The following is a 243,793-nucleotide window of genomic DNA, read 5'->3' as shown; positions in this document are numbered from 1 at the left end:
CCAGGCCCCACCCCCGAGGAACCTGCTGTCCTAAGAGTGAGTCAGCCACATAGTGATACCAGTCCTTGTTCCCCTGCATTGATCCCTAGCTCTGAGCGGGCCCAGGCCACCAGACGGTGCGGCAGGGGGGTGGAAACGAGATCCGAAGGCTGAGTGGGAACTAACAGTGCTGGCTGCGGGGTGGGGACAGGCCGGACCAAGAACCCGGATCGGTCAGTGTGGCTGGAGTCCCCAGGGCCGCACGCGGAGACCGTCGTCCCGCCCGATGAGGAACCGACAGGGAGTCCCAGGAAGCTGCTCAGTCGCCTCCCGGGAGTGTCGTCAGGTGAAGAGGAGCTGCATCTATGGAGATGCCCAGCACAGGGCTTTGTCCAGCGCAGGCGAGGCGAGGAGGGGTGCCCTGTGTTTCACATAGCCTCGGGTGGCCCCCTGTGACACCCCACCTGTCGGCACTACAGAAAGAGTGAAGACGTGCTCGGCTGTGAGCAGGAGGGAGGGGGACTGGTGAGGAAGGCGCGGCTGTGGCCGGCTCCGTAGGAAGGTGCTGCCCGGCGTCGGCTTGTGTCCCTTCCCAGCCACTGTGGCCATTCAAACAGGAAAGAGCCAGACCTGGAAACCTCGGACATGCCTAAAACAGATCCTTCCCTTCTGCAGATGCAAAGCTGTTCTCCGCCTCCACATCCATTCCCTGTCAGACACAGTCCCCCAGCCCATGCTCTGTACCCCAGCAAACGAAACCCCATCTGAAAGCCTGGACTCTCCCCACTCCCCACTGTGGAGGGCCGTGAACAACCCCATTCAGCCAAGTGAAGGATGACCAGGTGGCTTTCCATTGCCAGCATGGTAGCCGTTACCCAGAGCCTGGGACAATCAAGCCAACTGTTGCCAAGGGTCTACAAGGGAACCCAAATTCCCCAGTAATCCCTGGGGTTTTACTTTGATTGGGATTTGACTTATTATCCTGAGGAAATAGCCTTTAATGCCTTGGGATCAAATACCATGCAATGGCTGTGTTCACACAGGAGTCTACACAGTCCACCAGATATCCAGGAAGAAAGGTTAATTGCAGAGACTATTTCAAAGATTAGACCTGGGAATTATGATGTATCAGTAAAAAGGAAAATGGGATTATCAGGGAGAAGCTAAAATGATACAGAGTAGCTATTTTTAACTACAATATAATAAAGTTCAAGAGTTTTAAGATTTTAGTGCACATCAGAATCACTTGGTGGGGGGACACTTGTCCAAAATTCAGATCTTCAACCCCAGAAATTCAATTTTTGGGTCTAGGTTTAAGTTTAGGAATCTGTCATTTTAATGAGCATAATGAGTTGTTTCTATTCTCAAATGTTTGCACACTAGGCTTAGAAAAACTGAGTTAATATTCATAAAAATCTGTAATCAAATATTCAAATATGAATTGGTTAAAATTGTGAAAGGTCAAAGAAGTCCAGAAATACTAGGCAAAGGTCGGACAGCAAAGAAGCGAGTGAAATGTCACTCATAAGCACCCTGAGACATTTCCAGCAGATATCTCAATTCTGCTGAACTCTCCTAGGCACTGTTCATCTCCTTAAATGGAACTGCTTGATATTTAATAGTTCAAAGTCTAATCATTGTACAGTGGCAACCAGAAAAGGTTTTAAAACAATTTTATTATAAAGGAAGATAAAAATCAACGTTTCAGTGGGTCTTCGAGGAATAATACACCCTTACTTTGAAATAGCATTTGACTTATCAATCCTAAAATAAAAAGGAGACATCTTAAAATCTAGTTTTAGAAGAAAAGTAACTTAGAAGTAAATGTTTTTATTAGGAATAGGATGTGAGGTATAATGACAAGAATCTTGATTTTGGCTGTGTGACTGGCAGAATCAGTTTTGCTATTTATTAGTACCGCATGCAAGTTGAGGAAAACCCTCAGGGCATATGGGTGTGAGAAACACTCACTGGTTTAAATTTAATAAGTGGACACGGAGACAAAGAGAACAGAGGAGCGAGGCTTTAATGACGGTCTTGCAAGATCAGGTGTCTGGTGGGCAGGCACACCTGGGGAGTTTGGCGCTAATAATTTATCTCTTAGTACGCGAGTCTCTCTCCTGGTTCTTCATTGGCTGAGTACTACAGGGTTCACATTCTTTTTTGGACGTCGCTTAAGCTTGTTATATCTTTTACATTTGTCTTAATATTATTGGTAGGTTTAAAAAACTCGAACAGGTATTGCCAGGCTCTTATCAATTCTCTCACCCCCACTCTCAGCTTGAGCAGCTTTTACTACGTGGCTTTTTGTTACTACTTTATTGTTAAAATGTTTAAACATCTTAGTGGGAATAAATCACATTTAGTTTTTATACTCTTTCCTAACAATGGGTACAGCACAACTTCGCTGTTCTCAGGAGGAGTAATCAAGTATTTCTGGTCATTTCCACAGGTGACACACTGACAATTGGGTTTGTGGAGCAATGACCCAATTCAGTCAGAGAGTTAAAAAACACAAACATGTCACAACACAAGCAAAAACAGAAAAACGACAAGTGTGTGGCACACAATCGTGAGGAAAGGGAGAACTTTAGGACCGAAGGGGATGATAAAAAACCCCAAGTTCAGCACCCTCATTTATAGGGGGGGAAAGGAGTTGTAAAAACAGGTGTAAGCTTGTCTTTGACCTTATGATTTCCCAGCTGGATCTGAGATGCCCCACCTCACAGCTCTGTGGCCCAAGGGTTACTTGGCTCATAATGTTGGAGTCCACGCACACCTGCCCCAAGAAGGCAGCCTCTGAGCGTCATTACTGCCGCCGAGGGTGGACCTGCTCCTCCGCTGACAGGGTATTTGCCTTGAGTAATTATTTTTAAAAATTCGTATCTGTTATTTTTCATTGATCTTATAGGAAAACACCTGCTCTTTAAAAAAAAACTCCCTGTGATTACAAATCTAAGAATAAAACACTACTTCGTAATAATGCTTTTTATTTTAACTGGCTTTTATCACTTATTATTCAATGAGCGTTACGAGTGCCTCACGTCTGCGAGTGATGACGCGCTTCCTGCCCTCCCGGCGCTCGCGGGCCGTGTGCTCGCGCTCGCGCTCGCCCTCAACCCTTGTTCCGCGCCGGGAGCCCGCAGCAGCGGCCGCGGCCGAGATAGCTGCGGAAGCGGAGCGGTCGCCTGGCGCGCGCGGGGGACGCCGGCTGCACTCCAGGGCAGGCGCTCTGCAGTGAGACAGTAAATGCATTCCCCGGTAAGGCGCACGGCTCAGTCGGGTTTTCCTCTTCCTCCAGCTGCATGCACGTTGCATGAATTCCTCGGGTCTTTTCCCTCCCCTCTACAGAAGGAAAATGTGGGTGATTTTTTCCTCCCTTTTGCATCCCATGAGCGATGCCAATGCAGTAAAAAACCCTCAAAGCTCCCAGATTTGATATTCTAGGGGGGCTTTTTGCAGAAAATAAAAATTATGCACCTGTCAATTGCATATGCATGTTTCACTGCACTCGACCTGGGCGCAGAGCTGTTGGCAAACAGCCCTACAGCCGGCGCCCGAGAAAGGGTTCCTGGTGGTGGTCAGCCGGTCCCCTTCTGGGGCTCCCGCTGGGTTTCCGGTAACTGGGCTTTGAAAAGAGGCCCCGCCTGCTTGGAGCGTCTCCGCAGCCCCGGCTGGGCCCCCGCGCCAGGAGAGTTGGCACGGGCGGAGCGGTTTCATTCCAGCGCTGGCCGTCCCGACTCCAGCGCCACTTTGCAAACAAGTCCCCGTCTTAGGCTCCAGGCAAAGACTGCCCGCCGGTGCGGAGCCCCTCCTCACCCAGTCCTGGACTCTCAGACCTGCCGATTCCACGACTCTCCTTTGCCTGGCAGTCTCGCCACCAGTAAAATGCTGGGCGCTGAGGGAAGGGGGCAGCACCTGGCCGAGAGCCAGAGCAGCATTTGGATTCGATGCCGCTGGCCTCGCCCTGGAAGAGCGGCGCCCTCTCCTTCCTCGGCCCCACGACCTGAAATTTCGCGCCCAGTGGGAGCTGGGGGTTCTGGAGTCCGGCAACTCGGGGTTCCCTGAGGGGGCCGAGGAACGACGTTCGAGGACGCCATATTTTCAGTGTGTCCTGGCTGCGGAGGGCAGGGGCCGACCAGTTTCCGTGCCCGGGGAAAGCGCGGCGCCCCCACAGAAGGGGCAGGGGCGGTTTGCTCAGGGAATCTGCGCGCCGAGGTCTGCACGGAGGCGGCGGCGCAGGGCGCGCACAGCGGCTGTACCCGCGGCGCCGGGAGCCGCTGTCGGGGACTGCGCGCCTCGCTCACCCACTCCCCAGTCCCGCCGAGACGCGGCGTTCGCGCGCGCAGGCGCAGGGAACACGCCCCCATCCCCGCCGCCCCGGTGCTCCGCCGGAGTCGGGCGCTCAGCGGCACCCTTAGGCACGGCGCCGGGTGCCGAGCGTTCTCCAGGCCCGGGGGTTCGCCTGGGCGCCCCGCAAGGCGCGGGACCTCACTTCCTGAGTACGAAGGAGGCGCCCGGGTTAGCGGATCTGGGCCGAGGGCCTGGCTTGGGGCCGCAGACCAGCTGGAGCCTCTTATCCCTCTCGGGCTGCGGCGGCGGCAGCAGCAGCGCCCGCGACTGCGTGCCCAGTCCTCGCTGCGATGCCAGCTCTCGGAGGCGACGTGAGGGGGGCGTTTCCAGAAGTTGGGGCTTCAGGGGACGCGTGGGGAAACTTGGAATTTTGCTGCCTGTGAGGCGTAGCGGTGATTCGCGGATAGGGAGCTGATTCAGAATCCCTGTGTCTCGCGGTGAAAATTGATCTCCAGTCTTTTCCAGAAGATGAGAGAGGAATGAGCTGAAGTGTTCGGCGTTGTCCAAGACACAGTTAAAGAACAGGGGGGGTAGGAGTGATGTACTGGAGAAATGGACCCAAATACAAAAATTACAGCCCCCCTGGTGCTCTAAGTACCACCTGCTTTGGCTTCTACTAGTGCCTGGGTGCACTGCGTTGTGGCTTCCGTCAGGTGGCTTCCTACTCCAGAGCTTGGAGTCAGCGACCTCTTGGAAGTCAGGCGGTGGGGAACCTTTATTTTTTAAAGAGATTGTGGTCTCTGCTTTGTGAAGGGGCAAGCGAAGGGCGTGTGTGCTGACCTACAATCAGCTGAGAGCAGGAATGTGCCAGTCTTTTTCCTTGACGTCTTACTGAAATGATGCCATAGTATTGAGGTCATGTCAGCACTTCGGGGCTTCATCACTGGAGAGAATTCAAGGGATCACAGAAGTGGGAGTGGGGGTGGGGTGGGCGGAGATGGGGGGAAGCTTTCGTCTGGGAGATACGCCCCCTGATGTCAGGGATTCCATCCGTTCTTCCTCCTCCATTAAGTGCCTCCAGGGTGAATGTCAGCCATTGAGTTTACAAGATGTTACCTTCTTTGATTGCTGCTTTGGGATATATATGGGAAAATCGGGGCAGTGGAAATTACAAATAGCCTTGAGAGAGGAGGGAAGTCTGCATGAATGCTCTTTTCTTTTCATTGAGTCCAAGAATTGTGGAAAACATCCAGAGTCCAAGGTATGCTTATCTAAAATAAGCATAACCAATTTTGGAAAGAAATCAGCTGCAGAAAATCCCCATCTATATTGTGAGGTTCCCAGTCTTAGAGGTGGTACCTTGTATCGCAGAAACACAGGCCTCCTTGGATTGGGCAAGTCACTGTTTTTGCTCAGCCTTTGTACCCACTCATTATCAAGGAAATAGAGTTATTAGAGCCTCCATTTTTGGCATTGATGTGCTTCAACCTCCAAAGGGAAAGTGAACTTGACCCTGTTGGATGGGGATGTTCTTTACAGGTATAGGCATATTGGTGTGTGTCTTGTATTCACTTAGTGCCAAACTTACTTATGCAGGATTTTTCAAACACTGTTTCCAAAGTATTTTTAGGTGAAGTCAGGTTTTAGAAAGATGTATGTGTGTGTGTTTTTCCCCACCCAGTTTCTATCTTTCATACCTCAAAATCATACTGATTCCCCTGCTCCTCCAACCCTCACTCCCAGCAGATCATTAGTCCCCAAGAGCAGTTAAGGATGGTTACAAGTCATGAACAATCTAAACTTTCACCAACTCAGAAAAAAAAAACATCTAAGCATGCATTTATTCATTTTAGCATTATGCAACATAACTATATGTCACATTTTTGTGTATGTGCTAGACATTATATAATAGAAATTAACTTTTAAAAAGTTCTTAATAAAGTGGAAATAAAAAAATTAAAGAAATTTTATTGCAAACCCTACAATGTTCATTCTGAAGTTCATTGCCTTAATATTTATCTAGTTTCTTATGCCTCTCTTAACAAAGTGTTATAAATTGTGCTTTGTTGCCTCTTGACTGATTATTACAGCTTCATGGTTTGATGAAAGTTCTTTTTTTTCCTTAAGAAGACATTGTCACTTCAAAAGGTTAGAAAATGCTTATAAGTTTTGAAGAGTTGTCTGTCAATTTACCGGGCTTTGTTTTGTGTTGTGTGTGTTGTGGTGTGGCATGCCTAGACTCTTGGAACAGCGTCTAAAACTTGTGACCTGTGACATTATCGCCCCAGAACTTTTGAGTCATAATGTTTTCTTGGAGATTTGGGGTGGTGTATGGCCAATACAGGAAGTACTAAAAAAGAGTTAAATAATTGAAAGTTATTTTTATTGGTTCCAAGAAATTTTAAAGACAAGGAGGAAAACTTAGTAAGCAGGACCAGAATTAGAGCTTAACATACCCAACTGGTGCCTTTTAATTTCTCCCAGAACGATTAATCTTATTACTTTTATACTTAATAAGGAGACTAGTTAAAACATAAGCCAAACAGAACTATTACAAATAATGGAGATAAATGGTGGGTATAACCACGTTTTGCCTAAAGTTAAAATAGTTAAAGAATCTCAATTGTCAGACTCCCCCTGCAGGCCCTCCCAACACCCCTCTTCCCAGTAAGCTGGAGATTTTGAGAGGAAAACAATCTTTGAGGTGATGGAGACAAAACAAACAAACAAAAAACAAAAAAGAAACAAAATGCTTAGGGTAGGTTTCTCCTGTTCATTCACCTTCCTTGCAACCTTTAGCTCAGTGGCTGGTGCCATTTGAATGAGAAATGGTGGATAAGGCTGGGTACAAAATATTTTGGTTGTGAAAGCCTTGATATATCACCCAGAACTGTGAATTAGGGATGGGCTCATTTGCCACCCATTTCATAGAGAATTTTCAGAGTCAGTGCCAAGGCCATAGTTTTGTTTTTTCCCTAACCAACAATTTAATTTCATCCAAAGTGATGCTGTTCTGAATATGTAGAAAAGTAATAAATATTTGTGTTTCCTTTCACTTTGTGGCCTCAGTCTTATCACATGAATTTCTCTTAAGTCTTCTATTTCCTTATGCAGCACTTGGTTTTGAGGCTTCCTGTGTACTTCATGCTAAGAAGACATCCCTGACCCTCACCACACACACTGAATTCCAATGGGATGATATTCTTTTGTACTTTCTCTATCTAATAGATTAGGGAGGGATATCAGTGTGTGACTAAATAATATTTGAAGGACAACACAATAGAAAGATGAGCAAAGGATATGAACAGGCAATCCCCAAAAGAAGAATTACAAATGGTCAATAAACCATGGGAAATATTCTCAACCTCTCTAATGGCCAGGGAAATGAAAATGAAAAAACAAATAGATTAGTTTTCTGTCTACGCAATTGACCCACTTTTTAAAAAACTGGTAACATCCTTTACTAGATATTTTGGGGGCAACTCTTTGGTAGGAATATGAATTGTAACATTTAGGGAAGACAAATGGTTTCTGCAAAAGTTTTGTAGGCACATGAAAGTATGACCTAGCAGTCCCATATTTGGAGTCCTGTCTTGCAGAAATAAACACATAAGTATTAAGGATCTATGTGTGAGGATGTTTATTGCATGATTATTAAAGTAAATAACCTAGAAGCAGCATGAAGGTGCATCAGTAGGATGAATAAAGTAGGGTGTAGACATACTAAGGATTTTTCTGCAAGCAATCTTGCCTTGCCTGAGTGTTTCAGCCCCAGGCAAGTTCACTATGGATTCAGTGAGACTGAGAAATGACAATGGGATGTTCTTGGGTAAAAGGGTTTATACTGAGCTTCACTCTCAAGGCATAGGCCGAGCATTAGAATCATGTCTATATCCATCAGTTTGCAGGTCTGTAATCTACGTCTGCTCAGAGTACTGGGCAGATCTCTTTATGTAGTGACTCACTCAGTAGTAGCTCATTGCCTACAGGTGTGGAAGCAGTAGCCTGGCAAGAGGCCAATTACATCATCAGGAAGTTTAGGGTCAGGTGAGGATTCTGGCCATAGGCATTTCCATGTTCTCCAGATGTTCACGATACAGTAAATGTAAATAAAATCCAGTTGCACAGTATCATATGTAGTGTGATCCTAATCTGATTTTAAAAAAGAAGTTGTTCTATGTGTATGACCTTGGAGAAAAATGGGGAAAGACACACAAAACTCAATATTGTTTAAAATTGGCTGTGGGAAAGGGGTGGTGATTAACTTGCTCCCTATACACCTCAGTTGGTTTACTTGCTCAAACATGTAAGCTTTGCTACAAAAAAAAAAAAAAAAACACTTAAAAGTGTTATTTGGTTAGAAACTCATATAGAATCATTTTGGAAACAAAAACTGAGCAGTATCATGCCTGCTTTCTCTGATGCCTTCTGCAGCAATCTCCATCCTTGGAAACTTTCAGATAATTATCTTCACAAATCCTGAGGTTTGACAGTTTTGAGTAAATTCCTTCCATGTAAAGGATGGCTTCAGGAAAAGCTGTTTACCTCTGTGCCCCCGGAGAGTAGTGAAAATAAGAGATCATGAAAACTCTTAGCAAGCACTCTCCTTTACCTGGACTTTCTGTGATCCCACTGTGGGAGAAGAACAATGGCAGTCCTGGCAGGGGAGGTGTTTCGGCAAAGTGCGGGCTTCCTCAATATCAGCAGCATGTTCTCAGACTTGGTTTTCCTATCTGAAGCCCAGAGAGGTGCTGCTTAATGGCTGGGCTGGCAACTGAACCCAGGTCTCCTTCCATACTACCCCCAGCTTAGCTGATTGCCTCATCTGTATCACTTTCAATCCTGCCTCTTACTGTGAGTTTTGATGCTTGATAGAACTTATGAGTTCTTGGCAGTCACCACTAATACTAAACTTTCAAAAACAGTGGAATCTCCATCCACATTTTTAAAAGTACATACCAAATGACCTTGTAAATCCTGCTGGGAGACTCAGAATCTTCACCTGTTGGAAGCTGGGACCCTGCTGTACAATTTGAGACCCGTGGTTGGATTCGGGTGCATCAGAATCACCCAGAGTATAGGGACAGACCATAGAGTGCTCCATGACCTGGGAAGGGGGCTGCTCCTCTCCTTGGGGAACTTTCAGCTGCTGGGGCTTTATAATTTTCTTTACAACCATTGGGTGTGCTTTCAATACGGGAGGGGCTTCCGGCACCTCCCCTTCATCCTTCCCTAGCTCCTCCATTTCTGGGGCTGATGGCATCTCTCTCTCCCCTCCCCCAAGTGCCTCCTCTGCTACAACCTTTACCTTTTCTACTGTGCCTCGCAGCAATGCTACCCTCAGTCTTCAGGTCTCTTACCTTCAGCGCAATGCTTCTCAACTGATGTTCTTGTGCCACCTCTGCCTGGGCTTCCCTCAGGAGTTTGTCTTTTTCCTTGATGGCTTCTGCCTCCTTCAGGACACCTGGCAGCGCTGCCGTCTCGTCTCCAATGGCTGCTTGCTGCCGGTACTCTTGTGCTGCCTCCTCCTGCATCAAGGCCATCTCCTTCCTCTGGGAATCCACAGAGGTTTGCAGCTCATGTTCTTGTGCTACCTCCTCCCGCATCAATGCCACTTCCCTCTTCAGGGCATCCACAGAAGTCTGCAGCTCTCGTTCTCGTGCCACCATTTCTTGGGTCTCCTCTGTAGACCTTTTTAAGACTGAGAAGCAGCCAACCCACAGTTCCTGCTGCCTCACAGGCACAAATGATCTGCTTACTATACCAAGGGCCACCCCTACAGTCTCAGGTGTCACCTCCATCTGCCTCCAGTCTTGGGGTGGGCCCAGTCCTCTAGGAGGCAAGCCACATCAGAACACATACCCACTGGGGGACGATCCACTATCTCCCCATTCACAGAGGCAGCCCGCTGAAGCACCCCTCCCATAAGGGCAGCCTGTCTTTTTCCTTGATCAACAGTGAACCCTGCCGACTTTCGCCAGTTGTCTTACCAATGGGTTTCAGCCCCAGGCAAGTTTGCTATGGATTCAGTGTGACCAAAGAAATTGACAGCAAAATGTTATTTGGGGTGAAAGGGTTTATTACCTGGCTTGTTCTCCTGGTGGTAGGTCAAGCACTGGCGTCTCTGCCTCCGCCCAGAGCACTGGGCCAAGCTCTATATAGCGCAATAATAGCTTATTGCCTAAAGGTGTGGAAGTGGTAGCCTAGCAACAGGCCAGTTACATCATTAGGTGGTTTAAGTTCACTGAGGATCATGGCCATAGGGACCCCAACTTCCCCACAGACTGGTTTCATTCACTTGGCATAGCATTTTCAGTGTTCATCCATTTATCAGTATTTTATTCCTTTTTATTATCAAATAACATTGCATTGTATAGATACACAGTATTTTACTTAAGGCATTTATCAGTTGAGGGGCATTTAGCTGTCTACTATTGTCTTAGTCCATTCAGGCTGCTATAACAAAAATATCATAGACTGGGTGGTTTAAACAACAAACATATTTCTCATAGTTTTGGAGCCTGGGAAGTCCAGGATCAAGACCCTGGCAGATTTGGTGTCTGGCGAGACCCTGCTTCCTGGATCATCAATGGCTATCTTCACAGGTGGAAGGGGCAAGAAGGCTCTCTGGGATCTCTTTCATAAAGTTACCAATTCCATTCATGAGGGCACCACTCTCATGACCTAATCACCTAATACCATCACTTTTGAGGGGCAGGACATACAAATTTAAGGGGGACACAAACATTCAGACTGTAACAGACATTTTGGTCATTATGAATAAAGGCTGCTATGACCATTTGTGTACATTTTTTTTTGTGGACGTGTTTTCATTTCTCTAGGGTATATACCTAGGTGCGGAACAGCTAGATCATATAACTCTGTTTAACCATTTAAGTAACTACCAGTGCTCCAAAGTCACTGCACCATTTTACATTCCCACTGGCAGTGTATAAGGGTTCATTTCTCTACATCTTTGTCAACACTTGGTAATTTTGCCCATATTTTAATTGGGTTGTCTTATTATTAATGAGCTGTAATAGTTCTTTACATATTCTAAACATGTCCCTCGTCAGATATATGATTTGCAGATTTTTCCTCCCATTCAGTGGATAGTGTCCCTTGAAGCACAAGTTGTTTTATTTTGATGAAGTCCAATTTAATTTTTTTTTCTTTTCTTGCTTATGCTTTTGGTGTCATATCTAAGAAATTATTAACTAACTCAAGGCCAATGACTTATACCTATGTCCTCTTCTAAGAGTTTTATTTTTGCTCTTGTATTTAGGTCTCTGACCCATTTAATTTTTGTGGATGATGTGAGGGATCCAAATTCATTCTTTTGCATATAGATATGATTGTCCCAGCAACACTGCTTGAAAAGATTATTGTTTCCTAATTTGACATCCTTGTTGAAAATCAACTGGCCATAAATGTGAGGGCTTCTCCCTTAGAATCTCAATCCCATTCTATTCTTATGCCAGTATCACCTGTATTGATTACTGTAGTAGTTTTGTACTAAGTGTAAGTCCTGTGATTTGGTTTTTCTTTCTAAAGGTTGTTTTGGTTTTTCTGGTTCCCTCCCATTCCCATATGAATTTTAGGATCAGCTTATCAATTTCTATAGGGGGAACTGATAGTAATTGTTTTGAATTTATAGATCAATTTCAGGAGAACTGTTATCTATGTTCCAGACCATTACTAACATGGGATGTCTTTCCATTTGTCTACATCTTTCATTTTTTCTATCAATATTTTGTAGTGTTGAGTATAAAATGTCTTTTGTAAATTTATAAGTATTATATTCTTTTTGGTGCTATTATAAATGGAACAGTTTTCTTCATTTTTCTCATTGCTACTGTATAGAAATACAATCCATTTTTCTATGTTGATCTTGTATTCTGCAACCTTACTGATATGCCAATAAGTTTTAAGGCATGGGATAACTGGAGCATCTTTCATTTATTCCTACAATGTCCATCTTAACCTCTTCCTTATCTTATTCTTATTCCATTGCCTCTGCTTTAGTTCAGGGCCTCTCCATTAATGGCCTGGGTCATCCCCTAGCCTTCTAACAGAGCTTCCTGCTTTTGTTGATCCCTCCAGCAATTCCTCTCCTACACTGTTGCCAGAATGAGTTGTCTGAAACATGAACTTGCATGTGATTTATTCACTTTGAATCATTGAATAACTGACATCTAAGGGCTTGGAATATTATTCTCAAAGCTCGCAAAATCTTTTATTATCTGCTCCCTCATATGACAATGTCACCTTCCACAGTAGACCTTTGGCTTCATACCACAATGCCTTCAGACACACTGATTACTTTGCCCAGACTGCCTTTCCTCAATTAGCTAACCCCTACCCATCTCCAATTTGGGATACTTCCATGAATCTTTTCTTTATGGCCTCCTTTCCATTGGATTTAGATGTTCTTCCTGTGTGAGCCCATCAAGTCCTTCATTTCTGTCCACTGTTGAGCCTAACACACTATGCCAAAGTTGGAAACTGCTAGAGGGCACAGACCAAGTCTGACTGTTCTTCACATTGCTAACACCTACCACACCAGTGAACAGTGTCCAAATAAAAGAGAGAAGGTAAGAAATTGAAGCTTGAAAAGGGTTGGTTTAACTTCAGAATTTAGTCTCCAGATACACTTTTGGAGGAAGAGGTAGAAAACAGAACCACTGCTTCCCCATCCTGAAGCCTCCCCTGATGAAAGGAGGCCAGCCTTTTGTGAAATTGACTCCCACTTGTGAAACATGTGTCCTTTCCAATAGATATTCTGCTTTATGGTTATATTTGAATAATAAATATCTTTCATATATACAAAGGATGTACAGTGAGACAAACTGTAGTAAAATCAAACTGTGTATCATAGTAGCATAATTATTTCTTTTCTCTGCCTTAAGGCACTGACTGGCTTATTAGTTATTTTAGCATAAATTTCCTTATTTTTCCTTACCTTTATTGGTGGATGACAACTTAGCCACAGATTAGACCTGATCTTGCCAATTTTGATGCAAAGGTTTTGGTATCTACTAGAACCTCTATAGTGAAGGAAAAATCAAACACCTTTGATTTCTTGCCATGTTTAGCAAAATAAATTTTAAATGGAACTTTTTATTTTCTTGCTCCACCTATACCCAGAAAGGCACAGCACCATTACAGTGATTTTGTGTGGTGTAGTAGCAAACATACATGGTTAAAAGTATATATAACAGAGGATTGGATTAAAGATGGTGGCCTGAGAGGAGAGACAGAGGCTTCCTTCTAAAACTGGATAAAATTAGAAAATTTAATTGGTGCAACTAATCCTGAGTGAGCAACAGGAAAGAGGACTGCGTCAGACTGCACACACCTGAAGAAAAGAGCAGACCTCACCCAACGGAGTAATGTACCAGAGCTGTGGCTCCCCGGGACCCGTGTGGCTCCCCGGGACCCGAGCCCCCAACCCCCACCCCAGCTCACTGGCGGGAGGAAGAGAAACGGAGCAGGGAGGGAGTGGAAGGCTTGGGACTGCTGAATATCTAGCTCCGGAGATCTGACTGGGAGCACAAACCTACATTTCATGGTGCTTTGAAGAGACTCGCATGACTACCGGGTTGGAAAGTTAATACAGGCAGAGTTTCTGGGGCAGCTGGGATTCCGGCTGCTTGTGGAAAGCAGGGATCCATATCCGGCTGCTCTGGGACAAAAACTTATACCTGTGTGACCGGCCCACTGGCTCAGGCAGTGGAGACAGACACAGCAGCCAGGAGGCGGGGAACAGCTCTTTCCTCCCCCCAGGCACCAGTACCGCTCCCCTGGGACCCCTGTCATTGCTTCAGGGGCTGAGCAGCTCCAGAATAGAGCTTTTGGACACTAGAGGGCGCCATATACAAATATGAAACGCCAAAGGAACCTTTTCCAGAGTAAAATTATTAATACAACTCCCGAGAAAGATTTAAATGATATGGACCTCGTGACTCTTCCTGAAAGGGAGTTCAAAACAAAAGTCATCAACATTCTAATGGAGGTATGGAAAGACATCCAAGAACTCAGGAATGAATTCAGGTCGGAGATCCAATCATTGAAGAGCACAACGGAGGGTATTAAAAGCAGGTTGCATACGGTGGAGAAGACAATAAATGAAATAGAAACTAGAGAAGAGGAATACAAAGAAGCTGAGGCACAGAGAGAAAAAAGGATCTCTAATAATGAAAGAATATTGAGAGAACTGTGTGATTGACCAATCCAAGCAAAACAATATTCACATTATAGGGATACCAGAAGAAGAAGAGAGAGAGAAAGGGATAAAAAGTGTCTTTGAGGAGGTAGTTGCTGAAAACTTCCTCAATCTGGGGAAGGACATAGTGTCTTAGGCCATGGAGATCCATAGATCTCCCAACACAAGGGACCCAAGAATGACAACACCAAGACACATAGTAATTAAAATGGGAAAGATCAAGGATAAGGACAGACTGTTAAAAGCAGCCAGAGAGAGAAATAAGATCACATACAAAGGAAAGCCCATCAGGCTAACATCAGACTTCTCAGCAGAAACCTTACACGCCAGAAGGGAGTGGCATGATGTATTTAATGCCATGAAGCAGAAGGACCTGGAACCAAGATTACTTTATCTGACAAGATTATCATTTAAATTTGAGGGAGGGATTAAACAATTTCCAGATAATCAAAAGCTGAGAGAATTTACCTCCCACAAACCATCTCTACAGTCTATTTTGGTGGGACTGCTATAGATGGAAGTGCCTAAGGTTAAATAGCTATCACCAGAGGTAATAAAACCACAGTGAAGAAAGTAGAACAGCTAATTACAAAGCAAATGCAGATTTAAATTAACTATCCTCAACATCAATCAAGGGATAGACAAAAAGTACAGAATTTGATACCTAATATATATATAAAGAATGAAGGAGGAAGAAAAAGGAGGAGAAATAGAAAAGAACCTTTAGATTGTGTTTGTAACAGCATATTAAGTGAGGTAAGTTAGACTCTTAGTTAAGGAAAGTAACCTGGAACCTTTGGTAACCACGAATCTAAAGCCAGAAATGGCAATAAGTACATACCTATCGATAATCACCCTAAATGTAAATGGACTGAATGCACCAAACAAAAGACATACAGTCAGTGAATGGATAAAAAAACAAGAGCCATCTATATGCTGCTTACAAGACACTCACCTTAAACCCAAAGACATGCACAGACTAACAGTGAAGGGATGGAAAAAGATATTTCATGCAAACAATAGGGAGAAAAAAACAGGTGTTGCAGTACTAGTACCAGATGAAATAGACTTCAAAACAAAGAAAGTAACAAGAGATAAAGAAGGACATTATGTAATGATAAAGGGTTCAGTTGAACAAAAGGATATAACCATTATAAATATATTTGCACCCAACACAGAAGCACCAGCATATGTGAAACAAATACTAACAGAACTAAAGGAGGAAATAGAATGCAATGCATTCACTTTGGGAGACTTCAAGACACCACTCACTCCAAAGGACAGATCTACCAGACAGAAAATAAGTAAGGACACAGAGGCACTGAACAACACAATAGAACAGATGGGCCTAATAGACATCTATAGAACTCTACATCCAAAAGCAATAGGATACACATTCTTCTCAAGTGCACATGGAACATTCTCCAGAATAGACCACATACTAGGCCACAAAAAGAGCCTCTGTAAATTCAAAACTTTGAAATTCAAACAACCAATTTTTGAGACACCAAAGGTATAAAACTAGAAATAAATTGTACAAAGAAAGCAAAAAGGCTCACAAACACATGGAGGCTTAACAACATGCTCCTAAATAGTCAATACATCAAAGACCAAATTAAAATGGAGATCCAGCAATATATGGAAATAAATGACAACAACACAAAGCCCCAACTTCTGTGGGATGCAGTGAAAGCAGTCTTAAGAGGAATGTATATAGCAAGCCAGGCATATTTAAAGAAGGAAGAACAAACCGAAATGAATAGGCTAACATCACAATCAAAATTGGGAAAAGAAGAACAAATGGGGCCTAAAGTCAGCAGAAGGAGGGACATAATAAAGATAAGAGAAGAAATAAATAAAATAGAGAAGAATAAAAGAGAAAAAATCAATGAAACCAAGAGCTGGGTCTTAAAAAAGTAAACAAAGTAGATAAGTCCAGAGCCAGACTTATTAAGAGAAAAAGAGAATCAACACACATCAACAGAATCAGAAATGAGAGAAAGGAAACATCACGATGGACCCAACAGAAATACAAAGAATTATTAGAGAATACTATGAAAACCTATAGGCTAAAAAGCTGGAAAACCTAGAAGAAATGGACAACTTCCTAGAAAAATACAACCTTCCAAGACTGACCAAGGAAGAAACACAAAATCTAAACAAACCAATTACCAGCAAAGAAATTGAATCAGTAATCATAAAACTACCCAAGAACAAAACCCCCGGGCCAGATGGATTTACCTCGGAATTTTATAAGACATACAGAGAAGATATAATTCCCATTCTCCTTAAAGTTTTCTAAACAATAGAAGACGAGGGAATACTCCCAAACTCATTCTATGAAGCCAACATCACCCTAATACCAAAACCAGGCAAAGATCCCACCAAAAAAGAAAATTACAGACCAATAACCCTGATGAACATAGATGCAAAAATACTCAACAAAATATTAGCAAACCAAATTCAAAAATATATCAAAAGGATCGTACACCATGACCAGGGGGGATTCATCCCAGGGATGCAAGGATGGTACAACATTCGAAAGTCCATCAACATCATCCACCACATCAACAAAAAGAAACACAAAAACCACATGATCATCTCCATAGATGCTGAAAAAGCATTTGACAAAGTTCAACATCCATTCATGATAAAAACTCTCAGCAGCAAAATGGGAATAGAGGGCAAGTACCTCAACATAATAAAGGCCATCTATGATAAACCCACAGCCAACATTATATTGAACAACAAGAAGCTGAAAGCTTTTCCTCTGAGATCGGGTACAAGTCAGGGATGCCCACTCTCCCCCTGTTATTCAACATAGTACTGCAGGTCCTAGCCACGGCAATCAGACAAAACAAAGAAATACAAGGAATCCAGATTGGTAAAGAAAAAGTCAAACTGTCACTATTTGCAGATGACATGATATTGTACATAAAAAACCCTAAAGACTCCACTCCAAAGCTACTAGAACTAATATCTGAATTCAGCAAAGTTGCAGGATACAAAATTAATACACAGAAATCTGTTGCCTTCCTATACACTAACGATGAACTAACATAAAGAGAAATCAGGAAAACAATTCCATTCCCAATTGCATCAAAAAGAATAAAATATTTAGGAATAAACCTTACAAGGAAGTGAAAGACCTATACCCTGAAAACTATAAGACACTCTTAAGAGAAATTAAAGAGGACACTAACAAATGGAAACTCATCCCACGCTCTTGGCTAGGAAGAATTAATATCATCAAAATGGCAGGGAAAAAGCAATATACAGATTTGATTCAATCCCTATCAAATTACCAACAACATTCTTCAACAAACTAGAACAAATAGTTCAAAAATTCATATGGAAACACCAAAGACCCCAAATAGCCAAAGCAATCCGGACAAGGAAGAATAAAGTTGGGGGGATCTCGCTCCCCAACTTCAAGTTCTACTACAAAGCCACAGTAATCAAGACAGTCTGGTACTGGCACAAGAACAGAGCCACAGACCAATGGAACAGAATAGAGACCCCAGATAGTAACCCAAACATTTATGGTCAATTAATATATGAGAAAGGAGCCATGGACATACAATGGGGAAATGACAGCCTCTTCAACAGCTGGTGTTGGCAAAACTGGACAGCTACCTGTAAGAGAATGAAACTGGATCACTGTCTAACCCCATGCACAAAAGTAAATTCGAAATGGATCAAAGACTGAATGTAAGTCATGAAACCATAAAACTCTTAGAAAAAAACATAGGCAAAAATCTCTTGGAGATAAACATGAACGACTTCTTCATGAACACATCTCCCCGGTCAAGGGAAACAAAAGCAAAAATGAACAAGTGGGACTATATCAAGCTGAAAAGCTTCTGTACAGCAAAGGACACCATCAATAGAACAAAAAGGTACCCTACAGTATGGGAGAATATATTCATAAATGACAGATCCGATAAAGGGTTGACATTTAAAATATATAAAGAGCTCACGCACCTCAACAAACAAAAAGCAAATAATCCATTTAAAAAATGGGCAGAGGAGCTAAACAGACAGTTCTCCAAAGAAGAAATTCAGATGGCCAACAGACACATGAAAAGATGCTCCACATCGCTTGTCATCAGAGAAATGCAAATTAAAACAATGAGATATCACCTCACACCAGTAAGGATCGCCACCATCCAAAAGACAAACAACAACAAATGTTGGCGAGGTTGTGGAGAAAGGGGAACCCTCCTACACTGCTGGTGGGAATGTAAACTAGTTCAACCATTGTGGAAAGCAGTATGGAGGTTCCTGAAAAAGCTCAAAATAGAAATACCATTTGACCCAGGAATTCCACTTCTAGGAATTTACCCTAAGAATGCAGCACTCCAGTTTGAAAAAGACAGGTGCACCCCTATGTTTATTGCAGCACTATTTCCAATAGCCAAGAAATAGAAGCAACCTAAATGTCCTTCAGTAGATGAATGGATAAAGAAAATGTGGTACATATACACAATGGAATATTACTCAGCCATAAGAAAAAAAACAGACCCTACCATTTACAACAACATGGATGGAGCTAGAGGGTATTATGCTCAGTGAAATAAGCCAGGCGGAGAAAGACAAGTACCAAATGATTTCACTCATATGTGGAGTATAAGAACAAAGGAAAACTGAAGGAACAAAACAGCAGCAGAATCACAGAACCCAAGAATGGACTAACGGTTACCAAAGGGAAAGGGACTGAGCAGGAGGGGCTGGAAGGGACGGATAAGGGCAGGGAAAAAGAAAGGGGGCCTTATGATTAGCATGTATAGTGTGTGTGGGAGCGGGCATAGGGAGGAATGTGCAACACAGAGAAGACAAATAGTGAGTCTACAGCATCTTACTACGCTGATGGACAGTGACTGTAATGGGGTTTGTTGGGGGGGACTTGGTGAAGGTGGGCGTCTAGTAACCATAATGTTCTTCATGTAATTGTAGATTAATGATAATAAAATGAATATTAAAAAAGTATATATAACAGTTATATGCACATAAGATATATTTTAGATCTTAGATGAAATTATGGCTATCAAGAACAATTGAGACTTCATAGAAACTGATTAAAACATCCATATGATTTAATAAGTATCACACAAAAGTAAAAATAGTAGACACATGTCCAAAGAGAATAAAACTATTTGAAGATTCACAAAATTTGCAAATACGGCAAGGATTACAGTAGTAGCTATTTAATTAAATGCCTTATTCAAAGGTCAAATTTTGCCCAGAATGTCCCACCTCCACTCCTCTTTCCCACCTCCTTTGTCTTCCATTCTGGGAGAGGAATCTAGCTTAAAGGCTAAGAGCACAGACTCTAGTCAGGTTGTCTACTTTTGACAGTTTTAGCTGTGTGGCCTTGGGTAAGTCAGTTAAATTGTCTGCACTTCCATTTCCTCATAACAGTTATAGTACCTACCGTATGGTTGTGGTGATCACAAAATGAGTTCATAAATGTGAAGTACTCAGATCATTGCTTGGCACAGTGTTCAGTGTTTGCTATTATTATCCAGAAACTTTCTTCGAGGGCCTTCCATTACAGCAAGGGCTCTTAAAAAGGATGAAATATCTGTGTTGTTTAGCATTGCCTTTGATCTGCAATAACACATACATATATACAATATCTGATTTCTGATTAGAAATGATTTTTATTATTAGAAAAATTTGTATTAATGTAAAACTGCAATCAAACACTAACAACTCTTGGGAGAATAAAAAGGGAGAAGGGAGGAGGGAAAAAAAATCACCTGATTCTCATAAATCTCTGACTTGGTCAAACTGTTTTGGGTAAACAGGTGTAAAATGTCAGAGGAGCTCATGAATGGAAATCAAGATTTGAATGTAGGAGCAAAAAATGCGCTTGTGGGACATGATTACAGCATTGATGGGGCTCCACAGAAATGTTTAAATTCCCTACAAATGCTGAAAAGATCACAAACTGAAATCAAGTGACTCAGCAAATCCTGTTAGTGGAAGGCAATGCATTTATTGAGTGCTTTTCCAAACTGTTATAATGTTTCTATAATTATAGAAACTCAAAGCTTATAATCAACTGTTGTGTATTTATTAAGATCTCTAACATCTTAAGTTTACAAAAAGTTGGCAAGTCAGGCAAAAGGAGCTTAGTTTGTTAAAGATGAAGGATTTAGCTCAGCTTCAGGCCCAGGCTTCAGAAATATAAAAAAGGTCTCAGTTGATACAAAACATTGTCTAAATCTATCTTCCCAAGCCAAATTTGACATCACTTTTTCAAGATACTTTTCCTCTGTGGTGTCAGTATGTTTAGTATGCTGATGTATAGTATGCTGAGGGCTTATTATCATGAAACAGTTAATTACTATTTTGGGGTATTGAGCTGAATCAGGCTCATTTTTTCTCATACATGTAAATAAAACCTACTTCACTTAATAATCTGAGTGTTTTTAGTGTTTAAACTCAGGGTCCCCTGATCCTAGTCCAGTGGTCTTTCTCCTCTGCTACATTACTTGATTTTGCATGTGCTAAGGAAGAGCTTCCTTCTAAATCTTTAAAAGGAAAAACTCAAGTTCCTGTGAACAAAGCAACTTCAGAATTAAAAATTCATCAATTTCATTTGGGACAGTTTAGGGAATATAATTATTCTAGGCTAACCACACCCATACAAGAGAGTTTTTAGCCTATGGTTTTATCTTATGCATTAGAAATGCAATCTGCAGTCATTGCATAACCACTGTAGAGTGCCAGTTTCACCAACCAATAGTATTTTAGGTAAAATATCATCTCAGGGAGGAGGAGGTGACGGGTAGGTATGTTTAGAGGATATGATTTTATATAATTTACATATAAATTTTTCACCCCATAAAGATAATGGCATCATCACAAACTCAAAGGAGATCTAGTTTTGCTTTTGCATATCATTTATAATTAAAACATGACTTTTCCCTGAAGAGCCAAAAGTAGCAATTTAGGAAGACTGTTGCTGCAACAATTCAGGAAAGAAAAAGTGAAAAATGGATACTTAGAATTTACCAAGTAGCCATTTACCTCAGTATGGTGCAGGACACAAGCAGTGAAGGCATGTGTAGTCTAGCAGACCTACAATCTAAAATATAAACAAAGATGTACATGACATGTAGTAGAAAATCCAAGTATTGTAAAGGAGGGTGAAAAAAAGTTTTTTAGGAAAATTTTAATGTTTTTTAAAGCAGCATTCATTTCAGCTTCCCAAGGTAGTAATGGCTAAACAAGTCATTATTGTTAACTACAGGCACTGTGTTTTACAGATCTCTAGAAGTTACTCATCGTGTATAATTTTAAGTTTACACTCATTAAACAACTCTTCATTCCTCCCCCACCCCCGCTATTCCCTGGCAACCATTCTATTTTTTATGCCTCTTCAGTTTATTTTAGCTATCTCATGAAGTGGAATCATGCTTTTATCCTTCTGTGACTTATTTCCTTTAGCATGTCTTCCAGGTCCATCCATGTTGTCACAAATGGTTGAGTTCCTTTTTATGGCTGAATAATATTTCATTGTGTGTACATAACACATTGATCTGTTAATGGACACTTACGTTATTTCCTTACCTTGGCTACTGTGAATAATGCTATATTGTGCGTTTAAAATATTGATAAGGGTAGATCTCATGATAGGTGTTCTTACCACACATACACACACACAAAAGGACATAAGGAAACTTGTGGACGAGGTGATGGATATGTTTATTACTTTGTGGTGATGGTATCACAGGTAGACACCTGTGTATATGTCCAATTCATCAAATTATATGCATTAAGTGTATGTCTGCACTAAGTTTTTGTGTATCAATTACACCTCAAAAAAGCCGTAAAAAAAATTTAAAACAAGCTTATGATGATCTGGTGTAATCAATTCTAGGTCAAGTTCTCATAGGGAAAAGTTCCGAGCAGCTTACCTGTTAAACAACTTACAGGGACCCCATCACAAAATGTCTGTGAAAGTTGTTCCTTTATCTACTTGATGCCACTCACTATTCTAAAAAGACATCAGTGGATGATGAGCTAATATAAAGAATGAATATCATCCATCTAATTTAGAAATAAACATGGATAGCCAATATATACACAAAACACCCTCTTCAACTTTACTTGAGTTTTGATTATAAAGCTGGGAGGGACTTAGCAACACCAGGGCAAATAGCTTCCTTCTTCTGCAGACAGTCATATAGTAAAAAGTAACATAGAACATAAAGAAAATAACTTTTAAATGTTCAATATACTACCTTATGTACTTGAGTATGAAAAGTTTCAAAGTTATTCCCAAAAGCTTGGTTTTAGGGTCACAGTACATTTAGGATTTTAGAACTCTTTGAGGACAGGGACTGTACCTAACCTTTGTGCTTAACATCAAAAAGCACACAGCAAGTGATCTGTTGATTATGGGCAGCCTTCACTACCTCAACCAGTTGAATCTTATTACCCAATGGGCATCTGGTAGCTTAATGCTGCCTCTGTTTAGCATCAGGATTGAAATAGAGAACTTTAGACATAGCCTCAATCATACTTATTAGTATTTATTGGGACATAAAACCACCTTCTCAGTTTTCCAATAAAAGTGTTGAGAAACTTATCTGAAAGATGACTTTTAGAGATCTGTATAATCAGAAAGATTAACAGAAGAAATTTGTATTAGTCTAACTGGAAGAAAAAAAATGCCATAGATTCAAATTAAGTTTTAAAACACTTCTCTTTATATAGATTTAAACACTTGTTAACAACTTAATTGTTGAATGTTGAACCAAATGTTTCTTTGGTATCTGTGAACATGTGGCTTAAAATGGTTATATGTATATTTATGTGCGTGTGTGTGTGTGTGTATGTACATTTCCAAACTGTCCAAATGTTACAATTTACTCATATCACTGCTAATAAATACTGCAAGGATATACTTGAGGAAGCTTTCTCTTCTATATAGCCAGCTGTTGCTTTTTTCTTAAAAGATGGATCAAGAGATAATAATAGTACACATGAAATTCATACCACATGTGATATGACAAATCGGGTTATGCCAGCTGCTATAATCTCATGGAAGCTTTGTGTATTTTATGAATATCTTTTAGTTAAAGTATTTGATTTCAAAGATACAATATACTTCCTCAAATATTACACACGTCAGCTGCTGAATTAACACTTAAAAGCACTTTTTATGTGATTTAAACACAAAATTTACAACTGAGTCCTCCCATATCAACTTGTATTTTCAAAGAATTATTAGTACCACTACCTAATAAAGATAACAGAAAAAGAAAGTCATGTTATTTTCATTTAGTTCAAATTACAAAAGTATATTATCTGTCCAAGAAAATCTTGAAAGATATATTGTGTAATACTATTCTAAAACATTAGCTATTTTCTAGAAGCTACACCAAACAGGTCAATTATTGTACTCACTGTAACTTCCACTACTTAATTCCAAACTTGTATCAATATTTAAGTAATGAAATTTACAGAAAATTTATGTAATTTGGCAAAGTAGAGAAATTTTTAAAGCAAACTTTTGCTGCTTCATATTCTGAAAGATTTGAAGAATGAAGTCATTACAAACATTACATGGATTTTGACAAAGCAGAAATGGTTAAAATTATTAGACTTAAGGCAATAATATGGCCCTGAATCAATACTATCAGATATTCTTAAAAGTCTAACGTTAGGTTTGTTTCAGTTGCTATATAGTCATCTTTAAAAACTAATTTTATCTTTATTTTTTAAAGTTTGTAAAAGACAAAAAAAACCTACACAAAATACTGAAGAATTTAAAATTATTAATCAGAAGGGTACTAAATTTCTGTTGATTTGTTTTGTTATTAGTAGGTTTAGTAAGTATGAGTCAAAACAAAATTATACCAGGTAAAATCACCAATTACTTTATAAATGGGGAGAATAAAGATTATTGTCCTTTGAATCAAACATTTCAGTGGTTCTTTGTGAAAACAACCCAATATAAAGTGTGATCGAAAGAGTTGATGCAGATTAAGGATTTTTGCCTGGTTAGTAATGTTAACAACACAAAAATGCTATAGGAGAGTGATCATTATTCAGTAAGTCCTTAGCGCACACATTTGTAAGAAAATTTCCTTCCCTTTATCTACACAAAGATATAACAATTATGGTTGATTATAGCACAGGATAATACTCATTTTTTATGAGTGTATGTGTATAAAATCATTAGCTTTTACCTACCTGTTACTATTATTCACCATTATTTTTTTCTCCATTTCTAGCATTGAGTTTCTTCCAGGATGGAATGCAGTGGTTACTTTTAAAGGAAGAATATAGCATCTAGAGAACAATTATTTAGGCAGAAGAAAAAAATTATTTGGTTAGAAACACCTCACTAAATAAATACTTTACAGAAGATGCTTTGAGAGATTAGGAATGGATTTATCCAGATGAAGTGAATCTTAAAAATCAATTGCAGTTCTACACTGACTCAATATTCATAGACTTGCTTAATGTTATTTTACAAATATGGACTCAGCTACTATTTACTTAGAAAGCTTTTTGATGGCTAGAGGACATACACCACAGTGTAAGTTGGAATTTTGTTCCTAAATAGTTAGGAGCACTTAAACCTACGTGTTCTTTTCAAAAAAAAATATATTGCTTTTCCTTATAAGCCCTCTTCCTAACACTTAAAAAAAAATCAGGTAATGATTAGCAAAGGTCAAAGAAAATAATTCTATATTGAGAAGTCTCCAAAAGTACTTCTCAAATATTTTTTTGGCCTCTTACAATTTCCCCAAACAAAATTAAGATACTGCTCAGAACATAGAGCTTTAATAGGGAAAAGTTTTTCAGTTACCATTTCCAGTGTATGGAAAGTAGGGAACAACATACCAATTATCAGTATGTATAATATGAGTCCAATTGCATTAAAAATATGCACACACAAAGAGGAAAATATGGAAGGACACTTGTTCTGCCAGGTGGATGACATTATGGGTATTTAATTTTCTTCTTTTTACTATTCTAATTTTCAGAAATAGGCATGAACTACTTCAGAAACTTAAAAAAGGAACTTAAGGTAAAAGACTATATCTCACATGACTTTCAATTAGTTTAAAGTAGAAACACAAAACACCAAAGTGAGTGCCTCAATTCTAAGAAAATTTATGTATGTTTTACACATTATACAAAATACTGTAATTTTGCTCTTTGTAGATGGTCATCACTCGCATGGATCTTGTGTGGAATGTAGAAACCATAGAATAAACAAATATAACCTTTAAGAAATACATTTTAGCTAAGATTTTATTTTGTTGTATCAACTTCTATAAATCACTTTCCTAAAACACAAAGAAAACTGATTATTTTAATTCTAGAACTACTCACTGTTAGCTGCTATGATATCACAATTAACTTTGGATTATTAAAGTACTTCCTTGTACAATGTATGCCCAGAGACGCCACATCCTAGCATTTTATTCCTAAGAATTAAATGCCTACTACTTGCCAAGCTTATGCTATGTACTGGGGATGTGACAGAGAATACAATCTCTGGCCTCATGGTAGGACAGGTAATAAGCAATTACAAAACAGTGATAAGCAGTGTTAAGAGAAGAACAGGGTTGAGATGGAAGTGTGTAGCACTGTAACAGACTAACAGGTTTCAGGGAAGGCTTCCCAGAGGAACTGTGTTTAAGCTGAGATTGGAAGGCTAAGAAGGTGATAAACGGGAGAACCTGAGAGAGAAGAGCATTCAGGCAAACAAACCATTTGCAGGGAAAGTGTAATGTTTTCCAGAAACAGGAACAAGTTTATTCTAGCTGGAACACTGGGAGCAGAGTGAAGGATGTGTTATCAAGATTGTAAATCAAGACTGTGTAGACTCTCTCCTAAGAGGCCTTAATGAGTGACATGGTAAATGTGTGCTTTATAGACTACTCTGGGGCAGCATGCGTGAAGAATAGGTTACAGAGATGGAGGACCAATGCCAGAGAGACAAGACAGAAGGCTGCTGGAATACCGAACACCAAGATAGAGGCAGGAGAGGTGGAGAAGTGTAGAAAGATCAGAGAAATTTAGGGGGTTGCACCAACAGGATTTGACGAGTGATTTAGAGATGATTCAAAAGTTTGTGACTTAATATTATCATTGATATTAGAAGTATCCAATGATAATAGAAATCCAGGACCCAGGCAACTTTTTTTTTCTCCCTATGGGTGTTGGGGGATAGGGTTGATGCAGCAGAGGTGGCAAATGAGATCAATTACGGGTATACTGAATTTTAAGATGTCTTAGCTATCCCAATGAATGTTCACGGCAACTGGATATAAAGTTTATGAGCTAAGAGGTTAAGAGCAAGATACGTATTTGAGAATGATAAACATACAGTTCAATGTTTGCCCAACATTAAAAAAAACGCGTGTATTTATCAACCAAAAATTGGCCTCCCTTCCACCCCCAAAATGAGAACAATTAATGTAGATAGTAAAGGAGTCCATGGGAATAAACAATGTTTTTCAGGGTAATGGTAGAGGAGAGAAGAGACCTTAAAACAGAAGTTTAGATAGTAGAGAACACCAATGTCTAAGAGACAGGCAGAGAAGGCTTCAAGAGAAGAGAACTGAAAAGTGAGTGGGTTCTCCCCTTTACTGACTTCTTATCACCTAAGTAAAAGGAATTGGATGCTTAAGGGGAAAAGATGAGCTTCTTTCAAATGTAATGTAAGCATTAGAACCTGCCTTAAAGAAAGGTATTAACCTTCATTTTTTCTGCTGTTGTTGAGACTAAGCTACAGGTATGGAGAGGAACTGGTGAGTGTACTTCAAGGCAAGTGAGAGGTGAGGTAGGTCCTCATTCACCTGTTCAACTAATTTTATACAAAGAGTTAATTAAGTTTTTTCTTTTCTTTCCTTCTTTCATTATAAAATGAAAGTAGAAAAGCAAATGGATGCTATGTGCTTTTGACTTCTGGAAGGTGAGGTCTAATTCCAATCCAGGCTCCATGTTGCAGGTTTGGTTCATAAATGCGAGAGTAATTCTATCAATTCAGTGTATTGCAGGACTCCTACAACACTTCCTTGCCCTAGAAAATACTTTGAACCAATTCTTCTTTGCTTTGGTGTAAATCCATAGTGTCAGACTCTTGGCCAGGTCCAGGACGTTTAAAAAAAAAAAAAAAGAAAATCCTGGTTTACATATGAATGAAAATACAGAATACCATAAAGCATAAGAATCAACACTAGTTCAAGTGTATTTGGGGGCTGAATCCTTATCCAGACTCCTGGCATCTTCCATCTGAAAACTTCATAGTTCAAAGAATTCTGTGTATCAAAAAGTAATAATACATAACAAGCTTTGCTATGAAAACAGTGGCAGCTGTGGGGCTGCCTTCCACAGAACTACTGTTACACAGTAATTATATATTTTTGTATGTTATGATTAATTACAGTCTCTAAGAGAAAATCCTGTGGAATATACTATGTTTCATTTGTACCTGTGCTTAATTTTTCCTGAAGTTTGATTTTAGCAGATACTGTTAAGTCAATGATCTGACCCAGAGAAAATTAAAATGACTACAATATTTTAAATATTATTATGAGGACAGTATTGTAAAGTATATGATATGCAGGATTTCCTTTTATTCTTATACTTGGCATGGTTACTAAATCAATCAAGCTATATTACAAATTAGAAGCATACAGTGCCTGGGTGTGAACTTTTTATTCTATATTCCTGTTACAGAATAAAAAAGGAGAGGGAATAATGTGTCACAAAGTTTTATGACCATTTTCATAGTTAGAAGAATTAGAAATTAAGGGAGAAACAGTAATAACATAGGAGTAAATACCTGCCAACAAATGTTCAGCAATACTATTTCCATCTGAAGTAGTCTAGAACATAATGCCTGTATTTAAAGTTAAGTAGTGCATCCAAATGGATCACTCCAGTTTAGTCAGCTGCTTTAATATTTTGTCTTATCTCAACAAAGGCAACCTGAAGCTTCTATTTTGTTCTTAAATAGGAATAAAGATAACTGGAATGACTACCATAATATTAACTAAAATTCTGATGTTTCAAACCCCTTAATTAAACTTAAGTAAACATTTAAGTGATTTCTATTACCAGCATTTAATAGCTAATAGTTATTACTCAGTTATCCATAAATGTTAATTACATCAACAACTTGCCAAATATAGAAATGTTCTAAGTTTAAGAAAATTACTACCTCAAAGGCCAGAAATCCAGCTTTGAACCCATACAAACATTTTTAAGGTTAGGACTTGACAGGTACCAAGTATGTTTAGAGGCATTAGGATTTAACTCCTTAGCAGCCATTAAAGTTCAGTACTAATATTAATGATTCCCCCAAGTGGATATTTATAGCCAATTTTCATATCTCAAGATTCATGTAAATAATCTGTGTCAATTACCTTTGAAATTACTGCCAAAAAATTAACTTTAAAAACCATCTGGATAATTCTTGCTTCCTAACTTTTAACCCTTATTCTAATCATGATCACTCATTACAAAATCCACTCACTTTCTACCTAGAATTACTTGATTATAACCATCTATCACCCCAATAAACAACCTGTCCCTAGGCTTGTGAAGTAGAGAAAACCTGAAGTAGAAGAGGTAAAAAGGCATAGAGACCTTGGGTAGTCCCTCAGCTCTGTATACTGTTTAATAGCACAGCAAAAATGAGCAATGACAGATAGTAATTGTCCTAATTAGGCCAATACAACAGCCAAAATACTTTGTAGACACTTTCTTTGGCTCTTTCTGGAGATTAACACTGTCCTGATTAAACAGCATGAGAAGAGCTTAATAGCAACTGAAGTGTTCAATGATATTTATGCAGGAATCTAAAAATCACCGCATACTAATCATAACTCAGTAACTGAGGTAGATATTAAAGTAAACTGTGAAGGCCAAGAACAGAAATGAGGAGTGTGTGAATATTTGTAAGCTAAAGACAATGCTGCCTTATATAGTTCCTAGTAAATAAAACAAAGTTTTATTACTTTCCTTCAACAAACCCAAACTTAGGCACAGGAACTCTTTATTAACAGGATAATACCATTCCTTACTATGTATCATTTATATTTGTACTTAAGTTTGAGTTATTGAAACTTGATTTTTGAAAGATACTGTTTAATCAATGATCTTACCCAGAGAAAATTACAGTGCCATAGTATTTTAGGTATATCTTAAATACTAGATTACAAGTCTGCCCTATGACATACACCAAGTATCTGAGTTATCTTCCCATTTGAGGTGAAGGGTTTATGCTGAGATGGTTTACACACCAAGAGTTGAATTTCTTAAGAGAAGATAAAATATGTAGCCATGAATAGTTCTGTGTGTGTGTGTGTTAAGTTAACCAATCTATAAAATGACTGAACTGTCCTTAGCCTCATTAGCACCATGCTCCAACTGAGCTAACTAGTTCAAACTATTAGATAAGACAGTGATAATTCAAGGAATAGGAACAAAGAAATGTCCTATTTCATCATCATAATGTTTCAGAGATGATGCAGGCTTATGATTCAAATTCCCTCCTCCTGAAAAACAACTTCTTAAATAACTCATATCACAGAAGTGCAGTAATCTGAAGTTATTGTAGTTTAAAGATTTAAGAAAATAAAAATCACTACAGTTGATGCTCACTCTGAGGAATACATAGCTATATGAAATATTGCTACATAAAAATAGAACTCAGTGAAAGATAACATTTTTAAAACAAGAAAGATGTTCATTTGGGATTCATATCAGTAGCGAGTGGCTAAATAGATAAATGCTAAAGATTTACATTCATGTACTTGAAGATTATTGCAGAGTAATTCAATTACTAAAAATCTTTGCTCAGATACCTCTCACAATTATTAAAGATGGGACGATGTATAAAACCACCAACAGTGATATTTAAACCCTAATCACTTTCAAGGTAAGATATACACAGCTATTAACACATTCCAGAAGTGGGTTCACTGACACCAAAAATGAATAATAAAAAAAAAAAGACCTCATACAGTCTGCTGGCATTCATACCAATTAGAGGAGGTAGTAATATAAAGTGTTGGAATTTAAAATACAAAGTCAGTACTAATTGTAAACATTTAGAAAGCATGGTATATAATTCTTTAAAACATATGTAGTAAAAAAGAATTAGAATTCATATAAAGTCAGAATTAAAAAAAGCAATAACTAGAAATATTTAGTGAATTTACTCAAATGAAAGAAGTGTAAATGATACAGAACTGAAAGTATTAGAAATCTACATACAATAAAAAGTGAATATAAATTAGCCAACTCCATGGACATTTCCAGTTAAGCATTCATACAAATACATGTTCACCTTTTTCTTTTATATAGGAATAACATATACATACATGACATGATGAGTCTGGGGAAAAAAATCGGAGGTACTAAAAATAGTCTCGTTTTAAAAATGCTGTGGAATAAGTTTTAACAACATTCTACATGAATGGAAACCCCTGATTTAATTCCATGATTTTATCATGCCAGAAGCATGGCTGGTTTAAAATTTTTTAAAACAGGTATTGATATCATACATATTGGCTTATAATTATGGCATTTTGTATACACAATATCTCAGTGCAGACAAAAAACTTTTGGTATAGATTATTTGCTATTATGTTTTAAACTTTCAAAATCTTTTCAACATAAGAAAATAGCTGCATACATTTAAGTGTTTTCTTATATATAAAACACAATCTTAAAGTAATGATGATTGGTCTTTGTGATTCCTAGTAATAAGTCCTTTCTTTTTTTTCACATAATATAAATTATATTCTTATACAGGATTGCATTAAGACCCAGTAGTTCTTAAACGATGTTACCAAATAACCCCAAGCGCAGCAAAGGTGAACAATCTTCATAGTGCACTTTCACCTCTTTAAAGTTGAAGCTGCTCCTTTTGGATATTTTTCCACTTCAATGTGAAGTAGATTACAGGATTTCATTAGTGGTTTAGTTATGTGGCTTTTTAAAAAAGAAAAAAAATGCTTTTGATTTCTTCCACAGTTCACAGTTCTCAGGTGAGACACTTAGGGAAAATCATATAGTCCAGGGATGTTAGTAGATGAAGTGTCTCTCAATGCAACTGCAATAAATAAGCATCTACATCCTTAGAAAATAAAACAAAAACATTTCATTAGCCAGTAGAGTAAATACACAAATACATGCCTCATTTTCTTCTCCCTTTTTGGTACTTGATTTGTCTAGTTTCCCTTTGTGACCTTTTGAGGGAAAAGATGTCTTACTCAAATTTTACCTGCATTTGTTTATTTGCTAAAGTGCTGATTAAAGGTTTTTGGTTCCTGTGATCAAATACCGCAGCAAGATCATTAATTCATTCATAGCGATTCCTTCAGTGTTGTAAGAAACTTTAGGCCAGCTTGATGATAGCCTTTCTGATTTCTACCCTCAAAACATTACAGCTGAGGTTGTTGTAAAAGAGGTTTTTCTCACAGCTTAAGGAACTTCATATAACTTTTCATCACTCAATATTGTTTTCAGTAATACAGTATCTTAAGGTCATGTTCACAATTAAGTTTCTCCCTTTATAAAAATTTACAATTAAAAGCAAATTTTTAAGGAAACAATTTTTCAGTATTACTACCAAGAATACATGGTGTCTCCTGAACAAGGGGATGATGTATCATGCTGTGAAAGTATTCCATTTGCTGTCAACTTTTACTTCCTTTCCCCCATTATCAAAAGAAAACAAACTACAACAAAAAACTTCTGAGAAATTGATTTCTGTTTATTAAGATTTTCATCAAGAATTCTACAGGGTAAAATTATACATAGTGTAACATCCTTGCTTGACACATAATTTTGCCTTTTTTTCCTCAATGGTATCCAAGAAGAATTTTACCGGTAAGTCCATGACAAAAATCCTCTTATTTACAATACTGTATTTTTTTAAACAAAGAATGTTTTTGTATTTCTGGCTAATGCCTAATTATGAAATGAGTATGCCCAGTAAAACAGTGAAAATATTTCTCTACAATTTTTCCTATAATTATATTTTAACTACCCAATGTTTCCTGGAGTATAAATATTAAAATCCAAACACTTGTAATGTATCTTTTCCTTTAAGAGACAAACAGATAAATAAAGAATGTCAAATTCATACTATGATTTGAAGTTTACTTTCCCAAAAAGCACGACATTAGCAAAAGCCAAGTAAATTATTAACACCCCAAAACCATTTCATTCTGTTCCTTACCTCTTGCTTTCTGAGTGTCATTGTCTGTTTTCAGATGTCTTCCTAAGCTAGATTCAGAACTTTTCCTCATATATTTTTCTCTAATTGGAACAAGGTCATTAAATGCCCTCTAGCACATTATTTCTATGTCTCTTTCTGAAACACATTCAATGGCTAATTCCTGTGTTCCCTGACAACGTCATATTCATGTTCAGAGTATCTTAAGCATATATAAATATGAAAATGACTTTGAACTTTATTAGAATAGTACTGAATTGGATATTTGAAAAAGCTCATTCACTTATGAATGCATAATACTAATATAATATTATTACTAATTTTTAATTAAGCTTACACGTAGATTTTAAGATTAAGCTGAAATAGAGATTACCTTAGCTATATTGCCAGTATATCCTGGAACCAAAGTAAGATGGTTTTCCTGTTCCCACAATCTGCTTAATTGTTGTTTTAGAATCTGAATATTTCTAGAAGAAAAGAATAAAAAATATAAATATAGCAGGATATGACTTTGGTAGTAGTAAGTATACTTAAAGTTTAAAATTTTTCAAATATTTATCAGGTGAAAATTATACCATTTGAAGTCATGCAACTCTTTAAAATAGCAAATGCCAACCATGGCAATTTAAGATTACTTGGTTGGTAAAGCCAATAAGAAAACCACTGGGCATTTGGAGCATTTGGACAGCTTGTTGGACAGCTTGTTCTTGGGTATGAAGTGGGAAAATTTTGAGATCCTAGAGAGAAAATTATGGACTTTAAGAAGACTGATGGTAGATATTTTTGGGGGGTTTCATGATAATCTGGCTCATTTGGTAGAATACTCACACATTTTCACATCAAGGCAAGTTGATCACATCAAATTATGCTAACAGTGTAGCTTTTAGAATTGTAATAATCCACACTGATTCTCAGGTTAATGTCTAGGTAGCCATTAACTTGAGAATGCCTCCATTCCTGTGCCTTAATACTTACTCCACTAAAGGCCATCTCTTTTTCTCTCCCTTACTCATAATGGCTATAAGGGTTAAACCACTCCTGTGCTTTTTCCTCCTAAAATGAAAAGTAGGCTTCTAGCAGAACAAGAGATACAGTGGGTTCCTAGTCTGTGGAATTCAACTTCCATGTGTAATTTTTACATATGAATATCATTCCCATTTAATATTTCTCTGAAAATGGAAGAGAATATTGATGATCATGATGATCATGGAATAAAAATGATCACCTTTAATCAAGCTGCTTTTCTGAAAAATATTTTAGTAGAATAAATTTATTTTTAAAGGTATACTCACCCATCATTTATAATTTCTGTTTTGGATGACAGTTCTGACCACCACCTTTTTATGACTGCTTGAAGCCAGTTTAAACCAACTATTATGTATCTGAAATGACATTTTATAACCAAATTCAAGTGTTTTCATCCAAGAAGTCTTTACAAAAGGTGATATAAAAACACATAAACTGAGGATTCCCCTTAAAAATTTTATTTTACTACTTTCACAAAACTACTTTATGTAACTTGTTTATAGATGCTTTTGTAATTGTTCTTTAGTCAATTCATACTCTTTTCCCAATTGGATTATAAGCTCCTTAAATACTGAAACCATTTTATGTCTCATAGAGCTCAATCTACCACTATGTACCCACAAGGCACAAAATCAAGGATATTTAAAGAAAAAAAATGAACTGAGATTCAGATTAGCACTTACTCTTCAAATTTGCTTTTAAGTAGGGACTTTACTAGAGGCAACAAGTCTACACAGCAGCCAAGTGAGATGTATTGTTTTTCTTCCTGTAAACTAAAATAAATACTAAGTTATAAAAATACAAACAGGCCCTAATTTATCTCTCTTTAAACCTATTTTTTTCTGAAAAATATTCTTTTTACCTATTGGTGAGCACAGGAAGGCAATCCACCACAACTCCAAGGTCTTCTATCCTGTGGGTACAAAACTGCTTAGACAGCTGATTTCCTTATTTACTTTCATATTAAAACCTTCACACTGCTTTTGAGAAATCCACTCATTCAACAAATGATCTGAGAATCTATGATGAGCCAGATGCCTGGAACACAGCAGCGAATAGAGAGATAGGGCTTGTATTTCAGAATATGTGTGAATATAGGGGGTGGAAGAAGGAAAAGACAGACAATAAACAAGTAAAATATTTTTTATTTCATAAATATTTTATAGCATATTTATAAAATATAAATATTTTATAGCAAGATGATAAATGCTATGGAGAAAAATAAACAGGAAAGAGAGAGATAGGGGGTGAAAAAATATGTATTTTTAAACAAGGTGGTCAAGGAAGGCCTCACTGAGGTAACATTTGAGAAGAGACTTGAATACACTGAGGAGGTAAGACTTAAATTTTTCACTCAAAGGTGATTCTTAAAATGTTAGCTTTCCCATACTGTATCTCTCAGTTTTATAACGAGATCTGCAATCAACTTTTTCCCTCCATCTTTTGGAGAATATGGTTCCTAAGAACCACCACCTGGTTCTCTCAGTTTTATAGATAGGAATCTTAGAGAAGCTTTGTTCAATCTGGTAATACACATGATTTTCTGTATTTTGCTAACTTAGACTGGTGATGAATGTAATTTAAAACATATCTGCTACTGAAGCTAAGCATAGGAAGCTTAAAATTTTAGACAGTGTAACAAAAAAAAGAGGTATGTCTAGATTACACAATGGAAATTACTTTAACTTACCTCACCAAATAAGCTACAAGTTCACTTACGCTTCTTTTTCTCAAGAAAGTTAAAGCTACATTCAATCTCAAATTCCTGCTGAACAAAACTTGTGCCATTGTCTCATGGTCCTGAGAAACCTGAAAGACAGTTATCTAATTTGTTAAGAAATATATTGACACACAGCATGAAACCACTTTTTTCAATTAAACTATCTGGTAGATGTATTTTAGAATTATGCAAAGGTGATTTACTGGCCCACTTAAAATAATAATGCAGTTGAGCATCATAAACAATCTGAATAAATTTAAATTTAGTACCTGGTAACTTTTTACCAAAACTTTTTCTTATTTGCTGCCATTTTCCTTTTATATCTCAGTAATTTTGGCACACCTACAAACCTAGGACTTGATTTATAATGTGGATTAAAGGAAAAAAACATATAGGCTAGTCATTACCAACTGAATAGAATGAGAAGAGAATCACAAAAATTCTCTCTGTGTCAAGTATTTATATTTATTCATTCATTTTTTTCTACATTATAAAGTAATTTTGCCTGTTGTGAAAAGTTTAAATAGCACAGAACTGTATCAAATGAAAAGTGAATACTCTCTATGAAAGCATCTAACATCACTCCTCAGAAGTGATCACAGTTAACAGACTGGTATGTATATTTTCAAACCATTTTCTAGACAAAGACAGATTAGGTAGATGTAAAACTAAAATATTACACTATCAACATTTTTTAAAACCTTGTTTTTTCACTTACATATTATGAAGATTTTTCAATGTCAAAACACAGACTTACCTTGTTTTTAAAAAGCAATTACATATTCTCCAGTCTTTATGTGTCATAATTTACTAAGATTGATTCTATAGGTTTTTCCCTATTAAAACTATGCATCAATGAACATCCTTATGTATATAAATGTGTCTTATACAAATACTTCCATAGGATTAAGCTTAGAATTGAAACAGCTAGATCAACTTTTTAAACTAACAGATTAAGATAATTCATATACCATAAAATATACTCACTTAAAATGTACAGTTCAGTCATTTTTAGTGCATTCTTGGAATTGTGCAACCATCACCATTATCAATTTTAGAGTATTTTTGTTACCCTCAAAAGAAACCCTGGGCTCTATTCTTCCCTCTCTACAGCCTCTGGCAACCATTAATCTACTGTCTGTCTCTGTAACTTTACCTAACCTAGACAGTTCATACAAAGTAAAGCATATAATATGTGGCTTCCTTCACACAGCATAATGTTTTCAAGGATTATACATGGTGTAACATATGTTGGTATTTTACTCCTTAATCGTCAAATGTTATTTCATTATATGGATCTATGGCATTTTGTTTATCCACACATCACTTGAAGGACATTTGGATTGTTTCCACTTTTGGCTATTATGAATGTTTTATGAACATTTGTTTATAAGTATCTGTGTGGACATGTTTTCAATTCTCTTTGGTAAATACCTAGGAGTGGATCTGTGGGACAAAAAGTTACAGATATTTGAACTCTGACAAAGTAATATGGCACTGCTTTTAGATTTAGGTTTTTATAGAAGGCACTAAATCAATCAGGAAAAAAGGTTTGAAACAACAAAAGAACAATTAATAAACCTAATAGTTAAGTGTGAAGTTGAAGGTTTGTGAAAAGTAGTTAAAATGAGAGTAAAGTAAAAAAGAGGGTCTTGAAAAAATGTCTCACTGTGGCACTAATCCAAACGTATGATTTTTTTTTTGTACACACTTGCACTCAGAATGTTTATTCCCTCAGTTCAACTGGAAAACCAACCTAGGTCCAATCTAGGCCAGATTTCTGTTATATAGTCATATATATGATTTTCTGCTTCAGGGTATGCAGTTTCCTTGATTATCTAGTTAGTGTTGTAGTGTTGGCCTCCTCCCTTGTGTAATTACATGAAAATAGGGGCACCAACCAAGCTATCTCCTCAGAGCCTACAGAATGCATTATACAGCAGGAAGCCCTAAATAAATATCTATGAATAAATTAATAAGGCAATGATTCTCTTTAACACTAAGGTTGAATTACCATCCTATTATCCAGGGCTCATGATAATTCACTATTAAATAAAATTCTCCTTGCTCACTCTTTTCTCATATATACTACATTTACTTTCTTCACTTGTATCACTAATAGATCTATTACTCTAAAATTTTATTTTTACAAGTTCTTAATTTCACAACACTTCACTGGCAAATAGAATCTTCTTTTGCATCATTTCATTATGGTTTTAGTCAACAACACTTACTTTCTACCTTTCTTTATTCTTATTTACTTATAATTATCTTAAATCTGAGGCTTATTTTCATTCATCTACACACTTATGACCATTTTAATTTGACGGGTTTTTTTTCCTGCTTGAATGCCTCAGAAAATGCTTTTAAGCTGTTATGACAGATAGAAACAACACTAAATTTACCAATTCATAGTTAAAGAATCAAGGTACATTCAAGCAATATAATGTTGTATATCCACTAAAAAATTGTAGAAGTATTATTTAATTACATGGTAAAGTATCTAAATTTTACTTAATATAAAAATCAAGTTATTAAACTATGTTACAACATGAATAGAAAAGGTACATCAAAAATTTAATACTATTATTTCCAAATGTTGAGATTATGGATAATATTTTCTTTTGGTTTTATTTTCCACAACATATGCAATAGTAACTATTGTAATAGTACTATTATATTATATTATATATATGTGTATATATATATATATATATTATATTATATTATTATATATATATTATATTATAATAGTAACTATTATAAACTCATATATGTGTACTTATAAATTTTTATGGAACTACTTCAAATAACTTTTTTGAAAAATTTATTTTGAGGTATAATTTACATACTATAAAATTCACATGTTTAAAGTGTGTAATTCAATAATTTTTAATAAATTTATTCAGTTTGCAACCATCATCACAATCCAGTTTTAAAATATTTCCATCACCCCAAAAAAATATTCCCTTGAGCCTATTCAAAAAACTAATTTTGCCTGAGCCAAAAGAGCAGCAAACTTGCTGAACAAAGCTTCCACGGCAGTTTTGAGAACCCAACAAAATGTGCCTGGATAAGTGGCTTTGGTGGACCACTTTTAAGGCAAGATATCTTCTTTCCCCTTCCTTTAAATCTACTAGCCAACTTGCCAGTCTGGATTTTTATAGTACCTTATCAAAGCATTTCATTCTATCTCAGATATCACTAACTTAGAGAAATGTAATAAACTACTGATTCAAATTTGGTTAATCTAAAAAATTGTCTAGAAAGTTACAATCATTCAAGTAAGTCTGAATGCAATGGGCAGTGAATTATTCTGCTAATAGAAAATGGCAAAGAAAAAGCCAAGAGTATAAAGGAATAAAGTTAAGCTTAACTTACTTACCTCAGAAAAAAAACCACAACTATATTTTGATGATGGGCTTTCTGTCTGTGAAGAACCAGAATCACTGGAGTTACCCAAGTACGTTCGAGTATCATGGCGTAATTTTTCAGGCAAGTGGCCTGCACAAGCCAGTTCATTTTCTTTATTTGCCATGTCACAGCCCCCACTTTTAGGGGACTGTTTTTTTCTGTAACAAGGATTTGGAAAAGGATGATGAACTTTCTTCCTGCGATAGATCACCTTAAGTAGTTTATTAGGGCTTTTCACAGCTTGTCCAACTGTTCTGTAAAAAGAATTGATTTTCTTAAGTGAAAACCATTAAAAGTCTTTAAACAGAAAGATTTAATAAACCACATTTTGTGATAATTCAATTAGAAGTAAAAAGAATTTAAAAAACTCTTAGATTGAAGAGGAAAATAAAAGGGAATTTCAATCCATATGGGAAGCAATGAAAATGATAATAATTCATATCAAAAGAAAATGAAGAGGCATATTAACTAGATGCTTTTAAAATGAAATATTACAGGCCACCCAGGAAGTAAGAAAATTGTAACACCTTCTAGTCACCTAATCTTTTTCTAACAAAGTGACACAATAATTGTGCAAGTCTGAATATATATTTTAATATATAATAAAGCAATACTTATTTTGATTGAGCTGAAGTATGTTTAAGTAAGATAAAACAATAAGCAAACTCATAATTTAGTATAATGGTTCTCAAATTTATTTATACTCCTCAAAATTATTCAGGTCTCAAAAGAATCCTTTTCATGTTGGCAATAACTCAAACTGAGAAAATTTAATTCATTTAGAAGTATTAGACTCATTACATATTAACATAGAATATTTTACAAAAAAAAAAAGCCCAGTAGTTTTCCAAACAAAAAATACAGTGAGAAGAATGGCACTGTTTTAACATTTCTGCAGAATTTCTAATATCTGGTTTAATGGAAGACAGCTGGATTCTCGCATCTGCTTCTATATTCATTCTATTGTGATATCAAATATTTTATAGCCTCTAGAAAACTATACTTAAGGGTGAAAATGAAGAAGGTGATAATGTCTTAGTATTGTTACAAATACTGTTTTGACCTCAAAAACTCCTTGAAAGGGTTTCAAGAACCACTTCATTTTCTTTATTGTGACACTCTATAAATGTCTATAAGTTTCTCTATAAGTGACACTTCATTTTTGGTCACTTGGAGAACCAATGGTTTAGTAGAAAGTACCTTAGAGTTCAGCAGACCTGAGAACAAGGATCATTTTGACCACTTTCTGGGTATTTGATCCTGAACAAATCACAGTTCTTTAGTTTTTCTTATCAACTGCTGGAGTAATGATAACTACCTAGTAAGACTGTTGTTAAGGATTAGAGATAATACTGACATGCTTAGCACAGTGCCTGACACAAAGGAGATGTCTGACAATTAGTTAATTTATTACATAAAAGAGAACACTTATTTTTCTCCCTACTGTCACTTTTACCAGCTTTCAGTATTTGCTATTTCCCAGAAAGTTTAAAGAAGCTCTTACCTATTTACGTCAGCAGCCAACTGTTTTGGAGATTTCTTAACCTGAAAAATAAAAGTAGGTAGCTGCAGCATATTTAAATTCTTTAGTGAAGCTATATAAACTTTGTGACTGATACCAATAAATCTGATATTCAACGGTTAAGCTTTTCGGATTAAAACCTTTTCTGTTCTAATGTCAGTCTCAATCATTAGTTACAATACTGCATGCAGGTATTTTTGATAGAGAAATATATCCAACTCCCTGTTTTCCATGCCACTAGTCATGTATTATACTTAAAAGGTACTTAATAAGTAAGTTGAATTTTAATGTGGATTAAAAAAATTACATCAGTGCTATGAGCCTTGCAATAGTGAACAAAAAGCACCTCTGAGAGTTCTCCTTAAAATTAAGCTAATATATTCAAATTACATTATGTCAAACAGTATACTGGTCAAGAAAGTTTTTAGAGCTTTTAGAATATAAACAGTTCTCAATATTTATTAATTATACTTAATTCTGGGAGGTTAAGCAGAATTATGACACCCTCGTTGTTTAAAATAATTTACCAAAACTATCTACAGACCAAACAGTTTAAACTGTCTGATAGACTAAATGATTGTGTCTCCCCAAATTCCTATGTTGAAATCCTATAATGCCACCCACCAACCCAAAAGTGATGTTATTAGGAGGTAGGACCTTTGGGAGGTAATTAGGTCGAGAGGGTGGAGCCCTCATGTATAGGATTAGTGCCCTTATAAGAGAGACCCCAGAGAGCTATCTTGCCCCTTCTGCCACATGAGGATACCGCAAGAGGATGGCCATCTGTGAACCAGAAAGTGGGCCCTCACCAGATACCAAATCTGGATGGGCCTTGATCTTGGACTTCTCAGCCTTTTTAGAACTGTGAGAAATAAACCTTTGTGGGTTATAGGCCACCCAGTGTATATTCTTTTACAGCAGCCTGAACAGACTAAGCTACCATCTTATCTGTTACCTAAAAACTATGGACTTACCTCCTTCATGTTCTTATTAGTGAAATTAGAGATCCTCTTTCTAGGAAGATCAATGGAATGATCCTCAATATTATTACAAAAGTTCCGTTTTTTAGCATTGTGAGTTTCAGATGCCATAATCTCTTAAATACCTAGACAACAAAATAAAAATAATAAATAGAAAATACAAAAAGCAAAAGAGCCTGATGATTTCTTCACACACATATGAAAATATACTAACAGCTCCACACTACATAAAAGAAGCTTCGAAGTAAAGCAGAGGACATAGTTCTGATCTACACATTTTTTTCAAACCTTAAACAGAGAGGAATCACAAGATAGAGCATTCCAGAAAATTAAGTTTCCTTCTATTCTCATTCTTTAGTTGCAATGATTTATTAAAATTATTTAATTACAATAGTATGGCATGTATTTTTTCCCAGTACACATGTCAATCTCTCCATTTTCCACATTGCTATCCATATATTAAATTTAAGTTTACAGTTTATGAAATTAGGTCTATATAGTAGTGATATTTGTGACATCCAAATGTATAGAAACATACAATTTGGAATCAAAACGCTGGGTCAAATACAATGACAAGCAGCTAGAGGAACCAAAATTAGACTAGATATATAGATACATAGATATATATCTGTTGTTTTATGCCTGATCCTTCCATTTTTCTTTCATTCTTACAGCTAGCTCTACAAATCTTCCCTCTGCCTTTGAAAAAATAGTCCACTCTCTCCTATTCAGGCTATGGCTTCCTTTATATAACAGAGGAAAATCAGTGATTTCCCTATTTGCACTCAGGTTTTATATAAGAAGTTTAGTTCAGATCATGTTATGAATGCCAAGTTACTCCCTCATTTGTTCTTTAAACATTTACTCAATGTTCACTATATGCCAGGCCCTTGAGTTAATGTAGATGATGGATAGAGATCTAGTTCTAATTAGAGAGATTTCTGAAAACATGTCTTTCTGGGCCAAAGTTTCAAATTGTAACTCAGTAGTTCTCAGGAGTGAAGCCCAAAGCAATTATATTTTTAAAAAGCTCCCCAAGTATTTTTGATGCATTATCCTAGCAGAAAATCTGTCTTAGAGAATTTTCCAAAAATATGTACAAACATGAAATTTTTGCAAATAATTTCAGGGTATTCTAAGACTTCCTGCTCCTAATCCACAGAAAGCCCTCCCACCAAAGTTAAGAAACCTGTAGAATGAAACTGTTTAAAAAGTAAGTAAATATAAGGATAGATGCACTGGACAGAAAATAAGTAAGGATACAGAGGCACTGAATAACACACTAGAACAGATGGACCTAATACACATCTATAGAACTCTACACCCAAAAGCAACAGGATACACATTCTCCTCAAGTGCACATGGAACATTCTAAAGAATAGACCACATACTAGGCCACAAGAAGAGCCTCACTAAATTCAAGGAGACTGAAATTCTACCAACCAATTTCTCAGACCACAAAGGTATAAAACTAGAAATAAATTCTACAAAGAAAACAAAAAGGCTCACAAACACATGGAGGCTTAACAACATGATTCTAAATAATCAATGGATCAATGAACAAATCAAAATAGAGATCAAGGAATATATATAGAAACAAATGACAACAACAACACAAAGCCCCAACTTCTGTGGGATGCAGCGAAAGCAGTCTTAAGAGGAAAGTATATAGCGATCCAGGCACACTTGAAGAAGGAAGAACAATCCCAAATGAATAGTCTAACATCACAACTATTGAAACTGGAAAAAGAAGAACAAATGAGGCCTAAAGTCAGCAGAAGGAGGGACATAATAAAGATCAGAGAAGAAATAAACAAAATAGAGAAGAATAAAACAATAGAAAAAAAATCAATGAAACCAAGAGCTGGTACTTTGAGAAAATAAACAAAATAGATAAGCCTCTAGGCAAACTTAAGAGAAAAAGAGAACCAACACACATCAACAGAATCAGAAATGAGAAAGGAAAAATCACGACAGATCCCACAGAAATACAAAGAATTATTAGAGAATACTATGAAAACCTATATGCCAACAAGCAGGAAAACCTACAAGAAATGGACAACTTCCTAGAAAAATACAACCTTCCAAGACTGACCAAGGAAGAATCACAAAATTTAAAAAAACCAATTACCAGCAACGAAATTGAATCAGAAATCAAAAAACTACCCAAGACAAAAAAACCCAGGCCAGATGGATTTACCTCTGAATTTTATCAGACATACAGAGAAGACATAATACCCATTCTCCTTAAAGTTTTCCAAAAAATAGAAGAGGACAGAATACTCCCAAACTCATTCTATGAAGCCAACATCACCCTAATACCAAAACCAGGCAAAGATCCCACCAAAAAAGAAAACTACAGACCAATATCCCTCATGAACATAGATGCAAAAATACTCAACAAAATATTAGCAAACCGAATTCAAGAACACATCAAAAGGATCATACACCATGACCAAGTGGGATTCATCCCAGGGATGCAAGGATGGTACAAACATTCGAAAATCCATCATCATCATCCACCACATCAACAAAAAGAAAGACAAAAACCACATGATCATCTCCATAGATGCTGAAAAAGCATTCGACAAAATTCAACATCCATTCATGATAAAAACTCTCAACAAAATGGGCATAGAGGGCAAGTACCTCAACATAATAAAGGCCATATATGATAAACCCACAGCTAACATCATACTGAACAGTGAGAGGCTGAAAGCTTTTCCTCTGAGATGGGGAACAAGACAGGGATGCCCACTCTCCCCACTGTTATTCAACATAGTACTGGAGGTCCTAGCCACGGCAATCAGACAAAACAAAGAAATACAAGGAATCCAGATTGGTAAAGAAGAAGTCAAACTGTCACTATTTGCAGATGACATGATATTGTACATAAAAAACCCTAAAGACTCCACTGCAAAACTACTAGAACTGATATCGGAATTCATCCAAGTTGCAGGATACAAAATTAACACACAGAAATCTGTAGCTTTCTTATACACTAACAATGAACTAATAGAAAGAGAAATCAGGAAAACAATTCCATTCACAATAGCATCAAAAAGAATAAAATACCTAGGAATAAACCTAACCAAGGAAGTGAAAGACCTATACCCTGAAAACTGCAAGACACTCTTAAGAGAAATTAAAGAGGACACTAACAAATGGAAACTCATCCCATGCTCCTGGCTAGGAAGTATTAATATCATCAAAATGGCCATCCTGCCCAAAGCAATATACAGATTCGATCCAATCCCTATCAAATTCCAACAGCATTTTCTTCAATGAACTGGAACAAATAGTTCAAAAATTCATATGGAACTGAGACAGGGACCGTGGGTGTAGTCAGAGTAGGGTGAGGGCCTCTGGAGGGGGCAGGGTGGGATATTTGCAGTCAGAGCAATGTAACTACCTGCAAGGAAACCCCCCTACTAAAACTCTATGTTAAACATTGAGCTCTAGAATCATTCTTCAGTGAGATCAGTTAATGTTCCCCAGATAAGAGTAGCAGCACATGTTTTATTACGCTTATCATTTGTAATCATGTGTAAGATTCACTTTAGCATGCTAAAAGGCCCAGGCCTATGTGCTGTCTTTCTTCCTTCAGATCTGACAAGGTGATTTTGCAAACTGAGCAACTAACTTAGCATGCAGACCCACCTGTAGACTACATGGTAAAAGGCAGGAAAAATTACATCTTAAAGATAAGATTGCATTTTAAAACCCAGGAAGTTCAAGAGGCAAGATTCTTCAGCAAGTAGGCAATACCTCAGCCCACCTTTGGGGCTGGGCAGGCAGCATTTTGATATGGTCCCAGACCAAGGTGACAGTGTCCCAGAGAGAAATCAAGGCAGGAAATTCCTTACGTTAATTTTTAATATTCAAGGACCACTTAACAAGTCCCCACCCCTAAGTTTTTTCATGTTCTCGAAAAATCCTCAACTGCCTATAAAACCCCCTAGACAACGCACCAACCACTACAGACTCTCTTGTCCCCTCCTGGCGTGAGCTGGGAGCTCTGTCCTTTCACTTTATGTCTAAATAAAAGCCTGTACCTTGCTCTCCTACCTTGACTGTTTGTGAAGCTCATTCTTCAGCTCTGCAAACAAGAACCCCGGCATCAGAACCACCAAAGACCCCAAATAGCCAAAGCAATCCTGAGAAGGAAGAATAAAGTGGGGGGATCTCGCTCCCCAACTTCAAGCTCTACTACAAAGCCACAGTAATCAAGACAGTCTGGTACTGGCACAAGAACAGAGCCACAGACCAGTGGAACAGATTGGAGACTCCAGACATTAACCCAAACATATATGGCCAATTAATACATGATAAAGGAGCCATGGACATACAATGGGGAAATGACAGTCTCTTCAACAGATGGTGCTGGCAAAACTGGACAGCTACATGTAAGAGAATGAAACTGGATCACTGTCTAACCCCATACACAAAAGTAAATTCGAAATGGATCAAAGACCTGAATGAAACCATAAAACTCTTAGGAAAAAACATAGGCAAAAATCTCTTGGACATAAACATGAGCTACTTCTTCATGAACATATCTCCCCGGACAAGGGAAACAAAAGCAAAAATGAACAAGTGGGACTATATCAAGCTGAAAAGCTTCTGTACAGCAAAGGACACCATCAATAGAATAAAAAGGTACCCTACAGTATGGGAGTATATATTCATAAATGACAGATCCAATAAAGGGTTGACATCCAAAATATATAAAGAGCTCACATACCTCAACAAACAAAAAAGAAATAATCCAATTAAAAAATGGGCAGAGGAGCTAAACAGACAGTTCTCTAAAGAAGAAATCCAGATGGCCAACAGGCACATGAAAAGATGCCCCATATCGCCAATCATCAGAGAAATGCAAATTAAAACCACAATGATATATCACCTCACACCAGTAAGGATTGCCATCATCGAAAAGACAAACAACAACAAATGTTGGCGAGGTTGTGGAGAAAGGGGAACCCTCCTACACTGCTGGTGGGAATGTAAATTAGTTCAACCATTGTGGAAAGCAGTATGGAGGTTCCTCAGAATGCTCAAAATAGAAATACCATTTGACCCAGGAATTCCACTTCTAGGAATTTACCCTAAGAATGCAGCACTCCAGTTTGAAAAAGACAGATGCACCCCCATGTTTATTGCTGCACTATTTACAATAGCCAAGATATGGAAGCAACCTAAATGTCCATCAGTAGATGAATGGATAAAGAAGATGTGGTACATATACACAATGGAATATTACTCAGCCATAAGAAAAAAACAGACCCTACCATTTACAACAACATGGATGGAGCTAGAGGGTATTATGCTCAGTGAAATAAGCGAGACGGAGAAAGACAAGTACCAAATGATTTCACTCATATGTGGAGTATAAGAACAAAGGAAAACTGAAGGAACAAAACAGCAGCAGAATCACAGAACCCAAGAATGGACTAATAGTTACTAAAGGGAAAGGGACTGGGGAGGTGGTGGGAAGGGAGGGGCAAGGGTGGGGAAAAAGAAAGGGGGTATTATGATTAGCATGTACAGTGTGGGGGGGGCACGGGGAGGGCTGTGCAACACAGAGAAGACAAGTAGTGATTTTACAGCATCTTACTATGCCAATGGACAGTGACTGTAATGTGGTTTGTGGGGGGGACTTGGTGATGGGGGGGAGTCTAGTAAACATGATGTTCCTCATGATGATACCAAAAAAAAAATACAGTTGACCCTTGAACAATGTTGAGATTAGGGCACCAACCCCATGTACAGTCAAAAATCTACATATAAGCTTTGACTCTCCAAAAACTTAACTACTAATAGCTTACTGGTGGCCAGAAGCCTTAGCAATAACAAAGGCAGCCAATTAACACATACATATTGTATGTTATATGTATTATATACTGTATTCTTACAAAAAAATTAAGTAAGTTAGAGAAAAGAAAATGATTTTTCAGATTGCTGCTATGACAATGAAGAAAGGGAAACCTCACTGGACTGGAGTTAGGAGGCCAGCAGGAGGAGCTCTCACGCCCATACTCCTCCCAAATCTCAGACCCCAGTGCAAGAAATGGGCACCTTACCATCAGACAGTGTTTCAGCCACTTTACTACCCAGCAGGAGGAAGGTTTCTGCCCCTTCCAGGCAACAGCTTAACCAGTAAGAGACTGTCAAAATTCAGCCAGTGAGAAGCCATGACACGTGAATCTCCAACTTACTCAAAGGACTTTTTGCTTAGAAGAGTCCTCCCAACTGGGCCCTTCTCTGTAAAAGGGCAGCCCTTCTTTGTTCTCCAGACATGGCTATGGTTTTGTCTTATTCTGGGATTTACTAGGAGTGGTGGGTGTGAGGGCACCCTCTGCTGGCCTCCAACTCCAATTTAGTAAGGTTTCCTTTTCTTAATTTTCAGAGGTTTATTTATCTCCAATTTTCCAATATATTTACTGAAAAAAGTCCACATAAAGTGGACCTATGCAGTTCAAACCCATATTGTTCAAGGGTCATCTGTATTCTCAAACTGTCCATTTCTCTCCATTTCCATTACCACCCTCCTAGACCAAAGTACCATCATCTCTCCCTTGGACTATAACACCAATTTCCTCCTAAATGCTCCAGCCACACTCACCTTCTGCCCTTAAACTTGCCATGCTCATTTCCATTTTGTGGCCACACTATTCCTTCTGCTTAAAATATTCCTCCCATGTACCCTTAGAACTTTTGCTTCTCAGCTCAACAATCACCCATGAGAGGATTTCCCTGCCCACCCAATCAAGAAAAATCCCCCACCCTTACCTCCAATCAACCTCTATAGCAGTGCCTTGTATTTTCTCCCCTCCATAGCACCTATCACTACTTGAAATTAGCTTGATTATTTGCTTATTGTCCCTGTCCTCCCACTAGACTGTGAGCTCTATGAGGGCAGAAACCATGTTCACTTTTTCTAGAATAGTGCCTGGCATATAGTGGATGCGTAATGAACAGTTGATTAATTAACATATCTAAAGAAAGACTACCTCAGAGTGAAAGATAATGGTCAGCCAATAGAGAAAAGTGACAATGTATTTTAAAATGTCAATATGAGTGTGCCCAACTATAGCAAACATTAGAGCTGTGCCATGACATTCCAGTTCTCATGATATTTCAGATACATGAAGGTTCGTACTTGCCCATCACCTTGAATTATGCATGATCGTTTGACTTGCTGTGTCCAATGAAATATAAACACAAATTTAAGAGCCACTTTGTTTCATTTAATCCTTTTACCTTCCCACTATCATGGTAACCAGCACAAGGCCAGAGGTTAACGTTTCATCTATCCACATTCCTGAGCAAGGACAACATACAGCAGAGCCCCGAGAGTCCCCAGACAACTCACATGTAAGAGGAACTGAAGAAGAAATAAATGTTTGTTATTTTAAGTCACTGAGATTTGGAGGTTGTTACTGCAAAGCACCCTAACGCATCCAGGCTGATAGACCATCTAAGCGATGCTGTGGGAGCATGGAATGATGCGGTCAGTCTCACTAGGCAGTCAACTGATGCCACTAAATATACATACTTAATTTCCTTATTATTCCTACTTGGTTTCCAAATAGATCTGCTAACCAAGGAGAGAAAAAACTGTTCATGTGAAGTTTTAAGGATTCTTGTCCCTGATGCTATTTTTCAGTAAATATTCCCCAAATAATGAATGCCACCCTTTATAGGCTCCTTGAGAAATAGTGTACCAGCCTTTCCTTATCTGGTAACATGATAAAAATGACTGCTTTTCATCTCATTATTATCTACACCAACTATTCAATAATCAAATATGTACTGAGTCCAGGTCACTATAAGGAAAATGGGCTAGAAAGGTAGAGTGGCTGGAATATAGAAGTACTTGAAAGCTGTGTCAGGAACTAGACTTTACTTTTATAGAAAAAGTAGACTTACTGAGAAGCTAATATAGGAATCATGTTACTAAAAACTATTCTTGAAGACTATTTTATATGGCAGTTGTAGAATTAGGATGACTGCAATGGGAAGGTCAAGAATTTCCAACTTCTGTGCCACAAATCCTCCATAGATGAAATGTCAAATTCTAATCAATATGTATGATTTATTTTTACTACAATGCTAAACATACTGTTAGTGATGTACAGGAAATAAGCAGGGCACAGGTATATGCAAACAAGAGGTAAAGGCACAATGAGAAGTCAAGCTGGCATTGAAGTAAAATCTGATGATGGGCAAAACTACTTTGTGAGTCTGAAGGGCAGTCAGGGCAATAATAACTTAATAGTTCTGAAGGCAACCAAGTGAACAATGGATGCTTTACTACCACCAGGAGGAATTTTTATATTGTAGTAATGACAGGGTTGTAATCAGGTTGGTTTGTATTCTGAGTTCTTTCAGGTACTCAGGGCATCTGTGCAGTACTCCAACAAGCTTTCCTCACTACAATTCATTCCTTCAACAAATATTAAGCATATGTTACAGGCTAATTACCATTCTAGGTACTGTGGAAACATCAGTGAACAAAAAAATATCCCTGCCCTCCTGGAGTTTATATTCTAATGGCATTTAAATTCCATTCTAAAATTTGCCCCCAAATCCTATTATATGGGAGTGACTTTTACAAATGTCTTTGAATGAAATCATCTATGATTAATTCACACTAAGATGTGAGAGACTAACAATCTCCCCAAAGGTAATTACTCTTGAAAAGCAAATAACTCACAGATGCACAGACTCTTAGCATTGGAAAGGACCTTGGAGATAATTTCACTTTACAGATGAAATTAAGGGATTTTCCCAAGAACACACACTCACTAAAAAGAGAGCCAGGTTTAGAACTGTGACTTCCACTCTTAATGCCTTTTTCATATAACATCAAGCTGTCTGTTCTCAGATTACACTAGTGAAAAGAGATGCTAAAACGGGCATTCATAATCCATATATACACAGGTGGTAGGTTTCTGGGTGAGTTTCACAGTGTGTGTAAAACTGAGGGGGAGAGAGATAGTTATAGGGGAGGCAAACTGGGGGCCCTTTCAGAAGACCCGTTCTCTCATCTATACCCATATCATGTCCCAAGAACAGAGACAAGAAATAAAAAACCTTCTCCAAAATTAAAGGATATTAGCTATCAGTGGGCAGATACTTGGAGCACAAAGTGGTAAACACAGCATCTGAATCCAGAAAAGTATCATTTGTATTAGGTTAAGGGTTTAAAAAAAAATTTACTGAATACATTTTCCAGAAAGCAAGAAATTAACTAATACAAGATCAACAAGTATGACTGATAAAATGGCAATGTACTATTGACTGGTATGATGTTATGAGGCATTTTTAAGGATAATTCTTCAAAGAATTAAACTCATCTCATTTATAAACTGTAGCAATCTATATATTTGAAAACCCAACTAGTACAAAAGGGCTAGGCTCTCAAAGACACATGATAAACAAACCTGAGCCTTATTTAATATTGTAATAGAAAATACATTTAAAAAAAACTTTCCAAGGGGAAAGAGAAAAACTTGAAAAGTGAACCTTGGAGATACCAGACTTTTACCCCCACTATTTCTGTAATTCATCAGTCATCATGTTTGTTTCCTCCTTCAAAATGTCTCTTGAATACAAAGCAAAATACCCAATTTTAAAAGAACACACACAAAAAAACAAAGACTGACCATTAAAAAGAAGATTTTTCAAAGAATGGGAAATACTCATGATATGCTGAGTCAAAAAAAAAAACAGCAGGGAGAAGAAAACGTATAAGCCTTGTTTCATAAAAAGGAAAATAGTTATCAGCAGAAGATTTGAAAGGAATGAAAATGTTAACAGCTGGTTTTCATCTTAGGGGGTTTTATAAGTGGTTTTAATTTTTTTTCACACTTTCTCTACATTTCCTAAATTCCCTACAATGAACATGCATTATTTTCAGACTTAGAAAAAAATGTTATTTAAATAATCGTTTTATTTTAATACATTCTCATTGCCCCCATCCTAACTCTTTATAGCCTCTCCCCTCCCCCAGGTCTCCAACAACTTCCTTGAGGTCTCTGAGCCAGCTCTGCCCCAGCTTGTAGTCATGCTCCTAAAATTCATCATTAATACCTATTTACAGTACATAGAAGCAAAGGCTAGCCATATAAACCATCAGCTTAAAACTGGGTTTCTCAACCTCAACACCACTGACATTTGGAGTAACTAGTTTTTATGATGGGGTTCTCAAATTGTAGGGTGTTAGCATTCCTCGCTTCCACCTACTAGCTGCCAGTAGCACCTCCCCCTCTGCCAGTGGTGACACTGCCAATGTCCCCCTGTCCCCAGTACAGAACCACTGATTTACAAGTTTAAAACTTCCAAAATCATCTCTATCTTCAAATATAAATAGATCAGATCTAAACTTCTTTGACATATGTGTCTTATACAACAATTCTTCAAGTCTTACCCACATAATCTTATTTTTCTGAATAGGAACTTTCCAAATAGATCAGACTAGAAAAATCATTTCATTCTCAAGTCCAAGTCTTGGAACACACCGTCAATGTCCCGCAACCATCCTTCAATTACTGGTTCTTTGCAGAAGCAGTACTGAGCCACTCAGTTCAGTTCACTGTATACCCAACTGATACATATACACACACAGTTTTTACGGTTAATCTCATATACAAACTTGACTAACCTCCCTAAAATTTGTTGCCCTGGCAAGGTTTTTTTATATAACCAATGGGGCCTACCACTGCGCTGGGCATAGAGGCAATCAAAAGCTTGATAACCAATGTAAGTCAAATGCTCTACTGCTGATTTCTTATGGAATGATTTTTGCTTTTGGCCTTATTTTTTGTCATGTAGCTGACACTTAAGTATAAGCACTCCAAGTGCAGAGTAACTCACTAAGTTTTCAGAGTGAAAAACATTAATATATAATGTTACATTTTAAGGAATAGTTTTCAATGTACTCTACACTTTTAAGAAATAACACAAAGGGATTAAAACTATAAACCACACACAAATATGAATTTTGTGAACTCCATCTCTTCAAATATCCAATAGACTCAGTGCACAAAACTTAAGTATGGTTAACAAGAACAGAGAACTTGATTCAATGTGTGAATGTATGTGTGTCACAAAAACATACATTGTACCCCCATCTACGAGAAGTAAATGAAATGAAAGCCTTTATAAACTAGAGGGCCACATAGTTAAAAGCAAGAAGCAGTCTGCTTGGGTCCAAGTTACTTGACTTCTCTGTGACTCAGTTTCCTCCTCGTCACAATGGGGATAAGAGTACCTGTACCAAAGCAAAGCCCTCAAAACAGTGCTTAGCATACAAAACGCACGAAATATTAACCACTGTTACTATTACAATGCCATTATTAGTCAAATAAAAGCCCCAATGTATGAAGTTCTGATTCAAGTCTGAAGCAGGTTTAAACAAAAAAGCAGGACAAACTGTTCACACAAGTTAAGCTATTACCTGGCCTAGTGTCTCAGAATTTTTGCTAGTTACTAAACAGGTGATTTTTACAGAACTAACGTTCTGTTACAGTTTTGTGTTTTTTTAATCTGCAGAGAAATTGACACAGACAACTCTGTGTTCAAGGAACTTTACAAGCCACAAGAAAACAAATCAAGTCTTTGTTATCTCCATATTTAAGCCAATTTAAGAGCGTGGTCAAAGCCTAGGTACTGTTACAGAACAACTTTTCAGAACAAAACAATGAGGGTTTTAAAGTTGCAGTCAGCAATTATGCAGTTATGTCAAGTTTCTGCGCTGAACAAAAGCTTCTCTCTTAGGAAACCAAGGACCCGTCAGAAAGTAAGGAAATACCACGGCCGGGCCCAGGCGGCTCTCAGGAAAGCCTCTCCTCAAACAGATCCTCTCGGGCGCGTTCCGTCCTCTCCTTCCCGGGCGCAGATGTCGGCTCCACCGGAAGGTAAATACCTGACAGCAGGTTCCATCCGCGCTCTCCCGGCCCAGGCCCCCGGCGTCCCCCCGGCGGCCTCCAGCACCCCGGCCGCGACCCTCCCCGCGCGGGCGGGCGGCGGGCGGACGGGGCTCGTCCGGGGAACGCAGGCCTCCCGCGCCGCCCTCGCTCCCAGCAGCCCGGCCAAGCGGAGGCCGCCGCGGGGCCTGCAGGTGGGCCCAGGGCGCGGCCGGGCCCGGGGAGGAGACCTGCCCCGGGCGCGGCCGCTGCGGAAGCGGGGCTGGCACAGGTGCGGCCGCCACTTACCGGCGCCTCATGGTACCTCGGCGCCTCAGCTCAGACCCGGCGCTGACCAGCTGCGCCAGGCGGCCCACGGCGAAGCTCGGCGCCCGGGCCCAACCCCACACAGGGCCATTCAAACGCGGCGCACGCGCGGCCCGCCGGGAAAGCTCCGCTCGGGGCCAGGCCCCGCCCAACGCTGGTTCCGCCCCTCTCGGGTGGTGGAGGAAGGGGAAGAAGACGTGTGGCCACAGTGCCCTCTGGTGGCCGCATATGCGCACGGTAGTCTTGCTGCAGCGCCGCCAGATGGTGCTGTGGGAACTGATGGTGGATAGGGGTCAAAGAAAGTCCCTGAGCTAGTTAGTCGAGTGGGGGAAAGCGCACCTTAAGTGTTGTACAAAGAGGTGCAAAATTCTGCTGTAAAAAATGGTGCAGGGAGAGATTTATTCATTCACTTCCATTTATATGCACTAAAGTAAAGTACTTAGGATGGCTTGAAGCTATGCGACCTTGAGCAAGTTATATAATCTGTGTGCTTGGGTTTTCCCATCTGTAAAATGGTGATGATAATAGTATCTGCCTCCTAATTGTGAGGATTAAATGAACTAACAGATATAAAATGCTTTGAGGAATGTATCTGGCACATGGTGAGCACTACTTAATTGCTAGCTATTATTTTCTATTACCTAATACCTGCCAGACTCTGTTACACTCTTAAGAACACAAAAATTGTGTATGATGCAGACCCTGTCCCCAGGAAGTAGGCTCAGTCTCTTTGGAATAGGGAACACTAGAGTATGAGGTTAGAGTTGAGTCTGCTCCTGATGTGCTTTTAATTACTGAGGGTAATTCTCTTTTTCATCTTAGTGGAGGCAGAGCCTACCCATGTTCAAAGGTAAGCCACTCGTTAAGGTTAATCTTGTGGCAGGGGCAAATTTACCTTTCATGGGCCCCTTACCTCCACAAAAGACAATCAAGTAGTGCATTTGACGGACAGTTTCCTCACTACAAGACTGTCACTTGACTGACTTAAGCACTCCTTTCAGCTCTCCAGGGCTTGTCTAAGAAACAGGTTGCTTAAGTTTGGTTCAACAATATTTTTTAGGGCACATTATGTGCCAGGCTGACATTTCACCTCGTGATGGAGATAGCGTGGAGGAGCTCACAATGGCTTAGACAAATGGGGAAAGAGATCATTCCAATACACTTGAGGGGAGTGCCATGATAAAAGGTATATCCTAAATGCTGTGGGATTTCAGAGCCATGGGACACATGGCAGATAAACTAATCAGAGCTAAAATGTCATTAGATGATAATAACAATGTATTTTGTCCTCCTAGTAACAGGGAGAATTTAATGTGAAAAAATAATGGTGAAAATTTGGGACACTACTTTAGGTCGGTGGGAGAAGTATTTTTAGGAATTGTGTTGCATAAGCATTGCCTTTGAGAGCCTTCTCAGATTATATACCAAGCACAAGCAGGCACGTGCCTATGTGTTGGGCCACTCCTGTTAAGAGGTGGGACTGCTGGAGTTCAGCAGGGTGAGTGAATGAAGGGAGCAGGAGCCATGGGTTCTAAGTGTGTGCCGCACAGAATATTCCCTGGGCATGGCTTCCAGTAAGTAGGCATGCTACTTTAAAGAAAATAAAAATTCAACACATATGGGTGAAGTCATTTCCTCTCAAGCTATTTCTTCATCACCATCATCGTCAATAGGAATTTCTTCATAACCCACTATGTAAGGCATTGTGCAAGGCCTCACCAGAAGAGGGTAAAGAGAATGTAAGACACAGTACTTACCCTCAAGGGAGGCTGGATGATGAGATAAGACAGATAATGAAGCCCCAGGACACAGAGAATCTGTTGCGTTAACGTTGAAGGATCTCACCTAAAACAAGGCCTCGGGTTTTCTGAAGGCCAGAGAAGAATCTTGATGTTCTCATTTCCAGAGCTTCTTAGGACACAGTGTCTCAGGCAGATTTACCTCCAGACTCAGGTTCTGAGGTTTACACCACCGATAAGCTGCTCTGGCCTGTAGATCTCATGTGGCTGAAGGTGAAAATAAAGAAATTTACCTTCATATTGACACTTCAGAAATACATAGAAATGCCCACGTGTGAAAAGCACTCTGCTGCAAAGTTGTATGTACACGTGTGAGTGGAGTCATGGGAGGAATCGCAGAGGTAAGTTTGAGGCAGGCCTGATAAGCAAAAGGATTTTGACAGGCAGTGTTTCTGACAGAGCTGGGGAAGTGTAAACTGAGATCCAGGACCACTGACCATCTTGGGAAATGCAGTCCGGGGAGATCTTCCTGCATGCCAGGTGAAATTCTCAACCCTGGAGAGGGTTCTTGACTCTGGTCGAGAACCTATTCACTAGCAGGTGGAGGAAGTACAAGCGAACAGTAGTTTAATAAGGCAAAGTACATCCTCAAGGAAGGCATGAGGGCTAGAGAGGTGACCAGCACAGTGGGGTTTGGGTTGGGTCGTCTTACAGCTGGATTTTAAGCAGGAGGTGGAAAATTCATCAGGATAGGTGAGGTTTTCTCAGAATAGGGAGGGGATTTCCGGGAAATAGAGGGACACCTTCGCTTTGTCTTCAGGTGGTCTGCCTGGGAACCGGCACTGGCACCAAGGGGTGTGATTTTACTATGCTAACAAGTGTATAATGTATTTTGAAGCAAAGGCAGGGTCAGCTTCTCCTCCATGTTGAAACCAGTCATTCTTGGCAGGTCTGTTATCTATACCATCCCTCCCTGCATCCCATGAGAAGAGTTTACCGGGAATGTTTAGAATATTAACAGGCATCTTAGCTGAATGTAAACACCAGCCAAAGTCCCTAGTGCCCTTCCTGCTCTTGTCTGGCTCTCCACCTACTATAACAATCCCAATTTGAGTAGAAAAGCGAGGCCTCTGGAGCACAGCAGGAACAAAGACTGAAAAAATACAGTCACCCGACAGGTTGTGAAGATTTAGACTGACCGAGCCAAGGAGTTTGGGAAGGGAAATACCATGAGAAACCCGGTAAAGTCTACAATCATGGATAAGGACTATTTCCATTTGAAGATTTTTTTTCCCAGATATTTTACTATGCAAATGTAACTATATTTAAGAACAGAAATGAGATAATTTCCTACTCATAACTTTGCAAACTGCGTTTTTTATAATAAATACCATATTATATGGGCTAATCCGTATCAATCAATACAAAAAAAATGGCAGTTAAAATTTTTTTTAAAAGACATAGGCATTGCCATAAGAAAGAAACAAATCCAACCATTTGCAACACCATGGATGGAGCTGGAGGGTATTATGCTCAGTGAAATAAGCCAGGCTGAGAAAGACAAGTACCATATGATTTCCCTCATTTGTGGAGTATAACAATGAAGCAAAACTGAAGGAACAAAACAGCAACAGACTCACAGACTCCAAGAAGGGTCTAGTGGTTACCAAAGGGGAGGGGTGGAGGAGGGAAGGAGAAGAGGATTGAGGGGTACCATGATTGGCATACATGGTGTGGTTGGGGGGGTCATGGGGAAGACAGTGTAGCACAGAGAAGGCAAATAGTGACTCTGTGGCATCTTACTATATTGACGGGCAGTGACTGCAAAGGGATATGGGGGGGACACGATAATATGGGTGAATGTAGTAACCACATTGTTTTTTCATGTGAAACCTTCATAAGAGTGTATATCAATAATACCTGAATAAAAAAAAAGGCATAGGCATTGAGCAGAAAGTGACAGAACTAAATCACTACCTTAGAAGAATTAATCTGTCACCAAGACGCAAGATAGCCAGTGGGAGGGCAGAAAGGAGGGCTGATGGTTCAGGGGCCAAGGGCAATCCGCCCCAGGATGTGCCATTGTGACATGCAGATTATTTTGAGCTGAAAACCATAAAGGCCCAAAAGACTCAGGACACTTAGGCCTTCCTCAACAAAAAAAAATACACACACACAACTGTGTCAAAAGAGTTTAGATAGAGGAACTACTCCAGGATAGCTAGCACCACAGACAGCTTTATTACAATGTCAGCTAGGTGTTGTAGACAGGGAGGGATGTGGCTAAGTCTGTTAAAATTTTTCTCTGTGCTCCATTGTTTCTGTGTGGACCATCAAGTATTTTGTTTATCAAACTATTCTTTCATATTCCTGTGAATTAGTTCCCTGTGCCCTTGAAGTCTCAGACCGCTACCCCCTTCTCTTTGATTCAGGATGACATTTAGACCTCATTCTCCCTTACTTTGGAACCCATATCTATGGCTTCCCCATATTTGCATAATTAAACTGCTTTTTTCTCTCCTTTTAATCTATCTCATATAAATTTGATTCTTAGACCAGCTAGAAGAACCTCAAGGGGTAGAGGAAATTTCTTCCTCTCCAGCAATGGCAAAAACCTTAGTTATGAAAGAGTAATTCGGGCCAGAAGTTTACTGTGCTGTATGTCATTCTCAGCAACTCAGACTGATGCCAGGCCAGCCTGATGAGGACAATGCTTGAAGAGACCTCCAAGGCAGCTGTAGCTCATCCACTCCATAAAGTACTGCATCTCAGGCTCAGCCTCTGGAAGGAGCCTTTGGAGAATTCTGAGCAGCTGACTTTTGGCAAAGTGAGACGCTAATCCTTTTTCTGCTCCTCCCTTCCCCGCCTTCCAGTGCAGACTGAGGAAGGAAAGGCAGTAGGGAACTTTCCCAATAAGCCTGTAGCAGTGGAAATAAGCAACTCTCACTCCTAGTTTACAAGATTTGTGATTGTTTCAAACACCACCACAGTACTGATGCCCACCTTGGTGGCAGAAGGGCGGTTTTTTGGGTTATCTTTGTGGGGTGGTGGGGGTTGGAGAATGGGGAATGCTTAGTGGTAGGGGATCCTCCTGTTAAAAGTTTGTTTCTGATGCAGCTATTACACCTTGACAACTGGAAAGCAGGTGACAATGTTTGCTATTTATAGATTTTCAAATCTGAATTCAAAGAGGCTATTTTCCTTCTCCCCTAAGTAGATGTATTGCAATTAAAGCACACTGTCACCAAGTGGAAAATGGCAGAGAGCAGCATCAGAGTGGAAAGAACATTTCCTTTGGAGCAAGCATCTCTATGGGAAGCCAAGATAATTGCCTTTCGGCTCTCTCTACTCCACTTACCTTACTTACATAACAGGATACTACTACTCTTCTTTTTTATTTTATTATTTTTTTTGGAACATTATGTTTACTAGACTTCCCCCATCACCATTATGTTTACTAGACTACCTCCATCACCAAGTCCCCCCCACAAATGCCATTACAGTCTCTGTCCATCAGTGTACTAAGATGCTATAGAGTCACTACTTGTCTTCTCTGTGATGCACAGCCCTCCCCGTGCCCCCCCAAATTATACATATGAATGTCCCCTTTCTTTTTCCACCCCCCTTATCCATCCCTTCCCACCCATCCTCCCCAGTCCCTTTCCCTTTGGTAACTGTTAATCCATTCTTGGGTTCTGTGATTCTGCTGCTGTTTTGTTCCTTTAGTTTTTTCTTTGTTCTTATACTCTACATATGAGCGAAATCATTTGGTACTTGTCTTTCTCCACCTGGCTTATTTCACTGAGCATAATACCCTCTAGCTCCATACATGTTGTTGCAAATAGTAGGATGTTTTCTTCTTATGGCTGAATAATATTCCATTGTGTATATGTACCACATCTTTTTTATCCATCCATCTACTGATGGACACTTAGGTTGCTTCCATTTCTTGCCTATTGTAAACAGTGCTGCAATAAACATAGGGGTGCATATGTCTTTTTCAAACTGGCTGCTGCATTCTTAGGGTAAATTGCTAGATGTGGAATTCCTGGGTCAAATAGTATTTCTATTTTGAGCTTTTTGAGGAACATCCATACTGCTTTCCACAATGGTTGAACTAGTTTACATTCCCACCAGCAGTGTAGGAGGGTTCCCCTTTCTCCACAAACTCGCCAACATTTGTTGTTGTTTGTCTTTTGGATGGTGGCAATCCTTACTGGTGTGAGGTTATATCTCATTGTGGTTTTAATTTGCATTTCTCTGATGACTAGCGATGTGGAGCATCTTTTCATGTGTCTGCTGGCCATCTGAATTTCTTCTTTGGAGAACTGTCTGTTCAGCTCCTCTGCCCATTTCTTAATTGGATTATTTGCTTTTTGTTTGTTGAGGTGTGTGAACTCTTTATTTATTTTAGATGTCAACCCTTTAACAGATCTGTCATTTATGAATATATTCTCCCATACTGTAAGATGTCTTTTTGTTCTATTGCTGGTGTCCTTTGCTGTACAGAAGCTTTTCAGCTTGATATAGTCCCACTTGTTCATTTTTGCTTTTGTTTCCCTTGCCTGGGGAGATATGTTCATGAAGAAGTCGCTCATGTTTATGTCCAAGAGATTTTTGCCTATGTTCTTTTCTAAGAGTTTTATGGTTTCATAACTTACATGCAGGTCTTTGATTCATTTCAAATTTACGTTTGTGTATGGGGTTAGACAGTGATCCAGTTTCAGTCTCTTACATGTAGCTGTCCAGTTTTGCCAACACCAGCTGTTGAAGAGGCTGTCATTTCCCCATTGTATGTCCATGGCTGCTGTATCATATATTAACAGACCATATATGTTTGGGTTAATATCTGGACTCTCTATTCTGTTCCACTGGTCTATGGGTCTGTTCTTGTGCCAGTATCAAACTGTCTTGATTACTGTGGCTTTGCAGTAGAGCTTGAAGTTGGGAAGCCAGATGCACCCTGCTTTATTCTTCCTTCTCAGGATTGCTTTGGCTATTCAGGGTCTTTTGTAGTTCCATATGAATTTTAAAACTATTTGTTCCAGTTCGTTGAAGAATGTTCTGGTATTTTGATAGGCACTGCACTGAATCTGTATATTGCTTTGGGCAGGATGGCCATTTTGACAATATTAATTCTTCCTATCCAAGAGCATGGGATGAGTTTCCATTTGTTAGTGTCCTCTTTAATTTAAGAGTGTATTGTAGTTTTCAGGATATAGGTCTTTCACTTCCTTGGTTAGGTTTATTCTGAGGTATTTTATTCTTTTTGATGCAATTGGGAATGGAATTGTTTTCCTGATTTCTCTTTCTGTTAGTTCATCGTTAGTGTATAGGAAGGCCACAGATTTCTGTGTATTAATTTTGTATCCTGCAACTTTGCTGAATTCAGATATTAGTTGTAGTAGTTTTGGAATGGAGTCTTTAGGATTTTTTATGTACAATATCATGTCATCTGCAAATAGTGACAGTTTGACTTCTTCTTTACCAATCTGGATTCCTTGTATTTCTTTGTTTTGTCTAATTGCTGTGGCTAGGACCTCCAGTAGTATGTTGAATAACAGTGGGTAGAGTGGGCATCCCTGTCTTGTTCCCGATCTTAGAGGAAAAGCTTTCATCTTCTTGCTGTTAAGTATGATGTTGGCTGTGGGTTTGTCATATATGGCTTTTATTACATTGAGGTACTTGTCCTCTATACCCATTTTGTTGAGAGTTTTTAACATGAATGGATGTTGAATTTTCTCAAATGCTTTTTCAGCATCAATGGAAATGATCATGTGGTTTCCGTCCTTCTTTTTGTTGATGTGGTGGATGATGTTGATGGATTTTTTAATGTTGTGCCATCCTTGCAATCCTGAGATGAATCCCACTTGATCATGGTGTATGATCTTCTTGATGTATTTTTGAATTCGGTTTGCTAATATTTTGTTGAGTATTTTTGCATGTATGTTCATCAGGGATACTGGTCTGTAATTTTCATTTTTGGTGTGGTCTTTGCCTGGTTTTGTTATTAGGGTGATGTTGGCTTCATAGAATGAGTTTGGGAGTATTCTGTCCTCTTCTATTTTTTGGAAAACTTTAAGGAAATGGGTATTATATCTTCTCTATATGTCTGATAAAATTCAGCAGTGACTCCATCTGGCCCAGGGTTTTTGTTCTTGGGTAGTTTTTTGATTACCGTTTCAATTTCTTTGCTAGAAATTGGTCTGTTCAGATTTTCTGTTTCTTCCTTGGTCAGTCTTGGAAGGTTGTATTTCTCTAGGAAGTTGTCCATTTCTTCTAGGTTTTCCAGCTTGTTAGCATATAGATTTTCATAGTATTCTCTAATAAATTTTTGTATTTCTGTAGGGTCTGTCATGATTTTTCCTTTCTCATTTCTGATTATGTTGATGTGTGTTGATTCTCTTTTTCTCTTAATAAGTCTGGCTCTGGGCTTATCTACTCTGTTTACTTTTTTAAGACCCAGCTCTTGGTTTCATTGATTTTTTTCTATTGCTTTGTTATTCTCAGTTTTATTTTTTCTTCTCTGATCTTTATTATGTCCCTTCTTGTGCTGACTTTGGGCCTCATTTGTTCTTCTTTTTCCAGTTTCAATAATTGTGACTTTAGACTTTTCATTTGGGGTTGTTCTTCCTTCTTTAAATAGGCCTGGATTGCTATATACTTTCCTCTTAAAACTGCCTTCGCTGTGTCCCTCAGAAGTTGGGGCTTTATGCTGTTGTTGTTTGTCTCTATATATTGCTTGATCTCTGTTTTAATTTGGTCATTGATCCATTGAATATTTAGAAGGATATTGTTAAGCCTCCATGTGTTTGTGAGCTTTTTTGTTTTCTTTGTGAAATTTAATTCTAGTTTTATGCCTTTGTGGTCTGAAGAGTTGGTTGGTAGAATTTCAATCTTTTGGAATTTACTGAGGCTCTTCTTGTGGCCTAGTATGTGGTCTATTCTGGAAAATGTTCCGTGTGCACTTGAGAAGAATGTGTATCCTGCTGCTTTTGGGTGTAGCATTCTGTAGATGTCTGTTAAGTCTATCTGCTCTAGTGTGTTGTTCAGTGCCTCTGTGTCCTTACTTATTTTTTGTCTGGTAGATTTGTCCTTTGGAGTGAGTGGTGTGTTGAAGTCTCCTAGAACAAATGCATTACATTCTATTTCCTCCTTTAATTCTGTTAGTATTTGTTTCTCATACATTGGTGCTCCTGTATTGGGTGCATATATATTTATAACGGTTATATCCTCTTGTTGGACTGACCTCTTTATCATTATGTCCTTCTTTAGCTCTTGTTACTTTCTTTGTTTTGAAGTCTATTTTGTCTGATACTAGTACTGCAACACCTGCTTTTTCTCCCTGTTGTTTGCATTAAATATCTTTTTCCATCCCTTGACTTTTAGTCTGTATATGTCTTTGGGTTTGAGGTGAGTCTCTTGTAAGCAGCATATAGATGGGTCTTTCTTTTTTATCCATTCTGTTGCTCTGTATCTTTTGATTGGTGCATTCAGTCCATTTACATTTAGGGTGATTATTGAAAGATATGTACTTACTGCCATTGCAAGCTTTAGATTCATGGTTACTAAAGGTTCAAGGGTGGCTTCTTTACTATCTAACCATCTAACTTTACTCTGTTATTAAGCTATTATAAACACAGTCTGATGATTCTTTATTTCTCTCCCTCCCTTCTTATTCCTCCTCCTCCATTCTTTATATGTTAGGTGTATTATTGTGTACTCTTTTGTGTTTCCTTTAACTGCCTTTGTGAGTAGTTTTTTGCCTTTAGTTGGTATTTGGTTGGTCTGCTTTCTTTGCTGTGATTTTATATTCTCTGGTGACATCTATTTAGCCTTAGGAGTGCTTCCATCTAGAGGAGTCCCTTTAAAATATCCTGTAGAGATGGTTTGTGGGAGGCAAATTCCCTCAACTTTTGTTTGTCTGCGAATTGTTTAATCCCTCCTTCATATTTAAATGATAATCATGCTGGATACAGTATTCTTAGTTCAAGGCCCTTCTGTTTCATTGCATTAAATATATCATGCCATTCTCTTCTGGTCTTTAAGGTTTCTGTTGAGAAGACTACTACTCTTCTGAAATTGTTCAGGGGATGTTGGGAAATAGGGTAGCCTACATAAAGCACTTCAGCAGTACCTAACACAATGATTTTGTCTCTTTCTGTAAAATACTCCCCACCCCTAGCTTTGTCTGAGCACTGATTTTTCAAAGATAAAGAGAACAGTTTGGTTGCTGCCTTGGAGAAGCAGAGTTGTGAATTAGACCAGCTCCGGAGGGGGAGGCGTAATGCTGGGAGACAGCACTCACTGTGGTGTTGATTGCCTGGTTATCAGTAGAGGGCACCTGAAAGCTATGACCACATGCAAAACAAGTCCAATCATGCAGCTTTAGTGGGTTCAGTATGGGGCCTCATAACAAATAGGCATAGTGGAGAGGAGTTCAAGGGCAGGGTGGAAATGAAACAGGCAGGCAGGAAATGAAAAAGGCAGGACAACAATCATCAGGGGCATGATAATGTCCTTGGGAAGAAGACTTGAAAGAATAAAGCAGGTTCCCAGCCTCAAGAGATGGAGGCACAGGAAGGTTACCAAGACTGAAGTTCATTTCCTGGAGATGGACACAAAGGCAAAACCATATATGCAGTGCTGCCCCAAATTTACCTGAACTCTGAATCCTTTAAAGGAGAGCGCATAAATATTCTAAAGAGTTACTGTCATCCAAAAAGAGCAGCAGACTAGTCCAGGTCCTGGGGAATGGAGTATGGCTCCAGCTGCAGACTGGGTGCGGGGTGTGGAACTTGTCTGGGGGCCTCGTGATCTTGGGCAGGGCTGGATGAAAGCAACAGAGCCTGAACATCTGCCAGAGTAATTAGAAAAAAAAGTGAAATAAAAATTTAGCCACTCTTTTGCCTTTTTTAAAAATAAAAGTACGGCTCTTCATGGAAAGCATGTTATAAAATAGTATGTTAAATAAGTCTAAATGAAAGGGGAAATTGCTGTTTTGTTTTTTGCATGGTCAGATTTGTTTCTTCTTTTTGACTTATTTGTATTTCCCATTTTATATAGTAATGTCCTTCTTTTGTAATTAAAGATATCTTTTTAAGTCACTTTATTAAAAGAACCAACCATAAGCAATTAGGAAATTAAATATTTTGTGCCCCAAATTTTTGAAAGCTTAGCATTTGATTCAGCAGCTCTGGCAATATTATTTTATTACTTGTTATTATTTCCCACTTAGGCCAACCCTGGTTAGCTTAATTCATTTAAATGGAACCTCTTCTAGAAAAAAACTTTTGTATTTTCCTAGGGATGCTGTAAAGAAATACCAGAAACTAGGTGGCTTAAAACAACAGAAGTATAGTCTCTCTCAGCTCTGGAAGCCAGAAGACAAAAATCAGTGTTGGTAAGGCCATGTTCTCTCTGCAGGCTCTTGGAAAGAATCCTTCCTTGTCTCTTCCGAGTTCCTAGTGGCTCTGGCAATTGGCTTGCAGCTGTACCTCTCGTCTGCCTCCATTGTCACAGGGACTTCTTCCATGTGTGTCCTCTTCTTACAAAGACATGTCATCAGATTTAGGACCCACCATAATCCAGTATGACCACATCTTAACTAATGGCGTCTGCAAAGACCCTATTTCCAAATAAAACCACATTCTGAAGTTCTGGGTTGATGTGAATTTTGGGGGGAACCTATTCACTCACTATCAGACTCTAGAAGTAATTTATTGCACAAATGCTTAAAAGTTTAAGTTAGCACATTTTGGAGGACCTATTTAAATTCTATCGACATTTTAACTGTGTAAACCTCTGTGGTAAGCAACCCCAGTGGTATGACTCTCCCATACAACTGTGTTGACAAGGTACCCAGGGACATTCACAATACCATTTTTTGTAATAGTGACAAATGGGAATAACCTCATGCCTATCAGCTGGGGACTGGTTAACTAAATCAGACATTGCCAAGCATATTCTATCCCTTAAGAAGAATGAGGTAAATCTGGGTGACAGACTGGAAGACATCCAAGATAGACTTAAGAAGTGAAAAAACAAGTCAGTAGACAGTGTGTAGCATATTTTTATTTACATAATAAGCTCCTACAAATTAAAAAACCCTACATTTATGTATATGTGTTAAGTGATAGCTTTGTTTTCAAGTACCAAAAGGTTCTCCTTTGTTTCTTCTGAATCCCCCTATATCCTTGTATTAGTCTGCTTAGGCTGCCATAATCAAATATCACATACTGGTTGGTTTAAACAACAGAAACTTATTTTCTCACAGTTCTGGAGGCTGAAAGTCCAAAATTGGGGTGCTAACTGGTTCAGTTTCTGGTGAGAGCTCTCCCCAACCTGTAGACAGGCACCTTCTCACTGTCTCCACATGGTGAAGTAAGAAAGTGAGCTCCTTAGTGTCTCTTCTTATAAAGACGCTAATCCCACATATGGGCCCCACATGCATGAACTCATCTAACTCTAATTACCTCCCAAAGGCCCCATCTCCAAACATCATCACGTTGGGGGTTAGGGATTCAACATATGGATTCAGTCCATAACAATCCTTCCTCCAAAAAAGTCAGGCTACAAAACAATGCTTTATATCTGAACCAATAGGGTCTTTTTAAAACTAGCAAATAGGAAAAAAATGCCACAAAGGACCTGGATTCATCATGCAGATAGTTGATGTAGAGACAGTTTAACCCACTTCCAAGATAGCTGAAATTAATCTCCAGGATGAATCTAGAGTAACCAAGCTTGAAGAAACATGTTAGGTCATCAGTAATGTATCATGACTCATGCCGTAGTTGTCATTCTTATCCTTTAATGGGATCTGTGGGAATGGCAATCCTCCCAGTTTCCTAAGCAAGTGCTGGAGGGAAATGCTATAATGGGAACTTGTTAAAGTGTGAATTGAACAGTTACCCTGAAATGAAAAAAAAAAGGTAATTGCTAAGGAAGAATACTATTTCTAACTAACCTTTTCTCCCAGCAACATACTAGTTCATGTCATGCCTGACAGGAGCATTTCATGACTCTGCAGAGCCATGAATCAGAAATTGAAAAATATTATAATCCATCCAGAAATGATGCAGAAACCCAACAATAACTAGCAAAGGAAGATTTACCCCCCGCCACCAAAATTTTTTTTTCACTAAAGGGGTTTGGAAATGCAGTCAAAATGGAGAGAAAAAAGTTTCAACTTGTTAGGATCCCATTACTGATACAGAATAAATGCATCTTGAATAACACAGTGTAAAGGGGTCCTTTTTCAGAAGGCAGTAATGATACCAGAGTTAAACACCACAAGTAACTGGGATTTACAATGGAAGCTTATTTTACTGAAGCTGCCAAAAGTCTTAGGATCTTGTAGAGTGCACTGGAGGAACGGGTTGGGCCAGAGAGGACAGCTAAACAGAATTATTTTAGAGACATTGTTAAATGGCATGGACCAAAAATTTAAGACATCTATAAAAGGTTTTTTTCCCCTTAGAGGAATCCATTCTTGCAAATCTGGTTGTTTGAATAAAAAATTTCCTGTTCAAGTTTCAATCCAGAAGCAAGTGTTCAAAAAAAATGGCATAAAGTATTAATAATAGCTTCTTAGACCTCTAAAAAGAGGTAAAGGGTGAGATTTAAAAAATGAGTAGAAAAACTGTGTAGGTGGCACACATTATAAACGTCAGACAAAGGAACTCCTATGACCTATGGAACCATGGTTAGCCTTACTTATAGTTTCTTTAATTAAAATCATATTTGCTCAATCGCACAAAGTAAGGGAAGTTTAACATTTATTTGTACAATTTCAGTATTCCTATCATTTTCTAATTCAAGTTTAACCCAGTGGGAGCCATGCAAGGAGGCTCTCAAAAACTACTGATTGTTTAAATTACTTTGTGTAACTTCAAGCCCTGTTGTTTTAGGGTATCAAAATTCTCTAAGTCAGTGTTTCGCAGCCTGTTCGACAGAATTCAATCAGCTGGAGAACTGTAACAAATCCTGTGCCCATGCTCCACTCTAAGCATAGAATCTCTGGAAATGGGGGCCAGGCAACATTTTTTTTTTAAGAGCTCCCAAAAGGTTTTTCTCCTGTGAATCTAGGACAGAGAACCATTATGCTTCAATGTCTAAAGTCATGTTATAGTTACTATTTTTTCTAAATCCAAAAGTGGTACCTGCACAATACAGAGAACTAGGAAAACTATGGGAAAACATTTTTTAAAAATTATCTGAAATACCATTACTCTGTTGTGTTTATCATTTTTTTCTGTGAATATATGTGAAACAATAATATGCAAAATGTTTTTTAAAAATACATTTTAAAACTAGAAAGTATCCTTAGAAGTCATCTAGTATAAGTCACTTACTTTATAGATGAAGAAATTAGAGCCAAGGGAGTTCCTAACTCAAAATAACTGAGGTAGTTCATTTGGAGTCTGGATTAGAATATAGATTTTCATTTATTTTTCATGCAAAACATAATTTGTACAAAAATACAAATCCTCAAAAGTTAAATTTCAACTTGAAACTCCATTCCCACAAATGATTTATTATTTCTAATGATATTCTAATAATGTTAAAAAAACAATAAGCAGACCTTTATAGCAAATACTTTCCTCTTTCTCCCTAAGTATTCTAGGCTGCATATAGCAACGTATTCCACTGCATTCTATGGAACACTGACTCCACTGGAAGTAATAGGTATGGTAAGAAAAAGAGTTTCTCATTTGAGTGGACTGAAAAAATAAAAGGACGTTCTTTACTCAATCATTTCTCATGCTTTTAATATGTTATATTAATAGCACCGAGAATCTCTGGGGTGTATCTGCAGAATATAGTCTGTAGTATTTCTCAAATTTATTGATCTTGGAACCCTTCCTCACCTTAGTTCCAATATCTTCATATTCTTTGGGACACATTTTGGCAACACTATTAGGATTCCTAGGATAAAGGAATAAACAGGACCTGGAGCAACCTATTGAGGCCAAAGCAAATTTGATTCAGGTTACAGTTTTAAAATTTTTATAGTGAGTGGTGGTGGTGGTGGGGTACCTTAACAGGGAAGGACTATATGATTGGAATGGCAATGTTTTCAAAAGTGTTCCTTTAAAATTTATTAAAGCATACTTGAAATCAATAAAAAATTGTACATCAATGATACTTCAATTAAAGAAAAGCACAAGAATACCTTAAAATCAGACAAAATTGCATGAAAGCAATTGCCTAGATAAAATATAAAACTTTTAAAATGTATTCCCTTATAGTTTTGACATTTTATTTTACATAAATATAATTATAGTATATTCAATTTTGTATTTTATTTACTTTCAATTAAATTTACTCACATTCACTAAACTTTATCTATACTTTATGTGCAAGGCAATAGGCTGTAGAATCAAAGATAATTAACATACAGATTCTACCTTCAAGGAATTTAGGGTAGGGTGTAGCTGGGGTGTAGGTGTAGAAATAAGTGCCAAGGCATGTCAACGAACACAATATAATATGATAAGTGCTATTATGCAGAATATAGTGGGACGAAGAAAAATGTTCAGTAGGGCCAAAGCCCTTGTGAACTTGAGATGACAAAGGCTCATCAGAAACCCCCATAACAAAGGCTGAAAAGTAGAAAGAAGCAGGAAAGCAATTTACAAACTGGATCTTCCTATGCTCAGATAAACATTTTAGAATGGACTGGAAGGGGAAAATCATTTTTCATTTACTGCCTTATTCAAACAGTCCACAATGAACACAAATGATTTTTTTATTAAGGTATCATTGATATACACTCTCATGAAGGTTTCACATGAAAAACTTTGTGGTTTCTACATTCGCCCATATTATCAAGACCCCCCCATACTCCATTGAAGTCACTGTCCATCAGTGTAGTAAGATGCCAGAGTTATTACTTGTCTTCTCTGAACATAAATGATTTTTAAAATGAGAAAATAAAGTGGGAGTGGAAATCTTTAGAATCTCCAGATCACCACCATCTTCAGAATTCAAACCCTTTAATTGGCCCTTTTCAGGCCTACCTCCCAACTACATTCTCAGAGAACTCCCCCCACCTGCCCTAGACCATTATCAAACTAGTCAGAAAAATGCAAATTAAAAAATAATACAATATGAATCAGTCAACCAGCAAACTCAGGGGAGTCGTATAGAAGTTCACACTGCTCAAGATGTTCCAGTTGCTTCAGAAGTGCATGCTATTTCTGAAGATTATGACATAGAGACAGAAACCAATTCTTCTTCAAGACCAAACTGATGGAGATTCACCAGCTAAACCTTGCTAAAGTCTTAACAAGAACCAAACTGTGAATGGGACTGCCCAGCAGAAATAACCTTTACTGAGAGCTAATAGCAGTGGCCTCTATAAATGTGAACTCTGTGAGTTCAACAGCACATATTTTTCTGATTTAAAGCAGCATATGATCCTGAAGCATAAGCGTAATGATTCAAATGTGTGTCAATGAGACAGGGACTGTGGGTTTAGACAGAGTAGGGTGAGGGCCTCCAGAAAAAGACCCCTATCAAAACTCCATGTTAAACAATTAAGCAAAGCCAGAGTCACATTAATTCCCTAAAGTAAAATATCAAACTAGGAATATAAGCATTCTTCAGTGAGGCTTAAAGTAAAAAGCCAGGAATAACTTGGCCTGGAATGTCTGAATATCCCAAGACAAGAAAATGAGGTCAGCATAGCCCATGTCTTCATTGTGTCAATTAAATCATGCTATTGTAAAATTTACATTAGCCTGCTAAAAGGCCCAGCTTATATTCTTTAACTTTACCGGGAGGTGTTTTTTTCCTCCTCTAGCCCCTAATCAAGTAATTTATAACCTGGGCAATTAATATGGCAAGCAAGCCCAGTCACAAACAACATAGTAAAAACAGGAAAAACTCCACCTTAAAGATAAGATTGCATTTTAAAACCCAAGAAGTAAAAAAATAGGTTTCTTAACATTAACAGACAATAACTCATCCCACCTTGGGAGCAGGACAAGCAGTCTTGACTGATATGCTCCCAAACCAAGAAGCTGCTATTCTGGGAAAGAATCAAAGCAGTAAATTTCTTGTGTTAACTCCTCAAAATAATCTGGAAAACTGTTAAGAAACATAGTGTCTCTTCAAAGATAATCATTTGGGGACCATTTAGCAGGTCTGCATCCCTAGCCCTTTGTCTCTCAACTGCCTATAAATCCCCTAGACAATGCACTACCCAGGATTGTGTTGTACCCTCCTGGTGTGAGCCAGGAGCTGTTCTCTTACTTTCTCTCTAAGCCTCTCACTTGCTCTCCTACTTTGAGTGTTTGTGAAGTTCATTCTTCAATTCCGTGACAAGAACCCTGGCATCATCAAGTATGTAAGAAAAGTTTCTCTACCAATATGCTTCTGATGAAACACACCAAACTGCATGAAGAGGATCCCTACATTTTTAAATACTGAGATTATGAGACAATAATTTTTAAGAACTTCAGCCAGCACATTACAGACACTCATTTTCGTGATCACCTTTAATGGTGTGAAATGTGTGATATAAGTTCTCCTCAAGCAGTGAACTCTACCTACACTTCTAGGAGCACAGCTGTAGTGAACAGTATTTGCGTCAGTTCTGTGAACATGAAACAAGTTATCTAGAAGACTTGCATAGCCATGTGGTAAATGAACATCCATGTAAACAAACAGAATTAAGTGATAAGTATAACAATGGAGAACACAGACAGTACAGCCTCTTAAAAATTACCTTTGACAAATATAAGAACTTCTTTGTATGTCAAGTATGTGGTTTCAGGAGTAGACTTCATACAAATGTTAACATGCATGTTGCTATTGAACATACTAAAATTTTTCCTGTTTGTGATGACTGTGGCAAAGGCTTTTCAAGTATGCTAGAATATTGCAAACATTTAAATTCGCATTTATCTGAAGGGATTGGCTTATGTCAATACTGTGAATATTCAATAGGATGGACTGAACATCTTAAAATTCATGTAGATTTCAAGCATTCGACTGACCTTACCTCCATAAATGTAGTGACTGCTTGATGAGGTCTGGAAATGAAAAGGAATTAATAAGTAGCCTTCCAGTCCATGAGATGACTTGATTATTCTCTTTAAATACCATAATGTTAATGTAAAATAATAAATTCAACTTTTTTGGGAGATGTTAAAATGGATGATTTTAAGTGTAACTTATGAGAATTGCCTTTAACAAGTAAGATTTTTTAAATTGTCCAATTTTCTTGACATTGCTACATTTTTCAGTATGGAATTATATCTTATATGTGGTATTTTCAATGCCTAGTAGTTTATAGTTTTAACAACTCTTGGTGACTATGATCCTGTTTTGTGCATGTGCTCTGATTTCATGAATTGATAAGAAACAGATGTACTAAACAAACTAGACTAGTTTTCCTTCTGGAACCAGAGGGGCTATTTACATTTTTTTTTTAAACTCAAGCTCAGTTTTTCAGGTATAAGGCATTAAAGTACTGCACTATCAGAACTAAAATGCAACATAATATACAATTAAGTCCACTGAGATTCCCATTAGCTAAGAAACCAGACCGTCTTTTTGCATTCTCCATCAGTAATTCTCCCCAAGGTAATGATTCTTTTAATAACATTTGGAGGCCAGTGTTAAAGTAGGAAGGAAAGATGTGGTTTTCTTGGCAGTCTTTTTTTTTCCCACTTTATTTTAGCCCCAATGTGTTAAATAATTTAAGGTGGGGGTGGGAAGAAGCGGTAAGCATTAAAAATATTAAAAAGGAAAAATAATACAGTATTATCTTTAAACTGGCAATAAAAAAATTTATAAAGCTGTTTATAAAGCTGTTGAATGTAAATGAGTGCAATTTTTCCGTAAGACATTTAAAATGAAAATTCCTTAAAAACGTACATACTCTGACTCAGCAATTGCACTTCTGAGAATTTTGACTAAGGAAAATAAGAAAAGACATTAAAGAATGTTTACAGCAACACTTCGTAAGGGGGGGGGGCGACAGGAAACCGCTAAAAAGATTAAATTATTATATATGTACATTACTGAGTACAAAACTCAACCACCACGAATAATGCAGATTTAATGACATTAAAAAAACAACACGCTTATGCAGTGGGCACTCTTCCATTTAACTTCACAAGCCTCCAACGAAGGTAGGCTACTCAACTTTAACAAATGAAGAAGTGAAACACAGATTTAACCTGCCCGAGGTCACACAATTAAGTAACGAGATTCAATACGAGGCCATCTGAATCGCGAGCCCTGGGAGCCTTCTCACGCCCATCCTTCCTCCTAGCTCTCGTGTAGAACAGGAATCTATCTCGCACGGTTACCGTGAGATTAAGACATAATACACAAAGCTCCTGGAACACGGTAGGCAGGCAGTACTCGGAAGCTACTAAAAAACTCGCTCATGTCACCCAATCCATGATGAAGCCAGGATTTAAACGGAGACCTGAATCTTGTGTTCCCAGGAGAGCGCAAGAGCTCAGGAAGCTTTTCTTGGTTTCACTTACTAACGAGTTAGTATGTACCTTCCCTCTGTCCCTTAAAGCGCACCTCAGGAGTCAAGGAACAATCAACAGGCCTCCAGAAAGGAGAAAGTGCGCGGATACCACTTTAGGTAGGCCACTACTTCTCTCCAAGTACTCTCTCCAATACACCACCTGTCAACTTCCGGGCGAAGTGACGTCTATACTCACGCGCCGGAAGTGGGTTTGCAGAGTGAGACGAGAAAAATCGTGGGTGTTGTGGCCTGATCCTCCGCCACACTTTCCAGAGTAAGGAGCATCGCCTCTTTGGTAGTCGGTTGCCATGACGGCCCAGGGTAGCCTGGTGGCCAACCGAGGCCGGCGTTTCAAGTGGGCCGTTGAGCTGAGCGGGCCTGGAGGTGGCAGCAGGTGAGGAGCCAGGGAGAAGCTCAGTATCAGAGCCTTCACCCCGGAACTGCCCCAGAGGAATGGGACCTCAGCCAACAGGTACACCTCTCTGGAAGGATGGGTGGCACAAAGACGTCTGCTAGGGAGCTAGCGGCTTCGGCTGTGGAAATTTCTATGGCCAGAGGGTGCTTATTTCAGTCCTCGCAGTAGGCAAAAGACTGACGAACTCAGAGGCCTTGCTCTGATCTGGGTAGATTCATCTAAGGATCTGTATTCCTATGATTAGTGTAACAAGAACTGTGGGAGATGAAGTTCGAGAGGCTGTAGCCTTAGTTTCCTGTTTTGGTTCTTTAGGGGCCGAAGTGACCGGGGTGGCGGCCTGGGAGACTCTCTGTATCCAGTCGGTTACTTGGACAAGCAAGTGCCTGATACCAGCGTGCAAGAGACAGACCGGATCCTCGTGGAGAAGGTACAGAGGTATAGATGTCACCGTAGTTCTTGGGCCAGGCCTATCTACATATCACCTTCCTCGCCCAGGCAGCCTATGAGTATCTTACTGTAAATAGCCCTTATCACGAATATTGGGTAGCCAAACTGCTTGAGAATAGTGTTACAATAATTGACATATTAGCTCCAAAAATGCTTAATGGGGAAATAAAAGATGGTCCAACATAAGGTGAAAGAAAATATGTTGAAAATTATCTATTGGTGGCCAATTTAAGTCATCCTTTTCTACTCTAGTTACCTTACACCACACAACTAGTCGGGATATTGTTGGCTTTACCTTCAAAATAGATTCAGAATCTTATTACTTACTACTTCTTTTTACCTTCATCTGTCATCTGTAATAAGCCAGTTCATCGCCTACCACTTTCCCGTGTTCAGTCCAGTCTAGTCAGAATGACCTCCTTACTGCCACTTTAATACTACAGGCAAGCTTCCACCTTGGGCTTTTTCTGCTTGTTCTTCCCTCTTCCTGGAATACTCTTCTCCCAGATACCTTTATGACTTAGCCTCTCATCTTTGTAGGTCTCTCAAATGTTACCTTCTTAGTGAAGCCCACCCTCACGGCACTCCCTTAACTGTTCTCTTACTTTGTTTCTCCATATCATTCAGTGATACAGCTTTAAATTACTTTATTATGTCTTTTCACTCTTATAAACTCCATAACAGGATTTTGTCTTCCAAGTACCTAGAACTGTACCTGCCACTTCCTTTCCTCTCACCCTTAATATTGTTCAGTACAAAATGATTTTTTTTTCATGAAATGCAGTGATTTTCACAACTTGAAAATGACAGAGCTGTTATCAGTGCTTTTTGACATATATCATCCAGCCATTTTCATCTTGGTACATCAAAGTCTAATATGAATAATACATGATAGTAAAGTATTTTTTAAATGGCCTGCTGCTAAACGTAGATTATTATAAAATACTTATTTTAGAACAATTCACTGTGTAGATGATGTGATATTTAAATGCCCAGGTAAATGGTCTGTGTAAATGACACATTAGGAGACTGTTTACAAATACAGCTATTTATTTTTAATGTGAATAAGCCCAAATGGATAGTGGTGTATTATTAATGTAGCTAGATTTACTTTGTTAATATTTTGTTTAGGATTTTTGTATTTAGGTTTATAAATGATACTGGTCTATAAACTTTCTTAAAATGATGTCCTTGTCAGGTTTTGGTATTTATAAGACCTCATATAATGAGTTGTAGAATGTTTTTATTGTCTGAAAGTTTGTCTAAGATTGACTTTTTTTTTAAGTGTCTAGAATTTGCTAAGGGAAATCGTCTGGGCATAATTATAGATTGTTTCTTAAACAGTTATGAGACTATTTAAATTTCCAATTTCTTAGGCAATTTTTTCTAGGAATTTATTTCCCAAAACTTGTAATGTGATCACTGTAATATCTGTAAGATCAATAGAAGTAGCCTTTTTTCATTCCCGATGTTGAATATTTATCATCTTCCCTTTTTTCTTTATCAGACTTAGCAGTTTTGATTTTATTAATCTTTTCAAAATAACACCTTTGGCTTTGTTGGTTCGAAGAAAATTTCATTTTCTGCCAGCATTTTTATTTTCTTCCTTTTCGTTTCCTTGAGTTTGTTTTTCTAACAAAAAAAAAATGAAACTAAAATAGATGTTATAGTCATCTAATTTTTTGTTTTAATTTTTTATTAAGGTATTATTGATATATACTCTTATGAAGGTTTCACATGAAAACACAATGTGGTTACTACATTTACCCATATTATCAAGTCCCCACCCATACACCAATGCAGTCACTGTCCATCAGTGTAGTAAGATGCCACAAATACACTGTTTGCCTTCTCTGTGCTACACTGTTTTACCCAAGACCCCCCACACCATGTGCACTAAATATAATACCCCTCAATCCCCTTCTCCCTCCCTCCCCACCTGCCCTCCCACACCCCTCCCCTTTGGTAACTGCTAGTCCCTTCTTGGAGTCTGGGAGTCTGCTGCTATTTTGTTCCTTCAGTTTTGCTTCGTTGTTATACTCCACAAACAAGGGAAATCATTTGGCACTTGTCTTTCTCGGCCTGGCTTATTTCACTGAACATAACTCCAGCTCCATCCATGTTGTTGCAAATGGTAGGATTTGATTCTTTCTTATGGCTGAATAGTATTCCATTGTGTATATGTACCACATCTTTATACATTCATCTACTGATGGACACTTACGTTGCTTCCATATCTTGGCTATTTTAAGTAGTTCTGCAATAAACATAGGGGTGCATATGTCTTTTTGACTCAGAAGTTGTATTCTTTGGGTAAATTCCAAGGAGTGGGATTCCTGGGTCAAATGGATTTCTATTTTTAGTTTTTTGAGGAACCTCCATATTGCTTTCCACAATGGTTGAACTAGCCTACATTCCCACCAGCAGTGTAGGAGGGTATAGTCATCTAATTTTAAGGTTATAAATTTCTCAAAGCTCTACCTGTATCCCATAAGTTTAAATATGTGATATTTTTGTTATCATTTAACAATATTTCTGTTTCCCATTGTAATTTCTTTGATTCATGGGTTAGAGTACATTTGTTAATTCTGACACATAGGGGAGTTAGTTTTTAGTAACAGGTTTATTTTTTACTATTAACATTTTGAGTGATTTTCAAAAAATCTATGTATATGGCATCATTATTAGTCACTATATAGTATTATGTTCTTTGAATGTCTCATACTGTGTTTAAGCATCCCTCTTTCAGAGAGAAAATTTAAATACTTTTTTTTTTAACTGAAGTGTAGTTGATGTACAATATTTTAGTTTCAGGTGTACAACATAGTGCTTCAACAATTGCATACATTACTAAATGTTTATCACTATAACTGTAGTTAACCAGCTGTCAACATACAAAGATGTTATAAGATTATTGAGTATAACCCCTATGCTGTACTTTAATCTGGATGACTAATCTGTTATATAATTAGAAGTTTGTATCTCTTTATCCCCTTCATCTATTTCAACCATCATCCTACCCACTCCCCTGTGGCAACCACCAGTCTGTACATGTACTTTGTGTTTATGAGTCTATTTGGTTTTTTTTAGATTCTACATGTAAGTGAAATCAGATAGTATTTGTCTTTCTTACTCACTTAGTATAATACCCTGTAGATCCAGGCAAATGGCAAGATTTCATTCTTTTTTATGGCTGATATTCCAGTGTGTATATGTACCACATCTTTATTCATTCCTCTATTGATGGACATTCAAGTTACTTTTATTATCTTCGCTATTGTAAATAATGCTGCAAAAACATACATGTGCATGTATGTTCTTTTTGGATTAGTGATTTTGTTTTCTTTGGGTAAATTCCCAGAGGTGGAATTACTGAGTTGTATGGTATTCCTATTTTTAGTTTGAGAAACTCCATACTCCCACAGTGGCTGCACCATTTTTCATTCCCACCAGTAGTGAGTGAGTGTGTGTGTGTGTGTGTGTGTGTGTGTGTGTTGGGCGGTGTTCCCTTTTCTGCACATCCTTGCCACACTTGTTATTTATCTTTCTGATCATAGCCATTCTGACTGGTGTGAGGTGACATCTCATTGTGGTTTTGATTTGCATTTCCCTGATGATTAGTAATGTAGAGCATCTTTTCATGTGTCTGTTGGATATCTATCTGTATATCTTCTGTTTGGGATTTTCTAGTTTGTTACTAATTTCTAGTTTAATTGCATCATCATCAAAGAACATGCTTTGTATGATTTGAATTGAGAGTTACTAATACTTTTTCCATGGTTCAGCAAATGGTCAGTTTTTTTAAATGTCCTGTGTTTGAAAAGAATGCAAATTCTGCAACTGTTGGGTGCCATGTTCTTTGTTAGTTGTTTGTTAATGTCATTCAAATTTTCTATATCTTGATTTGTTTCTTCTATTCGTTATTAAGGTGGACTAATCTCCCACTATGTGGATTTATCTATTCCTTCCATTGTAGATGGGACAATGATAGATGGAGAAGTACAAAAGTAGGGAAGGGTTTTCTTTCCCCAAAATAATGGGGAAAAATGACATTTGGAAAACCCATAGAGAAAAACAAAACAAAAGGTAATGCCTTATCTTTAGAAGAGCACGTTTTCTGTGGCAATATGGAGAAGGGCAGATGTGGTGGAATTGAGGGGTCAACCCCGGAAGAAGCACAGAATTGGGAATTGTGTTCATTGGATTTTAATATCAGTTCATGATAAATGTGGGACTGAGAACACGGACCAGAGGTTAAAATTGTGTTTGTTTTAGCGCTGCTGGGACATCGCCTTGGGTCCCCTCAAACAGATTCCCATGAACCTCTTCATCATGTACATGGCTGGCAATACTATCTCCATCTTCCCCACTATGATGGTGTGTATGATGGCTTGGCGACCCATTCAGGCCCTTATGGCCATTTCAGCCAGTAAGTATTCTTGAAATAATAACTTCTTCCTAAGTTTTAAAAGCTAAAGGCAAATTCTAAGGTAAAATTCATATTGGAAGTCTTCAGTGGAGCTTTTGGTTAGTTGGCAGGGGGAGGGTGTGCAGGGTGGTGCTGGTAGTGGTGGTGGCATGGAGCAGGAAAAATGCTTATCATGTTTTTCTGTTCACCTTACATGAACTGTCTTAACTATGGTCTGTCTATATTATTTCTATTATTTTAATATATGGCCTGATTCATATTGAAAAAGTTTTTTTGGTTTTGATACTTTGTTACCCCAACAGCCTTCAAGATGCTAGAAAGTTCAAGCCAGAAGTTTCTTCAGGGTTTGGTATATCTCATTGGGAACCTCATGGGTCTGGCATTGGCTGTTTACAAGTGCCAGTCAATGGGACTGTTGCCAACACATGCGTCAGATTGGTTAGCCTTCATTGAGCCTCCTGAGGTAAGGCAAAAGAAAAGTTACATTTTGGGCAGTTGTAATGTACAGTAAATAATACCTATTTGATGGTAGGGGATTAGAGTCTGTAGGAAAGCTCATTTCATAAGAAATAAGATCGATTAGGAGTTTGGAAGTATTTTTGGGTTTTTTTTTAAGGATAAAGCAAAATAGTGTTTGTGATTAAAGTATTAAATACTTGATTCAGGAAGTTATTTCAGCACTCAGTCACCATTCACCTGTTTACTTTTTCTTGTTTCAGAGGATGGAGTTCAGTGGTGGAGGACTGCTTTTGTGAACCTGAGAAAGTGGCACATGGTGCCTACATACTTGGATCTCACATACAACCTTCTGTAATGCCTACGAGCTCCTCCTCAGCACACTAACCCTTAATATTAATACTCATGCAAAAAGAACCAAAAGCTCTTTTTTCCATGGTGAGGAAGAGACAAATCTTAGAAAGACAGCATATGAATCACAAAAGAAACTGTGCCACAACCCTTGACTGAAAATAATGTAGAAAACTTTATTTATGTTTCCAGTACAGAGCAAAACAACAAATAAAACCCTAACTCTATGTAAACAAAAGAACGGTTGCTGCTAAATCAAGAACCACAGCAGCATCTTTCAATATAAATTAAATGGTTGAGAACAATGTGTAAAAAAAAGAGTTGCACAGTTTCCTTTAAATCTATACCTTCCCTAATATTTCACTTTTATTTAACACAAGCAGGGACATAAAAATTCTATTGGAGATACTTGTGAAGATGTGAGAAATTAATGCTGGATTCAGATTATACATTATGAAAAGAAAAATAAACCAGATAAAAAGAGCATGTAAATATGCTTACAGTGTAATTGCTACTTTAATATCCACAATAATGTTTTTTTTTAACACGTTTATGGGGAATGAGGATTGGTGGGATTGTTGGGGCCACAGGAATCGGAGACAATGGAAGATAGAAAGTAGTGACCTTTCCTCTGCCAAGAGGAGCCAGGTAGTCAGGCAGATGCTGCAAATCAAACTTCAGCTTTTAAGATAGCTATAGAAGGCAGAGGGCCAGTAGCTGGAGAATGTGTATTTTAACCTGCCCTGGTAAAGTCATAGCTAAGACTTAAAAGCTGGATCTTAATCAAAAGGCAGGAGAATCTCTCCTATCTCTTCCTTCTTGAAACACAAAGCCCTTTCCCCTAAGGTGCATTCTCATTAATCAAGTTTCTGTATTGCTATATATGCAGTGATTAAAAGAGACAAGATACTTTGCAGACAAACAACATAAGCAACACATAAACATGAAATGCTCTAGACAGAAATGATTTTAAATCTGGCCTAATAACTATTTCCCCATGTAACTGTGATTTTATGTTTTAAGGGATGAAGTAGCAGCTATATTAGTAGCCACTAACTCCCTTATCCTTTTAAAATATTACAGAGCTCAACCACAAAAAGCTTTTCTAAAACATTTTTTCTAAGTGGGAAAATTAATATACATATATCATTTTGGCTAGAGGGTGTGTGTAAATGTGGAGAATTCCTGGGCAGGCTGACCTTTAAAGCACAGGCCTTTAATATTAATCTAGGGTCCTATGGGACCTATTCCACTACTGCTGGACTCAACTAAGCAATGGAGTGTTGCAGTGGAAGTTGTAAACAATGTTTCTACCCTCTGCAGCAAGGAGTAGAAAAAAAGACTGAAAAGATGTCTTCTTTGCTACCCTGACTGGTCTGGAGGTTGAAAGAAAGCAAAGGGAACACATCAAAAATGACTCAATTTCATAAGCCATATTGAAGGGTGTTCTCCTCTGTCCAGAAAGGTCAAATGAATAATCTGCTGGTCCCTAGGTCAGCTTGCTTCATTTCCTACTGGGTAATCAAATAAGTGTAGCATTCGTTTAATGAAGTGAAATTCAAAAGCGGCCGTGAATACAGGCAAGATAGTTTCTCTAAATCCTTATGCTTGAAATCCAGTTGTTTGCAGTCAGTAAATTAGAGAAACGCTAAGCCTGCACAAATATTTCCTCGTTACATTTAGGGCTTTTTGAGAACGTGAAGTAGAAGACTTTTGGCTTGGGTAATCTCTTAGTTCAGAGCCAAGTTTCTGCAGTTAGAATGAAGAATAAAATTGAAAGGGATAAAGAAAAATGCTCATACTCTGAACATTTAACCTTCATTATGGCTTTGGAAATGAGGTCACAGTTTTCTCAGTGGAAGAAAAGTCTCCTGGATCAGGCCAATGCCGACTGTATGCCACTTAAGTGCAGCAGGCAAGGGGAGTAGCAGCACTTTGGGGGGAGGGCAGCTCTGGAACTTCGCTGATTCCCCTTCAAAAGATAGGCTAAAGCCTCAGGGAAGGATCTTAGCCATTGTTCCCGGTGTTTGTCTCTGATTTCTGACCTAACCCAGGTGGAAAGGAGAACCTCCTGGTCAATGTGCATTATCATCTCTGTTTCTTAGATAAGAGCTTATATGTTTCACCTTTGTCACATAGGTAACCACAAACTATTTCAGTAAATCTTAAAAGCTACCTTTTGGAGTTCCTTTAGTTTGGCCATTTGAAATGATATAGTTTTTACTTCACCTTTAAAAAACAATTTCCATAACATTGCCTGTATTACAATGTTAACCACAGAATGGGGTTTTGATAATAAAAACAGAAATATACAACACAGTATATATACTTAAGCCTGGTATTCTGGGGGAATTTTGGAGAAACAAGTAGAGGCTGCAGCCATATTTCAGTTCTTGTTTATTAGTTACCTAATATAAAATTAGAGTCCTGGAGAGCAAGTGGATACTTTAAGGAAAATCAGCTAAAAAAGGTTTTTCATCTTGGCTTGCCACAGGTTATCTCCACAAGGATGTTACGTCCCCATATACTTAGCTATGAACTCGAGTATAATGAGGCTGTGTCTCTGGCTGTTACCCCCATGCTGTCATCAAGGAACCATGACTTTGGAGCTTTATGTTTAATGTTGGATACATACTGGCTTTTTGTCTTGAGTTGATTTTCTAGTAATCCTTTTACCAATTCATTTTATTCATTTTGCTTGTTAATTCTAACTTGCCTTCAGCTGGCCCAGACTTGTCTTTTAGGACTTGACCATTTTCTGATGTTGAGGGAATATTTGCTACAGATCATATAATAGCAAAGAGCAGATCTATTTGTACTTTTTTGCCCTAGTACTCAAGGCTCAGCTTGTCAAGAGTTCACTGTGATGTGTACAGAACACAGGCCTCTATCTGATGGAAGCGGTAGTAAAAAGCTGGCACTTCCACCGAGGATGGAAGCCCTTCAAGAAAAGTGAGGCCAAGCAGAGTCATTCAGAGTGGATTATGAATAAATGGTGATCACTTCACTGCCACCACCTCGGACAAGGAGGACCCGCTCCAGTCCTTCAGTGAGCACTTCTAGAAACTCCATGTCTTCAGAATTTGTCAAGGAGACAATAGGCAGGTGAATAACATACTTTACAACCAGGCATGATAATCTGAGTTTTATGACTGCAAAGCTGAAAAATCAACATGCCCGGTGTAATTATTATATACTCGGAATTGGATAAATCTGAGCTCTGGATTCAGCTTAACCCTGTGAAGTAATCCAGAATTTAGTCCTTTTGCATATACAATACAACACTCTCATTTGTTGGATTTTTCCCCCTAAATGTTATTAAAAATGGGGGAAACCCACAAGTGATGTATTATTACTACACAGAAAAATAAGCCAAAAAAGAAGAAAAAGGCGCAACAGGAAGGGCAGCCATACAATTCCTAGAGAGGACCCATGTGATTTCTAAGGGAAGCTGCTCAAGTCGGAGTTTCCTGCCAGTTTTTTTCCTTTTAACCTCTTTTCTGTAATGGTGAGAAAGGGCCAGTCTATGCCACTTGTAGTACTAAAGGGGTCCCATAAAAACAATCTTGGGTATGAAGAAACCCCCTTATCTCTCTTTTTTCCCCCTCAGAGGAGGTTCCATTTCAGCTGCTCCCCTAACTCCATCCAAAAGAAAAAGGCTTTGCAAAGTGGGTAGAGCCAGAAGAGGAGAAAGGATATGGGTATTCCATTTCTAGAACTGTCAGAAAGGGTTTTATACATTGAATATTAGAAATCATGTTGCAAGTGCACCACCAAAAGTCTCATTAGGGTTCAGAGAGAACATTACACCCCCAACTCCCCGAAAGGAGACAAATCTCACTACTTTGTAAGAATCGTTGCCTAAGGCATTTTCACAGCCTTCCTTCCTTAAGAGGAAAATAGGCACAATGACTTTTACCTGGTGGTCTCACATAAGAAACAGGCTAAAATTTTCTCTACTGGTAGCTCTACTATTGGAAAGGATACAGTTTTCATCACCCTCAGGATTTCGGGGCGGCCCTGGCATATTCAGCAAAACCAGCTTCGCTTCATGGGACTTGTTAACTATAACCTCGTTGAGCTTCACTGCTGTGTGCATCCGCCTCACATTGGATTGGTCGCTGGGGAAGGGGAGCAGAGAGAAATAGAGGTGGTTAAAGCAAAGAAAAACTGGCATATAGTCAACTTTTGAAAACTTTTGAGATACAGAGCTTTTGTGTGGCTGCCTATGAATAAGGTAATGACAAATAATTTCCTTATAATAATATCCTGGGTTCTCTCATTCTACATGTGCTTGTTTTATGCCAGGAACACTGTATGGAGAGGAAAAAGGATGGATAGCTTGTGTACAGTGTTAACTGACAGGCAAACAATAAAGAGATGGCTGGATTTGGGGTGAAACAACAGACTCAATCAGGTGTATCCAGGCAGTGTCACATCTATGGCACTGACTAGGACACCATCTATGTGATAAGCTTGTGAGCTGGAAAACTTACGGACGCATGTTCAGCAGGTCCTGGAATCCTTCCATTGACTTGGCTTTTTGTCCCCGGGATGCCATGTACTTGTCTTTGGTCCAAGTCATGTGTACCTTCTCCTGGTAAGTCTCTGTCTCTTCATCTTCATCTGAGCCAATGCTGGTCAGTCGTAGCATTGAGTTCCTGTCTTTCACCAACTGTGCCTGAGGGAGGCCCAACACAGCTATGGCACTATCCCAATTTCCTCTAATGTTTTACCTTCAATTATTTTGAAACACCAATGTAGTTATAGTGGGATGATGGACAAAGTGAGAAGGAAAGAAACTGTCATTCTATGAGAACAATTAGGTATCACTCCTTTCAGAGACGGACTTCATTGGGCCGGATTAGATGGATACAACATGGTCTCACCTCTCTATCCCGCTCTGTTTTGGACAGTCGCATGTGCCGGAGCATCTGGGACCTCTGCTCCATCATCAGGGTGCGCTCGTAGGTGTAAGCTGATATGTCACTGTCATGCTGCCACAGGTATCACGCAGTAAGCATAAGGGACAATGAAAGAGGAATCACACATTTTCCTTTCCACTCACTAAATTAAGCCACAGAAAGTATCACAGTATCGACCTAAGGTTCAATCCTATTTTATCAATGAGCTACATAAATACAAATTGTGGATTGTACATAGATCAAATCCAAAGCCCTGAGAACCTTTTCCATAATCTAACCACATATGTGTTCCCTTGAAACACAAAGTCTAGTCTTCTAATTTTTTAATATTGTCAAGTTATCTCAAAAAAAGGTGGGACTTTAACATGAATATATGAATTAAAAATTAATAAAACTACATTAGACAAGAATCTGACAGAAATATAAAGGCTATGTAACACTGAAGCAAAAATAAAAACAGTACCAAATATACATTACATACACACTGTATTTATCTAGGTCAATTAGGCAAGGGATTAATCTACATTTGCAGCTGAAGAGTTTCTCAAACCAGAAAAGGTTCTCGGAAGACTGGGCGTGGGATGGGGAAGGGTGGTCTTTTTGATCCCAAACTCTGCTTTCTTACCATTTCCACCACTTCCACCTCTGCCTCAATGCGCAGGTGATACAGGAAAGTGGCCAGGTCCTTCTTCATCTGAATACTGTTGTCTTCTAGCTGGGCTACTGTGAAGATCCGTATGCTGCATTTTCGCCACACCTGTGACAGTACCATACAGACATGGAAAATTAGATGCAAGAAGGCAAAAAAAAAAAAAAGAGTTGTTTTCTAAAACACAAGGCATTTTTGCCTGGAACAACATTGCTATATTAGGGTATCTGTTCTTAAATTCCTTACTTTCTGCCTTATTGTACTAAGACAAAAGCTTGACTAAGGAACACATTAAATACAGTTTTAAGAAGTTCTTAATTTCATGACAAAAAAAACCCCTGGCAAACAGAAAACATGGCCTGTGATACATTAAGAGGCTGCTTTATTCAGAAGGCATATTGATGACAAGGTGCAGACCATGGTATTCAAAAATTTTTATTTACCTTTCAATTTATTAGTCTTACCAAAGGATGAGCATGTGTATATGTAAGACACACACACACACATCCTTAGGTTTCCAGTATTTGAGAAAGCTTTTTTTTTTTAAAGGATGTGTTCACTTGTTAATGTTTTTTCCAAGGGCTCGTGTGGAACTTTATTAATTTGCTGAATTTCACTTGTAGATAGGTATCAACTACAAAAAAAACTTTTCTTATAAAGTTGAAACTGGTATTATGGGACAGCCAAGAATAATTCTCAACTCTTCTGACTCTAAGATTCAACACTACAGAAACAAAGAGGTAGTGAACCAGGACAAGCTAAGGGAGAGACTTTTTAAAAAGGTGTCTACAGTACCTTGTGCTGTTTGAGTAGGAACGGCAATAGCATGAGCATCCCCCCATCATGCACAATCCACCACACATCAATGTTGCCCTCAGAAAATTGCTCCACATTGCTGGGAAAGAAGGACACGTTTTTAGCCACCAACAGGGCCAGATGGGCAGCAGTTGTCACTCGAACTGTGCCTAAGGAGAAAACAAACAGAATCAGGATAAGCAAAGAAGAATCCTTAGGCTTGCTGTGTTTCCTCCCATATTAGGAAAGCAGGAAACTGCTCTTTTACGTTTCCTTGTTTACATGGGAGGTGATACCTCATCAAGTACAAAAACCATTGAGAAAAGTAGGACTAGCTAGCACAGTTAGATTGAGAAGGGGGCTTTGGGAGATTTTGATCAAGGATAATACTTGCAATTCCTGTGAGAATGTCAGTGTGGGAGATAACAATGAAAATAAGGCAATCTCAGAGATCATTCCTAACATAAGACTTAACTGAGATAAATAATTCATGGACATAATAAAGTTGGAGGGGATGAGCAGAATCAGGGCTCTGCTACTAGTCAATATTTAGATGCCTTTGTAAGACTGTGCTTCAGCAATGGCTAGGGATTCGGATTAGAGTAACAGGGATTTAACTGTGCCACATTTGGGCCCTCAGGTTGTATAAAAAATATTTTGTACCAATAAAAGTCTTCCAAGCTCGAGCATCTTCACTCTGGCGCCAGCCATTAGGCCATCCCATCACTACTGTGTTGTGCTTCATGCCCCCAAGACCACACGACTGGATGAGATGGGAAATGCCCTCTTTGAGCTTGGCGGCTACCACCAGCTGGCAGAATCCTTTCACCTTCTCTGCCTCCATTAGGTGTTTTATGGTCTGAAAGAGAGACAGAACCTCAACACTGAATTGCTTCATCCTGGACCTTTTAACCTACTCCTCCTTCTCCACAGTACATCCCCCTCCTCTTTCTAAGCTGTGTAAGACCACACCTCCTACAGAAAAGTACAAAAGTTAAAATTATCCTAGCGAAATTTCATTATCCTTTGCCTTTTTCACTCTCTAAGTGCTTATTAATAGCTGGCTGTCTACATGTAGTTCCTCTGCCTTTTCCTCTTGGGCTTTTCTTTGTAACAAGCAAAGTGAGAACAGGGATCTTCATAAAGGGAATATTGAATATTCTTTCTTAATTGGACAGGATGAGTGTGAACATGCTCTCCTTCCTCAGTCCCAGTCAAGCTCTGACTCATCTTACTAGAAATTTGATCTGATGATTCAGTTTTATTTTAGAATTTTCTCAGGTATTTTTTGTTTGTTTCTCCTATTTCTGTATCCTTTTTGATATTTTAATCATGATCATTTGTGACACTCATATTTACTTTTCTCTTCTTTTATTCATTTAAGCCAATTTGGAGATAATATTTTATTTCCTATTACTCTACTGTCCTGGTAGAAAGAGAAAGGGAATAATGGTGTGGAAAATGGATATGATCTTCCCAAAGGCACAGTTTAAGTCAGTGGTTGGCTAGGATAATAAGCAGGGTCTCTTGATTTCTAGTCCTATACTTTTATTTTCCTGGACTAATTCTGTATTTATGTTTCTTCAGCACATTAGTTTTCAGGGTTTCAAAGCATTCCAAAATGAAATCCAGTAACGTTTTTTAAATGTAATTGAAAGTTACTCCAAACAACAGGGTTAGTTTCATCATGTATAGTTAAGTATTAGAGTGGACACTACTTTTCCTTCAGAGATAAACTGTAATATTCAATACGAAGCTAATCAGAAGTAGCAAAGGAATCTTGCTCATGATACCATGTGTAGATTAGTAAAGAGGAAGAAAGTGCTCATTGCTCCTTATCACAAGATTGAGAGGAACCACCTCCACAGTTCAAGGGGTAGATTTATTTTCATGACTTCTCTCAGGGTCAAGTCAGTGTTTGGAGCCTATTTGAAAATAGTGCTTAGCCTCAGTAATCTTACAGTTTAGTAATGCTTTTTAAATGGGAAGAGAGAATAAATTACTATCTTTTAGTTCATCTTATTATTTGGGAGAATATGACTGTTCAGAAGTCAGCACTAAGAAGGGAAGCTCCCAGATCATTCATGAAAGGAATTCACTTAAAAACCTGAGCTCTTATTACTTAACATTAAAAATCACAAGCTAAACTTCACTGAGCCCACAAGTCCTGACTCTTACCTGCTCAGCGGCTAAAGCTTCCCCATAGTTCTCCAGGAAGTTCCCCACGATGACAGAGCCCACAATAGTGAGACCCTTTCCTGCTTTAAGCTGTGAAGCAAAGGTGAGGAGGCGAGGATGCTTGACGTGTAAGTCTTCATCTAGTTTCAGCAATACAAGCAACTGAGGCCTGCAAAGAGGTTGGCGGAGGTAGAGATAGGTTGGAGGGGAGAAAAACTCTTGGTCCGGGGAACAGAATGAAAATTCTACCCTTTAATTCAGGAAATCTGTACAAAACATGTAATTTGCCAGAGGAAGAGATAAGAAATGACAGGATAAGGGTATAGTGTTATTTAAAATTATCCCTGTATTATCTCAAATTGATCACTCTTCAAGGAAGGGTAACAATGATAAGACATCTAGATCACATAACATGAAGAAAAGGGAATAAAGGGTGAAGAATTTGGAAACATTCAAAACAGGTGCATTACAGCAATTCCTAAGCCACATGATGTCCTTATCCTGTAATCAATGAAGCACACATTTCTGTGTGTTAAGCACTAAGCTCTGTTGATTTCTTTACCTCCAGTTTTTAGTGTGTGGTGGTCCTTCCTCCAGCCGAAGCAAAGCAAACCGGGCTGCACTGAGAGACAGCCCACGGATACCATCACCCCATTCTTTCTCAGCTCTGGGAAAAAAAGGACAGAATAAAACTATAACAAGTAACAACTTCAAAAAATAAAGTTTATTTTCTCTGTACACAAGGAAGAAGATTAAAACCTGTATTAATTATTTATATAATGCTCTTTACTAACATAATGAACCAACTGCAAGCAAACCAACACTACCCTTCATCACCAGACTGCACTGCACAGCCAGAAAAAGCTGGAAGGGTCACTAGTCCTTCTATGTAAATATCCAAAAGCAATCATCTACAATAGCAATTTGGATTAGGAAATTACTGTAGATCCAAAGTTTAAGTTATTTTGAAAATATTGGGGAGAGAGCAAAACTCAATGTAACCTTTGAATCATAGTGTCATTTATTCCTAATTTTTGAAGGTTGTTAGTGAAGTCTTAGTTGTTACAAAGTTACCCAGGATTAATTTCTTTTTCATTTCTAAGACAATCCCTTGACTTAAGAGATAAGCAAAAATATTTATATTTGTGTTATACTTTGTTCAATACTCATTGTTATTATTTCGACATGTCCTTCTATTTTTCTCATTAATCCACTAATACTTCCTTAACAGGTTCCCCTTCTGATCAAAAACTTGTGTCTGTAAGATGGCGAAGAGAATGAAGGATATGACGTTCAGTTATGGATGAGTGAAGTTATCTGGACCCTTAACACAATTTTCATTGGGCTGGCTCTAACCAAACTAGTCAGTTTTGTTACTTTTAGCAGTGATCATGGTCAAATCCACAGACTCACCCTTGGTACTCGATGTACTTGTAGATCATACCAGCTATTACCATAGCTACAATGGCATAATACCAGGAAGAAATGAACATCAGAGCCAGACAGATACTCATTCCCATGAAAGACAGGGCCCTAGAAAATTAAAAAGAAAAACTCAAACAACAAAGTGTTTTCTAAGCAGTAAAATAGAAACCTCTGCTAGAGGTTCACTCTTAAGCTGGTAAAGGATTATTTAAAAACATTTTTTTTCAATATATTTCAGACTGGATTTTAAGATGCAATACAAATGAACTACTAGAAAAATTATATGTCTGGATGCTATGACAATGTCTAATTGCTATAGAAGTTTTACAAACACTTCTTCTCAGGTTTTATAGTTCTCTTTTCATGGACTGCCAATGGTCAGCAGTTCTGCACCGAGACCCAAACCATCCTTTGTGCTGATGTTTCCCGTTGCTGGAAAAACACATAAAAGAGTAGAATAGCAGAAAAGTTATCTATAATTATATGAACAATTAATACCTACTTGGCTACATCTACAAGAATGTAGCATATAGTCAGATTATTAACTCTATGATCTTAAAAAATAAAAGTGTCTCATGTAATATTGCTAAAAACTTCATAACATTTATTAGCATAACTGCAGATCCACTTAAAAAATTTCATAAAAGAGACTTGGCAGAGAAATAAATTAGATAACTACATTAACTCAAGTTCTTCTGTGTACAGAAAGAACTTTTCAGCTCTACGGCAAATTTCAAAGAATGAATAGGAGCGTTGTTAATCGAGAGAAAATTAGGTTCTAATAAAAATAGAGGGTAAAGAGGAAGGAAAAAAAACAAAAGCAAATAGTAACATAAAAATCCACATCGCTAGTCATTAGAGAAATGCAAATTAAAACCACAATGAAATATCACCTCACATCAGTAAGGATCACCACCATCCAAAAGACAAACAACAACAAATGTTGGCGAGGTTGTGGAGAAAGGGGAACCCTCCTACACTGCTGGTGGGAATGTAAATTAGTTCAACCATTGTGGAAAGCAGTATGGAGGTTCCTCAAAATGCTTAAAATAGAAATACCATTTGACCTAGGAATTCCACTTCTAGGAATTTACCCTAAGAATGCAGCAGCCCAGTTTGAAAAAGACAGATGCACCCTTATGTTTATCACAGCACTATTTACAATAGCCAAGAAATGGAAGCAACCTAAGGGTCTATCAGTAGATGAATGGATAAAGAAGATGTGGTACATATACACAATGGAATATTATTCAGCCATAAGAAGAAAACACATCCTATCATTTGCAACAACATGGATGGAGCTAGAGGGTATATGCTCCACGAAATAAGCCAGGCGGAGAAAGACAAGTGTCAAATGCCTCATAAACATAATGTTCTTCATGTAATTGTAGATTTATGATAATAAAATAAAAAAAAAAACCTATAGCAAACATTAAAAAAAAATCAACAAATGAATCTTAAAAAAAAAAGTTCACGATGAACTTTTAACTTTAAGTTAAGGCTAGAAAGAGGATTAGTGGTGTTAAGATCAGCTAAAGATATAATTTTTGCCACATGGAAGTCACATCATTGCCCACCACTGGTTAAGTGAAGCCAGAAAAGGTCAAGGAGGAAGTCACCAAACTTCCTCCTTGCTACAAAGAAATGTAGCAAAAGGTACATACAGGACATATTAAAGAATGTTAACCAATGACTGAAAGGAATGGGAAAGAGATGAATGGTGGCTAAAACCGTGATGGCTCCTTTAGGACTGAGGAGATTGAACAGAGCAGCAGCAGCTGTAGCTTTACTATGTACCAGACACTTTAGATTATCTCAAAAAAAACCCTATGAGATACATAATATCATTAGTCCTATTTAACAAATGAATAAAATGAAATTTTATATGGTTATGTGCTTTGCTGAAAGTCACAAAGCTATGAAATAGTAGAGATGACATTTGAACTTAGGTCATCTAACTCCATAGCTCATACTCTCTTAACTACTAAATGAAATGGTCATAAGGAAGAGGGATTGAGAATGAAAACTGATGAGAATACAAGAATAAAGATAGAAGGGGTTGAAATCCAGTGCTTAGTTAAGAGAGAAATGGGAAAACATGCAAAGGGTAGGTTGTTTTAACCTGAAGAATGTAGCAGACTGGAAATACTTATTTCATAGTTTTGATATTTATTCTCAAGCGGATGTTTCAAATTATTCTAAAGCAATGTATGAGAAAACGTGGTAGGCAGTGGAAATTCAGGTACCTACTGGAAGGTCAAACAGTACAGAATGGTTGGCCAAGAAAAATATTGTATTGAGAACCCAGAATCTCCTAGTTTTCTTGTTCAATGATGGGTTCTTTCGAAATGTGGGGAAGAAGAAGAAAAAAAGCAGAGTTACCAGTGGTAGTAGCGGAACCGGGGTCTCCAGTTGGGTGTTCGAAGTAATGTTTGTAAGGCACATGCCAAGTTCACAAAGAGGTAACACATGAGGAAAAACCTGGCAGAACACAAAAAAGCAAAAGGAATGAGTATTATTGCAAGATGATTCTTCGAGGGTTGTTAGCCTTTGCTCTAGCCTGTCAGACTTTGATTAAGACTAGGGAGTAGGGAGACCTCTCCACTAACTTGCTCGTCCTCCTTGGTTCTCACTCGCTGGGAGACAAACCACTCTTTATCATTGTTGTTGGGATTATCCCAGTTTCATCTTTGTTACTCATCCTTGTTACAAATTCACTTATCAAGTCCTATGGATTCTACCTATTTACAAGTCTCTGATCTTTTTTCTTCCTTTCCATCTCTGCTACTATCACCTTAGTTTAGGCTCTCATTTCTTCCTTGCTGGCTTAGTCAAATAAGCTTCCAATTGGCATTCCCAGCTCAATTTTAGCCTCCTTTTAACCTATCTTTTATACTGAATTGGTCATTCTAAAACATAAATATGATCATTTTGCTCTCAATGGATTGCCCACTGCTTCCAGGTACAAGTTCCAGGTCCTTTGTGATCTGGCTCTACCTACTTCCCTGCTCTGCTGCTCTCTGACATACACCCTCCACTCTATCAAAGCTAAACTATTTTCAGCTTTCTGGATGTGTTGCATTATTTCATTCCTCAATTCCTTTACACACATTCCCTCACTGGAACATCTTTCATCCTCGAATTGTTTAGAAAATAACAAGCCCTCCTTCAAGATGTAAGTGTCACTTCCTCCAGAAAACATTTCTTGAGTCTCAGTTCACTTGGATGCCTGACTTGAGAGTTCTTACAGCACTCGGTGCTCACTTTACCACAGTACTATCACACTAACAGGGATCACTGCTTTCCTGATCTACTATTAGTTCCTTAAGACTGTGTCTTATTCATCTTTGTATTTCCAGAATACTGCCCAGTTTCAGGTTGGTAGTAAGTCACAGCTAAATGAATAAAAGCAAACAGGGGTATTAAAAGCTACAACCAGCTGGTAATGAGTTAGAAATGAAAACAAACTGAAGTTACATAAGTAGGAAGAAACCATGACAATCCATAAAAGTCAGGCTTACATAACCTTCTCAGGGATGTTTATTATTTAGGTGAACTTACATCTGTACCTGGCTCACTCTCTTGTTATCACTGTTATATGCCCGATGGAAAACAATGAGTATTATGTATCATATAAATGAGAATAAGTGAAGAGAATAACTGGACTTACATTGAAAGAATTGGGGCCACAAGATCCAGGGATGCAATAAGGATTCCCAGCTCTGCAATGGCAGCAGTTAGAAGTAAAGCCCAGGTAGGTTCCCCATTTGCTTTGCTATGACCAAAAACCTGTGGAAAGAAGAGAAATATCAGACAAAGCAGTGAGGGTAGTATCTGAGTCAATGTTCCCTGACTGCTCTAGGTTACAGTTTCAGATACTTGAAAGATAATAGTGTTACAACTGTGATATCTTAAATACCTTTACCGCACTCCATATAACTTATAGTAGGTGTTTACAGGGTCTTGTACAAAAAACCCACTTGTCTTCACACTATAATCTAGTAACTCCTAAGCCTAGGAAAACCACACTGTTTTTCATAAACCTGAGAAAAAAGGAAGGGAGATAGGAAAAGTCACTCACCCTCAGAAAGGGTATGATGTTATCCTTGGCTATAGCTTGTAGCAGCCTTGGTGCACCTGTGAGACTCTGAAGTCCAGCCCCACAGGTGGAGAAGAAGGAGCCAATAACAATCACCCATGGGGATGGCCAAGATAAAGTACCCACCACAAGATTACCTTTCACAGCATCCCCAAATCTGGGAGAGAAGAGAAGGGAAATTAAATCTGAAAATAACTTTAGACTGAAAGACTAGAGAGACAGTCACCCAATTTTTCTATTCATAATTTTTAGAGAGTCAAAATTGAGATAGGTATGAATACTAAGAAACATAAAGGTAGGTAGAATTATCAAAAGTCACTATTAACCTTTAAGAGAAAGTAACGTGTAGAGCCAAAAAATAAGTTAAGCTTCAACTGCTGCTTTCCCTGTAAATTATATAAGTATCTGCTCTTCATAGAAAAACTGGAAAAAAAAATGCAGAACTCAGGGAAGAAATCCATAATTGTAACATAACTGCTAATATTACCTTGCATAGTTTTTAAAAACATAGATGAGTTCACACTACACCTACAATTCTGTATTCGTTTTAAACTGATAAGCATCCTCCTATGTCATGAAAAACTCAAAAATTTTTAGTGGTTTCAATAATATTACATTATCCATTCCTCTAGTACTTTCTACTATAGAAAATACCATCACTAATCTCTTTATGTACATATTGACATTTACACTTCATATTTTTCTCCTTATGGTACTTAAATAAGAGGCATTAACTGCAAAAAAAAAAAAAAATCAATGGTTTTAAATATTTCAAAATTACTTCCGAACTGCTTTCCAGAAAGGTTATACTAAATTTGATTCCCACTGGAGGCATACGAAGGTTCAAGTCTTACAGCACATACCTATTTCACATTAACCGTGGGCATTAAAAGTTTTTAAGTCACTGCTAATTTAATGGGGGCATCTCATTGCTTATTTATGGTTTTAACAGTTTTTTATTAACTATCCCATACAAAAAGTAATGTGCAAAAAAAAAATGTACATTTCAATGAATTTTCCCAAAGCAAACATCCATGTACCTACCATCCAATCAAGAAACAGAGCATTGGCAGCACCCAAAAGCCTCTCTTATGGCCACTCCCAATCACTACCCCTTTCTTCCTCCCCACTATGCTGACTTGTAATACTATGTAGTCTTACCTGTTTCTAAACTTGATAATAAATGAAATAGTATATATGTTCTGTGTTTCAACAATGTGAAATTCATTGTTTTTTGGGGGGTATATAGCTGTGGTTCATTTATTTTCATTGTTGTGTGGTTTTCCATTGCATGAAAAACATTCTATTACTGATGGACATTTGAACTATTCCCATGTTCTGACTAATAATAATAATACAGCTGTGAGAATTCTTGTGGCTGATTCTTCATGTATATGTGCATGTGCCTCTGCTGGATACTGGATATACCCAGCAGGGGAGCTGCCAGGTCATAAGGTATGTGTATATTCAACTTGAGGAGATAACGACCAACAGTTTCCTAAAGTAGTATTCCAATTTACACTTTTGATAATTTTTATATTACCAAATATAATTTACTGAAATTCTTTAAATTCGTTAAGTCTTAAGTTACAACAGTATAGTAGTAATAAACTATGCTACTTATTTTTGTCAACTATATTTGTATAGCATTTATTAAGGTTCCTGTCCTTAAAGAACTCAGTGGCTGCAATCTATATGGTCAGTGCAATAATGTACTATATTCAATATTGTAGCTGAACAAAGGGAGGAGTGTTCTCTCTCTTGGTAAGCATGAGAGAGCTTCACAGGATAGAGGATACTTAGTCTATTTTTAGAGGATGAACATCTCTGCCAGGTAAGAGTAACCCATTCTAAGCAGAAGAAACCATACAAAACAATGTGTAGATGGATAGAGATCTGAAACAACAGGGCATATTTAACTTTAAATCATGGCTGGAGCAGAGGGAATCTATGAGGGAATGGCAAGTGATGAGACTAGAATAGGGAGACTGCACCAGATCAAAGTAATGGGTTTTCGGGGGCTTTGGAAGGCTCTGAAGGAGGAAGGTTTGCAATAAAATTTTGTGTTTTACAAAAATCATTCAGGTAGCAGCATTGAAGAAAGATTAAAAGGTGCTAACACTGAAAGGGAAATTATTACCAGTCATTTAGGAAAAATTCCTGAAGGGATGGAGATAAAGAACAGTGGAAAAAATGAGATATATTAAGGTGAAAGGTGGAATTTACAGGGCTTTAGAAACAACTGCATAAGGGAATTGATGGAGAAAGTCTAGGGTGACACTTAAGTTTCTGTTTTGAGAAAGGTGTGGATGGTGAAGCTATTAACTCCCCAAGATAGAGAAAATAGAAAGTGATGTAGCAGGTTTGGGGGAAAGATTTTTCTAGGTATCTCTTGCAAAAATTTATTTTATACTCACAGGTGAGAGGAAAGGAAAAACATGGAGCAGCGTTCCCAAAGAAATGAAGAAACTAAGTTTCAACCTTTTATTAGAATGCCAAAGAGATATATACTTATGTCTCATAGAGGAGATACCAGAGATACTTGAAAGTTTGGGTTTTTTTTTACTTGTTCTCCTTTACTTTTGATCTTAGTTTTCCAACTCAGCTAATGTACAAGGAGGTTATTATGAGAGTGCTTTTTCTGAAGCACTCTATTCATGGCATCTCACATATTTATAACCATTATGCTGGCCCTTATTACTCGCCTTTTTGGGAACTATGTTCATATGTTTTCTAATTGTTAGTCACGATATATCTCAGGTTGGGTTTTGAGTATAACTGTCTTGAGGCTATGTGGAATGATCAGACAAAAGAAGACAGACATGACTGTTACAAAGGAAATCAACTACTCACTTGTCTCTGAGAACAACACCTTCAATACATGCTCCAAAAAGGATAACATTGCTTAAATCTACCATATGGAAAGTCAAGGAAACTGACATTCACCTTCTAAGATAAGACAGAAAGTAAACACACAGGATATTTCTTCATTCAGTAAAATGACTTGCTAAATTCACTAATCTTTTAAGTTCTTTCTTGAATTTTAGAGATGAGGTAGGTATATTATCTGTTGAGAAGTGAGGTGATATAAAGTGAGTATCTTTATTACCAGGGAAGAATACTGATCCCCCATGTTCTATAGATGTTCCTATGACTAGACTCAGACAGGATCCATGAAAAGGATACAGACAAAGGAGGTGGTCAGGATGGCAAGGATGGTGCCAATAGGAATAGACTTTTGAGCATCTTTCAGATCTCCGGATCTGTTTGATCCAGCCATGATACCTTTAGAGAAGGAAAAGAGAGCAAGTTAACCTCTTGAGTTATTGAACATTTCGGTATTCATACTGATACTGATAAAGATTAGAGGTAGATCTGGGAACCCTGAGAATATAATTCTCTCTCTTGAGAAAAGTCACTCCCTTCATCTGATGGCTTCTTAAACAGAAAACAGCACTTCTACTTACCTGTGACAGAGGGAAAGAAGATTCCCACCAGAAGAGTGAAAGAAGTGGTGATGTCAACAAGGACATACTCATGGTTTAAGCTGCCTAAGACATCGGAAGATTTGGCTGAGGGCTTTTCAATGATCTCTCCCTTTGGTAGATAATTACTCCAAAGATTCTCTGCAGTGGGGAAAAAAAAGTATTTAAGGAGAAGCAGGATGGAAAGAAGATAATTTCCTACCCAACAACACTCTAAATCAGATTCCTCATTTATATAGTTTTTAAAGGTATGTTTGCTTCTACATGAGCACATATACATGCACATACATACTGCACAATAAGGCACACATAAATAAAAGTCCAGTGCCCTTTCTTATCTGGTTCAAATGTGATTTGATAGCATGCTTTGGCACCTACAAATGTAGTTAAATTTACTAATGTAAATTATCATGCTATTTCTAACATACTTGTGTAATTCTTGCTTATTTGCAAGGAAATTTGTGGACCAAACATTTAAGATAGAAATTACTTAAGAGTTTCAAAATTTAGCTGAGTTAGAAAAACATACAAGTGGATGTGGTGATATTAAAATAGTTTCAGTCTAGTAGTCACTGTGGAGAAAACACTGGCAATTTTATAGTAACACAAAGAATATTTTACTCTCTTATCCTAGGCTAAAAAGTTATTTGCTTAGCTCTGTTCTCAAAAGAAGGTAAGTTTTAGCAGACAACGCTGCAACAGAGTCTTGAAAAAGGATAAATTCACTAAAAGAATAGCAGAAAGATGTTGAATTTAGAGCTATGTGCTGAACTTGAGGAAGAGTGACCCCATGGCAGTGAGTCTTGGACAATCAAAGAGTTTAAAATGCAAAGCCTGCTTTCCTTAAAGATTAAAAACTTGTCCAAAAATATCCTAACTTACCTGTAATGACACCACTAGCCAATCCAGGAATGCCCTGAATTGAAGTGACATTATTGTGAACAAAGTATTCATCACAAGTGGCATTGAAAAACTGACTTGAGTTACAGAAGAAGCTCCATAACTTTGATGGTACTGTCATGTTGTTCATTTCCTTGGTCTTTGAGCAAATATCAATATGTCTTGATGACAGGGTGCGGTTACCCAGCATGCAGACCCTAAGTGAAAACAAACAGGGAGAAATATGAAGGGGGAAAAACATTTAAAAAAAGGTAACAGGTTAGAAATAGGTTAGTAAAGGGAAAAAATCTCATCTCTAAGAGCTTCTACTGTCCTGGAAGGGAAAGGAATTAATATTGATTATCTCTGTAAATTTTGACTCACATTGTTCACCAATTTAATCCTTACAGCAATCTTACAAAATACATTTTAGTATTCCTAGATTGTGGATGGAGAAACTTAAGTTTAGGGAGATAAAGCAGTCTGCCTGAGGCCATACAGGTGGGTAGGTGGTAGTTATAGAAATCAAAGAACTGCCTGAAAACACTATGCCAACTCATCTTCCAAAATGTCTAGATTATTAACCAATTGTTAGGTCTAAAAGAATCTTAGAGTCTTTTTGTTCTTCTTACAAAAAGAAAAAAAAAATCCTCCCCCCACCACCTTTTTTGGTCTAGAAAAGCCTTATGTTCATAACAACCCCCTTGAAAGTGTTAATGCTAAAGATCAAACTTTCTGGCTACTGTTTCAAGGAAGACAGCTTGGCTAGAATTAAAAAGCACATCTTTCTCTGGCCTAATAGAAAACTGTTTTTGAACTTACACCTAGACCCAGTGGGAGTAAGGGTATTTAAGGATAATACAAACATTAACTGCTGATTTATTTTTTTTCTTTAACACAGAGATATAAATAAGAACAAAGGAATAATACATCCACAGTTAAAATACCTCTCAGGAGGAACAAAGTGTTTTTTAAAATCTGTAAAACAATACATACATAATAAACCATGCACCCATTACTTAGTTTCAACAACTCTCAACATTTCCTAGTTTTGTTTTGTGCATTCCTCTAGGTTTTTTTTGTTTTGCTGGAACATTTTTTTTAAATGATTTTTTTATTAAGGTATTATTGATATACACTCTTATGAAGGTTTCACATGAAAAACAATGTGGTTACTATATTCACCCATATTATTGAGTCCCCTGACACATACCCCATTGCAGTCACTGTCCATCAATGTAGTAAGATGCCACAGAGTCACTATTTGTCTTCTCTGTGCTACACTGTCTTCCCCATGATCCCCCCACACCATGTGTACTAATAATACCTCTCAATCCCCTTCTCCTTCCCTCCCCACCTGCCCTCCTCCCATGCTGGAACATTTTGAACAAAATAACATGCATCATGACCTTTTATCCACCAAAAATAAGGGAGAAGCATCAAAGGAGAACTCAAGGCAAAAATGGAATTTCCCAAGTTAAAAATAGCCAGAATGTAGCCTTCAGTACTCTTATGACTCTAAAACAGATCTCCAGCTAGTTTGCAGCCCCTAAGAGAGCAGACTAAGAATTTATGATGGACTCTATTGCTGACAGTGTAGCAGTAGTAGAGCACAGTAGAATACTGGATCAGGAGCCAGGAAATCAGAGGGTTTGTGTTTTTGCTCTGCCATTAATTAACTTTGAGGAAGTCATTTAAGATGAGGAAACAGGTCCATAGAGATTGACAAGTCTGCTTTTCTGTAATCATCAGGCTAAATCAACACAGGACTGACGAGTCTGATCCCTGGATGATCAAGATGACTTGTCAAAGACGATCTCTATGACAAGCTTGCCAATGACCCTCAGTGTTGGCTGGTGCTGATGCCACCACATGGAAAACAGGTTAGTCCGTGACTCACTTAAGATCCAATACTACTTCAAAAATAAACTTTAAGGGATCTGCACTAATGGTATGTAATATAAACCATATATAGAGAGATATGCAAATGATGTGACATTTATTTCCCTTTATTTAATGATTAGAAAGTCCATTATGGTACTAACAGCAGAATAAAAACCTTAATTACAAATATTTAGGTAGGGATTTACGTTTCTTTGACTCTGTAGATTTTTCATTGATAAAAGGAATCCAACATTTAAATACTTTTAACGGTTGCTGCAACAACTATACTGTTTGTAAAGCCCTTCATTAATAGTTCAAGTATGCACAATCATTATCAGGGGATTTTGAAAAAAAACTAGTCTCTATATCCCAATGATGGTAACATCTGTCAGTCAGTGCTTGGGCACAAGGAAGGGGACAAACATGATAGAGTTTGCTGGGAGGCTTCCTGCCTAGGCACTAACTGGGCTTATCCAAGAGGGAAATCTCAGAGAGACTGAAATTCAACTGGAAACGATCCCATCCCTGGATACTATCACCCAATAATGATGGCTAGTCAGAGAGACTGGCACGTACGGGAAGTGTGGAGGGGCAAAAGAAGACTTGATGGCTCCTGCATAGATGGCCAAGATGGACACAATGACACAGGCCAGGAAAAGTGAGGCAAACTTGTTTACATAGCGCACACCGATGAACACCACCAACACCATGAGGACCAAGAAGGCTGAGCCGTAGACTCGCATGTTGTTCAGCATGGCTGCTGATTCCTTGAGTGCATCATCACTATGGAAGATGGCGGCTCGGGGGACAATATACACCTGTTAAGCAAAAGGAGTAGGAAATGAGGTCATTTCAAATAATCAGAAACAACAGCTGCTGTAGTTTGCATTTGTTTTCACAAAGGAAAGCAAAGCTGGTACAGAAAATGACTGGAGAATTAGCCTAATTCCTATTTGGACTCAGAATGACTACAGAATGGGATACTACTGATTTTTTTTTAAGTCTACATTGCTGTTCTGAATACTTACATTTCCAAATGGAAAAAAACAAGGAATGTATTAATAATTTACTTGAAGGGTGATATAAAATGATTATAATGAGTATCTTGAGTCCTATTTCTGCTATCATTAAATAGTAAAAAATATGTCCCTGTGAATAAGTAAAAGAATGAAGGACATTTTATTTCACTGGGACAAGGATATCAAAAAAGACAAACTTTATTTCGTTTTTTTCCCCCATTGGCACAATTCTTGCATCTGAGACTGACTTTTTGTTTGAGGTAGGGTGGTAGTGATCAGGTGGAGGGGAAACAGTAGAGAGAGAGGCAAAGAACACCCTCAACCTTTCTGACTCATATTCAGTACAGGAGGTCAGTAACAGGCTAGCAGTCAATGACCTGACTGATTCCTATAGCTGATCTCTCAAGAGATGTGATATCCAACAACAATAAATCCAAATCCGTTCTTTCTACACTGTAGACCACAATTAAGCCATTACTCACCAGAAATATTTCAATGGCTCCAAGGATATACATGGCTGCTGCAAATGTGGTACCAAGATAAAAGCAGAGGCCAACAGCCCCACCAAACTCTGGGCCCAGTGCCCGGGAAATCATAAAGTATGAGCCCCCAGCTAAAAGACAAAATGGAAGGTGAACAGGAGAAAGAAGGTACATTAGTAAGAGGATGGTAAACAAGGCATAAGTAAAAAAGATAAATGTTTTCAGGTTTTTGAAAATCCTGAATGTGATAAAAAGTAGATTTGCTAGTGGGAAGTGAAAGATGAAACCTTTCTGGTAGATACACTGCACACCTAATCCTGCACATGAAGCAACCCAATTTTTCAGTATTAGAAAAATATCAGATAATATTTACTATAGGCATGAGATAGATAGCCCAGTAACAAATATTGTAAGTAAAAGAAGCTAAGAGTACAATAGAAATTAAGGATTCTAGCTTAGAACATAAAGGGATTTTTAAAGAAGGTATTCTAAAGTCAAATAGTGTTAGTGTCTATGGCCAACAAACTCAATAGTATTCTATTCGTTCGAAGTTTGCACCTTTGGCTTTATAGCATAAACATACAGTAATAATTGACAATTCCTAAAATCCAATCTTAGCCTGCTGACCTGGCACCACTCCATTTGTGGCAATGGCACTCATGGAAATAGCAGTCAACAGTGTCTGTAAAGGAAGGGAAAGGGGAAGAGTGTTATTGTATAAAGATGACATTTCTGTACTACTTTTCCATCTGTGGATCTCAGAGCACTTACCAAATATTTAAGTGTACCTACCCTCACGGAGGCAGTTGCCCATCATATAAAGGTACAGAAATGCGATGACGTGGTTCAACTCATTAGTCACACTACTGTTATCTGGAGCACTCTGATAAAATGCCCCTACATTGCCATCAGTAGGTTGGGTGCTGTTAAGAACCACTGATCTTGCCCTGGTCTCCTACTTAAACAACTTGGAAAGCACATACAGACTGACAACTGACTAACGACTAGCTACAAGAAAAAGAACATTATTTAATAAGGAGGGGAACCACTGAAAACTTCTGAGCTCCTAAGAACTGTATTTAAAAATACTGCCTGGTAGCAACAGAGTACAGAATGGACTGCAGATGGGGAGTAGATGGAGGCACAGTGACTCATTAGTAAGCTATTACAGTAACTCAGTTACAGGTCAGGACTGTAGTGATATGAATGGGAATACAAAGGAAGGGGTGAGTATGAAAAATTTCAGAGGGAGACTTGATAGGCCTTGGTAGCTGACTCGATGTGGGGGGACAATCGAGTCACTAAATATGGCCCTGAAATGTCAAGACTAAGAAACTGGAAAAAAAAAAAAGGTGGTACCATTAAATTTAAGTTATTAATGATACAGATGATGTCTACATACCCAGCTTTGTATAGTACTCAGCTGAGCACAACGCACAGGAAGAGTATAATGGTGGTAGTAATAAAGGAAGTCATTAGACAGCTGAATAATAATAAAATTTGTTATAACAACTTATCAACTTATAAAAAAATTGATTGGTGTGGCTGTGATACATAGAAAGAGGAGTTTAAATTACGGGAAAGCCAGAATGGTCTCAGTGTAGTAGAGAGAAGACCTGGAAAGAACACCTGAATTTCTGTGGAAGTGATAAGGGGTCATATTTCAAAACAAAAGAAATCCCCTCAACCCCCAAAACAATCAGCTTTGTTTCTCAATACTACACTGGAATAGTACATCACATTTTCTAACATATCTTCTGTCACAATTTTGGTGCTATCAAGCTCAAAGGGTTTGTATTCTGAATCCTCTGAAGTCAGGGACTCTATCTTCTACTTCCTGTAGAAGTCTTCCTTTGTAATTTCTAGTACACATTATCACAGATGAAGGCAGTGCAAAACTGACAGTAAATAACTGAAAAATACATTGGATTTTAATATCAGAATAATCTCTTCTGCTGAGGTCATGTGTCTTTCCCTAGTACTCCTTGTTTTATTCCCAAAGAGGTCAAGTGCATATACTCTTGGGCTCTTGCAATATTCTAGGTGATCTCCAGAAGCCAATTCAGAACTTACACAGCAGCAGCAGATAAGGACAATTGCAAAGGCCTGAAGAACTCCAGCTGTGCCTACTACCCATGTAAGGCGTAGAAACAGGATCACTCCGAAAATATTTTGTAGACATGGGAGATAGACACCCATGAAGGCACCCATCTGGGGAGTCTGGAAAGAAAGATGTTGCAAAAGAATAAATTTATATAGTCCCATAAGGATAAGATGCTCTTATCCTTACCATTTTACTTTTATATAAAAACTTGCTCCCTAACTACCATATTAATCATAAAGGAGAGAGAAGTTTAGGTGGTACCTTGAAAGAGGTACATATAAAATCTGCATCTTACAAATGTCTATCACCATACCTTAGATTATTCTGAGAGCTATACGGTTTTACTTTACATAGGTTGCTTAATGTTTTTATTGTAGGGTTTTGACCACAAACTTTTCAGTGCACCCCCAACTTAAAAAAATTTTCTGTTCATTAGAGTTATTAGCTTTCTTTTTTCATTTAAAAACAGAATAATGATTTGATGACATTCCTTCAGAATTTGGCATAAATCCTGCCTAGTAGTTAATAAATATAGTTGGTAAAATGAAGACCTGAGTGTTGTTTTTCTCCTGAACAACCTGGAAGCTAACTTGTAATATTGTTCAATATTTCCATTTTGAGAAAAACTGTTTTTTGGTCTTTGAAAAACCCAACAACTTCACAACAGAAAGATGGCGCCAGCAGATGGGTGTGCACACTCTTTGAAGTGCTATTTCCTCTCCCCTGTACACTCTTCTCCCAGGTGTTACACAGCCCACTTCCTCACATTAGTTAAGTCTCTTCTCAAATACCAACCTGTCAGAAGGTTTTCCCTGACCAGCCTCCCTAACACAGAACCCTCACCCACTAGACTTCCCAGCTCTCTTGCTGGTCAGTCCCAATCTCTTTACTCTGCTTATATATTTTTTTGAACATTTATCAGCTGTTAATATGCTATATATTTTGACATAGAAGACAGATTAAGAACTGTCTCCCCACAGAATTGATACTGCATGACAACAGGACATTGTATGTTCTGCCTGTGCTCTGACCCGTGTGCCTGGCATATATCAAGCATTCAGTAGTTATTGAGCACAGAGTAGTGCTCTGTATATCTCCTCCTTTCTTACATATGGGGCTCTTTTTAATTAACCTCGTTATTCTAAGGCCTCACCTTGGTGGGCTTCTTTTTCCCTTCAGTGATGTTCTCTGCCTCTTCATGTTCCTTCGCTCCTTGTGTCAGATTAGTATAATTGGCCATGCGGTTGAGGAGGGAAGACACCTTTGGTCTGGTGTCCATTTCTTCCTAAAAAACCAGAAGTATGGAAGAAATGAGTGATAAAGAACACTAGAAATAAGCATCAAAATGACCCCCCTACCAGAAAACTGCAAAGTAAATGAGAAAATATTTCACAGGTAAATACTTACAAAAACTTATTAATGAGACTATTCTTCCCCCACATTTAAATATCCCTTAATCAGGACTACATGAATCCTTATAAAATTCTTAAATAAAAAGACAATTCTAATAGCTTAATTTTATATAAAAACAGAATCACACTGTTTCCTACAGACAGTTGTAATCTTGCAAAGAACACTGAAAGTATGGTCTTTACCCACAGGACACCCTTTGTCAGGCTACTAACATTTATTTAGAGCACCAAGCACAGACAGGTAAATTCGGTTTTCTAACCGAACTAAATATTCACCTCATACCTATTCTTTAAGGAAGATGAGAAAACACCATTTAAAAAATAGGTACACTGAGAAAAGTGGCACTCGCATCATTGTCCAAAGCCAGACAAAGGCAGTGCAGGACTAAACGAGGCTCATTTGAACAATCCAGCTGCAGAGCCTATCAGAGTCCATTCTGTCCTAGTCAGATAAGGCATGTATGTCCTCATTAGCAGCTTGATTCCTACATGATTTTTGGTTTGTAGTTCCAAGGTAAATGACAGTCTTCCCAAACACAGATTTGAAAAATGCACTATTTTATGCTTACACAATTCCAAGGTAAACCTTTAAATCCTAGCTGAATTAGAATCCTAGCTCAATTAGACAGCAAGGATTTCATATGCCTGCAATATCAACATTCCTCTTCCTCATTTCATAGACATTTGATTTAGTGGTCAAGCATTAATTAGTAGTGATTAGATCATATAGATTGACTCAACAATGACACGTTATAATAAGTATTGTATTCTAACGGTTAGTCATGAAATTATCCAGCCTATACTGTTTTAAAACCAAATGGGGTAGAAGACAGGTACCTTGAAATCTGTTCCTCAAATCTCTGCCCTGTTCTCTCCCAAATATTACCTCAAAGAGTGCCAGATTTTTATCAAAATATTCATCTCCTTCTTCATAGTTGGAATTATTGAGATAAGCATTTCGAGCTTTCTTATGCCCATCATCTGGAAAAAAAAAAAAGTGAGATGACTCAGTTTCTCACTGGTACTGAGGCAGCATCAACACCAAATGACTGTTGCCTTACCACACTTTAATCTGAGAGTGGTCAAAACTGTCAGCACTGCTTGGAGAACAGCTCCCTTTGAGCTGAAGCAAAAACAATCTCTAAGAAATAAACATACCCTTTTTTCAACAATAGGAAGACCTCTTGAAATATTATTCTCTTAGGATTCCAGCCTATAGAGTCACCCAAACCTAGGATGGAAAAATGGAATACTTATTAAGGAAACACTCAATGTGCAATACTGTGCTAGACATGGGTGACTTTACACAGCGTTGTAAAAGCTCTCTGCCTACAGTGCTGACCAATCTTTTATAAGTGACATTAGGTCATTTAATCAAGTATTAGTTTTACACAAATCCTGCCATATATATATGGGGTGTATATATATACACCCCACAAGAATCTGGTGAATCAACTATAAAGAATGAAAAAGAAACTGGGCAACCTAAGAAGAATTTGTATTGAGTATTTTCCTTTCTGGTCCTTTTTTTGTGTTACAGTTATTACAATCATCTGGTAGGAGAGAGAAAATAGAAATCGTGCATACGTCATTAAGAAGTAAGATTTTAAATACTGAAGACATAGATATATTAAAATTTTTTAAAATTTATAGCCCTATAAATTGTTATAGCCCTAACAGTCATTTGGCCCTATATATTTATGAATAGTCCTTATAAGTTATAAATATATAAGATGACCTTGGGAAACAGCCAACAAGCTATCAAAATAACTGGGTCATGTTGAAGGACATAACAACCAACCTGAAGGGGTTCCCACTGGCTAAAAATGGGATAATATGAGCTCAAAAAATAAATAATGTTATGAACTGAAAAGCAAACACATGAAACATCCGAAATGTTATTTTATAAAACTAGGCAACCTTTGCAGGGTTGTTAAGAAAACAACTTGTAACTGAAAAATAAGAAATGGAAGAATCAAGCAAGTATCCTGTCTTTCCTGTACCAAATGTATTTCAGAGTAAACAAACAGTTAAGAAAATTTCTTGATTATAGAAACATTCTAGCTAATAAATGAAGATGGAATAGTAAGAAAAAAATGACCACTTTTCAACCCTAATGAAAGAATGGATCTAGGCAATGACCCTCAATGGTTGCTAAAACAATCAGGTGAAAGGCAGAGGCCTAACTTCGTGACGGATGGATGGATCAGGGTAATCTGGAACCCATTGATTAATCTTCGTATCACCAAAGTGGGACTACATAACTTCCTAATGTAATACAATGAAAAAATATACTGTGCAACCCATGAGGTATTCTTAACAAAAGAATGGAAGTTGAATCTAACCAAACCTCTACATCTAACTGCCAGTTCACAGAAAACAGAGGAGGGATATATTACACATCTTCACTAAGATGCTGCAATCATGTTTAGAATGTGGGAAATTCTACATGACAGAATCTGATTTCTTCAACAAATAAATGGCATAATCTAAAAAAGGCAAACTTTTATAAATTAAGAGACTTAATATGACATACCAACCAACTGCAAGGTGTGAAACTTGTTAGAATCCTGACTCAAATGTAAAAACAAATTTTTGGTCTTTGATTTTCCTTTTTATTGAGATTCAAAAAAACTGAGGTATATACAAAATGCACAAATCTGTGTACAGTCTGATTTCTGACATGTATATAAACTCATGTAACCATCATCCAGATCAAGATATCAAACATTCTAATTTTTTCCTCCTTCACCCATTTCACCCACCCTCTTCTACCCCACATGACAACCCCTAATCTGTTAAGACATTTTTTTTTGCAATTTTTAAAATTAAGGTATCGCTGATACACAATCTTATGAAGGTTTCACATGAGCAACACTGTGGTTACTACATTCACCCTTATTATCAAGTCCCCGCTACATATCGCATTAGTCACTGTCCATCAGCATACTAAGATGCTATACAGTCACTACTTGTCTTCTCTGTGCCATACTGCCTTCCCCATGACCCCCCTACATTATGTGTGCTAATCGTAGTGCCCCTTAATCCCCTTCTCCCTCCCTTCCTGCCTGCTCCCCGCACCCCCTTTCCCTTTGGTAACTGCTTGTTTCTTCTTGGGATTTGTGAGTCTGCTGCTGTTTTGTTCCTTCAGTTTTCCTTTGTTCTTATACTCCACAAATGAGGGAAATCATTTGGTATTTGTCTTTCTCTGGCTGGCTTATTTCCCTGAGCATAATACCCTCTAGCTCCATCCATGTTGTTGCAAATGGTAGGATTTGTTTTCTTCTTATGGATGAATAATATTCCATTGTGTATATGTACAACATCTTCTTTATCCATTCATCTACTGATGGACACTTAGGTTGCTTCCATGTTCATTCATGAAATAATCAGAAATAATCAGAGAAATTTGAATGTGGACTTTTTTTTTTTGAGAGGCCATCACTCATATTTATTGATCAAATGGTTGTTAACAACAATAAAATTCTGTATAGGGGGGTCAATGCTCAATGCACAATCATTAACCCATCTCGAGCCTAATTCTCATCAGCCTCCAATCTTCTGAAGCATAACGAACAAGTTCTTACATGGTGAACGAATTCTTACATAGTGAATAAGTTCTTACATGGTGAACAGTACAAGGGCATTCATCACAGAAACTTTCGGTTTTGATCACGCATTATGAACTATAAACAATCAGGTCAAATATGAATATTTGTTTGATTTTTATACTTGATTTATATGTGGATCCACATTTCTCACTTATTATTATTTTTATTTTTAATAAAATGCTGAAGTGGTAGGTAGATGCAAGATAAAGGTAGAAAACATAGTTTAGTGTTGTAAGAGAGCAATTGTAGATGATCATGTGTGTGCCTGTAGACTATGTGCTAATCCGAGCTAGACAAGGGCAATAAAACATGAATGTGGACTTTTTTTTTTTAAGGGTAAGTAAAATCATATGACATCTGGAATTTTCTTTAAAATGTTCCAGCATAAAATTAGATGAGTGTTTAAAAACAGATTCACAATGTTGTTGACTTAGTTGATGGGTTCATGGAAGTTCATTATGGTATATGTTTTAGAAATTTCTATAATTAAAAGTTACAAGAAATGAATTACATCTAAAGGTTCCAGAAAATTCCAAAGAGAGTGACATAGCTTAAAATTATCACCAGTTTTGAGTAATTCATTTATTCAATTAATTCAACAAATATTCATTATATTCATACAATGTGTTGGGCACTGTTCTAGTTCCTGGGGATACATTAGTGGAGAAGATAGTTAAAGACTGTTTTCACTGTGTATATACTCAAGTAGACAGAAGACAGAAAATAGGCATTAACACAATGAAGAATCTTCACCTAATGAACATAGAGTTCTGCATCCAAAATTAGAGAATAAACATTTTAATAAAACACAGAACTTTTATAAAATATTACCATGTACTAGATTAAAGACTAAATAAATTTCAAACAGATATATTATAGGCCATGACCCTGCTCTATAGCAAGTTAGAATTTAATTATAAAAAAAACTTTAAAATCTTTGCAAATTTAGAAATGAAGAAACACTACTGAACAACTCAGGGGCCAAAGATTAAAATACTTGAAAACTGAATGACAGTGAAAACACTATTTACTGAAATAAAATATCCAGCAAAAATAGCACTTCAAAGGAAAGCTATTGGTTTAAAATTTTACATTAGCAAAGTAAAAAGAATAAAATATGTGAGCTAAGTACCTATGTCAGGAAGCCAGAAAGAATAGAATAAATCCTAAGACAGTAGAAGGAAAAAGGTAATGATACATGTATCAGCTGTCGTTTGGTTTACTGTCCTTTCCTATCTTTTGACTTCTTATTTTTCCTGGGTCCTATGCTTTAGGCAGAGTGCTTGTCAATAGCAGACAGTTGTACTTGAAAAAATCTGACCATCTGTCCTTTTAACTGTCAAGTTTAGTCCATCAACCTTAGTAATTAATAAATTTAGACTGGATTATAACATCTTTTTTATTTCTAGTTAGTGTTCTTCATGATTCATTCTCATTTCCTCTTTCTGGAGTTTTGGTTTGTTTTTCCCTTACTCCATTTCTTCTCTCTCCTTCTTTGGAGTTTCCATATTCTATTTCTATTTTCTTAGTAATTACGCTTAAAATTTTGCCACATATTTTACTTAAAATTAAAATGTTAAGTGAGTTTAAACGATAGGCTTGTCATCCTCCCAAACACCTTTCAAAGATGTTCAAACCTTCAGTTCCAACTCTCTCCTTTGGACTTAACATAATAATGTCCAATATTTCTAGTACATATGTATGTATATACACACACACAATGGTTTTAGTCCACAAAAGACACTAAATTATTTCACAGAGACAGTGACTCTGTTCAAGGTACATATTTTTCATTTGTTTAATATTCTTTGTTGCATTTCAGGGTACTAAGTCTGGGATCATTTTCCCTTTACTTAAGGTACATTCTTTAGAATTCCTTTAAAGGAGGATTTCTCAAACTCAGCACTATAAAATTTTGGAACAAGTAATTATTCATCGTGGGAGACTGTCCAGTGTACTGAAGGATGCTGGCTGGCTTCTAGTCACAGATGCCAGTAGCATCTGCAGTAGTGACAAAAATGTTTTCAAACATTTCCAAATATCCCCCAGGAGGCAAAACTGTCCCTAGTTTAAACTAGTTTAGAGCAAGTCTCACAGTGGCTTTTGTATACAACCTACAATTGTCTGTTTTCATCCTATTCCTGATTCTCTTACTAAGCACAATTCTAGGATAATAAAATTTTTGCAAATACTTTAAGACAATGCTTTGTTTTACTGTTGAGAATTGTCATTCTGTTATTCCTTTGATGATCTGTCCTGTCTCTCTGGCTGCCTTCAAGATCTAAAGTGTCCTGCAGTTTCATTAAGATATGTCTAGATGTAGTACACCCTTCACCTGTTTCTAACCTATAATTTCTATACTGCTTAACCTCACTTTTCATATCAATTATGTATTTTAATATTATTCAAAATTCATTTGTTTTCCTTCTAAACAGTCATTCCCAAGTATGCTCATCTTCTTAAATATATCCTTTATTGATTTGGAGTGATGTAGTTTTGTATCCCAGACTCAGGACTTCATTTTATCCTAGAACTGTGCTTAGGAATAGACTCAGGAATAAGATCAAAACAGGAATAAGATCAAAATACAGTTTAAGTCCCAGGTTCAGCACACTACTTACCTGATGATCAAAAGCCTTACAATGTTGTTGCTATAAAAATCTAGCTTCAAAACAGTCTTGTTCTATCCCACCACCTGCTGCTCCACGCCAGGTCCTAACAACTCTGGCTCCCCCTGCTGTAGCCCTGTTGCCTCTACATTTGGATCTAGTCTGAAGTTTAAACGTGTATCTAAGGTCATGGATGTTTCTGGCCTGACTTAAATTATTAGCTTGCTTTCTTAGTTTTTGGGAGATGAAAGATGTTCCCGAAACTTCACCTACATTTATGATGTCAAGGATGCCTCCAGGATTGCCTTACTTAGGGTCTACTTATGGTGGTTTAGAATGGGAGGGTCCCACAGAGCTTTGGGTCAATCATAAAAGGTCAAGCCAAAGAATAAAGCTTTCATTACGAGTGGTTAATGGAAAGGTTAAACTGAAAGGCATGGATGAATTCTTGGTCTGAATATTTTGGTGGGAAATCATGCTGCTTCAGAAGTCCCAAATGGAATGGAAGTTCTAGAGTTTCTGAATAGCAACTAATTTTTACTCTGCAGGAATGGAGAACCAAATCCGTATCCTAGGGCTGTTTTACAATTGTCCAGAATCCTAAAACACTCTTTTGGAGGACACCTACTGAGACTGGGCTCAGTAATGCTTTGAATTAAACAGCACTAGATCACTATGTTTCTTTTTTCTCATTTTTACTAACCAAATAATGGGAAAGTTACAGGTGTTTCATTGAATGATTCAAATGAAAACTGATTCTACAGATGATTTCAGATTTCCATTTTTTTATGGCACACAATTTTTTTTTGATAAATAGAAAAATGTTATACCAAAGGTCTTGTTCTTTATAAAAACTTTATCGTTATGGTGCTTTTATATCTATACTGTTGCTTTTGTCAATTACCATTTACAGTATAATTTGGGACCAAGATAAATCTCAGATTCCTCGCTTAACCTCTTGTTCTTCTCAAATGGCCTTGCTAATCTGAGCTGGATGGAAAAAGAACAGTAAATGTGCTTAATTTCCCTTGGCACAGGTTTAGGTCTGAACTATGTGGCTGTGTGAAAAAACTTGTCTCAAATGCTCTAAATTATGTTTTTGATTTTATAGTTTGTGTGTATCAGTAGCCAAGTAAGAGGCACAGGTTATGATTGGTTGCTGTATCTCTGAAGTCTATTGCTGATTAATCTTTTTCTTTACAATTTGTTGAAGAAATCATGTCATGTGTTCAGTAGAGTTCTTGATAGTCTGGATTTTGATGATGGTATCCATATGATGTAACATACTGTTTTGTGTTTTGTCATTTCCTATTAACTAGTAAGTGGGTCTAGAGGCCTAACAGCATTGTTTTTGGAGGGAAGGGAAGAAAACTGCTATACAGTAGTATTTTGATCTTCTCTCAGGAAGTACATGTCACCTGGTTGTCTTTCTTTTTGAGATATTAGCAACTGTTAATGATTAATACCTAGATCCATTCATTTATAAGGGGTTACAAAATGCCAGTATACTTTATCTTCCTCAATTTACTTGCTGAAGTACTTTTATAAAGAGACATTTGCTCTAATATACTATTTGGTTACTGTTGGCATAGTTAAAGGAAAGATAAATACTTCATTCTTTCCCTTTATTGATAAATTCTTAGAATAATGAGTTAATGAACTCATGAATTTAAATATTGGATATGTGTTAAAGCAAGTGCTTCTTCTGCTTCTATTAATAAAGGTGATTATATGATGTTTCTTCTTTAATCTGTTAATATACTGAATTATATAAATTGATTTTTAATAATAAACCAATCATGTATTTCCAAAAGAAACCCAACCTGGTCACAGGGTAATTAAAAACAATATATTGCTTGATTCAGATTGCAAATATTTCATTTAGGATATTTCTCTCTCTATTTGTAAGTAAAACTGGCCTATTCTTTCTGTCTTTGTTAAGTTTTAGTATCGAGGTTATGTAAGCCTCCAAAAGTTGGGGGGTGTTTACTTGTTTTGTTATTCCTTGAGAGAAGCTGTAGAAGAGTACAATTATTTTTCCTTAAATCTCTGATAAAAATAGTCATAAAAATGTCAGGGCCCACTGCTCATTTGCTTGCTTGCTTTCTAAGATGTTTTAAATTGAAAATTATACACACACAAAGTTCATAAATCCTATGTGTACAGCTTGATTCTTTATCACAGCAGGAGTTTCACCCTTCCATACATCTTAGCCTGACCCTGAGGTTTGCAAGAGATCTGATGAGTCAGTGGGAACAGCAGACACATTAAAGTAATTGCACCCTGTTGACAGAAAAAAACATTTAGAAGGCCTGAAAAATGCTACTATAAAATTCCAATCAGCAAGCAAGGCAACTGAAGCAGTTTCTCACTTAAGCCAAATTATCCTGAACAAGATTTTTATAGAGAGCTGGCAAGATTTAAATTCAAGCTACCAATGCCCGTTCTGAGGAATTATTATAAGATGGTTAGAAAATATAAGAAAAAAGTCATCTTTCAGTCTTTTACAAACTCAAGTTTTATTTTTTTAAATAAACCAGCCTTCTGTGGATTTTGAGGCAGCTGTTAAAACAAAGATACTTAGGACAGGAGACAGAACATGGTAGGAAGAGCAGAAGAAAAAAGAATATAATCTGACTTAATGAACCTAGGGGAAAGAACCCCAGGTATTTAAGATGAACTTACCTGAGAATCTAGCTAGAAGACTCTGGATAAATTCCCAAGTTTGCTTAAAATTGAATGCTAGAGTAGGTTGCCAATTGAGACTAATGTGTGGAGTGGTCTCTTTGCAGATACTACTAGGGTTTTTAGCTAATATGGACTAAGAGAACTCTTTTTCACAATCACATACTATTTCTTTTTGCCTACAGTTTGTCAACTACCTACAAGTGCCTAGTTGGAAATAAAATCCAGCTTAGGACACTAGTATGGTATGCGTACCATCTCTATCTGTCCACTTCTTTTGGTAAGTTCTTCCCTACTTCTATTACACATAAGGTCCTGGTCAGATGAACTACTCTCAAACTTCTCTACCTGTCTGGCATGTATCACAGATGGATGTAACTTAATAATCTAGTGGGGGAATGTACTTTTCATTGTCTTCCAAAATCTTTTGATGAAATTTTAACCATTCCTGGTCCAAATATGAAATTTTTATATATAGAAGACTGATTTTGAACAGTTTGAACAAACTACCCAACAAAAAAAAATTTTTTAAAGAGAAGAGTAACAGTCCTAGTACTACAAGGCTAGGACCCTGGTGATCTGATTTCTAGCTATGTGTTTATGTCAAAGCATTTACTTAACAAATATGTATTGAGTACCTAGGGTGTCAGCTACCATTCCAGCACATAAACTCTAAAAAGAGTGAGAATTAAGACCACAAACTTATGTTCTTAATATAGAAAGAGCAGAAAAGGAGCACCCCATCTTTTCAACTAATATACTCTGAACCTATAATAAACAAGTCAAGTAGTTTCCCTACTTTGGACCTTTTGATATTTTCCATAGCTGCTTTGTACATATTCAAACGGCTAAAAATTCAGCAATGTACAAAACAAAATAAGCCTCAAATCAAAACACACACATACACAATGGCTGTAAACATATTTGAAAGTCCTTAAACTCACCCATAATTAAAGAAATACAAATAAGAACTAGAGATGTCATTTTTACCTATTAGGTAAAGAAAAAATTTCAAGATCGATAATATCTATTTTAGATGATAGAGAAAGAAGTTATGCCTCCATACTCCTTACAGGTAGGAGTTAAAGTTGATATATCTTTTTGAAAATGTACATACCCTTTGACCGAGAAATTCCACTGTTAGAAATCTATCCTACAAATACACTGGCAAAGAGAATATAAGGAAGTATGTACCAGATGTTAACTGCAACATAGTCTGTAACAGCAAAAGACCTGGGAAATACCTTACAAATGGTTATGAATTGGAAATTAGCTGAGTAAAATTATAGTATAGGAATTCAACTTAATACTATTTTCTACCACTAAACAAATTGTGAGGTAGAGCTTTATGTGTTGATATGAGATGACCAATATAAAATCTTAAGTAAAAAACAGAAAGTCAAAGAACTGTCTGTATAGTATGATTCCACTGACAGAAAAAGGAAAAAAGATAGTCATATATAATATGAAGATTTGTAATTAAAAATCTCTAGAAGTATTCCTAAGAGTGTCAATAACAAGAATCTTAGAGGTGAGGTAGTAGAGAAGAGATACTTTAAAGGACTTGCACTTTCTTTACATATACTTTTTCTGTTGTCTGAATTCCTCAACAGAGTATGTTTTATTTTTATATTTAAAAATTTTACCAGTTCTGAGATGTGAAATTTTTGTCAAATTACAAGCTTTCTGAGATTTAAGTAAATGATACCTAGAAGAAATCAATTCATTTCCATAACTTATTTCACAGATAAGGAACTACAACATTAATTTCAATGGCTCACTTAAGGTCATGCCATTTATTAAGCTCTTTCTGTAATTAAAATGAAGGTGAGCAAAACACCAAGAAACATAGTAAAAGTGGCAAAGTAGCAGCAAAGCCCAATACAATCACAGAGTACTGTAATATCTTCTTTTCAAAATAATGTTGGAAAAAAGAAGTTTGAATTCTTAGATTTTTAAACTGTAGATCATGTAAAACTATTATTTTTATTAAGGTATCATTGATATACAATCTTATAAAGGTTTCACAAGAAAAACAATGTAGTTACTACATTCACCCTTATTCGAGTCCCCTCCAATACCCCATTGCAGTCACTGTCCATCAGTGTAGTAAAATGCCACAGAGTCCCTACTTGCCTTTGTGCTACACTGTCTTCCCTATGAGCCCCCCACACCATGTGCACTAATCATGATACTCCTCAATCCCCTTCTCCTTCCCTCCCTACCCACCCTCCTTTACCCCTCATCTTTTGTAACCACTAGTCCCTTCTTGGAGTCCATGAGTCTGCTGCTATGTAAAATTATTTTTAAAGTAAAAAAATTGAGTCTTAGCAATCAATTGTACAGGTAGTTTCCCAAAACTTACCAAGTTGGGAATAGAAACAGCAGGAAAAAAAGGTGATGAGTGAAATACAGAAAAGAAGGGGATAGACAATAGAATTAGAGAAGGGAGTAATGTCGGTTAGTATAAGCAGGAAAAGGGTGACTTACGAGAAAGTCAATCCCCACAGTAATACTATACCTAACAGATGGCTGTGTTCCCCTGTGATGGAGTTCTGACTTGGGTCTGAAAAACAAACAATTGAAAAGAAAAGAAAAAAATGAATGACTAAAACAAATAATTTCTTAAAAATCAGCAACAAAAGTCAACCAAGAAAATAAGCAAAAAAAAATGTAGTGCTCAATGAACAGATAAGAAAAACAGAATGAACTGTTATAAAAAATGATCACTCAGCTTCCTTCAAAAGTTAAACAATAGAACTACCATGTGAACCAGCAATTCCACTCCTTGGTATATATATACCCAGAACAAATGAAAATAGGGACTCAGGTACTTGTAACAATATTTACAGCAGCATTATTCACAATAGTTAAAAGGTGGAAACAACCCAAGTGTCCTTCAAAAGATGAATGAATAAACAAAAATGTAGTAAATCCATACAAAAGGACATTATTCAGCCATTAAATGAGTGAAGTTCTGATGCAATCTACAACATGGATGAACCTTGAAAACATTATGCTAAGGGAAACAAGTCAGAAGCAAAAGGACAAGTATTGCATGATTCTGTTTATATGAAATAACTAAAAAAGGCAAATTTATAGAGACAGAAAGAGAATTAGACGTTACCAAAAGCTTGGGTTGGCGGGTAAAAGTTAGGGACTGGGATTTTGTTGCTTAATGAATAGAGTCTCTATTTGGGATAATGAGAAATTTTGGAAATAGTGGTAATGGTTGCATAACATTGTGAATACAATTAATGGTTAAAATAGTAAGTTCTGTGTTAGATATATTTTACTACAATAAAAGTTAGTTAAAAAATAGTCACACAGATTTGACCAAACAATAGTAATTCCATCAAGTGGAAGGATGATTCAGGGTCTATAACATGAATTATATTTTCTCTTTAATGACAAAGGAACATATGGTCACGGCAGCTCAAAGTCAAGAATAAGCATGTTTTACTACTAGCAGAAATGTCCTGATTTGCCTTTAAAGCAACTTAGCTGGTTTTTATAAGTACTTCTCCAGCAATCTATAATAAAATTAGTGACAATAAGCCAAGTTCCTAATGCAAGAGATATTGATCATCACCATTTAACAACCAACCACTTGCTTATTTTAAAAGCTTGAAAAGCATTAAGGACTAAATATGGAAAACACTCTGAGCTTCCTTCCCTCAAAGATAAAGTTGCCTGAGATACCAGGGATTACATCTGGCTTTCTTGAATGTGCCTGGGGAATAAAAATAATTTTATTGTATGGGGTCTATGAGCAATGGGAAAATAAGTCAACATGTTGACTTCCACTGACCTAATTCAAGTTTAGCATTTTCTCCAAATACAATGTAAGTGACAAATTACATAAAAGTACTTGTAATTTTTTAACAATATCTGGTATTTCATATCATAATTGTATATATCTCTTTTAAATTCAATATGACTTTGAAATTATGGTAATTACTAGAATGACTGCTAGATCTTACTCAATGCATTGATAAAACACTTAACATTATTAGGTCACAAATTCAGTATTTTGATAACTGTATTTTAATATAATAGGGTTCTTTTTAGTCTTATATATATCTATGTGTGTGTATTATTTGACACATTTAAAAACATTCTTCTGAGAAGGAATTTATATGGTTCAAATTGCCTAAGATATTCAAGTTGCAAAAGAAACCTTAAGAATTACTGCTTTCAACAAAATTCAAAAAATAATTTCCATGGTGTTTATAAATGTTTTCATATGATTTAATTAAACCTAATACTTTAAGCATCCCAGATAGGAAGAACCAATGAGAATGCTTAAATTGTTTTCTGACGTATATACTAGAATATATTCTACACTCTAATCGAGGAAGGTAGAAATCTGATTCCTACAACTGAAGTTTCAAATATTATGTGAACATTTAAAGATACATTTTCAAATTTTCTTTCTTAATTTTGTTTTGAAAAAGAGAAATCCTTTTCAATTTCTATTCTACAATATCTTATTTTCTATTTTAACATATTTTCCTCAATATACTAGCAAGTGAATTCCCAGTAATTCTTACTGAAGTATCATTAATATACAATCTTATATCAGTTTCAAATATACTAAACAGTGTTTCAACAGTTACCATATTATTAAATCTTCACCCCAACTAGTGCAGTTACTATCTGTCAACATAGAAAGATGTTACAGAGTCACTGGCTATATTCTCCATTCTGTACTACTATCCCCATGACCAACTTATATTATGATTGAGAATTTTTGTGCCCCTTTATCCCCATCACTGTTCCCATTCACCATCCCATCCCCACACCCATGGTAGCCACTAGTCAATTCTCAGCATCTATGAGTCTACTGCTGTTTATTCATTCTGTTTTGCTTCATTTTTTAATTCTTCAAATAAGTGAAATCATATGGTATTTGCCTTTCTCTATCTGGCCTATTTCACTGAGCACAATACCCTCTAGACCCATCCATGTTGTCACAAATGGCAGGATTTCTTTTCTTTTTATGGCTGAATAATATTCCACTGTGTATATGTACGACCATCTTCTTTATCCATTCATCTTTTGATGGACACTTAGGTTGCTTCCATACCTTGGTTATGTAAATAATATGTGATAAACATAGGGGTGCTTATGTGTTTTTGGATCAGGGATTTTGTTTTCTTATGGTAAATTCCTATCAGTGGAACTACTACTAGGTTGAATGGAATCTCTGTTTTTAGCTTTTTTGTGGAAACCCCATATTACTTTCTTTCCACAACAGCTGCACCAATTTACATTCCCCTGAACGGTGTAGACGGGTTCCTATTTCTCCACATCCTCATCAATATTTGTTATTTCTCGTCTTTTGGATAGTGCCTATCCGAACTGGTGTGATGTGATGATTAGTGATGTGAATTATCTTTTCAAATGCCTGTTGGCTATCTGTATTTCTTCTTTGGAGAAATGTCTGTTGAGGTCCTCCACCCATTTTTTTAATCAGGTTGTTCATTTTTTTGGTGTTGAGGCATATGAGTTCTTTATATATTTTGGATGTTAGTCCTTTATTGGACAAATCATTAATAAATATATTCTTACATACTGTAGGGTGCCTTTTTGTTCTGCTGATGGTGTCCTTTGCTGTACAGAAGCTTTTTAATTTGATGTAGTCCCACTTGTTTATTTTTGCTTTTGTTTTTCCCTTGCCTGAGAAGATACGTCCAGGAAAAAACTGCCCATACTAATGTTCAAGAGACTTTTGCCTACGTTTTCTTCTAAGAGTTTTATGGTTTCATGTCTTACATTCAGGTCTTTGATCAATTTCGAGTTTACTTTTGTGCATGGAATAGACAGCTATCCCATTTCATTCTCTTGCATGTAGCTGTCCAGTTTTCCCAATACCAGTTATTGAAGAGGCTGCCTTTTCCCCATTGTATATTTATGGCTCCTTTATTGTATACTACTTGACCATATATGTGAGTTTATATCTGGGTTCTCTATTCTATTCCACTGATCTATGGGTCTGTTCTTGTACTGGTACTGCACTGTTTTTGATTACTGTAGCTTTGTAGTATAGCTTGATGTCAGGGAATGTAATACCCCCAGCTTTGTTTTTCCTCAGGACTGCTTTGGCTATTCAGGGTCTTTTGTGGTTCCATATGAATTTTAGAACTATTCTTGTTCACTGAAGAATGCTGCTAGCATATTGATAGGGATTGCATTCAATCTGTGAATTACTTTGGGCAAGATGGCCATTTTGACAATATTATTCCTTCGTATCCATGAACATGAGATAGATTTCTGTTTATTGGTGTCTTCTTTAATTTCTCTCATGAGTGTCTTGTAGTTTTCAGAGTATAGGTCTTTCATATCCTTGGTTAGGTTTATTCACCTCCAAGGTTAGATATTTTATTCTTTTTGATGCAATTGTAAATGGAATTGTTTTCCTGGTTTCTCTTTATGCTAGTTCATTGTTAGTATATAGGAATGCAACAGATTTCTGTCTAATAATGTGAATTACCATTTTTAAATTTAAATGCATCTTAACTTGCTACCTAAATAAAGAATATGGGCTGTTCTCATGCATAAGATAAAGCAGAAATAATAGTTCTATAGTACTATTAGGACTATATTAGAGCTCTCTCTTTCTCTCTCATGTAGGGGAAAAACTAGGTCCTATCATTATAGAGAAACAGACCTGTTTGTAAGCATGGAAAGAAGAGTAGAGAAAGAAGCATAGAAGTTTAGAACATGAAGAATTTTGGTCATCATCTAGATCTACTCTAGTGATTCTAAAGGAAAAGTTGGAGAGTTGTTATCAGCCTTGCCCATTTTTCTCCCTGAAACCATCTAACAACCCTTCTCAGGATTCTGATTCCCAGATATATCTGGGAATATGATGCCAGTATCTCAGGTTTGATAGAACAGAACACAGTTGGGAATCCTGGAGCTTAATATTTATAGTTGAGAAGTTAAATGCTTGGGTTAGTGAATAGCCAAAGACACATCATGCTACTGACAAAAGAGAAAGGTTAGAGAGAGAGTCATGATGTTTTGAGAACCTATGCTCATGCTTTTCAATATTCTGTAATTGCAAACTTTATTGCTCTAAAACAAAGTACAATAGCCTAAAGCAAGTTATCTAGAATTGCCAAGGTCTGTAGCTATGAATAAAAATAGAAAAACATCTCAGATAACTCAGGCTGAATAGGTATGATTTTAGAAGGGGGGAATATAAATGACTTGTTTTTTGGAAATAGAATTACCTCCTTTTACACTGTGTAATATACTTTGTTGCCTTCTGACTAGTGCACACGTTATGTATATTGTCTAGTCAAGCCAGGACTTTTCCTTTAAACACCCTCCTATACTTCAGATAAGTAGAAATATCTTTTGTGTAGTTCCCTACAAGTTCAACTTAGATTTTTGATTTTTATTTATTATAATTAAAAGAATACAGGGCAATCTCTACTTGATACTTATTTGGTAATCTGAAGACTAACCTCCAAGAACCTGTAAATGTGTCAAGGGAATCTAAGCTAAATCTTGAAGAATGGCTTGTTCATCAAAAAGCAGAATGGGTGAGAGAAAATGGAGAAGGGGAAGCACTAGAGTCAGAGGGACTACAAATAGGACACAGCTAAGGGAGAAGTTCTGGAGATATAGAAATTATTATATTAATAACATATGTATATATAACACATACTAGTCTATAACATCATACATGTAAGTAAATTGTATCTTACATACACTATGTACCCAATGAACAGGAAAGGAGATGATACTGACAAAGTAGTTAAGCAGCAGAACCAGTCAGCATGTTTCCAACTTTTATTTTTCCCCTTCCCTCATAAACCAAATCTAGCCAATTGTGGCTTCCATACCAATCTCTTCTTTTCTGCAGAACTGCCATTTAGAGTCTCATCCCTTCCAGCTTGGACCATTAAAATTAGTTCAATTATTCTCCCTGACACCAATTCTCCATCTTCAAACAGTCCTGCATTTTCCTGCAGATTAATAATCCTGAAATTCTGCCTCTATCAATGGCTACCTCATTGCTTAAAAAACAAAACCCTTTCAAAGGTTTGCTAGACAGGGTGCTGGGAGTCCCCAAACTCCTCCCCACTCCCAGTTTATTTATATATAGCCTGACTCATGTGGGGGACGGATCTAAGTCCCTCCCAGGAAACAGAAGGTCTCTACTTTGCAGGTTCCTTCTCCATTCCTACTGTGAATTCTCAAGGTGGATGTGGGCTTGGTAGCAGAGGTTAATGGCTTTAAAACCTATAAACAGATCCTGGTTTACTTGTTTGGACCCTTTGGGTAAAATGAATTCCAAAACCCTCACCCTGGCTTTCAGGTCCCTTTATAATCTAGCACTAGCTCACTGCTCTCTAAGTTTCTGATTTACTGTTCTTACTGATGAACCCTCTCTTTCACACTCTCTGGAATGCCTTATGAGCCTTGATTCTAGACCCATAAATCTTTGCTTATATCAATTTTTCATTGATTGGAAATTTCCTCCTCTTTCTTCTCCACTTACCTGACTTCTATACAGCCTTCAAAGGCCCAACTCAAGTGCTTCTTCCTTCTTCAGGCCTATCCTGAGCTTAATTTTCCAATGGGTGTATTAATCTTCCCCCTGAACTGTTGGCTATATGCTTGCTGCATTGTAATATTTTTTAATTAATCAACCTATTAATTCAATATAAATTTACTAAACACCTATAAGTGTCAGACTAAATGCTGGGCACTGGGGCATATTCAAAGATAAGTAAAACTCAGTAGCTAACATTAAGGGGCTTATAGCACATATGAATAAGACAAGTAAATACATGAGGGTGATTAAAGTACTATATTAGAGGTAATGATAGAGATGTAGGAGTGTGTACATTATACTACACACTGGGGAATGTAATAAAGAAGCCATTAAGAAAGAAGTGACATTTGAGCTTAATCTTGAAGGAAGAGTTTGCTTGGTAATTGGAGGAAAGAATATCCCAGGAAGATGAAACAAATGTGTGGAAACAATAGAGACATTTGAGAACATTTGTTGTATCTCATGTGTAGTATGTATGAGAGTGACTGACAGGTGAAGTTGGGATGTTCTAGATCATGAAGTTACATGTATGACCTGCTAAGCAGTGCAGACATTATTCTGTTGGCAATTGGGAAAATATTACAGGGTTTTAAATGGGGGAGTAAAAGGATGAGATTCCTCTGGCAGTTACTGTAATGACAAGACAGTAGGAGGCTAGACAAGAAGTGACAATGTACAATCTGGAGTTAATGTAGTAGCAGTGAGAAAAGGGGCAGATTTGAGAAATATTGGGATTAAATGGCAACAACTGGTGAGAGACAGAGGGAAAGGGAAGGTAAGAGGAAAAGAGGGAGAATGGGGAGAGTGAGAGATTGAGTATTTTGACATTGTGGAGGAGTCAATGAATAGAAAACAGGCGAGAGGAGGCTAGAATGGCTCTAGAGCACAACTGTACGGGTAATACTGAAGAAGGAAGAAGGTGATGGATAGGTGTCAATACAGACAGATGTTGGTAGCACTTGGGAAGAGGCATTCAGGAAATAGTTTACTGTGTGAAGTAGTTCAGTCATATGTTAAATGTAAGAGAATGGAGGACTGGGGGCTTAATGAACCTTTCGAGCTTTGTGAGGAATTTAGAGAAAGGAGGCTCTAGGGACCAAGCTGCCCCAAAATGTGTCACTTTAGCATACTGATTACTTTGATTTAAAACAATTGGAGAAACAGCAGGAGGATTCTTTGACCCACCTCTGTCCCCTTTGCCTTGAAACCAGGAAATAAATCTCCCTGAGGAAAAGAAAGGTGCTCTCTCTGCACCAGGAGATGGAGAGATGTCCTTATTGTCAGAGACAGGGAATTCAAGGCCAATGAATCAATCTTGTTATTTTTTTTACAAATTTACTACCCCAGCCCAAATGCTATATAGAGTTCCTTACTAACTGAAGCTCTCAAACATAAGTTTTCTTTGTCCTGTCAATTCCTCACATCATTATGTTTGTCTAAAATATGTTAAGAGCTGCATGCCTTGGTCATTTCTTTGGGTCTTAATTTCATTACTGGGCCTCTGTATATACATAATTAAACTGGCTTTTTCTTCTAATAATCTGTCTCATGTCAATTTGATTCTTAGACTAGCTATAAGAACCTTGAAAGGTAGAAATAAATTCTTCCTCCCCAACAAAGTTAACTAGGATTAAAAGAAGAATTTCTGAATAGTATGAACAGTGCAGTTGAGGTTGGAAATGGTAAATTTGTGGTGAAAGCAATTTTCATAGCTGTAAGATACCCCCCAATCCCTCCCCCAGCAACACCACTGCCTAGATTGAGATGAGGAAATAAATAAATGAGTAAAAAAAATTTTTAGGAGTAAAAGAGAATGGGAGAAGGCTCAGTGAGTCAATATAGAGTTGAAGGTTTAGGGGGAGAAGAGGGTTGTTAAGTGCTTTAAGAACAAGAACTTTGTTTTAATGTTGCTGTGACCATTACAACTTTTTGTAACACAGAACTTTGTACATGCTATAAATGTTCACTTCAAGTTTGTTAGCTGACTGATGGTGAAGTGGTTTCAAAGAAAAATACTCAGAGATAGAAATTCAGTACTAGTTTCAAAAAAAGGTTAACAAAGATTTTAAAGTTACCATCAAAACACAGAGTTGAAGATAAAAGGATAAACTTTCCTAAAAGCCAATGCTTACAGAGGAATTGAGATCAAGCCCTGGAAAATACTAGACAGAAGAAAGTATAACCACAGAAAGAAACAGGAAAAAAAATTACTAAAATAACTCAGTACTGTCATGCCAATTTCCCCAACAAATGTAAACACTAAAAGGAAGGAAAAGGTCATTAAGGTAGGCAGTAATGAAAATACAGAGCCAAATATGCCTGTGGGAGTGAACACCTTTCAAAAATCCTGAAGAAATCTATGAGCAATCTTTCCTCTTATCCATCCGATGTGCTTTAAAGGAAAGGTGGTGAGACAACAGCAGCTAGCACGCAAGCAGTTCAGCTAGAGAGGACCAGGCATGAGTCTTATCCGGCCACTCAAGCCCATCTCTTGCAGCAGGGGCCCACTGTCATGCAGGGAGTGGGAGAGCCTAATGTTGGAGGAGGTGAAACTGAAATATTCCACTCTAGGCAGCAAGAAGTCAAAGGAGACACTATGAGGTACAGGCAGATCTGCCACCAGTACCTGGTATTCATCAACAATATCCCTCAAATTCTGGTGCATATGCTAAGTATAAACACCTAGTATACAGATTAATAGAGGCCCTTGAGGAAACCAGTGCTGTTTAGTAGATGTCCCAAGCAAAAGAAATGTTCTTAGAAGGCCACTTTTTTTGTGTGGGCTTCAAATTTGTGTAAAGAAAATGAAAATGATGTGAATTTATGTTTTGAACTCATTTGAATAAGTTTTGTTGAAACTATTTCTAAATATATGGGAGTAAGTCTACTACAAATTCAAGAATTCATCTGTGGTAAAGATAGTTGTGACTGTAAGGCACACTAGGAAGATAGTAGCATTAATAACAGAAAGCAGATTTAACAAAGCCCACAGTATAATGCAAAGGTAAAGACAGTTTCTTAAGACACCAACTGAACAGCCAAGACGAGTATAAATGATAGAAGAGGGCAGTATTTGCGCACTTAAAAAGAATAGAAAAACCTCACCAGAAAGTACCAACGAGGAAGAAAGGATTTGGGTATTGCTGCAAACATTCAAGAAGACTGTTGATACCTTATGTCCTTTTTTGGATTGTTGAATGATCCAAAGTATTTTTCATGCATTGTAGAAAAACATATTTCATGTTTCCTTCATTTTAAAAGATTTTGGAAGAGTAAGTTTCAGTTTTTCCACATCCTTGCCAACACTTGTTACTGTCCACCTTTTCTGTCAGAGCCATCCTTGCAGATGTGAGGTGGTATCTCATTCTGATTTTGATGTGCATTTCCCTGATAACCAGTGATGCTGAGCAGCTTGACGTGTGTTTATTGGAACTTTTTCCTCTCATCTCCATTTGGAAAGTTATCTTTTTTGCCTCCTGTAAATTTGAGATTCTGCTTTAACTTAGTACTTTTACACCTTTAACTATTATTGAATTGTTTCCTCAAGTATGTCCTTTAGATTAGTACCCTTAATTTATTAGCATTTATGTAACACATTCCCAGAGGGTCTTTATTTTCTGTTTCTTTCCTTCTAATCTTGAGGTCTCTGTTCTCGCTCACTTATCTGATTAAAAACCTTTCTCAAATATAAACCTCAAATATAAAAATATTTGGTTAAATATTCTCAGAGGGATTAAATTGGTAATAATTCACTAAGTTTCTGTGTACTTGTAATATATTTCCCCCTTGCAGGGGGGATGATATCTTCACTGAAAACAGGGATTTGGGATGAGTCTTTTTCTCTTGGTAATCTGTGGATACTCTTCCATTGTCTCCTAATTTTCAGTATTTTGGATTATACTTCTGATATATGGTATTTTATAGATACAGCATGTTCTTTCTGTAAGCCTCCAAGATGAAGCTTGGCAAAAATTTTACCAGGATAAACCAAGGTGTGCACTTTTATCATTGATCTTCCCCGGAACTTCATTCTACATACCTAAGTCTTATACCTCAGGAAATTTTTCTATTTGCTTAAGTTATTCCTTCTCTGAAACAGAATGGCCTTGAACCAAGGATACTGTACCCAGCACAATTATCATTTAAATATGAAGGAGGGATTACACAATTCCCAGACAAGCAAAAGTTGAGGGAATTTGCCTCCCACAAAGCACCTCTACAGGGTATTTTAGAGGAACTGCTCTAAATGGAAGCACTCCTAAGGCTAAATAGATGTCACCAGAGAAAATAAAATCACAGCAAGAAAGCAGACCAACCAAATACTAACTAAAGGCAAAAAATAAAATCAACTACTCACAAAAGCAGTCAAAGGAAACACAAAAGAGCACAGAATAAAACACCCAACATGTAAAGAATGGAGGAGAAGGAATAAGAAGGGAGAGAAATAGAGAAACATCAGACAGTGTTTATAATAGCTCAACAAGCAAGTTAAGTTAGTAAGATAGTAAAGAAGCTAACCTTGAAACTTTGGTAACCACGAATCTAAAGCCTGCAATGGCAATAAGTACATATCTTTCAATAATCACCCTAAATGTAAATGGACTGAATGTACCAATCAAAAGACAGAGTAATAGAATGGATTAAAATGCAAGTCCCCATAGTCGCAGGGGGGCCATCAGGTGAGAAATTGGGGATCAACAGTGGTGAAGCTTAGAACCTCACCCCCCCTGTTTTGAGAGAAATCTTCTGCATCCGTGGATGTTTTAATGCCCTTGTCTAGCTCGGATTAACACATAGTCTACAGGCACACACTTGATCATCTACAATTGCTCTCTTACAGCACTAAACTATGTCTTCTACCTTTATCTTGCATCTACCTACCACTTCAGCATTTTATTAAAAATAAAAATAATAATAAAGGGAGAAATGTGGGATCCACATATAAATCAAGTATAAAAATCAAACAAATATTCATAGTTGACCTGATTGTTCACAGTTCATAACACGTGATCAAAACCGAAAGTTTCTGTGATGACTGCCCTTGTACTGTTCACCATGTAAGAACTTATTCACTATGTAAGAATTCGTTCACTATGTAAGAACTTGTTTGTTATGCTTCAAAAGATTGGAGACTTGAGAATTAGGCTTGGGGTTGATTAATGATTGTGCATTGAGTCCCCTATACAGAATTTTATTGTTAACAACCATTTGATCAATAAATATGAGAGATGCCTTCTCAAAAAAAAAAAAAAAATGGACAGAGGAGCTGAACAGACAGTTCTCCAAAGAAGAAATTCAGATGGCCAACAGACACATAAAAAGATGCTCCACATTGCTTGTCATCAAAGAAATGCAAATCAAAGCCACAATGAGATACCACCTCACACCAGTAAGGATCACCACCATCCAAGACAAACAACAACAAATGTTGGCTGAGGTTGTGGAGAAAGGGGAACCCTCCTACACTGTTGGTGGGAATGTAAATTAGTTCAACCATTGTGGAAAGTAGTATGGAGGTTCCTCAAAAAGCTCAAAACAGAAATACCATTTAACCCAGTAATTCCACTTCTAGGCATTTACCCTAAGAATATAGCAGCCCAGTTTGAAAAAGACAGATGCACCCCTATGTTTATCACAGCACTATTTACAATAGCCAAGAAATGGAAGCGACCTAAGTGTCCATCAGTAGAGGAATAGATAAAGAAGAAAACAAATCCTACCATTTGCAACAACATGGATGGAGGTAGAGGGTATTATTCTCAGTGAAATAAGCCACGTGGAGAAAGACAAGTACCAAATGATTTCACTCATCTGTGGAGTATAAGAACAGAGAAAAACTGAAGGAACAAAACAGCAGCAGACTCACAGAACCCAAGAATGGACTAATAGTTACCAAAGGGAAGGGGACTGGGGAGGATGGGTGGGAAGGGAGGTATAAGGGTGGGGAAAAAGAAAAGGGGCATTACGATTAGCATGTATAATGTGTGTGGGGGGGCACAGAGAGGGCTGTGCAACACAGAGAAGACAAGTAGAGATTCTATAGCATCTTACTATGCTGATGGACAGTGACTGTAATGGGGTTTGTGGGGGGGACTTGGTGAAGGGGGGAGTCTAGTAAACATAATGTTACTCATGTAATTATAGATTAATGATGCCAAAATAAAAAAAATAAAAAAATAAATGATTGCTTTTCCTCCATTTGTTCTTTTTTCCTCGAATCTGTATTAGCCACATTAGGTACACTGTATCTATCTTCCAAGTCTCATTTTTTTGCTCTTTGTATTTTTGGCTCTGTGCTTTGATGTATTTCTTCTACTTGATCTTCTAGGCCAATATGATCATATTCTTTAATTCCTTTATTTAGTAATTATGTACTGGGTGCTTACTATATACAAGACAGTGTTCTAGACATTGAGTATTGACAACAGATCAGCAGTGTATACAAGAGAAAAAGCTCCTGCTCTTACAGTGCTTACATTTCAGTGAAGAGAGTTTTGAAAAAGAAGTGTGTCTATATGAATTGACAGTCAGGTGGTAGCATGCATTTAGCTGGGAAACCATATTTTTTGCTCCATAAAGCCTTTTGTACTTCAGTTGAACTTCCTTAAATGCTCCTATCATTTTCATATTCAAGTCATTGTCTTTTCTGGCATTTCTACTTAGCTAGTCCATTACATTGTATATTCTAATTGATTTTTCTCTTTCTGGCTGTCTGGCTTTCCCAAATGGGTTGTTTTCCTTGGTTACTTCAGAGGGGCTTAGGTTTCACTGTTGGAGGACCACAAGTGGTAGCAGTCTCAAGAGAACAGACAGGCAAAGCAGTCTCTATGCCTGTAGGTGGGCAGTGCAGCAGGCAAGCTGCATGCCCTGTGGAAGCCCAGGAGGAAGCCTCCAAACTCTCAGGTCTCCTTACATTTCCCAGCCTCAGAAACTTGGGAGATGTTGGTCTCCTGGCTCTTTCCCTTTTTCCTCCCCCGCGCCCCCCTAGAGAGTCCCGGGATCACTACCAAACCAAGCTCTTTCCTGGACCTGCCATTCTTACGCTCACACTGAGGCTATTATCCAGCCCTTGAGGAACAAGTCCTATGCCAGCTCTTGCTGACAGAACTCCTACAGAGCCCAGGCCTTACTTGCTTCTAACTATTCACTGGTACCAGGGGCCACTTAGCTCAAGAGAGGCAAATATGGGCTGGAATTAGGGACAGAAAGATAGTGTGATTACACCTTCCCAGCACCCTCTCGAAAAATAAGTCCTATAGACTAATCCTAAAAATACTTATTTCTTCATCTCTGAAAAAGGTGGTAATGGTTACTAGTCCTGGCTGTTGTGAGGATTAAACAACCAATATTTGTAAAGCATCTAGCATATAGTAGATGCTCAACAATTATTGCTATAATGTTGATTTCTTTATGTAAATTGATTCCTCTTACCATCTGGCAAAACCAAGAAATGCTAGATTCTTTTTTTTCTTTTTAGCTTTGAAGCATTTATTATAATAAGCTGTTACTCATACACATAAACTAATGAGAACTTAAAATTTCATTTTTTTAGCTTGATCTTCTAGTAAATCTTCATTGATTTTGGCTGCTATGTAGGGAGATACTCCCATGTCAGGGTGATTTAAAAACATAATTCATCGATAAGCACCTCTTATTTTTATTTTATTGGCAGTAGGCTTACACCTAGTATTAATGCTGCTTCCCATTCTGTCATTGTGGGTTCAAATTCACCTCTGTAAATAGCCACCACTGAGGGCAGATTTTGGCAGACTTTGAAAAACTTGTTTTACTTAAGCCTTCACTTGCTTCATGGCTTACAAAACACAATGGCCTGTGAACCGTTCAACATCAAGGGTCAGTCTAACTGCTGCTGCTGTACTGGTCACGGCTCTGGCTCCACTCCCCTGCCTCCACTGAGATCATGGCTCATCACAGCCCAGGGGCTGCAGCCACCAAAGCCATGCCTCTATCAGGAAGTGGCACGGACACTCCCAGCTGGCATAGGTGCCGAAACACCAAGAAATGCTCGATTCTTAAAAATTTATCAGCTTTTATTCTATTTTGTAATCTACATTAAAAGTCCAGATTCAGTGTGGAATTTGAAACTTTGTGAGTATTTTACAAATGTCATATTTATGTTTTTATAATTCTAAATTAAATGTTGCTTTGAGTATAGACTATAAAAATGCTTTGCAATATGCACATGTATATATTTTAGAGAAATTTTATCTTTTATAGAATTAAATCCATTTTGATCTGGTATATTTTCTGTGGGGCTAATGTGTCAGAACACAGAGGGTTATGGAAAGAAAAATTTCAGGACTGAGAGAGTCTAAAATATTGATGATAAGAGTACTGAAATTGAATGAAAGGTTCAAAATTGAAAAAGCGTAACATGACAAAGAAGGGTTAATAATCTAAAATAATGTTTTAAGATGTGAAGAACTAAAATCAGACTCAAATTTGTATTCTTGTATCAAGGTTTTGGATACAGCTTAAAAAAAAAAAAGCAGAAAGAATTGTGAAGAATTTTTGGTTTCTTTCCCCAAAAGCTGTGTGCAGGTGATTCCATGTGCCACTGCTGGAAAAAATTTTTTGTTTGTTGTTTTGTTTAAATTAATGCCAAAAAGGAAAAGCATTACGATTTGTAAAGTTGATTATGTCTTGTACTTTATTAGCTTCGTAGTTGGAACTACTTAGTGTTTAGGTACAAGACTGTTGTTACAGTACCAAGAAAAAATATTGTATGTGTTATGAGACTGTTCATGTTTTTAATAGCAATATGCAATAAAGAGATGAATTTAAAAAAAGAATTGTAAAGTTATTTTGGAGTGATGTTAGTCTTTCTGACAATTATGGAATATTGGGGGGAGGAGCAGAGAGGCAGAAAAACATGCCTCGTCAAGCCAAGTTTGAGGTTAAACTTCTGATCCTAAGATTTAAAACAAGCAGATGTGAATTCCTGTTAGTAGGTTGGTAAAAACCCATGTGAATAGTTTAAAGGACAATAAAATAAAATAAAGCCTTTCAATCTTCATTACAGAAAATATTTATCAATACACAGAAGCTCTTTAGTTTTCTATTTCAACCTACTTTCATGTTAGCCAATAAAGGAAGGTGGTCAGATCACCTTATTTAGAACATAAGCTTTCATGGGTAACAAGCAGAACTAATATTTTAGTTACCAGTCTAATATCTTGTGGGTTCATAAAATTTAAACTCCATTTAACACGACATCTCTCTTAAAGTATGCTCTCATATCATTTGGATCAACTGATAGTAAATGTTTGGAAATGCTTTTTAATACCAATACAGGTTCCTTTCTTTTCTGATAAAGGTTTCTGAAATTTTCCTTAGAACCCTATTTGAAAGGAACAGAAAAATCTTCCAGTCTTCTATCTGTATCCAGTGAAGGCAAGTCCAGCAGTTGAAATCTGCCTAATCCATAGACACTAAGAAGATCTGAGGAGTGATGGAGAAGAATAACTCAGTATTTAAATAAATGAATGAAACATACCTGAGTAAATACAATGAACAGTATAACTCTGTTGTATTGCTCCTACAGGAAACACCACAGATTTGATAATGTTCACATAAAATCCTGTGGCCCATGCACATTAAGATATGAAGTAACTTTCTGTCTCTTATTAAACAGCTAGGACTTGATATGATGGAAAGCAAATAAAATTTAGGAATTTGACACCAGCTCTGCTGCTACTCACCATGTAGTCTGAGCCAAGTTACTTACTGTCAACAGCCTGTTTCTTTATCTCTAGAAAGGCAATTAACACCCACAATCCCATAGAGTGGGGAGGGGATAAAACTGGTAACACTTCATTAAGTAGCTGCATCTCTTATCTCTTTACCACATGGCCAATGTGCTAACTTTTGTTTCCCACATGCACTATACCATCTTCTTATACCTTCTAACTGTTCCTACTGTCTGTAATCTCCTTCTCTAGACCTCCCTTGTGAATCAGTTGTGTCCCATCCTTTGAGATACCTGTCCAGGGTCCCCTCCAGGCAATAAATATCATTTTCTCCATCATCTGTTATCCAAAGTGGCTTCTTTTTGTTGTTATCAAACCATTAACAAATAGAGTAAATAACTGAGTGCTGTGAGTGCTTTGTATTCATTTTCTCATGTAGTTTACAACTACCCTGTAAAGTAGGTGATTATTCCCTGTTTTATCAATGAGTAAAAGCTTAGAGGAGTTAACTAACTTATCCAAAGTCACTCAATTAATAATTAACACAAATTATCACTACTTCGAATTAGTAATTATTAGGACAGGGATTCAAAGCCAAGTCCCTGGTTCCAAAGCCATTCTGCTGACTTTGGTACCTGGCATGATATTTGCACTGAACACGTGTTTGGTAAATAAAGAAGGCAGAGAACAAGTCTATTTGTTGAATGTCCTGTTATGTACAATTCACATGGACATGGAGATATAAAAATGATTTGACAAGATCTCTACTCTTGAGGAGCCTATAGTCGGTGTATTAGAGGAGAGACATATAAGTAAACAGTTGATTGCAATACAGTGTGGCATGTGCTATTTCTATGGACAGATTGCTGAGAAAACATAGGAGAGGCACCTAAACTAGACTAGGGAGGAAGAAAACAGTCTAGAAAGATGTTAGGGAAGCCTGAACTTCTGTTTTCCCTTCAAAACCAAAATTAAGCAGGATTCTACTAGATTGGCATTCTAGCAGCTAGTATGGCAGGGATTAATGTACTTCTGCTTAAACCTCATCTTTCAAAAAACACATTTTAAAGGGTGATGTACTTTCTAAAAATGTTCAATTTATGTACATATTTTTCTCTTCTCACACATACAGAAGGAAAAGCACTCAATGAAAAACTGATTACAAAACTGGCTAGTGTTAGAAGTACTTGCCATAAAAACTTACTGTATTTCAAGTAACTGCTCAGAAAATACCATCTATTCTCAAGAGCACTTTACTCATAAGCAAAAAACAAAACAAAACAAAACAAAAACCTTTTAGGTTTTTTTCCTATATACCAAACACTATTCAGATAATACATTTCCATCAGTTGTTCACCTACCAAACAAAAGTTCATTCAAGTAGATACTTTCTGGGCTGTCATGGAAAATGCCTAAATAAAAAGCCTTATTATTCAATGAACAGGAACAAATAGTTCAAAAATTCATATGGAAACACCAAAGACCCCGAATAGCCAAAGCAATCCTGAGAAAGAAGAATAAAGTAGGGGGGGGTCTCACTCCCCAACTTCAAGCTCTACTACAAAGCCATAGTAATCAAGACAATTTGGTATGGAAGTTCCTCAAAATGCTCAAAATAGACTTACCATTTGACCCAGGAATTCCACTCCTAGGAATTTACCATAAGAATGCAGCAATCAAGTTTGAAAAAGACATATGCACCCCTATGTTTATCGCAGCACTATTTACAATAGCCAAGAATTGGAAACAACCTAAGTGTCCATCAGTAGATGAATGGATAAATAAAATGTGGTACATATACACAATGGAATATTATTCAGCCATAAGAAGAAAACAAATCTTGCAACAACATAGATGAAGCTGGAGGATATTATGCTCAGTGAAATAAGCCAAGCGGAGAAAGAGAAATACCAAATGATTTCATTCATCTGTGGAGTATAAGAACAAAGGAAAACCTGAAGGAACAAAACAGCAGCAGAATCACAGAACCCAAGAATGGACTAACAGGTACCAAAGGGAAAGGGACTGGGGAGGATGGGTGGGTAGGGAGGGATAAGCGGGGGGGGGGGGGTGGGGGGGTGGAGAAAGGGGGTATTATGATTAGCATGCATAATGGGGGGGTGAAAGGGGAGGGCAGTACAACACAGAGAAGACAAGTAGTGATTATACAACATTTTGCTATGCTGATGGACAGTGACTGTAAGGGGGTTGTGGGGGGGGGACCTGATATAGGGGAGAGCCTAGTAACATAATGTTCTTCATGTAATTGTAGATTAATGATAACAAAAAAAAGAAGAAGAAAAGGGGGATTACTCCCTGATAGGATAAAACTAACTGCAAATCACCGATTAATGCATGCTTTAAATATCCTTAATTTTGATCATTTAAAGGGTGTCAGATGATCAGCTATGGAAGTACATTTTTCTGATAATATTTCTTTCTCTTAAAAAAAAAGCAGTTCCTGCGTGGTGATCTCCAATAAGTTCTGCACAATGGTATAAACGGCATATCAAAATGTGGGCAAAGGGTTTGTTTGTGTTTATACAGAGGATCAAAGCCTAATTTCGCTACCCAGAAAACGAATTAAGATACAATATGAAGAACTTCCAACATCAACATTCTCTGGAAGAGTCATTCCAGAAGATGATCATCAAAAAACTTTAACAAAGATTCTGGTGCTGTTGCAGTTGTAGCAGCATTCATCCCACCGGTTCCTGGACTTGCCATTGGAATGAAGAAGGAGATATCTAAGCTGGCCTGTGCATACAGTAAAACAAAAAATTTGATTGGAACTATACTGTTGGAACCCAACCAAGAATTAGGAGAAGTGCAAGTTGCAGCGCTCCAAAATCTTGCAACTATAGACTATCTACTGTTAAAAGAACATATGGGATGTGAACAGTTCCCAGGAATGTGTTGTTTTAATTTGTCTGATTTTTCTCAAACTTTTCAAATTCAGTTAGACAATATCGATCATATCATTGATAAGTTTTCACAAATGCCTAGGGTGCCTAACTGGTTTTCTTGGTTTCACTGGATATGGCTGGTAATTGTAGGTCTGCTTTGGTTATGTAGCTGTATTCCTATTATGTTAATGTGTGCATGCAATTTAATTAGTAATTTAAAACCTATACACGCTTATGTTACACTACAAGAAGATATGTCAAAGAAATAATCAAAATGCCCATGTTTTCTTCCATCTGCTACTTCTATAGCTTCTCTTCTTCCTTCATACTTACAACCCCTAAGTAGAATTTGTGCCTCATATCAAAATTACCGAGTATCATAATTCTTCCAAGTGGTAAAGATACCTCAAGACAAATGCTGGGCATAGAAGCCACAGGGCATAAATTGGCAAAAAAGTAAAAAGCTCACCTTTTCAAACAATATCGCTTCTCTCTCACTTACCAACTTTACATTTCCCTGTATGGCCCCGGAAGATGGCTGGTTAGCCAGAGACGGGTAAGATTCCTCAAAGGAGGAACAGCCTAAGACAGGCACAGTCGCAGGGGGGCCATCAGGTGAGAAATTGGGGATCAACAGAGGTGAGGCTTAGAACCTCACCTCCCCTGTTTTGAGAGAAATCTTCTACATCCGTGGATGTTTTGTTGCCCTTGTCTAGCTTGGATTAATACTTAGTATATAGGCACAGACCTGATCATCTACATTTGCCCTCTTACAGCACTAAACTGTTTTCTACCTTTATCTTGCATCTACCTACCACTTTAGCATTTTATTAAAAATAATAATAATAATAAGGGAGAAATGTGGGATTCACATATAAATCAAGTATAAAAACCAAATGAATAATCATATCTGACTTGATTGTTTATAGTTCATGATGTGTGATCAAAACCGAAAGTTTCTGTGATGACTGCCCTTGCACTGTTCACCATGTAAGAACTTATTCACTATGTAAGAACTTGTTTACCATACTTATTTAGCATACTTGTTCGTTATGCTTCAGAAGATTGGAGACTGGTGAGAATTAGGCTTAGGGTTGATTAATGATTGTGCATTGAGTCCCCTATACAGAATTTTATTGTTGTTAACAACATTATGATCAATAAATATGAGAGATGCCCTCTCAAAAAAAAAAAAAAATTCTATGTTCTCTATTTTCACATATTATTGTCATGCTCCGGGAAGCTATAACTGCATTTTGCCCCATCAGAGTTGTCCTTAACTTGGATTGTAAGAGTAGGATGCATTTTCAAGTATTTACAAATATCTTATACAAAGTGGAAATATAAGTTAATAAGGTTAAATATAATTAGGTGAAGTATATAAGTAAATCTAACTTAAAAATACCACACCAAAAAGTAAATAAGTAAATAAATGAGACAACCACTTTCAAATTAAAGAATCTAATGGAAATAAAGTTACTCATTGATAAGTTCAGCCTGTTGCTTGTTTTATTATTTTTATAGACAAACTTCATGGCTTCTAAATAAAAATGGCTTCTAAAAAAAAAAAAAAAAAAACCTAGTGTTTAAAGAACAAAAATGATGTAAGGAATCAAATTCTTCAGAGTTTGAACAATCAATATAAAAAATCTTCCACATGCAGGGATTCTGTACTTAGCTGTTTCAAAGGGTCTTCAAGAGATATGGACAATAAGACCCTCAGTCAGGAGCCACATCAATCACTGGCAGATCATTCTAGCTCATCTGGGGATGAAAACTAGTAAGAAGAATCACAGAGCTTAAACTAATTTAAGCTTATATAGTCAACTTGGGAGACTATACTTTCTAAACTGCAGAATAACTGAACTATCTAAAAAATAACAATGTCATTGGGTTTCTGATTTTCACTGATTTTTTTACAAATCATTTACTTTTAACAAAGTTTTTGCTTATGGATGAAAGCAATGTGGAGTGTTTAATCTTTTGATTCAAATCACATTGCAAAAAATAGCATAGGAATTTTCCAGTTTCAATTAGGGACATGTTATAGCAAACTCATTTAGGGGTTATACAGTGACTATTAAAACTCATGAAATGTTTCTATAAAAAACATCACTGATTTTGAGAATTTTAAGAGAATTAAAAATAAATATACATGGCCTAAAAATACCTTCTTTGTATAATACAATAAAACTTGTTAACCTAAGAACTCTGATACTACTAATGAAATCAAGTAACAAAGAAGTGTTTAAAAAAAAAGCCTTATTAAATTCAAGTTAAATTTAATCTGTCACTTCTCCCTTGTTCAAAGCAATTACTATGTAAGAAAAAAAATTACACCTAACAATGTCACTTATTACAAAGTTGGCAGCTATCAAAATTTTTTATGGCTTTTCTAGGTGGTTACTAATAGATTAAATAATTGCAACACTGTTCTAATCTGAATAAAGCAGATTTCCCCATATGTTATGGGACCATAAAGATGAAATAATAAAATAGAGGTGGTGAAGAAATTAAAAGCCTAAAGGGATTAAAACCTAAAGACAACTAAGAAAAGTACAGCTTTAAATATACACACTCCCCAAAGGAGAACCTAACTTCTTTGAGCTAAAGTTGTTAAGAATCAGGTTCAAGTTCAAAGTAAGTTAAACTTACTGTTGAGCAAAATGAAAATAACCTAGCAAACAAAGAGTTGCCATAAAGCCTTCTTATCTTGCTTTGGTAAAGTCTCTCAGAAGAAAAAATAAACAAAAGTAGTATTTTTTTGATAGTACTATCTTTGAGTTAGAGATTCTTAAAAATTCATGAAGGTTTGTTCAGATGGGAGTGAGTCAACAGCTGTTTACAGTAAAGAACTGTGATGTGCTGCTTGCTATAAGGAAAAGTACTGAAATTATGCATTTAAAAGGAATTTGACAAGCTGTGAAATTTACATACTTAAAAAAATAAAGGGCTTCAAATGAGCACTATATTTAATACCATAATAGTAACATTTTAATTGCGTCTTTGAAAATTCAAAACCACAATTCCCCCAGCTAGTAGTAACTGTTACCATTTAGAGAAAATAATAAGGGATAATCTCATTAATCAAATTTATTTGATGCTATGCTGCTAGTCACCATAATAATCTATTATACTTTTGTTCTTTCATTAAAGAATTCTTGGACCATTCACTACTGAATTATTGTTTAACTGGTAAACTGAGGTAAAATACTGAGTAACTTGAGAAGTCTCAAGTGCAAAGTCCACTGTACAAAACTACTGAACCATAGTCTCTCTTTATGTACTTTTCCAGATATAATTTAAACTAGCTGAGCTAAGGGTTAATTCTAAATTCCGCATAAATTGACTTTCCTATGCCATTTTTTTGCTTTAAAACTCTTCATACTTTGCCACTAGTTCAGTTTCACCTGCAGGTAATGAACACAGAACTCATTGTGGAGAAAAACAAACCAGAATGTGAAAAAAGATAAGTTATCAGATATACAAGGGAGTTAAACACCTGATTGAAAAACTTTTAACTACAGTGCTTTTCCTCCATCCTTAATATTTTAGTCACCATTTGTTTCGCGAAAAACTCTACAGGTTTCAAAAGCTCCCAAACTGAGTACTCACCAGGTTCATCTGAATGCTCAATCCGGGCTAAACCGGGCTCCCCTCCTTGGGAGACCGAAGCTGCTGCCCCCTCCTCTGCGTCCTCTACCTTGGTCACGGTAAAGTGTGGCATTGTTACAGTTGGAAATCCTACACTCTTTCTGTATTTCAACTTCCTTCCAGTCTACCTACCCTGCCTACCCTCTCCCTGGGGGTGCCCCTAGCTTACTCCGATCACTGCCTGCGGGAGACGGAGGCTGGGAATCGGGAAGTACTTTCAGTCCACGTGACCCACTGCCCAAGGGAGCGGAGCACTGGGAGACACGCCTTCCATAGTGTTTATTATTCACATAAAAGGATTAAGCGCTCCACCCCTTATTACTGTTATTAAATTCAAGAATCCCAAGAACAGTTTAGGCTGCTTTCCCAGAGCTGCCACAGCTGTAGTGAGCCGAATTCGTGGCACCCATTGTGTGCTCGCCCACTTGTTCCCTTCACTTCTTTCTTTCCCTCTGTGCCAGTCATGATCTCAGCCTCTACCCTCAGATTTCACTAGAGAAAGAAGATTCGTAAACAGTTCACTTTACAAAGTTTCCTCTTTAAAGAAAGCTTGGCACTACAATTTAGAAAATAAAACAATGTAATTTGTAAACTTTGTTGCTTTATTTCAAAGCATATGGAAAATAGTCATACAAATCAATACAAATTTTTTTCTTTCAGATGAGAACAAAAAACTGGAAAACCCATCTGATTAATAAGTGTGACTAAGCACACAATTCAAGTAAGACACTTAACTCTTGTATATTTCATCAGATAACTATATCAAGGTCTCCGTTGATGACTTCAGAGTAAGAGGCCCTGTCTCTGCACTAGGATTAAGGCAATTTAGTAAATTGAACCTTGTGTTAATTTCCATGTTGATGTAATATAAGGGCTTTGTTAGTAGCATCTGACAAATAAGCCACTAAATTTAACAGAGAAGGACTGATGGTTTATAACCCAAGTTTATTCTACTTGTTAATGATCTACTTTGTGCTCTGCCCCTTGCACTAGAAACTTTTCATTATAATCTCATTGAATCATCGCAACAGAAACACTAGGCTAAGGAGCTTGTCCAAAGTCACAGCAAATGGTGAAGCCCAACTGGAAACCTCTACTCCCCCCTTCTTGGCAGGCAGCACAGAAGTTTCTAGCTTCGTGGAAGCAGCTTTGGGGGAGAACATTCACACTCTCCTCAACTTTATTTCATGGGTTCCTGCACAGCACGGGTTAGGCTGCACACTGGAACCACCTGGGGATAGTTTAAAATGTGTGATGCCTGGGTCCCATCCCAGATATTCTGGTTTAACTGCTTAGGAGTAGAGCCTGGGTAACAAAACTTCTAGAAGCCCCTCTCCCGCATGGTTCTAAACGTGCAACACAAAAATTACTACTATATAGGAAAAAGAAAAGTTTATCACCTGAAAATTCTTTGTAACTATTGTTACTGTTGAATGAAATGAAGTCAGGTGGTATAGTATCCTTGATGATTTTTCCATATTTACTCAGGTAGCTACTCTACTAATTTATTCAAAGTAACTTAAAACTACCAAGCTGTCACACATTTTACTATTATAGCCTGGGTTCCAAATTCTTTAACACCTTAGTGCCACTGGATATTTCCAGTGGGATTTTGCCTTTTGTATTTATTATATAGAGTTGAACTGTGGCTAATCTTCTGTATTGGACAGCAACAACAACTTACATTTATAGTCTATACAGCTATACTATACTACATAATATATACTACGTATAGTACATAATATACATAGTATACTATATATGCACAGTATATATTACATAATATACTGTAAAGTACAACTTGAACATATAAACCCAAGTATAAATGTTATTCTCTCACTTCTCCCCTCTTAAGAAAACACCCAAACTAAACAAGTAAGAAGGTAACAAATCCCTGTTAATCTACAATAGAAATAAATTCCTTCTACTTCATGCTTTGGTACCACAGTAGTCAGCAATTTAAAAATAGTCCTCTCCTAAAGTGGGCTATAGATAAAAGTACAGGGGCATAAAAATTTGAAAGCAAAGTGATACAGAAAAAGCTGAAATAAAACTGGTAAAGCTGAGGTGTGACAGTGCATGTATGGGGAGTGGCTAGATAGAGAAGGTGGGATATAAGAAATAGCCATGCCCAGTACAGTGAACTATCACAGTAAGGTACCACTACACATCCACTACAATGGCTAAAACTGGGAAAACTTACAACATCAAATTTGGTGAGAATGTGGAACAAAAGTAACTTTTCATACATTGTTAGAGGTGTAATGTGCTTCACCCACTTTGGAAAGGGTCTAGTACTTTCCCTTAAAATTCAACAACTGCACTACTAGGGATTTACTCCCCCCAAAAATAAAACTTTATTTCCACAAAAGGACTTGTACAAAGATGTTCATAGTAGTTAATTAGTAATAGACAAAAACTGAAAATAACGTAGATGTACATCCACAGACTGGATAAGCAAACTATGATATATTCATACAAAGGACTACTATTCAGCTATAAAAATTCATCCATGCAACAGATTGGATGAATTTCAAAAAACATTATACTAAGTGGAAGAAGTCAAGATTACATAATATATGAATCCATTGATATGAGGTTTAGAAAAGGCAAAACTAATCTAGGGCGCAAAATACCCCCAAGGACAATGGTTGCCTCTGGAGGGATGGAGGTGGAGATTAACCAGGATGGGGCATGATTAAACTTTCCAGAGTGATGGTTTCCTACAAGACAGTCTACATCTTGTCAAAGTTTAGAGTTCCACAGGTATAAGCATTTGTGAAAACCCAACCAATGGTCAGTTAAAATTTGTGTATTTCATTTTGTAAGAAGTTTACCTCAAAAGAAAAAAAGCTTCAAATATGAAACTCTAATTATTAATATGTATTTTGAAATGTTTGGGAGAAGTGAACAGATATCTGCAGTTTACCTTGAAATGCATACAGTAAGATGGATAGTTTGTGATAGGAAAAATGAAATAAAATGTAGGTAATGGGCTCTGGTTGGTAGGTGTCCAGGTGTTCACTATAAACATCTCTCAGCTTTGTTTCAAAATTTTCATAATGTTGAAAAAAGTACAATAAACTGAAACCATTATGAAAATGGGTAAGCAAGTAGACTGGGAGAAAATATTCAAAACATGTGCTGGACAAAGGACTTGTATCTTGACTACATGAAAATCCCCTCCAACTCAATAATAAAAGATAAATCAATACAAAAAGGGCAAAAGACTCAGACAATTCACAAAGGAAGTTATACAAATGTCTAATAAGCACTTGAGAAAGTATTCAACATCATTGGCCATGAGGGAAATGCAAATTAAAATCACAATGAAAACTGTTGGCAAGGATGCTAAAACAAATAACGGGGAACGTAAAATGGTACAATCACTTTGGAAAAAGATCCAGCAGTTTTTAAAGTAAATTTAAAAATATGCTTACCCTATGACCTAACAATTCCTCTTCTAGATATTTACCCAAGAGAAATTAAAGTGTTAAATCCACAAAAAATTTTAAACAAGTATGTTTATAACAGCTGTATTCATAACAGCCCAAGTACCCATCAATAGGATTAACAACCTGGCCTAATTTGTATAACATACTATAAATCAACAATAACGAGGAACTACTGACATTCAGCAACATGGGTGAATCCCCAAAACATTGTAAGTTATACATTGCATGCATACTGAAGTGTTTAGGGGTGAAGCACACTGATGTCTGCAACTTATTTTGAAAGCTTCAAGAAATAGATGGTCAATGGAAGGGATAATAAATACACGTTTATAAAAATATAGCAAAATGGTAATTGATAGCATCTGGAGGATAAGATATTGATGTTCACCATATAAGTCTTTCAACTTTTCTGTATGTTTGAAAAATTTCAAATAAATACTATAAAAAATATATAATGAGCTTAAGTTCATTGAAATCTAAAGATCTTTGGATCTGACTATAAAGCAAATCACTTACAGGTCAAAATCTCTTTTACATAAAATTTCGACAGTTTGCAGAAATACTTTTCCTGTACTTTTATTTTAGAGTGTTGAATGCTGTTTGAAACGAGTCACTATCATACAGGTTTGAAATACATTTTTTAAAAATGTGTAATATTTTAAAGACATAAGGCCAGGCTAGAGCCAAAAGGGCATTTATAATGGCATTACTTCCACAGTACTTTATACATTAGGCCAAGTGTTACATATATTTATTTTACTAATTAGTTTCAGTAAAATACTATTTGTGACTATGTTATGTCTGTTTTTTAAAAAAAAGCATTCTCATTCTTTAGGATAATGTGTCTATTCTGGGTAATATTTTTAAAGTGAAATTTACCATGCTACACTATTCAATTACTTATTTTTAATCACAACCCATGATAACCACCATTTTGTTTTATTCAACACATTTGTTTAAAAAAACAAAGATAAGTTAGTGAAAAGACTCATACATTAAGGGAAAGCCAGTGGGAAATTATTTTTAACATAAGCATTCTCTATCATGTTGTATTACATTGTTATACTATATCATGAAAAATCACTCAATTTTAGAGCAAATCATTTATGTATTTCCTCTTAGTTCTCAAAAACTGAGAACTACATTGTTCAAAAGCTATACAAATAATCTAGAACGATGCAATCTCATTGTTCAAATGATTCTCAAAAAGTCTAACAGTTCATGCTAAAAATTGATCCACGATGCAAAAAACTACTACAGTAAGTGAGCAGTAAGCAAAATCCCCAGGATTAAAAAGCCACATACATTTTGAATACGTGAGTTTTACCATATTTCATTCTGTTCATTTCTGAGAGCATCTTGTAGATATAATGTTAATATTTTAGTAACATATTCAAAAGCATTCTTTTTCTTTTAATAAAAAAATGCAATTAAAGCATGATCAGAGGTACCAGCAAGCTATCAGAGAGCTGGAAAAATATAAAATAGAACAATCTAGCTTCCATGGGCATGAATAATGCAGACTTAATTCACCTTATCTGTCTCCAACTTTTCACAGAATTCTCTCCATATCACATACACACACTCACTCAACTCAACGGAAGTGCAGAGCAAAGAACAACAGATTCTGGCTTGGAAACAGATTCCAATCTTAGGAACCTCTCCTGAACTCTGATAGTTTGAAGACACCATTCAGAGTGCTTTGTCCCCTCTTGTGATCTGGCCACACAGGAAGGAACCTTTAAAATTTTAACCAATTAGTAGTTTGTGCTTACAGTATTTGGTTTATTAAAAATGGTGTTTTTACAAGAAACAGTTAAAGAAAGTGGAATCTACTTCCAATAAGTTGCTTCTAATGTAAGTTATTTCAAAATATTTAGGGTGAACATTCTTTTTTTTCTTAATTTTTTAAATTATTTTTTTTTAAATTAAGGTATGATTGATATATACTCTTATGAAGGTTTCACATGAAAAAACAATGTGGTTACTACATTTACCCACATTATCAAGTCCCCACCCATACCCCAATGCAGTCACTGTCCATCAGTGCAGCAAGTTGCCAGAGATCCACTATGTCCCTTCTCTGTGATACACTGTTCTCCCCGTGATCCCCCACACCATGTGTACTAAACATAATACCTCTCAGTCCCCTTCTCCCTCCCTCCCCACCCGCCCTCCCACACTAGGGTGAACATTCTTATTGAATCATTGTAACCACTAGCCAGCAGCTATATACAAGCAGAAAACTAACTACATTATAATTTTCTTGATCAAGATAAATTTATGAAGAATTTTGAGCAACAAAAGTTAATTATGTTTTATCTGCAATTATAAATCCTTCACACCCTTTATTCTATAAGTAATTATCACAATAAATCTGTAATAACTCATCTTACTAAGAGAAATGCTTGAGGAAGATCTGAATTATAGAATTTCTTTAAAATACATGAATTACAGAACTTGTAAAAAAAAAAAGTACAGACCTTCCAAATTTTAAAAATTTATCTTCAAATATAGAGAGAGGAAGGAGGTTGTGTGTTAGAGCAGCAACTTTTAAGGAAAATATCAGACTTTGTATGAAAGACTAACAACTCTCCCATCCCCACACTTCAAGAGCCACTGGTAGGGAAATACTACCTCACACTACCCTTGAATATGGCATCATTCAGAAGCTTAGACAGACATTTGAAAGGCTGTGAACCATTGCTTTAGAACAGTGTTTGCAAATTATCTCTGGTAAAGGACTATTTTTCTTTAAATTCCCAATTCACTGTGGGCTAACAATTCTATAAAAAAAATTAAAATGAGTTAGTAGAAAATAAATATACAAAACACAAGTTTCAATTTTTGTTGTTAGATTCAACAGACATAAAATTGCTCTATCAAACTACTTTGCAAGTTTCTAAAAACTCAATTTCTGAATTTATTTCCTCACAGACAGGTAATACATTGCTCATGGACCAGCTTCATCTATATACTACCCTCTGATTAGCTTTGTGTTAGAGACTGTTGTAAAAATACATTTTATTAGAAGAGGACAAGCAGTTCACTACTTACATTCAGAGCTATAGCTGGAGCCTTGAAAGTACAATGATTCTCATTCTGAAGTAAATGCGTATACATTTTCCTTATTTACCATATTCAGCAAACCCTTTTTCTCCCAGATACTGGGACAGTAAATAGTAGTTTAAAATAGCAAAGTGATTACAAAATTCTAAATTTTGCCTTAATATCCAATTATAGAAATAATTAAGTCAATTGTTTTGGTGAGGACCAACTATCATGGACAGTAAGGACTTAAAACTTCTATAATGTAAATTACATAAAATTGTATATGAAAACAGATTTTTATAAAATGTCATTGAGACAGGGACCATGAGCTTAGACAGATTAAGGTGAGGGCCTCTGGAAAAAGCAAGGCAGGATATTTACAGTCAGAGCAATGTAAACATTCAAGGAAACCCCCTATCAAAACTCTTGTGTTAAACATTAAGCTCTAGAGTCATTCTTCAGTGAGATCAGTTAATATTCCCCAAAGAAGAGTAGCACATGTTTTTATTACGCTCATCATTTGTAATCATGTGTAAGATTCACTTTAGCATGCTAAAAGGCCCAGGACTATGTGCTGTCTTTCCTTCTTCAGACCTGATGATTTGCAAACTGGGCAATTAATTAAGCATGCAGGCCCAGCCATAAACAACATAGTAAAAGGCAGGAGGGATTCCATCTCAAAGATAAGATAGCATTTTAATACCCAGGAAGTAAAGAACTAAGATTCTTAACTTACAATTTAGCAAGCAGACAATAATCAGCCCACCTTTGGAGCAGGACAGGCAGACTTGATTGATATGCTCCCAAACTAAGAAGCTGCTATTCTGGGAAAGAATCAAAGCAGTAAATTTCTTAAGGTAACTCTGCAAAACAATCCAGAAAACTGATAAGAAACTTAGTGTCTCTTCAAAGATAAATATTTAGAGACCATTTGGTGGGTCTGCATCCCTAGCCCTTTGTCTCTCAACCGCCAGTAGATTCCCTAGACAACTTACCGCTGCAGGCTCTCTTGTCCTCTCCTGGCCCAAGCCAGAAGCTCTGTCCTCTCACTGTATCTCTAAATAAAAGCCTCTCCCTGGCTTTCCTACCCTGACTGTTTGCTAAATTCATTCCAGACTCTGCAAACAAGAACCCCGGCATCAGCATTAGTGATGAACATAAAATGTATTTTAGAGCTAACAACTGAAAGAAAATAAATACAAAAAGACATATTTTCATATGGATTCATAACATTGTAGTGTAAGGAAGATAGAGAGTTCTCCAAATCAAAACATCAAGAAAACCTCATGCATTATTACTGAAGCTAAAAAAATCATGCATTTATTCAATATATGTTTGAGTGGCCACTATGTGCCAGAAAATAGACTCAAGGAGGGAACAGTCTTGTTATCCATTTAACTACACAATAAAGAGCAATGTAAAACCAGGACTCTAAGTACAATACAGTGTGTGTATAGAAAGAATCTTGAGAGCACAACACATTACCACCTTGCCTGGTTACTTACCTAAGGGACTTAAAATTGGGAGCTCTAACCCTGGGGAGAGGTAATACTGGGGCAAAATGTCTCTAAAACTGAAATCAGTCAAAGGGTGAAATCAAGTTTAAAACTCGTTTATTGCTTACACACTGCGGTCCAGGGGCCATCTCTCTCCTGCTCCAGCAGAAGCAAGGGAATCCTCCCCCCCAACCTCTCAGGTTCAGATAAGCCCTAGGTCGCCCAGGTAACTAATTACCCATTGATACGGAGATGGACTACTTCTCTCCACCTCTAGGAAACACCTGTTGATATGGAGATGTACTAAAGCCAGGCAAGAGGTTCTGGAAATATGCAATTTTACCCACAGGAGTCTTCACTGGAGGAAAGAATTCCATGGGATAGTTGACGGCTAGCTAATATGACAGCTATGTCAATGATTTTGGCTTCTCATCCAAATACTAAAGAAGGCATTATCAAAGGTCTCTGAGTACTCCCTCAGTCTCCACTGTAGTATTTTTCACAATATTGCAAATCCCTATATAAATAACGCTGCCCATCTGTTTCATTAGTCTACTGTCACTGTAGCCTAGGTATGATAAGACCCAATAAGCACAAACCAAAGGGGCAGCACTGGAAGCAGTGATGAACATGGGACTGCTCAGTAACTTAGACTTCCATGTCTGATGTGTGACATTTCATTCTTTCATTATGAAATACTTGCCAGATGAGCTTCTAGTCAACTATAGGCAGTGTAGAGAAAATAAAATTGTTATTAAGCAACATGTTGTCAAAACTTAGGACATATTCTAAAAATGTAAGTAGGGGAAAATGAAAACAACTAAAAAAATTCCTTGTCTATTTCACCTCAGAGGACAAGTACTTTTATAATTTATTGCTTCCTCCCTCTCCTGCAACAAAACTACATTTTAAAATAGATCTGCCTAAACTTGGGTCAAAATATGAATATTCATTAACTTTAGGACAGATGGACTATTGTAACTAAATCTATAACTGTTCATGTAATTCAACACTACTACACTGCCCTGCATATTTGCAAATCATTTACGTAAAAGGCAGTGAAAGACTTATCCTTAGGCCTATTAACTTTTAGGAACACAGAATCTCGTTATTCAGAAAACGTCATTTTCTTAATTTTTCCACTTTTTTAAAAAAGTATTTCCTTTCATACTCCCAATGCCAGGCAAAATAATTGCAAAAATGTACACAGAACATAAAAGTTGCATTTCTTTTATGCCTCCTTTACTCTACCATTGCAACCATTACAAACGTTTCAGTAGCGTCAACCACTGTTAAGTGTAATGACAAGAATACTGATATTAGAATCACACGCACCTGTGTTCAAATCACTATTATTTTATTATTTGTATGACCTTGGGTGGGTTACTTAGCCTTACTTAGTAGCTTCAATTTCCTCCTTTATAAGAAATCCCATCTTAGCTCAGAAGAAAACTTTAAAACAGGAAAAATATCAAAACTGATTTTTTTCAGTGAAGGAAAGAATAAATGTCATCTAACAGGCAAGAATGTTTTCTCTAATAGGGAAGAATGTTTTCTATCTCCTAGTAATTCTTATTTGGACATTAGCACACCACTAAACTAGAAAAAAAAATCAACAGAGCATAGCTTTACATGCATCTCAGGATGTTAAGTTAGCCAATTGTGAAAATAAGTATTATTTCTAGATAAATTTTTTAAAAAGCTTAAATTTTCAATACAAATGTTCTCAAAATAGAATAAAGTAAATTTCAGCTGGATTCAATTTCTCATAGCTCCTCGTTGGTGCTTTCTTTTTTTAAACTAGAATATGAAAACTGAATAGCCTTACCCCATAGTAAAAGCAGACTTACCTGGTAAAATGGAGGAAATTCAGGTGGTACTATGCCAAAAATTAAAGCTATCAACCAAATGGGTCTGACTATAAACAGATGAATGCTATCAACTGAATATCTTGCATAGATTTATCAAGGTCATTAGAGATGTTATAAGGCTTAGCAATGCATTAATAAAAATGCAAAGCAGATGCTGCCCCTGATGAATTTAGCGAGGAAACTGGAGAGTGAAACCCAGCTCTGAGGTAAAATAACAGGAAATTTAAAAAAAAACCAAAACACTAAAGTGAGAATTCAGATTTAAACACACCTGTCATTTCCTAATAAGTTAATACAGCTTTTCTCTTTTTCTGTGTCTTTCAGCTACAAAACATTCAATTTTAAAAGGAAGAAAAAAAGGCTTCAGCTCTTACATTTTTTCAGCTAAGACATCCAAAAGTAACTTCAAAATTTCAGGTTTTGCATAGCCTCTAAGACTGATTTATTTACAACACTGACTTGACTCTGAAATTTTGTTAATCTGAAGTTCCACCGATGATTTAACAGTACCTTCAGAAGCAAAATGAACATGAATATCAGAAATGTTAAAAATGACATACGCACACCTTAAAACTGAGCAAATATGGTAATAATATTTTTGATTGGTCAACTATTGAATTTCTGGTTAAAGTAAGGTGTGTTTGTGTGCACGCACACACATGTGTATTATGTATGTTTTGCAGTTTTGTGCTTGTATCTTCATATATAATTGCTGGAATTCTACCAAATACACCAAAGCACTAATCACAGGGCTTTAATAGGAATAGCTTCTTGTTTTTCCATTTACTTATAACACTTCATTGAAATAATACATTGTCTTACACATTCACAAAATAAATGCTCTCACAATTCCTACAATACAGTGCTCCAAATTTTCAAAACCTACTGTTAAGAAACACATTGCGAACAACTTAAACACATAATATTTGCATTATTCTGAGTCAACAAGTTCACCATTGGCAGGTGTGCAGATCGTGTCATGCCGAACGGGCAAGGGGTGGGGGCTGAAATCCAGTTTGCCGTCTCCAGTGAGCTTCCAAGGGATGCCTTTTCAGAATTTGCACAAAGGTCGTGCTAGTCCAGAAGTATTTGATTAAGTAAAGGAGGCAAAAATAGAGATAGCCACCATCCAAAGGCTTACAGCATAATATCCTCACAGGTTGTTAGAAAATGCCTTAAATGTCAGCATTAGAAACATTCCCCATATTCTAAGAGCCTTAAATATGACTTGAATTTAACTTCACTGGAACATGACGACTTCAACATGACTTAAACAGCATGACTTTTATAAGGTTCCAGATCCCCAGGTGCGTCCTCTTCCTTCTTTGCCATTCTGGTACAGGTAATACTCAAAGCAAAGTTTATGAGAATATGGAATCAAAAAACATGCCACTGACAGGAAAAGAATGAGGACCCTGGAAAGAATTAGGACATAGAAGAGACCACCAAAGAGAAAAGACAAGGAGTTGAAGCAATTACTTTACCAATCAACATTTAATCAAATATCTAGTGTATTCTAGGACAGACTCTATATAAGACCTTTCAATTAAAGCAGCTTTCTTAATTGCAGTTCAACCTTCTGAAAGTTTTTATTATAGATATTTTCAAATAAACACAAAAGCAGAGAGAATAGTAACATGAATCCTCATGTACCTTTTACTGATTCAACAAATTATAAGGGTCTGCCAATCTTCTGTCTCTCAATTCTTTTTGAGGGTGTAGAGTACATCTCATTTCACCTGTAAATACCTCAACATGCATCTCTACAGATAAGCACTTGACTTTACCACAATGTTATAAATATATCTAAGAAAATTTAAAATAATTCCTTATTATCATTTAATACCAGGTACATGGTCACATTTCCTTATCTCAAAAGTGTTTTTTTACAGCTGTTTTGTTCACAGGATCCAAAATGCACACATTGCATCTGGTTGAAATGCTTTTTAATCTGTAATAGCTTTCCCTCCCTTTCCAGCTCTCACTTCTCCTCTACTCTATGCCATTTATTTGTTGAAGAGTCTAGTTATTCAATAGAATTTCCCATTATGGATTTGGCTGATTGTTTCTTGTGGTATAAAGTAGAATATTATAAAGTTTAGTCATTGGCTATGGAGTGTGGAGAAGAGGGGAAATACAGATATGGTCTATCCCCAAAATGTTTCAGACAAATGATACTGAAAACCCTTAAAAAAAATAAATCTATCAGAGGATGCTATCAGTTGAGCTCAGAAGGAACCAAATCCATGTGTCTTTATAAAACTTTCCATCTTAACCTTATATAATGTTAGGCTCACTTTTGGAATGCCTAAGTGAAATGGATAGTATTCAATAACCATATAATATGACTGGTATATTTAAAAGAAGGGTAATAGTCAACTGTGATTTCCAATACAATGTAATCTACTTATTCCGGTTTGGGGCAAAAAACTAAACTTTTTTTTTAAGTATTAAAAAAATCCTTGTTACTTTGAAACATGTTCTTATGAAAAAAAAACTGATAGATTTCCAAGTTTCTTGGTCAAACATAACCCTGATTTAACCCTAGCATAAGGAACTGATGAGACCTACCAATAACACACAGACTTGGTAGATCAGCCAAGCAGGCTAAACATCCATGTATAAAGTAATGGCTCCAAGCACAGATAAATATTCTATAAGACCTAATGACATTTAGGGAAAAGCATGCTATGCCTTATGCACATAGTGGACTTCTGCTCATCCTGGTAAAGCCCCATTCAGGTGGGAAAGTGCTTCACCTGAGTATACCATCAATCACTCTTCTGTTTGAGTTATGGTCCTCAACTCCGGCTTTATATTAGAATCAGCTCAAGAGCTTTAAAAAACTACTGATGCAATTAAATGGGGATTGGAATGTGACTTTTTTAAAAAAAAAGATGTCTGGCTCATTCCAACAGGCAGCCAAATAATCACTGTTCTAGTAGATGATCTTTAACTTGATATATTTTTGCATACAAGTTATATGTGGCATCATGCATTATACTCAGTAAAGATACAAAGACAACTCTGTGTCCCTCTCAAGAACCTTACAGCCAAATTAAGAGAAGTGTGACTGATGAATACAAAACATGTAAAGTTCTGATTGTTAGATGCCATGTGTCACTTAACAAAAATAAGTTGTTTTTAAATCTTCAAATGTGGTACAGCTTTAATTTGATTAAATACTTTTGTGAATATTGTAAAAAAAGATGGTATGTAAACAGAAACAACAAAGTTAAGTGAAATAGGTCCTATAGTAATAAGCATGTGTAAGGGATATACGGACATTAAGAACTGATCTGTTCTGTCTGGGTGTGGGGCTGAATCAAAAAACGTTCAGAAAAAAGCTGACTCCTTGAAGGAGGAATTATCTAAATTATTTTTGCACCTCTACCTCCTATCATCCCTCAGTAAAAACATGGAAACAGCCAACCTCAAGACTGGTATACATAGAGTTCCCTGAGTCAACTGGCTTTTACTTTAATGCAACTGCAGAAACCTCTCTCAAGGTTGTACACGTGATCAAAATTTCCCCATCTCTGAAACCATCAACTCCAACATTCCATGTCTGACCAGTCTAATTTTCTTCATCTTTCACTATCATTTTACCTCAAGTCCTCCAGTCTCTTAGTGTCTCCATTTTACCTCAGTTCATTTACTTTGCATAGTTTTCTATAGTATTATTCTAAAATCTGCTGTATTTTTCTTTTTTGTATTTTGCTGTATATTTCTATTGTTGCACGTATCATACAGCATTATAATTTATATGAAAATTTGTTTGCTTTCTCTATTAGAACAGTGATTCTTTTTCTCAGTCTGCATCCTTAACAGCCAGAGCAGGGCCTAAATTCGTTCAGTGCTTAGTAAATGTTTGGTGAAGGAATGGATAGTGGTGTTCTAGTCATTTTCACCATTATACCATGAGCTCTCCAAAGACAGAACCTATACCTCACCTGAATACTTCTTGTAACAACCACTGGAGTGCCTCATGTATATCAGAGCCTCAGAGAGCATTTCTTAAACTATAAAAGATTGAAATGTATTAGAGTCTGTATAAAACATAAAAATGTTCCCTGTTCTTTTTTAGTATTATTTTAACAATCATTTAGTTAACCAAATGGTACTGAGGCAAATGTAAATATGTTTGTCACAGTAAAGGCAAAATGATATAATGAAAAACATGGATGGAAGGCAGGAGGCCTGCACTTCAGTCTTGGCTTTACCACTTGTAGTCAACAAACATCCTTCTCTGTAAGACTTACTTTCCTCACAGGCTAAAATGGGATTTGACCAGAATTTGATTCTTAGTCATCTGAGAGTCCCTAATATGCTATACCTCTTAAATTTTTTTTTTTACAGAAGTGATACTCTCAGCAGCGTGGATAAGGATCCTGTTCTGCAAAGCTAACACATTACTGAATAAGTCCACTTTTAAAAGCAAAATAAAAATACAATTCCATAAGTCACAAGCCTAACACTTAACTGTAATTTCCTAATGACAATTTTAGCATTAAAAAAATTAACAGTTATAGTCTTTACCTGGTACTTTTACAACCTAAATACAGTATGATGGATAAAAATGAAAACTATAATCTAGAATTAATTGGAGGAAGAGGAACTGTTAAATAAATTTTTATTCCATAGTGTAATTTTAACACTGGTACACAGAGTAAAATTTCTCAAGAAGTTTAAGATAGTTAATTAAGTCCAGGAATCTATCTGTAATACCTTCACACACACAAAAACCATTAGTCAAGGGTAAGTAAATCCTAAGATTGTAAACTTTACCAAATCTACCTTGTCTCCAAACATTAAACAATACAAATAGAAATAAGGAACTAAACATCATTCTGGGTTCCTGCAACCTTTAGAGTAGGAGAAACCATATTTCCTCACACCGGAAAATGACAAGTCAGTGGCTGAAGCTATGGTTTCCAAATTTGGGTAGAGTATCATTTTAAGTCTTTAAGATTCTTAAGACAAAATGTTGCTACCAGACAGATTTACATTAATAAGAATACAGCATATAAAAAAACCACATATATAAAGCAGCGTAGCAGCTCTCAAATTTTTCTACTTCAGAGTCTGAAAAATGTTATGACCTCTCCATTTTATCTCACCTCTCTCTTCCATCACCTCTTCCCACTAAATTCAATGAAAATTTCCAAGCCAGCTGACAAAAATTGGTCTGGGAAGCTAAAGGTCTGCAGTGGTCAACATAAATCAAAAGTGGCTTGTGTGCTACTTTCTGATTACAAAAACTCAACACATTCCATCTAAAGTTCAAAAAATTATGAAAAAATTATGTGGAAATCAGGGCCGAAAGCCTCTCTGGAATTTCTCTACTGAAGAGGATAGCACACTAGATCTACCTAGCCTCACCCTGAGTGAGTTTAGCTACTTGAACCACTGTCGCTGTAAAATACAACTTTTTAAAAAGGATTTTGTGGTACAGTAGCTGAAGTCTTTGCAGGAAAGCTGTTAAGATATAATCAATAACTACTCCTTGTAACAGGCCTAAAAGCAGACTGTAATAGGGCTCTAAAGCTAGCTCTCCACTAGATTTTACAATTTAGGATCTTTTATGCTGAAAAACCACTAAATTCTTTGATATTCATCCTTAACCAAAACAAGCCATTTTAAGTCTAAGGAGACAAAAATAAGGAACTCAAAATACGCATTTACTTTCCTACTTGCCACAGACCTTCCCACATGCTCTTACTAACGCAGAGGGCCACTATGTTACCAATGATTCCACAGGGTTCCTAAGCATCTCCAAAAGGGGACTTTGGTTCCTGATGATTATTGTGTAATGGAAAAATGATCTCCTGGTAGACAGTTATCCTGGATAAATAAGTCGGTAATCAAAGTATCCAGTCATCTGTGTTTCTACTTACCTTCAGTAACATCCTGGGGGTTAGAGGTCCGGTCACTAGCTGGATCCAGTCCAACAGTTGCCAGTGAAGTGGTGGCTCCAGACATCTCACTCATAGGCTCACTACGGCTTGTTTCAGGCACGCTTTCCCGGGAACTAAATCTTACTCGGGAACTGGATCGAGAGCTGAGGTCTGGGCTGGTGTCTGACAAACCTGGAATGTCATCAATCTTTGTTGGAGTCACCATGAACCGAACTGAAGCCATCTTGGTGGTGGTTTCTGGAGGATGCATTTCTTTTTCTTTTCCTTTTTATAAGGATAGAGAAAAAAGGACAACCCCCCAAAATCCCTCCACCTACCCTAGCTACTTTGATTGTAAAAATAGAAAAGATAACTTTAAAAAACCTTAATTATCTTGATTCACACCATATAAAAAAGCCCCTAATAAGAATCCTTCTACTCAGAATTCAAGCCGACTATCCTATAAAGTGCACCAGTAGCTGACAAAAATATTTAATAAAAAAAAAAAAAAGACAAAACGATGGAAGTAACTTCGTTCCTTAGGAATGACGAGCTATCTAGATACCTCCCCTAGTCCAGAGTTGTGGGCTCAGTGCCATGGTCTCACAGAAGCAGGTGAAGCCTTTCTCCCTTCGACCCTCAGGTTTCGGCCGAGGTAGTACTTTATCTGGTAAATGGCCCACGGGTCTCGTTGAGCTAAGTGCGTGCAGGCCCACCCTTACCACGCGAATATAGCATAGATCAGATTGCGAAACATACACTTGGCCACCTGTTGTACATCAGGTGAATACCCCGCAGGTCTGGCAGGGAGGTGTGTATACAGTCACCCGATGTTTTTGAGGCCGAAAATCCACTTGGGTCTGGTGCGAGAGATGCACATGCATAACGGGGAAAATAACCAACACTACTGGATAGAGGAGAACGAGGAGAGAAGGGTGGGCAGAGGAGGATGCAGGAGCAGAGGAGGATGCGGGGGCAGAGCGGAGCCTGCCTCCGAGAGGTCTGCGGGGATGGCCTGCCCTCTCTTCTCGCGTAGAAAGGTCCTGGGGTCGGGACGAGACGGCCAGCGGATCGAGACACCTCGGACTGCAGTTCAGGGTCGTGGCAGGTCTTGCTAGTCCATCGAGCCTACCGTCGGCTCACTGGGTTTTTCCTGCCTGTGGCACGACGGGCAGCCCCTTTACGGGGAGACGCTTTCTCCCCTAACGGGGCCGCCGCGCAGGCCAGCCCCTCGCCGCTCTTCCTTCGGAGAAGAGGAGATGGCCTCGCAGGCTGGCCCCGGTTGAGCAGGAGGCGGCGGCGAGGAGAGGAGGAGGTCGCAGTTGCGGGTCCCGGCACCAGCTGATGCTGGCGAGCGCGCAGCTGTTGTTTACGGGCCGGTAACCGTTTCCGAGCCGCGGCACGCTGAGGAGGGCTCGGGTTGCCGGGTAGGGCGCCCCCTCCCGGGCCAGACGCCAAGCAGCCGCTACGTGACCTCTCCGCCTCCGGCCCCGGGCCCAGCGGGCTGTGCCTGAGCCGCCGCAGCCCCACCCTTCCCTCCCCGTTCGTTCCTCATTCAGAGGTTAACGGTCCGAAGAGAAGCCGGGGGAGCGGCCGGAGGGCGGTACCGTCCCCGCAAGCGCCCGGGAGCCCCGCCCAGCCTCTGAAGCCTAGTAAGGAGTGGGTTGTGCGCAGGCGCTCCCCTGGGTCGCCGCAGGACTGGCGGGCGAAGGCCGGGGCGGGAACGCAGGAGGCCCGGAGCACGACGGGAATCGTAATTGGACGTGAGGGCCCGAGGGTCGTGCACCTGGGAAAACAAATCCTCTTCCTTCTTGGTCCCGCTGTGTTGTATAAACTCACTGTGGAGACATCTCGGGGGCAGGTGATGCCCCTTGCCCTCAACCTCAAACACCATCTCTTTGTAATAAAAGCGTCTCCGAAAATACCATTCCTAGTTTCTTTAAAATTCACAAACCTCCTAATACCACATTATCTAGGCATGATCCTCATTGGAATTTGTATGTAGAAGTCTATTCTCAAGCATTGTATCCTCAATTTATACACGACTTGTGCTTTTTTTCTTTTTTCCTGACCTCAAAAAAGAGTATTTCACAATGTATACGTCTGCCAAATTATCTGTTGTACACCTTATGTATATACAATATTGTCAGTAACACCTCAGAAAGCTGTAAACAGTGCTATTCCACTTTCCGGTCAAACTTCAAGTTCCATTACAGAAAACATACTCGATTTTGGACCTGGAGAAGGCAATGAAATACTCTTTTGAGTTTTTCCCTACTACTGCCAAAATATTTTTACCATGTTTATTTAATGCATGAATAGAAAAGTGTTCAATAAATTTTAACTCGTCAATGTTTTGTTTGAAAGTTCTTTCCTATAGTTTGATCAAGACTTAAATTTAACACTTTTCTCCTTACAAGGATCAGAACTGTTAAGACATGAGCCAGGAAGTCCCCTTTTATCAAACAACAAAGGCCAGTTAAAAAGATCTAGGTAACCATTTGCAGCAACATGGATGGAGCTGGAGAATATTATGCTCAGTGAAATAAGCCAAGCGGAGAAAGAGAAATACCAAATGATTTCACTCATCTGAGGAGTATAAGAACAAAGGAAAAACTGAAGGAACAAAACAGCAGCGGAATTACAGAACCCAAAAATGGACTAACAGGTACCAAAGGGAAAGGAACTGGGGAGGATGGGTGGGCAGGGAGGGATAAGGGGGGGGGAAGAAGAAGGCGGGTATTAAGATTAGCATGCATGGGGGGGAGGGAGAAAGGGGAGGGTGGGCTGTACAACACAGAGAGGACAAGTAGTGATTCTACAACATTTTGCTAAGCTGATGGACAGTAACCGTAATGTGGTTTTTAGGGGGGACCTGATATAGGGGAGAGCATAGTAAACATAGTATTCTTCATGTAAGTGTAGATTAAAGATTAAAAAAAAAAAGAAAGAAAAGGGGGATTACTCCTTGATAGGATAAAACTATTGGTAAATCAAAGATCAACGCATGCTTTAAATATCCTTAATGTTGATCACTTAAAGGGTGTCAGATGATCAGCTATGGAGGTACTCTTTTCTGATAATATTCCTTTCTCTTAATAAAAAAAAAAAAAAGGCAGTTCCTGTGTGCTGACCTCCAATGAGTTCTACACAGTGGTATAGAGGGCATGTCAAAGTGTGGGCAAAGGGTCTGTTTGTTTCTATGCAGAAGATCAAGGCCTAGCTTGGCTACCCAGAAAATGAACTAAGATACGATATGAGGAGGAGCTTCTGGCATCAGCACTCTCTGGAGGACTCGTGCCGGGGGATGATCATCAAAAAGCCTCCACAGGGATCCGGACGATGCTGTGGTTGTGGCTGCATCCAGCCCACCGTCTCCTGGACTTGCCATAGGAATGAGGAGGGAGATGTCTAGGCTGGCATGTGCATACAGTGAGACAACGAATTTGACCGGATCTGTACTGTTGGAACTCAACCAGGAGTTGGGAGGGGTGCAAGTTGTAGCACTCCAAAATCTTATGACTATAGACTATCTACGGTTAAAAGGACATATGGGATGTGAACAGATCCCAGAAATGGGTTGCTTTGTCTGATTTCTCTCAGACTGTTCAAGTACAGTTGGACAATATCCATCATATCATAGACAAATTTTCACAAATGCCTAGGGTGCCTAAATGGTTTTCTTGGCTTCACTGGAGATGGATGGTAATTATAGATTTGTTTATGTCTCCGTATTCCTATTATGTTAATATGTGAGCGCAAGTTAGTAGTTTAAAACCTATACATACTTTAAGGTACTCTACAAGAAGATATGTCAAAAAAATAATCAATCCTCCCATGTTTTCTTCCATATGCTACCTCTATAGCTTTTCTTCTTCCTTCCTAATTACAACCCTTAAATAGAATTCGTGCCTCATATCGAATTTACCAAGCATCATAATTCCTCCAGGTGCTAAAGATACCTCGAGACAAGTGCTGGGCATAGAAGCCACAGGGCATAAATCTGCAAAGTAAAAACCTAACGTTTTCAAACAATATGGCTTCTCTCTCACTTACCAACTTTACATTTCCCTTTATGGCCCCGGAAGATGACTGGTTAGCCAGAGACGGGTAAGATTCCTCAAGGGAGGAACAACCTAAGGCAGGCACAGTCGCAGGGGGGCCATCAGGTGAGAAATTGGGGATCAACAGAGGTGAGGCTCAGAACCTCACCCCCACTGTTTTGAGAGAAATCTTCTGCATCCGTGGATGTTTTGCTGCCCTTGTCTAGCTTGGATTATACTTAGTCCATAGGCACAGACCTGATCATCTACATTTGCCCTCTTACAGCACTAAACTATGTTTTCTACCTTTATCTTGCATCTCCCTACCACTTAAGCATTTTATTAAAAATAAAAATAATAATAATAAAGGGAGAAATGTGGGATCCACATATAAATCAAGTATAAAAATCAAACAAATATTCATATTTGATCTGATTGTTTATAGTTCATAATGTGTGATCAAAACCGAAAGTTTCTGTGATGAATGCCCTTGTACTGTTCACCATTGTAAGAATTTATTCACTATGTAAGAATTCGTTCACCATGTAAGAACTTGTTCGTTATGCTTCAGAAGATTGGAGACTGACGAGAATTAGGCTTGAGATGGATTAATGATTGTGCATTGAGCATTGACCCCCCCATACAGAATTTTATTGTTGTTAACAACCATTTGATCAATAAATATGAGAGATGCCCTCTCAAAAATAAAAAATAAAAAATTAAAGAAAATTTAAAAAAAAATCTGTGGTAAAGTATACAGAAAAAAAAAAAGATCTAGGTAACAAAATGAGAAATTCCCATTTAAAATGTAAACCCCATCAAAGCTTGATTCCTTATAAAGCCTGTGACTGTTGATTCAGGCTCACAGCTTTCTTCATTCAGGAAGCAAAAAATTCACCTCCCTGAGGGATTGATTTTTCCTCTGGCAGGTTTGCTGTTCATTCAAATCTCACAGGCTTTCCCTTTATAAAGAAACAGGTCTCTCCAACATCCAATTTTGTTTCAAACCACATGTATTTTCATTCAATTACATATATTACCTAATACCAATATACTATACCTCTTAAGACTCTTCTCCCGTTTAAGCATATCTCAAGATGTTAATACCTTGGGGATCTCTTAAGTAAAAATTCCTCAGTATATTCAAACCAGTTTGGCTCTTCTCCTCAACTTTGATTAGAGTTATTTCCAGATTCAAGTCTTTTCATGTCAGTCCACACAGAAGGTAGCAAGGACCAATGGAATCCTTTGTCTTGGGTGGGAAAGGGCAGGGTGCATGTAATTCAGAGACAGAATTACAGTTAACATTAAAAAAACTGGTAGCAGAATTCATTTACCAACTTTGGTGCTTAAGAAACTTCCATATCAGATCCTTTTCCTGATCATTTAAAGAATTTTTAACATTTCTTCAATCTCTATTCTTTTACTAGAATCTCTTTAAAATCGCTCAGATCCAATGCTAAGAACTCTGTAAGTGTAGGCTAGAAATAAAAAATTGTTTTACAGGAAACAAGTATCTCAGTTCACCATTCTCCTAATTGATCTGAAAATCATCTGTCTTCTATTTACTGTGACCCAAGTATAGAGATTTTTTTTTCCTCAGCATTCAACAACCTAAACTTTTCTGCTGTGATGGTCAGACACCAAAGTTTGAGAGAAATGTATCTACCACTTTCCAGGTCTTGATAAATTTGCAATGAGTTACAACTGCTTCTGGAGTCCAGAAAAAGAATGCACAATTAGAACACATCTCCACAAGGCAATTTTTAAATCAGTGGTACTAACCAAACATTCAAATCCATTGTCGAAGCCATGAAGGAGAAGACTGGGAAATGAGTTCATTAACTTGATAAGGAGAGGAATGAGCAAGCTAGCATTTTTTGAATGTCTGTATATTATATTTCACCTCATCATCCCTAAATATGAATTGGACTAAAATTTTATGGTTGACCCATGACAGAAGCTCAAGTCCAAAAGAAATCTCCCAGGTTTTTGTTTTAATCCCCAACTATAGCCTGAAAGACGACAAACTACCTGCTTGAATTTTTCATACCTCATCTTTCAAATTAAGATCCATGTAGAGCTGCACATAGCAGCTAGCTACCAGAGAGATATAGTTAGGTATGCACCTAGAAGACAATTCCTTGATGCAGATAACTAAATGCCTGATAAATATTACCAGAGGGGCAATAAATGTGCAAAAAAACATTACTATTCACAAGCACTGGACAAACACTGTAGACATACTAAGATCCACCACTGAACCCTATCAATTTTAGAGTTGGAAGACAATTTAGAAATGATGAGAAAAATGGGATTGAACAGATTGACTTTCTCAAAGTCATACAAACAGGGCAGAATCTTTGTGTAATGCCTTCCCTTCTACATTATAGCTATTATTTTTTTCAATAACTCTTCCGAGTCAAAATGTCATTTAAAGTACCCAGAAATCACCTGACAACAGGTATTTTCCAGTGGATGCTAACAGTTTTCTACCTTTCCTCCTCTTCCCCAGCATCCACCTAACACTAACTGCACAGCACTCCTTCTGCTCCAGCAGTGGCTGGTTTTTCTTTCAAGGTGGTCTTTTGTACGCCTGGGATACTCTTCACTCTCATCTCCCCCATTTTTGCTTTTGTTTTTAAACCACTCCTTTCTTCCCACAACATACAAAATAAGAGCTCTCTCAAATCATTTTAATAACCGGGCAGTGATTCAAAATAAGAAAAGATTCGATCTTGTTCCCTTGAAGAGGGACGCTACTACGATTGCCTCACAAAAGCATGATCAAATGCAGTGATGAGACCGGATTACAAAGAGCAAGGGCGGTAAGAAGGCTTCAAGGCTGACAGACTGAAGGGCCTCGTTTCGTAATCTCTGAGGGGCAGCAGGCGGCACCGAGGCATTAAACGTAAGGGGCCCTCAGAGAACAGGACGCGGCTGCTGGGTCATGAGCACCTTGAAGCGTTTCTTGACGGTGATTCGGTGTCGAGAGTATTTGTCGTCCGGGGAGAATCGAGCAGGATGGGCCGAACAGGTCTGTTGTCCCATAGGGTCAAGTTTCTGCTCGAGAAAAAAAGTGAGAACAAAATCTTAGTACGAAAACTCAATCGCTGGCGTCAATAGACGGAGGTTGGGATAAGGAGGGGGCCGCGCGATAAAGGGCACACGGGAAGACGAGCCGGGACAGTCGGGTCTAGGAGCCACTCCCTCCGGCCTCTACCGCGCCTGGCCCCTGGGCTCCCCAGTTCCGCTCAGCCAGCTGGGCAGCTCAGGGTCTGGTCCCGACCGCTCCCCCCACCTGCACCTGTCGTCATACCCCTGTACAGCCTGTTTCCTCTCCTTACCTTCAGTGTATAAACCCGGTCTCCCTGATCGTTGAGGTAATACTGGAGAAACATTACCACACCGAATCCAGAGGTTCCGCTCCGTCTGCAGCTCGGTCTCACTAACGGCCTCACGTGTTCGTCAATTTCCTTCCGAATAGCCGGACGTCTCTCCCAGGGCATGCCGGGAAATGTAGTTCGTTTGGGCCTTTCTCCAGTTGGCCAGAAGGGGGCGCACAGAAGAGTGCAGGACTTGGCCCAGTTGCAACATTGAGGGCGTTGGCTCCCAGTTGCAACTTTGCAGGTGTTCTAAGACACGGGGAGTGTGCCCACCGTGTACCAGACATTGCTATGACTTAGAGGGGGGTGTGGATGGGGATGGTTTGAATATTAACGAATAAAATCCTGTCTTTATCCCAAGATACACACCCATTTCAGGGGCAGTGTTTTTCTAGTGCCTAGAGTAACAAGAAGTCCACGATTCAGAGCCCCTTTACCTTAAGGAAGAAAGAAGAAAGTTTTATTCCTCCCCTCTTTTACGTCCAGTTCTCTTGCCCAATTGCAAAGTATTGGCGGTAAAGACTGCATGACGGGTATTCGGTCTTATGTACAGCGAAGAGAGCGCTGAAGTGATTTTATGAAACTGGTGAAGTATGTTTTAGTGGTGGAACTAAGATTCAAACTCAGGTCTCTTTACCACAAATTAAGCGCTTTTTCTTTTAGTGGTGAGTAACTAATTATAATATAATAAGATGCACGCTGGGGGTGTTTAGAATTTCTCAACGAATGTAGAAATTCTTATAGGACTCTAAAAAATGATAACTGAAGAGCCCCAATATCATTAGAAAGATATCTTTGTAGTATTTTTTATAATGGCAAAACCGTTGAAACATGTTCATTTTATAACCAGAAAATATGAAAATTTTTCTTTTAAGAATATAATTTGTATATACTTGTAGTTGCATAAAATAGTTCTGCAAGTTTCCTCTGGGATGAAGAACTCGGTTCCAGAGGAAAGGAGTCAGAGGCGAGACTCGTTGTGTATTCCATTTTGAAATTTGACTTTTGAACCGCGCTGATTCAACTATTTAAAAATTTTAAATTATTTAACAAAAATTTTAAACAACAAAATAATTTAGCAAACAAAAAGAAGGACCTTGGGGGTTTGAAATTTTAGGCTGAATGGCAGTTTTTGATGAAGTGGGGCTTTTCAGCCAAGGGCAAGGTTGAGCCTTCTTGGGTTTGGGAACTGGAGGACAGCTTTCCAAGGAAACGATCTGCATACAGCAGTCCCAACACCCTAGGATCTTCTGAGGCAATCCTCATTTCAAACATTCTGTTCCTTTGATCCTTAAATATACAGACTATGTGCTCTGATCGTTGTTCAGAAAATTTAGCCAACATAGAAATAAGTCAAGGGTATGCCACATCCTGGTGCTAATAAGGAAGTCAGTTACAGAACTGTGTGGGATTGAAGGGGACAAACTAGATATATTGATGAAGAATTGTATAGATAACCAAGATGTAAAACCATAGTGTTGGGAATATGAGAAAATCTGCAAATTGCCCACAAAGGTATACAACAATTGAGTTGCCAATATTCTGGTTGGAGAGAATTCCTGGTTACTGCCTACTTACCAGAGCCCTTTGTGGAATATCTTCCTCCCCCCTCCCCCACTGTAGAATGCCTCGAGTCCTAGATTCTAGTTCTGTTTTTTGTTTTGTTTTGTTTTTCATTGGGAATGCTCATTCGGTGAAGAGCATTTTTTTAAATTTTATTTTTATTTTATTTTGGTATCATTAATCTATAATTACATGAAGAACATTATGTTTACTAGGCTCCCCCCTTCACCAAGTCCCCCCACATACCCCTTTCACAGTCACTGTCCATCAGCGTAGTAAGAACTGTAAAATCACTACTTGTCTTCTCTGTGTTGCACAGCCCTCCCCATGCCCCCCCACACTGTACATGCTAATCGTAATGCCCTCTTTCTTTTTCCTGCCCTTGTCCCTCCCTTCCCACCCATCCTCCCCAGTGCCTTTCTAGTTGTGTTTTGATCTGATCTTTCCCTTCTCTTTCTTGGATCCCTGTGTATCTACTGCAGCCAGGTTACTCTCTGGGTGCTCAAACTGACTGTCTCATTCTGGAAGCTTCCGGACAGCCATGGTTAGTACCAAAACCTGAGAGGATGGCTTCAGATGAAGGTAAGTCAGCAGGTGGTGGATAGTTCCTGCCACTTGCTTATATCCTTGGAGACTCAGATTGACACTTAACCTGGGAAGGAGTTATTGGGGCAGACCTAGAGGAATGTGAGGGCACTAGACCTCAGCAAAGGCCTCACACTTGGGGAGGCTAGGGAGGAAGATGGTACCACTAAAACAGGAGGTTGTGGGATGGAGAGCCCGCTGGGAGGCAGATCAAAGCACCTTAGAGCAAGGGGCTGAGCATAGAGAAGAGACTGCAGTTAGCAACTTACTTCTCTGGAATAGGGACCCCTGGCCCTGCCCCTAACTTCCTGTGCGGTATAATCGCACAGAGAGGGTTCAGGGGAAAGGTGCAGGCTCCTGTGTCTTTTTCAGGCAACTGGAGCCTGCTCTAGAATTTTGCTCTTAGAGAATTGAGCTGGAACTACTCTTAACCTTACTGGGGTGGATGAGGGGTCATGGGGTTTGTGTGGAGGCCTTAGCTGGAAATCTGTTGCCAAGTCTGTAGAGAAATGTCCTCCCACAAATTAGACTGGAAGGTTCTTTAAGTGCCTCTGCTCAAAGCCTCATAGCTCCTTCCAGTCCCAAACATGGCTCTCTTTCAGTTAGAGGAGCAACTAGGTTTCCTTGATTCCATAGGGCCAGTGGAGGTGGGTCACTCCAGCCAGGATGAGAGCTGGGACTTGCCAGAAATGCTCTGTTTTTCTACCTTTTATGGAACTCAGGCCTTCAGACCCCTCTCATTGTGTTGCGTGCTGGGTGGAATACTCCTGGCTCTGTGTTCTATGGTTGAGAAGCTGAGTTTCCTCATATTCCATGGCTCCTTCATGCTTAGGAAGTGGAAGCTGAGTGTCATTAGTTTGCCCATGGAATATTCTTTATATAAGGGGGAGGAGAGTAACATGAATTCAGGCTGATGATATTCTATTATTATTTTTAAGTCCTAGGAGGCACATGTCTTGATTAATTAGGTATGTTTTTTATGTATTTATCCTTGCTTTGACTGGACTCTACATAGCTCTCCTCTGCAGGTACTTTTCTTCAGACTTCATGTTTCATGGCTTGTTCTTAAGGACCATTTATTTATTTATTTATTTATTTATTTATTTATTTATTTATTTATTTATTTATTTATTTATTGGTATCATTAATCTACAATTACATGAGCAACTTTGTGGTTACTAGACTCCCCCAATCATCAAGTCCCCACCACATACCCCATTACAGTCACTGTCCATCAGTGTAGTAAGATGCTGTAGAGTCATTACTTACCTTCTCTGTGTGTACTGCCTTCCCCCTGCCACCTCCTCACATTATGTCTGCTAATTATAATGCTTGTTTTTCCCTCTTATCCCTCCCTTCCCACCCATCCTCCCCAGGCCATTTCGCTTTGGTAACTGTTAGTCCATTCTTGGGTTCTGTGATTCTGCTGCTGTTTTGTTCTTTCAGGTTTTTTCTTTGTTCTTATACTCCACATATGAGTGAAATCATTTGATACTTGTCTTTTTCCACCTGGCTTACTTCACTCAGCATAATACCCTCTAGCTCCATCCATGTTGTTGAGAATGGTAAGATTTGTTTTCTTCTTATGGCTGAATAATATTCCATTGTCTATATGTATCACATCTTCTTTATCCATTCATCTACTGATGGACACTTAGGTTGCTTCCATTTCTTGGCTATTGTACATAGTGCTGCAATAAACATAGGGGTCCATATGTCTTTTTCAAACTGGCTGCTGTATTCTTAGGGTAAATTCCTAAGAGTGGAATTCCTAGGTCAAATGGTATTTCTTTTTTGAGGAATCTCCATACTGCTTTCCACAATGGTTGAACTACTTTACATTCCTACCAACAGTGTAGGAGGGTTCCCCTTTCTCCACAACCTCGCCAACATTTGTTGTTGTTTGTCTTTTGGAAGATGGCCATCCTTACTGGGGTGAGGTGATATCTCATTGTGGTTTTAATTTGCATTTCTCTGATGATTGGTGATGTGGAGCATCTTTTCATGTGCCTGTTGGCCATCTGAATTTCTTCTTTGGAGAAGTGTGTGTTCAGATCCTCTGCCCATTTTTTAATTGGATTATTTGCTTTTTGTTTGTTGAGGTGTGTGAGCTCTTTATATATTTTGGATGTCAACCCTTTATCGGATATGTCATTTATGAATATATTCTCCCATACTGTAGGATGTCTTTTTGTTCTATTGATGGTGTCCTTTGCTGTACAGAAGCTTTTCAGCTTGATATAGTCCCACTTGTTCATTTTTGCCTTTGTTTCCCTTGTATGGGCCTTACATTTCTGATGGCAGGATCTCCAAGCAGAAGGATGCTGATAGTCTGCATTGCCAAATTTTAACATGTCCAGCAGCTACTTAAAGCTCTGGGCATCTCTCTCCCCAGACTGCCCTCTCCTCACTTTTCCTGGCCCTTATCTCTATTCATTCCTGGCTGTTAAGAAACAACATTTCTGGGAACTGAACATCTAATCCACACACCCACTTCTGGAAACAGTGCTTCTGTGGGTGGTGGGACCACAGTGCAGCTAGGAGCAGGATTCAGTTGGCTGGAATGAGTTTGGAATGGGTGGGATTAAGGGATCTACCTCTTTGCTGGGTGGCATGTGCTGTGGGGTATGAGCTCATGGCTCCAAGGGTCCCTGCAACTTCTCTAGTGGATAATTCTCAGTTAGGAATAAGGGACTTCAAAATTACTTGGGGAACATTTGTAAACCATTTAAGTTCCCTCTCCATAGTTCTTCCCCTCCCTTCCCTGTTGAGAATCAGTGTTCTGATTTTTCAGGACTAAAGTAGAATTCTGATGGCCTAACTTCTAGTGTCCTTTTCTCCTACTCCATCTCCCCCCACACCTGTTTTTTTGTCTCAACAGCATCTCCATTGCCAGGACCAGATATGACCATGACACATGGTGCCACCCTGTCTCATTTCTCTGAACTTCCCTTCCCCCCACCTGCTCCTGGCCCACCAGACCAACCACCCTGGGAGCCACCTCCACAGCCCCCTGTGCCTGTAGCCTTCTCTCCAGGCACCCCTGTGATGCTCTCTGCTCTCCCCAGCCCATTGCTGGTGACAGGGGATGCGGGTTCTGGCCCCAGTGGGGCTGGAGCTGGCAAAGTTATTGTCAAAGTCAAGACAGAAGGAGGGCCAGCTGAGCTGTCTCAAACCCAGAGCTTTCTTCTTACTCAGACAGCCCTCAATTGGCTTACTTCAGACACTCCCTGCAGGGGCCCTAAGGATACTCCCCCTCAATTTGTGGCAGCCTCTAATGTGAAGACCCTTCTGTCCACTAAGGCTGTTGGGAGGATCCAGGAGGGCCTCGCAGGCCTGCCTGGTCAGGCTCCACCACCAGCTGCCCAGCTGGCCCCCACTGTGCCCCGGGAAAAGGCTTGGCCAGGGCCACAAGCTGCTGAGGAAGGAAGCCCTGCATCTGCCTGGCCCAAGCTGTCACTGGGTGACCTCTGCTATACCTCCAAGGGTGTTTATGAGAATTTCCGTGGCTGGCAGAGCTACAAAGCCTTGGCTCGGAGGCACTTACCCCAAAGTCCTGATACAGAAGCACTTTCCTGCTTTCTTATGTAAGTGGGGAGACTTGAGATTAATTATCTAGGGCTCTTAAGTAGGGAGGGCTTTGGGATGAGAAAAGAGATTAGGCTTTGTAGGGGCACTTGAAGGCTGGTCGGTCCGTGAGTGCAGTGGAGATGCTCTGAGAACAAAGCGTAATGATGACAAGGTGGTGATGACGGTGATGGTGATAAGCCTCTTTACCTACTTCCTGATTGTAACAAGCCTGCAGGTGGCCTTCTCAAGTGTTCTTCATAACCCTGTGAGCTCAAGCATTTTTATGATCATCTCATTTATAGATGAGAAGACTGAAGCTCAGAGAGGTTTACTGCCATAAAGCGGGGAGCAATGGTTGGAAGTTAAGTCTCTGACACCAAGTGCCAGGTCCTTCTGTTCTGTTTTACCACCTCTGACATGGGGCTGAGACATCCACCTTGGCCAGGATGTGGAGTGCGGGGCCCTGACCCATTTCTGTGGGAGGGGGAGGTCAGTGCAGGGTTAGGCAAAGAACCTGTATGTGTCACTCCCTCCACCATCCTCTATTTTATTCAGGAAAATTCAAGTTGAAATAGGGAGGTGGTAAACCTTGCTTAGTGGTCAAAGGCCTAGGCTCCACCTCTCATTAGATTTGTGATCCTGGGTCTGACATTTAATATCTTGGCCCTCGGTGTTCTCATCTATAAGGGGATCATTCCTCTTCAGAGGGATGCTGAGAAGATAAAATGAGTTAACATATATGAAGTGCTTAGCAGAATGCCTGGCACAGAGAATGACTCATTAAATGGTAGCTGCTATTATTATTATTAATGATTACAAAAAGGCAATCTAGAAGAGGAAAAAATCTCACAAAAGGCCAGAATGTCTGTGTGAGTGGATGTTTAGCCAAGGAGCTGGAGGCCATGGGCTGTCTGTGGTGTTAATAAAGCAGTCATTAGCCTTCTGGGGAATTTTCTCTTCTTCCCACCCAGACCTGCTGCCCCACTCAACTGCACTGTATTTGCAGTATTTTGTGTAAACCATTATTAACTCATTCTGCATTTGACTGGATTGAAAAAAATGTACGTGTTGTTCTCCCAGTGACTGAATTTCTAAAGGAATCTATCTACCTTTCCGCCCAGACTCTGGAGTGAATTAATCAGAAGGCTCCCTCAGAGTCCTTGGGGTAGATCATCTTCCTGACTCCCTGCTTTCTCCAGACAACTCTGAGTTCTGTGTCAGGGCACAGTAGGCTGAATTTATAACTCCTGGCCTATTCTTGTTCTCCATGCTCAGGAGCAGTAGGCAGGTATAGTCCAGACCCTCTGCAGCAGTCACCGGGGAAGCTGGTAAAATGCTCAGTCCTGGGAGAGGCACTGGAACCCATTTTTATAAAAAGCCCGTCCAGGTTCTAGGCAGAATAATGCTGAGGATTCCTGGGAAGTCAGAAGGTCTTTGTGAATCACAAAGACCTCAAAGAGCCCTGATATTTGACTCCTTATGAACCCTTTCCTTCAAGCTTAACTTCCATTTTCTCCCCCAAATCTGGACCCATACTTGCTAGATGCTACATCCCAAATGTAACCATCACTTAAAAATAAACAAATAAAAATACCACACAACCTTTAATTAGAGATTATTTGGGTTAGTGAGTGCCTTTTTTTTTTTTTAAGGCAAGAACTTTTGGGCAGGCCAAGCCTACTTTACAATTAACTCCATTAATTTAATAAGGAGTGCTTTCTTCCTAATGTTTCATTGAGGATAGTACTGTGAGCATTAAGGGTGCTTGATTTCAAAAGGTGGGGAAAAGAATCACCTTCTTGATTTGTGTGGGATTTGTAAATCTCAGTAGGAAGAAAGGTCAGTTATGGTGAATGAATGGATGGGGGTCTGGGGTCTGGAAGTCTCATCAGATGTGGGAAGTGGCAGGGACTGAGGGACATGTCAGATCTGATGAGGGGCAGGGAGTGTGTATCAAGGTGGGTGTCAGGACAGGTGGATGGGGTCACACTTGTAGAACATGACTGACCCAGTGGCTGTTTCAGCCCAGTGCTTCGGTCCCTGACTCGGCTGAAGCCCACTGTGACCCTGGAGGAGGGACTGTCAAGGGCTGTTTGGGAGTGGGAGCACACCAGCAAACTATGACCGGATCATCTTTTATGACATGGCAGAAAAGTGAGTCTGACTAACCCTCTTCCCCCCAGGTGGGGTGGGTGGCTGAGGGATGGGGGCAGGTAACCAAGGCCTAGGTCTGGCTGTATGGGTGATTTTAAAAGGGATCGGAGGAAGAGGGGTGTAGACTAGGATAGGGTTTCCTGGATCCTTGCTGCTGCTTTGACAACCTTAACTCTTGGGTTTTTCTGTCCTATCTCCATTCAGAAGCTCCCCCTTCTCCACATCTTGAATTATGTAGAGGCCTTGATACAGAAGCTGGTAGGATGGGATTGGAGCCCACTTGATGTAAAAATTCCATGCTGAAGGGACCTATCAATGAGGAGGCAGGCCCTACTAGGCAGGTTCTTTTCTGTTTCACTAACCAGGTAGCAAGTGGCCATTGATGCAGACCTTGGGACCACTCCTCTGGAAATAGTGGCACAGAAATAGTTTACCTCATCATCTCAGGAAGGGGCTGGTTCTTGAAGAGGTTGGTCAGGGGAAGGTCGTAGATTCCCAGAGTGGTCTCCTGGTTCATATCTCCCATTTCTCCATGACAATCTCCTTGGTTAGAAAAACAACTCTGAGGAAAATGAACCCTTTCCTCCAAGCTTAACTTCCACTTTCTCCACCAAATCTGGACCCAGACTTGCTAGATTTACCCTTCCAGGGCCCCAGTCCCAGCCTCAGGACTCTTGGATCTCAGCTCTGCCTCCTGGTGGGAACTTTCTTGAATTGCAACCCGAGGCCCTGCTTCAGGAGTTGGGCCATTCTTTATGGAGCAGGGGCAGAGGCCTGGTTGAATTCAACAAGTCTGTATTAATTGCTGCTTTATACCCTCTGTGATGCCGGGCGAGCTAGGGTATGAAAAAAAGTGAAAGCCATGGTCTGTCCTGGAGAAGTTTATAAACTCTAGATGGTTCATTTTCTTAACAAGCTTCCTAAATGATGACTGCAAGTGAAGGGACTCTGTGGTGACATTGTAAGTTTTCCCCAGAAGTGTTGTTCAGCTGCTCCCTGCTGGTGTCTGGCATCTCAGTTCCTAATGGGTCTGGCATTTTCAGCAATGCCTGGGCCTTCCTCACCCTCTGCAGGTTCATGGAGTTTGAGGCCGAGGAGGAGATGTAGATACAGAACACACAACTGATGAATGGGTCCCAGGGCCCACCTCCTACCACACCTCTGAAACTTGACCCTCCAGGGCCCCTGGCCCCTGAGGTTTCCCAGCAGCCATGTAAGGCTACCCAATTCCATTAGGAACTGTGGGCCAAAGACTCAAAATCTTTCTGGTGTGCAGAAACCAGTCATGGGTTAGGGAAGGCATTGCTCTCTCTTCTGTCACTTTCCCTCACACAGGACAGACGTAGGAGGCTGGGTTCTTAGGTTCCTTTTGTCCCAGACTAGGTACTGATCTTGGCCAAGTGAACCAGCTACTTGCTCACTGAGATCGTAAATAAGGCACAAAATGCCTCATCTGCTTCAGAAACAAGGGTTGGATCAGGGGAATTTTTTGAAATTTCAGGGGTTGCTAGATTCCTCATACAGTGCTTCTCTTAGACTCTCTAGCTCCTAAAAATCTTCTCCCACAGCTGGTACTGGTACTGTTTTAGGTTGGCCTGATGCAGCCAGAACCATTTCAGTGTACTCACTTACTGCCCTTACAAACATAGGGTTGGGAGGCAGACACCGCAGTCACTGGCTGCATCCCATTTTTCCTTTCCATCTCTTCCCTCAGTGTACATTCCCAAGACAACCGCCAAAGCACGGGCCCCCCACCGGCGGCAGCGCAAAACCGTGAAGCCTCCAGCTCCCAAGGCACCCAAGGAGATCCCCCCAGAAGCTGTCAAAGAGTATGCTGACATCATGGAAGGGCTGGTGAGGAGTCACCTGGCCACTGGGGAGTCAGATGGAGAACAGGAAAAGGAAGAACAGCAGCAGGAGGATGGGATGTATCCAGATCCAGGTCTCTTGAGCTATATTGATGAGCTTTGTTCTCAGGAGGCCTTTGTCTCCAAGGTGAGCTGGGCCTGGGTGTCTGGTTTCTAGCAGATCCTGGGGTGGGAACTCCATGGAACCAAACACTAGTTTTGCCCAAGGCATTGAAGAACTGTACTGTGAAAACGTGTGTGCATGCACAAACACATGTATGTAGCTGGTGGTGGTCATGGTTTGTAACAGCTCTGAGGGATGGTAGTGGTGGGGGATCTGGGCTGGGGGCAAGGGGCACACAGGGCTTCTCTAGAGCCTCTTGGCTCACAGGTTACTTCCTAAGGACTCATGTCACTTTTCCTTCTATTCCCTAGGTGGAGGGTGTCATTCATCCTCGATTTCTGGAAGATCTCCTGTCCCCAGAACAAGAGAGGGATCCGTTGGCCTTAATTGAGGAGCTGGAGCAAGAAGAAGAATTCAGTCTTGATGAGGTAAACCTGGGAGATGAGGCGTATTAGAGCAGGAAGCTCAAGGGATTTCACTTAACTCTACATTGACTTGGTTGGTATGACTTCTGGAGATGAACAGCTTCAGGATTGGGTATTGTATGCAGAACAAGTAGGCAAGGGACTGTGGAAACGCAGGAAAACGGGTGTGTGTGAGAGCTCAAGAGCAGAGGAATAAGGCCCAAAAAGGCAGAAAAGAAGTTACAGTATGTTACCAACTACTTAAGCCACTTGCTTACATTCTCTGCCCTGCCCAAGTGCCATCTCATCACCCTGTCAGCTACCCTATCTCACAACCACGTGTAGAATGCTATTTGTCCTTTCTCCTTCCAGCTGGTCCAGAAGCGACTCCTGGCGTTGGAAGAGGAGGTTGCAGAGGCACCTCCAAGTTGCAGTGGAGCTCAATCAGACTCAAGCCCTTCTGTTTCTGATGAGGACGAAGATGGGGGTGGGCAGCTTTGGCCCTCACCTGGGCCTAGGGTGGCTGGGGGTACTGTTCGTCTTGGAAAGCCTGCCTCTCCAGGGAAGAGGGCAAGAGATGTGCATGGTGGGCAGGAGCAGGCCCTAGACAGCCTGAGGGGGGTGCACAGGGATGGGCACACTCTGCCAGCTTCCAGCAGCTGGGACCTGCAGCTAGAACTTGCAGGTCCACAGGGAACTCAAGGGCCCGTAGGTAGGGAGAGAAGAGGGCCTGGGGAAGTTACAAACCAGATATCCCATCAAAATGACCACCTGGGAGGTGCTGCGTCCCCTGGGCACTCCCAGGTGGCTGACAGGACTTCCATGGCTCTGCTCCTTTGCTGGCAGGAAGATCCCCAGCTCGAGAGAGTTCCCAGTTTGGACGCTGGGGTTGCAGAGCTGGTTCCTATGCAAGGACAGGCGTTCAAAAAGCAGGTCCTTGAGTTGCAGACAGGACAACAGACAGTGGGTCTTGGAGTGCCTCCCCAAGGGAAGGAGCCATTAGCAGTGTCCCAGGAAGGCTCTTCAGGAGCCATGTGGGGAGATGACAGAGGTTCTCCCATGGTTCAGAGTTGTGATCCCAACACTTCCTCTAGAGCAGCTGGGGATGGAGACAGGGATGGGGAAGGGGCCTCTCTCAGTCCAGGACTTGGGCTGAGCAGTGAGATGGATTCTGTAGGCTTGGAGTTGCCCTTACAAATCGAGGTCATAGAGAAGCACAATGTGGAATGTGTAACTGAACATGAGGGAGGCTGCCAGGCACTAGACTCTGGAAGCAACATTTCTCTGGGTCCTGGAGAAGCCACACCACCTGGGGATGTGGGGAACAGTACAACTCCCTGTGCAGGCACAGACACCACAGATGTCCCAGAAAAGAAAAACTGCAGCTTGTCAGGACCTCTGAGGGCCAATAGCCCAGCCTTGAGCCTTAAAAAAAATGGAGAGCAGAGCCCTGAGACCATATGGGATCCCAGTGATCCATGGGCTAATGGATTCTCCCCATTGCTAAGCAGAATTGGTGCCTCCACGCTGGGGGCTTCCAAAGAAACCCCTCGGCCTGCATGTGAAGGCAAGATCCTTATTCTGGGGACTCAGGATACCTCTTCCTTCCAGACCAGCCTGAAGGGAGGGAACAGAAGCAACTCCATTTCTCCTCCGTTAGAAACCACAAAACACATTAACAAACTAGATAATAAGCATGTCTATGGCTTCCAGCTTGAGGTCAGTGAGGACACTTGTCCACCAAATCTTAATTCTTGTGACCCTCAGGGAGAAGGCAGGGAAGACAGTGATTTATCCAAGCCTAAGGACCTAGTTCCCTTACCAGGGAATCAACAGCCTTCTGCACCTGGGAACCCCAAGCCAACATCTCCTCACAAGGGCCTTGGAAGCACTTCCCTTAGCTGGGAAACCAGGGATGCCTTAGTTCTGAGCAAAGCCTCTCCTGCCAGTGAAACAAACAGTTCAGCAGATGGGGCCAAAGGAAAGGAGGAGCAGCAGGAAGAGGAAGATGAGGAACTCTCCACCTTTGCCTACCTCCTGGCTTCTAAACTTAGCCTGTCGCAGAGGCCTCTGCTCGGTCCTCACCCTGCCATGGGCCTGCCTTCCACAGGTCGGGGGGTCCAGAGAGCATCCCACTCCCACTCTGCTGAGAGAAGAGGCCTTGGCCAGCCTCCACGTCCTGTTGCCAAGTCTGGGAAGCGAGCTCTAGCTGGAGGTCCAGCCCTTACTGAAGAGAAACGCTACGTGAGAGCTGAGGCTGGGGTCTCAGGGGAGAAATCCCAGGCTCCGGGAGGTGTTCAACCCTCACAGCCTTGTAAAAGGCAGTGTGACGCTTATGGCACAGGCAGAAAGAAGAAACAATGTAGGAAGTGGGACCATCCTGTCCCACCTGCCAAACCCTCCAAGTAGATTTTAACCCAGCTGCACACCAACAGGCTAGCTTTCCTCCGTTTTGTTGCTCTGTGAAAGGGGTGAGCATGGGCTAGGTGATCAGACTGTCTAGTTTGGAGGTAGTCACCTTGGTGGGAGATAGGGATAAGTACCTTTGGAGGAGTACGGGAAAAAAAGAATAAAGATGTTTTTGTTGGAATATGCTCTCAATATGCCTGTTTGTGCTCATGTCTTTGCTGCTGAATGGGTAAGATGCTGAAACGAGGCAAGAAGTGGGGTGGTTCTGGATTTGACAGAACTAGCTACCTTTGCAGCCCCCTGCCCTATCTAGGTTCCCTGGCAAGCCTGACGTCTTGTCCCCAGTGGTCACCTTATTTCTTCCTCATTAAAAGCCTGGACTTGATGTTAGAAAGACTTCTCTGGAGGGTCTATCATTAACTAACTCCCTTTAAAAGTCTAGATGGAAAGATGCTTTTTTTCACCTGCCTGATCTGTCTGATACAGGTATCTAATTCATTTTCTGTAATTTTATCTAGATGCAGCATCTTCTTGGGGGGTGGTACTTGTTTTCTTCTTCCTTAGAGGCTGGACTTCAGTGTTCTCAACTCATCCCACGACAGAAAACCCTCCTGTGGAACTGTTCTGTGCTGCATGGAGGAGGCTGGGCTCCACTGACTGACACAGCTCTCAGCTCCTGGTATGGGAGGGGAAATCATTGTCATTAGATTAAATATGAAATGGTAGTTAGCTATTTTTTAATCTCTAATTGAGGACAGAACAAGAGGGAATAGGCTGAAAAGCGGTTCATGAGCAAGCCTGTCGAAATGAGCTGCTGTAGGATATGACAGTAGGAGGCGGGAGATGAGACTGCATGATTACTGGGCAGGAAGAGGCCTATCCAGCTGGAAGTGAGGATTCATGCAGCTGCGGTTATGAGGACTGACCTTGGGAACCCTCAGGATTCAACCATTCACTCATTTCCTTCCCAGCTGATGATACTGGCAACATGACTCAACATCACTTTTTTAAATAGATATAGATATATATTTATATATAAAATAGTTTCTTACAAAAAAAAAAAAAAAGAGGAAAATCAACTTAAAAAACAAAACAACAATAACAAAAACCAAGCAGGAGCAGAGATGGGCTTGAGGCCCGGGACGTGCCCCCGGTGCTGCCCTGAGTCTGCAGGCTGGATGCAAGCGGGGTGGCCGAGGTGCTCAGTCCCCCTTCTGCTTGGGTACAGGCACAGCCCCGTTGGCCAGAGCACTGGGGCTGCCTGGGGACGAAGCGTTCGGTATCTGGGAGGGACGCAGGTAGGTGCTGAAGAGCTTCCCGTGGAGTGGGTCACGGAGGGAGAAGTCCTGGAACTGCCCTGGAAGGACAGGAGAGAGATGGGGATGAGAAAAATGGTCTGGAAAGGAGGGGAAGAGGGTTCCCCTACTCTTTTCTCAGAATTGCTATGTCCAAGCCCTCTCATCTCTGCTTCACTTCTCAGAGCCAAGCTTATATCCTCTCTGCCTTCCCAGCCAGCTCCTCCCAGCCCTGCTGCTGCCCCCAAGGCTGCCTCTCAGGTGTTCTGACCCCCAGCACTGGCCACCAGCCCAGTGCCCACATGGCCGGAAGGCGCTGACTCACAGAGGGAGAGGCCTTGGCAGGCTCCCGCCTGGCACAGCTCAGCATGCAAAGTTGCGGCAGCAGGGCGTGGTGACCCCAGCAGCAGGTGCAGGATGGCGCTGAAGCCATCTTTGTACAGCAGGTGGCTGGGCTCCTCTGACTGCTCCTCGGCAAAGAGCTGGGAGAGAAAAGGGACGTGAGTCAAGCCACTGCCTTGTGCCACTGCCCCTCAGGTTTGCCCGACAAGCTGTTTCTAAGAGTGCGAAGCACAGGGCCTCTCCACACCCCTGGGCCCTTTGTGCAGAATGTGAACTTTATAGCTGTGGTCCTCTTCCTGTTCCCAATGAGGCCTCAACATAGAGACATGTGGTTGTGAAGCTTAGATTGTGGCACTGGGGTGGCCAGCACCTACTATCTAGAAGATCCTGGGAATAGCACATCCCAAAGGTCTCTGCGTGGGATAAGCAGAGCCACATGTGCCCCTCCAATCTCCTGATACCTCGAAGGCCAGGCACATCAATTCCTCCAGGCTCCTGCCCCCATCCAGAGCTGCCAACGCAAGGGCCACATCTCGGAAGTCCACTAAACCTCTGGCATCCTGGAGAGTAAAAAAGAAACCAGGGAAATGTGATGACCACCCCTGACTTCTCCCTCCTCCTCCATGGCAGGCATGAGGGTGAACCCTAACTCTGCTTTCCTCAGAGCTATGAACCCTGAGATCTCTCGGGTAATGTGTTTGCTCAAGCTATACCTGCCAGTCACCTGGTGACAAAACTTCCCTACAATGGGATCTCCTAGGGATGTTAGGGAAGCCCTCATGAATGCTGAATCTGATGGCCCTCATGGCCCTCAAGCTAGAAAAACTGGTTCTGTCTGACTGCCTATGTGGAGGAACTGGTCCAGCAGACTGAAAGGAGGCTACTGGCATAATTTCTTAGGAGAAGAAAAGCCCGAGGAGGATGCATGCTGTAATGACACTGGGTGACCTTGGCATTCACATTTTGGTTGTTCTGCTACAGACTAAGTGGAAAAGCTCCCACCCAGGAGAGTCTGCTCCAATCTGAGGAATCAACACACCCAGGTTACTCTGTCCCTTTGGAGGACGTTGAGATCCACTGTGTGCATCTTAGATCAAAAAGAGCTCCATGGGATCACTGGTGGTTGTTTGTAAACATTAAGAATCTTCTGGGATTATTATAATTGGACAGAAAAACGGTTAAGTCCCAGGAAATATATAGTTTACCAAGATTGTTGAGAAAGTTCAGGAATCCCCCAGAGAAACTGTGGAATTAAAAAAAAATTTGCCTAAGGATTACAAATTACTTCTGGGTCTCAAACTCAGACCTGTCTGGCATTGTCTTCTCTGTGTCTTCTTCCCACTTAACCTTCATGATTTTTCTCTGAAACCCTCACATTGTGCCACACAAGGTCATGACTCCCTATCTGCCAATCTCTAACATGGCTTCAGAAATTTGGACCTCACTATTTCTCCATCATTCCCACAAAGGTTAAATATTGCTCTTCAATGCACTGAATACTCTCTTAAGAAATGAATCCCCCAGTGCACCTGAGAAGATGGCCATTTAACAACAGATGCCAGGATTACCTATTAGAATATAAAGCACAGACTCCAATTGGCCATCCAAGCAACTGACACGACCACTCAGACACCACTCTTAAATTCTGAGCCGTCAGCCCGGAAAGCAAGCCTTGGCCTCTGCCCGCTCGTGTCCCAGCTCTTTTACCTGCTGGAAGTAGCTAAAGGCACCAGCCACCGTGTGGGGATCGGAAAGCTGTAGCTGCCTGGCAAACTCTTCCTGGCTGATCATTCGACTCCGGCCTGGCTCTGCTCCAGTGTCCACACAGCCAGGGGACAGCCTGCATTAGAATTGTTGGAAGGCAGAGAGCTGACTCAGTTTCTTGAAGGACACAGCACCCAGCAGGACTGTGGCCCCAGCCCCAAGAGTTCTTCCAGCATAAACACAGCTGGCATTTTCCTAAGATGTACTCTGACTCATAGTCCCTTGAGAATCAGTTCTCTTTTTTTCACTGAGGTCATTACATATCTTGCCTTTTCTTTTTCCCTCCTTCCTGTAATTCTTTTTCCCTCCTTCCTGTAATTCTGTTATCTTAAAAAATTCCTCTATCTTCCCATCTTTTTATTTTTTTTGAAGCCTTTCCTTCTTCTTCCCACTTGTCCCTTTCCTCCTTTTCTCTCGGGGACACTGTCCACATCCTCAGCTCAAGGTCACTTACCCAGCCTTGCGGAGAACCTTCCCCAGTTCCCAGAGCTGTGGCTCCAGCGCCACCTTCAGTCGGCCCACCACAATCACAGGCAAGCTGCCTACAAACTCACATTCGGTGGCTGGGATGCCCAGGGCCCTGCAGCAAGGAGAGATGGGGGGGTGGGGGTGAGGCAGAAAGATCTTCTGAAGGCTCACTACTGGCTTGTCTTCTTACTAGGGAAAGAGCTGGTTCCTTTAACCAGCCCCCTTCAGCCTTAGCCATTCAAAGCCCCCACCCCCCACTGCCAATTGCCCCATCTTCGGCCTTAGGACCTCAGCCCCTTGCCTCTGGTGGTTCCTCCACCCAGTGGTATCTATCCCCGGAAATAGTGTGGGCCACTCACTGTGCCATAACTCTCTGGACGTTGTGGGCATAGAGGGTGGGGTCCCTGCTCTCCTCTGGGCTGGGGTGGTACACGGGGAGAAACTGAAACACACATGCACACATACACACTTCTTACCAGGACTTCAAAGCTAGGGCTGACCATTCCCAACCTTTTCACAAAGCTTCAGGGCTCAGATGTCCATTTTCCTACCCACCCACGGGGTCATACCTCCACGTCCACGATGCTGCAGGGCTGAGAGGCTGTGAGCCAGAGAACTTTGAGTCTAAAAGAAGAGAGACCTCAGATACTCACCAATCCGACTATGGACTTGCTGCGATCACCCCAACCCCCAGGGCAGTGCGGGGACCAGAAAGATGGCGGGGAAGGAGAGGTGCTGCAGAGGCAGGCCCGAGAAAGGGCTGCGGGCGAGAGGAGGCTAGAGCAGCTGGGCAAAGGCGAGAGGCAGGCTCATGTGGTGGTTCTGAGGGGGCAACTGAGGGAGAAAATCACTAAGAAACTCAAAAGTAAGGAAAAAGAAGCTACAATCACAGGAGGAATGATTCAGTGAATAGCTGAAAGCACTTCCAGATTTTATGGAGAGATCAGAACAAAACCAAGGGAAACTGGCTTCCCTTTCTCTAGAGTTCTCTGTCAGAGCCAGAGGGTCATTCACCTTGTCTGGAGATCAGAAGATGGGGCCAGGAATTCTATGAGGGACCCTGCTCCCCACCCTCACCCCAGGAACACCAGAACTCACACTCCAGGGCCCCTCCACGCCCAGCTGGTGGTGTCCTATGGGAGGAGCAGAGGTGAGGGGAGAAAGGCATTACTCTTCTTCCGGGAACCGGCCCACCCTGTCAGCAGAAGCCCTGAACCCGTTCCAGCTCCACCTCCACACTGCACACCCCACCATGGCACTCAGGTTTTCACCAATTCCCATTTCGTGTGGATTTGTGTCCCTGTCCCCGAGTCAGACTCACCAGATTGTTGGGGTAGCGGATGAGGACAGGCTGCACAGGCACCCCTGCGATGAAGGCTCCTAAATCCCATTTCCACCCCCACCCCCCAGGCAGAGGTTAGTGCATAGAGGGAACTAGAGGCATGAAGTGTAGGGTCTTGGGCAGTTGTGAAATGAGACCTGGCCTGGTGCCGTTTCATTTACAATTGTCTCTATGACTCCTGGTGTCAGCTAGGGGCTCTGTCTCCCCCCCGACCCTGCCTCCACCTTCTGGGTTTTTCCTGAGTCCCTCTCCAAATCCGGGGCTCCTTTTTCCTATAGCCTTCCTACCCAGTGTCGTTTTATTCACCTGGTTTGAATTTAAGCAAGGCCTTCTTGTTGGAACAGGTGCCCTCAGGAAAGAATAGTACCTGGGGAAAACACCAAGGGGCCAGAATGAGATAGGGCAGGCTGAAGAGAACCAGCCAAGGGAGCAAAAGCCTCTTTGGAAGCACACGGAAGGGGAGATCTGAAGCCCCTTACCCACCTGGGGCCACTTGCCTCCTGAGGTAGCCCGCCTTCGGACCTCCTCCACCACTCTGCGCCGAGAAGCTGGGTCATGCCGGGATACAAGGATGGCTTGGTTGAAGCGAAGAAGGGCTGGGGTCCAGAGAGGATACAAGGTGTCAGTTGGCTCCTACCTAGGGGGTATTAATATCTGTGGCCTCCCCTTCCTACACAGCGATGTTTCTCAGTTATCTCTCTGACTCTGGGATGCTCCTTTTATTGTACATTGTCCTTTTAAGAAACAGACCAGAGCCCCTTCTAACGCCTTCTCTAAGCCCCAGCCCTCAAAGTCAGAGGCTGGTTCACAAATGGCATTGATCTGCATCTCACTTGCCAGCATCAGTCAGTATTCCCTCTAATTTCTATCTCCAGGAGGCCAGGTCTTCTCTCCAGAATATCTCTGACTCCTGTCTTTTCGCCCAGAGTTGTTCTCTCTCCCCCTCACACGTCTTAAAACTGTCTCACCTCCGATGACAGGCACCGAAAGGTTCTCAGCTCGGGACACAACCTTGGGTAGGTCACAGGGCAGCAGAACAATGGGGTCAAAGAAAGTAGAGTGGGGAGCGGCAACAAGAACAGGCGCTTGAAGGCAGGAGGCTCGCTGGCCTCGAACTCGAATCCGAAGGAAGCCCAGCAGGAAAAAGAGCAGGCGGCTGAGGCCGAGCACCCCATTGTGGCACACAGTCCTGCAGGGCAAGGCTGGCTGTCAGTGCAGGCAGAGATCCTCACCTTCACTCACCCCCATGCTTAGGGACCCAGGAAAGCAGGTGTTCTTCTTTTGCCCTCTATTCCTGGGGCCAAGAGGCTGAAGTCTCTGTGGCTACTTCGGGACATAGTGGGGTGCACCACGTAAGGGCTGAGGTCCTGGCACCAGGTCGGAGTCTGGCTGACCCCTCTCACCTCCCCAGACTGGGTAGGAGAGCTTCAGAAGCCTCCCTCCTCTTTCTCTCAAAGAGGGAGTGGAATGAACAGCATCAAAAAGAAGTGAGTAGTTGGGCCTCTCGGGTCTGATTCCCCCACTTACTTCCTCCATCCTGAAACTGGCTCCTGAAGCTGCTCCTCAGTCAGACCAGCTACTTGAAGCCAGGCAAAGGGCCAGAGGAGAAAGAGGACTACGAAGGCCAGGAGCACTCGGATGGGGGCCAGCAGTGCCCCCAGCAGGCAAAACTGCGAAGAGCGGGAGAGAATGCCACTGCAGGGCGAGGAGGCCGCCCTCCCCAGCTCCCCCTCTCCCACGAGGTGCCCAGGAGAAGACAGCCATCAGCCCCTGTAGACCTGGAAACAGGTGGTATGGGCACAGGAGACGGGGCTAGAATCCAAGGTGCGATGAAGATACCAATGGGGGTAAGAGAATAAAGATTAATAGGATCAGGGACCTCATTTTCCTGTCTTTCAATTGGTCCCTGCAACACGTATAAAACTGAGTGTCACAAAATGCATCTAGCTGCTAATTAGATTTAATGATAACCCCTGAAAAACAAGCCCAGCACACTGCTCGACGTAGAGTGCCTGTGGAGACAGGTCCTCGTCCCCCAAGCCCCATTCCATAAATAGCTCCCATGTCCCAGGGAAACCAGGGGCACAGTTCTTCCCACTTTGGGCCTAGGAGTCAGAGGGGTGAAAACACACGGAGAGGTCCACTTTTCGGGCCGCACGCCAGTCTCTAGCCCAACAGCACTCACCTAGTACGGGAGGATGAGAGAAAGAGGAGCTCGGCCCTGCTCGGCAGCGTGGGGGTTGCCAGGAGCCAGGGTGACTAGGGGCTACCCGGGGGACAGCGCAGGTAAACAAACGGGGCCCCAGGAGCCCGCCTCAGGGGAGGTGATGGCAGCCAACCTTGGCAACTCCCTTTCCATACCACCCGCCAGTTCCCCTAGGCTGATGCAGGCCCTCCACTTCCTGTAGCCAACCTGCTTCTCAGCTGCCCTCCCCCAAACCAGAAGACGCTGCAGTGCGAAGAGACAAAGTGAAAAGAGGCGTTGGGGAGGCACAGGGGCGCAGGCTCCGCGTCCACAAACCTCCTCCCTTTAATTCAGCCTCGTTGAAGCGCTCAGCACGCCCTCGCCCCCACCCCCGGCCTTCCGCAGCCTCCACCTCCATCCTAGCACCACGGCCTCTGCAGGATGTAATCCGCATTCCCAGTAACCTCCATCTCCGCTATCCCTGCGTCCCCTGCAGCCCTCCATCCTTTCCCAGTCAATTCTTCCACACCTTCGGTCTCGTGCATCGCCTAAACCTACAGGGCAACTCGCGCAGACCCCGCCGCCCCCACGTGCGCTTCCACGGACTCCGGCCCCACAAGCCTCTCACCCACCACCTTTCCGGATCTCCATCCCCATCTTTGCCAGGACTATAAACGGCCTTTTTTCCGATCCCCCCGAGTTCTCGCGAAGCCCCCGCCCACACGCTACCTTAATCCTCTGGAGGCGAGAGAAATGTAACTCATGCACGAAGGGGTTGGGGGGCGCTGGGGGTCCGGGGGTGGGATCGAGGGGGGCCCAGTCCCCCGGACTTCTCTGGCTCATCGCGGCGGGAGAAGGTGGGAGGGAGGGCGCCCCGGCCCGCCCCGGCCCCAGCCCCGGGCCCCGCTCTGCAGAGTAGGGGCTGCTGCAACGGCGGCGGCGTCGGCGGCACTCAGGACCCGGCCCCGCCTGGAGCCGGGGGGCGGGGAGCGGGCGGAGCGGCAGGCCCGCGTAGTCAGAGAGCCGGTCGAGGGGCGGGGCTTCCAGGCCCCAGCTGCTCTGCTCCCCGTCGCGACGTCCGCAGCCCCTCCGGCCATTGTTCTGCGGCGGCCGGATGCCGCGGTGCCGCGTTAGCCCGCAGGCTACCCCGGGCCCGGCCCTGCGGCGTTCCTTTCCCAGGACCCGGCAGCCCCCTCTCTCCGCAGTCCTCCGGCTCGGGCGGGTTCGGGGCCGCGGGGTGGGCGCGGAGCCGGGAGCGCGCTATGACCCCGCCCGTACTTGGAGGTCACCCCGCGGGCACAGATCAGGGTGGGGCCTCGGGCGGACGGGGAAGGAAGGGCGGGTGCTGCAGCTGGGGGGCGAGGCGGGGACGGAGTCCCCTCCCCGTGGGCTCTCGGGCCCCAGCCCCCCTCTCCTCGTCTGCCGACCACTTTTCCTTCCTGGCCGCGGCGGCGTCATCCCGCGAGGTTCTGAGACGCTCACGCCCTCTGGCGGCCGCGCACCGTGCCTGCGCTAGACAGGGCCACCTGTTCTGGTGGGGGGATTCCTGGGGGCCGCGAGGCGCCAGCCCTTCGCGACGCGGGCCCTTGTGCCTCCCATGAGTCGGACAGGGCCTGGCTGGGGAGGGACAGTCGGAACCCTGAAAGCTGGGGTGACCCTGGTAGCAGCCGTCTTTTTCCTCCTGGTTTCTCGTTTCTCTCCACTGTGAGTGAGAGGACAAAGCAACTACCAAACTCTACTAGAAAACTCATGAACTGGCCAGTCCCTGGATGTCAGGGAATTGGGTCGACTTTGTGATCCACAGCAAATAATGCAAGAAAGATAGTACTCATGACAGAAAAGGGGTAAGAGCCTTATGGCGTGTGGAAGAAGCTGCCTTCAGTTCCTCTTGTTTTCGTTCTCACTTCTGCATCCCTCAGCTGCAGTCTCATGAGGGTCATGGGAGCAATGGAAGATCAGTGGGCGGCCGGATCATTAGATACCATTAATCTTTTATTGGAAGGGGAGCCAGGAAGAAGCCAGAAGACCTCTACTTATATCTAGACCCTCTTCCTTTCCTGCGCCATACATTACTCTTATACACCTGCCTATATTCTTAAGAGAGCAGTCAGCATTCTCAGAAATAAAGGGGTATCCCAGTCGAGAATTATTTACTTAGGTTCTCAGAAAAGATTCAATAGCACATTTTTTTTTACCTACTATTAAAAATAATTTCCAGCTTTGAGAAACTATTGTAACATGTAAGTTTAAGGTGTACGATGTGCTGATTAGGTACATGTGTATCTTCTATCTGCTGTTTAAGGAAGCACGGGTTTCTGTATATCTTAGGTTTTGCAAGGTAGTTCCAGTTTTTTTTATAATTTCTTTTCCTTCAATTAAGGCAATTCATTAAATGCATAATTAGGGAATAATTTGCTTTATGCCTTTAATATTTAATGTAATTATCTATAACCATAACAGGAGGTGTAGGTTTCTATTCTTCCATCATTTGTTTTGTTCTTATTCTATATGTCTTGCAATAATCTTGTTCCTTATTACTCCCTGTCATGTTACTGAGTGTCTCAGATTTCTTCTATGACTGTAGTGCAATCTCAGTCTTTGTGGCAGTTTTAGTATTTAAATACTTTAAATAAGTCTTCATTTTTGCTAAAATGTCCTGCACATGTAGTTGCTTATTGTCATGTAATATTTCTTTGCTTTTTGCCTTTCTACTCTCTCTGCCTTTTTCCAATTTATACACTAGTATAACTCATTCTGTCAGTGCTAGACTGATAAGTGGGAGATTTTGTTACAAGACCCACCCAAGTTCGGCTGTTCATCGTTTGAAAGGCCGAAACTTGAGAGACCAGGAAAAGGAAGGGCTGCTTTATTCAGGAAGCCAGCAATCTGGGAAGATGGTGAACTAGTGTCCCAAGACCATCTCCAAAGGGTGGTTCAAAGTGAGTATTTTAAAAAGGAACTTCATAGAATCAAGGTGTCTACAGCAGACTTGCTGGTGTCAAGGAGACTACTTTGAAATTGCCTTGAGAAAAGAATGTCCTTATCTGCAGTTTCCAGTGGACTCTAGATGAATTCTTGAAACTCGTGAAACAGGGCAACATGGAGGGAGAGGTTTAGTTTCTTAGCTTGTTTCAAAATAGAGTGAGTTTGGCTTGGTCAGAGCCTCCAACAGTTTGACACATTTTGTCTTTTGTGTAGAGTAACTCTATGGGATTTGTAGTGGACATGTTGGTCCTTTGTTCCTTTTACTCCTTAACAGAGCCCTGATGTAGTTGAGATATCTAGCTGTGCCACACACCCATTTGCCTCAGGGCAGCCAGGGTGGGGGGACCCCTCTGAGGTAATCCTCTTCTGTCAGTGACTGATTTGGAATGGACATGTGACTCTGAGGAGGACACATGAAGGGAGGTCCTCTGAGGAGCTTCTGGGAAGTTTCCTCACTCTTGATGAGAATGCCTAACGCATTAACACTCTCTATTTATCCTCTGGGTGTTTCTGAATGTGACACCTATGACTGCTGGAGTCATCTTGCTGCTCCTGTGAGGTTCAACCACCACTTAGAATGGCAGAGAGGTGAGATACAAAGCATATGGGCCTTTGATGACAGAATTGAGTCTCTGAACAAACCAAATTGAACTCTGAAGTACTTCTGGAATTTCTGTTATGTGAGAAATAAATTTCCTTGCTCATCAAGCCAGTCCTAGTCAGAGATTCAATTATATGCAAAAAAACTCCGTTGTATTAGTTTTCTGTTGCTGTGTAACAAATTGTCATCAAATTAGCAGCTTAAAAGAGCCCATTTTTAATATCACAGTTTCTCTAGGTCAGAAGTCCAGACACAGCTTAGCTAGTGTTGTAGTAGGTGGACAGCAGACATGAGCAGGAAGGGGGTTGGGGACTTTGGCCAGTGTTTACATTTGGTTAGATGCTTGTTTATGTTTTAAATATGCTGTGTAAACTGTTCTCGGGGATGTGGGGAGGGAGGGTACAGATAACAGACCTGCCGAAATTGACTAGGTTAGTTCCAACATGGAGAACTTGACCCTGACTTCACTTCAAAGTAAAAATCAGACCCTTGGCACCACACCAATTCTGAGAAAGACCATCTAAGGACAAAAAGAGGGTGCCACACTATTTCCCAGAAGTCCCTTCCCTATTCTGAGAAAACCCCATCTAACCCAATGAATATACCACCCTTGCTTAAACTCCAGTTAAAAGACCACCCAACCCAAACCTCACCGTAGTGCCTGTCTCTGGAGCACACCTGCACTCCCTCCTTGAGGGTGTACTTTGCTTTATGAAACTACTCTTTGCTTTTACCTGCATGACCTGCTCATGAATTCTTTGGATCAGAATCAAGAACCCCTCCTCAGGTTGAGGTCATCTCACCTAGTGTGCAGGGAGATCTCCATGGATTAAACTGCCTGACAACATTTTGGCAACCACAAGTACTATTTATTTATTTTTATTTTATTTTATTATTATCAAATGTTCATCACAGTGGTTCAACAGTCATCTTCCCCCTCCCACCAACCCCACCTACTCCCCTCCCTCTTGATAACAACTAATCACATCTTACTGTTTATGAGTCTAATCTATTTTGTACCTTCTGTTTTGCTTTGTTTTTATGTTCCACAGATAAGTGAAATCATATGGTATTTGTCTTTCTCCAACAGTTGTTTCACCAAGCATAATACCCTCTAGGTCCATCCATGGTATTGCACATGGCAGGATTTCTTTTTATGGCTGAATAATATTCCATTGTGTATATGTACCACATCCCCTTTATCCATTCATCTAGTGATGGACACTTAGGTTGCTTCCATATCTTGGCTATTGCAAACAGTGTGGCAATAAACATAAGGGTGCATATATCTTTTCATATCAGGGATTTTGTTCTCTTGGGATAAATTTCTAGGAGTTTTGTTTTGGGGGAATTTTATGATTACCAATTTGATTTCATTGCTGGTAACTGGTCTGTTCAGATTTTTTGTCTCTTCCCTGGGTTCATCATGGAAGGTTGTGTTTTTCTAGGAAGTTGTCCATTTCTTCAAAGTTGTCCAATTTATTAGCATATGGTTTTTCATAGTATTCTCTAATAATTCTGTGTATTTGTGTGGTAACTGTTGTGATTATTCCTTTTTCATTTGTGATTCTCTTTAGGTGAACACTCTGTTTTTTACTTGATAAGTTTGGCTAGCGGTTTTTCTATTTTATTTATTTTCTCAAAGGACCAGCTTCTGGTTGCATTGATTTTTTTCTATTGTTTTATTCTTCTCTATTTTATTTATTTCTGCTCTGATTTTCATTATGTCCCTCTTTCAACCAACTTTGGGCTTCATTTGTCTTCTTTTTCTAGTTTCTTTAACTGTGATTTTAGACTATTTATTTGGGATTGTTCTTGTTTCTTGAGGTAAGCCTGTATCGCTATGTACTTTCCTCTTAGAACTGCCTTGGTTGACTCCCACAGATTGTGGGTTGTTGTGTTTTGTTTTCACTTGTCTCCATGTATTGCTTGATCCCTGTATCAACTTGTTTATTGATCCATTGATTATTTAGAAGCATGTTGTTTAGACTCCAGGTTTGTGGGTCTTTTTGTTTTCTTTCTGTAATTTATTTCTAGTTTCATACCACTGTGGTCAAGAAGCTGATTGATACATTTTTTATCTTTTTGAATTTATTGAAAGGCTCTTCTTGTGGCCTAGTATGTCATCTATTCTGGAGAACATCCCATGTGCACTTAAAACAAATGTGTATCCTGCTCCTTTTGGGTGGAGTGTTCTGTGGGTATCGGTTAAGTCTAATTGGTCTAATGTAGTGTTCAGTGCGTCTGCTTCCTTATGTATTTTCTATCCAGCTGATCTGTCTATTGATGTGAGTGGTGTGTTAAAGTCTCTTAAAATGAGTGTGTTGCAATCTGTTTCCCCCTTGAATTCTGTTAGTATTTGTTTTACATATTTAGGTGCTCCTATGTTGGGTGCATAGATACTTAAAATGGTTATACCCTCTTGTTGGACTGATCCTTTATCATTATGTAATGTCCTTCTTTGTCTCTTGTTAATTTCTTTGTTTTGAAATCTATTTTGTCTGATGTAAGTACTGCTAATCCAGGTTTTCTCTCCCTATTATTTGCATGGAATATCGTTTTCCATCCCTTCACTTTTAGTCTGTGTATGTCTTTGGGTCTGAAATGAGTCTCCTGTAGGCAGCATATAGATGGGTCTTGTTTCCTTATCCATTCTGTAACTCTATGTATTTTGATTGGTGCATTCAGTTCATTTACATTTAAGGTGATTATTGATAGATATGTACTTATTGCCATTTTATTAATTGTTTTTTTGTCTATTTTTTATAGTTCCTCTCTCTTCCTTTCTTCCTCTCTTACATGCTTCACTTTTTATTGATGGTTTTCTTTAGTGTTGAAATTGGATTTCTCTCTTCTTTTTTTAATTAATTTATTTGTGTGTGTGCGTATTCATTGTAGGCTTTAGTTTTGTGGTTATGAAAGGTTCAAGGATAGCTTCTTTACTACATAATAGTCTATCTTAATTTGCTGATTACTTTATTTCAAACACAATCTGAAGGTACTTTTTTTCCTTCTTCTTTGTCTTCCTCCTTCACATTTTTCATATTAGATGTCACAGTGTACACTTTCTGTGTATCCTTTGACTGATTTTGTGTATAGTTGATTTTGCTTCTTTTGTTTTAATTTCATACTTGCTTAGCAATTAATTGGTCAACAACCTTTACTGTGGGTTTATTTTCCCTGGTGAAAGCTGTTTAGTCATAGGAGTATTTCCATCTAGAGCAACCCCTTTAAGAGATCTTGTAGAAATGGCTTAGTGATGGTGAATTCCCTCAACTTTTGCTTATCTGGAGATTGTTTAATACCTGCCTCAAGTTTAAGGGATAATCTTGCCAGTTAGAGGATTCTTGTTGGAGGTCCTTCTGTTTCAGTACATTAAACATATCATGCCAGTCCCTTCTGGCCTGTAGAGTTTCTGTTGAGAAGTTTGCCTGATGGAATTTCCTTCATAAGTAATATTTTTTCTCTCTCTGGCTGCTTTCAGCACTCTCTCCTTATCTGTTATCTGTCCAAGGACTGTTTCAGGCCTGGTTATCTTCTTTTGTAGGCAGGGGTTTTGTCATGCAGATTACCTCACTTGTGATGATTAGGAATCTTCAGATTGACTGTTTTGAAGTCACATTCCCGGGATAGGTTGAAACTATAAATCATGGTTGGCTGTTGTGGTAGGCAAATGACTCCATTTGAAGCTTGTTTCTTTTTTAACAGAATGATTATTCATATCTCCATTTCAGTATCACTCATGTAACTGTAAGCATGAAACAGTTAAACAATAAACTCTGAACAAGAGAAGAATTTTACTTTCACTCTGGAAAAAATTAATGTATTTCTCCCTAATGGGAAACAATCTCTTTATCTTAACTCTGAGTCAGTTAGCATATGCAGTGGACACACTGTAGAGTGGCCTATGATTCCTGCCTCCTTAGAGTGCATGCTTTTGTGGAGTTCCCTCCTGTGGAGTTAGGCCAAACCTGTAACTTGCTTATAACAATAGAATATGGCAATGGTGATGGTATTATCACTCACATGATTATGTTACATTATATGACTAAAGAGAGTGGATTTTGCAAATGTAGTTTAGGTCCCTGGTTCCTAATTAGTTGACTTTAAGTTAGTCAAAAGTAATATTATCCTGGATGGGCCTGATCACACAGAAAAGAGTGAGGTGACAATGCTGAGATGAGTGAGATCCAAGCCCTCCCTCACCCCAGCTTACAGGCAGGAGAAAGAGGAACAGAGTGGGGAAGGGGTTGGAGCCCAGAAGCACTACATTCCTGGTGCTGGAGATCTGCTCCAGGATCATGAGGCCACATTGCATTGGGTGCTGGTGATTGCTGGGGCTGGACACCAGGGGCAGGTGGAACACTCTGGGAGACTGAGATTCCAGCCAGTGTGGAGGACTGGCATGCTCTGCCAGTACTGAGACCCAAAACAGAGGCGGCACTTTGAAAGACTTTCAAGCAGTCCGGAACCCCAGGAAGACAACAAAAAGGCATATAATAATTAAAATGGCAAAGATCAAGGATAAGGAGAGAGTGTTGAAAGCAGCCAGAGAGAGAAAAAATATTATTTATGAAGGAAATTCCATCAGGCAAACTTCTCAACAGAAACTCTACAGGCCAGAAGGGACTGGCATGATATGTTTAATGTACTGAAACAGAAGGACCTCCAACAAGAATCCTCTAACTGGCAAGATTATCCCTTAAACTTGAGGCAGGTATTAAACAATCTCCAGATAAGCAAAAGTTGAGGGAATTCACCATCACTAAGCCATTTCTACAAGATCTCTTAAAGGGGTTGCTCTAGATGGAAATACTCCTATGACTAAACAGCTTTCACCAGAGAAAATAAACCCACAGTAAAGGTTGTTGACCAATTAATTGCTAAGCAAGTATGAAATTAAAACAAAAGAAGCAAAATCAACTATACACAAAATCAGTCAAAGGATACACAGAAAGTGTACACTGTGACATCTAATATGAAAAATGTGAAGGAGGAAGACAAAGAAGAAGGAAAAAAAGTACCTTCAGATTGTGTTTGAAATAAAGTAATCAGCAAATTAAGATAGACTATTATGTAGTAAAGAAGCTATCCTTGAACCTTTCATAACCACAAAACTAAAGCCTACAATGAATACGCACACACACAAATAAATTAATTAAAAAAAGAAGAGAGAAATCCAATTTCAACACTAAAGAAAACCATCAATAAAAAGTGAAGCATGTAAGAGAGGAAGAAAGGAAGAGAGAGGAACTATAAAAAATAGACAAAAAAACAATTAATAAAATGGCAATAAGTACATATCTATCAATAATCACCTTAAATGTAAATGAACTGAATGCACCAATCAAAATACATAGAGTTACAGAATGGATAAGGAAACAAGACCCATCTATATGCTGCCTACAGGAGACTCATTTCAGACCCAAAGACATACACAGACTAAAAGTGAAGGGATGGAAAACGATATTCCATGCAAATAATAGGGAGAGAAAACCTGGATTAGCAGTACTTACATCAGACAAAATAGATTTCAAAACAAAGAAATTAACAAGAGACAAAGAAGGACATTACATAATGATAAAGGATCAGTCCAACAAGAGGGTATAACCATTTTAAGTATCTATGCACCCAACATAGGAGCACCTAAATATGTAAAACAAATACTAACAGAATTCAAGGGGGAAACAGATTGCAACACACTCATTTTAAGAGACTTTAACACACCACTCACATCAATAGACAGATCAGCTGGATAGAAAATACATAAGGAAGCAGACGCACTGAACACTACATTAGACCAATTAGACTTAACCGATACCCACAGAACACTCCACCCAAAAGGAGCAGGATACACATTTGTTTTAAGTGCACATGGGATGTTCTCCAGAATAGATGACATACTAGGCCACAAGAAGAGCCTTTCAATAAATTCAAAAAGATAAAAAATGTATCAATCAGCTTCTTGACCACAGTGGTATGAAACTAGAAATAAATTACAGAAAGAAAACAAAAAGACCCACAAACCTGGAGTCTAAACAACATGCTTCTAAATAATCAATGGATCAATAAACAAGTTGATACAGGGATCAAGCAATACATGGAGACAAGTGAAAACAAAACACAACAACCCACAATCTGTGGGAGTCAACCAAGGCAGTTCTAAGAGGAAAGTACATAGCGATACAGGCTTACCTCAAGAAACAAGAACAATCCCAAATAAATAGTCTAAAATCACAGTTAAAGAAACTAGAAAAAGAAGACAAATGAAACCGAAAGTTGGGTGTCCCGACCCGCAGGACTATCAACGGGGGTCGACGACCTGGAGGAGAGAATGAAGGGGCAAGAGACAGAAAGAATGGACAGCAAGACAGGATGTCTGATCAAACTGACCAATTTTATTTTTCTCAGGCTCAATTTATATAGGTTGTGATGAAAATATATGTAAAGAGGTGATTGGTCTTCAGTTGGCGCCAGCGGGAACATGTAGAGAGGTGATTGGGCTTCAGGTGGCGCTGACGGGAACCGAGGACCCGGAAGAGAAGCAGGAAGTTCGCCATCTTGTGGGTGGGGGCCCTTGGGAGGGAGGTTTAAGGGTGGGGCTTTCCCCTGGGGCAGCAGGTGTTCTTGAGAAGCAGGAGTTTGGCAGGGTTAGAAGGCCAGTGGAAAGAACAGAGGAGGAAACATTGCTTAGCAATCTGACTGCAAAATCTATATTGATTTGGCTAGGAGAGCAACTCTGCCTTACTGCAGAAATGATTGCTGTTGTCTTAAGACTTACAATAACTAGTATTGCTTAAAAGTCCATAGGCTCGCTCCCAGCATCTCCCCCTTTCTTTATTAAAAATTAAGATGATTTTGGTTGAGCAGGCTAAGGGGTGGGGACAGGGGCCTGATCCTCAGTGGATATCTGGTGTGTGAAGAGGACTCTTAGTCTTACAGGCTCTGCTAAAGAGAAAGAGTTTCTTTTTCCTGAGGAGAGGAGGATGCAGGACACAATGTGTCTTTTTCCTGAGGAGAGGAGGATGCAGGACACAAACCTCTATTCCAGCAGGTATGTCCCTCAAGGAACCCAGGGCAGGCGTTAGCCTTTCCTTTGCAGTGCTTTGCCTTGCATCCACCTTAGTAGTCAACTGGCACTCAGAGACTCCTGGGAGGGTCGCGCTGGTGCTTACTTTCGCTGAGAAGAGATAGAGGGGGGTGCTTCGTCATTGTCATCACTCTCACGAGCTAGTTTGTGATAGTGGACTTGGATAGGTTTGCCAACAAGGGTATCTATTTGTCTCTTTATAAGGCTCGTCAAATGTTTAAGAGCCCAAGGGCCAAAAGACAAGAGCAGTATCAATCCTATGAGGGGGCCTAGGAGAGAGGGCAAGAGAGTAGTAAGCCATGGGGAGGCTGAAAACCAATTTTTATACCAACTTTCATCTTGCTCTCTTTCTTTCTTTCTTTTTTCTAACCCTTCTCTAACTCTTTTCATACTATCTGTAACTACTCCTGTTTTATCAGCATAGAAGCAGCACTCTTCTTTCAGGGTGGCGCAAAGCCCGCCTTGCTGCAGAAAGAGTAGGTCTAGCCCTCTACGGTTTTGGAGAACTACTTCAGCGAGGGACACGATTGAATCTGTCAGGTCAGAGATTCCTTTCTGCAATTGTTGGATATCTTGATCTATAGTGGCACTGAGCTCATGATAGCGGGAGTTAGAAAGAAGCAGAGAAGATATGCCTGTGCCTGCACCTACAGTCCCTAGGCCAAGCAGAACAGCGATAGTAACTGCAGTAATGGGTTCTCGGCGGGAGCGTTTAGGGAGGGAATAGTCTGAAGATTGTTCCCAGATATGGAAGAACTCATCAGGCTGGTAGTAAATGAGCCTGGGTATAACTTCTACGAGAACACAAAATCCATGCTCTTGTAAGATGGGATTGTAGGCACAGGGGGTGAGTCCGTCTAAGCAGGCCCACCAGGTGTCATTGGGGGGAACTATAAATTGGGGGCCCTGTCCAATGGAGAAGATTTCTCAACAGAGGTGGGTGTACTCATGAGGGATCTTTTGAAGAGTGTTAGTTATACAAGTCCCGTTACCGACTACTTGGGCTAAGGTTAGGCCTTCCCAACTAGCGCGTTTCCAACGGCAGTTGTAGGTATCATTGGAGGTGGAGAAGTTGCCAGGGATGGCGGCACCTTCATAAAAAGGGGGGAAAGTGGTAACATAACCAACATTTGGCGGTAAGCTCAGGAGTGGTGGAATTAAGACTAAGGAAGGTTTGATTTATAAGGGTGAGGACAAGGTCTTTAGAGCTCACTAGGGCAGACACTGGCAGTGTAGGGGAGGGTTTAAGACTGCTAGTTGTGAAGCTATGGTTAGGCAAGAGGGCAGAAGGCTTCAGTGGGGGAGGGTGCTTCCCACCTAGGACTGTATTTGGGCCTATAGAGGCAGAAGGGGTGGCAGGGAACTCTTTAAGGAGTTTAATAGTAAAGGTGATGCCTTCATCATAATGTTCTTTATATAAACGAAGACCCCAAGTGTATCCTTGTGCCCAACTTGAGGCTTTTTTCCCTTCTTCAGTGAGTGTGATAGAAAGAGGATTGCACCAACCTTTGGCAATATTTCTAGGGAAGCACTCGGGGAGTGCTTCAGGGTATTTTTGTCCTTTAAAAGGGTGGTGGGTATAATTGGCTTTGGCAGTAATATAATCCCAGGAGGAGGAGGGTCTCCAGTAAGTATCTCCCATGGTCTCACACCCCCATGATGTACAATAATAGTCTGTCTTGCCTCCGCATTTATGAAGGAGGCTACGGGGCTGGTGCTGCCCAGGGCAAACATAAAAGGAATATGACCTAAGAACTGACCGGCGCCCTGCATCAGAGCAACCAGGTATGGCGAGACCTGCACGAGGGATAAGAGGTGCTTCACTCTGCTCGAAAAGATGTTCTACTCCCCAAGGGGCTCCCGCACCTAGGGCCAACTTACAGAGATCAGGTTGTAAAACGCTTGGCCACCCGACGTCTGGCGAGGTTTGAGAGCGGGACCAAACAACATCTCCTCTTTCAGAAAGCACTATCCAGGTGTAGTTCCAGGGAAAGTGTCGGGATCTCGCGGGTTGTGGCGCTGGCTGATGGCTCAGAGCTGTGCTCATGATCAGGAGAATGAGAAGTTTTGGCGACTGCATCTGCAATGGAAAAAGAATTTGTCTCAGGCGGAGATGGAAGCTCCAGTCTGGACTGTGGTAAGTTAGCGGTTTTAACTAGCCTTTCAGGGAGCCATCGAGGCTCGGAGTTTTGTTGGTCATAAATGCAGACGGACCCTTGGCCCCAGATAATAAGGGGGTCGGGACCTTTCCATGCGAAGGTCAGTGGATCTTTCCATTTTACTAACACTTGAAGTTAATTGGTTTTAGGGTGCCATAACCGATCAGCAGCTGAGCGTCCGTGGGAGTCGAGTGTCAAGAAGTTAATGACAAACAAGGCATGGCTAAGTTGATTGTGGGGGCTGATGGTTGTATAGAGGAGGGGGTTGTTCTTGAGGCAGGAGAGCGTGTTTTTAAGAGTTTGATGAGCTCACTCTACAATTCCTTGTCCTCAGGGGTTATATGGGATTCCTGTGGTATGTTTTATTTGGAAGTCAGAACAGAAGCGCTGGAATTTAGCTCCTGTGTAACCTGGCCCATTGTCAGTTTTTATGATCTTTGGCTTGCCTAGCACTGTAAAACAGTGCAAGGTGTGGGTAATGACATCTTTAGAAGCCTCTCCGGTAAGGGCTGACGCGAAGATAAAACCACTAAAGATATCTATAGTAACATGGAGGTACTTCATCTTCCTAAAGGGGGTGAAATGAGTGACATCCATTTGTCAAATTTCATTCGGGATTAGTCCCTGAGGGTTCACTCCTAAATGAGGAACAGGAAGATGAGGAGCACAGTCATTACATTTTTTTGACAATTTCTCGGGCTTGCTCTCTGGTAATTTTGAACATGAGTCGCAGAGTATTTGCTGAAAGGTGGTGGAGGGAGTGAGCATGCTGAGCTTGACTTAGGGGTGTACTGCTGAAGGCTAGTGCTATTAGGGGAAGGGTACGAGTGGCTTGATCAGCAAGGGCATTGCCTGCCGAAAGAGGGCCGGGGAGTCCTGTGTGAGCTCGCAAGTGGCCAATGAAAAAGGGGTTGGAGCATCGGATTATGAGATATTGAATTTGTCTGAACAGATCAGCGGTGTTGGAGGAAGGCTTAATAAAGGGAGTGGTTTCTAGGAGAGGTACTAAGTGGGCTATGTAAGAGCTGTCTGTATAGAGATTGAAAGGGGTATTAGAGAGCGATTGAAACACTTGGAGGACTGCTAAAGTTCAACAAGTTGGGCAGATGAAAAGGGAGTGGGCAGGGAGACGGGGGTTTTATCTTGAATAACATATACTGCCCGCCCTGTTGCTGAGCTGTCTGTGAAGACGAGGAGGGCTTCTCGCAAAGGAGAGGGGGAGGTAACTTTGGGAAAAACTAGGGGATGTAGTCTGCTAAACTGAATTAAAGGGTCAGTGGGATAATGATTATCTATGGTCCCAGCAAAGGAGGCACAAGCGATACCCCAGTCATCGTTGGTTTGTAGCAACCAATCTATCTGCTCTGTAGTATATGGAACAACAAGGATATTGGGATCTTTACCAAAATACTGTCTGCTTAGTTTTCTTCCTTTTATAATAACAGAGGCAGCTAGGGAAAAGTAAGGTGTTAGAACTTTCACAGGTTTGCTGGAGAGGTAGACCCAAAGAAGAGGCTTGCCTCGTTGTTCAAGGGTCTTGGTAGACTGCCAAAAAACTCCTACTGGAGCACGGATGGTGGCACAAATGATAAGATATAAAGGAGAGGAGTAGTCAATCTGAAAGGAGGTTTGTAGAGAGATAGCTTGATTTATCTGTTCTATAGCAGCAACTGCTAGGGGCGTTAGGGTGCGGGGGGAGAGGGGATGCGAGTCGCCTGCTAGTAAATTGTTTAAGGGAGTTAAGCTTTCGGGGGGAGTTTCAGGTATGGCCTTAAAAACTGTAGGTTGCCTAGCAATTTTTGAAAGTCATGCAGCGTTTTAAGGGAAGAAATGTGGAGCTCTATTTTGAGTGTGAAATTCGGTGAGCTTGGAGGCTATAGCCCAGGTAAGTATAGGGTTCGGAAAACTGAATTTTATTGGGAGCAATTTTCAAGTGTGAGGCTTCAAGGGTTTCTAGGAGGTGTTGGAAACAGGCAATGCCTTGAGCTTCATTGGGGGAAGCAATAAGTATGTCATCCATGTAATGAAGGAAGTAAATTTGAGGCCATTGTCTCTTAACAGGGTCTAGAATTTGGGCTACGAATTTTTGGGCTAAAGGCTATTTGCCATACCTTGGGGAAGAACACGCCATTGATACCTAGGTGTTGGTTTGTTAAAGTTGATCTGGGGAAGGCTAAAGGCAAAATGGATACAATCATCTGGGTGGAGGGGAATAGTAAAGAAGCAATCTTGCAGGTCTATGACAATCTTATAATAGTTTATGGGTATAGCAGCAGGGGCCGGGAGGCCGGGATGCAAAGCACCCATAGGGACCATAACTTTATTAATGGCTCAAAGGTCTTGTAGGAGCCTCCATTTGCCTGATTTTTTTGTGATGATGAAAATGGGGGTATTCCAAGGAGAATTGGAAGGCTCAATATGGCCTGCTGCCAGTTGCTCCTCCACAAGCTGCATGGCGGCATGTAATTTTTCTGCATTTAGGGGCCACTGATCAACCCAGACAGGCTCGGTAGTTTTCCATGTTATTTTATCGGCATGTTGCTGGGGTACAGGCATGATTGTGGCCTCTAGGAGAAAGGGGATCCTAGTCCCTTTCTCTGAGTATTTGATACGATGGTCACAGGAGTTTTAATGCCTTGTGCATTCTTTACTAACCCTTGGCCAGGCAAGTAGCCTTGTGTCAGCATTTGCTTGGTTACTAACTCATTTGGGCTACACATAATAATATTCATTTGAGAGAGAATGTCTTGTCCCCACAAATTGACTGGAAGCCTAGGAATTACAAAAGGAATAACTGTCCCTGAATTCCCTTCTTGATCTGACCAATGAAGGGACTGGGAACTAACTTGAGGGTTTTGTGACTGTCCCATTCCCTGTAGGTGGGTGGTGGAGTTTGTAAGGGGCCAGGAAGGGGGCCACTGCTCTTTGGCAATAACAGTGGCATCTGCTCCTGAGTCTAGGAGGCCTTGAAAGGCTTTCCCATTTAAGGACAGAGTTAGCATGGGGTGGGCACGCGTAATTTGTTGAGTCCAATAGACATCTGTGGTGCCTATGTCACTCGTTTCATGGTGCTCTTTAAGGCACTTATTGGAGGAAGGGATAAGGGGTAGGAGAAGAAGTTGGGCAAGGGTATATTCTGCTGGAATATATAGAGGACCCTTAAGAGTGGAGGCTAGGATCTGAATTTCTCCTTTGAAATCTGGATCAATTACTCCAGGGTGTATTTGAAGCCCTTTTAGGGAGGCTGAAGCGCAGAATTAAGCCGAAAGTGTTAGGGGGAGGGGCCCTCGGATGCCCATCTGTAGAAGTTTTGTCCCTTCTTCTGGAGTCAATATTGTACTGGTGGTGGAACAGAGGTCCAATCCTGCACTGTTTTTTGTGGCTCTCCAGAGGTCTGAAATTGATTTTGGGTTACTGTCAAGGGGATGAACCCAATTGCCCCGGGGTTCATCTTCTGCAGGGGGGCCAGCGGCTGCCCCCTGAAGGGGTTTCCCTGGTTCTTAAAAGGGAGGGGCAGACCTTGTATGTCGGTTTTTGACTGGCATTCTTTGGCCCAGTGATATCCTTTTTGACATATGGGACAAGGGGTGGAGTAGGGGACAGATTAACTGGTCTGGGGGTATTGCAAGGATTATTAAAAGGGGGTGGATTGGGGTCAGGATTGGGAGGCCGAGGGGCTCGGGGCTGTGGGCAGTCTTTGACAAAATGGCCAGGCTGCTTGCAATTAAAGCAAGTTTTTTGTGTTGAGCCAATGCCTGCCCTCTGCAAGGCAACTCTGATAGCCAGTCCAATGGCATGACTAGTTCCGGTGCCTGCGCAGAGGCGCACGAAGTCTGACACTGACTCTTTGCGATGATGCCGAAGTAGGTCTTGACAGACCGGATTAGCATTCTCAAAAGCCAGCTGTTTAATAAAAGGGTTGTCGGGCTCTTGGATTCCGAACATGTGCTCAGCTGCCTCCGTAAGGCGGCTGCCGAAAGAGCTGTAAGGCTCGTCTGCTTCCTGCCATATCTTACTAAGAGCGGCAGTAGCGGCTCCTTTAGGGAGTAACTTTTTCCAAGCTCCGAGGCCAGCTTGTCTAACTTGAGCCAGGAGGTCTGTGGGAAAGCATGCTTGGACTGCTAGAGTGTTAAAAGGAGCTTCACCTAAAATTCTTTTTGCTGTCCAGTCTTGGGAACTCGGTCGGGTAAGATTTTTACTTTCGATTTCTTTAGCGAATGTGGCAAGCTCGGCTTTCCAAAGAACAAAGTCTCCCCCATTTAAGGCTGCACGAGCAAGCTGATGGAATTCATTTGGGGTAAGCCAATCATTGGTGATAGATTCTAACAGAGCTAGAGTAAATGGGGTGGTAGGCCCATAATTGGAAACGGCTGACTTGAGCTTCTCTAGAGCTCGGATATCTAGGGGTGAAAAGGATGTTCTTTTTATAGGGGCTGGGTCTCCTATCACTGGAGGCCTGTTGCTAGGACACAGGCTCTTTTGGCTTGGTCTTCAGGGCTATCGTTTAGATGGTCATCTCCATCGTCATGCCATGAATCTCTCTCTGGGCTCTATCATCAAGAGTAGTACTCACGGGACCTTCTTCTCTCATATCAGATTCAGTGCCCTCTTCTTCAGGGTTATCGGGGTCAAATAACTTAGGGGAGGGGCTCCGGGGAATAGAAACCCCACTCCGTAGGGAGACAGGAAAAGTCAGGACAGGGTTGGGCGATTTTTTTCTTTTCTGAAAAAGTGATTTTGAGGGAGGGGGAGTACTTTTAGAGGAAGAATTTGGGGTGTGGGTTAAATGGGTTAGTTTGGAGAGCTCTTGATCTAGGTTGCGAATGGCTTGTAGGAGTTGGATTTGTTCTTTTCTATTTTTGACCATCTGCCTGAGGACTGAGAGGTCATTTGCAGCATGTAAATGCTCACAGGAGAGAGAGGAGAAGGCGGGAAACATTTGGTCAAGAACAGGGGGGTGATAAGGTGGTGGGGGAATGAGGGGTGGTAAGGTTGTGGGTGAAGTGCAGAGGCAAGGGCGATGGTAGTGGCGTTAGGTGGCCAGTCAGGATTGTTATAACGCGCTGCCTCTTCTTCTAAAGTGGCTTCATCAGCGGGATCAAGGGGCTCAGCAGGACTTAAGTCGATGAGGCTAGGGTAAATATTTTGGGGAGGGATAGCAGGGAGAGGACGGGAGTCAGCGGAGTTATTAGGGGAGGAAACTTTTTCCGTCAGTGATGGGGAAAGAGACTTGACAGTCGGTAAGGGTGGGAGTCTGTCCGATATTTGAGAGGGGTTTGCAGCGGAATCTGAAGGATATTCTTTGAGAGAAGGGGAGGCTGGCTGAGAAGCCTCAGAGGGGGGATGAGAGCGGGATCTCATGGTTTTTTTCTCCCTCAATGACAACTTTTTGTAAATTGGGCCACTCATGATGAATGCGCAAGATATCATTAATAAGGTTCCAATGGCTAAATGCTGACACAGGTACTTTTTCTGGACCAAAAACTCTGTAATAGTCTTGAAAGCAATCGCCTACTCGTCGCCATTTCTTTTCGCTAATGGTCCCTTCTTGAGGGAACCAGGGACACACATCTTCAATAAAGACTAAAAAATGTTTCAAATCTTTTTTCTTAACCCTTGTTCCTCGTGTCCTGAGGGACTCTTTGAGTCCGGCTATAAACAAATCTTCCTGTGAGGATGCTTGCCCCATGACTTACCTTCTCAAATGTGTCACCGATTGAGTATATACGAGTCTGTCTCACGCTGGGTTCAGAATGTGGCGACTCTGGTGAGGGTCTTGTAGCTGCAGACACCTCCTTTCCTGGGTGGGCCCACCCAACCTCCTGGGGGCGACATTCTCGCCTCTCCGGTCTGTTGGGCCCCACGTTGGGCGCCAGTTGTCCTGACCCACAGGACTATCAATGGGGGTCGACGACCTGGAGGAGAGAATGAAGGGGCAAGAGACACAAAGAACGGACAGCAAGACAGGATGTCTGATCAAGCTGACCAATTTTATTTTTCTCAGGCTCAATTTATATAGGTTGTGATGAAAATATATGTAAAGAGGTGATTGGTCTTCAGTTGGCGCCAGCGGGAACGTGTAGAGAGGTGATTGGGCTTCAGGTGGTGCCGGCGGGAACCGAGGACCCGGAAGAGAAGCAGGAAGTTCGCCATCTTGTGGGTGGGGGCCCTTGGGAGGGAGGTTTAAGGGTGGGGCTTTCCCCTGGGGCAGCGGGTGTTCTTGAGAAGCAGGAGTTTGGCAGAGTTAGAAGGCCAGTGGAAAGAACAGAGGAGGAAACATTGCTTAGCAATCTGACTGCAAGATCTATATTGATTTGGCTAGGAGAGCAACTCTGCCTTACTGCAGAAATGATTGCTGTTGTCTTAAGACTTACATAACTAGTATTGCTTAAAAGTCCATAGGCTCACTCCCAGCAGTTGGTTGAAAGAGGGACATAATGAAGATCAGAGCAGAAATAAATAAAATAGAGAAGAATAAAACAATAGAAAAAATCAATGCAACCAGAAGCTGGTCCTTTGAGAAAATAAACAAAATAGATAAACCCCTAGCCAAACTTATCAAGGAAAAAACGGAGTGTACACCTAAACAGAATCACAAATGAAGAAGGAATAATCACAACAGTTACCACACAAATATACAGAATTATTAGAGAATACTATGAAAAACCATATGCCAATAAATTGGACAACTTCGAATAAATGGACAACTTCCTAGAAAAATACAACCTTCTATGATGGACCCAGGAAGAAACAAAAAATCTGAGCAGACCATTTAGCAGTAATGTAATCAAATTGGAAATAAAAAAAACTCTCAAAAAACAAAATGCCAAGGCCAGACAGCTTCAAATATTCTAGTAGGTTTTTGGTGGATTATTTAGGGTTTACTATTTACAATATACAATGTACCAAACATTTAAAGAGCTAAAAACCATCCTTAAAGTATTCCAAAGAGTAGGAGAGGAGGGAATACTTCCAAACTCATTCTATGAGGCTAACATCACTCTAATACCAAAATTAGACAAAGACACCACAAAGAAATAATATTACAGACCAATATCTTTGAACACAGATGCATAAATTGTCAACAAATTATTAGCAACCTGAATTAAAAAATGCATGAAAATGATCACCCATCATGACCAAGTAGGATTTATTCCAGGGATGCAGGATGGTACTATATTTGTTAATCAATCAATATCATACACCAATTCAACAAAAAGGACAAAATTCACATGATCATCTCAAGAGATGCTGAAAGAGCATTTGACAAAATTCATCATCCATTCATGATAAAAACTTTCAACAAAATGGTTGTTGGGGGTAAGTACTTCAACATAACAAAGGCCATATATGAGAAACCCATAGCCAACATTGTCTTAATAGTGAAAAGCTGACAGCATTTTCTCTAATATTGAGAACAAGAGAAGGATGTCCACTCTCCCCACTTTTATTCAACATAGTACCGGAGGTCCTAGCCACAGCAATCAGACAACACAAAGAGATAAAAGGCATCCAAATTGTTAATGAAGAAGTTAAACTCTATTTACAGATGACATGATATTGTACATAGTAAACCCTAAAGAATCCACCAAAAACCTAGTAGAATAACAGAACTCAGCAAGTTTGCAGGATACAAAATTAATATACAGAAATCTCGTGCATTCCTATACACTAATGATGAACTAGCAGAAAGAGAAGTCAGGAAAACAACTCCATTTACAATTGCATCAAAAATAATAAAATACCTAGGAATAAACCAAACCAAGGAGGTGAAAGACCTATACCCTGAAAACTACAAGACACTCATGAGAGAAATTAAGGTACTAGTAAATGGAAATCTATCCTTGCTCATGGATAGGAAGAATTAATATTGTCAAAATGGCCATCCTGCCCAAAGTAATTTACAGTTTCAATGCAATCCCTATCAAAATACCAAAAGCATTCTTCAATCAACTCAAACAGATAGTTCTAAAGTTCATATGGAACCACAAAAGACCCTAAATAGCCAAACAATCCTGAGAAAGATGAACAAAGCTGGGGGGATTATGCCCCCTGTCTTCAGGCTCTTCTACAAAGCTATAGTAATCAAAACAAATTGGTACTGGCACAAGAACAGACCCGTAGATCAATGAAGTAGAATAGAGAGCTCAGATGTAAATACATGCATCTATGGCCATTTAATATATGATAAAGGAGCCATGAATATACAATGGAGAAAAGACAGCCTCTTCAACTGGTGTTGGCAAAGCTGGATAACCTCATGTAAGAGAGTGAAACTAGATTATTGTCTAACTCCATATACAAAGTAAACTTGAAATGGATCAAAGACCTGAATGTAAGACATGAAGTCATAAACCTCATAGAAGAAAACAGACAAAAATCTCTTGAATATAAGAATGAGCAACTTTTTCCTGGACACCTTTTCCCTGGGCAAGAGAAACAAAGTAAAAAATGAACAAGTGGGGCTACATCAAACTAAAAAGCTTTTGTACAGCAAAGGACATCATCAGCAGAACAAAAAGGCATTCTGCAGGATGGGAAACTATTTTCATGAATCATTTGTGTGATAAGGGGTTAACATCCAAAATATATAAAGAGCTCATATGCCTCATCACCCAAGAAACAAATATCCCAAATAAAAAATGGGCAGTGGACCTGAATGGAACTTCTCCAAAGAAGAAATGCAAATGGCCAACAAGCACATGAAAAGATGTGCCACATCACTAATCATCAGGGAAATGCAAATTAAAATCACAATGAGATATCACCTCACACCAGGTAGAATGGCCACTATCCAAAAGACAAGAAATAACAAATGGGGGAGAGTAGGTGGAGAAATAGGAACCGTTCTACATTGTTGGTGCGGCTGCAAATCGGTGCAACTGCTTTGGAAAGCAGTATGGAAGTTCTTCAAAACACTAACAAAAGAAATACCAGTTGACCCAGTAATTCTACTCCTAGGAATTTACCCAAGGATAACAAAATTCCTGATTTGAGAAGAAACATGCGCCCCTCTGTTTACAATAGCAAAGATATGGAAGCAATCTAAGTGTCCATCAATAGATGAATGGATAAAGAAGATGTGCCACATATACACCATGGAATATTATTTAGCCATAAAAAGAAAAGGTATCCTGCCATTTGCAACAACAGGGATGTATCTGGAGGATATTATCCTTGGTGAAATAAGCCTGGTGGAGATAGACAAATACCATAAGATTTCAATTTTTTATGGAATATAAAAACAAAGTAAAACAGAAGGAACAAGAGAGCATTAGACTCATAGACATTGAGAAGTGATTAGTGTTTAATAAGGTGGATGGATTTGGGTGGGTGCAGGGGGAGGGAATTGGGGTTTAAAGGGCACAATAATTCACAGTAATAATATAAGTTGTCATGGGGACTGTTGAACCACAGTCATGTACATTGAAGTCAACATAAGATTGTATATTAATGATACTTTACTAAAAAAGTAATAAGTGAATAATGAATAAATAAGTAAAAAAACAGGAACAAAAAAATAGGCTTTAGCACTCCAGTTTGAAAAAGACGGATGCACCCCTATGTTTATCACAGCACTATTTACAATAGCCAGGAATTGGAAGCAACCTAAGTGTCCATCAGTAGATGACTGGATAAAGAAGATGTGGTACATACACACAATGGAATATTATTCAGCCATAAGAAGAAAACAAATCCTACCATTTGCAACAACATGGATGGAGCTAGAGGGTATTATGCTCAGTGAAATAAGCCAAGTGGAGAAAGAGAAATACCAAATGATTTCACTCATCTGTGGAGTATAAGAACAAAGGAAAAACTGAAGGAACAAAACAGCAGCAGAATCACAGAACCCAAGAATGGACTAACAGGTACCAAAGGAAAGGGACTGGGGAGGATGGGTGGGTAGGGAGGGATAAGGGGGGGGAAGAAGAAAGGAGGTATTATGATTAGCATGCATAATGTGGGGGGTGGGAGAAAGGGGAGGGCTGTGCAACACAGAGAAGACAAGTAGTGATTCTACAACATTTTTCTATGCTGATGGACAGTGACTGTAAGGGGGTTTGTGGGGAGAGCCTAGTAAACATAATATTCTTCATGTAATTGTAGATTAATGATAACAAAAAAAAAGAGAAAGAAAAGGGGGATTACTCCCTGATAAAAACTAACTGCAAATCGATTAATGCATGCTTTACATATCCTTAATTTTGATCTTTTAAAGGCTGTCAGATGATCAGCTATGGAAGTACATTTTTCTGATAATATTCCTTTCTGTTAAAAAAAAAAGCAGTCCCTGTGTGGTGATCTCCAATAATTCTTCACAATGGTATAAAGGTCATATCAAAGTGTGGGCAAAAGGTTTGTTTGTGTTTATACAGAGGATCAAAGCCTAATTTGGCTACCCAGAAAACGAATTAAGATACGATATGAAGAAGAACTTCCAACATCAACATTCTCTGGAAGAGTCATTCCAGAAGATGATCATCAAAAATCTTCAACCAAGATCCTGGCACTATTGCAGTTGTAACTGCATTCATCCCACCAGTTCCTGGACTTGACATTGGAATGAAGAAGGAGATATCTAAGCTGGCCTGTGCATACAGTAAAACAATAAATTTGGCTGGATCTATACTGTCAGAACTCAACCAAGAATTAGGAGAGTGCAAGTTGCAGTGCTCCAAAATTGTGTGACTATAGACTATCTACTGTTAAAAGAACATATGGATGTGAACAGTTCCCAGGAATGTGTTGTTTGTTTTAATTTGTCTGATTTTTCTCAAACTATTCAAATTCAGTTAGACAATATCCATCATATCATTGATGTTTTCACAAACGCCTAGGGTACCTAACTGGTTTTCTTGGTTTCACTGCATATGGCTGGTAATTGTAGGTCTGCTTTTGTTATGTAGCTGTATTCCTATTCTGTTAATGTGTGTACACAATTTAATTTGTAGTTTGTTAAAACCTATACATGCTTATGTTACTCTACAAGAAGATATGTCAAAGAAATAATCAATCTTCCCATGTTTTCTTCCATCTACTTCTATAGCTTTTCTTCTTCCTTCCTAATCACAACCCTTTAGTAGAATTCGTGCCTCATATCGAAAATTACCGAGTATCATAATTCTTCTAAGTGGTAAAGATACCTCAAGACAAATGCTGGGCAAAGAAGCCACAGGGCATAAATCTGCAAAGAAGTAAACAGCTAACCTTTTCAAAGAATATTGCTTCTCTCTTGCTTACCAACTTTACATTTCCCTGTATGGCCCCGGAAGATGACTGGTTAGCCAGAGACGGGTAAGATTCCTCAAGGGAGGAACAACCTAAGACAGGCACAGTCACAGGGGGGCCATCAGGTGAGAAATTGGGGATCAACAGAGGTGAGTCTTAGAACCTCACACCCCCCCGCCTGTTTTGAGAGAAATCTGCATCCATGGATGTTTTGTTGCCCTTGTCTAGCTTGGATTAATACTTAGTCTATAGGCACAGACCTGATCATCTACATTTACCCTCTTACAGCACTAAATTATGCTTTCTTCCTTTATCTTGCATCTACCTACCACTTCAGCATTTTATTAAAAAAAATAATAATAAGGGAGAAATGTGGGATTCACATATAAATCAAGTATAAAAATCAAATGAATAATCATATCTGACTTGATTGTTTATAGTTCATGATGAGTGATCAAAACTGAAAGTTTCTGTGATATGACTGCCCTTGCACTGTTCACCATGTAAGAACTTATTCACTGTGTAAGAACTTGTTCACCATGTAAGAACTTGTTCGTTATGCTTCAGAAGATTGGAGACTGTTGAGAATTAGGCTTGGGGTTGATTAATGATTGTGTATTGAGTCCCCTATACAGAATTTTATTGTTGTTAACAACCATTTGATCAATAAATATGAGAGATGCCCCCTCAAAAATAAATAGGCTTTGTGTTAGATAATTTTGCTGAACTGTAGGCTAATGTAAGTATTCTGAGCATGTTTAATATAGGCTAGATTAAGGTATTGATGTCAGCAGGTTAGGTGTACTAAATGGATATTCTACTTACTATTTTCATACTATGATGTGTATATTGGGATGTAACCTCACTGTAAGTTGAGGAAGATCTGTAATTTGTAAAGAAATTGAGGTGGAACAAATCATACAAAAATAGTAGCACTTAATCACAAACAGGAGAACATTAATGAGGGTATGAACACATCCATGTAGTCAGGCTGCTGGGAAGAAAATGGCAGATTAGGCTTTGGATGGAGATTGAGGGATGTTGTGCAAAACCTTTAAAGCATTCTAAATAATTTGTGTTTGTCACTACTCTAGAAAAGAGTATATACACTGAAGTCAAATGAAGATATGTCAGTGTTCAGTGGAAGTTCCTCATACATCTACATGGTAGTATGTATAATCACACATTTATGTATGTAATGTGAGTTCCATTATTTATTCAACTTGCCAGTAATATTTGGTTTTTATACAGATTTCTAGACCCCTTTGAATTGTTAGGCAGAAAGGCAGATATTAGCTGGATGAAAAGAGGGTGGAGCCCACAAAGAACTCAGGGAGTTAATCAGATAAAGCCAGAAAGCCAGAAAGGACTCAGAGTTAACATCTTTTGCCGAGTGAATTCATTCCACATGCTCTGACTCTGGGCTGACTTTGAGATTCTCCCTAGCTAATGCAAGTGAGATAGGGCAGAGACAGGACAAGCATCATGATTAATTTTCCTCAAAATGGTGAGATATGAATAGCATAGTAAGAACAGGAGGGACTTATTTTAAGGCTAAGATTCCATTTTAAAAGCAGAGAGTTGGGAAGGTAAGATCACTAACATATTCTTTGGTAATCGGACAACAACCTATCTTAAGACAGGACAAGCAGTCTTAGCTGTTTTGTTCCCAGTGCTTGGGAGTAGCCTCTGTCTTGATGAAGAACAGGAAGTTTATCCTACAGAATTATCTAGAGGCATGACTGTGGATAGTGACGGAATGTCTCTCACTGGAAATAAACATCATGAGACCACAAGTCAAGCCCACACCCAAGAACACCCACCCCCACCATTGCCCCAGTCTTTAAAGCCTTGAAAGACAGAATCCTAAGCCCTTAAGTGTGCCTCCTCTATGAGGTTGCCTGCACCCCCCTTTCTTGGAGTACGTATTTTACAAAGACTTCTTACTGCTTGACTTACTGTATTTTGTCTCTGTGCTCTTCCAGTAGTGTCTTTGTCACTTTGCTATTTCATTCTATTTTCCAGAATTTAAGCACAAGTCTTCACTCTCTGTCCTACTTCAAGCAAGTAGGGAGGGGCTACTGAGAGCTCTGATTTGAGTTTGCAAGTTCCCATCAAGGACCTTTCCCTTCCTCTCTCCTTTATTCAAGTAAACCTGCCTTTGTCTACCTTGACTCTGGCCAACTCTTCCTCTGGAGTGTATTCAAATAAAATTTTTGCTCTGCTTCACTATCAATCTCTGCCCTTCAATTCTTTGTTGTGGTGGGGACAAGAAATGAGAAGAACCAATTCAACGCCTAACAGAATTAGTCCATGTACTGGTGTACTTAGCATATTTGATGCCCCCATGTCGGGCCCTCATAGTGCCCTTATAAGAAGAGGCTAAACAGCGTGTTGGCTCTCTCTCGAGATGTGAGGATACAGTGAGAACACTTATGTCTGCAAGCCAAGAAGGGCTTCACTATAAATGGACCATGATCTCAGAATTCCAGCCTCCAGAACTGTGAGAAAATAAATTCTGTTTATCAAGGCACCCATAGTATTTTGTTGTGGCAGCATAAGCTGACTAAAACACTATCACTATGCTATTAATTTTAAAAATCTCAAATCAACTATTTAAACATAGGAATATAGAATATTACAGGGGCTGGAGACATAAAGGAAGCCTGAAATAATCTGGAATGATTCTGGATCTTTGCAAACTTACTCTTTAAATGAATGAGAAGAGGTACTGTGTCCACTTGTGGCTGGGGACAGTTGTATCACTGGGAGTCCTTTGAGTTAAATTCCATGTAGAATATGATATTTATTAGAGGGTAAGTAATAAAAATGTCCAACTTAAAGTTTAAGTAAATATTACTAAAACTCCAAAGTAACCACTGCAATTGTTTAAAACTTGGACCCATAGGATATTTTTTTTGAAGGAGAATTTTATTCCTCCTGACATTGTTTAAAATTGCTGGTACATAGTGATAATAAAGTGCTGACTGATGTTTAGCCAGTTTTATTATTGTTTCAAATTCTCTACAGACAACATACCCTCTTAATGCCTTCACCTAGGGCAGGCTGCCTCCATTAGCCTGCCCAAGGTGCCATATTGACTCCACCATTTCTTAGGTGCTTGTTTCATAGGCTGAGAACCATTGGTCTAGCTTGGGAGACTAGGAAGATTTGGGTTGACATGACTTAAACATATCTATTGGGAGGTACCAGCCAGATCTAGGTGGTATTGTCTAGAAGGGTCTCAAAAATGTGGGTCTGGGGCTCAGGGATGGAGTGAAAGATTTTGAAGTCTATGTATATGGTAGAGAAACTGCAACCAGGAATGTGTTTCCCATATGCTTTGGCATCAGATGTATTTTTCTTTGTTTCAGAGGAGGCTTAAATTGGGAGGGAATTCTGACAAGCTGTGTTGTCTGTTTTCATCTTCATTAAAAAAAATCTATGGAAACAGAAAATCTAAACAGACCAATTACCAGCAATGAAATTTAAGCAATAATCAAAAAACTACCCAAGAGCAAAAGTCCCAGGCCAGATGGATTTACCACAGAGCTTTATCAGACATACAGAGAAGACATAATACCCTTTCTCCTTGAAGTTTTCCAAAAAATAGAAGAAAAGGGAATACTTCCAGACTCATTCTATGAAGCCAGCATTACCCTTATACCAAAACCAGGCAAAGACCTCACCAAAAAAGAAAATTACAGACCAATATCCCTGATGAACATAGATGCAAAAATACTCAACAAAATATTAGCAAACCGAATTCAAAAATACATCAAGAGGATCACACACCATGATTAAGTGGGATTTATCTCAGGGATGCAAGGATAATACAACATTCAAAAATCCTTCAGGGCAGAGCCAAGATGGCGGCGTGAGTAGGACAGTGGGGATCTCCTCCCAATAACATATATTTTTGAAAATACAACAAATACAACTATCCCTAAAAGAGAGACCAGAAGATACAGGACAACAGCCAGACTACATCCACACCTGCGAAAACCCAGCAGATGGTGAAGGGGGTAAGATAGAAGACCCAGCTCAGTGGGACCCAAGTGCCCCTCACCCCAGCTCCAGGCAGGAGGAGAGGAGTTGGAGCAGGGAGCGAGAGTGAACCCAGGACTGCTAAATAGCCAGCCCTAGCCATTTGCACCAGAGCACAGACACAGTGCATGTGTGGGGTGCTGGAAACTAGGGAAACAGGACAATAATACCTGTGAGCAGGTCCCTGCAGCTGGTGCCCCAGGGACAAAGAAAAGCGAATGCTTTTTGAAAGTCTTAAAGGGACAGGTACCCCACAGCTGGATGGAAGCACCCCAGGACACTTAGCCCAGCAGCTGGGAAAGCAGGGAATTCTGGGTTCCTTAATGCCCTGGGCAGCAGCTCTGAGACCTCTCATGTTGATAAACAGCCCCCCACCCATTCCCCCTCTGGCGCCCCGCCATAGCAGAGAAGCAGCCTGAGGCTGGCCATGCCCACAGCAAGGGAGCTTCCTCCATAGCAGCCAGGCATGAAACAGAGACACAGTCTACATGCAACTGCCCAACACAAGCTGCTAGGGGTCACCGTTGTCCCAGTAAAGAAAGGCCAGGAGCAAGTGGAAAGGGTCATGGCTCTCCCAGCTGACAGACGAGTCAATAGCATACCACTGCATCTATCAACATGAAAAGGCAAAAGAATTGGATCCAGACCAGGCTAACCCAGACATCTTCCACATCCTCCCCTGAGAAGGAATCTGGGGAGATAGATTTAACCAATCTTCCTGAAAAAGAATTCAAAACAAAAGTCATAACCATGATGATGGACTTGCACAGAAATATGCAAGAACTAAGGGAGAATACAGAAATAAAACAATCTCTGGAAGGACTTCAAAGCAGAATGGACGAGATGCAAGAGACCATTAATGGACTAGAAATCAGAGAACAGGAATGCAGAGAAGCTGATGCAGAGAGAGATAAAAGGATCTCCAGGAATGAAAGAATATTAAGAGAACTGTGTGACCAATCAAAATGGAACAATATTTGCATCATAGGAGTACCAAAAGAAGAAGAGAGAGAAAAAGGGACAGAAAGTGTCTTTGAAGAAATAATTGCTGAAAACTTCCCCAAACTAGGGGAGGAAATAGCCTTTCAGACCACAGAAGCACACAGAACTCCCATGACAAGGGACCCAAGGAGGGCAAAACGAAGACACATAATAATTAAAATGGCAAAGATCAAAGACAAGGACAGAGTATTAAAGGCAGCCAGGGAGAAAAAAAAAGGTCACCTACAAAGGAAAACCCATCAGGCTATCATCAGACTTCTCAACAGAAACCTTACAGGCCAGAAGAGCATGGCATGATATATTTAATGCAATGAAACAGAAAGTCCTTGAACCAAGACTACTGTATCCAGCACGATTATCATTTAAATATGAAGGAGGGATTAAACAATTCCCAGACAAGCAAAAGTTGAGGGAATTTGCCTCCCACAAACCACCTCTACAGAGCATCTTAGAGGGACTGCTCTAGATGGGAACACTCCTAAAAAGAGCACAGAACAAAACACCCAACATATGAAGAATGGAGAAGGAGGAATAAGAAGGGAGAGAAATAAAGAATCATCAGACAGTGTTTATAATAGCTCAATAAGTGAGTTAAGTTAGACAGTAAGATAGTAAAGAAGGTAACCTTGAACATTTGGTAACAACAAACTTAAAGCCTGCAATGGCAAAAAGTACATATCTTTCAATAATCACCCTAAATGTAAATGGACTGAATCCACTAATCAAAAGACACAGAGTAATACTATATGCTGCTTACAAGAGACTCACCTTTAACCCAAAGACATGCACAGATTAAAAGTCAAGGGATGAAAAAAGATATTTCATGCAAACAACAGAGAGAAAAAAGCAGGTGTTGCAATACTAGTATCAGACAAAATAGACTTCAAAGCAAAGAAAGTAACAAGAGATAAAGAAAGACATTACATAATGATAAAGGGCTCAGTCCAACAAGAGGATATAACCATTATAAATATATACGTACACAATATAGGAGCACCAACATATGTGAAACAAACACTAACAGAATTAAAGTAGGAAACAGAATGTAATGCATTCATTCTGGGAGACTTCAACACACCATTCACTCCAAAGGACAGATCCACCAGACAGAAAATAAATAAGGACACAGAGGCACTGAACAACAGACTAGAACAGATGGACCTAATAGACATCTATAGAACTCTACATTCAAAAGCAACAGGATACACATTCTTCTCAAGTGCACATGGAACATTCTCCAGAATAGACCACATACTAGGCCACAAAAAGAGCCTCAGTAAATTCAAAATAATTGAAATCCTACCAACCAACTTTAGAGATCACAAAGGCATAAAACTAGAAATAAATTGTACAAAGAAAGGAAAAAGTGCTTAACAACATGCTCCTAAATAATCAATGGATCAACGACCAAATTAAAATGGAGATCCAGCAATATATGGAAACAAATGACAACAACAACACAAAGCCCCAAGTACTGTGGGACGCAGCGAAAGCAGTCTTAGGAGGAAATTATATAGCAATCCAGGCATATTTAAAGAGGGAAGAACAATCCCAAATGAATGGTCTAATGTCACAATTATCGAAATTGGAAAAAGAAAAACAAATGAGGCCTAAGGTCAGCAGAAGGAGGGACATAATAAATATCAGAGAAGAAATAAACAAAATTGAGAAGAATAAAACAATAGAAAAAATCAATGAAACCAAGAGCTGGTTCTTTGAGAGAATAAACAAAATAGATAAGCCTCTAGCCAGACTTATTAAGAGAAAAAGAGAATCAACACACATCAAAAGAATCAGAAATGAGAAAGGAAAAATCATGACTGACCCCACAGAAACACAAAGAATTATAAGAGACTACTATGAAAACCTATATGCTAACAAGCTGGAAAACCTAGGAGAAATGGACAACTTCCTAGAAAAATACAACCTTCCAAGACTGACCCAGGAAGAAACAGAAAATCTAAACAGACCAATTACCAGCAACGAAATTGAAGCAGTAATAAAAAACTACCCAAGAACAAAACCCCTGAGACAGATGGATTTACCTCTAAATTTTATCAGACATACAGAGAAGACATAATACCCATTCTCCTTAAAGTTTTCCAAAAAATAGAAGAGGAGGGAATACTCCCATACTCATTCTATGAAACCAACATCACCCTAATACCAAAACCAGGCAAAGAACCCACCAAAAAAGAAAACTACAGACCAATATGCCTGATGAACGTAGATGCAAAATACTCAACAAAATATTAGCAAACCGAATTCAAAAATACATCAAAAGGATCATACACCATGACTAAGTGGAATTAATTCCAGGGATGCAAGGATGGTACAACATTCGAAAATCCATCAATATCATCCACCACATCAACAAAAAGGACAAAAACCACATGATTATCTCCTTAGACACTGAAAAAACATTTGACAATATTCAACATCCATTCATGATAAAAACTCTCAATAAAATGGGTATAGAGGTCAAGTACATCAACATAATAAAGGCCATATATAATAAACTCACAGCCAACATTATACTAAACAGCGAGAAGCTGAAAGCTTTTCCTCTGAGATTGGGAACAAGACAGGGACGTCCACTCTCCCCACTGTTATTCAACATCGTACTGGAGGTCCTAGCCATGGCAATTAGACAAAACAAAGAAATACAAGGAATCCAGAATGGTAAAGAAGAAGTCAAACTGTCACTATTTGCAGATGACATGATATTGTACATAAAAAACCCTAAAGACTCCACTCCAAAATTACTAGAACTGATATTGGAATACAGCAAAGTTGCAGGATACAAAATTAACACACAGAAATCTGTAGCTTTCCTATACACTAACAATGAACTAATAGAAAGAGAAACCAGGAAAACAATTCCATTCACAATTGCATAAAAAAGAAAAAAATACCTAGGAATAATCCTAACCAAGAAAGTGAAAGACATATACCCTGAAAACGACAAGATATTGTTTTTTTTTTCGAAGTGAATGTTTTAATTGGTAGCCTACTTTTACAAGGATCCTTCTTTGACCTTTACTTAAAAAAAATTTTTTTTAAGGTATGATTGATATACAGTCTTATGAAGGTTTTACACGAAAAAACAATGCGGTTACTGCATTTACCCATATTATCAAGTCCCCACCCATACCCCAGTGCAGTCACTGTCCATCAGTGCAGCAAGCTGCCAGAGATCCACTATGTCCCTTCTTTGTGATACACTGTTCTCGCCATGATCCTGCACACCATGTGTCCTAAACATAATACCCCTCAGTCCCCTTCTCCCTCCCTCCCCACCCGCCCTCCCATGCCCCTCCCCTTTGGTCACCACTAGTTCGTTCTTGGAGTCTCTGAGTCGGCTACCCTTTTGCTCCTTCAGTTTTGCTTCATTGTTGTACTCCACAAATGAGGGAAATCATTTGGCATTTGTCTTTCTCCACCTGGCTTATTTCACTGAGCATAATGTCCTCCAGCTCCATCCATGTTGTTGCAAATGGTAGGATTTGTTTCTTTCTTATGGCTGAATAGTATTCCATTGTGTATATGTACTGCATCTTCTTTATCCATTCATCTACTGATGGACACTTAGGTTGTTTCAATATCTTGGCTGCTCTAAAAAGTGCTGTGATAAACATAGGGGTGCATATGTCTTTTTGAATCTGAGAAGTTGTGTTCTTTGGGTATATTCCAAGGCATGGGATTCCAGGGTCAAGTGGTATTTCTATTTTTAGTTTTTGGATGAACCTCCATATTGCTTTCCACAATGGTTAAACTAGCTTACATGCCCACCAGCAGTGTAGGAGGGTTCCCCTTTCTCTGCATCCTCACCAGCATTTGCTGTTCTTAGTCTTTTCGATACTGGCCATCCTTACTGGTGTGAGGTGATATCTCATTGTGGTTTTAATTTCCATTTTCCTGACGATTAGTGATGTGGAGCATCTTTTCATGTGTCTGTTGGCCATCTGAATTTCTTCTTTGGAGAACTGTCTCTTCATATCTTCTGCCCATTTGTTAATTGGTTTATTTGCTTTTGGGTGTTGAAGTGTGTAAGTTCTTTATATATCTTGGATGTTAACCCCTTGTCGGATATATCATTTACAAATATATTCTCCCATACTGTAGGATGCCTTTTTGTTTTGTTGGTGATGTCCTTTTCTGTACAAAAACTTTTTAGTTTGATGCAATCCCATGAGTTAATTTTTGCTACAAGACATTCTTCAGTGAAATCAAAGAGGGCACTAACAAATGGAAACTCATCCCATGCTCTTGGCTAGGAAGAATTAATAATTGTCAAAATGGCCATCATTCCCAAAGCAATCTACAGATTTAAGGCAATCCCTATCAAATTACCAACAGCATTCTTCAATGAACTGGAAAAAATAGTTCTAAATTTCATATGGAACCACCAAAGACCCTGAATAGCCAAAGCAATCCTGAGAAAGAAGAATAAAGTGGGAGGGACCTCGCTCCCCAACTTCAAGCTCTCCTACAAAGCCACAGTAATCAAGATGATTTGGCATTGGCACAAGAACAGACCCACAGATCAGTGGAACATAATAGAGTCTCCAAACATTAACTCAAACATATATGGTCAATTAATATACAATAAAGGAGCCATGGATATACAATGGGGAAATGACAGCCTCTTCAACAGCTGGTGTTGGCAAAACTGGACAGATACATGTCAGAGAATGAAACTGGATTATTGTCTAACCCCATACACAAAAGTAAATTCGAAATGGATCAAAGACCTGAATGTAAATCATGAAACCATAAAACTCTTAGAAAAAAACATAGGCAAAAATCTCTTGGACATAAACATGAGCGACTTCTTCATGAACATATCTCCCTGGGCAAAGGAAACAAAAGCAAAAATGAACAAATGGGACTATATCAAGCTGAAAAGCTTCTGTACAGCAAAGGACACCAGAATAGAACAGAAAGACATCCTACAGTATGAGAGAATATATTCATAAATGACAGATCTGATAAAGGGTTGACATCCAAAATATATAAAGAACTCATGCACCTCAACAAACAAAAAGTGAAAAATCCAATTAAAAATGGGCAGAGGAGTTGGACAGTTCTCCAAAGAAGAAATTCAGATGGCCAACAGACACATGAAAAGATGCTCCACATTGCTTGTCATCAGAGAAATGCAAATTAAAACCACAATGAGATATCACCTCACAGTAGTAAGGATCGCACCCATCAGAAAAATAAACAACAACAGATGTTGGTGAGGTTTTGGAGAAAGGGGTACCCTCCTACACACTGCTGGTGGGAATGTAAATTAGTGATTGTTCCTTCAGTTTTTCTTTGTTCTTATACTCCACAGATGAGTGAAATCATTTGATACTTGTCTTTCTCCGCCTGTGGAAGAAAGTATGGAGGAAAGCAGTATGGAGGTTCCTCAAAAAGCTCAAAATAGAAATACCATGTGACCCAGGAATTCCACTTCTAGGAATTTACCCTAAGAGTACGGCAGCCCAGTTTGAAAAACAGATGCACCCCTATGTTTATCGCAGCACTATTTACAATAGCCAAGAATTGGAAGCAACCTAAGTGTCCATCAGTAGATGAATGGATAAAGAAGATGTGGTACATATACACAATGGAATATTATTCAGCCATAAGAAGAAAACAAATCCTACCATTTGCAACAACATGGATGGAGCTAGAGGGTATTATGCTCAGTGAAATAAGCCAGGCAGAGAAAGACAAATATGAAATGATTTCATTCATCTGTGGAGTATAAGAACAAAGAAAAACTGAAGGAACAAAATAGCAGCACAAGCACAGAACCCAAGAAAAGACTAACAGTTTACAAAGGAAAAGGGATTGGGGAGGATGGGTGGGAAGGGGAGGGAGAAGAAAGGTGTCCTTATGATTAGCATGTATAATGTGGTGGGGGTATGGGGAGTGCTGTGCAACACACAGAAGACAAGTAGTGATTTTACAGCATCTCACTGCGCTGATGGACAGTGACTAATGGGGTATGTGGGGGGGACTTGATGAAGGGGGGAGTCTAGTAAACATAATATTCCTCATGTAATTGTAGATTAATGATAACAAAATAAAAAAATGTATGAAAAAACACCTATATACCAGATACCATGCTAAGTTGTGGGAACATATATATGCATGGACACAGTCTTTATCGTGGTTGTGGAACTTGAATTCCATCTTTGTTGTCCCAACTTTTTCTCGAATCAGGACTTATATTGGATCATTTTATGAAATCTGAATATGGGTAAAATTGCAGTATTTCCAGAATCTCTCCCCTGGCCTTAGTGTATTCCCTTATTAATAGGTGTTTCCAAGGTGTGGAAAGAAATAGTCCATCTCCATATCAATAAGTAATTACAAGGGTGTGGGGAGCGAGGGTATATCTGTACTGGAGAGGTTGGAGAGGTCCCTTTTTTGCAGCCAGATCTTGAGGGACATGGGCAAGCAGAAGTGGATGACTGCTTGTAGGCAATAAATGGGTTTCTCCCACTTTATTTCTCTCTTTGACTGATTTTGGTTTCAAAAGTAATTTGCCCTGGGCTGGGAAAAAGATTTCCTCCACTACCCACTGCCAGAGTTACATTCAATAAGCAATAAGTTAATTTAATATCTAGCCAGATTCTTTTTTGGCATACTAACAGGCTGGATGGACTTCTTGGTAGGGATAGCACAGTTTTTATGCTTTCATTCTAGGTTCACCAAGAATGTCCTGTAGGGATTAGATAGTGGGAAAAAAATCAGTTTAACTTCAACATATTCAGGATAGGCTTGAGATGAGAAAAAAATTTTTTAAAGGGGAGATAGTGCACAAGGGCACATGTGAGCGAGGAAGGAGGGGTAATTCAATTCTGTGGTCCTGAGTGTACTATAATGCTGAATGTACCTATATTTAATAAATATTTTCTGGTGTCTGAAAGTCTCAGATTTTTTTTTAAAAAGCAACAGCTGATGTAGATCTCAGACATCTCCTGTTCCTCTGTGAGTCACTCAAGTCAGGAGCCTGGAATAATGGCCATTGAGCAATCTATCTGAGTGACAACTATGAGGTCTGCATTCACTGGATTTTATGGGATACTAGGTTACTTAATAAAATATTATCTTTCGTATTTAGAAAGATACCATTACTGTCTGAGCTAAATACACACAGACACACACACATGGCCTTGAGTTTGGTGGCTTCAAAAAATAGTTCATGGGATTGATGTCCAGTAACATGGGAATACACTTGCCCCACTTCCCCACACCACCGTTTAATGTTAGCTGCCTCTGTGGCCATAGCTTCTACCACTTTATCCTGAGCTTTGTGTTTCCTGCCATCTGCTTTTCCTCTCAGAAATACCATTTAACTTTTTAAGTTTAAATTTAAATTTTTTTGAGAAATAGCATTTAAATTTTGATGAAAGATCCAAGAACAAGCAATGAAGTGTGGAGAGAACTAGGTTAGAGATTGTGCATGGAGGCGGGAAGACTGGAGATGGTGGGGGATGTGCAAGAGGTAAAGCAGAGTGCGTGTTCAGGTATTAGTCATATCCACAGGATGAGCACAGTGCCTGGTGCAAAGTTAAGTGCTTCATAATTGTTGGCTAAATGCAGAGTAGTATTTATTGCTTTTTCATGCCGCGTTTCACAAAATTCTCATGTTGGCTCCCAACCAGAGCATTTAAAATAAAATATATAAACAAGACCAAAGAATTACAACCAGAAAAAAATAATTAAAATAAACATATTATATTTGGTAAGAGATTAATTTATTTGATACCCTCTCAATAGTTTTAAAATTGACTTTATTGAGGTATATTTTACACTGTAATTTCTTTTTTTTTACAATTTTATTTTGAGACAATTGACAATTCACAGGAAGTTTTGAAACAGTACAGAGAGGTTCACGTGTCCTCTCGGTGTCTCCCAGTGGATATACCATATCTATCTATCTATCTATCTATCTATCTATCTATCTATCTATCTATCTATCTATCTATCTATCTATCTATCTATCTATCTATCTCTATCATCTATCTAATCTATCTATCTATAGTGCAATCCCCAAACTAGGAAACTGGTATTGATAGACTGTGTGTGTATAGTTCTATGCTGTTTTATCTCATATGTAGATTCAGGTAACCACCAGCACAATCAAGATGCAGACCTATTCTGTCATCACAAAGATCTCTTCTGTGTTACATCTTCAGATCCATTCCAGTTGTCCGTTTCAATATTTCATTTCTATTTATTGCTGATCAGTATTCTATATAATGGATATACCACCATTTATTGAACCATTCACATATTGAGGGACATTTTGGTTGTTTCCGGAGTTTGGCTATTACAAATAAAGCTGCTATGAACATTCATGTATATTTTTTTGGCAGAGATGTAAATTTTCACTTCTCTGGGATAAATGCCTGGGAGTGATTGCTGGGTTGTATGTCAGTTGCACTGCTAAACTATGGCTGTCCATTTTAACAAACAATATACAAGAGATCCAGTTGTTCCTCATCCTCACCAGCATTTGGTATTGTCACTATTTCTTATTTTAGTTGTTCTGGTAGGTGTGCAGTTAAATCTCATTTTGGTCTTAATTTGTGTTTCTCTAAGGGCTCCTGTTGTTGAACATCTTTTCTGTCATTGGTTTTTAATCTTTCTTCAAAGACTTGTTTCTTCTGCCTATGATAATCAGCTGAGACCACATTACTGTTAGTGTGCATGCTTGGTCCTTCCTTTACCCTCTGTCAGAGGGTGTTTTTATTTTTGTAAAGGTCTCTATGTTCCCCTGCATTTTAGCATTTTAGGGTGAACATTAATCAGGCTCTTTATGACAAAGTATTTTCTGAGTAGAAGCCCTGTGTTTGAAGACACTGCCTCCAGGGGACAAGATGTTGCAGTGAAGGCACTGATTTGTTTATATTGACTCTGTCACTAGATTTTGTTGTTTATTTTATATCTTAGGGCACAGAATGACCTTGGTCAGAAGCTCTGTAATGTAATACTTAGGAATTAGGCTCTAGAATCAAACCAGTATGAATTTTAATTCTTGGTTTTGCTACCTCTGAACTCTGTGATCCTGGACAAGTTATTTAAGCTACCCAAGCATTTGTTTTCTCATATGACAAGATGGGAAATGTGTAAGATTCTCATGCACAAGATTACCTTATATGGTTTTTGTGAAGATTACTTGCATTATCTATTTTGTTACATGTCATTGCAATGCTTAGTGGCTTCAAACAAGTATCATTTATTATTCCTCATGATTCTGTGGGTTTACATTTTCACTTTTGCAATTAGTAACTAATTTGTGCAGTTTTAGATCAGTTAGCCATTGTGTATAAAAAAACCACCTCAAAACTGAGTAGCTTCAAGGAATGATTTATTTAGCTCATGATTCTGAGGATTGGTAATTTGAGTTCAGAGACATGTTCTCCCAGTTTCAGCTGGACTTCCTCATGCATCTGTGATCAGCTGTGGACTGGCTAGTGGCTCTGCTCCTGGGTGTTGATTCACTGTTGCCTGTGGCACCTTGCATCTCCTCAGAAGGCTAGCCTGGGTTTATTCTCATGATAATGGTAGGGTACCAAAGAAGCACATGGAAATGAGGGAGGTCTAGGCTAGGAACTACACACTGTCACTGCTTCCATGTTCCATAGGTCAAAATCTCACTAGCAACCATCTGTAAAAAGAGTCTTACTTTATATTCCTTTTCTTTCTTTTTATGAGTATTCCTAATGGCAACATTTAAATAATTATATAAAAATCTATGCTGATAAAAATTCACACAATACAGAAATATGCAAATTTTCTGAAAAAGATTTGAAAAAAGAAGTGAAAATCTTCTGCAGTCCTACTTTCTAGAGGGACACATTGTTATAGTTTTGAACATATTCTCTCCCATGTATATGAAACAAAAATGGATCTTACTTTACATAACATTCAGATTTCAGATGTTTTTGAAATATCAAAATAAGCATCTGCTTTTCATTTTGGTATCATTAATGTACAATTACATGAGCAACATTATGGTTACTACACTCCCCCCATTATCAAGTCTCTACCATGTACCCCATTACAGTCACCGTCCATCAGCTTAGTAAGATGCTCTAGAATCACTACTTGTCTCAACTGTGCTATATGGCCTTCCCAGTGACCCCTTTCCTACATTATGTATGCTAATCATAATGCCCCTCTTTCCCCCCTTATCCCTCCCTTCCCACACATCATACCCAGTCCCTTTCCCTTTGGTAACTGTTAGTCCATTCTTGAGTTCTGTGAGTCTGCTGCTGTTTTGTTCCTTCAGTTTTTGCTTTGTTCTTATGCTCCATAGATGAGTGAAATCATTTGATACTTGTCTTTCTCCGCTTGGCTTATTTCACTCAACATAATACCCTCTAGCTTCATCCATGTTGTTGCAAATCATAGGATGTGTCTTCTTCTTATGGCTGAATAATATTCCATTGTGTATATGTGCCACATCTTCTTTATCCATTCATCTACTGATGGACACTTGGGTTGCTTCCATTTCTTGGCTATTATAAATAGTGCTGTGATAAACATAGGGGTACATATGTCTTTTCCAAACTGGGCTCCTGCATTCTTAGGGTAAATTCCTAAGAGTGGAATTCCTGGATGCAATGGTATTTCTATTTTGAGCTTTTTGAGGAACCTCCACACTGCTTTCCACAATGGTAGAACTAATTTACATTTCCACCAGCAGTGTAGGAGGGTTCCCCTTTCTCCACATCCTCGCCAACATTTGTTGTTGTCTGTCTTTTGGATGGTGGCCATCCTTACTGGTGTGAGGTGATATCTCACTGTGGATTTAATTTGCATTTCTCTGATGATTAGTGATGTGGAGCATCTTTTCATGTGCCTGTTGGCCATCGGAATTTCTTCTTTGGAGAAGTGTCTGTTCAGATTCTGTGCCCATTTTTAAATTGGCTTATTTGCTTTTTGTTTGTTGAGGTGTATGACTTCTTTATGTAATTTGGATGTCAACCCATTATCGGATATGTCACTTATGAATATATTCTCCCATACTGTAGGATGTCTTTTTGTTCTACTGATGGTGTCCTTTGCTGTATAGAAGATTTTTAGCCTGATATAGTCCCACTTGTTCATTTTTGATTTGTTTCCCATGCCCAGGGAGATATGTTCATGAAGAAGTCGCTCATGTTTATATCCAAGAGATTTTTTGCCTATTTTTTTTCTAAGAGTTTTATGGTTTCATGACTTACATTCAGGTCTTTGATCCATTTCGAATTTACTTTTGTGTATGGGGTTAGACAATGATCCAGTTTCATTCTCTTAGATGTAGCTGTCCAGTTTTGCCAACACCAGCTGTTGAAGAGGCTGTCATTTCCCCATTGTATATCCATGGCTCCTTTATTGCATATTAATTGACCATATATGTTTGGGTTAACAACTGGAGTCTATTCTGTTCCACTGGTCTGTGGGTCTGTTCTGGTGCCAGTAGCAACTTGTTTTGATTACTCTGGCATTGTAGTGTAGCTTGAAGTTGGGGAGCGAGATCCCTCCCACTTTATTCTTCCTTCTCAGGTTTGCTTTGGCTATTCAGGGTCTTTCACAGTTCAATATGAATTTTTGAACTATTTATTCCAGTTCGTTGAAGAATGCTGTTGGTAATTTGATAGGAATTGCCTTAAATCTGTAGATTGCTTGGGGCATGATGGCTATTTTGACAATATTAATTCTTCCGAGCCAAGAGCATGGGATGAGTTTCCATTTGTTAGTGTCTTCTTTAATTTCTCTTAAGAGTGTCTTGTAGTTTTCAGGGTATAGGTCTTTCACTTCCTTGGTTAGGTTTATTCCTAGGTATTTTATTCTTTTTGATGCGATTGTGAATGGAATTGTTTTCCTGAATTCTCTTTCTGTTAGTTCATTGTTAGTGCATAGGAAAGCCACAGATTTCTGTGTGTTAATTTGTATCCTGCAACTTTGCTGAATTCTGATATTAGTTCTAGTAGTTTTGGAGTGGAGTCTTTAGGGTTTTTTATGTACAATATCATGTCATCTGCAAATAGTGACAGTTTGACTTCTTCTTTACCAATCTGGATTCCTTGTATTTCTTTATTTTGTCTAATTGCCGTGGCTAGGTCCTTCAGTACTCTGTTGAATAACAGTGGGGAGAGTGGGCATCCCTGTCTTGTTCCCGATTGCAGAGGAAAAGCTTTCAGCTTCTCACTGTTAAGTATGATGTTGGCTGTGGGTTTATCATATATGACCTTTATTGTGTTGAGGTACTTGCCCTCTATACCCATTTTGCTGAGAGTTTTTATCATGAATGGATGTTGAATTTTGTCAAATGCTTTTTCAGTGTCTAAGAAGATGATCATGTGGTTTTATCCTTCTTTTTGTTTATGTGGTTCATGATGTTGATTGATTTTCAAATGTTGTACCATCCTTGCGTCCCTGGGATGAATCCCACTTGGTCATGGTGTATGATCCCTTTGATGTTTTTTTGAATTTGGTTTGCTAATATTTTGTTGAGTATTTTTGCATCTACATTCATCAGGGATATTGGTCTGTAATATTCTTTTTTGGTGGGGTGTTTGCCTGGTTTTGGTATTATGGTGATGCTGGCTTTATAGAATGAGTTTGGGAGTATTCCCTCCTCTTGTATTTTTTGGAAAACTTTAAGGGAAATGGGTATTATGCCTTCCCTGTATGTCTGGTAAAATTCTGCGGTAAATCATCTGGCCCATTGGTTTTGTTCTTGGGTATTTTTTTGATTACCGCTTAAATTCATTGCTGGTAATTGGTCTGTGTAGATTTTCTGTTTATTCCTTGGTCAGTTTTGGAAGTTTGTATTTTTCTAGGAAGTTGTCCATTTTTCATAGGTTTTCCAGCTTGTTAGCATATAGGTTTTCATAGTGCTCTCTAATAATTCTTTGTATTTCTGTGGGCTCCATCGTGATTTTTCCTTTCTTGTTTCTGATTCTGTTGATTTGTGTTGATTTTATTTTTCTCTTAATAAGTCTGTGTAGTGGCTTGTCTATTTTCTTTATTTTCTCAAAGAACCAGCTCTTGGTTTCATTGATTCTTTTTATTGTTTTATTCTTCTCAATTTTATTTATTTCTTCTCTGATCTTTACTATGTCCCTCCTGCTGCTGACTTTAGGCCTCATTTGTTCTTCTTTTTCCAGTTTCAATAATTGTGACTTTGTTCAATTGGGATTATTCTTCCTTCTTTAAATAGGCCTGGGTTGCTATATACTTTCCTCTTAGAACTCCTTTTAGTGCATCCCACAGAAGTTGGGGCTTTGTGTTGTTGTTTTCATTTGTCTCCATATATTGCTTGATCTCTGTTTTAGTTTGGTCATTGATTCATTGATTATTTAGGAGCATATTTTTAAGCATCCATGTGTTTGTGAACCTTTGTGCTTTCTTTGTACAATTTATTTCTAGTTTTATCCCTTTGTGGTCCAAGTTGGTTAGTAGAATTTCAATCTTTTTGAGTTTACTGAGGCTTTTTTTGTGACCTACTATGTGTTCTATTCTGGAAAATGTTCCATGTGCACCTGAGAAGAATGTGTATACTGCTGCTTTTGGGTGTAGAGTTCTGTAGATGTTTGTTAGGTTCATCTGTTCTAGTGTGTATTTCAGTGCCTCTATGCTCTTACTTATTTTCGGTCTGGTGGATCTGTCCTTTGGAGTGAGTGGTGTGTTGAAGTCTCCTAGAATGAATGCATTGCATTCTATTTCCTCCTTTAATTCTGTTAGTATTGGTTTCACATATGTTGGTGCTCCTGTATTGGGTGCATATGTACTTATAATGGTTATATCCTCTTGTTGGACTGAGCCCTTTATCATTATGTAATGTCCTTCTTTATCTCTTTTGACTTTCTTTGTTTTGAAGTCTATTTTGTCTGATACTGATACTGCAACACCTGCTTTTTTCTCCCTGTTGTTTGCATGAAATATTTTTTTCCATCCCTTGACTTTTAGTCTGTGAATGTCTTTGGGTTTGAGGTGCGTCTCTTGTAAGCAGCATATAGAGGGGTCTTGATTTTTATCCATTATATTACTCTGTGTCTTTTGATTGGTGCATTCAGTACATTTACATTTGGGGTGATTATTGAAAGATATGTACTTATTGCCATTGCAGGCTTTAGATTTATCATTACCAAAGGTTCAAGGGTAGCTTCTTTACTGTCTAACTGTCTAACTTAACTCACTTATTGAGCTATTATATACACAGTGTGATGATTCTTTGTTTCTCTCCCTTCTTATTCCCCCTCCTCCATCCTTTATATGTTAGGTGTTTTATTCTGTGCTCTTTTGTGTTTCTTTTGACTGCTTTTGTTATTAGTTGATTTTATTTTTTGCCTTTTGTTAGTATTTGGTTGGTCTGCTTTCTTTGCTGTGATTTTATTTTCTCTGGTGACATCTATTTAGCCTTAGGAGTGCTCCCATTTAGATCAGTCCCTCTAAAATACCCTGTAGAGGTGGTTTGTGGGAGGCAAATTACCCTAACTTTTGCTTGTCAAGGAATTGTTTAATCCCTCCTTCATAGGGTTCATAGGCCCTTCTGTTTCATGCATTAAATATATCATGCCATTCTCTTCTAGTCTGTAAGGTTTCTGTTGAGAAGTCTGATGATTGCCTGGTGGGTTTTCCTTTGTAGGTGACCTTTTTTCTCTCTCTGGCTGCCTTTAATACTCTGTCCTTTTCCTTAACTTTGCCATTTTAATTATTATGTGTGTTGGTGTTTTCCCCCTTGGGTCTGTTCTTTTGGAAGTTCTGTGGGCTTCTGTCATGTGAATGATTATTTCCTCCCCCAGTTTGGGGATGTTTTCAGCAATTATTTCTTCAAATACAGTCTCTATCCTTTTCTTTCTCTTCTTCTTCTGGTACCCCTATAATGTGGATATTGTTCTGTTTGGATTGGTCACACAGTTCTCTTAATATGCTTTGATACCTACAGATCCTTTTATCTCTCTCTGCCTCAGGTTCTCTGTGTTGCTGTTCTCTGATTTCTATTCCATTAACAGCCTCTTGCACCTCATCTAGTCTGCTCTTAAGTACTTCCAGAGATTTTGTTTCTGTATTCTCCCTCCCAACTTTATCTCTTAGCTCTTGCATATTTCTCTGCAGCTCCATCAGCATGGTTATGACCTTTATTTTGAATTCTTTTTTGGGAAGATTGGTTAAATATATCTCTCCAGGTTCCTTCTCAGGTTTGTCTGTGTGATTCTGTTCTGGATCAAATTCTTCTGCCTTTTCATGGTGATAGAGGTAACCGTGGGCAGTTGGCATGTGTGTCAGCTGGGAGAACACAGTCCCTTCTTGCTTGATGGTTGCTTTCCTTTCCTGGGTGAACGGCAAACCCTACTGGCTTGTGCTGGGCAGCCTTGCACTGATGGGGCCTCTGAGTCTGGCCCGGGTGGCTGTGGAGGAGGTTCTGGGAGGTTGCTGTGGGTGCAGCCACTCTCAGCCTGCTCCCCTGCTATGGTAGGGTAGCACCAGAAGGGGAATGGATGGGAGGCTGTTTATTGCCATGAGGGGCCTCAGAGCTGCACTCCCTCCCAGGGTTAGGGCACCCAGAGTTCCCCGGGATTCCCAGCTGCTAAGCTGAGTGTGCTGGGATGCTTTAAGACTTTCAAAAAGCACTCACTTTTCTTTTGTCCCAGGGGCACTGGCTGCATGTTTTACTGTTCTGTTTTCCTAGTATCCAGCACATCACACACTGTGTGTCTGCGCTCCCACTGCAGATGACTAGGTCTGGGTATTTAGCAGTCCTGGGCTCCCACTCCCTCCCCACTCAGAGCCTTTTCCTCCCACTTGGGAGCTGGGGTGGGGGGGGCATGCTGGGGATCCACTGGGACATGGCTTGTATCTTACCCAGTTTGTGAGGTGCTGAGTTCTCACAGATGTAGATGTAGCCTGGCTGTTGTACTGTATCTTCTGGTCTCTCTTTTAGGAATAGTTGTATTTTCAAAAACAAATATGGTCTTGGGAGGAGATTTCTGCTGCCCTATGCATGCCGCCATCTTGGTTGCTTCCCTCCTAATTTTTCATTTGTTTTTTTATTTATTTTAACAGCATGTAAATATTTTATTTAAAACCATTGCTTCTTGTTTACTATTCTTTTTTTTTTTTGAGAGGGCATCTCATATTTATATATCAAATGGTTGTTAACAACAATAAAATTCTGTATAGGGTACTCAATGCACAATCATTAATCAACCCCAAGCCTAAATCTCAACAGTTTCCAATCTTCTGAAGCATAATGAACAAGTTCTTACATGGTGAACAAGTTCTTACATAGTGAATAAGTTCTTACATGGTGAACAGTGCAAGGGCAGTCATATCACAGAAACTTTCAGTTTTGATCATGTATCATGAACTATAAACAATCAAGTCAGATATGATTATTCATTTGATTTTTATACTTGATTTATATGTGAATCCCACATTTCTCCCTTTTTTAAAAATAAAATGCTGAAGTGGTAGGTAAATGCAAGATAAAGGTGGAAAACATAATTTAGTGCTTTAAGAGGGCAAAGGTAGATGATCAGGTCAGTGCCTATAGGCTAAGTATTAATCCAAGCTAGACAAGGGCAACAAAACATCCACGGATGCAGAAGATTTCTCTCAAAACAGGGGGGTTGAGGTTCTAAGCCTCACCTCTGTTGATCCCCAATTTCTCAGCTGATGGCCCCCCTGCGACTGTGCCTGTCTTAGGTTGTTCCTCCCTTGAGGAATCTTACCCATCTCTGGCTACCAGCCATCTTCTGGGGCCATACAGGGAAATGTAAAGTTGGTAAGTGAGAGAGAAGCAATGTTCTTTGAAAAGGTTAGCTGTTTACTTCTTTGCAGATTTATGCCCTGTGGCTTCTATGCCCAGCATTTGTCTTGAGGTATCTTTACCACTTGGAATAATTATGATACTTAGTAATTTTCAATATGAGGCATGAATTCTACTAAAGGGTTGTAATTAGGAAGGAAGAAGAAAAGCTATAGAAGTAGATGGAAGAAAACATGGGAAGATTGATTATTTCTTTGACATACCTTCTTGTAGAGTAAAATAAGCATGTATAGGTTTTAACAAACTACTAATTAAATTGCATACACACATTAACAGAATAGGAATACAGCTACATAACAAAAGCAGACCTACAATTACCAGCCATATGCAGTGAAACCAAGAAAACCAGTTAAGTACCCTAAGCATTTGTGAAAACTTATCAATAATATGATGGATATTGTCTAACTGAATTTGAATAGTTTGAGAAAAGCCAGACAAATTAAAACAAACAACACATTCCTGGGAACTGTTTACATCCCATATGTTCTTTTAACAGTAGATACTCTATAGTCGCACGATTTTGGAGCACTGCAACTTGCACTTCTCCTAATTCTTGGTTGAGTTCCAACAGTATATATCCAGTCAAATTTGTTGTTTTACTGTATGCACAGGCCAGCTTAGATATCTCCTTCTTCATTCCAATGTCAAGTCCAGGAACAGGTTGGATGAATGCAGCTACAACTGCAATAGCACCAGGATCTTTGTTGAAGTTTTTTGATGATCATCTTCTGGAATGACTCTTCCAGAGGATGTTGATGTTGGACGTTCTTCATATCATATCTTAATTCGCTTTCTGGGTAGCCTAATTTTTATTTAATGAAAATAAAAATAAAATGGTGTTGGAGAGATTCAAGATGGTGGTGTAAGAGGTGAGATGGAGAACTCCTCCCAAAACCATAAATAGTATGAAAGTATAGTTAATTAATACAACTAATCCTAAAACAGCCACAAGACAGAAGGCTGAACCAGACCTCAGAAACTGAGCAGACCTCATGAAACAGAGTAACATATGAAAGCCTTAATCTGGTGGGACTCAAGCCCTTCCCCCACCCCAGCTCACTGTTGGGAGGAAGAGAAACAGAGCATGGAGATGGTGGAAGCCTGGGACTGCTGAACACCTGGCCCTGGAGGTCTGTTTTGTGAGCAGAAACCTATATTGTGTGGGCCTCTGGACTTTGGGTAGCTTGGAGGGGTGGAGTGCTTTAGAGACAGATTTTGGCCGTTTGTGGAGAAGGGAGTCCACATCCGACTGCTCTGTGTCAGAGGGCACATAGTCTGAGAGGCTTCCTAGCAGAGAGAGGTCTGCTGAGGGGGCAGTGTTTGTGTGGAGCTTGCTGTGCGGGGGAGGGGAGAATTGGATGAGTCTGTCTGGGTGAGCTCAGCCCAGCTGGTTGGGAACTTTGAGGAGCTTCAAGCGCTCCATCTGCCTGGCTGCCTGCTCAGCTCTGAGGCCCCCCACTGTGATAAGCAGCCTGCTGTGCCTTCCTCCTAGCCTGCCAACAACTGGCAGTCACTGTGCTGGCGTCAGGCCAGCCAGAGGGAGGCCCCACCTACAACAGTTAGAGACGCAAAGCACAGAGGCTTACACCTGTGTGGTTGGCCCAGTAGCTCTGACACTTGAGACAGGCACTGATGATGGGAATCAGGAAGCAGGTATTTCCTCCCCCCAGCCACAAGCTCTGCTCCCCTATAAACCCCAGCCTCACTCTAGGGGCTGAGCAGCTCCAGAGACTAGATATTCTGGGCATTAGTGGGCACCACACAGAAATATGAAATATCAGAAGAACATGGTTCAGACCAAAATCTCACAAACCCCAGAAAAAGGGGCAAATGCAACTGAACTCACCAATCTTCCTGAAAGAGATTTCAAAATAAAAACTATAAACATGCTATGGAGGTACAGAAAAATATTCAAGAACTCAGGAACGAATTTAGGTCGGAGATTCCATTATTAAGAAATTTCATATCTGAAATAAAACATACAATGGAGGGATTTAAAAGCAGATTAGATGTTGTAGAAGAGACAGTAAATGGAATAGAAATTAGAGAAGAGGAATACAAAGAAGCTGAGGCACAGAGAGAAAAAAGGATCTCTAAGAATGAAAGAATATTGAGAGAACTATGTGACCAATCCAAATGGAACAATATTTGCATTATAGGGGTATCAGAAGAAGAAGAAGAGAGAAAAAGGGATAGAAAATGGAGTCATGGAGTAGGTAATTGCTGAAAAGTTCCCCAATCTGGGGAAGGAGATAGTCTCTCAGGCAATGGAGGTGCACAGATCTCCCACCACAAGGGAACCAAGGAAGACAACATCAGTACATATAATAATTAAAATGGCAAAGATCAAGGATAAAGACAGACTTTTAGAAGCAGCTAGAGAGAGAAGAAAGATCACATACAAAGGAAAATTCATGAGGCCATCATCAGACTTCTTAACAGAAACCTTACAGGCCAGAACGGAATGGCATGATATATTTAATGCAATGAAGCAGAAGGGCCTCGAACCAAGAATACTATACCCGGCAAGGATATCATTTAAATTTGAAGGAGGGATTAAACAATTTTCAGATAAGCAAAAGCTGAGAGAGTTTACCTCCCACAAACCACCTCTACAGTGCATTTTGGAGGGACTGCTATAGATGGAAGTATTCCTAAGGCTAAATAGATGTCATCCAAGGAATAGACAAAGAGTACAGAATATGATTCATAACATAAAGAGAATGGAGGAGGAAAGGCAGAATAAAAAAGAACACTTAGGTTATGCTTGTAATAGCATATGAAGTGAGTTAAATTAGACTGTTAGATAGTAAGGGAATTACCCTTGAGCCTTTGATAACCATGAATCTAAAGCCTGCAATGGCAATAAGTACATACCTGTCAATAATCACCCTAAAAGTAAATGGTCTGAATGCACCAATCAAATGACATAGAGTTACTAAATGGATTAAAAAAGAAGACCCATCTATATGCTGCCTAAAAGAGACTCACTTCAAAGGCAAAACATACACAGACTTAAAGTAATGGGATGGAAAAAGATATTTCATGCAACTAACAGTGAGAAAAAAGCAGGAGTTGCAGTGCTTGTATCAGACAAAACAGACTTCAAAACAAAGAAAATCACAAGAGACAAAGAAGGACATTACATAATGATAAAGGGGTCAGTCCAACAAGAGGATATAACCATTATAAATATCTATGCACCCAACAGAGGATCACCTACATATGTGAAACAAATACTAACAGAATTAAAGGAGGAAATAGAATGCAATGCATTCATTCTAGGAGACTTCAACACACTGCCCATTCCAAAGGACAGATCAACTTGACAGAAAATAAGTAAAGAGACAGAGACACTGAACAACATATTAGAACAGATGGACCTAATGGACATCTACAGAATACTCCATCCAAAAGCAACAGGTTACACATTTTTCTCAATTGCACATGGAACATTTTCAAGAATAGATCATATACTAGGCGACAAAAAGAACCTCAGTAAATTAAAAAAGATTGAAATTGTACCAACCAGCTTCTCAGATCACAATGGTATGAAACTAGAAGTAAATTACACAAAGAAAATGAAAAAGCCCACAAACAGATGGAGGCTTAATAACATGCTCTTAAATAATCAATGGACCAATGACCAAATAAAAAAAGGGATCAAGCAATATATGGAGACAAATGACAACAATAGTTCAACAACACAAAATCTGTTGGATGCAGCAAAGGCTGTGCTAAGATGGAAATATATTGCAATACAGGCATACCTCAGTAAAGAAGAACAATCCCAAATGAACAGTCTAAAGTCAGTTAATGAAACTAGAAAAGGAAGAACAAATGAACCTCAAAGTCAGTAGAAGGAGGCACATAATGAAGATTAAAGCAGAAATAAACAAAATTGAGAAGAATAAAACAATAGAAAGTATCAATGAAAGCAGGAATTGGTTCTTCAAGAAAATAAACAAAATAGATAAACCCCCAGTCAAACTAATCAAGAAAATAAGAGAGTCTATACACATAAACAGAATTAGAAATGAGAAAGGAAAAATCACTAAGGACAGCACAGAAATACAAAGAATTATGAGAGAATATTATGAAAAATTATATGCTAAGAAACTGAATAACCTAGAATAAATGGACAACTTTCCAGGAAAATACAATCTTCCAAGACTGACCAAGGAAGAAACAGAAAATCTGAATAGACCAATTACCAGCAAAGAAATTGAACTGGTAATCAAAAAACTACCTAAGAACACATCCCTGCACCAGATGATTTCACTGCTGAATTTTATCAAACATTTAGTGAAAACCTAGTACTGATCCTCCTTAAAGTTTTCCAAAAAGTAGAAGAGGAGGAAATACTCCCAAAATCATTCTACGAGGCCAACATGACTTTAATACCAAAACCAGGCAAAGACATCACAAAAAAAGAAAATTACAGACCAATATCCCTGATGAACATAGATGCAAAAATACTCAACAAAATATTAGCAAAATGAATTCAAAAATACATAAAAAGATCATCCATCATGATCGAGTGGGATTCATCCCAGGGATGCAAGGATGGTACAACATTAAAAAGTCCATCAACATCATCTATTACATCAATGAAAAGAAGTACAAAAACCACATGATCATCTCCATAGATGCTGAAAAAGCATTCAACAAAATTCAGCATCCATTCATGATAAAAACTCGCAACAGAATGGGTATAGAGAGCAAGTACCTCACCATAATAAAGGCCATATATGACAAACCCACAGCCAAGTTATACTTAACAGTGAGAAGCTGAAAGCTTTTCCTTTAAGATTGGGGACAAGACAAGGATGCCCCCTCTCCCCACTTCTATTCAACATAGTACTGGGGGTCCTAGCCATGGCAATCAGAGAACACAAAGAAATAAAAGGCATCCAGATTGGCAAGGAAGAAGTCAAACTCTCAGTATTTACAGATGGCATGATATTGTACATAAAATACCCTAAAGAATCCACTCCAAAACTACTAGATCTAATATCTGAATTCAGCAAAGTTGCAGGATACAAAATTAATGCATAGAAATCTGTTGCATTCCTATACACTAATGATGAACTAGCAGAAAGAGAAATCAGGAAAACAATTCCATTCACAATTGCATCAAAAAGAATAAAATACCTAGGAATAAATCTAACCAAGGAAGTGAAAGACCTATACCCTGAAAACTACAAGACGCTCTTAAAAGAAATTAAAGAGGACACTAATAAATGGAAATTCATCCCATGCTTTTGGCTAGGAAGAATTAACATTGTCAAAATGGCCATCCTGCCTAAAGCAATCTACAGATTCAATGCAATCTCTATCAAAATAGCTACAGCATTCTTCAATGAACTCAAATAGTTCTAAAATTCATATTGAACCACAAAAGACCCTGAATAACCAAAGCAATCCTGAGAAGGAAGAATAAAGCTGGGGGGATCATGCTCCCTGACTTCAAGCTCTACTACAAAGCCACAGTAATCAAGACAATTTGGTGCTGGCACAAGAACAGACCCATAGACCAGTGGAACAGAATAGAGACCCCAGATATAAACCCAAGCATATATGGACAATTAATATATGATAAAGGAGCCATGGATATACAATGGCGAAATGACAGCCTCTTGAATAGCTTGTGTTGGCAAAACTGGCCAGCTACATGTAAGCGAATGAAACTGGATTATTGTCTAACTCCATACACAAAAGTAAACTCAAAATGGATGAAAGACCTGAATGCAATTCATGAAACCACAAAACTCTTAGAAAAAAATATAGGCAAAAATCTCTTGGACATAAACATGAACAATTTCTTCATGAACATATCTCCCTGGGCAAGGGAAACAAATGCAAAAATGAACAAGTAGTATTACATCAAACTAAAAAGCTTCTGTACAGCAGAGGACACCATCAATAGAACAAAAGACATCCTACAGTATGGGAATGAATATAAATGACATATCTGGTAAGGGGTTGACATCCAAATTATATAAAGAGCTCATGCACCTCAACAAAAAAAAAGCAAATAAGCCAATAAAAAAATGGGCACAGAATCTGAACAGACACTTCTCCAAAGAAGAGATACCAATAGCCAAGAGGCACATGAAAAGATGCTCCACATCGCTAATCATCAGAGAAATGCAAATTAAATTCACAATGAGATATCACCTCACACAAGTAAGGATGGCCACCATCCAAAAGACAGACAACAACAAATGTTGGCGAGGATGTGGAGAAAGGGGAACCTTCCTACACTACTGGTGGGAATGTAAATTAATTCTACCATTGTGGAAAGCAGTGTGTAGGTTCCTCAAGAAGCTCAAAATAGAAATACCATTTGACCCAGGAATTCCACTCCTAGAAATTTACCCTAAGAATGCAGGAGCCCAGTTTGAAAAAGACATATGCACCCCTATGTTTATCTCAGAACTATTTACAATAGCCAAGAAATGGAAGTAACCTAAGTGTCCATCAGTAGATGAATGGATAAAGAAGATGTGGCACATATACACAATGGAATATTATTGAGCCATAGGAATAAAACAAATCCTACCATTTGCAACAACATGGATGGAGGTAGAGGGTATTATGCTCAGTGAAAAAAGCCAGGTGGAGAAAGACAAGTATCAAATGATTTCACTCATCTGTGGAGTGTAAGAACAAAGCAAAAACTGAAGGAACGAAACAGCAGCAGATTCACAGAAGCCAAGAATGGACTAATAGTTCCAAAAGGAAAGGGACTTGGGAGGATGGATGGGACAGGAGGGATAAGGGAAAAATGGGCATTACGATTATCACACATAATGTAGTGGTGGTGGTGGGGCACAGGGAAGGCAGTAAAGACAACTAATGATTCTATAGTATCTTACTACGCTGATGGACAGTGACTGTAATGGGGTATGTTTGGGGGACTTGATAATAGGGGGAGGCTAGTAACCATAATGTTTTTCAAGTGATTGTATGTTAACGACATAAAAAAAAATAGAATGGTGTTCTGGAATACTGGAAATCAGTATCACAATCCTATTTCCAACCATTTCCTCACTTTCTGGCTTTTCAGTTACTAAACACCCTCTAAGTTAACATATCCATCATCTCACATAGTTAGCTTTTTTTTTTTGAGGTGAGTACACTTAAGATCCACCTTCTTAGTAAATTTCAGGTATGCAATACAGTGCTGTTAACTAATACTAAATGTTACATCCCCAGAACTTATTCTTCTTGTAAATGAAAGTTTGTACCCTTTGACCAACATCTTCCCATTTCTCCTAGACCCCAAAGCCCCAGCAACTACCAATCTATTTTCTGGTGAGTCCAGCTTTTTTAGATTCCACAGACAGGTGAGATTCTACAGTATTTGCCTTTTTGTATCTGGCTTATTTCACTTAGGGTAACTTCTGGGTGTATTGCCAAAGGAAATGAAATCAGTATTACAGCTGTTTTGCTCAGGCAGACAAAAGGAGTGACTGGAGTTTACATTCCTTCTGCATGAGGCCTCTCAGTCCTTAGCTGCTGCACAAGCATGAAACCCCAGCTCCTTTGACTCCACTTGGGATAAACTCTAAACTCCGAGTAATAATTTACATTCCAGAGGTCTCCTGCAGGATCTGTCTGAGGCCTGGACTTTGTGTAAGACTGCACACTTTCTTGGCTTTCTTCTTTCCCTGTCCTGCTTCCCCAGTGCCCTTAAGTAGTTCCTCTTGGGAGCATTTTCTTTCTTTCTCTCTTTCCCTTAATTCTTCCCTCCCTTCCTCTCCTTCTTTCTCTCTCCCACCTCCCTCCCTCCGTCCCTCCGTCCCTCCCTCCCTCCTTCCTTCCTTCCTTCCTTCCTTCCTTCCTTCCTTCCTTCCTTCCTTCCTTCCTTCCTTCCTTCCTTCCTTCCTTCCTTCCTTCCCTTTCTCCCTCTCTCCCCTCCCCTCCTTTCTCCTTTCCTTCCCTCCTTTCTCTTTTTGGGGCAAGAACTCAGGAAATATTGCTCCCATGAGCCATTTAAAAAATTTTACTTTTTCAATAGTGATAAAATTGACATGCAACATTGTATTCATTTTACATGTAACATTATAAATAAAAAATTTCAAGTGTACAACATTCAGTATACATATATATTGTGAAATGATCACCATAATGTCTAGTTAACAATCCACCACCACACATAGTTGCAATATTTTTTCTTGTGATGAGAATTTTTAAGATCTACTCTCTTAGAAATTTTCAAATATATAATATGGTATCTTATAACTGAAAGTTTGTACCTTTTGACCACTCTTGCCCATTTTCTCTCCTGTCACCCCCTGCCTCTGGCAACCACCCATCTTTTCTATCTATGAGTTCAGCTTTTTTAGATTCCACATGTAAGTGAGATCATACATTATTTGACTTATATCACTTAGTAATGCAACAAGGTCCATCCATGTTGCTGCAAATGGCAAGATTTTCTTATATTTTATGGCTGCATAATATTGTATTGTATATATATGCCACATTTTCTTCATTTGTTCATCTGTTGATGGACACTTAGGTTGTTTCCATGTATTGGGTAAATAATGCTGCCAACATTTGGGGAGCATTTTCTTAATGAATCGCCTGAAGATCAACCTTTATCTCAGCTGGCTGCTGGGACCTGCCCTAAGAACTGCAGAGCTTGCTTCCGACTCAGGGCCCTTGGCCTTGCTTGGCTTCCTTCCTTCCTCCACCCAGATTTCTTTTTCAATGCCATCCCCTCAGAGGGGCCCTTCTGAACCCCCGATATATAACAGCACTTCTCCTCCCTCCCTGTCTTGTTCCTGCTGTTGTTTTCCATCTCAGTAACTGGTTTTATTTTTTATTTCATAGCACTAATAGCTCACTGAATTGCATATGTACTTTTTTGTTTATTGACTGTTTCCCTGGTGTCTGCCCCATGAGGGCAGGGACTTTATCTCTTTTGTTACTGCTGCTCTAGAACAGAGCACCTTGTGAACTTAATAAAAATCACTTAAATGAAGTATTACTCTTTAGTACAGTCTGGAAATATAGCAGTGGAAATTTGGGTCAAAATAATAAAATAAAATTACATTACTAAAACTTACATTTTCCTGAAAGTCATATATAATCTTTAGAACTACTCATATTTTTTGGTTACTTCTCCACTGCCCCCCTCTGCCCCATGCAACCTTTGTCAGAAAATGTATTAGTGCTGCATGGCTTCCCTGTAGGGGCCCAAATACTAGTGTCATTTTCCAAGTTCTTCCTGAGGCTTAACGCCATTTTATATGATATTAATGAAAATAAACTGCAATGGGAAGCACACAGAATGGTAGTTGTAGCCCTTGTTTTCTGCAAACCAGCTCTGTAGCCTTGGCCATCATACCTTTCCTGTAAAATGACTGGGTTGAGCTGGATCAGCAGTTCATAAACTGTTGTGTGCTTTCACATAGTTGAAAATTTCCTGGCCCAACCTAAGATATTTTAATTCAGAGGTCTAGGGTGGGCTTCAGATCTGCATTCTTTCCATAAGCACAGCAGACAGAAACAGTCTATAGACCACACTTTTAGAAAACTGGGCAAAATGTGTTCATTTATTCTGTCAATCCTTCCACAAACTTTTATTGATCACTTACTATGTGCTATGTGTTCTAGAGTTGGGGATGGAGCTATGAACAAAATAAACCAATCTCTGCACTCCTGGAGTTTTATTCAAAAGTGTGTGTGTGTATGTGTGTGTGTGTGTGTGTGTGTGTGTGTGTGTGTATGTGTGTCTGTGTGTCACACACACATATGATGGGGAGTACAGACAAAAAAAATCCCCATAAAAAAAGTATCTACAGTGTTAGGTGGCACTAAGTGCTAAAAAGAAAAGTGAAGTAAGGATGGGGCATAAAGAGTGCTGAGCAGGTTGAGGTGGTGGTGCTTGGGGCTGTAAAGAGGCAAGACCCACTGACATAGCATCTGAGGAGAGGCTGGAGATGAAGCAATCTGGGAGAAGAGCACACCACACAGAGGGAAGAGCACGTGCAAAGGCTCTGAGGAGGGAGGCTGCCTGGCGTACTGGAGGTTGGCAAGGAGTGGGGGGATGGGGGAGAGCAACAGGAGATGTGGTGGCAAGATCCTGAGAGGCCTTGTAGATCATTTCATAGTCTTGGTCTTATTCTGAGCAGGATCAGAAGCCAAAGAAGAGTTTTGAGTGGAGAAGAATCATGGTTCATTCTACTTTAAAAGATTCACTTCATAAGGGGGCTGGGGTGGAAAAAGACTGTGCTAAGTGCTTTATATGTGTTAGCTAATTAATTCTCACAACAATGAGGTTTCACATTCTATTGCCTATTGGTTGTCTGAACTGGTGAAAAATATAAACAATTTACTTTATTCAGTTCTTTGTCTTTGTTATTATTGTTTATGTAACTTATTCATTCTCAATGATGTATAATTTCCTGACCTTTTTTGGGCAGAGGTGTGGTAAGACAAGAGGTAGGAGAGTCACTCTTTCTTCCCTCCTGACACTTCCTTCCATGTGGATGGACATAAGTTCACCCAACACTGTGAAGGTGGGGGATGTCATGTATATCTGATGGGTGAGCTTGGAGGAAGAAAGTGAATATGCCTCTCTCTCCTTCCTGCCCTCATTCATTATTCTCTGTTCCTCCAGACACTAAATTTTATAAGGATAGGCTTTCACTTGGGAAGGTCTGTGGTGGTTCAGCACTGTTTGTACCTGGGTGGGGTTTACCATCGGGTACATACCTCTATCCAAGATGCTTGGACATCTTCCTTTATCAATAGCAACAGTGGTATTTGACCTTTGACCACCTTATTTGTTATCTCTGTCCTTATTGGTCACAAGGTAGAAAAGGGGTATAATTCTTGGGTCTTCTTAAACCCTAGTGATATTCAGCACTTAGTTCTTTGTAAAACATGTTTGTGGTTTATTCTAAGTTTTTCTTATATAAAATACCTTGTTGGCTGGTCATTCACAAAAATTACAGTAGGTGGCAGACACACTCCATCAAAATCAACTACCACTGCAGTTCTATTAAGGAACTAGCTAGTTTTTGCAATGTCCTATTAAAAACCAGAATGTCTTAATTCAGGCCACTGTAACAAAGTACCACAGACTAAGTGGCTTTTAGCCAACGGAGCTTTATTTCTCACCATTCTGGTGACTGGGGTCCAAGATCAGGGTGCCAGCATAGTCGAGTTCTGGTGAGAACCCTCTTCTGGGTTATGAACAGCTAACGTCTCATTGTATTCTCATATGGTGCAGCTAGGTTAGGCTGCTTTCTATACCACGGCATCATATTGTGTAGATCATTCTGTACATAGATCTCCCTTTGAGCAGGGAGAGTCTGTAGTACTAAACTTGGGATGCTAAGAGTAATAGTATAATGAAAACAAGAAACAGTTATTAAGCATTTACTAATTTCCAGGCAGGTGTTGACTGCTTTGCATGTGCTATCTAAATTAATGCAACAGTCTTATGATGTAGGATTTACTATCTTTGCTTTGCAGATGAGGCATCTGAGGCCTAGAGGGTTTAGGGAGGGTGTTCAAATTTTCCAGCTAGTAAGTGGAGGTTCCCCCAACACATGTACTGAATCTCTGCATCCAGTTGCCTCAGGGGATTCCAACTTTGTTGAATGAAAGGAACCCAAGGATGAAAAGAAGACTCAAGGGTGATGTGAAAACTGCATTTAAGGATTTGAGGGGCTGCCATGTGAGAACATGCTTCCTCTGTGCACCTTCAGAGAGTAGACCCAAGCCAGTGTGCAGGCAGTTTCCCCACAGAGGTAGATTATACCTCATCACAAGGAAGGTTTTCCTAACATTTAGAGCAAACATGGAATGGAGCACTTTGTGAAGTAGTGAGCATCTATGCCTGGAGAAAGATTCTATCTCTTTTGGTTGTTTTATTAAATTCTCAGTATAACATTAAAAAAAAGTCATGCTGGTTGCCTGGCATTGATGTTCAACTTGGTTTCACATCCTGCTACTTGAACTGCAGCAACACCACTAGGTGGTGTTGACAGAACAGACTTGCCATCTAGATCCTCACCAGATGGGTGACATTAGGCAAACTGCTTAATTTCTTTGTGACTCAGGTCCCTCACCTATAATGGGAATGGTATAAGATTTGTATCATAAAGTTGTGGGGATTGAGCTAAGTGGCCTCTAGTAAGTACTTGCTAAACATGAGCTATTATTTCCTGACTTGTGATTGTCACTAATAAGGACTGAGCATTTGTGGCCCCCAAATCCATATGTTGAAGCCCTAACCTTCAGTGTGATGATATTAGGAGGGGAGTCTTTGGGAGGTGGTCAGTTCATGCAGGTAAGACCCTCATGAATGGGAGTGGAGCCCTTATAAAGGAGACCCAAGAGATCTTTCTTATTCTTTCTACCATGTGAGGACACAGTGAGAAGTTGACCACCTGTGAATGAGGAAGCAGGCTTTCACCAGACACTGAATCTGTTAGTGTGATGACCTTGGCCTTCTAGCCTCCAGAACTCTGAGAAATAGATGTTTAAGCCACCCAGTCTACAGTATTTTCTATAGCAGCTTGACATGACTAAGAGAGTCACTGTAGCACTTGTAGAATAAAAAGTGTTTTCATGTTTCTAAATCAACATTACTGTTATTATTATTATTTTTTACTTTAATCAACATTATTTTTTGTAATTTAAGACCAGTTTTAATCTCAGGGTTGGCAGAGTCCTTTGGATATCTGTAAAAGGCAGTGACTGAAAACTAAATTACATTTTTTGAAATAGTCAAAGTTATTCAGAGCCAAGTCTTTCACATAAGAAAAGCCATTAATCTGGGTTTTTATGTGTGTCAGGATAAGTTTTGGAATTATTAATTTGTATTTTGCCTTGTATTTATTTCTGCTTCTCCAATTCAAATACACAGCTGAGCCCTTTAGAACTTCCTTGCTTCAGATATTTTCTTTTGTAGGATATAAATACAAATTTTGATGGACTCTTACCTCCACTGAGTATACTTAAGTCTTTGCGGGGTAAGAAAGAGAGAATAAAAGACAAACTGAGAGAGATAAAGAAAAGATGGTGGAGTGGGATGGAGATAAAAGTCACCGGGACTTGTGTTTTAGAACATGGGCATAGGGAGTCCCCACCTTCCCTAAGACTCAGCACTTAAGACGTGCACAGAAGAGGAGAGATGCTGCACTGGAAGGGCTAATCCATTGGATGACAGGCTTCTTAGCAGTCTGGACAGACTACTGAGAAGCTCACTCAGTCATCTACTGTTCAGGATGAAAGATCCTAGAACCATGGCACAACCTGGGAACTTGGAAACCCAAATAATGGATGGAATGGCATCTCTCCACCAGCCTGGCAGAATGTGGCTGAAAGATTTAAGATGATTTTTAAAAAAGAAAATAAGGCAACACACTATTTCTTGTATCCTTGAATTTGTGGACCTAGAGTCATACTTGCTAGAAATATTTTTTTGGTAAATACAAGTTATGTCTCTAACATAATCAATATTTATTTCTCCAGGTCTACAGTATTTTATAAGTCTGTGAGGGCCTCCCATTTTCTGAACAATGACAGTATTATTGGAATATGTATTAAATTTTCTTGGTAGTTATTTGAAGGTCAGTTCTCTTTTGTCTAGACTATTTAAAAAAACTGAGATATTATCAACATAATGCCCACATAGATTATTAATATAAAACCAGTTTCATTACTTTAATTGTTTTGTTTCATTCTCTGAATTCTTCTGTCTATTATGAGGGATTCTTTGGAAAAGCCTAAAATTAGGCTTGAGATCCTATCATCTCCATGTAATAATATTTTCTTCTCACAGATGTAGATGAGACTACTAGAATATAGCCAATTAGCTTGGCTAAGATTGTACTCCTATAAAAACAATAATAGTGCTGATTATTATGATGGTGAACTAATTGAAGTGACAGAGACAAATGAGAAAGCTACAAAATAAAATCAAAGAAATTGTATTTTTAGATTTATTATTGTCATTTATTCAATGAATACTTTTCTAGAACTTACTGTATGTGCTGTATACTTTTCTAAGCACTTTACCAATATTAACTCACTTAAGACTCATAACAATTTTACTAGGTAGATACTAGTATCTTCTCTACTTTAAAGATACTTCTTTAAAGACACTAGTATCTTCTCTCCTTTAAAGATTCCTTTAAAGAGGAATAGAGGCATAGAGAGCTTAAAGTAACGTGTTTAAGGTTTTGCAACTAGTGATGGAGTCAGGGTTTAAACCAGGAGGGTTAACTCTGGAGTCTATGCTCTGAACCACTATACTACTCTGCCTCTCTCTAACAGGGTCTAATGAGCATCTGAGAGCATCTTTTCAAGAGAAATAGGAAGGCATGGGTGATCTGTACAATAGGTAAAAAGAGCTCATTCATTCATTCATTCATTTATTCACTTGGTTTCTAGGCTCACATTATTTGGATCTCAGGCTCAATTGCTCTTCAGATGGTTTATGAATCAACTCTGTTACCAACCGTCCCAATGTAGTACTCAGGTGGTGAATCTGCCCATCAATTCTGGAACCAGTTCATGGATTCACTGGTATTATGGAGTGATTTTTTCTTCACCACATAAAGATCAAGAGTCATATTTCTGTCTATGGATTTATCATGCAATGAATGAGATAAAAAGAGACCATCTTTATACCTGACATCCTCTTTCAGAGAATCTCTTGAAAGGTCACATACTACACATCTCAATTGTTCTGTTAACTAATGAAGGTTAGGATAATCACACCAATCATTACTCTTTGCCACAAACTGCAATTGCTTCCACTGACACAAGTATCTAACTTTAATTATAGAGTCTAGAACCTCAGTTTTCCTTTGGTTTGATACTTATTTTTGGCTGATTGTTTATCTGTAGGTAAATGTAGAGTGCAATGCAAGTTCCTAAGGGCATAATGTTTTGTATAAGTCTCAAGTGTCTAATCAAGATACTTGTTATTTTTGAAGACATCTTGAAACAAAGGGGAGGCTTGGTGACCCACAGTCTCCTGGGACCCTCAAACCAGAAGAGCAGGAGAGGGCAGCTCTAACCACAGGCTGGAAGAAGGTAAACCAGTTGTTAAGCTTACTATTGTCAGACGGATCTTGGAGATATTTTTTTCTAGACAGTTATTGTCTATGACTATATCTGGTTGACATGAACAATTTGTGACTGCAAGGGAGTCTCTATGCAGTCTCTATTATTCTAAGCAGATATCTGCACATTGTCTCTCTCCTGGTAGCCAGGTTCTTGTCTCATCACAACACAGAAGGAATTTGTTTTCTGTGTACTTCATTACCAAGTAGATAAAAACCTAGAGTGAAGACATGATACAATGTGGTCTCAGTAGATTGTACTACTATTTATAACCAGAACTACTTTGCCTACCAGAATAGAAGCTTATGTAGTAATTTGTGCTCAGGATAAATTTGACATTTGTCTAAGTTTTGAGGTTTCCAATACTGAAGTGGATACTATGAAAATCTCGGATACTCCTTATATTATTTTCCTCTCTTTTTCAACTTTCTGAGGGTTCATCATAATTTTTCTCTTTCCTTTTCCTCCACTTTTCTTGTTTAAAAATGCTTCATTGTCTAAAAATCTCCTTGAGTCAGGTCTCAGTTTAAATGACTTTCCCAGGGAAAGCTTTTCTATTGCCAAGATTAGATTGGGTACCCCCATTAAAAGTATTCATAACTTGTACAATCAATTAGTTCACTCAATTATTAATGGTGTGTATGACAGTTTATATTTTTAATGTCTGTCCTCCTGTCTACCATTAGACTCAACGAGGGCAGAGATATATCTGCTTGTTTCATTGCTAAGTTTCCAGGGCTGGCACATAGTAGTAAGTATCAACAGTTATGTGCCACACCTTTTCTGAAGGTTTAAAAAAATTCCCCTGTTTTTTTCCTCTGTTTCATCAGATACTTCAATGTATTTATGTACAATACAGAATATTAAACCTGGAAGAAACTATCAATGGTTATCTAGTATCTAATTTTCCACCCTTTTCCTGTAATTTAAATAAGAAAAGTAGGTGCAGATAGATGAAGTGACTTCCACATGGTTACAGAGAACACAGGAAACAGAGCTAGGACCCTCAATCCAACTCTCCTTATGCCATATTACATTGGTCCTCTCCACCCCCTTACTTTCTTTTTTGTCAATCCAGGTATCTAATGAGTAAGAAAAAAATTTGTCCAAGATGAAGGGAATATTTCTCTTCTCTTTAGTTCAGTCCAAGTTAAGTTTTCATAGCCTTATTTGGGGATGATTTAAAAAATACTTTTGAAGTATAGAAAACAGTTAAGGAACAAACATTTTCATAATTCAACATTACTAGGCCAAGTATACATAAAACCATCAGCCTTGAAGGTATAACTTTCCTTAGAGTCACATTGTTACGATGGGAACGAGGGGAAAGGAGGACAAGGTAGTGCCTGGGATGCTAGAATAATCTGACAGGGAATTCATAATCCCGTAGGTCACTGAGGTTGACCTGGCCAGCAAGAAAATAGTCTTCTCTTAACAATA

At 39.3% G+C, this 243,793-nt stretch overlaps 6 protein-coding genes and 2 pseudogenes across 20 annotated transcripts; 3 read left to right on the top strand and 5 right to left on the bottom strand.

The window, feature by feature from the left end:
- Positions 1-3,088: 3,088 nt before the first annotated feature.
- EMC4 (ER membrane protein complex subunit 4) lies at positions 3,089-79,459 on the top strand. 6 transcript variants are annotated; one of them, XM_073211572.1, is made up of 7 exons: positions 3,089-3,240; positions 53,176-53,315; positions 64,677-64,772; positions 73,597-73,711; positions 78,007-78,160; positions 78,463-78,623; positions 78,880-79,459. In XM_073211572.1, exons 1-7 carry the CDS (start codon positions 3,229-3,231, stop codon positions 78,913-78,915), a joined length of 714 nt encoding a protein of 237 aa, XP_073067673.1. In that variant the 5' UTR covers positions 3,089-3,228; the 3' UTR covers positions 78,916-79,459. The 6 variants fall into 6 exon arrangements, with proteins under 6 accessions (XP_073067673.1, XP_073067674.1, XP_073067675.1 ...); XM_073211573.1 differs by lacking the exon at positions 64,677-64,772; XM_073211574.1 differs by lacking the exons at positions 53,176-53,315; positions 64,677-64,772 and having other exon boundaries at positions 3,107-3,240; positions 73,597-73,719.
- KATNBL1 (katanin regulatory subunit B1 like 1) lies at positions 28,180-53,766 on the bottom strand. The gene is made up of 10 exons (XM_037015826.2): positions 53,613-53,766; positions 41,386-41,516; positions 40,394-40,434; positions 38,861-39,143; positions 35,446-35,564; positions 34,618-34,668; positions 34,439-34,528; positions 34,022-34,111; positions 33,103-33,196; positions 28,180-31,625 (listed from the first exon to the last, which is right to left on the bottom strand). Exons 2-10 carry the CDS (start codon positions 41,500-41,502, stop codon positions 31,593-31,595), a joined length of 918 nt encoding a protein of 305 aa, XP_036871721.1. The 5' UTR covers positions 41,503-41,516; positions 53,613-53,766; the 3' UTR covers positions 28,180-31,592.
- LOC108384065 (zinc finger protein 639-like) lies at positions 66,643-72,621 on the top strand (annotated as a pseudogene).
- Positions 79,119-155,328, bottom strand: SLC12A6 (solute carrier family 12 member 6). 9 transcript variants are annotated; one of them, XM_017640885.3, is made up of 26 exons: positions 153,824-153,891; positions 115,730-115,774; positions 105,462-105,534; positions 105,141-105,284; positions 104,045-104,176; positions 102,861-103,007; positions 101,415-101,469; positions 100,788-100,918; positions 99,863-100,104; positions 97,406-97,620; positions 96,506-96,664; positions 96,225-96,323; positions 95,892-95,949; positions 93,021-93,195; positions 92,610-92,728; positions 91,322-91,420; positions 88,928-89,047; positions 88,077-88,181; positions 87,515-87,683; positions 86,000-86,195; positions 85,337-85,506; positions 84,518-84,649; positions 83,857-83,964; positions 83,464-83,648; positions 82,955-83,088; positions 79,119-82,041 (listed from the first exon to the last, which is right to left on the bottom strand). In XM_017640885.3, exons 5-26 carry the CDS (start codon positions 104,168-104,170, stop codon positions 81,950-81,952), a joined length of 3,036 nt encoding a protein of 1,011 aa, XP_017496374.1. In that variant the 5' UTR covers positions 104,171-104,176; positions 105,141-105,284; positions 105,462-105,534; positions 115,730-115,774; positions 153,824-153,891; the 3' UTR covers positions 79,119-81,949. The 9 variants fall into 9 exon arrangements, with proteins under 9 accessions (XP_017496374.1, XP_017496373.1, XP_073067672.1 ...); XM_017640884.3 differs by having other exon boundaries at positions 105,190-105,284; positions 153,824-153,890; XM_073211571.1 differs by lacking the exon at positions 153,824-153,891 and adding an exon at positions 138,015-138,078 and having other exon boundaries at positions 105,190-105,284.
- Positions 127,605-132,739, bottom strand: LOC140843119 (mitochondrial import inner membrane translocase subunit TIM14 pseudogene; annotated as a pseudogene).
- A 5,220-nt stretch (positions 155,329-160,548) lies between the features above and the next one.
- NOP10 (NOP10 ribonucleoprotein) lies at positions 160,549-161,370 on the bottom strand. The gene is made up of 2 exons (XM_017645848.3): positions 161,214-161,370; positions 160,549-160,929 (listed from the first exon to the last, which is right to left on the bottom strand). Exons 1-2 carry the CDS (start codon positions 161,265-161,267, stop codon positions 160,789-160,791), a joined length of 195 nt encoding a protein of 64 aa, XP_017501337.1. The 5' UTR covers positions 161,268-161,370; the 3' UTR covers positions 160,549-160,788.
- Positions 161,371-163,366: 1,996 nt separating this feature from the next.
- NUTM1 (NUT midline carcinoma family member 1) lies at positions 163,367-174,480 on the top strand. Its single transcript, XM_017645846.3, is given in 8 exon segments — positions 163,367-163,397; positions 166,282-166,987; positions 168,995-169,085; positions 169,087-169,124; positions 170,198-170,337; positions 170,839-171,119; positions 171,407-171,523; positions 171,872-174,480. Coding segments are annotated over 8 exon segments (3,426 nt in total). The 5' UTR covers positions 163,367-163,381; the 3' UTR covers positions 173,909-174,480.
- Positions 174,481-174,909: 429 nt separating this feature from the next.
- LPCAT4 (lysophosphatidylcholine acyltransferase 4) lies at positions 174,910-182,281 on the bottom strand. Of its 2 annotated transcripts, XM_017645847.3 has the most exons (14): positions 182,034-182,281; positions 180,647-180,789; positions 180,088-180,308; positions 179,603-179,715; positions 179,426-179,486; positions 179,099-179,157; positions 178,876-178,910; positions 178,347-178,401; positions 178,137-178,219; positions 177,764-177,889; positions 177,253-177,385; positions 176,007-176,105; positions 175,529-175,685; positions 174,910-175,265 (listed from the first exon to the last, which is right to left on the bottom strand). In XM_017645847.3, exons 1-14 carry the CDS (start codon positions 182,145-182,147, stop codon positions 175,111-175,113), a joined length of 1,554 nt encoding a protein of 517 aa, XP_017501336.2. In that variant the 5' UTR covers positions 182,148-182,281; the 3' UTR covers positions 174,910-175,110. The 2 variants fall into 2 exon arrangements, with proteins under 2 accessions (XP_017501336.2, XP_036871728.1); XM_037015833.2 differs by lacking the exon at positions 182,034-182,281 and having other exon boundaries at positions 179,617-179,715; positions 180,647-182,000.
- Between the last annotated feature and the right edge of the window lie 61,512 nt (positions 182,282-243,793).

This window comes from Manis javanica, chromosome 8, assembly GCF_040802235.1.
Source record: "Manis javanica isolate MJ-LG chromosome 8, MJ_LKY, whole genome shotgun sequence".
Taxonomy (NCBI): Eukaryota; Metazoa; Chordata; class Mammalia; order Pholidota; family Manidae; genus Manis; species Manis javanica.
Note: the sequence above shows the minus strand (reverse complement) of the source record. Positions and strands in the feature narration are given on the sequence as shown.

Bases quoted from the DNA above. Each gene is read 5' to 3' on its own strand.
- EMC4 (XM_073211572.1), top strand. The intron at 53,316-64,676 runs GTAAATACCTGA...GTATTTTCCTAG, and splicing joins GATGTCGGCTCCACCGGAAG to GGATGCTGTAAAGAAATACC. The intron at 78,624-78,879 runs GTAAGGCAAAAG...TTCTTGTTTCAG, and splicing joins CCTTCATTGAGCCTCCTGAG to AGGATGGAGTTCAGTGGTGG.
- KATNBL1 (XM_037015826.2), bottom strand. From the start codon at position 41,502: ATGGCATCTGAAACTCACAATGCTAAAAAACGGAACTTTTGTAATAAT. The intron at 35,565-38,860 runs GTAAGTAAGTTA...ACTGTCTTTCAG, and splicing joins GTTGTGGTTTTTTTTCTGAG to GTTTCTCAGGACCATGAGAC. The intron at 34,529-34,617 runs GTAAAAAGAATA...TATTTATTTTAG, and splicing joins CTTCCTGTGCTCACCAATAG to TTTACAGGAAGAAAAACAAT.
- SLC12A6 (XM_037015822.2), bottom strand. From the start codon at position 154,094: ATGCATCCTCCAGAAACCACCACCAAGATGGCTTCAGTTCGGTTCATG. The intron at 91,421-92,609 runs GTAAGTCCAGTT...GTGTTCTGCCAG, and splicing joins GTGGCCCCAATTCTTTCAAT to GTTTTTCCTCATGTGTTACC. The intron at 84,650-85,336 runs GTACTGTAGACA...GTACTGTCACAG, and splicing joins TCCTACTCAAACAGCACAAG to GTGTGGCGAAAATGCAGCAT.
- NOP10 (XM_017645848.3), bottom strand. From the start codon at position 161,267: ATGTTTCTCCAGTATTACCTCAACGATCAGGGAGACCGGGTTTATACA. The intron at 160,930-161,213 runs GTAAGGAGAGGA...TTTCTCGAGCAG, and splicing joins ACCGGGTTTATACACTGAAG to AAACTTGACCCTATGGGACA.
- LPCAT4 (XM_017645847.3), bottom strand. From the start codon at position 182,147: ATGAGCCAGAGAAGTCCGGGGGACTGGGCCCCCCTCGATCCCACCCCC. The intron at 179,716-180,087 runs GTGAGACAGTTT...TCTGGACCCCAG, and splicing joins TTCGGTGCCTGTCATCGGAG to CCCTTCTTCGCTTCAACCAA. The intron at 177,890-178,136 runs GTGAGTGGCCCA...TCCTTGCTGCAG, and splicing joins GTCCAGAGAGTTATGGCACA to GGCCCTGGGCATCCCAGCCA.